Here is a 288,358-nt window from a genome sequence, read left to right on the forward strand (position 1 = left end):
GCTCCCAATAGGGTGCTAAGCACAGGTCTTGCGTGTGTGTGGTGTCTATTCTTGAGATGAAAGATCAAGATCTAGACCTTTTCCGGAAATTCAAACCTATAGGTCAAATTTAATTATTAACCTTGTCTTTCAATAACTCAAGGGTATTTACTGTGCCCACTGCACCGTACTAAGAGCTTGGGAATGTACAATATGATTGAAGTGTGGACACAATCCCTGCCTACCAGTAGTTTATATTCAATCCTCCTCGGGCTTCCCATGTACGGTGATTTAAGCTTTAAAGACATTTTTCTATTCCGTTCAGCAGTGTCACGGTTCATTGCTCAGTTTCACTAGAGGTATACAGCATTAGGCCCAGGAAATTCTAAATCCATCCATAGTAACAAAGAAGAGAAAAGAAAATATTAAATTTGTTAAGCACTTACCATGTGCCAGGCACTAAAACACTGGAGCAGCTAAAAGAGCTAATCAGTTTGGACACAGTTCCTGTTCCACATGGGGATCATAGTTTTAATCTCCATTTTACAGATGAGGTAACTGAGGCACACAGCAGTTAAGCAACTTATCCAAGGTCACACAGCAGACAAGTGGCAGAGGCAGGATTAGAACCCAGCTCCTTCTTACTCCCAGGCCCATGCTCTATCCACTAGGCAATGCTGCTTCCTGACTAGCCACTCCAACGTTATCATCAAAGGTATTTATGAGTGCTTATTGTGTGCAGGGCATTGTACTAAGCACTTGGGAGAGTACAGTGCAGCAGAGTTTGTGGACACATTCCCTGCTCACAATAAGTTTACGGTCTGGAGAATTTCCTTTTCTAAATCTCAGTTCTAAATGCTCATGAAACATAATCATAAGTCTCCAGGAAAAGGTGGTTTTTTAGGAGGTGCTAAAAAGATGGTACAGGGAAGTTGAAGGAAAAGGGTCTTCCAGACTGGGGAGGAAGGCATGAGCAGTGGAACAAAGGTAGAAAATTCCAGAGACTGGGAAGGTAGGAGATTTGTTTGGGAGAAGAGAAGAGAACAGTCTGGGATATAAGAAGAAAAGAGAATTAACAGATGGAAAGTCTTCAAACCAATGGTCAGGAGATCTCTCTCTCTCTCCCTCTCTCTCTGTCCCCCCCAACTCCTGACCCCCAATCTCTTTTCCAATGTTCCCTTCATATTTTCACATCTGGGTTTCTCTTCTTCTCCTCTGTAACCCCAATCCAGGTATACATCACTGGGTGATGCTAAAACCATTAATACTATTTATGATATGAAGCATTAATACCATTAATAATACCATTTATGGTATTAAGTACAGTACTTTGCACACAGTAAGTGCTCAATAAATATGACTGAATGAATACTCCCCCACCTAAATGCTGTACTCTTTGGAAGGCATGGATCTTTCTTCTCTTTGAATTCACAAGAATAGAGTCAATTTAATTATTTTTACATTGGTACAGAGATTTTTTTTACAATTTACTTACACTGTGAGCTCCATGTGGGACATGGACTGTGTCCAACCTGATTAGCTTGTATCTACCCCAGTATTTTGAACAGTGTTTGACACATAGTAAGCACATAACAGAAATAATAATGATAGTAATAATAAGGATAATAATGATAAAGTATTATGAGAAACTTTGTATTCAGAGGTATCTTTGCTCTACAAATCAGTTATGACTAAAATGTCCAGCTTGTTTAAACTTTAGAAAGAAAACCCCAAGTAACGCTATCATGAAGGGCAGGAAGGCTGGAAGAAATGGGAGATTGACGACTGCAGAGAAATTAGTCATTGAATGCAAACCATTCTGTCATTTAAAAGAGCACGAAATCATTACTCTTCTCATGAATTTGGAATACTAGCTAGAAGCAAATTAAAAAACTAAAATTAAACTATAATATGAGAGAACATTATCAATTATACACTTTTTAAAAAAGAAATTCTCATTTATAGAAGATAATGTACAAAAAAGTGATACTTCTATTAGAAATATGCAAATAAACCTAGCAAGTGCTAACCTTTAGGTGAATAAATAATTAAATTTTCAAGCATTCAAGGAAATCAAAGCCAGAGACTTCTAGAAAACTTTAAATTAAAAAATACCTAAAAAAACGTTGTTATGGATTCATAATAGGAGTAGATAAGTGAATACTCTGTTCCAGCCCAATCTAAGTCAAACCAAGAAATTAAAATCTCACATTAGTTGCAATGAGAGAAGTAGTTCTACAATAATGACTTAAAAACAAAATTCAAAGATTAGTTAAATTAGCCCAACCCAAAACTACGTAGTTATGTAATGTAACAAAAGCTCCTTCATAGCTGGAAAATGACAATTAACCATTTTAATAAATGAAAAAGTACAACAGTGCAGATCCTTCAGGCTACTGAGCCTTAAAAATCCACTTTTAAATCACTGTTCAGATACATACGAAAATATAATCAGACTGAATTATGAATGACAAAGTAGGGTTGTATAATCTAAATCAATACTTGACCTGCGAGTAGTTTATGGTTGTCAAGACAGTCAAGTGTCAAATAAGTCTACCTCAAAAGTTATCAGCAAGGAGCCTGGAGTTAATTAACTAACAAATCTTGAAATTCCAGGTCAGGCAATTATTCCCTTGAGTTTAGGTATATCAGAAGGATAAATGGATTATGTCTCCACAGGAATGACAGACAAGACATAGTCATAAAGTTTCAGAACTAAGAATCTGTACAAAGAAGTTGATTAAAGTTTGCTTAGCCCTTGCCAATCATGTTCCACCTATCTGAAACTTATTTTAATGTCTGTCTCCCCCTTTAGATTGAAAGCTTCTTGTGGTAAGGAAACATGTCTACCAACTCTGGTATAATGTAAGCACGTTGTGGGAAGAGAATGTGTCTATTTTTGTATTGCACTATTCTAAGCATTTAGTACAGTGCTCCACAGACAGTAAGCCCTCAAATATAATTGAATCAATAATCTCCCAAGGATTTAGTACAGTGCTCTGTCCATAATAAACCCTCAACTGCGATTAATTGATTGAGAATGAGTAAGTAGGGATGCACACTTAAGCTCCTCTTTTACAGGGAGTAGGTCTACTTTACTACATTCTCCCAAGCACTTAGAGCAGTGTTCTGCACAGAGCAAGAGCTCAGTAAATATGATTTGTCATTGGACTTTTAAAAACACCAATATCTTCTTAGTCCATATTTGTCTGCGACTCAACGCAGTAATTTTTTTTAAGTATTAGCCATCTCCGAGAACTGAGATGAAGTGAAACCAACCACATACAAATGAGCACTATTTTCAAGTGCTCATGAATGGTGGCCAGAACAGCGCATCATCAGGCAACTTAATATCAAAAGGTGATGCTCCATGTTAATATGATTAAAATAAAAAGGATACAAGGGTGAAAATCATTCAGGATTACTGCTATTTAAAATCCATTGGTCCAAGGCAGGGGAGAGGGGTCTAATGAAAGGATAAACTCCCTAAATTGTAATACCCTAGTTTTAATGCCTACTCAAATCAAGACCTAAAGCTGTTAAATTTGGGGCTCATCAAGATCTCCTATATCACAATTCCCCACCAAGGAACTCTAACTGTAGTCTGAATGGGTCATGGTGGAAAAAAAGAAAATAATAAAACAACACATACTTGTGCCAGATATTCTAAAATCATTTCTATAAATATAAATATACATATAAATCTACATATATACATAAACATACATTCACATTAATGTCTATCTCCCCCTCTAGAGCACACAGTAAGCACTCAATAAATACGATTGAATGAAAGACAGGGAACATGTCTAACAACTGTGCTGTGTTCTACTCTCGTAAGTGCCTAGAGAGCTCTCTGCAAACAGTAAGCACTTAATAAATACCACTGATGGTGATAATTGACAAAGATATTGTAACTTAATAAAGAGAGGACAGGTGTCACAAAGAATCCAAATACAATTTCTTACACTGCTTGAACTTTCTTGAAGCTTTCTCTGACTTTAGTCCATGTACTTAGGCTTAGATACTTACAGGTCAGCTCACCGTCAGTGATTAAGCAGCACACCAAAAGAAACAGAGTGAAAGAGATGCCAACCATTTCCTCACGTAGATTTTAAGAACTCTCTGATTTGCTGAATTCCACCCAGACTCTTATTTGCCAGTCTCATTCCTTCCCAGCAGGTTTGAATTACCAGATCATTCTGGAAAATGTAACTTTCAGAAAAAATACTCCTTTGGCTTCCTTTGACACTTGTTCCACACTTAGAAGCCTATTCATACTTAAAACTGACCCTTCAGAGGGTAATTTGGCTAAATTTAATGAGTTCTTGTCCTCTTGCATCTCTGAAAGGCACAACAGTGATTTTTTACGACTCTTCCTTATTGCTATTCCCTCTCAGGTTCACTCGTTAAACTAGGCTTCCACCCAATCAAGCGAATAATTGTTTCTTGGCACTTACTGACTTCTGGGGCAACCCAAGTGATATCAGAAAGCCAGCCTGGTGGCATGCACCCTCAAAAGGCTAACAAATAGCCCATAAAAATATACTGTAGTTTGTTTTTAAATGTATCAAAGCTGGGCAGCTGCTGGGCATGAAACAAAGAGAGGAGACAGTCTCTCGGTTATACAACCCCATCAAAAAGCTGCATTAATCATATCTGTGACAGCTTGTTCTCTGATTTACAAATTAGAATTCTTTGGTTTTCAATTTCACTTCAATTTTTGTATGCAAGTCCATTTGTTGTATCTCACCCTAAACTGCTTTTATTACCCTTCTGTAGTCTTTAATGCCCTTCAAATGTGGAGGGACTAGCCTATCATAAATCATATGCCCTCATTGTGTATTAATCATGATTCTTGCTCCTAAACCTTAGCCAGAGCACACTCAAGTGAACTGTGTCCCTCTATATGTAGGCACACATCTATATGTGTTTAAGGAAATGGTTCCTGTCCTTTAATGCAGACGATGAAAAATATTAGCAAGGTTGTTAAAAACCAAACTAAAAATGGCCATAGCATACAATAATAACCTTTATATGAAAAGGTATCGATATTTCTTTTCAGATTCTCATAGTGTTTTTAAATAGTGGAATGTATTATGAAGCTTAATTATTCTCATTACGAATTCATCATTAGGGGAATACTAATTTGCTTTTAACTTCTATTGCTTTCTGATTATGACTCTAAAGTTAAAAATTATTTCATTTACTCTCTTGATTTCAGTTCATCACTCAGGAGGAATTTTTTGCATTTGTATTTTTTTTTTATACTTGACAAAGAAGAATCCAGCTAACTATCTTCAGGCTGACATAGACTTTGCTCATGAAATGCAAAATCTCATTAATTTAAAAATCTGATAGGAAAAACCCAGGTGAAACTCCTAAACGGTAAATGCCAAATCAATGTGAATTTCATATTCTTCGAAGCGTGTCTGGCTCGTTATACACAGGTGTAAAGATAAATGAATAAACCTACTAAGGATTGTATAAGGCAAGCTGTGTTTCTTGGGGCCAGAAAATTGTGTCATTTTGTAAGCTATTTCCATTTAATTTTAAGTGATGGACTTTCTTGATGTCAAGATTAAAGGTTTTATTGAAGAAAAGAGGACTTAAACTATGATGAGATGAAGAACAATAGATAAATGTGCCCAATCTAAATACCTGTGAAGAGAAAGAAAGGATTCAGTTCATTGTCATACTAAATGGTCAGGGCTACAGTGGAATCAAGCAATCATATTTATTGAGTGCTTACTGTGTGCAAGAGCTCCTTACTAAGCACTTGGAAGAAAGCATATAACAGATTTAGTAGATGATCCAATCAATCCATTGATAGTATTTATTGAGCACTTACTGTGAGAGCATTATACTAAATGCTTGGAGGACTGTATTAAGCAAGTCAAGGTGACTCAGAAGGGAGAAGGAAAAGAGGAAATTAGGCTTAGGGAAGGATTTTTTGGAGGTGATGTGCCTTCAATAAGACTGTGAAGGTGGAGATAGTAATTGTATGTCAGATACTTAAAGTGAGGGTGTTCCAGTTCAGAGGCAGGATGTGGGCAAGAGGTTGGTGGTGGGATAGATGAGATTGAGGTACTATGAGCTACAGTGACTTGCAGGCTGGATTGTAGTAGGAGAGTAGCAAGCTGAGGTAAGAGGGAAAAGTGATTGAATGCTTTAAAGCCTATGGTGAGGACTTTCTGTTTGATGCAGAGGTGTATCATCATCATCATCATCATCAATCGTATTTATTGAGCGCTTACTGTATGCAGAGCACTGTACTAAGCCCTTGGGAAGTACAATTTGGCAACATACAGAGACAGTCCCTACCCAACAGTGGGCTCACAGTCTAAAAGGGAGACAGATAACAAAACCAAACATACTAACAAAATAAAATAAATAGGATAGATATGTACAAGTAAAATAAATAAATAAATAAATAGAGTAATAAATATGTACAAACATATATACATATATACAGGTGCTGTGGAGAAGGGAAGGAGGTAAGATGGGGAGGATGGAGAGGGGGACGAGGGGGAGAGGAAGGAAGGGGCTCAGTCTGGAAAGGCCTCCTGGAGGAGGTGAGCTCTCAGCTACTGACAGCTATCTCAGGTATCGACAACCACTGGGCATTCTTGAAGAGTGGAGAAACATGGACTAAATGTTTTTTGTAGAAAAATGATCTTTGGTCAGAGACAGAAGGCAGGGAGGTCAGCAAAGAGGCTGATTACAGTAATCAAGGTGGGAAATGATAAGTGCTTGGATTAAGGTGATAGCAGTTTGGAGGGAAAGGACAGATTTTTGCCATTATGTCCTTTAAAGTTATATTCATTTTATGTCTCATGGATATTTCCTGATTTAAAACAATTATTTCAAACAGAATTAGTATGCCTAACCTAGAGTTCTGTCGTTTTACTTGAATCTATTTTATCTTCTCACAATTTGACTACTAATAAGAATAATTGTGACGTATGTTAAACACTTAGTATGTACCAGGCACTGTACTAAACGTGGGTCAATTAAAGAATGATTCCATAGTGAGAAATTCAACATGAAAGACAGCCCACTACCTCAATTTATATAATTCTGAGAACAAAATTTCCCCTTGATCTGGCTTTAAAAAAAAGATTTTGTTTTATTAAATCTAAAAGTGGAAGTGAAAATGCTGTGTGGAATATTAAAAAAAATCTTATTCTTGACTTTTTTTTTCATCAGTGTCTCTTGGAGGGAAGTCCTCACCAATAGCTCCTGCTGAAAGATGTAATGGCACTTGTTTATGCAGGTTTTACTGGAGAGATAATTTAATATTAATATCTATCCGGTTGTCAATAGATCACCAATAGCATTTCATGTAAGGTTGCAGATTTTTAAAATTATTGCTAGTCATTTGCTGGTGGCATAAAGGTAGCAATTCCTTCTGAAAACTAATGAATTTGCAACAATTACTAGATTTTAAGGACTGTAGAAGGAAAGGATGCCTTAGTCCTAATTTGTAAAGATAAAAAGATGTGGAGGCTATAGCACAGGTAAACTGTTTGTATAAATCAAATTCAGGCTTTGGAATAAGTGTCAGGAGAAGGAATGCCTGACCGATATCAACATAAATGAAACAAAATTTATTTTATATTCTACACAATCACATGCATGTCCTGTGGGTTTATTTCATTGCTTTCTTTGGAAGCTGCCATAATTGACATATTTTGTTGAAAATACATACAAGCAATAAAGAAAAATAAAACCGCTAATTGCTACCATAATTCTATTTTATATTGTCTTTGGGCACAGATAAAGCTAATGCCTAAAATGTGATATTTTGATCTTCTAATTCCAAAATATTTTATAATAAATTTTCTATGCTCTATCTGTCTCCTAATTTATTACTGGTGCCAGAAAGAAAAAAAAAGGAAAAAAAAATAGCCCATACCAGGTAGTCCAGTGACCTTAGGTTAGACCTTCTCTCTCTCTTCCCTCCTTCCTCTTCCTCTCCCTCCACATTCTCTGCCTATACCCTTTCCTTTTCTCTCTCATTCTACTCTTCATTCTTCTCCCTCTCCTTAGCTTTCCCCTTCTCTCTCTGTCTCTGTCTCTCTCTCTTTTCTTCTTTCTTCCTCTTCTTCCATCCTTCTGTTTTATGGTACTTGTTAAGTACTCATGTGCCATCCACTATTCTAACCACTGGGGTAGAAAAAAGATAATCAGGTTGGACATAGTCCCTGAGCCACATGGTGCTTACAGTCTAAGTAGAAGGGAGCAAGACATAATCCCTATTTTACAGATGAGGAAACTGAGGCTCAGAGACGCTGAGTGATTTGCCCAAAATCACACAGCTGACAGGTGGCAGAGTCCGGATCGGAACCTATGCCTTCCGACTTCAAGGTTCGTGTTCTTTCCAGTAAGCCACACTGCTACCCTCTCCCTTCATTGGAAAGCCATCACAAAGAGTTACATTCCTGATCTTGTGGATTAAGCAAAACCAATCAGCTCAGGCATTTATATGGAAAAAACCACTTCAGTTTTACTGTGTTACCCTCAAATCTAAGTGTCTACCCAGTAGGTCTGTGGCTTCCTAACCTATGATTCTTGTGACAAACAAAAGCCTTCTGGCAAACTTTGTTGTTCAAATTCTTCCAATTAAAACGTTGGTTTACAATCTGAACCTTCCACCTCCTCCTCAGATTGGTGGATCTGATTGGTGGACAAATCCACCTTTGGAATGTTTGCCACAATCTGAACAGTGGGTAAATCATTTGGTTTTGTCAATCAATCCTCAAGTGATATTTGTTACTGTGTGCAGAGCAGTATACAATGTATTTGTGAATGTACAGTACAGTAGAGTTAATAGACATGAACCTAGTTCAGAGTCGTTTACATTCTTTTGGGGGAGCTTACATGGACACAATCCCCAGTGGTTTCGAACAACATCACGATGGGTATTCAGCACTCACTTCATCTTGCTTCTCATCAATCAGTTGTATTTATTGAGCATATTTATTGAGCAGTTACTCACAGCAGCAGACAACTTGTTTCCCAGGTCCCCTGATTCTGTGCTCTTTCTGTAGTAAAAGTAAAAGGAGAGTGCAAGAGGCACAGGGGGTTTGGTGTGGAGCTCGGGAGTGGATGCAACAGCGAGGGGGTCTGAGCTGATTCCCACTCATGCCCACGTGCACTCCCTGATCCGGACTGGAGTCCTGGCTCTGTCCCCAGCCCCGTGGGGATGGGATAAGGGAAAGGAACAGGTCTGGAACACGAAGGGCCCCTGAGGAGGCTCCTTCTTCAGTCAATCATTCATTCAATCATATTTATTCTCCCCCTTTTAGACTGTGAGCCCACTGTTGGGTAGGGACTGTCTCTATATGTTGCCAATTTGTACTTCCCAAGCGCTTAGTACATGCTCTGCACATAGTAAGCGCTCAATAAATACGATTGATGATGATGATGATGATTTATTGAGTGATTACTGTGTGTAGAGCACTGTACTAAGCAATTGGGAGAGTAAAGTATAACAATAAACAGACACATTCCCTACCCACAATGAGCGTACAATCTAGAGGGGGAGACATTAATATAAATAAATAAATTAGATATGTACATAAGTGCTATGGAGCTGAGAAGGGGGATAAATAAATGGAACAAGTCAGGGCGATGCTGAAGGGAGTGGGAGAAGGGAATGAGCTCCTGTAGAAACGTGGGGCAATCAGCTATGAACTCCCAACTGCCTGCCTCTTCCCCCGCCGACACTTCTTTGTGAGCAATGCAGAAACTAAACTTTTAGTACACTTGAGAAGGGAATAGTCAAGTGGGCAAGCCAGTTCAAAAAGTGGTTAGTCCTGGGGGAATTCACCAAAGTGGAAGCTCCCTGGCAATAAAGCAGGATTGACTCTCTAAGGTGGTACTAAGTCTCACAGTCATTCAAAATCCCAGCTCTGTCACTTATCATCTCTGTGGCTCTGGGCAAGTCCTTTAACATCTCTGTGCCTCAGTTACCTCATTCGTAAAATGGGGATTAAAATTTGAGCTCTACGTGGGACAGGGACTGTGTCCAACCTGATTATCTTGAATCTCTATCCCTGTGCTTTGAACAAAGCCTGGCACATAGTAAGCCCTCAACATTTGTTAAAAAAAGAGGCTGCAAATGCTGAATGTCTCATTCCATTTCAGAGGTGAAGAGGAGTTGAAAAGGCAATGGCTGTTGCATTGGGCTCAGGATGCACACAGCATGATGTGTTTAGGCAGAGTTCCTTAGCCACATTGACAGGGAACTGAAAGCATGCAGGGGAATGGGACATGAACTGTACCCAACCTGATTAGCTCATAGCTACCCCAACACTTAGGACAGTGCCTGGTACTTAGTAAATGCTTAATGAATGAAAACCATAGCATAGAGAAGCAGCACGGCCTAGTGCATAGAGCACGAGCATGGAAGTCTACACTGTGAGCCCACTGTTGGGTAGGGACTGTCTCTATATGTTGCCAACTTGTACTTCCCAAGCGCTTAGTACAGTGCTCTGCACACAGTAAGCGCTCAATAAATACGATTGATTGATTGATTGATTGACCTGAGTTCTCATCCAGGCTCTGTCACTTGTCTGCTGGGTGACCTTGAGCAAGTCACTTAACTTCTCTGTGCCTCAGTTACCTCATCCATAAAATGGGGATTAAGACTGTGAGCCCTTTGTTGGGTAGGGATTTTCTTTATCTGTTGCCAGCCTGTACTTTCCAAGTGCTTAATACAGTGCCGTGCACACAGTAAGCGCTCAATAAATACGATTGAATGAATGAATGTGGGACAAGGATTGTGTCTATCCTAATTAATTTGTATCTACCCCATTGCCCTTAGTACAGTGCCTGGCACATAGTAAACACTTACAAATGGCATTTAAAAAAGCAAGGATTGTTGCATATGACCAACATCAACTATCTATTTGCACATCTCTTTATGCTTTTGGAGTGCTTTAAGTCAGGGTTTGGGTGTATTATCAAGTGAGAAAATGCACTACTGTTTCTCAAATTAGATTGGGAAATGTATGATTCCCAAGATGACATAAACTCCCTCGTCCATTAAAAAAATAGAGGGACATTGGTATGCCACTTATATTAACCTCAAATTGTTAAGAGAAGAGTGTTATTTGCTCTTTCAAAAAATAGACTGAAAATAAAACTAAATCTTCTTTAATGAGATCAATCAATCAATCATATTTATTGAGCGCTTACTGTGTGCAGAGCACTGTACTAAGCGCTTGGGAAGTACAAGTTGGCGACATATAGAGACAGTCCCTACCCAACAGTGGGCTCACAGTCTAAAAGAAAATTTTATCTCAGCACTCTTAGGTGATCTATTCTAGACCCTCCTGGGTATTTACAATCTTTTTTTAACTCTCATATCAGAGAGGGGATTAGAACCTAGGCCTCCAGCCTTTCAAGGCTGTTACTTTCCCTCTGAGCCACCACAGGCCTCAAGTTTATAAGCACATTAAATAAGTGAACACTATGCGTCTAGTCTGATATTGGTTTCCAATAAAGAAATACAGAATAATGGAAAAAACAATATGACTTCAACTGTTCAGCAATGCCTTCTTTATTCGATTTCAAATAATTGAGATGAGTAAGATAATTGGCACGCAACACCATCGAGTAAATACACACTATCAATTAACTATTAATCAATATTTTGCAGCAAAAGTTCATAATACTCTGTTTTCATTTATTTCAATTTCATTAATTTTATAATAACGACAGTTCTGTCAGGGCTGAAGCAATTTTGAGTTTTCCATTATCATTACTTCAGTACTAATGGAGAAAATTCAGCAGTATTAAGCAGTATTAGGTCATTGAAATAAGAAGTACTCCATCAAGTGGTTCTGTCTCTATACAGTGAGACACGATTTCAGAAGTATTAGTTATGTGTACTTGATTGATAACAAACACGATGACTACCACAAACAAGTTTTTCTTAATGATGGGTTTTCTCCAAGAACACAACCCCCGTATTAGACAGACTATGTATACTTGTTTCCCATTCTGGAGACAACTGAAGATCAAAGACAGAAAACGAATTCAAATTTTTTCATTCATTTTTTTTTTCTGAATGGGCTGGGTTGAAATTTAAATCGGCTTGTAGTTGTCAGAATATTTCTTTCAGTTCAACTACATATTCAACTTCAAAATATATTATTATTCAAGCTGGTGTACATATTGGCTGATGGATTTTCAGAAATGTTGGAGTGAAGTATAAAATGTATCAGTGCTTTCCAGGCTCTAGAAGGCAAATATGCTCACATCTTATAATAGGGGTTAATGTATTTCAATGCTGAATGGTTGTGAACACTTTAAAGGTAAAACTATATCGTTTAGATGAATGCCTACCACTTTATTATATTGTACTCTCCCAAGTGCATACAGTAAGCACTCAATAAATACTAATGAGGACAATGTAGATAATAATAATAATAATGTTGGTATTTGTTAAGCACTTACTATGTGCCAAACACCGTTGTAAGTGCTGGGGAAGATACAAGGTAATCAGGTTGTCCCAAATGGGGCTCACAGTCTTCATCCCCATTTTACATATGAGGGAACTGAGTCACAGAGAAATTAAGTGACTTGCCCAAGGTCACACAGCTGACAAGTGGAAGAGCTGGGATTAGAACCCATGACCTCTGACTTCCAAGCCCGGGGTTTTTCCACTAAGCCACGCTGCTTCTCATAATGATGGTATTTGTTAAAGCGCTTACTATGTGCCAAGCACTGTCTAAGCGCTGGGTTAGACACAGGGTAATCAGGCTGTCCCACATGGGGCTCGCAGTTTTAATCCCCATTTTACAGATGAGGTAACTGAGGCACAGAGAAGTTAAGTGACTTGCCCAAAATCACACAGCCAATAAGTGGCGGAGCCGGAATTAGAACTCACGACCTCCGACTCCCAAGCCCGTGCTCTTTCCACTGAGACACACTGCTTCTCCAAGTGATAATGGGTGTCATATATCTGCCTTGGTTTTTGAAGATGAGATTTTATCCATGTGTACAAATGTCCACGGAAAAGTCTAATGCATAATCAAAACTCTCTTTATCATTATATGCATGTAAAGATAGTTTCTTACTGTGCTGATGCATTTGTTGCCTCTTGGTATCCCATTTTTGTAATGCTGCCACTAAAGGAGAGTAACCCCTTTCCAATTTCTTTTTCTGGACTCTTCTGCCACTGGTGACGGGTCTCCCAACCACAGAGAAGCAGCGTTGCCTAGTAAATACAGCACAGGCTTGGGGGTCAGAAGGACCTGGGTTTTAATCCCAGCTCTACTATGTATCTGCTGTGTGACCTTGGAAATGTCATTTCACATCTCTGTGCCTCAGTTACCCCATCTATAAAATTGGCATTAAGACTGTGAACCCGATGTGGGACAGGGACTGGGTCCAACCTTATTAAACTGTATTTACCCCAGTGCTTAGTACACTGCACTGGCACATAGTAAGCACTTTAACAAATACCATTAAAAAAAAGTACCTAGTTAGATTACATTGTGGGAAATTGTGCTCCACCACCTTTAAAATGTTTCCCTTTGGGCAAGTCACTTAACTTCTTTGTGCCTCAGTTAACATAACTTCTCTGCGCCTCAGTTATCACTTAACTTCTCTGTGACTCAATTACCGCATCTGTAAAATGTGGATTAAGACCCTAGTGCTTAGAAGAGTATTTGGCACATAGTAAGTGCTTCTGTAAAATGTGGATTAAGACCCTAGTGCTTAGAACAGTACTTGGCACATAGTAAGCACTTGACAAATACCATCATCACCATCCTTCCTTGCCTGAGCTAGCAAAGATGAGATAATAATAATAATAATAATAGCATTTATTAAGCGCTTACTATGTGCAAAGCACTGTTCTAAGCGCTGGGGAGGCTACAAGGTGATGAGGTTGTCCCACGGGGGGCTCACAGTCTTAATCCCCATTTTACAGATGAGGTAACTGAGGCCCAGAGAAGTTAAGTGACTTGCCCAAAGTCACACAGCTGACAGGTGGTGGACCCAGGATTTGAACCCATGACCTCTGACTCCAAAGCCTGTGCTCTTTCCACTGAGCCACACTGCTTCCCCCATAATTTTAATAATTTTGGTATTTTTTTAAGCACTTACAATGTGCCAAGCACTGTTCTAAGCACTGGGGGATATACAAGGTAATCAGGTTGTCCCACACAGGGCTCACAGTCTTAATCCCCATTTTCCAGATGAGGTAGCTGAGGCACAGAAAAGTTAAGTGACTTGCCCAAAGTCACACAGCTGATAGGTGGCAGAGCGGATTAGAACCCATGACCTCTGGCTCCCAAGCCCATGTTCTTTCCACTGAGCCACGCTTCAGTATATTGGCTTCGTTTGAGAAATCAGTGACGGCTTTAAGTACTTTCCATATTGTTGATGTAATCCTTTGGTTTGGTATAGGGGTATCATTTTCTTCAAGCTTACTGTCAGACCAAAAGGCTAAATCTGCAAATCAATTCATAACCATTTACCTTTACTTTCGTGTACTTCCCTTCAGAGCGGAGCTTTCTGAAATATAGTTCCTGACCCAAAGTCACAATGATTGCTTATCATATGCACAGGCTGTTGAGCTGAACAATTTCCAAATGGATCAAAACACTGTTTTGACTCCAGCCTGCATCTCAATCAATAGTCTTCATTGAGTTTTTACTCCATGCAGAGCACTTTAATAAATGCTTAGGAGTGCAAAATAAAGTCTTTTTATTAAAGTGCAAAATAAAGTCTTTAATAAATGCTTACGAGTGCAAAATAAAGTCACATCAGTAGCCTCAATTCCTGTCCTCAAGATGCTCACAATCTACATCTCTCATCAAAAATATGGCAACGGGAGAGGGCTTACCACTTAGCCCTATTTTTCTTCATCGGTGATGGGGAACGGGTTAGACAGGGCACTTTCAGCTCTGATTCACTTACCCAAGAAACTTGATTAATTTTGTAGGACAACTAAATTTAATTTAGCAAGGCCCAAGAACCTGGTCTGTTGATGGTATCCGATTATTTTTTTAGGCCACAAAACGTGGTAGAGTCTTAGTGTTGTTATCTGATCCTTTCCTGAATCTTTCTGGCTGAAAAGATCATAACATTTGCACCATGATGTGGTTTGTAGTCACACTGTGATTCGGGCAGCTTGATCTGACTATGGTCTTCAGTAGCCTGTCAGAAAGCCAGAGTTTTCAGAAGCTTCAGAAGAAGGCAAGGTGATCCCCCTGTAGTTTTCAAAGTCAGATTTCTCCCATTGTTCTTGAAAGAGGAGCTCAAGGTAGCATCCTGAAAGCCATGTGGCAACTCCCTAATGATTCGCAGGCTGAGGAAAAAAGTTTCTGTGGATATCTGAGTTAAAAATTCTCCTCCATGCCTATACATTTTTGCAGGAATGTGTTAGTTTTGTAACTGTTGGTTAAAAGGAGATGCAACTAGCTCCAAAACATCATTAGCATAACAATTAATGCATTCTTCTACCTATTGGACTCATTTTCTACAAAGATAAAATTGATGCATTAAGTATACTTGGTGCCATGTATAACTCAACACTCTCTGCCAAGGAGTAATAAACTTATTCAGAGATAAGTGGTGTTTTCTTAACTCTGAATAGTACTGTTCTGAAAGACATGAAATGTGAGCCAGCCTTTTGTTTATGCCAAAAGCTAATCACTCTGACTGAAAAGAAAGATGATCTGAAGTGGTAATTAGGTCTGTTTAAGGGATTCATGAAGGCTAGTCTTAGACCACACATTATTCATACCTGATCATCTTTTATAAAGAACATTTAACTATTTTTTAAAAATCAGGCTTAAAATATTACTTCCAAGGAACGTGATGTTTGGTAGTGGAAGGAAAATTAAAACTAAGAACAAAAGCAATGTGACAGTGGGTCAGATAATAGTCTATCTAGCCCAGTATTCAGTACCTGAGAGTGGAATCTAGAAGTGCTTTTCTCACGAAGATGTGTACTAACACCTTTACCGTTTCTCACTAATAGCATATTTGGGACATGAGGTTCACAAATTTATCCTAATATTTCATTACCCTCTTCCATCCTTAACATACCTAAGTTTTCCACTTGTCCATGAATTTATATTCATATCTATTCTATTTATTTTATTTTGTTAGTATGTTTGGTTTTGTTCTCTGTCTCCCCCTTTTAGACTGTGAGCCCACTGTTGGGTAGGGACTGTCTCTATATGTTGCCAATTTGTACTTCCCAAGCACTTAGTACAGTGCACTGCACATAGTAAGCACTCAATAAATACGATTGATGATGATGATGATATACATCTCTATCAAACTGGTTGGTGCTTTCTGCCCACGGAGCTTCCTTCGGCAAGGAATTTCAATTGTTTACCATGTACTAGGTGAAGAAGGGTTCTTGAAGAAAATAGATTTATTACAGATTGCAAACAGTAAGAACATGAAAAGATGTCACTTTTGAAAAGGATATTTCAGAACATAGGTTCTCTCTATAAATATGGATGTATGAAGGACTTTTTGATGGATTATCTCTGACATTTAATCAGGTAAAATACCCTACACGCATTTCTGAGGACTTTCCTGATGGAGAGAATCAGAACATTTCCTGGTTATTCCATCATGTTAGCTATCTATTAAGTGCAAACCCTTGCAGTGGAGAATTAGTATATCATTTAATCTGAAAAATGCTTCCAATTTCCAACAAAACACAAGTTCTAGAAAAAAATCAATACTATATTAACTCTGAGGTTAGCAGAAATCTATGAAGAACAGCAGCCAAACATATTAAGAATAACCAGAAAGAACACGAAAGAAAGACAATCATGTAAGGTCAGATTTTCTTACTGAAAGTGGAAATCCTAACCTGGAACAATTAATCTTTTCATTAAAGGTTAATATACCTGCATTTTGGAAAATGGGTTTTCAAAATCTTGTTCAGAAATGTATAAACACATTTAATATACTACACTGTCAAACCAAAATATGAAAAAGTCAGTATGCAAAGTTCTTTAACTTTGGAGTTGTGTGGAAAAGTCTTTGTGGCCTAGTGCAAAAAGCAAAAACTTATGTTGCCAACTTGTACTTCCCAAGCGTTTAGTACAGTGCTCTGCACACAGTAAGTGCTCAATAAATACGATTGATTGATTGATTGATTGACTGTAAATCAAAGGACCTGGGTTCTAATCTAGTTCTGCCACTTCTCTGCTGTGTCACCTTGGCCAAGTCACTTAACTTCTCTATGACTGAATTTCCTCATCTGCAAAATGAGGATTAAATCCTTACCTGCCTAACTTAGAATCTGAGCCCTGTGTGGGAGAAAAACTGTGTCCAATCTGATTATCTTCTATCTGCCCCAGCAATTAGTATAGTCCATGGCACATAGTAAGTGCTTAACAAGTACCACTATCAGTGAATTATTTCTAATCATTTTAATGACTTTTCTATTAAAATATTTTATTTTCTGAGTTTGAAATGGGGCAGCAGGTTATACTTTCCTCAAAAGCATTCTCAGTCTTTCAAAAATGTTAAATTAGGAAGCTTAGATTTAATCCATTTCATATTTGAAGTTTCTCCCCCAGCTATTTTTTTATGTAGTTTAATTTCTTTATCACTGTTCCCAGTTCCTGACTTTCCCACTGTTCCCACCTCACCCTTCCCAGTCCTCATGAAGGAATCCAGTCTAACTGTGTTGTCACATTCTCCACTGCTCCGTCTCCTCCATCTCTTCCTTCTCTGGTTACGCTGTTGTCACAGCTTCCAATTATTTATTATTTTGTTTTCTCCTCAGACATTGGAATGGGACAATTAGGTGGTGGAGATGATAAGGTGAATAAATAGGGTCTACACAGTTCAACCAGAATATGTGTTTTCATTAGACATTTTGGCTAGAATGGTGTTAGGGCATTAGGGTAACCTAGGCTAATGGAACAAATCTACTTGGATCACAATGCTGTGAGAAATGGCATGTATATGCATGTTGAGTTTTCCTCAATGTGGTGCTTTGTGGAAATACTAATCCTGGAGTTTAGGAGACTTTGTAAATAGTAAAGGAGTCAGATAGGCTTCAATCAAAAGTTTAAAAAACAACAATCTATATCATGCCAGGCCAAGGCACATTTGCCAAACTTCTTCCCAAGCCTCCTTCTGGATCAGACCAGTAGACAATAACTCCGTTGTAATGTACTTTCCCAAGTGATTAGTACAGTAATCTACACATAATGAGCATTCAATAAATATTGTTGATGATGATGACAAATAATATACAAAGGAAATGGCTCATTCTGTTTGCTACCCTTCTTTTACGTGAACCTGAATCTGGTTGATATACTACTGTTGAGTCAGATTATCACTTTCAATGTACAAAGTTTTAGAAATTGGAAAGGACTTAATAGTGGAAAAGGAAAAAGAAGGAATCCTCTTTTCATGGCCAATTCCCAGAAAGGGAAGTCTCTGATTGCTTAGAGGGCATTTGGGCTTTCCAGGATGTATTTGTCTTTATTGCCAGGAGTATAAACTGTGTCCACCTTGGGTCAGAGCTAAGCCTTCATAAAAAAATATTCAAACTCCTGCCTGCCATACACCCTTGCAGTCTGCTAGGAGAAGATCAACTTTGGTTCTGATTCCAGATGAACCCAAGGGCATGTGGGGAGGTTGCCTATCTGTACTTCACCAGTATTGGTGATCAAATAGGCCAAACAAGAAGTTTTCACAAGCAAAGGTCTTGGGGTAGAAACGTCAGTGCACTCTGGAGGACTGTCTTCAAGGATATTGTAAGGAGCCTCTTTTTTCTCCTTTAATTAACCTCAGTAAGTACAATTTTAAATCTCCTTCCTTTGTGAAATTTCCATTTGAATTGTAATTTTGACAAAACATAATCAATGGCCATCATTCTGTCTGAGAAGTTATTTCAGCCTTCTGCTCTAGGGTGTTTTTGAGCTTCCAGCTGGGCCAAACCCCTCCCTTATTCATTTTGAATGCACAGGATTTAAGAGGGCTGGTCTGTCTGTTTCAGACAGTGCAGTTCAGCAAAAAAACAATGAAGGATTTACAGATCACCTTAGCCTTGCCAGGTGACCATCAGTTCAGATGTTTGAAACCCATCCGAAGCAACAGAAAGTCGCATCCAAACCTTCAAGAATGCTGAATATCATGCTCCCAGGAAATTCAGCAACCTGAAAAGCACCTTGTTCAACATTTCAGCAGTTCTCTTAGAATAAAGGAACCCAGTATGAAAAGCAAGTGGGTACCTCTTGGAGACACTACCTATCAGGCAGCTATCAACACTGTGGCTTTGGAAGGGAGTAGTGAGGCCTAGGGGAGAAGCAGCATGGTTTAGTGGGTAAAGGGTTCTAATCCTGACTCTTGTCACTTCCCTGTTGCGTGGCCTTGGGCAAGTTGCTTAATTTCTCTGTGCCTTGGTTTCTTCAACTACAAAAATGGCAATTCCATACATGTTCTCCCTCCTACTTAGACTATGAGCCCCATGTGGGACAGGGACTGCATCCAGACTGATGAACGTGGTAAATGCTTAATAAATACCATCAAAAGACACATCATCAGGTCCAGTTTGATGAAAGTAATTCAGATGTCAAAACTGTTTGCAGCAAAACAAGAATAGGATCTATCATATCTGATAGGTCCCAGAGAGGATTTTCCTGAGTAATCCATCATTTCCCCACCCTACTTGCCATCCCTTCTACATCACTTATAAATTTGGATCTGTACCCCTTAAGCACTTTGATAATCACCCCACACCCAGACCCACAGCATTTTGTACAGTCTTATAATCTGTTGCTTGCCTACCTGTAAATTATTTCAATGTCCACCTCCTCCTCTAGACTGTATGCTCCTTATGGGCAGGGATTGTGTCTACCAAATCTATTGCATTATTTACCAACACTCCCATGTGCTTAATACACTGCATACTGTAAGTGCTCAATAAATGTCTTTCATTGATTGATTGATAATTATAATAGAGTGTCAGTCTTATGGGCAGGGATTGTGTCTACCAAATCTATTGCATTATTTACCAACACTCCCAAGTGCTTAATACACTGCATACTGTAAGTGCTCAATAAATGTCTTTCATTGATTGATTGATAATTATAATACAGTGTCAGTCTTCAAAAATCTGGGTAGAGACATACATACCAAAGTAAGAAACCTACTTGACCAGCAATGGCATCCCAAAGCTAAGAAATCCAAGGAGATACTGACCAACTCCCCCAAAAAGACATTTAATTATTATTAAGGAAGATATAAAGCCCCACCCAGACAACAGAAGCATTGTTGAGGAATGCATGTGGAACCTCCCTTTTCACTGAAAAAGAGGAATATGCAGATGGAAAAAACTTGACCATGACATCATGGTCTGGAATTGCCCTTTCCACCACTGAGGAGGAAAAGGAGGTCCTTAGTAATACAGAAAATCAAGACAAATGATAAAAGATGTAGCCTTATCTCTTATCTTACTATAAAAGCCCTGATTAATGGCAAAGTAAGTGGATGTGATAGCATTTCCTGAAGAAATTTACAAGCCAGGGGGATTTAGAGTTTGACATCTGCATTAGCTGTTCATCAGCATTTGGGACAATGAAGAAATAAGAAACCTTGCTTTTAGAGGTGTAATGGATTTTTTTTTCCCAGTGAACTAATGATATGTTTGAGATGGTAATTAAATGAACAGTACAATCAAACTATAAATATTTTCTTCCTTTTTCATTTTTCCTTGCTGAGGAACACAATTACTTAGCATCTTCTTTGTGGGACTATTGAAACTAAGACTTTGGAAAAAAATGATTAACCTTGTCACTCCTTGCTTAGAAAAAGCCATAGCTGTGAAAAACAAGGTTCCCACTTTGATCAACAGCTGATACGGCAGGTTGTTTATATTGTACTCTCCCAAGTGCTTAATAGAGTGCTCTGCACATAGTAAGCACTCAATACATACAATTGATTCTTGGAGACCAAGAAAAACCCTCTTGGAGAGTTTTTGCTCAGTTTTGATTGCCAATTTTGCAGAACCTGTCTCTGGGTGAAGAATACATTTGCCACTTCAGTCAAAGTGAGACACCCCAGTTTTAATTGCTTCAGGCTAGGTGGATCTGCCTTCTCAGGGAAGGGAAAGGGAAAGAGAAGGAAATTAAACTGCCCTTGTATGACATATGCATATGTATTACATATGTCGTATATATGACATATGTATGATATAAGAGAAGCAGCGCGGCTCAGTGGAAAGAACACGGGCTTTGTAGTCAGAGGTCATGTGTTCAAATCCCAGTTCCACCAATTGTCAGCTGTGTGACTTTGGGCAAGTCACTTAGCTTCTCTGTGCCTCATTTTCCTCATCTGCAAAATGAGGATGAAATGCCCATTTTCCCTCCTCATTAGACTGTGAGCCCCATGGGGAACAGATACCATGTTTGAAGTGATTGTTTTGTATCTGCCACAGTGTTTGGCTTGGCAACTATCTCTATTATCATTGCATTCCTAAGAATTAGGTGGAGATCAAGGTGGGTAATAATAATAATAATGGTGGCATTTATTAAGCACTTACTATGTGCAAAGCACTTTTCTAAGCACTGGGGAGGTTACAAGGTGATCAGGTTGTCCCACGGGGCGCTCACAGTCTTAGTCCCCATTTTACAGATGAGGTAACTGAGGCCCAGAGAAGTTAAGTGACTTGCCCAAAGTCCCACAGCTGACAATTGGCAGAGCGGGGATTTGAACCCATGACTTCTGACTCCCAAGCCCGTGCTCTTTTCCACTGAGCCACGCTGCTTCTCTGAGCTTTGAATGTCCTCTTATCCCTAAAGGAGATAGAATATTGATTGATTGAGGCATTCATCACACCCGCTAATGCCATTACTCACGTTCTTATATTAATGTACGACTAGGGTTAATAAGTATATGAGATTAGCACAAAGAGGACAGGCACAATTCAACCAAACGAAGTATGTATGGATTTGTGAAATTAGAGTTAGAAAAGAAAATCGTAAAAATTTCTTGAAGAAACAATTCTGCCGAGTTGTATGTACTCCTGGATATGCTCAATATGAATAAAGAAGTGAAAATAGAACATTATATTTCAAGGATTTTACTGTCTGGCAGAAGGAGACCTAAATTTATCCAATTGATACTAATTCAATAGTCAGGCCTCTGCAAAACTGTCTGAGGCTTTATTTGCATCAGAGTTGTGAACAGAGCCTGGAGAACATTCAAAGTAACATAAGTTGCAGTAATTTACAGCAAACAACCTGGTCAGAAGAATTTTTCCCCTAAATTTGTGAATCAATTTGCATCCAAAACAAACAGAAACTAGAAGTTGTGAAGCTGCTTCTAAAACCTGGATTTTCTTATGGAACAATTAAGCATTTCTAAAAAGGAAATGTTAACATTTGAAAAAAACAGAGACAATTTAGTGTTCTGTAAGATGATAACAGGGGACCAGATCACACGTTACTGCAAAGCTGTTTTTAAATCTTCATAAAATATAAAAATTGCAAACAGTTTGGACTATTGGACTATTCCAAAAGATGATCTCTATCTCTCTTGCTTTCCCTCTCTCTTCTGCTCTCTCTATTTATCTCTTTCTTCTATGTGACTCTGTCCCTATCTCTCTGTTTCTCTCTCTGTGTCTGTCTCTGACTCTGTTTCTACGTATCCCAACCTTTGCCTCATCACCAATATACAGGAACAACTTAATGATATATATGATTATATTGTTATTATATCCCTTCATACGCTGTTATGAGGCCAATAGAAAGAGCACTGCTCTGAAATCAGTAGACTTGGTTTTGGGGTCTAGTCCCCGTTCTACCTGCTGGGACAACGCCATCACGGGCAAGGTTTTCTCACTTGAGAAGCATCTAAGGAATATTTTTGCAAGGTGAACAGGCCTAGAAGAAATCTTGAAACAGCTGGCTAACCTAGGGAGCAAAGTTGGCAATGCTTACCTTTACCAAGTGCTTAGCACAGTCCTTGGCACAATATACATGCTCAATAAATAGTATTGATTGATTGATTAAAAACCTGTAATGCTGTATGATGCTATCTGTACCCAACACCAGCATTCTGCTGCTATTACTCTGACTGTATATGGTAAAGAACAGTTAAAGAACATTTTCATATGTTTTGCAGTTCTCAACACCCCTGCCTCGCTATCATTCATTCTATCATATTTATTGAGAGCTTACTGAGTGCAGAGCACTGTACCAAGTGCGTGGGAAGTAAAATTCAGCAAAAGAGACAATCCCTGTCCCGTGCCCCAGAACGACTGAGAGGAAAGAAAGAGTGTACTTGGCCCTGAACAAACCACTACCACCATAGTCAAATTCTATATGCAGATTATTAAATCCTGAAGTCTCAGGACCAAGGTTTATCTGTGACTCCTGACAAGAGACTTCATCACTTACTTTTCCTTTAAAGGAACATTTACAATTGATGAGTCAATGGCATTTATTCAATCAATCAAAGGGATGTAATACGGGCATACGAAGTGCTTGGAAGAGGACAATACAATGAGTAGGTAGATATAATTCCTTCCCTTCATGAGAGAGGTTGAAGCTGGAGAGATAAATTTGGCAGACGTCAGAGAAGATATGGTAGTTAAAGCCAGGGTAGCAGATGGGCTTCCCAAGAGAATAGGTGCAGATGGATAATGGAAGGGGACCCTGAACTGAGCCTTGAGAGACCCCCAACGTTAGGAGGTCAGAAGCAGAGGAGAAGCCCACAAAAAAGACTAAAAAGGTGCAGCCAGAGAAGTAGGTGGAGAATGAGGAGTGGACAGTGTCAGTGAAGCCAAGATTTGATACTGTTTCTAGGAGAAATGGGTGGTCCACAGTGCCAAAGGTGGCTGAGAGGCTGAGGAGAATTAGGATGGAGTAGAGCCCACTGGAGTTATAAGGAGAACGTCCTGGAGACTTTGGAGAGTTTGAGTTCTGGGGGAGAAATAATAATAATAATTTAAAATTATGGTAATAATAATCATGGTACTTGTTAAGTTCATATTATGTGCCAAACACTTTTCTAAGCACCGCAATAGATGCAAGTTAATCAGGTAGGACATAGTCTCTAACCCACATGGGGCTAACCGTCTAAGAGGGAGTAGTATTTAAACCCCATTTTACAGCTTGCACAGATTGCAGCAAATGAGATTTATAGAGTAATACTTTGACATTCTATAAGAATCTTCATTTTTCCCTGTATACTTTATTTACACTGACCTCATTTTTCCCCTCACGAGATCTTCACAATGTTTCACTCACACTGTATCTTCAGGCCCAGTCAAAAGTCCAACATGAATTTCTAGGTTCATTGTTGAGAACATATGAAACGAAAGAAATGTGGCCATTCGGCCAAAAGCTTCAAAAAGGGGAGCAATTGCTGAAGCCAAGGAGTGGGTGGTGGAAATTAAGAAGAAAAAAACAGAGCGATATTAGGGAAATAAACAAAAGAGACTATAACAGAGTTGGTAGACACCTTCCCTGCCCACAATGAAAAAGTTGGGGGAAAAAAAATTAGGGGCTATAAACAGAGACATATGTCAATAAGCAGAGATGAAAAGATTGTAGGTATCACTGCAAGACTTTGCAGATTTAAGCTGATTTTTTCATACTTCGCAACATGCTTAATTTTCCACCAGCCATCTCTCACCCACCTCCATGAATTTCCATTTCAAGTATTAATACTTTTGATCTGCAATTAGCCAACTGTACTCAGAGCAAAGACTGATGTCCGTTGAAGGACTTCCTTCCATTTCAGATTGTCTATCTGTGGAAGGACTTCCTTCCATTTGAGATTATCTATCCTACTAACCAGCAAAAGAACAAGGAGATGAAGCAGAAGGGAAAAAGGAAAAGTTCCTAGAAAAGTAGGGCAACCCTAATTGCTTAACAATGTGAGAAAACTGTTTGAATAAGACTCCCGGGAAGGAAAGGAATAATGAGAATTTTGTTCAAGCTTTTTGACTCCGGAAATAAGAAATCTGAATGGTTAACCACAACAGGATTCCATTTTTTCTGATTCCTTCTTCCCAGGAAATCAGATTTACTTTAAGAGGGAACTGTGCAAATCAACAGTCGAGGGATATTTAGAATTCACAAAGGTGTTTTAGGAGGATTTGCGGAATTGGCTCTTAACTTCACTCAATGATCTGAAAAGCATTAGAGGAACGGAAATGATAAATAGCACTGAAATGTATTCTATTCATCTATTTCTTGGTGCTCACTGTATTTAGCATAGCCCCAATATTGATTCACCCTCCAAAATCCAGTTATAATATGCAACTAGAGGGTTTACCTTTGTTAAAATAAGGTGCATTGAATAAATAGTATCAAAACATTTTCTATTAACATTTTATTGTCTTAAAGTGTAACATCAGGTACATGACTTACCAGGAGGAAATGACTGTTATCCAAATATAACAGCTACAGGATGGAGTCTAATTCTCATTTGCCACTCATTTCATGGCAAACAAGATTAACTTATTTTCCCTGTTGCTGATTTTGTTAATAAAGATAAAAAATGCTAGCTTGTGATGTGTTCTGAGAGCCTTAGGTGCAATATCAGAAAAATGAAACGTATTATAATGTTCACAGTTCACAACTACACAGGAGACTCTTTAATCTTAAACACATCATATTAAATGCTCCATTTTTAGAATTTTTTAGCAGTATGTTTACTCTGCGCTTAATATTAAATGTTGGCAGCCAAACTATGGTACATCTTCTTGTTTATGGGTAAAGGGAAGAAGCAAAACTCATTAATAACCTACCCTGAGAGAAGACCATTTCTCTCATCATGCTACAACCTGTGACTGAAAACTTAGCCAAACAGCTGAAAAGGAACAATCTCTTCCAGCTATATACGATTTGCAATTATATCCTTAATCTGGTTCAAAAAAAAAAGTTCCCTGCCTCAATTTCTTAAGGTTAGAAAAAGAAATTGGGATTTGAAAAAATAATTTTGTTAACATGTTTGTAACAAATAAAGTGGTTAGTGAAAGTATATAGAGAGAAGTAGCATGCCTAATGGAAAGAGCACAAGGCTGGGAGTCAGACAACCTTTAGTTCTAATTAACTGAAAATTTTTCATTACAGCTCTAGGAGGGTGATATTGCATTAAAATTTACCAGCATCTCTAGAAAAAAAAAGATTACCAGTGCAGGAAGAAACAGGATAGCATGTATTCACAGAGTTGGAAAATGTCTCTTTAATCAATAAAACAGTATGAATTTTTCATAATATTTCATCTGAATGCCAAATTCTTTCTTGTCTAGTAGTAGACCAATATTTTTCTTACTTTCTTCTGCTTTCTCTTTAAAACTCACTGCTGGTAGAATGATACAAGTCCTATTCTGTTACCAATTTCCATAATTAACTACTTGAAAATGTAATTGAATCACATTTTATTAGTTTTAAAGGATTTTAATGGTTCATTAATGGTTTAATGGTTTAATGGTATCATTATATTAGGAAGGAATGTTTGTGGTAGAAAGATCACTGCTCTCTGTGAACTTCAGCAAATCATTTAACCTCTGCCAGCCTCAATTTCCTCATCTATAAAATGGGGATAATAATATTTCCCGGTCAATTATTATTCAATCACTCAATGGTATTTCATGAGAGCATATTAAGTGCTATCACTACAAAAAACCTTGGGAAAGTACAACAATAGCAAGAGCCATGTCTACTGCCCTCAGGAAGTTTAAAAATGAATGAGGAAAACAAATAAAATGTAGTTATAGATAAGAAAACCTGGAGGATGAAAAAGTATGAAGCAGGAAGCAGAAAGAATACATCAGGATGAAATAGCTGAATAATCAATTGAATGTGCAGATAAATGTACACATGATATGTGAATAGATAAATAAACATACTTCTGTATACATGTACTGATACTAGGACCAAATTGCATAAGAACCCGTGTGAATGTTGATCCAAAGGAACTTGCTGTTACCTTGTAAAACAAAGGGTCTGGGAGTGAGAGGACCTGGGTTCTAATTTCAGCTCTGCCACTTCTCTGCTGTGTGACATCTGGCAAGCCACTGAACTTCTCTGTGCCTCGGTTTCTTTATCTGTAATGTAGGGATTCAATGCCTGTTCTTCCTCCCATTTAAATTTAGGCTGTGATCCTCATAAAGGACAGGGAGTGTGGCTGATCTAGTTTTTCTCATATCTACCCCAGCAGGTAGTCGATTGCTTAGCAAATAGAGAGTGCTTAACAAATGATAACGAGCGAAGTGCACAAGTGTGGAAGAGATTCTTTTTCAGATACAAGAACAAGCAGGAATGCAGACCCTGTCTGAACTGTTGTCTTTGTACAGAGGGACAACTCAATTGACTGCTAAACTTTTTTGTAACACGTATTACTTTTTTTTTAAAGTAGTATAAGTGCTTATTACATACTAAGAACTGTACTAAGCACTGGGATAGTTACAAGTTAATCAGGTCAGACACAGTTCCTGTTCCACCCAAGACTCACATTCTAAAAGGAAGGAAAACAGGAACTGAATTCCTATTTTATAGATGAGAAAACTGAGGAAATGAAAAGTTAAGTGACTTGCCCAAGGTCATATAGCAGGCAAATGACTGACCTGGATATAGAGCTCAAGTCCACTGCCGGGCCTGTGCTCTTTTCCACTAGGCCATGTCTTGGAGGGTACAAATGACCTGTACAGAGCCAATGGGTACAGAAGAGTTAGAAAAAGGTTTGCCTGGGGACTTGCTATTCTTGAAAATTAAAATGTAGAAATCTTTTTTCCATCCCTTGTTTCATTTTGGCTATAACTCCCCTTAGACCTAACTTGATATTGAGAAGTCTTGATCGATATCAGCAAGTAAATCATTGCTGTCACTCTTGGGCAAAGAAGAAACTAAAGTCATTATAGTCCAATATAATACTGCTTCTCAGAAAATCTGTTTATAACTTGCATTTGGCATCTCTTATATTGTTCCCCACTTCCTTTGTAAATTGGGCCCTTGAGATGAAATATTTTATTATTCCAGTAACTATTTATGCGGGATTCTTTGCCTTAGCATCTATGGATTTCACAGAATGAATCAAACTGCATTTTCTGAGGGTGAAAGTATACATATCTCATATCTTTGGGAGGTAATAATAAATAGGATTGAATGAATGAATGAATTCACAGTACAATACATAGTAAGGCATAACAAATAGCGCAGTTATGGATAAAAGAGCATCCAGAACCATGTCAGGACTGGACAGGAGACAGGTCAGTTTAAACTGGTAAATCCAGTAGAAAACCAGATGACCGGTTTCACTAATTGCCCAATGGAAAATTGAAGAACTCCTAAATAGTCATTCATTCATTCAATCGCATTTACTAATAAGAATAATAATAATTATAATGGTATTTGTTAAGCGCTTACTACGTGCAAAGCACTGTTTGAAGTGCTGGGGGAGATACAAGGTGATCAGGTTGTCCCACATGGGGCGCACAGTCTTAATCCCATTTTACAGATGAACTGAGGCTCAGAGAAGTTAATGACTTGCCCAAGGTCACACAGCAGACATGTGGCAGAGTCGGGATTAGAATCCATGACCTCTGACTCCCAAGCTCATGTTCTTTCCACTGAGTCACGCTGCTTCACTGTTGAGCACTTACTGTGTGCAGAGCACTGTATTAAGTGCTTGGAAAGTACAATTCACAGTCCTTTTATAGTATATTTGAGATGTTTGTAAGATCAGTTAGTGACCACTAAATATATTGGAAAAATTCAGTAGCAATATTATTAGGGTACCGAGAGCTCGCGATAACCATCAGCTTGGCCAAGAGCTCAACATTTAAAACAACCCACACAATGAAAATGAAAATGAAATGCAATGAAAATGATACTAATAATAGAGCTTCTGGGCTATTTTCTCAAAAATAAAGCATATCTTTTAGGCACACAGATTATGTAAGTGAATTCACTTGGAAGCCCATTTAAATTAGCCAGGCTAATCCTCATGATTAGGTTTCAGTGCACTTACTGTGCAGAGAGACTTACGGTGGATTATTGAAGTTAATATTTGAAATAGAAACTCATTCAGCCTGTACAGGGAAAGTGCTGCCTCCCTTTGAAAACCTCCATGGTTTTCAAGGCCTGGGGACATCTGTGTTTCTGATCATTTGCCTGACGAACTCAAAACCTGTGACTGCCAGCTCTAATTATGTCATTTTGGAAAATGCTTGCCAGAAAACTGCCTGGACCGCTATAACTGAGACCCTTGGGCTTCAATCTCTTACAACTTCCAAATTTTCAGATCATTCCTCTCTCACAGACTAAAGAAATCAAGCTTGTGCAGAATCCATCAGACCACAGACCCTCAGACCGCCCAAAAGATTCCTACATAAAAAAGCACACCTGAATAGCAAAGGAACCCTCACTGTGGTCAGAGAGGAAATTTTTAAGAGAAACTCATAACTTTCTAGTAATCTCCATAATTACACATTTGACCAACACTGATGGTGAAGAGTCTCCCAAGGACTCTCAACCTGGATGATGCTTCACTGGTTAAACGGCTCCTGAAGTGGATGTTTCCACTTGAATTACCCTGATTGGCTGTCAGCCTTGATCAAAATAACCAGATTAATCGTATACTTCATTTTATGCAAAATAGACATAATCCATACCAGCTTTCTCACTTTTCCTCTCGAAGGTGGGCATGATGATAGCTTCCTTGAATTCTTAGGGCATTTCTCAGTGTTCCATAAACAAAGAGAGGACCTGAGTAACCATGTGAGCAATGTCTATTGCATTTGCTTGAAATTCTCTCAAGCTCCACTTGAATTTCTTTAAATCCACCGTCTGTGATTTAGTGGAAAGATAATGGGTCTGGGTGTCAGGACACCTGACTTCAATATTGGTTCTGTCTCTCGCCTGCTGTGGGACCTTGCTCACATCACTTATCTGTGCCTCAGTTTCATCATCAGTAAAATGGGAATTTGATTCTCATTCTTCTCTCCATTAGACTGTGAGGAACATTTTTTTATGGTATTTGTTAAGCTCTGACTATGTGCCAGGCACTGTACTATGTACTTGGGTAGATACAAGATATTCAGGTTGGACACAGTCCTTGTCTCATGTAGGGCTCAAAGTCTTAATCCCCATTTTATAGGTAAAATAGAGATGTGGTGGATAGGGATTATGCCTGATCTTATTTTTCTGTAATGACTTCAGTGCTTAGCCCATAGTAAGTGATAACAAATACCATGATCATTATATAAATACTGTGCCAGTAGCCTAATAATTTACTTAGTTTAATGTCCCCCTGAGTATATATTACAACTGGCCAAATGGATGTGAAGCTAAATTGGCCAGTTTGGCTGCCAACATTGATCTGATTTACTGAACAGTTAACACTTATCCCCTGTGTGTGATGTAGACACAGTCAGAAGCAACTATTATGACATTATGTTATTCTTATCCATGCGCAGTTGGAGAGAGAGGTCTTAGTTTGCCCTAGGCTGAGCATAGATCAAACTCACTGTGTCAAATAGAACCAAACTATTCACTCTGCTATTTTATCCCATTTACTAACGTCCAAATAAAATACAGCCTACTCTCTGCTTGAAATTTGTCAGTATCTAGTAGGTAGGCAATATTACTGGGCTTAAAAACAAAATAACAGCTCAGTTCCGCCAGATACTTAGAAGCTCAATGTAGGCAGGGAATGCGTCTTTTTATTGTTGTATTGTACTCTCCCAAATGCTTAGTACAGTGCTCTGCACATATAAAGAGCTCAATAAATACAAATGAACGAATGAAAGAAAGTCTTCATCATCATCATCATCAATCGGATTTATTGAGTGCTTACTGTGTGCAGAACACTGTACTAAGCGCTTGGGAAGTACAAATTGGCAACATATAGAGACAGTCCCTACCCAGCAGTGGGCTCACAGTCTAAAAGGGGGAGACAAAACCAAACATACTAACAAAATAAAATAAATAGAATAGATATTTCAGCAGCTCGATATTTCACCCTAGTTTGTTAAAAATGACCCCAGCCTAAACTTCCCCAAACTGAACCTTCTCCTAAGGTATGCTTTCCGGGGGAAAATTGCAGGGGGTTGGGGGAGACATGAGGATGAGTTTGTGCTGGGGGAGAGAGGAGAAAGAAGTCAAAATCCATGTGAATGCTGAGGAGGGGCTGGAGCTGGATTTACAAGATTCAGGGGCTAACGTGGGATATGAGAGATGGAGAGGGGAGTTACATTGGTGAGAAGATTGTATGTTCTTGGATGCTGTAAATTAAAGGACAGACATTAAAGATGGGAATCTGTGTACAATATGGTTGCAGTACTTTCACTTTAAGTATCACCTGCTGGGTATTGATCAGAGCACATCTGTCTGGATTAAGTGAATTTATTCTGGGCTGGCAGGGGCCTGCCAGACTTTGGAGGGGTTAGGTTATCTTGCCTACTATTTCCATGCTTCTGTCTGATTTTCCATCTTGCAATTTTTAAAACTGAAATATATATTTGAACGGAAAGCCCTTTTTGTTTGGTCACAGTATTGCCTTCTAAAACGTAAGTGACAATCAATCCAATTTGTGTCATTGTATGTCAGGTTCCCTTATCATTTAATAATCTAGCAGTGACATTTACTGCAGCTCGAAAGCAGGTTATTAAACTATCCTTTTCAATTGATATCTTTAATTAGACACAGGTTCTGGAAAACCTTTAAACGGACCACTAATCTAGGAACAAAATCATCAAATTTATTTGGACTTGCCATTGTAAATCTAGGTTATCCTTTTTGCTACCATCTGACTGTATTTCAATTATCGATTTGCCCATTTTTAAGCCTACATGGTTAGCAGGGAAATAGTCAATGCAAAATGAAATCTCGATGTTTCAACTACTATTTCTGAAAGATCATTAAGATCCATTCATTCCAAACTAAAGTACTGTCAAGTGCTACAAATAATCTGCCCATCCTCCCCCATTCACTCACTAGATTCAAATGGTGTTGATGGCAATGATCAACCCGAGAAAGCAGCTGCAAAACTGATGATTATCACCTCTAAAAGACATTATTTGTTACAGAAAAATGGCATCAAATGGCCCCAGGATATACTTAATCCAGTACATGTCATAAAGGAACACTTCCCAGTTGTAGACTACTGTTCTAAGTGTTCTTCTCAATCAATCAATCAGTCATTTATTGAGCACTTACTGTATGCTGTGTACTAAGCACTTTGGAGAATACAATATAACAGAGTCTGCAGACAGGTTCCCTGCCCATATGAGCTTAAAGTCTATACAAAGTTTCATCAAAGGAATGTATATTTTCCCTTTATCTAAGGAGTCTTGTATTAGAGCTAGAAAAAAGCCAGCTGTGCCTTTTGTATTGACTTCTCACAGACAATGGGGGTGAGAACAAAAAGGCACTGCTACTCCCAGCCTGGCACTGAGAAGCACCAGAGTGAGAAGCACATGATGTAGTTTTGTTGGTCTGCTTCAAGAAGACTGGGTAAAAACAACAAAAGCTGAAATGCCTGGGAGAGTACAATACAACAGAATTAGCAGAAACGTTCTCTGCCCATAATGAATTTATAGTCCAGCAGGGGAGGCCTACATTAACATACAAGATGGCTTTGATTAGAAGAAAGTGCTGCTAAGGGAAGCAGACCAGTTGAGTGTCTACCTGAGTTGTGGGGAAAAAATGCGTGGCATAAAACTGAGAGCATCCGACCTTTAGGCACCATACCAAAATGTGTGGAGGACTTACACAGTGTTTGACATATGATGAATGGACAGATTAATCTAGAAGAATGCTGAAGTGTGGCACGGTGGAAGAGCCATGGGCCAGAAAGCCGGAGATCCTGGGTTCGAGTTCTGGCTCTGAGACCCGTTCCCTGTGTGGCCTTGGACAAGTCACTTAGCCACCCCATAACTCAGTTTCCCTAGCTGTAAATTGGGGCTTCTAATACCTAAACCCTACCTCGCAGGGATGCTGTGAAGAGTAATAACTAAATAAAAGCACCGCCTAGAAACACAGTTGAAGAGAAGCAGCGTGGCTTAGTGGAAAGAGCCTGAGCTTGGGAGTCAGAGGCTGCGGGTTCCAATCCCGACTCCGCCACTTATCAGCTGTGTGACTTTGGGCAAATTACTTCAATTCTCTGTGTCTCAGTTCCCTCATCTGTAAAATGGGGATTAAGTCTGCCAGCCCCTCGTGGGACAGACTGATTACCTTTTTTCTACCCCAGGACTTAGAACAGTGCTTGGCACATAGTAAGCACTTAACAAATGACATAATTATAATTATTAAAATAATGGCCAATGAAAAGGTTATTCCAAATTTCTGGATTGTTCATCTATGCACCATTCATGCTGGAGCAGGAATAAAAGTTGCTGCCACACACTCTCAGTGCTGCCAAGATAGGCATGGTGGTAAACACCACCTTCCCTGCCAACGAAAGTCCCAGCTTCCAGTTTGCTCCCACAGGCTTTCAGATTCCTCCAATTCCTCTGGGGTTTTGAGCGTATTTTGCCTCTTTGCTTCTGTTGTGTTCTGATGTTTCATTTCTTCTGATGTGTCTGTCGCCAATCCCTTCTCCCCACTTAAACTCTTAGATTGTGAGCTCCTTGAGAGATGGTGACTACGTCTAATTTCCAACTGTGTATTCTCTTCATCATCATCATCATCAATCGTATTTATTGAGCGCTTACTGTGTGCAGAGCACTGTACTAAGCGCTTGGGACGTACAAATTGGCAACATACAGAGACAGTCCCTACCCAACAGTGGGCTCACAGTCTAAAAGGGGGAGACAGAGAACAAAACCAAACATACTAACTCTTCCAGTGCTTAGTATTGTGCTTTACATGGAGAAGGGGCTTAATATCTGCTACCTCTAGAACTACAACTACTAGAGAAAAGTAGTTCCTTTTCTGATAACATCTTTTTTTTAGGACAAAGTTAAAATAAATTCAAATGACATATTATAATCCAAAGCAAAATAATGATTGCGGTATGTGTTAAGCACTTACTGTGTGCCAAGTGCTGGGGTAGATGATGATGATGATGGCATTTATTAAGCGCTTACTATGTGCAAAGCACTGTTCTAAGCGCTGGGGAGGTTACAAGGTGATCAGGTTGTCCCACGGAGGGCTCACAGTCTTAATCCCCATTTTACAGATGAGGTAACTGAGGCCCAGAGAAGTTAAGTGACTTGCCCAAAGTCCCACAGCTGACAATTAGCAGAGCTGGGATTTGAACCCATGACCTCTGACTCCAAAGCCCGTGCTCTTTTCCACTGGGCCACGCTGCGTCTACCGCATGGGCCTCACATTCTAAGTAGAAGGGAACACAGGAATTGAATCTCATTTTGTAGATGAGGGAACTGAGGCACAGAAAAGTTAAATAACTTGCTCAAGGTCACACAGCAGGTAAGTAGCAAAATTTGATGTCAGCCTGGTGTAGAGCAAAGACTGTGTAGATCAAGGAGTCAGTACTTTAGGGTTCTAGTCTTACTTCTGTTATTGGCCTGCTGTGTGACCTCAGTAAGATACTTGACCTTTCTGGGCCCCCACTTTCCTCTTCTGCAGAATGGAGATAATAATACTCATCTCTTTCTACTTGAGGTAAATGTTAAGAGATCGAAATTAAATAAGCAATGTAAAAATGAGCTAAAAAAATGCATATTCAGGATATTAATATTATTACTGCCCCCCAAAGCACAGAGCTTTGTAAATAGTTATTTAGAATGTAAAAGGTAATGATATAAATCCATGCAAAGGTACGTACCAGTTGCCTTGGTGACTGGTGCAAAACAGATAACCTGTTCAGAAAAATAATGTCACTAATGAGACAACATGGGCATTTGGATCATTTGCAATTAAGACACAATCATTAAAGACTTGTTCTCGTAGCTTAAAATTATCCATTGCCAAATCCAGGCACATTTTTGGAAATCCGGTGTTTTCCTGGAATGTTTTGAAGCTGCTATTTTTTATGCATCCTTTCTCATCCGTTGCATTTTCTAAAAAAAATCAAGTCCTAGGAGTCAGGGGACCTGGTTGTCAATAGGAGCATTTTTCTTTTATAACGTGCCTCTAATCTTTGACCTACTCAGTTGGGGATATTGCAATCAAGCTTTTGTGATACTGAAAATGTAAAAAGCAGATGATACCAAAATAATACCCCATACTGGGGTCATTGTTTGAATCAGGAGAACTGATTCAATATGCACATGCCTAGATGAAATTGTGCAGTCGGTATATTTTCAGAATTGTAACGTTCTTAATCACCCTCGAGACAGCATATTGAAAGCTATCTTGGTGCCTGTTTCTCAACCTAGGTACTGAATAAATTCAATGCTTCAAAGCTCTCCATCTCCTTGCCCCTTCCTACCTCACCTCCCTTCTCTCCTTCTCCAGCCCAGCCTGCACACTCCGCTCCTCTGCCGCTAACCTCCTCACTGTGCCTCGTTCTCACCTGTCCCGCCGTCGACCCTTGCCCACATCCTACCTCTGGCCTGGAATGTCCTCCCTCCTCACAGCCACCAAACTACCTCACTTTCCCCTTTAATGCCCTACTGAAAGATTACCTCCTCCATGAGGCCTTCCCAGACTGAGCTCCCCTTTTCCTCTCCTCCTCCTCCCCTCCCCATCACCCCTACTCCCTCTGCTCAACCCCCCTCCCCGCCCCACAGCACTTGTGTATATATGTAGTTATATATTATTCTATTTATTTTATTAATGATGTGTATATATCTATAATTCTATTTATTTATTTTGATGATATCGATGCCTTTCTACTTGTTTCGTTTTGTTGTCTGTCTCACCCCTTCTAGACTGTGAGCCCGTTGTTGGGTAGGGATTGTCTCTATCTGTTGCCGAATTGTACTTTCCAAGCGCTTAGTACAGTGCTCTGCATACAGTAAGTACTCAATCAATCAATCAATCAATCATATTTATTGAGCACTTACTGGGTGCAGAGCACTATACTAAGCGCCTAGGGAAGTACAAATTGGCAACATATAGAGACAGTCCCTACCCAACAGTGGGCTCACAGTCTAGAAGGGGGGAGACAGACAACAAAACAAAACAAGTAGAAAGGCATCAATATCATCAATATCTAGAAGACTCAATAAATAAATAAATAAATACTCAATAAATACGATTGCATGAATGAATGAATGAATGAAAATGATGAGAATTTGGGTACTTCAACCTCCCTAGACAACTGTGAAAACAATTTTTATCGCGTTACTAATAGGAAGTATTTTCAAATGATAAACATCCGCATTTATTTCCCTGAGCTCCAGAGTGTCACATATTTCCCCTGCTTGAAGTTAGGAAAAGAATGCCTAAAACCTGTACTAAAGATGGATGTAGAGATAATATTAAAGGCATAAAGAAATCAAAGACATGTCCAGAAATGTAAAGTATAGAAAAGGTCAGGGTACCTCATCAGCAAAAGCCATATCATCAATCGTATTTATTGACTGCTTACTATGTGCTTACTATGTGCAGAACACTGTACTAAGCGCTTAATATATATAATATAATATAATATAATATAATATAATATAATATAATATAATATAATATATAATACCATATAATAATGATGGTATTTGTTAAGCACTTACTATGTTCCAAGCACTGTTCTAAGAGCTAATGTTGATATTTTTTAAGCACTTACAATATGCCAAGCACTATTGTAAGTGCTGGGATATACCACATACTCTAGAAAGTGCCATTGCAGCCTGTCAAACTATAGTAATATAACTGAGAGAGAGTAAGGAAGAGAATCTTAGTTGCCATGGTAAGCCATTATTATTTATTCATATGGTTGCAATGTCAGCAGATGCTTCAGAAGAGGCATTACTTCTTCAATCAATCCATCAATCGTATTTATTGAGCGCTTACTGTGTGCAGAGCACTGTACTAAGCGCTTGGGAAGTACAAGTTGGAATGTATCCTTATAGAAAAAGCATGGGTCTAGGAGTGAGAGGATGTGGGTTCTTAATCTCAGTTCTGCCCCTTCCCCGCTCTGTAGCCTTGGGCAAGTCACTTAACTTCTCTATGCCTCCATTTCCTCATGGGAAAAATGAGAGTTCAATACCTCTTCCCCTCCCCTTAGACTGCCCTTCTACCTCAATGTAAGCAGGAAATGCACCTACCAACTCTATACTGTACTCTCCCAAGTGTTTAGTTCAGTGCTTTGCACACCATAAGCACTCAATAAATATGACTGAGAGATTTTGTCCAATCTGCTAACCTAGTACCCAAGCTCTTAGTACAGTGCCTGCCGTAAATGTTTGATGATAATAATAATTATAATATAAGAATCTCAGGTACCCTAATAAGCCAATTTTTACGCCTGTGGACCCAATTTCAACAGATGTTTCAGAAAAGGGGGGGCACCTCTTCATTCCTGATCACGCTGAGATGACTCAAGGTTTCACATTTAAAGAAGTGGCATTCTGAGAAAGGAAACCTTTCCCTCTAATTTTCTTTTTAACGTACATAAATATAATAGTGTGATATGGTCACTGTAGCTATGCACAGGGCAAGAGTGCTTTTTGAAGATCATATTTGTGTAGAAGAATCAAAACTGCTAAGAAAAAGCATTATGTAAAGAGTACTCCTGTTTTCCACAGCTATAGCATTGCTCTTAAAAATTATTCTCTTTATTACTCTCTTTATTTATTTTACTTGTACGTATTTATTCTACTTATTTTATTTTGTTAAAATGTTTTGTTTTGTTCTCTGTCTCCCCATTCTAGACTGTGAGCCCGCTGTTGGGTAGAGACTGCCTCTATATGTTGCCAACTTGTACTTCCCAAGCGCTTAGCACAGTGCTCTGCACACAGTGAGCGCTCAATAAATACGATTGAATGAATGAATGAATGAATGACTCCATTTATTTTACTTGTACATATTTAATCTATTTTATTTTGTTAATATGTTTTGTTTTGTTGTCTGTCTCCCCCTTCTAGACTGTGAGCCCGCTGTTGGGTAGGGACCGTCTCTAGATGTTGCCAACTTGTACTTCCCAAGCGCTTAGTACAGTGCTGTGCACACAGTAAGCGCTCAATAAATAAGATTGAATGAATGCGTTAAAAATGCTCCCACTACTTATAAGTAATTTGCATCTTTCTGTCTTCAACATGAAAATGTAAGCTCCTTCAGGGCAAGCACCATATGTCTATTCTTATATTATCCTTCCAATATAAGAAGAATCAGCATGGCTCAGTGGAAAGAGCATGGGCTTTGGAGTCAGAGGTTGCGGGTTCAAATCCCTGTTCGGCCAATTGCTAGCTGTGTGACTTTGGGCAAGTCACTTCACTTCTCTGTGCCTCAGTTACCTCATCTGTAAAATGGGGATTAAGACTGTGAACCCCACATGGGACAACCTGATCACCTTGTAACCTCCCCAGCGCTTAGAACAGTGCTTTGCACCGAGTAAGCACTTAATAAATGCTATCATTATTATTATTATTCTAATGTCAGTTCCCTGCACAGAGGTGCTCAATAAATGCTTCTGATTGAATAACTGGTTGTAAGAATGTGATATGCAGTTGAAGCCATTCACCATTAGTCCTGTCTCTAGGCCTTCCCCAGGACCCTGATATGAGCTAGGTGTCTTGACTGATTGACAGCATTTTCATTTATTCAATCGTATTTACTGAGTGCTTACTGTGTGTGGAGCACTGTACTAAACGCTTAAAGAGCACAATGTTTTAAGCGCCTCCATTCCCAAGTCTGTTCCTGCAGCTCCCTCCACTCTGGAAATCCTAAGAGGAGCAAGCTGATAATGAAGTGGTAGTGAACCATAGGCCTTTCAAGAGCTTTGGGTCAGATTGCCAAAATACTTGGGAGTCCTAAGTAAGATTGCAATATCACTGGGACATGGAGAAGAGCTAGGAGGGGAGAATGATGAAGATGACCAACCACTGAGGGGGAAAGGGCAAAGGACTAAAGGACTGGGAGAAAATATAGTACTTATTTGTCACCCACAGGCTGAATCACTGATTCATTAATAAACGCTTTCACATTTCCTTTCCTCCCCTGCTTCTTCACTTAAAACCTTGCACATCTCCTCCCACTTTCCTATCTTATCCATTCTAGTTTTCCGTGAAGCAGCATGCCTGGTAGCAAGACCACAGTCCTGGGAGGCAGGAGACCTGGAATTTTATCCCGGCTCTGTTACCTTGAAGCAAGTCACTTAACTTCTTGGGTGTTTCAGTTTCTTCATCTGTATAACGGGAATAAGATGCCTGTTCTTCCTGCCTCTTAAAATGTGAGTCCCATGAGGGACAGGGTTTTTGTCACATCCACTTATATCGTATCTACCCCAGGGCTTAGTACAGTGCTTGGCACATGGTAAGTGCTTATAAAATAACATTCATTATAACATTACCCATCGCATGGGGGACTGGGGAAAATCCACTTTATCCCCACAACCATAGTGGGGTTAGCGATTTCTGTTGTAAATTTGAAAGTCGTGTGTGTTTTAAGGCCAAAACCGAGTTAAAATTCAGGAGCAACTTGTCCTCAGTAACTCAAAATGTCTTTAGACTATGCACATATCTTTAAGCTACATATTATAAATTGTTTATATTGATGACTGTTTCCCTCTATAGACTGTATGCTGACTATGGGCAGGGACATGTTCTGCACATAGTAAGCACTCAGTAAATACCACTGATTGATTGGTATTAAGTCAAAAAGTAAGATGGAAAAGCTTCCATCACTTCTCTTCTTCCCCCTCATTCATTCATTCATTCAATCGTATTTATTGAGCGCTTACTGTGTGCAGAGCATGGACTAAGCGCTTGGAAAGTACAATTCGGCAACAGAGACAATCCCTATGCAACAACAGGCTCACAGGCTAGAAGGGGGAGACAGACAACAGAGCAAAACAATAACATCAATACCATCAAAACAGATAAATAGAATTATAGATATATACACATCACTAATAACATAAGTAGAATAATAAATTCATTCATTCAATCGTATTTATTGAGCACTTACTTTGTGCAGAGCACTGTACTAAGCGCTTGGGAAGTACAAATCGGCAACATATAGAGACGGTCCCTACCCAACAACGGCCTCACAGTCTAGAAGGGGGAGACAGACAACAAAACAAAACAAGTAGACAGGTGTCAATACCGTCAGAATAAATACGATTATAGCTACATACACATCATTAATAAAATAGAGTAATAAATATGTATAAATGAAATAGAGTAGTAATAAATATGTACAAGTGCTGTGGGGCAGAGAAGGGGGTAATAACGGCATTTATTAAGCCCTTACTATGTGCAAAGCACTGTACTAGGTGCTGGGGAGGTTACAAGGTGATCAGGTTGTCCCATGGGGGGGCTCACAGTCTTAATCCCCATTTTACAGATGCGGTAACTGAGGCCCAGAGAAGTGAAGTGACTTGCTCAAAGTCACACAGCTGACAATTGGTGGAGCCGGAATTTGAACCCATGACCTCTGACTCCAAAGCCCGAGCTCTTTCCACCGCACCACGCTGGGTAGAGCAGAGGGAAGGAATAGGGGTGATGGGGAGGGGAGGATGGCCATGTCTGCGGCAGAAACATCAAAAGTGCCCTGGAGCCAGTCAAAACTGGGATGTTGCAAATAGTAGCCTAGCCCTGAGTGAAACTTCCTCTGATGCCTTCTGATCTGCATGGCGTCTTCTAAGTGACACCTCCTGAAGGTGGCATTTCCATTGAGATGTATAAGCAAGAAGCCTGTGTTGGCACTTTTGATGCCTAGGACCAGTGGCAATGTTGTCTGCATTCCTGCTAGCCATCAGCCCGAGGCTGCCCTGGTGGTAGAATAGCATGGAATACTAAAAGAAATACCAAATGAAATACTAGGTCACTGACACCTCTGTGTTAGTGCCAGCTCTGTGACAAGTAGCGAAGGGAGTTAGGCAGCCCCAGGGCAAATTTGAGGTCGAGCTTTATGACTCCCTTTATCTTGGGCAGCTGGTGGTGATTAATAAATGCTAAGTGAAGAGGAAAGGGGGACGAATTCAGCCGGAAACAGAGCGAAGGACTTATGCCTCAGTCAGAAAATACTGCTGACTTTCTAGGTTGTCTGCTGAAATAGGAGGCTCCTGGATGTGCCCCTGAAAAACGTTTATCACAGCAGAAAGATCTAAATCAATACCTAAGTCTGTATCACATATGAAATTGTCTGCAAAGACAAAATAGGTTTGGCATCATTCAGTAGAGGCTCTATCCAGTTCGTTTTTGATCCTTTACTCTTTTGAACTCAAGAAACCTCCAGTAAACAGTTCTGAGACTGAATTGCTACCCTGCTTCTTCAAGAATAATGTCAGTGAAAGGCTACAGAATTTCCAAGTGACTGGGAAAAGTCTGTGTTACAAAGTTAGTCACGCTATAGAAATGTATTCAATTTCAATATTCACTCATTCATTCAATCGTATTTATTGAGTGGTTACTGTATGCAGAGCCCTGTACTAAGCACTTGTGAAAGTACAATACAACAATAAACAGACACATTCCCTGCCCACAACAAGCTATTTTACAGTAGTATATTTACAAAAATGCAACTAGTATTTACATATTCAGTGGTATTATTTAGTCCTCTAGACTGCAAAGTCGTTGGGGGAAGGAATCACGTGTATACGTTATATTCAGTCCCTCAAGTGCTTAGTCCAATGCTCTGCACACTGTAAGTACTCAAATGTGAGCTCACTGTGGGCAGGGAATGCATCTACCAGCTCTGTTAAATTGACTCTCCCCAATGCTTAATACAGTGCTCTGTACACAATAAGCACTCAATAAATGTGACTGATTGATGGAGCACAAGATAGGAAACCAGATATAAAGGTGCAAAAGCGCTTCCGCTCATTGGACTCAAATACAACTCATCCTGGTCATGGGTTGCATATTCAGACTTGAGACAATATAATTCGTTGAAAATGCCTGATATATTTTTATACTTTGTTGACTACAAATGTCAAAAAGTGAGTTAATTTTCCTTCATTTACTGAATTAGCCTCAAAGAGAAACTGCTGAAGTTATGTACTGAGAATGAAGTGAGAAGATATTGATATGCCCAAAGGCTTCATGCCACTTGCTCCTGCCAACAATTAAGGGGCCAGAAGTTCAGACAAATGCATCACAGTTGGTCACAGCAGCAGGAGAAAAAGCAAAATCTCTGGGTGGCTGCCACGGCATGAAGCTGAGCATCAGCACCAAGAAGAAGTAAGCGGCAGCAGAGGGTGATGGCCAATGCTGTACTAAGTCCTGGGAAAGAATACACTGGTGGGAATTCATCACGATCCCTGGCACTCAAGGGGCTGACAATCTAAGAATAAAGGGGGAAAGGGCTGGCAATGGACATATACCAAAAGAATAAAAATACTAAAACAGTGTAAGATAAAGGATAAATGCTGGAAGTCGGAAGGGTCTGAAATGAGGGCTCCCGAGATGGGTTTTATAGGCAATTATAGGACTCAAAGCAAGTTAACTTAATTAGCTGTAACTCTGAATCAGTGTCCTGTACCTTTTGGCTGTTGGAAAAAAAAAACATGTGAACTGTAGGATTTCCAAAGTACTAAAATCGGGAATTTTTTAAAAAAGAACGTAAGTAAATTTGGGTTCATATAGGTAATCTTTGAAGTAGAGAATAAAATGTTGGCATCCTCCAGTGCCCTACTGTGCCATCATTTAAGTATCTCTGCAGGTTACATCCTTACGCATCTCCCCCTCCCCACAGCACCTGTATATATGTATATACGTTTGTATGTATTTATTACTCTATTTTATTTGTACATATTTATTCTACTTATTTTATTTTGTTAATATATTTTGTTTTGTTGTCTGTCTCCCCCTTCTAGACTGTGAGCCCGCTGTTGGGTAGGGACCGTCTCTAGATGTTGCCGACTTGTACTTCCCAAGCCCTTAGTACAGTGCTCTGCACACAGTAAGCGCTCAATAAATACGATTGAATGAATGAATGAAAGTCAAAACAAAAAGGGAAATAAACTATAGTGGCTCGAAAAGACGTCTTGGCCTCTTTGTGGTGCAATTACAACCACGGCCATAGTGACCCTGCCACCTTTTAATGGTCTGCATTTTGAGGAGACTTACTGCCAGCTACTACTTCTGTCCTAACCACTGGAGAGTTGCAGGAGACAGACGTGAAGCCTCATGATGATGATAACAACTATGTTCATGACGACGGTTGCGGGAATAGGGTCCCATCTGGGAATTCACCCCTTCCCTCCGCCTGAGCAACTCACAGCAAGGATGCGGAACTGCTACGCTACAAGGTGGTGGAATGGGAACTGTCCCAATCAGATAGACGTCCTGGGACATGGGGAGGGCTAACTGGTACGAGGGGGCTTCATATATAAGAGGAATTGCTGCTATTTTTAATTGCAGGCATTTAGATCGAGTCCTGAAGAGCCTGCCCTGCTGATCCCCCTCCTTGGCTTGCTTGCTGCGCTACAGCTGTGTGAATACACCCAAAAAAGAGGCAGAACTGATCACTCTGGCTCGGTGTCTGGTCTTTGGATCGTCATTGCCCAATCTAAAGAACCCGGAGCCGCCCTCTTGTCAGCAACCCCAGCTGGCTTGGGGAGCATCTCCCCACAAAGGTATTTCTTAAGGACTTCCTATTTGCTAAGAGCTAGAGTAGATATAGGACAACCGTAGCCCCTGTCCCACATAGGACTCGCAATTTAGGAGGAAGGATGAGTATTGTATCACCATTTTACAAAAAAGGAAACTGAGGTTCAGAGCAGTTGAGACTTACCCAAGGTTGCCCAGCAGGCAAGTGGCAGAGCCAGGACTAAAATCTCGAGGTCCCTTAACTGCCAGTAAGCTTAAACTGTAAATATGTTTTAGTGTAATTAAGAGTTAGAAGTTGCAATAGTATGTTTAGATGAGGCATGTGAGCCCTTGTTTCTGTAAATGACATACAACCCATTTAGTGTTTCTTCAGCACCGTCAACTGCATTTGTTCAAACAGAAAAGCCCCTTCTCCAGCTAGATTTTAATAAAATTCATTTTAGCACTGTTGTTGGTGATAATATTGATGGACAAGTGACACGGAACAGCGGTGTGCGCTGAAGGCCAGCAAATCACCCTTGCCTTGATAAACAAGGATCTAAAAATGTCAGTAATGCCGCACAGTTTCCAGGTTACGCTATGTGCGCTCATCATGCCTTTCCAATACTTCCACCACTCTCTTTCCTTGCATGATGTGAATGCCATACGTGAGGAATTCAGCTCAACTCGGGCTGTGTTAAGATAGTTTAGGGCTTGTGCAGAACAGCGAAGGGGATGGCTGTTACTGGCATTTATCGTTTTCCCTGCTCATGGTTCCTACAGAAAATCCGGGAAAACTCCCGGTGTACGTTACATGAGGTTTCCATTGATTTTCAATTACGATTTTTAATTGCGCTGAAGATTCCCACTTGAATATACATTTGGCCAGGATTTCTTTCCTGCTCTGCCAGCCTAAATTGGTGAGGGACATTTGAGAGAAGAGTCAGTTGGATCAGAACTTGGGAGATGCTATGATTGCATAAATTGATGGCCCAGTCAGGATTCAGTCTCCAATAGTAGCACCAAGATGCTTGGGCATCCCACCTAATGATTAGAAATACCAGATATAACTCTTAATTATTTCCTCTGCATCTAATGTTTTCCTGTAAGACATTATGGAACATCTTGGTCATGATTTTATCTAAATGTTTGGACAATGTTTGGCTCACAGCAAGTCTTCTTCCTCCTCCTTCTCATCATCATTATCACCGATAACATTTGTTGAGTGCCTACTGCCATTGTCAGATACCTCAGAACATAAAATAAAAGTAATAGAAGTTAGCCCTCCCCTCACAATAGGTAAAAAAAATATGAGAATATATACGGATGAAAAAAAACAGAAGTAGGCAATTAATTAAATATAGGCAGATATACAGGTGAAGGCTAAAGTAGCTGATGGGGTATCTTTTCCTGGGAGATAAGATTTAATTAAGGAATGTCTCCTGGAAGAGGTAGTGTTTTAGCAGTCTTTAGAACACGGGGAAGAATATGGTTGGATGGATTTGAGGGAAAATGAACTCTTCTGATTTGGTCCAAAATCTCTTGTGATACACTGTTGTCTCAAGCTGGTCCATGAGAATCTGAGTTTCAGGGAGACTTGAGTGTATAAGAAAATTTCTTGGATGAACAAAAGCATGTAACTTCTGTTGCGTCAGGGTCCCTAGTATTCTTTTATTATCAGTAATATATAAGAGCTTACTCTGTGCAGGGCACTGTGCTACGTGCTGGGGTAAATATAAGAAAATGGAATTAAGACACGGCCCCCAAGGGGTTCACAATATTGGTGAATATATTATTCAGCAGACACATATCATTAAAATACAATGAAAGCAAGTTAAAATTGAAGAATGACAATGCTGAAGGGATAAGCTGATCCATGATCCTATCTCCTGAATACTGGCACCCTGCAGCAGCCCACTCAGCAACTTATTTCCCTAAATCTGGAAAACCACATTTTTCTTTTCCCAAGTCCTAGTGTCCAAAACAAAGTCCGCTGAATTTTGTATCTATGCCTGTGTGTGAATAATAATCACTACTCAACACTGAATATATTTTTACCCAAGCTGATTCTGTCCTGAATTTTTCCTCAGCACAGTAAACTTAAAAGAGTGACATTTAAAACTAAAAAAGGTGGTCTTTTCTTTTAAGTCTCTTCTCACCTATTCTTGCATAAAGAGAGTTCTCAGATTTTAAACAAATGGGGGTAAGTTTCACTTTCCCCGTGTTTAGAACTGGTATACCAGTCACTAGAACTAATGTTTCCACATTAGCCTGGTTGTGAAAACTAAATATTATTATTATTATTATTCTTAATAATAATAACAACAATAATAATAATGATAATAATAATAAATGGTAAAATAGAATTATACTTGTGTACTTTTAAAGTTAAAAATTTCTGAGTATCTAGTGCCACCTCATGGTCAAAGTGGTGTATATTAACCAACTCAGATTATATTTGTTTTTAGGTGGGGAAAACGTGGATTTGAATGATTTTCACCGAAAAACCTGAGAAATGGCACCACCTGCAGGAATATCTTTCAAGTAGCTGTACATTGGTTCATCCCGGAATTGAGAATTTCAAAGAATCATATAATAATGACAATAATAATAATGGCATTTGTTAAGCGCTTACTATGTGAAAAGCACTGTTCTGAGTGCTGGGGGAATACAAGGTGATCAGGTTGTCCCACAGTCTTAATCCCCATTTTACAGATGAGGTAACTGAGGCTCAGAGAAGTTAAGTGACTTGCCCGAGGTCACACAGCAGACATGTGGCTGACCCAGGATTAGAACCCATGACCTCTGACTCCCAAGTCCGGGCTCTTTCCACTGAGCCACGCTGCTTTTAAGCATCTGTAAGATGCATTATAATCGGTCATCTAAGTAAGGGATGAAGATTTCTTCTAAGATTTTTGACAAGAATCAGCATGGCAATCATAATGTTGATATTTCCACCTCCGGTTACAACAGATGTTCAAAACTCATTTAATGCTAATGCTAACTGCACCATTTGATGCATTTTTCCTTCAGTATGTGAACTTAATAGTTTCCTTATGTTGAGCTTCATGGATGAAAATGGCATAAGGTTCTGCTCAACTAGTTATCCAGAAATATATCTTCCTAGTCTTCCAATGATAACCAAGAACTCTGGGAAAATAACTATTTATTCATTTCTTTTAATGATATTTGTTATGCATTTACTATGTTCCAGGCACTTTAATAAGCTCTGGGGTAGATGCATGACAATATGGTTGGACACAGTCCCGTTCCTACATAGGGCTCACAATGTTAATTCCCATTTTACAGATGAGGTCACTGAGGCCCAGAGAAATGAAGTGACTTGCTCAAGGCCACACATAGCAGACATGTGGCAGAGCCGGGATTAGAACACGGTTCTTTCTACTTCCAGGTCCATGCTCTATCCATTAGGGTACACTGCTTTTCCATTCCTATATGCCTAAATTTTCCCTTTGTGAAACACTATTTGTTAAGTGCTTATTATGTGTCAGGCAATGTGTCTAAGCACTGGGGTAGACACAAGCTAATCATGTTGGGCACAGTCCACATTCCACGAGGCCTTAACTCCCATTCTATACTTGAGCTAACCGAGGCACAGAGAGGTTAAGTGACTTGCCCAAGGTCACACAGCAGAGAAGTGGTGGAGCCTGGATTAGAACCCAGGTCCTGTGACGCCCAGGCCAGGGCACTTTCCACTAGCCCTGACAAATACCCATTGCAATTCTTATAGCATGGTGTTCTATCAACATTTTAGGTTACTTGAGCCTGTCTGGAAAAATGACAATCATTGACAATTTTGTTGTATGATTCTAGAATGTATTAATAAGGCACATCAATGATAGATTGTAAATAAAACAATGTAGTTAGGGGTTTTGTGGAGAGCAATATGACGTAGTTTTGAGACTGTGCTTCACTATGTCTTCATATAATTTGATTAATAAATCCACTGTGAGCCCACTGTTGGGTAGGGACCGTCTCTCTATGTTGCCAACTTGTACTTCCCAAGCGCTTAGACAGTGCTCTGCACATAGTAAGCGCTCAATAAATACGATTGATGATGATGATGATGCTCTGCACACAGTAAGCGCTCAATAAATATGATTGAATGAATCAATAGTATTCACGAAATGTATGCTATGTGTTTTGTAGTGTCCTAAGTCCTTAGGTGCTTACAATAGACTTTAATAGAGAAGCAGAGTAGCCTATTGGAAAAAACACAGGGCTGGGGGTCAGTAGACCCAGGTTCTGATTCCAAATCATCATCATCAATCGTATTTATTGAGCGCTTACTGTGTGCAGAGCACTGTACTAAGCGCTTATCCGCCACTTGCCTGTTGTATGACTTGGGCCACTCACTTAACTTCTCTCTGCCCAAGTTTCCTCATTTGTAAAGGGCTGTTAAATACCTGTCTCCTTTCCCCTAAGACCTTGAGCCATGTGTGAGACAGAAATTGTGTCTGATCTCCCCCTTTTAGACTGTGAGCCCACTGTTGGGTAGGGACTGTCTCTATATGTTGCCAATTTGTACTTCCCAAGCGCTTAGTACAGTGCTCTGCACATAGTAAGCGCTCAATAAATACGATTGATGATGATGATGATGATCTGACTGCTTCTAGAGACCAGGGATTGTGTCAACTTTATTGTTCTTTCCCTTGGACTTAGTACAATGCTCTGCACAGAGTAAGTGCTCAATAAATACCATTGGTTGATTGTGCTGTATCTTGCCCAGTGCTTAGTTCAGTGGATGACAATATTAAGCACTTAACAAACACCATTATTGTTATTGTTGTTATTATTACATATTGCAAGTGTCGCATCAATGTTGACAAGCAGATCCCATTCTAGAACCTTGTTGCTGATTGTCTTGTCCGGTCATCTGATGCTGAGTTTGACTCATATATGGAACCAGAAAACTAGATGTGTTTTCTATAGTAGATTCAGGTCTCACAGTCATTTAGGAAGCTGAATTCCACAACAGCCTGAAAGTATGGAATTTCAGGTCCTTTTAACACAGTGCACCGACGTGGCGGCCGACAGTGCGCCCGAGTCCGAGGTGTTTGAGATCACGGACTTCACCACCGCCTCCGAGTGGGAACGGTTTATTTCAAAAGTTGAAGAAGTTTTGAATGACTGGAAACTAACTGGAAACTCATTGGGCACACCACTTGAGAAGGCCGTCACGGAAAGGAGCTGAAGTTGGTGTTTGCACTGGTCCTTTGTTTCAAGAATCCAAAGTAGAGGCTGAACTTCCCATCTCTGACTGACCATTTTGATGCTAGTGATGCCTGTCTACTTGTTTTGTTCCCTGTCTCCCCCTTCTAGACTGTGAGCCTTTTGTTGGGTAGGGATCGTCTCTATCTGTTGCCGAATTGTACTTTCCAAGCGCTTAGTACAGTGCTCTGCACACAGTAAGTGCTCAATAAATGCGATTAAATGAATGCTGAAAGCCACTGACATCTATAAAGCATCTCCATCTAACATCCCATGAGCTCAAAATGAAAAATTGGTATACACACGTACACACACACACACAAATACACACAGGCCCCTTCACACACGTGTGTGTGCCCTATACCACATTAAACATTCTGTTGTAAAAGGGATTGATGCTTCATAGGTTACATCTGCTGAAGCTTTATTAAAATCCACATAAAGATGAAAGAAAATATCCTTCCAGGATTCATTTTGCTGGAAAATAACACCCTCAATCTGAGAACAGAAAGGAGTGCTGGAGAAGGGGAGCATGGGGAGGGGTGCGACAGAAGACCATTGCTCTCCCAACTGCTAAAAGACTTGTTTCTGTGTAAGAAAGATTTCTAATTCTGAGCTGATTGAATTTCGGGATCAATATGGATTAAGTTGAAATAACCCCAAATAACAATTGCAAAATTTCTAAAGAGTATGGACGGCTGACACAGTGCTGGAATGTTACATAAAATTCGAGATTGTTATCCCCTAGACAACTGTCAGCCCTGGATGTTTTTTAGAAAATGAAACATCCTCTGTCCCTTTGGTTAATTTTCTTTGCAGACTCCTAGAGTAATAATTATGGTATTTGTTAAGCACTTACTAAGTGCTGGGGTATATATCTCAACCTCAGTTTCCTCATCTGTAAAATGAGGATTCAGTACTTGTTCTATCTCCCCCTTAGGCTGTGAGTGTCAGGTGGAGAAGAAACAGTACTATCATTGACTCCACCTTCTCTCTCAGTTCCCTTCATGACCCATTATAGTCCAGTTTCTACTTGGTTCACTCCACTGGAACCTCCCTTAATTTCCTCCCTGTGACATCTAATGAGCTCTATTTTCATCTAAATCCTATTTGACCTCACAGCCACCTTGGACACTTGGAACCAATCTCTTTCCTGGAAACACTATGCAACCTTGGTTTTACTGATACCGTTTTTTCCTGGTTTTCTAACGTGCTCTCTTAGCTGCTTTCACTGGATTCTCTTCCACCTCTCAGCTCCTATCTGATTGTGACTCTTAGGCTCTGTTTTGGGTCTCCTACTTTATTCATCCTACAATCACTCCCTCAAGGAGAGCATCCACTGCTATGGTTTCCATTACTACCTCTATGCAATCAATCAAACATCTGTATTTACTGAAAGCTTACTGTATGCAGCGCACTGTGCTAAGGGCTTGGGACAGTACCATATAAAAGAGTTGATATAACATTCCCGGCTCACAACGAGCTTACAGTCTAGAGGGGGAAGAGACATTAATACAAATAAATTAATTACGGATATGTTCATAAGTGCCATGGGGCTGAGAGAGGGGTGTTAAAGTGAGCAAATCAGGGCAACGCAGAAGAGAATGGGAAAGAGTAAATGAGGGCTTAGTCAGGGAAGGCCCCTGGGGGGGAGATGTGCCGACATATGGCTTTGAAGGTGGGGAGAGCAATTGTCTGTCACATATGAAGAGGGAGGACATTCCAGTCTAGAGGTGGGACATGAGTGAGAGGTCGGCAGTAAGATGAACGAGATCGAAGTTCGTTGAGTAGGTTGGTATTACAGGAGCAAAGTGTAAGGGCTGGGTTGTAGTAGGAGAGCAGTGAGGTGAAGTAGGAGGAGGAAAGGTCATTGAATGCTATGCAGATGGCTAACAAATCGAACAAATTCTATTTAATAACGCTAAAACTCTATAAATCTATTTGAAAACCTCCCCCTACGCCCATGTTGGCTTCCCTAGGTCCCCAGGCCACTCTTCCAGCCCAGTAGGGGTCACGGATAGAGCACATTCCTGGGAGTCAGAAGGCCCTGGATTCTAAGTCCGGCTCTACTACTTGTCCACTGTGTGACGTTGGGAAAATCACTTAACTCCTCTGTGCTTCAGAACCTCATCTGTAAAATGGGGATTAATACTGTGAGCTCCATGTGGGACCCAGACCGTGTCCAACCTGATTAGCTTGTATCTATCTAAGTGCTTAGTACGGTGCCTGGCACATAGTAAGCATATAAAAAATACCATAAAAAAAGTGGGGACTCATCGCTAGTGTGTTTGAATATTGCTTCCACTGAGAGTTGCTAATACAGTTGCTAATAATTGCTAATATTTCTAATAGTTGCTAATAATTGAATGAATAATACAGCTATTAGCATGTTTGATCTACCCTGGAGCTTGTGATTTCTTGGGGCTGAGGTTGGTGCAGTTGAGCTTGGTGAGATACTTCCCAGCCAAGAACGTTTGGGGTAGCAAAAGAGGATGAAAGGACAGGCAAGGGATGATCGTCTGCCCCGTCTCTCTTCCTGCAGTTCGGGTAGCTCTCCTCTTCTGATTTCTGAAAGCCAAACCAAGGTCTTTGGGGTTGGGTTGGCTGGTGTTGGGGCTTGTGGCCACAGCTCCTGCTCGCTGACCCTGGGAAAAGGTCAGAGCTGCAGGAAGGAAGGGGAGAGAGTTACACCATTGGAGATGGGGAGGGAGTTACACCACTGGATTGGGCGGGGAAGGATTGGGGGGAAAGCATGGGCCGTTCAGGGGTGCTTCAGGATCATCATCATCATCAATCGTATTTATTGAGCGCTTACTGTGTGCAGAGCACTGTACTAAGTGCTTGGAAAGTACAAGTTGGTAACATATAGAGACAGTCCCTACCCAGCAGTGGGCTCACAGTCTAAAAGATAATGATTGTGGTATGTGTTAAGCACTTACTATGTGCCAAGTGCTGGGGTAGATGATGATGGCATTTATTAAGCGCTTACTATGTGCAACTATGTGCAGAGCACTGTTCTAAGCGCTGGGGAGGTTACAAGGTGAGCAGGTTGTCCCACGGGGGGCTCACAGTCTTAATCCCCATTTTACAGATGAGGGAACTGAGGCCCAGAGAAGTTAAGTGACTTGCCCAAAGTCCCACAGCTGACAATTGGCAGAGCTGGGATCTGAACCCGTGACCTCTGACTCCAAAGCCTGTGCTCTTTTCCACTGAGCCATGCGGATGATGCAGCGGGGGCTGGAGAATCGGCGGCAGCTTGCACAGCTAGGAGTCCCACTGTGAGGTGTTCGAGGGACAACCTAAGATGATTGACTCCAGACCCGACTCTGCTCCTCAGCATCACGAAAGGACAGAGATGGAAAAAAAGGGTCTCTACTTTTTGCCCACTGCCAGCAGAAGGAGGAAGATGATGAGGATGTAATAGGTGTGTTTCTGGTCCTCATAGAGCAAGAGGGTCTGAAGACATGGGGAAGAAGGGGGACACTGGAGCCAGAAAACGCGGGTTCTAATCCTGGCTCCGCCACTTGTCTCCTGTGTGACCTTGGGTAAACCAATTGATTTCTCTGTGTCTCAGTAACCTCATCTGTAAAATGGGGATTAAGACCGTGTGGGACAACCTGATTACCTTGTAGCTACCCCAGTGCCTAGAACAGTGCTTGGCACATAGTAAACGTTTAACAAATACCATAATTACTAATTACTATTATTATTCCTCTAGGCCTCACCCTCTACCCATCTCTGGCCAGAAACAATTCTATCCGGTAGTCTGTGAGAACCTCTTCACACCCTGTGGCCTGGGAGATGGAGTAAAGTGGTTTCTGATGGTGTATATAACCCTTTTAATGATTATGAGACTGTGAGTCCCACGTGGGACAACCTGATTACCTTGTATCTACCCCAGCACTTAGAACAGTGCTTGGAACATAGTAAGCACTTAACAAATACCAAGTGCTTGGAACATAGTAAGCGCTTAACAAATACCATTATTATTATTATTATTATTATTATTATTATTATTATTGTTGTTGTTGTTATTATTGTGGATAGGAATGGAAGCAGGGAGATGGGGCAATACACCTGGAGAACCCAGGGATCCTGACATGATTTTTTTTTTAGTATGAAGAAGACTTGAGTGCAGTTGAAAACATTAGAGAGTGGGCTGATGAAGGTTGTAATTAGGAGCTTGGAATGGTGGGCGCAAGTGTTTTTAAATGAGAGGTGGTGGGTCAGCGGCAGAAATGGAGAGTGTAGATTTTGCAAACAAGCAAGAAATCTTCCGAGAGATGGTTAGGAGTTGGAGTGATGGGAAGAGGGGACTTTGAAATCATCAAAAACAATCTCTTTCTGTTCAAAAAGTAGTTTGTGAGGTCATCGCGAGCAAGAGATGAGGAAGCAAGAGTTCTGAGGGCTTCAGGTGGGAGTCAAAAGTCTGGAATAATTGGTAGAGTCACTAGACTGGGAGTTGATTCAGGAGAACTAACGTTGCTAATTGGAAGAGAGGGAAGAGTAGTAGCAAGTGAGGACAAATTTGAAGTGGCAGAAAGCAGACTGGAGTCTGCATATTTGCTAACAGCACTCTACAGCAGGAGAAAGCTACAAGATGGTAGGTGTTATAATATCAACAACTCTGGCTTATTCAATACTGCTTTAGTTAGAAAGAAAGTCATTTGACTTGGCTGCCTGTAATCCCCAAGTAAATTGACCAAATATCCTGCCCTCAGTGAGACTGACAGGCATTGGGTCATTACACCTTGCAAAAGGGCCACTGACTAGGCAAATTTTCCTAGAAAATTTTGAAATCCACTGGCAGTATAGTTAATGAATCATATTGATTGCATGCTCACTTGTGCTGAGAACTGTACTTGGTACTCGGTAGAGCACAAAATAACTGAGTTGGTATAAGTGCAAGGGCCAGAAGACCTAAATCATGTTAGGAGAGGAAAGCAACTGCTGCAGCCAACCGCTCCTCAAAATTCATGCTGTGGGGTTCTGCTTTTACCAACCTCACACTGAGCAACAGACAGTCGGTCAGTCATATTTATTGAGTGTTTACTGTATGCACAGCACTGTACTAAGCGCTTTGGACAGTACAATACAACAATAAACGAATTCCCTGCTTACAGCCTAGAGGGGGGGACAGACATTATTATAAATTTGTAAATTATGGATATGTACATAAGTGCTGTGGGGCTGGGAGGGGAATGAATAAAGGGAGCAAGTCAGGGAGAAGCAGAAAGGAGTGGGAGAAGAGGAAATGAGGGATTAATCAGGGAAGGCCTCTTGGAGGAGATGTGCCTTCAATAAGGTTTTGTAAGTGGGGGAGAGTAACTGTTTGTCGGATATGAGGAAGAGGGTGTTCTAGGCCCGAAGCAGGATATGGAAGAGAGGTCGGTGACGAGACAAACGAGACTGAGGTATGGTGAGGTTAGCATTAGAGGAGCAAAGAGTGTGAACTGTCTTGTAATAGGAGAGTAGCAAGGTGAGGTTGGAAGGGGCAAGGTGATTGAGTGTTTTACAGGCCATTGTGAGGAGTTTCCGTTTGATGCAGAGATGGATGGACAACCACTGGAGTTTCTTGATGAATGGGGAAACGTGGCCTGAATCCTTCTGTAGAAAAATGATCTGGGCTTTCTGGGACTGGAGAGGGGAGGGACAGGAGGCAGGGAGGTCAGTAAGGAGGCTGATGCGGTAACCAAGGTGGGATAGGATAAATTAATTCCAGCAATTCCTGCTGTTGTTTTCCTGTTGTTTTCTACCCACTCATCACTCTGCTTCCATGGCATTAAGCTTGCCTGTCTGTGACAGCGGTGGGCAGTCAGCGTGCCGGTGACTACTTCTCACTGTTCCTATCATCATCCCTGTCTTTCTTTCCTGACTCAAATCATTTAACCTTTAGTCCAATGACTGAAAGTGAAACCTCAGAAGTCCATCCCATTGTTCCACTTTGAACCCAGAAAACAGTCACTTGATACCTGGGCGAAACAGCGTGGTCTGGTGGAAATCAATCAGTGATATTTAATGAGTGCTGACTATGCAGGGCACTGTAATAAGCTCTTGAGAGAGCACAACTCAACGGGGCTGGCAGACGCAGTCCCTGCCCACAGTAAGCTTACGGTCCAGTGGAAAGAGCACAAACTGGGGAGTCAGAGGGCCCGTGTTCTAATCCCGGCTTTGCCACTAGCCTGCTGTTTAACTGTGGACAAGGCACTTGACTTCTCTGTGCCTCAGTTACCTCATTTCTAAAACAGGGATTAAATAGGCATTCTCACTCCTCTTAGATTGTGAGTCCCAAGGGGGTCAGCGATGGTGTCAAATCTGATCATTATATATCTGCACCGGCGGTTAGTACAGATTAGTACATAGTGAGTGTTTAACAACTACTTTGGGAAGAAGGTTCTATATTGAGAAGTGTAAAATAATAATAATAATGGCATTTGTTACGCGCTTACTATGTGTCAGGCACTGTATTAAGCGCTGGGGTAGATGAAAGCAAATTGGGTTGGACACCGTCTCTTTCCCACGTGGGGTTCACGGCCTCAATTCCCATTTTACAGATGAGGGAACTGAGGCCCAGAGAAGTGAAGTGACTTGCAGACAAGCAGACAAGTGGCAGAGCCAGGATTATATCTCAAGACCTTCTGACTTCCAGCGACATTCTCTATCCACTGTATCATGAGATGCCAGTCCCATATGGTATTTTAGCATGGTGACTAGAAAGAATAAATTCCTTAGTGGAGATGCCTCAGTGAAAAAGTAGGTTACTAAAGGAGGTGAGGAAGATGTGTATTTTCCTGGAAATAGCTACTTTTCTAGCTGGGATGATTTCGGGAAAATCTGTTTGAATTCCACTAGGTGATCCAGACTACTTGTCAGGCATAGGACTTTGTAATATCTTTTAGATAACTGATAACTCAATCCCCATTTTACAGATGAGATTACTAAGCACTTGGTACAGTGCTCTGCATACAGTAAGCGCTCAATAAATATGATTGAATGAATGAATAAGGCACAGAGAAGTAAAATGACTTACCCAAGGTCACACACAGCAGACAAGCAGCAGAGTCAGGATTAGAACTACAGAGTCATGAGAAGCAGTGTAGTTCAGCGGAAAGAGCACGGGCTTTGGAGTCGGGCGTCATGGGTTTGAATCCCGGCTCTGCCAATTGTCAGCTGTGTGACTTTGGGCAAGTCACTTGACTTCTCTGTGCCTCAGTTACCTCATCTGTAAAATGGGGATTAAGACTGTCAGCCCCCTTGTCGGACAACCTGATCACCTTGTAACTTCCCCAGCGCTTAGAGCAGTGCTTTGCACATAGTAAGTGCTTAATAAATGCCATTATAACAAAAAAAAAAAACAAAACCCATGATGTTCAGGCCTGTGCTCTAGCCACCACGCCATGCCTCCCGGACATAAGTAATAAATAAATGAATAAATAAATATTTATGGTATTTGTTAAGCACTTTCATTCAGTCAGTCATATTTACTGAGTGCTTACAGTGTGCAGAGCACTGTACTAAGCGCTTGGAAAGTACAATTTGGCAACACAGTCCCTACCCAACAACGTGCTCTACTATGTGCCAGGCACTGTAGTAAGCCCGGGGTAGATACAAGGAAATCAGGTTGGACACAGTCCCTGCCCCACGGGTGGCTCAGCGTCTCAGGCCCCATTTTACAGATGCGGTAACTGAGGTGCAGAAAAGTGAAGTGACTTGTCCAAGGTCACACAGTGTACAAGCGGCGGAGCCGGGACTAGAACCCATGACCTTCTGACTCCATGCCACTTATCAGCTGTGTGGCTTTGGGTGAGTCACTTCACGTCTCTGGGCCTCAGTTCCCTCATCTGTAAAATGGGGATGAAGACTGGGAGCCCCACGTGGGACAACCTGATCACCTTGTAACCTCCCCAGTGCTTAGAACAGTGCTCGGCACATAGTAAGCGCTTAACAAATACCATCGTTATTATTATTATTATCACAAATCTGTGACTGTGGGCAAATCACTTCACTTCTCTGGGCCTCAGTTCCCTCATCTGTAAAATGGGGATGAAGACTGGGAGCCCCACGTGGGACAACCTGATCACCTTGTAATCTCCCCAGCGCTTAGAACAGTGCTCAGCACATAGTAAGCGCTTAACAAATACCATCGTTATTATTATTATTATCACAAATCTGTGACTGTGGGCAAATCACTTCACTTCTCTGGGCCTCAGTTCCCTCATCTGTAAAATGGGGATGAAGACTGGGAGCCCCATGTGGGACAACCTGATCACCTTGTATCTCCCCCACTGCTTAGAACAGTGCTTGGCACATTCATTCATTCACGCAATCGTATTTATTGAGCGCTTACTGTGTGCAGAGCACTGCACTAAGCGCTTGGGAAGTACAAGTTGGCAACATATAGAGACGGTCCCTACCCCACAACGGGCTCACCGTCTAGAAGGGGGAGACAGAGAACATAACAAAACAAGTAGACGGGTGTCGAAACCGTTAGAATAAATAGAATTATAGCTAAATGCACATAATTAATAAAATAGAGTAGTAAAGACGTACAAGTAAAATGAATAGAGTAATAAGTCTGTACAGATATATACAAGTGCTGTGGGGAGGGGAAGGAGGTAGGGCGGGGGAGATGGGGAGGAGGAGAGGGAAAAGGGGGCTCACTGTGGGAAGGCCTCCTGGAGGAGGTGAGCTCTCAGTAGGGCTTTGAAGGGAGGAAGAGAGCTAGCTTGGCGGATGTGTGAAGGGAGGGCAGTACAGTGCTCTGCCCACAGTAAGCGCTCAATAAATATGATTGATTGATTGATTCCAGGCCCGGGGGAGGACGTGGGCCGGGGGTCGACGGCGGGACAGGCGAGAACGAGGTACGGTGAGGAGGTGAGCGGCGGCAGAGGGGCGGAGGGTGCGGGCTGGGCTGGAGAAGGAGAGAAGGGGGCCAGGGGAAGGATGGATGGATGGATGGATGGACAGCCTGGAAGCCTGGAGTGAAGAGTTTTTGCCTGATGCGGAGGTTGACAGGCAACCACTGGAGATTTCTGAGGAGGGGAGTGACATGTCCAGGGCGTTTCTGTACAGTATAGTAAGCGCTTAACAAATGCTATTATTATTATTATTATTGTAATTATATATAATAATATATTATATTATTTTATTATTATTAATATATTATTATTATTAATATATTATTATTATTATTATTATTATTATTATTACCCACTAGGCAGGGCTGTTTCTCCATGTCCAGCGGCCCTCCGGCCTCTCGGCCTCTTCCCCCCCTTCCCGGCCTCGTGGGGGCGGCCGCGGGCGTCCTCCTCTCCGCCAACGGCAGGGGGCGCTGCGGGGCGGCGCCGGGGGCGCTTAGAACAGTCCTTGGCACCATAGTAAGCGCTTACAAATATTATTATTATTCTTATTATTATTATTATTATTATTATTATCATCCACTAGGCTGGGCTGTTTCTCCATGTCGAGCGGCCCTCCGGCCTCCGTCCTGCGGCCTCTTCCCCCCCTTCCCGGCATCGTGTAGGGCGGCCGCGGGCGTCCTCCTCTCCGCCAACGGCAGGGGGCGCTGCGGGGCGGCGCCGGGGGCGCTTAGAACAGTCCTTGGCACCATAGTAAGCGCTTACAAATATTATTATTATTATTATTATTATTATTATTATTATTATTATTATTATCATCCACTAGGCTGGGCTGTTTCTCCATGTCGAGCGGCCCTCCGGCCTCCGTCCTGCGGCCTCTTCCCCCCCTTCCCGGCATCGTGTAGGGCGGCCGCGGGCGTCCTCCTCTCCGCCAACGGCAGGGGGCGCTGCGGGGCGGCGCCGGGGGGCGCTCACAACAGTCCTTGGCACCATAGTAAGCGCTTACAAATATCACTATTTATTATTATTATTATTATTATTATTATTATTATTATTATTATTATTATTATCATCATCCCCTAGGCTGGGCTGTTCCTCCGTGCCGAGCGGCCCCCTGGCCTCCATCCTGCAGCCTCTCCCCCGCACCTCGGCCTCGTGTGGGCGGCCGCGGGCGTCCTCCTCTCCGCCAACGGCAGGGGGCGCTGCGGGGCGGCGCCGGGGGCGCTTACAACAGTCCTTGGCACCATAGTAAGCGCTTACAAATATTATTATTATTATTATTATTATTATTATCATCATCCCCTAGGCTGGGCTGTTCCTCCGTGCCGAGCGGCCCCCTGGCCTCCATCCTGCAGCCTCTCCCCCGCACCTCGGCCTCGTGTGGGCGGCCGCGGGCGTCCTCCTCTCCGCCAACGGCAGGGGGCGCTGCGGGGCGGCGCCGGGGGCGCTTAGAACAGTCCTTGGCACCATAGTAAGCGCTTACAAATACTATTATTATTATTATTATTATCCACTAGGGTGGGCTGTTCCTCCGTGTCGAGCGGCCCCCTGGCCTCCATCCTGCAGCCTCTCCCCCCCAACCTGTGGCCGGCTGCGGACGTCCTCCACTCCGTCAACGGCAGGGGGCGCTGTGGGGCGGCGCCGGGGGCGCTTACAACAGTCCTTGGCACCACAGTAAGCGCTTACAAATATTATTATTATTATTATTATTATTATTATCATCATCATCATCATCCCCTAGGCTGGGCCGTTCCTCCGTGTCGAGCCCCCCTGGCCTCCATCCTGCAGCCTCTGCCCCGCAACCTGTGGCTGGGTGTGGACGTCCTCCACTCCGCCAACGGCAGGGGGCGCTGTGGGGCGGTGCCGGGGGGCGCTTAGAACAGTCCTTGGCACCATAGTAAGCGCTTACAAATACTATTATTATTATTATTAATTATTATTAATTATTATTATTATTATTATTATCATCCCCTAGGCTGGGCCGTTCCTCCGTGTCGAGCGGCCCCCTGGCCTCCGTCCTGCAGCCTCTCCCCCCCAACCTGTGGCCGGCTGCGGACGTCCTCCACTCCGCCAACGGCAGGGGGCGCTGTGGGGCGGCGCCGGGGGCGCTTGCAACAGTCCTTGGCACCACAGTAAGCGCTTACAAATATTACTATTATTATTATTATTATTATTATTATTATTATTATTATTATTATTATTATCATCATCATCATCCCCTAGGCTGGGCTGTTCCTCCGTGTCGAGCGGCCCCCTGCCCTCCATCCTGCAGCCTCTCCCCCGCAACCTGTGGCTGGGTGTGGACGTCCTCCACTCCGCCAACGGCAGGGGGCGCTGTGGGGCGGTGCCGGGGGGCGCTTAGAACAGTCCTTGGCACCATAGTAAGCGCTTACAAATACTATTATTATTATTATTATTAATTATTAATTATTATTATTATTATTATTATCATCCCCTAGGCTGGGCCGTTCCTCCGTGTGGAGCGGCCCCCTGGCCTCCGTCCTGCAGCCTCTCCCCCCCAACCTGTGGCCGGCTGCGGACGTCCTCCACTCCGCCAACGGCAGGGGGCGCTGTGGGGCGGCGCCGGGGGCGCTTGCAACAGTCCTTGGCACCACAGTAAGCGCTTACAAATATTACTATTATTATTATTATTATTATTATTATTATTATTATCATCATCCCCTAGGCTGGGCTGTTCCTCCGTGTCGAGCGGCCCCCTGGCCTCCATCCTGCAGCCTCTCACCCGCAACCTGTGGCTGGGTGTGGACGTCCTCCACTCCGCCAACGGCAGGGGGCGCTGTGGGGCGGTGCCGGGGGGCGCTTAGAACAGTCCTTGGCACCATAGTAAGCGCTTACAAATACTATTATTATTATTATTAATTATTATTAATTATTATTATTATTATTATTATTATCATCCCCTAGGCTGGGCCGTTCCTCCGTGTCGAGCGGCCCCCTGGCCTCCGTCCTGCAGCCTCTCCCCCCCAACCTGTGGCCGGGTGCGGACGTCCTCCACTCCGTCAACGGCAGGGGGCGCTGTGGGGCGGCGCCGGGGGCGCTTACAACAGTCCTTGGCACCACAGTAAGCGCTTACAAATACTATTATTATTATTATTATTATTATTATCATTATTATCCACTAGGCTGGGCTGTGCCTCTGTATCAAGCGGCCCCCTGGCCTCCATCCTGCAGCCTCTCCCCCCCAACCTGTGGCCGGCTGCGGACGTCCTCCACTCCGCCAACGGCGGGGGGCGCTTAGAACAGTCCTTGGCACCATAGTAAGCGCTTACAAACACCATTATTATCCCCTAGGCTGGGCTGCGCCTCCGTCCTGCGGCCTCTCCCCCACCCCACCCCCCCCGCGTCGGCCTCGTGTGGGCGGCCGCGGGCGTCCTCCACTCCGCCAACGGCGGGGGGCGCTGTGGGGCGGCGCCGGGGGCGGGAGTGCGCGTGCGCGGCCGCGCGCGCGCCGTTATTCCGTCCGTCCGTCGGAGGGAGGGCGGCGCGCAGGGGCGCGCGCCCGTCGTCCGTTAGCATGGGGCTGTGCCTGCCCTGCCTGGGGGGCCCGGATGTGGTGGAGACCCCGGACCCCGTGAGTCCCCCCGCGCGCGCGCCCGCCGCCCCCCCCAGCGCGCGCCCCCGCCTCCCCCGCGCGCGCCCCCGCCGCCTCCCCTCTGCGCGCGCCCCTCGCCCGCGGTGTTGGGCTCCCCCAAGCGGTCCTCCCGCGCCTGCGCCCCCCGTAGGCGTCCAGTACGTAGTCCCGGCTGACGGAGCGCGCCCCGCAGGGGCTGAGGCGGCTCCCCTCAGTCACTCATTCAGTTCATTCGATTCATCAATCGTATTTATTGAGCGCTTACTACGTGCAGAGCACTGTACTAAGCGCTTGGGAAGGACAAGTTGGCAGCATACAGAGACGGTCCCTACCCAACAGTGGGCTCCCAGTCTAAAAGGGGGAGACAGAGAATAAAACCAAACATACTAACAAAATAAAATAAATAGGATAGATAGGTACAAATAAAATAAATAAATAGAGTAATAAATATGTACAAACATATATACATATATACAGGTGCTGTGGGGAAGGGAAGGAGGTAAGATGGTGGGGATGGAGAGGAAGGAAGGGGCTCAGTCTGGGAAGGCCTCCTGGAGGAGGTGAGCTCTCAGCAGGGCCTTGAAGGGAGGAAGAGAGCTAGCTTGGCGGAGGGGCAGAGGGAGGGCTTTCCAGGCCAGGGGGAGGACGTGGGCCAGGGGTCGACGGTTTTGGTGACGGCTTGGATGTGAGGGGTGAATGAGAGAGCGGAGTCGAGGATGACACCAAGGTTGCGGGCCTGTGAGACGGGAAGGACGGTAGTGCCGTCAACAGAGATGGGAAAGTCAGGGAGAGGACAAGGTTTGGGAGGGAAGACAAGGAGTTCAGTCTTGGACATGTTGAGTCTTAGGTGGCGGGCGGACATCCAGATGGAGATGTCCCGAGGGCAGGAGGAGATGCGAGCCTGGAGAGAGGGGGAGAGAGCAGGGGCAGAGATGGAGATCTGGGTGTCATCAGCGTAGAGATGATAGTTGAAGCCGTGGGAGTGAATGAGGTCACCAAGGGAGTGAGTGTAGATTGAGAACAGAAGGGGACCAAGCACTGAACCTTGGGGAACCCCCACAGTAAGAGGATGGGAGGGGGAGGAGGAGCCTGCAAAAGAGACTGAGAAAGAACGACCGGAGAGATAAGAGGAGAACCAGTAGAGGACGGAGTCTGTGAAGCCAAGGTCAGATAGCGTGTTGAGGAGAAGGGGGTGGTCCACAGTGTCAAAGGCAGCTGAGAGGTCGAGGAGGATTAGGACAGAATATGAGCCGTTGGATTTGGCAAGCAGGAGGTCATCGGTGACCTTTGAGAGGGCAGTTTCCGTGGAATGTAGGGGACGGAAGCCAGACTGGAGGGGGTCGAGGAGAGAGTTGTTGTCGAGGAATTCGAGGCAGCGAGTGTAGACGACTCGTTCGAGGAGTTTGGAAAGGAATGGTAGGAGGGATATGGGGCGATAACTAGAAGGTGAGGTGGGGTCAAGAGAGGGTTTTTTTAGGATGGGAGAGACGTGGGCATGTTTGAAGGCAGAGGGGAAGGAACCGGTGGAGAGTGAGCGGTTGAAGATGGTAGTTAAGGAGGGGAGAAGGGTTGGAGCGAGAGATTTCATGAGATGAGAGGGAACGGGGTCAGAAGCACGGGTGGCCGGAGTAGCACTTGAGAGGAGGGAGGAGAGCTCCTCTGAGGATACCGCTGGGAAGGATGGGAGAGTAGCAGAGAGTGTTGAGAGCCGGGGGGATGGAGAAAGGGGGGAAGAGGCTTTGGGGAGGTCGGACCTCATGGATTTAATTTTGTTAATGAAGTAGGAGGCCGGATCGTTGGGGGTGAGGGAAGGAGGAGGGGGAGGAACCGGGGCCTGAGAAGGGAGTTGAGTGTACGGAAGAGCTGGCGGGGGAGATGGGCATGGGTGTCAATAAGGGAGGAGAAATAGTTTTGTCTGGCAGAGGAGAGGGCTGAGTTAAGGCAGGAAAGGATAAACTTGAAGTGAACGAGGTTGGTACGGTGTTTAGACTTTCGCCAGCAGCGTTCGGCAGCTCGAGCGTAAGAGCGAAGGAGGCGGACAGTGGCAGTGATCCAGGGCTGTGGGTTAGCGGTGCGAGAGCGGCGAAGGGAAAGGGGAGCGAGTGAGTCTAGCTGAGTAGAAAGGGTAGAGTTGAGAGCAGTAATCTGATCATCAAGACCGGGTAGAGAGGAGAGGGCGGCGAGGTGGGGTGTGAGGCGCTCCGAAAGATGGCTGGGGTCCAGAGAGCGGAGATCTCGGTGAGGGAGTAATACGGATTTACAGGGGAAAGGAGTGTGAGTGAGGAGGCGGGTGAGAAGATTATGATCAGAGAGAGGGATTTCAGAGTTGGTGAGGGTGGACACAGTGCAGCGGTAGGAGATGATGAGGTCGAGGGTATAACCAAGTTGGGGAGTGGGTGAGGTGGGGTGGAGGAAGAGGTTGGCGGCGTCAAGGAGAGATGGAAGGCGGGCGGCAGAGGAGTCGTTAGGGATGTCCATGTGGATATTGAAGTCTCCGAGGATCAGAGTGGGCATGGAGAAGGAGAGAAGGAAGGTGAGGAAGGGGTCAAAGTCGTTAAAGAAGTTGGAAGTGGGGCCGGGAGGGCGGTAGATGACGGCTACAAGAATCTGGAGGGGGTGGTAGAGGCGAATAATGTGGGCTTCGAAGGAAGGGAAGGAAAGGGAAGGGGGAGGAGGGATAGTGCGAAAGCGACATTGGGGGGCGAGAAGGAAACCGACACCTCCTCCTTTTCCGGTGAGTCTGGGGGAGTGGGAGAAGAAGAGGCCTGCACTGCAGAGAGCGGCAGAAGAGACCGTGTTGTTCGGAGACAGCCAAGTTTCAGTTAGGTCGAGGAGGAGTAGAGAGCTGGAAAGGAAGAGGTCCGGGATGAAAGGGAGCTTACTTAAAACGGAGCGGGGGCTCCAGAGGCCACACTTGGCAGGGAGGGGAGGGAGGGGGAAGGGTGCGAGGGGTGGGGAGGGTTTGGATTGGGATGAGTTGGCGGAGGCCTGGGCCGGGAGACTGGGAAGGGGGGTGGCGATGGGAAAGGAGCACATAGTAAGCGCTCAATAAATACGAGCGGATGAATGAATGAATTTGTGGTTCTGGCCGGCTCCCGCCCGGCCCGTGAACCATTCGTTCATTCAGTCGTATTTATTGAGCTCTCACTGTGCGCAAAACACTGTACTGAACACTTGGGAGAGGACGATATAGGAAGCCACATTCCTGCCCACAACAAGCTCCCTCTCTGTCCCTCTCTCTCCCACCTTCTCTCCCCATCCCACTGGGGAATTGTCCGGGTCCGGGTGGCCGCTGATCCCTGCCCGGATCTGTTGAGTTTGTTTTTTGTCTTAGGTTCATTCATTCAGTCGTATTTATTGAGCGCTTACTGCTCCCCTCCAGCCCATGAACCACTCATTCATTCAATTGCATTTATTGAGCGCTTACAGTATGCAGAGCACTGTACTAAGCGCTTGGGAGAGTACACTATAACAACAAACACTTTCCCCGTCCATGACAAACTCACTCTCTAGAGGGTCTTGTATTCAGATCTAGAGCTTCAAACGTTTCCAACCGTCGCTTTGCAAAAATTAGACCCAAACCTGGTTAATAGCAAAGTAACTGACATTGGCAAAGTGCTATCTAGCGCTTAAAGGCCCGCAAGTGCGTGGAGACTGATAAAGACAGTTTTCATTATGTGTGCCAGGGAATTTAATTTCTGTTTCGTTATAGCCGTCACTTTTTAATCTTCGGCAGCCGTGTGTTCATTGCAACCTGAATAAGATTGTTAAAAAACGGTGTTTTACTTGATTTTGTGGAACTGCATCTAAGGAAATACCATTTTAAATGAAAAAAAAATCATATTACTGCCTCCTTCCTTCAAACACGCCACTGTTTTGAGTGAGACTTCTTGAAACGGCCCAGAAAAAAAAAAACAAAAAACAATGTGCTGTAGCTACAATGTTGTTCTTTTATTCGGGAGTGAGAATTGGAAATTGTGTACGAGAGTAGGATGTAGAGCTCCCTCCCACTCACTTTATATTCATCAGATACTGGTCTCTCCACCTTCAAGGCTGTATTAAAATTACATTTTCTCCAAGAGCCTCCCCTGACTCAGCCTTCATTCCCCTGTCCCTTCTGCATCACCCTTGCACCCTTCATTCACCCCTTCCTCAGCCCCCCCCCCCAGCAATTGTAATAATTAGTAATAATGATCAAATTTGTTAAGCCCTTAATATGTGCCAAGCACCGTCCTAAGCACTGGGATAGAGACAAGTTAATCAGGTTGGACCCAGTCCCTGTCCCATATGAGGTTCACAGCTTAAGTAGGAGGGAGTAGGATTTAATTTTACAGATTGGGTAACTGAGGCACAGAGAAGTTAAGCGATTTGCCCAAGGTCACACAGCGGACATGTGGCAGAGCCTGGACTCGAACCCAGGTCTTCAGACCCAGACCCGTGCTCTTTCCACTAGGCCGTGTTGCTTGTACATATCCGTAAATGTATTTTAATGTCCAGCTCCCTCCCACTACTAGGGTGAGTTTTTTGTTTTGTTTTTAATGGTATTTGTTAGGTGCTTCCTATGTGCCAGGCATTGTACTAAACACTGGAATAAATAGAAGCTAATCAGTTTGGACACAGTGCATGACAGATGGGGCTCACAGTATTAATCCCCATTTTACAGGTGAAGCAACTGAGGCACAAAGAAGTGAAGTGACTTGCCCAAGGTCACAGAGCAGGCATGTGGGCGAGCCGGGATTTGAACCCTGATCCTTCCGACTCCCAAGCCCATGCTCTATCCATTAGGACACGCTGCTACTTCCTGGGGGCAAGGAATATAATAATAATAATAATAATAATAATAATACTGGCATTTATTAAGCGCTTACTATGTGCAAAGCACTGTTCTAAGCACTGGGGAGGTTACAAGGTGATCAGGTTGTCCCGCGAGGGGGCTCACAGTCTTAATCCCCATTTTACAGATGAGGGAACTGAGGCCCAGGGAAGTTAAGTGACTTGCCCAAAGTCACACAGCTGACAGTTGGCGGAGCCGGGATTTGAACTCGTGACCTCTGACCCCTTGCTCTTTCCACTGAGCCTCACTGCTTCTCTGTGTCTGTCAACTCTTATATTTTAGTGTCCCAATTATTTAGTACAATTTTGCAGACGGTAAGTGTTCAATAAATGAGATTGAGGTAGAGAACAGAATGATTTTTGTCTAGCTACATGCCGAAATCAAGAGCCAAACTAGATCATCATCATCATCATCATCATCAATCGTATTTATTGAGCGCTTGCTATGTGCAGAGCACTGTACTAAGCGCTTGGGAAGTACAAATTGGCAACACATAGAGACAGTAGATCATCCATTCATTCAGTCGTATTTATTGAGCACTTACTAATAATGATGGTATTTGTTAAGCGCTTACTATGTGTGAAGCACTGTTTGTGCACTGTAAGCGCTTGGAAAGTAGAGAAGCAGTGCGGCTCAGTAGAAAGAGCCCGGGCTTGGGAGTCACAGGTCGTGGGTTCTAATCCCGGCTCCCACACTTGTCAGCTGTGTGACTTCGGGCAAGTCATTTCACTCCTCTGTGCCTCAGTTACCTCATCTGTAAAATGAGGATTAAGACTATGAGCCCTGCGTGGAACAACCTGATCACCTTGTATTCCCCCAGCGCTTAGAACAGTGCTTTGCACATAGTAAGCGCTTAACGAATACCATCATCCCCATATCCCCCGCCTTACCTCCTTCCCCTCCCCACAGCACCTGTATATATGTTTGTACATATTTATTACCCTGTTTTACCTGTACATATTTACTATTCTATTTATTTTATTTTGTTAATATGTTTTGTTTTGTTGTCTGTCTCCCCCTTCTAGACTGTGAGCCCGCTGTTGGGTAGGGACCGTCCCTATACGTTGCCGACTTGTGCTTCCCAAGCGCTTAGTACAGTGCTCTGCACACAGTAAGCACTCAATAAATTCGATTGAATGAATGAATGAGTGAATCATTATTATTATTATTATTATTATTATTATTATTATTATTACAACTCAGCAAGAGAGAGAGACAATCCCTGCTCATACCGGGGTGAAGAGTGACCAGTACTCTATGGGAAAAGCCAGAATTAATATAATAAATTTCCTGACTGGGGCAGGCTGGGGCAATTGTTATTCATTCATTCAATCGAATTTATGGAGCACTTAGTATGTGCAGAGCACTGTACTAAGCGCTTGGGAGAGTACAGTTTAACAATAGACACATTCCCTGCCCGCTATCAAAATTCCTCCTGCTGCAGTCTTTCAAGCAATCATATTTATTAAGTGCTTACCGTGCACAGAGCACTGTACTAAGCACTTGGGGGAGTACACTTTAACAGAAGAAATAAATGTGATCTCTGCCCACCAGGTGTTTATAATCTTCAGGGGGGAAACAAACAGGCCCGGAGTCGAGAGGATCTGGGTTTTAATCCCGGAACCGCTGGGGTATTTTTGTGGGTTGTTTTTTTTTTCTTTTTTATGGTATTTAAATGCTTACTCTTTGCCAAGCACTGCTGGTTATGCAAATAGACCTCTAATAAGATCTTTGATGTGAGTCCTAATAAAATTGCGCAGTGAATTAAGAAAAGGAAAGAAAAATGAGGAGATCTGGACCAAAAGTTAACAAATTAACAAATAACAATATTTGTTATGCCCCCACAGGCAGAAGGTCTGCATTTTGGTCGGGCCCAGACCAAACTCGGCAGATGTCGACTATCAAGTAGCTCTGTGATACATTGTGTTCTGGTCAAGGCAATTGCTAAATGGCAACTTTGCGATCCAAAAGCATTACCAGACTTCTCCCTTCAGCTTATTCAAGTGCAGGAATCGACTTTGACCTTGGGGTGTGTGCGCTAATAAGCAATATAACATGTTGCTAGTAAAGAGGGTTTCAGTTTATTTCTAAACCATTTTTACCACTCCTTGAGGTAGAGAACAGAATGATTTTCGTCCAGCTACGTGCCGAAATCAAGAGGCAGACTAGACCACCCATTCATTCAGTCGCATTTATTGAGCACTTACTAATAATGATGGTATTTGTTAAGCGCTTACTATGTGTGAAGCACTGTTTGTAAGCGCTTGGAAAGTAGAGAAGCAGCGTGGCTCAGTAGAAAGAGCCCGGGTTAAAACCCGTTCGCATACTTAAGCACTGTGAGATTGTGTATTTATTTGAGCCAAGGTTTATTATTTGGGCGAGCCAGGATCCAGAGCAGTTCCAGCCTGGGGTCTACTTTCACTGCGGTTAGATGCAATTTCGCTCCGACTTCACCTTGCTTGCCTTCCAGAGTCGTCATCATCATCATCAATTGTATTTATTGAGCGCTTACTATGTGCAGAGCACTGTACTAAGCGCTTGGGAAGCACAGATTGGCAACATATAGAGTCAGTCCCTGCCCAACAGTGGGCTCACAGTCCTGCACCCAAACTATTGTGGGGAGGCAGGCAGTCCGTCTTTCACTCCTCATCGCCCTTCCTCTACAAGCATGAAGCTGAATGGAAATGGAAATGGAATGGAAATGGAATGGAAATGGAATGGCTCCCTTTTAGCTCCGCCGATCGAAGACTCTGGCCGAGGGCCCGTGTAGAGACGGAGAAAGGAAAAGGGAGGTACGAGAAAGAGAGCCCACTGTGAGCCCACTGTTGGGTAGGGACTGTCTCTAGATGTTGCCTATTTGTACTTCCCAAGCGCTTAGTACAGTGCTCTGCACACAGTAAGCGCTCAGTAAATACGATTGATGATGATGAGAAAGAGAGGAAAGGAACCAGCCTGGGACCACTGAGCCCGGGGCTTTTCCTTTCTTAAATTTCTTCTCTCGTCCCGCTTGGATATCAGGGTGGGACACCACCCTAGGAAATGATTTGAAAACTGAAAGTGCTTGGAGGGCAGGACCGAACCTGTCTCTATGTCCTTTAGCCTAATGAGAAGGAGATTTCCTAAACGTCTTCAGAGAAGAAGAACTAGAAGTCCCTAAAGTCCCTAAAGCCCCTTCCCTCCTCTCCCCCTCGTCCCCCTCTCCATCCCCCCATCTTACCTCCTTCCCTTCCCCACAGCACCTGTATATATGTATATATGGTTGTACATATTTATTACTCTATTTATTTATTTATTTATTTATTTATTTTACTTGTACATTTCTATCCTATTTATTTTATTTTGTTGGTATGTTTGGTTCTGTTCTCTGTCTCCCCCTTTTAGACTGTGAGCCCACTGTTGGGTAGGGACTGTCTCTATGTGTTGCCAATTTGTACTTCCCAAGCGGTTAGTACAGTGCTCTGCACATAGTAAGCGCTCAATAAATACGATTGATTGATTGATTGATTGATTAAAGGTTCCCATGTTGCCTTTTGAATATGTGTTTCCTTCCTTCCTTCCTCTCCCCCTCGTCCCCCTCTCCATCCCCCCCATCTTACCTCCTTCCCTTCCCCACTGCACCTGTGTATATGTTTGTACATATTTATTACTCTATTTATTTTACTTGTACGTATCTATTCTATTTATTTTATTTTGTTAGTATGTTTGGTTTTGTTCTCTGTCTCCCCCTATTAGACTGTGAGCCCACTGTTGGGTCGGGACTGTCTCTCTATGTTGCCAACTTGTACTTCCCAAGCGCTTAGTACAGTGCTCTGCACACAGTAAGCGCTCAATAAATACGATTGATGATGATGATGATGGTGTTTCTCTCTGAAAATCATATTTCTGTTGTTCTTATGCTTTTCTCTATTTGTCCTTCAGGTTAGACTGTTCAGTGTAATGTGCATACTGTTGCAGTGATTAAGGTTCTTGAGGGCAAGGACCATATCTGTACCTTTTTTTGTGTGCTTCCCAAGTAGGTGATTAATACTGATGATAATAAGCATGAAATGTCAGCCTGTATCTCCATGTTAGACATGTGTGAAACTGTGTTTATTAAAGCATCGTGAAAATATCAATTTTCATTACTGGGTTGGTAGCTCATATTGGCCTTTCACACAATTCTATCTCTAGTAATAATAATGATGATGGCATTTGTTAAGCACTTACTATGTGCAAAGCACTGTTCTAAGCGCTGGGGGGAAACAGGTGATCAGGTTGTCCCACGTGGGGCTCACAATCTTAATCCCCATTTTACAGATGAGATAACTGAGGCTCAGAGAAGTTAAGTGACTTGCCCAAGGTCACACAGCAGACATGTGGTGTGGCAGAGCTGGGATTCGAACCCATGACCTCTGACTCCCAAGCCCGGGCTCTTTCCACTGAGCCACGCTGCTTCTCTAATAAGATCTTTGATGTGATTCCTAATAAAATTGCACAATGAAATACGAAAAGGAAAGAAAAATGAGGAAATCTGGACCAAAAGTTAAGCTTTTGATAGACATTAGATCGGTTTTGCAAGTGATAGAGAAGACCATCAGATTTTGAGTTTATATTCATAAAGCCTTGACGCACTTAAAACATGGATATATACATTTATGTTTTCCATATTATTTTTCAAACGTTCTGTAGGAAATGAAAAGAAGACAACTTGCAGAAGCTGCGGAAAAGAGACAAATGGAGGTAATGCTTCAAAATAAAATTCCACTTCTTTGGGGAATGTTTCCAAACTTTGTCTCAAGCTGTATACTCATTCTGTTGTACTTTCCCAAGTGCTTAGTACAGTGCTGTGCACACAGTAAGCGCTCAATAAATACGATTGATTGATTGTTATAAAACCTCTGGCATCCAAGTCTGGCATCTAGACTGTTAACCCGTTGTTGGGTAGGGACCATCTCTGTATGTTGCCCATTTGTACTTCCCAAGCGCTTAGTACAGTGCCCTGCACTCAGTAAACGCTCAATAAATACGATTGAATGAGTGAATGAATCGAAGTATGTCCAGTCATTCCTATTGGAAACAATCTAGCCCCTTCTAGTGTGTAGTTACTTGTGGGTTTTTTTTTACTGTTGCAGCATAGCAGTTTTCACCAGAAGCCACTATTCATTTCTGCTTTCCCAAAGACATACTAATTTCAATTTTGTTGCTACCCTCCACACTCAGTGCTCATTAAAACTATTCAGCACAGCAGCACAGTGTCTTTACATGGGTATCCTAGAAACAGTCACGTAGTACCAATTAGAGGCATGGCTGGATGCTCGGCAATTGTAGAAACTCACAATCAGGAATTCTGGCATCACTGTGGCCACTGCTCCTCTGCTTTTTCTTCCACAGCTCTGCTCTTCCCCCTGACAGATGCACATTGAAGCAGCGTGGCTCAGTGGAAAGAGCCCGGGCTTGGGAGTCTGAGGTCGTGGGTTCTCATCCCGGTCAGCTGTGTGACCTTGGGCAAGCCACTTAACTTCTCTGTGCCAGTTACCTCGTCTGTAAAATGGGCATTAAGACTATGAGCCCTACGTGGGACAACCTAATTACCCTGTATCTTCCCCAACGCTTAGAACAGTGCTTGACACATAGTAAGCGCTTAACAAATACCATTATTATTATATTAGGATTATTATCATCATCATCAGCTTGGGGTATTTTTGTGGGTTGTTTTTTTTTTACTATTTGCCAAGCACTGCTGGTTATGCAAATAGACCTCTAATAAGATCTTTGATGTGATTCCTAGTAAAATTGCCCAATGAAATAAGAAAAGGAAAGAAAAATGAGGAGATCTGGAATATCTTCAGCTTGGGAAGATATTCTCTGTGGGGAACAGTTACAAGGTGGCACCCCGTGGAGAATATGGGCTCCCTCCACGGCATCTAAATAAAGCTGTATTGTAACACTCTTGGAAACACTGGGAGACAAGAACTCCACGTTCATCATTTCTTAGATTTCACTCTTCAAAAAGTCACAACTTTCAAAACAAAGTTGCAAAACGTCAAATAATTTTGTTGGCGGTGGTAGTAATTGTGCACCGATGAATCAGTCACATTTATAGAGTGCTTACTGTGTGCAGTGTACTTGTACTAAGCACATGGGAGAGTATAACACAACAATGTAACAGACACATTGCCTGTCTACAGTAAGCTTACAGTCTAGAGCAGGGGCAGACATTAATATACATAAATTACAGGTACTTACAGATAAGTACCGTCGGTCTTGGTGTGGTGAATAAAGGGAGAAAAGCAGAGCAGTGCAGAAGGGAGTGAGAAAAGAGGAAATGAGGTCTTAGTCAGGGAAAGCTTCTTAGAGGAGATAAGTATAAAGTAAATAAATAAAGTAGCAAATTATGGAATCACTTACAAAAGGTAATTGATGTGGTCCTGAACTTTGTGCATCTATGCTCACATTGGGCTTTTTTACTTATGGAGGACACTTGGAGAAGAGCAATAAGAAAAATTGTAAATGAAATTGTCCCATAAAAAATAATAGTTCAATGTGATCTCCTGACTGTCTCTATATGTTGCCAACTTGTACTTCCCAAGCGCTTAGTACAGTGCTCTGCACACAGTAAGCGCTCAATAAATACGATTGATTGATTGATTGAGCAGAACAAGACTCACCCTTGGCCACACTTAATCATTTCTAAAGCATAAACACCTTTTTATTTCAAAAAATACGTCCTAGGTTTTATGCAGTTGCAAAGAGAAGCTCCCAATTCATTCATTTCATTTTTTTTTTCCCTAAAGGCCTCATCTCGGGGCATTAAGAATCCATATTCTGTGGAGCAAAAAAAGAAGAAACAGGAAGAGATGGAAAAAAGGATGGCAATCTCTGGTTCTGCAGGGGAAGGAGGAGGACTCAGAGTAAGTTTAAAGATTTTATTATTTGAAAAGTGTTAACGGTCTTCATTTTTCACCTAAACCCATGCAGCGTGGCTCAGTGGAAAGAGCATGGGCTTTGGAGTCAGAGGTCATGGGTTCAAATCCCGACTCCGCCAATTGTCAGCTGTGTGACTTTGGGCAAGTCATTTCACTTCTCTGGGCCTCAGTTACCTCATCTGTAAAATGGGGATTAAGACTGTGAGCCCCCTGTGGGACAACCTGATCACCTTGTAACCTCCTCATCGCTTAGAACAGTGCTTGGCACAGAGTAATCGCTTAATAAATGCCATCGTTATTATATTGCACAGGGATTAGGGAATCAAGACCACTGGTGGATTTTTAAATACAATTAATGATTTATCTGAATTTGCATCGTAACTTGATAGTTTCTTGCATTAAAAAAAAACTTGTTTTTTTCAGTGGCAGGTTGGATAAAATTTGACTCCAGAATGGAAGAGGACTGAAAAAGACTACTGCCAATAACTTGCCAACTGCAGTCCAGTGACCCTTCATCGTATGGCTTTTGCTGTTGTTTGCCTATGAAGATTCAGCCCTTTGCCATTTTTGTCAGCCAGATTTAAAAATGTACACTGGAAACATTTCATTGGTTTTCAAGCATTTAACATGCAAACCTCAGAATGTAAAATAAGGATGGCCGACACTTTTCACTATAACTCCAAACCCCCTTATTTATTTTTGCGTAAATAACTACTCTTCAATCTACGCAGTGGATGATCTGTAATTTTTTAGTATAATAAGCACTACCAAATAGAATCGGTGAATTTCCGCTCCTAGAAATGGCCTGCTGCATTTTTCAGGGTGTATTTAATTTTGCATTTATACTCTCCTGCATTTTTAAAAATAATATAGCTATTTACATTTAAGCTACTACGTTCTGTTTTATACCTCTGATGATTTGTGTTTAAACGTGGGGATTTAGTGCCTTGAAAGAGTCCAAGGAGATGCTTGAAGATTCACTTATAGCTTAAGCAATTTTCCCGATACTGTGGTATGTTCATGTATTGCTTATTTGTAGGCAAATGTTAGGGTCCTCTCGTAATTTATTCTCCAACTGTGGTGGATTATTTTATAAAATGTAACACAGAAGTCACTAATATTGCTGAATAACTTAAATCCATGGTTTGCAGAATTAGAACGCTAATTCCTTTTTCGTTGGTTTATTTTTGGTACCATGTGAGGGCAGTGCTGGGCTTCCGTACGTGATGCAGTTATCAAACTGTAGTAACTGGATTAATTATAAGAGTACTAATATTTTTCCAAGGGCCAGAAGCATTGTTATCATTTTTTTTTGTATTAAAGAATGATCATAACCCTTTTATTAAAATTCGAACTGATCATGACTTTTTACGAGTACGGTTATCTGTATGCTGTTAAGCGCTTAGTACAGTGCTCTGCACACAGTAAGCGCTCAATAAATACGATTGATGATGGTTAAGGGTTGTTTCTACGAAGAACGATCGAGGCTCTTTTGAACATGAAAATTTAGTGTGATAAAAGCACAGGTATTACTTTTCTCCTTCAGGGCATTTGCTAGATTATTTTGTTGGGAACATGTATGCTCCCTCCAAATTTGAAATATAAAGGGCTTTAATGAAATAAGTAGCTGCTTCATTTAACCAACATGGGTTGTACAAAGGTAATATGCTAAGTAGAGCACGCAGTGGGGAATCAATAAATTTAGGATACGATTCCCTGCTTTTTCTTTAAGGGATCTGTAGAGAGGAACTATGTAGCAGTTTGGAGAAAAAAAATGAATAGATTCTACCTATTTCTACAGCAAAGCATGTACTGATGTTCGCGCAGAGGTTATGGCAGGCTTGGGAGCATGGATTGTGTCTGCCAACCCTACTGTATTTTATTCCTACCTCCTTTAGTGCCAACTTGCTCACATTGTCCCTGTCTCATATATCTCGCGACAAACCCTTTTTCCATGACCTCCTTCTGCCCTGGAATCCCTTCCCTTCCCTATATTCTGGACCACCACTGTCCCCACCTTCAAAGCTTTATTAAGGTCACATCTCCAAGAGGACTTCCACAATTAAGCCCGCTTTTCCTTGACTCCGTCTCCCTTCTCTGTCATATCATCATCATCACCATCAATCGCATTTATTGAGCGCTTACTATGTGCAGAGCACTGTACTAAGCGCTTGGGAAGTACAAATTGGCAACATCTAGAGACGGTCCCTACCCAACAGTGGGCTCACAGTCTAAAAGGGGGAGAAAGAGAACAAAACCAAACGTACTAAGCAAATAAAATAAATAGAATAGATATGTACGAGTAAAATAAATAAATAAATAGAGTAATAAATACGTATGTGCACTTGGATCTGTGCCCTTTGGGTGTTTGGTATTCACCACTCTCAGCCCCAAAGCACTTAACGTACACAGATGTAAATTATTTATTACAGTGTCTCCCCGTTAGTACGTTCCTTGTAGGTAGGGAATGTGTCTACAACTCTGCTGAATTATACTGTCCCAAGTGCTTTGAACAGTGCTCAGCTCTCAGTGAATATCATTGATTGATCACTCTCTCAATCATGTAGTAGAATGCTCTGCACATGCCAAGTGGTCAAAAAATACAATTGATTGAGCATAATAAGATGGCCCAAAGGGGCCTCTGAGCTGAATATAATAATAATAATAATAATAGTGGCATTTATTAAGTGCTTACTATGTGCAGAGCACTGTTCTAAGCGCTGGGGAGGTTACAAGGTGATCGGGTTGTCCCACGGTGGGCTCACAGTCTTACTCCCCGTTTTACAGGTGAGGTAACAGACACAGAGAAGTGAAGTGACTTGCCCAAAGTCACACAGCTGACAATCGGCGGAGCCGAGATTCGAACCCATGACCTCTGACTCCAAAGCCTATGCTCTTTCCACCGAGCCGCGCTAGTCAGAACAGTGACTTTTAGGCCTTTACAGCAATAGAATAATCAGTAGTGGAATTATTAGTGGTATGAGACGCACCACGGCAAGTGGTCGGTATATAGTAAGCTCTTAACAGAAACACAATTATTATAACTACTGTGTTTACAGCACAGTACAGTATTCCCTTAGCAAAAGATGTCAGAACAGTGACTTTTAGGCCTTTACAGCAATAGAATAATCAGTAGTGGAATTATTAGTGGTATGAGACGCACCACGGCAAGTGGTCGGTATATAGTAAGCTCTTAACAGAAACACAATTATTATAACTACTGTGTTTACAGCACAGTACAGTATTCCCTTAGCAAAAGATGTCAGAACAGTGACTTTTAGGCCTTTACAGCAATAGAATAATCAGTAGTGGAATTATTAGTGGTATGAGAAGCACCGTGGCAAGTGGTCAGTATATGGTAAGCTCTTTAACAGAAACACAATTATTATAACTACTGTGTTTACAGCACAGTACAGTATTCCCTTAGCAAAAGATGTCAGAACAGTGACTTTTAGGCCTTTACAGCAAAAGAATAATCAGTAGTGGAATTATTAGTGGTATGAGACGCACCACGGCAAGTGGTCGGTATATAGTAAGCTCTTAACAGAAACACAATTATTATAACTACTGTGTTTACAGCACAGTACAGTATTCCCTTAGCAAAAGATGTCAGAACAGTGACTTTTAGGCCTTTACAGCAATAGAATAATCAGTAGTGGAATTATTAGTGGTATGAGAAGCACCGTGGCAAGTGGTCAGTATATGGTAAGCTCTTTAACAGAAACACAATTATTATAACTACTGTGTTTACAGCACAGTACAGTATTCCCTTAGCAAAAGATGTCAGAACAGTGACTTTTAGGCCTTTACAGCAAAAGAATAATCAGTAGTGGAATTATTAGTGGTATGAGACGCACCACGGCAAGTGGTCGGTATATAGTAAGCTCTTAACAGAAACACAATTATTATAACTACTGTGTTTACAGCACAGTACAGTATTCCCTTAGCAAAAGATGTCAGAACAGTGACTTTTAGGCCTTTACAGCAATAGAATAATCAGTAGTGGAATTATTAGTGGTATGAGACGCACCACGGCAAGTGGTCGGTATATAGTAAGCTCTTAACAGAAACACAATTATTATAACTACTGTGTTTACAGCACAGTACAGTATTCCCTTAGCAAAAGACGCACTTTCTTTCCCTTGGGATAACAATCAGAGAGCTGTGTACCTTCTTGGAATCAAACGTACTGTTCCATTTATTTTGTGAATGATGTGCATTTAGCTTTAATCCTATTTGTTCTGACGACTTGACACCTGTTTGCACGTTTTCCATGTTTTGTTGTCTGTCTCCCCCTTCTAGACTGCGAGCCCATTGTTGGGTAGGGACCATCTCTGTATGTCGCCAGCTTGTACTTCCCAAGCGCTTAGTCCAGTGCTCTGCACACAGAAAGCAATCAATAAATACGATTGAATGAATGAATGAAATGTAGCTCTGGAAAATAGGTGCCCACTTGTGGATTAAGCGCCAGGAATGCAATACCACTAGCTTGGCGGTCAAAGCTAATAACTATGCAGAAAGGTGGACATGAAGTAGCATTGTAGTTGTGTTCATTAAGTGCCTACTGTGTGCAAAGCACTGCACTAAGCCCTGGGAAAGAAACTCTTAAATGACTTATAGACATGACTCATGGACCCCAAGTAGCACACAATCATAAGAATAAGAGAGGAAGCGTGCTGGCGACGGGACTGAGGAAAGATGACATGAGGCGGCGTGGAAATTCCTCCCGTGTCTGGACGGATTGGGGTAAGTATTCTCCAAAAAGATGTCAGTCAGGGCAGCAGGATCCCCTGGGACAGGGGGCCGGATCCTCAGCCTTCAAGGGGTCGGCACTCACCCTTCCAGGGGCCTTCCAGGGGAGGTTTTCGGTCGGCTTGTCTGTTTCCCACGAGGTTTCTTGGGTTTTGCTATGAAGCCGCTCTGTGCAATGTGATGTAATGACGCGTAACTCATAAATTGTATAGCTCTGCGCACCAACTGCTCAAACGTTTCATTCTGTCTGGCTCGTCTGCAAAAAAAAATAAGTTGAAGCACTTGATAGTCACCCCACCCTCAGTGGCCCAGAATTTATGTACCGATCCACAATTTATTTTAATGTCTTTCTTCCCCTCTAGACTAAGCTCGTTGTGGGCAGGGAACGTATCTACCGTATCCTTTGTGTTGCACTCTTCCCAGGTACTTAGTACGGAGCTCTGCACTCAGTAAGCACTCAATAAATAACATTAATTCATGGATTCATTCAAGTGGCCCAGGATTTATGTGCCGATCCACAATTTATTTTAATGTCTTTCTTCCCCTCTAGACTAAGCTCGTTGTGGGCAGGGAACGTATCTACCATATCCTTTGTGTTGCACTCTTCCCAGGTACTTAGTACAGAGCTTTGCACTCAGTAAGCACTCAATAAATAACATTAATTCATGGATTCATTGAAGTGGCCCAGGATTTATGTACCGATCCACAATTTATTTTAATGTCTTTCTTCCCCTCTAGACTAAGCTCGTTGTGGGCAGGGAACGTATCTACCGTATCCTTTGTGTTGCACTCTTCCCAGGTACTTAGTACGGAGCTCTGCACTCAGTAAGCACTCAATAAATAACATTAATTCATGGATTCATTCAAGTGGCCCAGGATTTATGTGCCGATCCACAATTTATTTTAATGTCTTTCTTCCCCTCTAGACTAAGCTCGTTGTGGGCAGGGAACGTATCTACCATATCCTTTGTGTTGCACTCTTCCCAGGTACTTAGTACAGAGCTTTGCACTCAGTAAGCACTCAATAAATAACATTAATTCATGGATTCATTGAAGTGGCCCAGGATTTATGTACCGATCCACAATTTATTTTAATGTCTTTCTTCCCCTTTAGACTAAGCTCGCTGTGGGCAGGGAACATATCTACCATATCATTTGTGTTGTACTCTTCCCAAGTACTTAGTACAGAGCTCTGCACTCAGTAAGCGCTCAATAAATAACATTAATTCATGGATTCGTTGAAGTGGCCCAGGATTTATGTACCGATCCACAATTTATTTTAATGTCTTTCTTCCCCTTTAGACTAAGCTCGCTGTGGGCAGGGAACATATCTACCATATCTTTTATTGTCTTTTAGACTGTGAGCCCACTGTTGGGTAGGGACTGTCTCTATATGTTGCCAATTTGTACTTCCCAAGCGCTTAGTACAGTGCTCTGCACATAGTAAGCGCTCAATAAATACGATTGATGATGACGATATCATTTGTGTTGTACTCTTCCCAAGTACTTAGTACAGAGCTCGGCACTCAGTAAGCGCTCAATAAATAACATTAATTCATGGATTCATTGTCATCTTTATTGAGCACTTACTATGTTCAAGGCGCTGTACTAAGCACTTGGAGAACACAATGCAACAATAAACACAACAAGCTCACAGTCTGGAGGCATGGAAACTCCTTCCCCTGCTTGATTGATTGAGCGACCCCAGCTCTGGGGACTTTCAAAGTAGCGGGAGAGATGAACTACTAAATTATAGACAGCAAAACTGTTAGACTATAAGCTGAGACGGTTGAATATTCATATTTATGCTGAAGTTTGTAGGTTGACGTAACCTGAGATGTTGGTAATTGAACAGTGAAGGTTTCTTGGATGAGATGGGATTTTTAGGAGGGCTTTGAAGATGGGAAAAACTGTGGCTGGGGCTATTTCAAGTGGGAGGGAGCTCCAAGGATGGAGAGTGGCATGATGAGGTGGGATAGTCAAGAACGAGGTACAGTTAGCGAACTAGGGAGAATTAGAAAGTGTAAGTGAGTAACAAGTGAAACACACCAATACATGAGACTGAGAGTTGGCAGAGGGTCTTGAAGCTAATGGTAAGGCATTTGTACTTGTTTTGGGAGGGAAATCGATCGAGAATGGCAGCTTTTGAAAAGTGGAGAGATGTATGTTGAGTGACCAAGTTAATAGTAATAATTATTATGGTATTTGTTAAGCGCTTACTTTATGCCAAGCACTGTTCCCCTTCACTGGGGTGGATACCAGGTAATCGGGTTGTCCCACATGGGGCTCACAGTCTTCATCCCCGTTTTACAGATGAGGTCATTGAGGCCCAGAGAAGTTAAGTGATTTGCCTAAAGTAACACAGCTGATAAGTGGTGAAGCCAGGATTAGAACCCAGGTCCTCTGACTCCCAAGCCTGGGCTCTTTCCATTAAGCCACACTGCAAGTTTATCTGGGCAGTACTGTGAAATGAGCCTGGAACCTAGGAGTCCAGTGAAAAGGTTATAGTTTGACGTAACGAAAGCTTAAACCAGGGTGGGGCCATGTATAATAACTATAGCATTTATGATGTGCTACTAAGTTCTGTGGTAGATCTGAGGTTATCGGATCAGATACAGTCCTTGTCCTACACCAGGCTCGTTATTTACTTTATCCCCATTTTACTACTACTACTACTACTAATAATAATAATTTTGGTATTTGTTAAGTGCTTACTATGTGCCAAGCACTGTTCTAAGCGCTGGGGGAGATACAAGGTAATCAGGTTGTCCCACATGGGGCTCACAGTCTTAATCCTCATTTTCCAGATGAGGTAACTGAGGCACAGAGAAGTTAAGTGACTTGTCCAAAGTCACACAGCTGACAAGTGGCAGAGCCGGGATTAGAACCCACGACCTCTGACTCCCAAGATCGCGTTCTTTCCACTGAAGGCCAGAAAGGCAAAGTGACTTGTCCAAGGTCACACTGCAGGCCAGTAGTAGAAGCGGGCCTAGGACCCAGGGGTCCTTATTCCCAGTTTTGTGCTCTTTTCACTAGAATGCATAAGAAATGTTGAGAAAGAAGCATCAGGATTTGACGGTTGATTGAATGTGACGGCTGAACGGCGATGAGGAATTGAGGCTAACACGGAGAATAACGCTCTCATCAATAAAGTGGTAAAGTTAAGAAAGGAAGATGAAAAATGCAATTTTGCACCTGAATTGGTGTTGGTGGGACATCCAAATAGAAGTGTCTTGGGTATCAGGGTGTGTGAACCGCAACAGTAAACTCCCTAAATTCAGCCACGGTGAAATCATCATCATCATCATCAATCGTATTGATTGAGCGCTTACTATGTGCAGAGCACTGTACTAAGCGCTTGGGAAGTACAAATTGGCAACATATAGAGACAGTCCCTACCCAACAGTGGGCTCACAGTCTAAAAGGGGGAAATCCTTAGTAGAGCTCCTTGGCCAAGTCTGCATTCACAACTTAAATAGGATAGAATAGAGTTCAGAGGATTAGCAGTGAAGAGAAAGAAAAGGAGTAGGATATGTTGGAAACCATCAAGTGAAATCAAAAGAAATGGAGCAGTAGAGGAGAAAGGTCTTAGCAACCTAAAAATCCCCAAATAGGAATATTTGAAGGAAAGGGTTAGCAGTATATTCTCCATCTTTGAGAGCAGAACAAGGTTGTTACCCTTCTGGAGATTTAGGGTACACCGGAATAGGGTCACTCTGATGATTTTGTGTGTCGTCCTTGTGAGCGGGGGGTGAGAAGCAGATCACTTTTGCATTATTCCCGTGGAAATGTGGTAGGACAACTTTAACTTGCTTCTTGTTCTATACAGTGAGCACTGCATGCCCAGTGTGGCTCAGTGGAAAGAGCCCGGGCTTTGGAGTCAGAGGTCAGGGGTTCAAATCCAGGCTCTGCCAATTGTCAGCTGTGTGACTTTGGGCAAGTCACTTAGCTTCTCTGGGCCTCAGTTGCCTCATCTAGAAAATGGGGATTAAGACTGTGAGCCCCCCTGTGGGACAACCTGATCACCTTGTAATGTACCCAGCGTTTAGAAAAGTGCTTTGCACATAGTAAGCGCTTAATACATGCCATGATCATCATCAAGTAGAGTTGCTTGGGTACCGAGGATCTGCTCAAATGGCACGGCTGTCTTTCCCTCAGCAGGAGGCCAAAATTATAGCCCTATGGTACACAGGGCTATAATTTGGAATTGGGATTCCAAAAGGAGAAAGACAGATGCCATACCTTCTTTGCCTTGTAAAATATGGGCTTGAGCATTTGCAGTAGTGGTGATGGGTTACTTTAACGCATCTCTTTTCAGCATCCACCCACCCTTTGGCTCATCGTGGGCAGGAACATATCCATTATATTGTTATACTTTACTCTCCCAAGTGCTTAGTGCGGTGTTCTGCACTCAGGAAGAACTCAATAAATACAACTGGGTGATTGCTGACTTGTAGTTTCTTAATCGAATTGCTTTGAATTCTCATCAGCTTAGTACAGCGCTCTGCACACAGTAAGCGCTCAATAAATATGATTGAATGAATGGATCAGCTGCGGACACTCTTCTGTCCCCGGCTATTTAATCACTCACATTGCAGGTAGCCCTCAAACTGGCTTGAGTGAGGACTAGGAGTCTTTGCTGCTTTTTAGTTGGAGGTGGTGGTGGTGGTGTTTTCCTGAAGCACTTGGCCTGGCTTGAGTTAAGATTCGGAGTCTTTTTCACTTTTTAGAAACGGTTGCAAAGTCAAAATATAAACAAGAAAAACAAATATATAAATGTCTTTGTAGTCAAAGATGACTTCATTAATGACACAGTTTATCCACTGATGTGTGGCAGGAAAAAAAAAAACAGTTTTACCCCACCATTAAAGGGGAATTAGGAGTCATTCATTCAATCGTATTTACTGTGTGCAGAGCACTGTACTAAGCACCTGGGTGGTACAAGTCAGCAACATATAGAGACGGTCCCTATCCAACAACGGGCTCACAGTCTAGAAGGGGGAGACAGACAACAAAACAAAATCCCGGTTACGATTTAAGGAGATTAAGAAGAAATTGCTAAACAGTAAACACCTCTATTGTACTCTCCCAAGCATTTAGCGCTCAAAAAGTACCATTTATTGATTGATTGTGGGGGTGGGGGTAGGTGCCGGAATAGATACATGATGGCTGGCAAAATGGTCATTTCCAATCCTTGGATTCCATGGTTATAATCTTCGCTTGGTCCCTGGAGGTCTTACGGGGCTTATCACAGTGCTCCAATTGGTATTTAACAATTCTGATGTGGAAAATGAGAGATTATTTTGCTGGCAAATGGAACTGTGGCCCCAACATCTATTTTCCCCATAGATTTGGATCCCTCTGCAGTGGCGTTCCACTGCATCCTTCAGTGAACAACTGCAAGGAGGAGAAGCTGACCAATGTTTTCTGAGCATTGAACTGAATTGTTATGTAAGAATTCTTGACTTCCCTATAGTTCTGAACTCCAAAAGGGAGGCAGATAAAAATAGAGCAAATCTAGGGCTGCAAAAAGTCTGGCTCTCTTTAAAGACTACTAGCTCCCACCTCGGTTCCAGCCTTGGGATTGAATCTTGCAGCCATAGCAAACTGACCCACTTTGAAAAGTGGTTATACACGTTTATATACATGCATATCAAGGCCAACAGCCTTTAATGCTTGTATACTATTTTTAGTTAGGCCATATGTTATTATGCCCAGAACCATTTAATACTGTGGAGTTGTGCTGCTGTTCATTCCTTACATAACTCATTTGCATTAAGGTTGAAATCCTTTTCCTTTACCAGTTACAAACACTCTATAAGTTGCTTGTTTATCATTTTTCTCTAGTCACCATCTGTTTTTCTAAGCCCTACTTTTAAACTAAAACAAGAAATTGTGAGAGCGTCACAAGATGGCAGTGGCGGAACTAAATCAAAATCAGACTAAAGTATTTAAAATAATTAAAAGAATTCTCAGGTCCAATGTCTATTTCAAATTTTGATTGAAATGCATTTTTTCTCCTATTAGCCATATTGACAAACTCTTCCTCAGCACTCCTTCCATAAATCTGTGAAATGTTAGATTATCTTGAAATCATTAAAGCAGAATCTTCTAGGTAGAAGCTACCCTAGTGAACAGAATTTATAAATGATAACACAATATTGTATAGAATTAGGAACTGTAACATCTAACCCAACCACTATTGCGTCCCCCACATCGTAATAATAATGATAGTAATTGTGGCATTTGTTAAGCACTTACTATGTGTGAGCATTGTGCAAAGACTTGGGGTAGAGTTAGATACTCAGGGCAGATACAGTCCCTGTCCCACAGTGGGCCCAGTGGTATTTATTGAGCGCTTACTATGTGCAAAACACTGTATTAACCACTTGGGAGGGTATGATATAACAAAATTAGCAGGCACATTCCCTGCTCACAATGATCTTACAGTCTAAGGAGATGAGGGAGCGGGAATTTAATCCCCATTTTGCAGATAAAGGAACTGAAGCACAGAGAAACTAGGTAACTTCTCCCAAGTTGCATGGCAGGCAAGAGACAGAGTCAGGATTAGAACCCAAATCCTGGTTTAAAACCCTAATCCTCTTGATTTTCAGACCTATGCTTTTTTCACTAGGCCACACTGCCTCACAAGTGCTTCCCTCCCCTATGCTAACATCTTGAGATGCTGACTGGAGTCCGGCCTTTCCCTCGCACAGGCAGAGAATAAAGTCAGTGTGCTATTATTTCAAATGAACCACAACCCAAACGCATGCCTCGGTTTGGAAAGCTTTTAATTCTTGAATAGTTATGACATATAATTTGCTATTTTTATTAGCAAAAAGCCACGTCCCAGTATACAAGGGTATACAGAAATCCAGAACATCGTTAACACGGTGAACGTACTTCACTACACAGCATAGCAAAGTAGGATTAACTCTAAAAACAAACTCCAAAAAGAAAATGTTTCAATATTACATGAAGTCAAATGAAAGCTGGACTGTACAATTTATCGTTAAAATATAAACAAATGCATAAGATATTAAACTTGTGCATCGAACCAAACTAGGTGATACATGGCTGAGCTTTTAGGAATGCGTGAAACAGTTCACAAGCAAATCCTTTGAGGCTATATATGATTGCTTCCATAAGTACCCCGATTGAGAAATTATCTTTAAGGCATTCTTCTAAATGAAAGTACACTTCTGTGGAATTTCAATTGTTGCAAATACTATCTGTACTATCTGTACAGGTTTGTTTCTGTGGTTTTAGTAAAATATGATTATCATACTCATTTTTTATTTTTCAAACTTAAATTTCTACCATGAAAAAAAATCTAGAATTCTGTAGGAAATGAAGCAGATATTTTCCATTGATTGGTCTACAAAATCTACATGCATGCTTTCCCCTGTCTAACAAAGTTGAGTACTCAAAACAGTGGGTTTTTCGACTAAACTGGCAGCCTGGGATATATTTATCTTTAAATGGAACAGAGCCTTTAAACTAAAAAGAATGTCCAAATTTTAAAAAATAATGATTTGGATAAAAATGTTTGCACCGTAATTTCGATTTCATTTAGTAAGTCAGCTAATTGGCCGTTTTCTACAAGAGCATTAGAAATAAATAGTGCTATGATCTCAAGATCCTTCGCAGATATTGCCATTTTCTGGAGGTGTTAAATGTTCAAGTGTCCTGTCAAAACACATGAACTGAACTGACTACGTTGGTGAAGGGAATTAAGACCTCTATGCAGGACCACTCAAAATAACAGAGTCTCACTTTATCTCCTTCTTAGTTTTGTAGTGAGCAGAGACCACCAGGTAATTATCTGGGCTCATGTCCTTGAGTGTTGGTGATTTATTCTGGATGGGAGAGGTTTTGCCATCCACGCGGGAGATCTGCAGCATTCGACAAGGGTCGTGTTTCAGCAAATACCCTGCAAAAGTCTCCCAGCCTCCTCCCACACGGACCATGACGTGTTTGTTGTGCAGCATCTGAAATGGCAAAACGATAAGCATGTAAAACCTGGATTTCCAGCCGCTTCCATCTCAAGTGGGACAATGAAGAGCTGTTCTAAGGAGGGCACTGTCTTCCAAGAACAGAAAGAAAGGAAATTGACTTAAATAAACTCATCAATCAATCAATCAATCAATCAATCGTATTTATTGAGCGCTTACTGTGTGCAGAGCACTGTACTAAGCGCTTGGGAAGTACAAGTTGAAAATTTTATCTCCGCACTCTTAGGTGATCTAAACGCTCCTGGGTATTTACAATCTTTTTTTTTTAACTCTCATACCAAAGAGGGGATGAAAGGCCTCCAGCCTTTCAAGGCTGTTACTTTTCCTCTGAGCCACCACAGGCCTTCACTTATGAAGAAGTGTTTATTCAAGTGTACGTCCAATTTTTTTTATTTTTATCAATCTGTTGGTACTTTTATGTCTGTCTCCCCCATTAGAGTGTGAACTCCTGTAGACTCCCATATCACTTGCATGTTGTATATTTCCCAATCATTTAGTACGATGCATTATTCTTAGTAGGTGCTACATATTGGCTATTTCTCCTACTGCTGCTGCTAATCAATAATAATAATGATGGTATTTGTTAAGTGCTTACTATGTGCCAAACACTAAGCACTAGGGTAGATACAAGGTAATCAGGTTGTCCCACGTGGGGCTCACAGTCTTCATCCCCATTTTACAGATGAGGTAACCGAGGCACAGAGAAGTCAAGTGACTTGCCCAAGGTCACAGAGCAGACAAGTGGTGGAGCCGGGATTAGAACCCACGACCTCTGACTCCCAAGCCTGGGCTCTTTCCATTGAGCCACACTGCTGCTACTTCTACAACTACTACTGCTGCTGCTGATACTACTACTACTACTACTACTACTTGAATTGTAGTAGAGAATGGGGGAATTGAGTTACATGTAAGGAAATTCCTTCTGAATGAGAAGATTTGGGATAGTGGAATGGATCAGTAGGAGTCCAGAAGAAAGTGTATTTTTATTATAAATTTTGGACAGAATCTGGTGGTCAAATTAGGGAATGTTGTCCTGACAGTATTCTGTGTCCAAATCTATCCGTGCACTATCGGAGGGAATGGCGATGTACATGAACAAAGCAGCATATATGGAATAAATATAACTCGAGTTTTCCGTATTGAAGGGTTTGTCAAGAATATAACCCTACATTCTAGGAGACCTGACTGTCCAATGATCTGGAATGGCCGACTTGCAGGTTATTCTATGAGCTCTCCAAACTTAGGTAATTCTAGATAATGAGCATGAATGAGTTCAAACCTGGAAGAACAACAATTATTAGTTACTTGGGCTTACTGGAAAACACAGAACTGAAAGAGGAATAAAAAATCTGGAAGGCTAATTTTCTAAATTCAGTGTTTCCATAGATCTGTGATTTAGAATATGCTTACTGTAGACTGTAAGGTTTTTGTGGGCAGGGATCATCCCCATCAACACTGTTGAAATATACTTTCGTAATCGTTTAGGACAGAGTTTTGCACGTAGTAAATGCTCAACAAATGCCATTGATTAATTGATTATAAAAATTTGATCTCTCTTCTAGATAAGCACCCGGGAGGACCTTATTCCAATCAGAAGAATCTCTGGAACTCTGGTAATTATGAAATGACTTTAAATAAATGCTAAGGGCCTTGTAAAAGTGACAGGTTATGGTTGGCTTAACCCAATTAATACACGGATAGGAAAAAAATATCAGAGTTCACTTTTTCTTAAGGAAAACTCCCTTAAAAACTAAGGTCCTTTGTATTTCCCTAGAGTCCCAATGTGGAATTAGATATGAATAGAGGGAAATAAGTATTCCCTGATTCTGAAGCTAAAGGGTCTTCACAAAACCAGAGATGGCCAGAGGCTAAGCAACCTTTAATCCCTGAGGAGAGTTAGAGCTGCTTCTAAGCATATCTCCTCTCCATAAACTGCCAGAGGAGCCTGTTGGACGGAAGGTTCAACAAAGCCAGTTCCAAAAGTTGACAACAGCTGTCAGGCCATGAGTGAAATCCCAGGGGGACACCAAGACATGGTTGACCTTTTGGAGAACACCCAATCCATACGTAACTCTGATGCTTGGGTCATTTTTCTAAAACATTTCTCAGACATTTTCCCACTCTTATACATAGAGATGAAAGCTGAAGCCATAGGAGTAATGAGTGAGTATAAATTGAGAGGAATATGGGATCCGGAGCAGAGCATGGAGGGACACTCACAGAGATGAGAAGAGGAAAAGGAGCCAGAAAAGGAGACTGAGAAAATAAGAGACAGAAATCCAGGAGAGAGTAGAGTCAGTGAACGTAGATTAGACAGCATTACCAGGAGTGAGAATTGATCCAGAGGGTCAAAGGCACTTGAGAGTTCAACAAAGATCAGGATGGACTAGAGACCATTGGATTCGGAGAGGAGGTGGGGGCAGCAGGTGTTTATAACTCATTCTAGGAGTTTGGGTGGGAATGGGAGGAGGAAAATGGAGCCAAAACTAAAGGGAGGCTTTAAAACATTCGATCAGCTTGTCTACTCCTACCTTACCTCTCTGATTTCTTACTAGAACCCAACCTGCACACTTTGCTCCTCTAATGCCAACCTATTCACTGTACCACAATCCCATCTATCTCACTGCCAACCCTTCACCCTCATCTGGCCGCTGGCCTGAAACACCCTCCCCCTTCATATCTGACAGACATTCACTCTCCCCACCTTCCAAACCTTATTAAAAGCATATCTTCACCAAGTGGCCTTACCTGACTCAGCCTCATTTCCTCTTCTCCAATCCCTTGTGCATTGCCCTTACACTTCCAGCGCTTAGTGCAATGCTTTGCACATAGTAAGCGCTTAATAAATGCCATTATTATTATTATTATTGAGTTTGTACCCTTTATTCACTCCTTCAGGCTCACAGCACTCATGTACATAGCCAGAATTTATTTATGCATTTATTTATTTATATTAATGTCTGTTTCCTCCTCTAGACTTAATCTTGTTGTGAGCAGGGAACATATCTACCAACTTTGTTATAGTGTGCTCTCTCAGTGATCTGCAAACAGTAAGCCCTTGATAAATATGATTGATTGATTGATTTATTGAACAAAGGCATTTTAGTGTGGGAGATGTGAGCATGTTTGAAAAACGTGGCTAAGGAGCCATTAGATAGTGAAAGGTAGGAGACGGAGGCTAGGGAAGTAATGCTTTGAAAAGGTGGGATGGGGGTCAGAGGGAGGGAGAGGGTGATAAAATGTAGTAAAGGTATCAAGATAGGAGTTGGCCACCACAAAGCAAAAAAGTATAGCTTCCCTAGCTCTATCCCTATCAAGAATCTACGAAGTTCCAAGGCTCACAACTAATTTTTACTTTAGTGCCTTTTTTTTTTTTAAGTCAGTCCTCCATGGAGAGCTTGTCTACGAATGAGTCAAAATCCATGACTTTTGGCATCATTCAAGGGGTTGCAATAATAATAATAATGATGGCATTTATTAAACGCTTACTATGTGCCAGCACTTTGGTGGATACAAGGTAATCAGGTTGTCCCACGCGGGGCTCACAGCCTTAATCCCCATTTTACAGATGAGATAACTGAGGCCCAGAGGTGTTAAGTGACTTGCCCAAAGTCATAGAGCTGACAAGTGGTGGAGCCGGGATTAGAACTCATGACCTCTGATTCCCAGGCCTGTGTTCTTTTCAGTGAGCCATGCTGCTTCTCTATATAGAGGTATATATAGTTGCATCTAGTATCTATACAACTCTATATTGTTGTATAGCTCCATTCCTCTCAGCTGAGGTGGCCATGGGTCCGATTTTTATAGTGGCTAGTCTGCTTTTCAACTGCCTTTCCCCTGTCCAGTACTGTGTGAGGAGAGATTAGGGGTTGACAAAGGGGTGCCTGACGTTCTTGAGTGCCAACAGGGGCCACTCCAGATTGTTTAAGATTCAAGCCCGCCTCCCAAATATTCTTTTTTAACTTTAAATCCACAGGAATTATTTTTTTACTCCATTTTGAATTTTTGTGCCTCCTACTGCAAAGACCCTAGAGGCTGCCGCAGTCTGTGGTACAATAAGCAAATACTTTCCGTGAAGGTGTTTACAGCGAAATCCAAATATTGCCAAGAGGAGAGTGAGTGTTGCCCAGGTAGTAGTGTCTCGGAAACCCAAATTACAATTGCAGAAAAAAGGACTTTTTCTTTCATCATGTAAGAGACATTCTGTAGCCATATGTCTAGCATAGTATATTATTCTTCTGAGAATATTTCTCTTTCAGCTTTAAGAGGTTTGCAGCCTGAACCTCCAGGTTCCCATAGCAACAGCTCCATGGCTGGAGAAAACCAAGCAGTTTGACAGCTCCCCTCAGCCTGAGATTGCACAGATTCATCAGTGCTTTGACACTTCTGGGTTGGACCGGCTAAATAAATCACGTATTTGGATGTCACTAGGAAAACCCTTGGTAAAACCAGGAGGTTTGCCGTCTTGAGTAGGAGACAGACGTGAAATTCAGCAAAGGTAAACTGATTTGACTGCCATTAAGATATTAATCAATTATTGTGTGCTTACTGCTTTCAGAATACTGAACTGAGCATGTAAATCTTCAGGAATGCACAGCTTTAATTGCAAAACATTTGAAATTCTCCTGCATTCCTCGGTGTTTACCCATTCTGGGACAAAGCAGCCGGGGAATCCTGGGCAACAGGAGTGGAAAGAGCCACCTAGCCTCAGGGTTGGAGTGGTTTTTTGAGCAAGAGAAGTGAAGAGGCAGAGTTGGCAACAGAAACCAACTCTACAGGCAACACCTAAAGCAGCAAAGTAAGGTCAGTTTCCACACAAGCACAGCATGAAAAGTACTACTAGTCACAAATCTCTTCTTTTATCCTTATGCGGAACAGTTTGGAGGCAACAACGTCGGTGGAATCTTCAAATATGAAGTACAGTTCATATAGAAAATGATACTAGTTCTCGTCCTATGTTTCAGCCTGCCCTCAGCTTTTTTTGCTGTTGTTTTTGTTTTGTTTTCTGATGTTTGGTTCTCTCCTGACTCTTTAACTGATGATGCCCACAAGCTTTAGTTTTGGGTATCTACTTCATACCAGTTCTCTCTTGGAGTTCATCTGCTCGTATCGTTTCATATACCATCACTTTAATTATAATTCCCAACTCTACATCTCCACCTTCTTTACAATCATCATCATCATCAATCGTATTTATTGAGCACTTACTGTGTGCAGAGCACTGTACTAAGCGCTTGGGAAGTACAAGTTGGTAACATATAGAGACAGTCCCTACCCAACAGTGGGCTCACAGTCTAAAAGACATCTCCACCTGGATGATGTTCAGGAACCTTTGCTCAATATGTCAAAAGCTGAGCTTACCTTCTTCCCTATTAACCCTTCCTACGTTGCCCATCACTGTCAACACCAGCACCACCCTCCCCTTCCCAGAAGCTCATAGATTTGGTGTCATCTTTGGTCGTGGGTTCGAATCCAGGCTCCGTCACTTGTCAACTGTGTGACTTTGGGCAAGTCACTTCACTGTTCCTCAGTTCCCTCATCTGGAAAATGGGGATTGAGACTGTGAGCCCCACGTGGGACAACCTGATAACCTTTTATCTACCCCAGCGCTTAGAACAGGGCTTGGCACATAGTAAGTGCTTAACAAATACCATCATTAATTAATTAATCTTGGACTCCTTTCAGTCATTTAACTTCCATGTACAATCTGACTCCAAATTGTGCCAATTCATCTCTATAATATTTCACAGATTTGCCATTTCCTCTTCATCTCTGTTATTACACATGGTACAAATCCTTATGACTTCATAGTTAATGTATCAATCAATCAGTGGTATGTAGTGAGGGTTTACTCAATATTGAGAGAAGCAGCGTGGCTCAGTGGAAAGAGCCCGGGCTTGGGAGTCACAGGTCATGGGTTCTAATCCCAACTCTGCCACAAGTCTGCTGTGTGACCTTGGGCAAGTCACTTAACTTCTCTGAGCCTCAGTTGCCTCATCAGTAAAATGGGGATTAAGACTGTGAGCCCCACGTGGGACAACCTGATCACCTTGTATTCCCTCCAGTGCTTAGAACAGTGCTTTGCACATAGTAAGCGCTTAACAAATGCCATCATTATTGTTATTTTTACTGTTGGCAGAGCACTGTACATTTGGGAAAATTTGGGAAAATACAAAGCAGTGGAGTTGGTAGCTTCAATCACTGCCCACAAGGAGCTTACAATCTACAGGGGAAGACAGACATTAAAAGAAATTGCAGATGGGGGAATCATAGCTTATTAAGGATATGTACATTAGTGCTTTGGGGATAGGGTATCAAAGTTCTTACAAGGTATAGATTGGGGTGCAGAGGCTTTAGTCTGGGAAGGCCTCTTGGAGGAGATGTGATTTTAGGAGGGTTTTGAACGTGAGGTTAGTGATGGACTGTTGGATTCATTCACTCATTCATTCAATCGTATTTATTGAGCGCTTACTGTGTGCAGAGCACTGTACTAAGCGCTTGGGAAGTACAAGTCGGCAACATATAGAGATGGTCCCTACCCAACAATGGGCTCCACAGTCTAGAAGGGGAGACAGACAACAAACCATGTAGACAGGTGTCAAAATCATCAGAACAAATAGAATTAAATGATCTGTGTCCAACCTGATGAGCTCGTATCTACCCCAGTACTTAGTACAGTACCCAGCACATAGTAAGTGCTTAACAAAACCATTAAAAAAAAAAAAAGAAGGGTGGGGGTGGATGGGATCCAGAAAGGATACCCTAAGTGAAAGTAAATTTCCTCATGATCTAAATGCTTAGCAGTTTGACCTGAAAACCAAAGGGGCAAGGACTGCCCCTGGGCACTTCCTTGAAGCAATCCTGGAGAAGTGCCAAAAATAGTGCCCTGCCCTCCCTCGCCTTCTCAGCTGAGCCTCTTCGGTCCCCAGCCCGGCCGGGCACAGTGTACCACCCCCCAGACTCCCACGGACCCAGCAGAATATGGATATGTATGTGGATATGAAGTTGGGGGGCGGGGGGTAAGGTTAGCTCCATGCCAGAAGGAGAATATGATTAGGGATTGATGGTAAGATAGATGAGATTGAGATTCAGAGAGGAAGTTGGTGTTAGAGGAGTGGAGTGTGCATTTTGGGTTGCAGTAGATCAGACAGGTAAGTTAAGACAGAGTACTTGAGTGCCTTAAAGCCGATGGCAAAGAGTTTCCATTTGATGTGGAAGTGAATGGGCAATCAGATCAGGTTTTTGAGAAGTGGGAAGATACAGACTGAGCAGTTTCTCAGAAAATGATCTGGGCAGAAGAGTGAAATGTGGACTGTAGAGAGAAAATACATGGTACAGGGAGATTAGCAAGGAGGCTGATGCAGTAGTCTCCATGAATCAGGCCTCTTTCCCCTCAGCCTATGGTACCAACCGTTACACACAATACATTATTAAGATATCAGTTGGATAACATCTCTCCCTTGTTCAAAAATTCCCGATGGCTCCCCATTTCTTCTTGTATAACAAAAAAGTTCTAATCATTGACTCTAAAACTCTCTAACATCTGCTTTCCCCTTCTCTCCATGACATCTTCTTCCATAATAGTCATTCATTGTCAGTCATATTTATTGAGCACTAACTGTGTGCAGAGCACTGTACACAGTACGGTGTACTGTACTCTTGGGAGAGTACAATACAACAATAAACAGACACAGTCCCTGACCACAATAAGTTTACAGTTTAAAGGGGTGGGGGAGAGAGACATCAATACAAATAAACAACTTACATTCTTTGCTCCTTTCAACGTAGTGTTCTAACAATAAATAATTTGTAATCCCCTGCTGCTTACCCATTACTCATGCCTTTCCTACTTCTCTCCCTTATCCAGTATGCCAAGCCATGCCCGTAGAAGCAGCATGGCCTAATGGAAAGAGCATGAGCTTGGGAGTCAGAGTACCTGAGTTTAATCCCAGCTCTGCCACTTGTCTGCTATGTAATGATGGCCAAGTCACTTAATTTCTGTGTGCCTCAGTTCCTTCATCTGCAAAATGGGGATTCAATACCTGTTCTTTCTCCTTCTTAGACTGTGAGCCCCATGTGGGACCTGCTTATATTCTGTCTATCCCAGTGCTTAGTACAGCTCCATGCACAGTAAACACTCAATAAATACCATTGACTGATTAACAAATACCACAATTCTTTTCATTATTATCATTATTGTCTCCACCTTCAAAATCCTCCTTAAAAAATCCCCTCTTCCAAGAAGTCTAACCCAATACAAATATACAAACTTAGCATCTACCTTAATTTTAATAGATACGTTTCTTTATTTAATAATTTTTTCCCCATATTTACCTGATTCACTTACAGATTGCATATTTGGACTGTTAGCTCATTATGGGCAGGAAGCCTGTCTCTTAATTATGTTGTATCGTGCTCTCCCAGCTGCGCTTCGCACTTAGTAAAGGCAATGATTGATATTTGACAATTTGTTTGCATCTGTCTTCTCTGTATGCTCTTGAAGATCAGAGACACAGTAGGTCCTCAATAAATATGGCTGCTAATGATTCAGGAATGAGATTGTTGACTGTTTCTTATCATTAGCCCAATGTCTGATAGTAGTTAAAAGGGCCAATCAAATGCTAGGCTTCTTATGAATAGGGGTTAAAAAGAAAGCAAAAGACACTACCTAGAATCATATCATGTCTGCAACTGGAAAAATACCTACCATTATAGTTACCATGATTTAAGAAGCACAAAATGAAGCTGGAGATGTTACAGAGAAGGGCAACCGAAGAGATGAAAAGGAAAGTGAAAATTTCTCATAAACTAGAGCTAATATGGTAAAACTCTTCCATTTAAAAGGATTGAGGCAGTTCCCCCACTAGACTGTAACCCCCTTGAGGATAGGGCTCTATATAGTTATTTTATTGTACTCTCCTAAGTGATCAGCAAGGGCTCCTCACAGAGTAAACTCTCAATAAATACTGTTGATGGAGAGAGTCTCCCATTGAAAATACTGAATGACTAATAATGGTACTAGTACTAGAAGTAGTAGTAATGGCATTTATTAAGCATTTACTTTGTGCAGAGCATTCTTGTAAACACTGGGAAAAATATGCAGATGTTTGGCTCTTCAGATTTTATTTCGACTAGACATAGATATCTGAAATTAACGCATCAGGCAAAAACTCCTCACTCTCGGCTTCAAGGCTGTCCATCCCCTCGCCCCCTCCTACCTCACCTCCCTTCTCTCCTTCTCCAGCCCAGCCCACACCCTCCGCTCCTCTGCTGCTAACCTCCTCACTGTGCCTCATTCTCGCCTGTCCTGCCGTCGACCCCCGGCCCATGTCCTCCCCCTGGCCTGGAATGCCCTCCCTCCGCCCATCCGCCAAGCTAGCTCTCTTCCTCCCTTCAAGGCCCTACTGAGAGCTCACCTCCTCCAGGAGGCCTTCCCAGACTGAGCCCCCTCCTTTCTCTCCCCCTCCTCTTCCCCCTCACCTTACCTCCTTCCCCTCCCCACAGCACCTGTATATATGTATATATGTTTGTACACATTTATTACACTATTTATTTATTTTACTTGTACATATTTATTCTATTTATTTTATTTTGTTAATATGTTTTGTTTTGTTGTCTGTCTCCCCCTTCTAGACTGTGAGCCCGCTGTTGAGTAGGGACCGTCTCTATATGTTGCCAACTTGGACTTCCCAATTGCTTCGTACAGTGCTCTGCACACAGTAAGCGCTCAATAAATACGAATGAATGAATGAATGAAATTAAAGGTAAGTAATTCAGGTAAGCAGATAAATGGCACAACTGTCACAGAGAAAATTCTGAATTTAGAGTCTATAATTGTCCTCTAAAAGCCATTTCCCCAATCATTTCATCCTTCAGAAAATATATTTTTAATCCAGAAAAGTTTTCAGGAGAAACTTTCTGCAATTTAACAATCAGCTTTTTGTTAAATTGACTAGCACAGAAAGTTATAGTGCCAACTTCGATGGAATCTTTGGCTATGTTAGTTACATAAGGCTTTTACAGATCATTTAGTTCTCTCCCTGGATTCTATGTTTTATGTGCTCCTTTTTCCTTCAGCTCAACATTTCTTTCTGTATCCTCAACATACCTATCAGTCTGCCCAAGTAGTCTCTTGATAATAAACATCACGAAATGCTTGTACATTACAGATCTCTCTCAGAGAAGACAAAACTAGCACACAGCCATTACATTTGTAACTGATGTGATCAACACATTTTGAAACAACCATTCTCTTTAGATTATTCATCTCTCCTATTCTGAACTTATCGCATTTTCAATTAGAAATATACAAAAAAAGAAACGAGTTAACCGTGAATTTCCCTCTTCCAGCACAGCATTTATCATGTAGAAATAACATTCATTTTCACCTCTGTTGCTTGCAAAGGAAATGATAGCATGCAGACATGGATGGGTTTTTTATGTTGAAAGGTGAAAGACTAAATAGTCTAAAAACTTTCCCAAAAGATCTTAAGCAGATCCTATGCCAAGCAGATCTGGATTATTTCAGACATTCCCTTTCCCTAGTGCAGAAATTCTTAGATTTTCTCTTGTCATGTGCCAAATGTCATCCATTTTCTCTGTCATACATGAGTACCTCTCCATTCCATTTTTTTAAAAGGCACTTTGATTGGAGAGGGAGATGTCCGAGTGAATTCCTTTGGCAAGCTTTCCCACTTGTTACTGTACTTTAGGCCTCTCGATTAGAGATCCCTGCTTCCAAGAAAATCAGATATACAGTACTCAGAGCTAACTGGAGATATGGTCTGCCTCCACCATTTTAACATCGTGAGCTTATGTCCCTTGGATTCAAAGAGAGATGGGAATGATAAAGCCACGATATAATGATGCAAAGTGATCTAAGGCTCTGGGCTAGTAAGGCCTGGCAGGGCTCGAGGATACTGGACACCCAGAAGCGCAGGTTGTTCTGTGCATTTTCTGGCTACCCAGTTTCACTGACTGGATATGGATGTTCCAAATGACGTAAGTGTCACCATCATCTGCAGCATGCTGTAGTTTGAGCCCCTGATCCCCTCAACCTCCTTGCTCCGAAGCCATTGTGTTCCCTTCCCAGGCCCCTGTCCCAGCAGACCACTTCCAAGAAGCAGCATTCAACGGCAGGAGTCAAAGATGACAGAAGCTGGGTGCTCAAAATAGAAACACCAGAATTAAAGGCATAGTACTGCCATGGCCTTACCAAACAGGGGACAGACCAACCAAAAACCAAACTATAAATTCAGGTGAATGGCCACTCTAGAGCACAGTGAAACCATAGTCTGGTTTTTATATCCAGGTGGTAGACTGGGAAGGGCAAGGGGCAGAGTTGGGAATTTCCCCCTGCAGGGTTGCCAGCTGTTAATAAGTTGGGTGAGGACGGTCTGTAAAGATGAAATAAAGTTGGTCATGTCCGTAAAAGCCCATAAAAGTACTTTGATGTCCACAAATACCTGTGGGAATGGCAGCAGGGTCATGGCAAGAGAAATCCTGAGGCATTATCGCCACTGCCACTACCTCATTTCAGCAGCGGGAATATGGATGTGGAGTTGGTCCGTAAGGCAGGCCAGGTGCTCCTGTGTGAACAGCCACCCTTGCTCCCTACCAGAAATACCGGGCCTCTACCACGTTTGATCTTTTAGACTGTGAGCCCACTGTTGGGTAGGGACTGTCTCTATATGTTGCCAACTTGTACTTCCCAAGCGCTTAGTACAGTGCTCTACACACAGTAAGCACTCAATAAATACAATTGATTGATTGATTGATTGATTTGATCAGCCAGCAAGTCAGTTCGATAGTCACCCGTTGTTATTTGCACTGCTTGTAAAAATCATCCCTGCAGTTGGCAACTCTGCTCCCCTGTGGAAACCAACGCCTCCTGTCCGCTCTGTGGAGTTCGAAATTCAGCCTTTGTCTGATTCAAGCACTTAGTACAGTGCTCTGCACATAGTAAGCACTCAAGAAATATAATTGAATGAATTTCTGCTCTGTACCTTAGTACCGTGAGGTTTCTGAAATCACAGCACCACTGATATAACAAGTTTCCTACAGGCCTAAACCGGTAAGCTTCAGTGAGCAAGAACCAGACCTGCGTATTGTCAAAATAGCTCCTCGCGTATGCGAGCATTTAGTTGTCATTAAACAACCTTCAGGGCTTTTCTTCTACCTGAATAGGCCTCTGACTGTCCACTTCTGGATCCAACTCTGCTTTTGAAATACGGAGTGAATGAAGGAAGAGGCAAGGGTCTGGAAACTGGAACTGCAGAATTCAATATAGCTGTTTGGTCTTGGCTAGAAATCAGCGACTCGAATGCCACTAGCTTTTCCCATGCAGGATGTGTGCACTTACTGAGCATTTATTAGTGGGCAATTATCAGGGTGTCCCTTGAATTGAAGGGAACTTGACCACATGTGTTCTTCCAAGCAAAAACGACCCAGTGCAAATGCGGAACTGAATTAGAAATTTAAATCCAACATGTATTTTTTGGCTATATTCATGGGAAGCAGCATGGCGTAGTGGATAGAGCCTGGGCCTGGGACACAGAAGATAATGTTTTCTAACCTTGGCTCTGCCACTTGTCTTCTGTGTGAGCTTGGGCAAGTCATTTCACTTCTCTGTGCCTCAGTTACCTCATCTGTAAAATGGGGATTGAGACTGTGAGCCCCACTTGGGACAGGGACTGTGTTCAACCTGATTGGCTTGTATCCACCGCAGCGCTTAGAACTGGCACATACTAATAGTACTAATGATGGTATTTGTTAAGCACTTACTATGTGCCAGTAACTGTTCCAAGTGCTGGGGTAGATGGAAGGTAATCAGGTTGGACAAAGTCCCTGTCCCACATGGGGCTCACAGTCTTAATCCCCAGTTTATAGTTGAGGTAACTGAGGCCCAGAGAAGTGAAGTGCTTTACCCAAGGTATTAATCACTTAATACCATAAATATTATTATTATCATTATTCATATATGTCTCTGACCCCAGGTTAACAATGATGAAGTAGGATAAACGAGTTGAACGAGTTGTCTACACACGCTGCCTAGAATTCCTCAACAACAACTCTCTCCTCGACCCCCTCCAATCTGGCTTCCGTCCCCTTCATTCCATGGAAACTGCCCTCTCAAAGGTCACCGATGACCTCCTGCTTGCCAAATCCAACGGCTCATATTCTGTCCTAATCCTCCTCGACCTCTCAGCTGCCTTTGACACTGTGGACCACCCCCTTCTCCTCAACACGCTATCTGACCTTGGCTTCACAGACTCCGTCCTCTCCTGGTTCTCTTCTTATCTCTCCGGTCGTTCTTTCTCAGTCTCTTTTGCAGGCTCCTCCTCCCCCTCCCATCCTCTTACTGTGGGGGTTCCTCAAGGTTCAGTGCTTGGTCCCCTTCTGTTCTCAATCTACACTCACTCCCTTGGTGACCTCATTCACTCCCACGGCTTCAACTATCATCTCTACGCTGATGACACCCAGATCTACATCTCTGCCCCTGCTCTCTCCCCCTCCTCCAGGCTCGCATCTCCTCCTGCCTTCAGGACATCTCCATCTGGATGTCCGCCCGCCACCTAAAGCTCAACATGTCGAAGACTGAGCTCCTTGTCTTCCCTCCCAAACCTTGTCCTCTTCCTGACTTTCCCATCTCTGTTGACGGCACTACCATCCTTCCTGTCTCACAAGCCCGCAACCTTGGTGTCATCCTCGACTCCGCTCTCTCATTCACCCCTCACATCCAAGCCGTCACCAAAACCTGCCGGCCTCAGCTCCGCAACATTGCCAAGATCCGCCCTTTCCTCTCCATCCAAACTGCTACCCTGCTCATTCAAGCTCTCATCCTATCCCGTCTGGACTACTGCATCAGCCTTCTCTCTGATCTCCCATCCTCGTGTCTCTCCCCACTTCAATCCATACTTCATGCTGCTGCCCGGATTGTCTTTGTCCAGAAATGCTCTGGGCATATTACTCCCCTCCTCAAAATTCTCCAGTGGCTACCAATCAATCTGTACATCAGGCAGAAACTCCTCACCCTGGGCTTCAAGGCTGTCCATCACCTCGCCCCCTCCTACCTCACCTCCCTTCTCTCCTTCTACAGCCCGGTCCGCACCCTCCGCTCCTCCACCGCTGATCTCCTCACCGTACCTCGCTCTCGCCTGTCCCGCCATCGACCCCCGGCCCCCGTCCTCCCCCGGGCCTGGAATGCCCTACTCCCTCTGCCCCTCCGCCAAGCTAGCTCTCTTCCTCCCTTCAAGGCCCTGCTGAGAGCTCACCTCCTCCAGGAGGCCTTCCCAGACTGATCCCCTTCCTTCCTCTCCCCCTCGTCCCCCTCTCCATCCCCACATCTTACCTCCTTCCCTTACCCACAGCACCTGGATATATGTATACATGTTTGTACATATTTATTACTCTATTTATTTTACTTGTACATATCTATTCTATTTATTTTACTTTGTTAATATGTTTGGTTTTGTTCTGTGTCTCCCCCTTTTAGACTGTGAGCCCACTATTGGGTAGGGACTGTCTCTATATGTTGCCAACTTGTACTTCCCAAGCGCTTAGTACAGTGCTCTGCACACAGTAAGCGCTCAATAAATATGATTGATGATGATGATGATGAACAGGAGATCAGGGAGGTAAAGTAGGAGGGAGAGTTGATAGAATACTTTAAAAACAATGGTCAGGTGCCTCTGTTTGATGCATAGGTGGATGGGCAACAATCGGAGGGTTTTTTTGTGAGGAGTGGGGAGACTCAACTGAATGTTATTTAAGAAAAAATGTTCCAGGGAGCAGAGTGAAGTAAGGACAGAAGAGGGGAGATCGAGGAGGAAGGAATTCATTCCATTCCTCCGTGAATCTAAAAATGGAAGAATATTTGATGCATCTATGTTCTGGGAAAACAATGGAAAATTCTGGAATTGTCCAAATAATTTTAGTAGGTCCTACTACCCCGTCTATATTCCTTTATAGTCTTTCCCCTTGGGGTCAAAATACTCAAACTTCAGTTATTTCCTAAAAGTTCTTGTGTTTTTCTTGGGGCGAGAACAGTCGCATCCATAGTGGTTTTTAAAATATTATAAATGCAAAGTATTAGGTAATCTACAAATTTACTCTCAACTTTTGTTACAATAGTAAAAAGAAATGTGCAAGTGCTATATTTAAAGTCCCACTGCACTCATGTGCTTTTGTACAGGTGATTCTTTCCCATTAAATACATTCATAGGGCAAAAGAGGTTTTTCTCTCCTTACTTTGAAATTCTCAATGTCATGGCCCAGAAGCTTTTTTTAAATGGTATTTGTTAAGCAGCGTGGCTCCATGGAAAAAGCCTAAGCTTGGGAGTCAGAGGTCATGGGCTCTGATCCCGGCTCCGCCACTTGTCAGCTGTGTGACTTTGGGCAAGTCACTTAATTTCTCTTTGCCTCAGTTGACTCATTTGTAAAATGGGGATTAAGACTATGAGCCTCATGTGGGACAACCTGATCACCTTGTATCCCCCCAGTGCATAGAACAGTGCTTTGCACATAGTAAGCGCTTAACAAATGCCATCATTATCATTAGTATTATTATTATGCTCCAGGCTCTATAGTAAGCACTGGATAGGCACAAGGTTGGACACAGTCCTTATCCTACATGGGGTGTACAATCTTAATCCGCATTTTACAGATGAGGTAACTGAGGCACAGAGAAGTTAAGTTACTTGCCCAAGATCACACAGCAGACAAGTGGCGGGGCGGCATTAGAACCAAGATCCTCTTACTCCCAAGCCCATGCTCTTTCCACTAACTATCCATATTTGTGCACTCAGGTAACTCCTATGGCATTTCTGTACATTTTTTACACACTCTATTACTGAAGCTTTAGCCCATACTTATATTTACTTTCCACTCTTTCTCCTCTCTGTAAAATGTTTCCCTCCCCCACTACATTGTAGACCCCTGGAAGGCAGGGATTGTATCTATTAACTCTGTTGTTGTTACAGTGCTCTATGTGAGCTCCATGAGGGACAGGGTCTATGCCTGATCTAATTACCTTGTATCTACCCCTCTGCCTAGTGCAGTGCTTGGCACATAATAAGTGCCTAACAAATCAATCATATTGAGTGATTACTATGTGCAGAGCTCCATACTTAGGACTTACACAATATAAGAGAGTCAGTACACATCATTCCCTGCCCACAGGAAGAAGTAGCATGACCTAGTGGATAAAGTACAGCCAGAAGACTTGGGTTCTAATCACAGGTCCACTGTGACCTTAATTTCTCTGTGCCTCAGTTTCCTCAACTGCAAAATGGGGATGCAATACCTGTTCTCCCTTCTATTTAGACCATAAGCCCCATATGGGATAGGGACTGTATTCAATCTAATTGACTAGCACCTACTCTGGCACTTAGAACAGTACTTGACAAATTCATTCAATCGTATTTATTGAGTGCTTACTGTGTGCAGAGCACTGTACTTAACAAATATCATAGAACAGTTCTTGGCACATAGTAAGTGCTAAACAAATATCATCATCATCATCATCATAAAAAGGATCTCACAGTCTAGAGGGGGAGACAGACATTAAAATGAATTATGGATACGTACCTAAGTGCTGTGGGGCTAAGGGTGGGGTGAATAAAGGGTACAAATCCAACTTCGGGGGCAGCGCAGAAGGGAGAGGGAGTTAGGGAAATGCATTTAGGCTTAGTTAGGCTTAGTCGGGGATGACCCCTTGGAGAAAATGTGATTTTAAGAAGGCTTTGAAGGTGGGGAGAGTGACCATGTGTCGGATATTAAGAGGGAGTGCGTTCCGGGCCAGAGGCAGGACATGAATGAGAGGCAGGCGGTGAGATAGAAGAGATAGAGGTACAATGAGTAAGTTGGTGTTAGAGGTGCAAAGGGACCATTCTGGGTTGTATTAGAAAATCAGTGAGATAAGATAGGCTTGGGCACATTTTTGAGCGCTTTAAAGCCAATGGTAAGGAATTTCTACTTGGTGCAATGGTGGATGGGCAACCATTGGAGCTTCTTGACGAGAGGGGACTGAATACTTTTTTTCAGAAAAATGATGCAGATATCAGAGTGAAGAATGGACTGGAAAGGGGAGAGACAGGAGGCAGGGAGGTCAGCAAGGAGTCTGATGCAGAAGTCAAGGCGAGGCAGCATAAGTGCTTGGATCAATGTGGCAGAATCTTGGATAGAGAAAGATGGATGGATTTTAGCAGTGTTTAAATAAATACTAGTATTAATCGACTATCTACATGCCTCAAAAGCACTTTATACACGGACAGTATCATTTTACAGATAGACAAAGTCCAGTTAAGCAATTTACAGTGGCTCCAGAAATCCCAATACCTATTCAGTGTACGAATTCAGGAGTCCTGATTCCCAGGCTTTATCGCTACCTACAATATTTTTGGAGCACATAGAGAACTAGGCAATCCCACCAAGCAGGCACTGAATTCCCCTTCACTAATCTCAGCTATTTTAAGAGCCCAGGGAAGATTTCTTTCTGGCCTATATTAGCAGGGTTGCCTTTTAATCTGATTTTCCTGAGATGAAAAGGTAACCAAAATATCTTACATCATAGCGAAGTATACTCACTTCAAGGGAAGAGGTAAAGATCGAAAGAAAAGTCATTTCTCTCCTGCCAATCTGGGGCACAATGAAAAATTCATAAGCTCTGGAAAGGATCAATCAATAAAAAAACCTAAAGGAAGAGGTCATGGACCCTCTAGAGGCTTGGTGAACTGGTTTTTGAATTATGGGATAACTACATTTGAGGGGGAGATGTTTTTTCCTCCCAATTATGTAGCTCAAAGAGCTGCCGAGGTGGGTCTGAGTCACATTAAGTGTTTGACAATATTTGTAAACGTCAGCAGCTTAAAATAAGGTAAAGAAAACATTCCTTTCTCCCCTTTCCCTGGGGCCAATAACTACTAATCCCAAAATGAAAGCCTGTTAACCCATTTTTTGTTGACAAGAAAAAAAGGCAATATTCATGTTGATTGTAGGGAGGTAGATAGTTTTGTTAAAAGGAGAAATATAATCATCCAATATCCTCAAAATAGAAAAGTATAGTGTAGGTTTGCCATTTACTCCCACATATCTCCTCACTCAAGGTTACCAAGCCTTCTGCAGCTGAGCTCTAAAACAACAGAGAAAATGGATTTCAGGCAACTACGTTTCATTACCATAAGCCACCCAGAGGAAAAGCAAATGCTTATTATCCCCTTATAATAGCAAAATGGCATTTTCTTCATCTCTAATGGTCTGAATTGGAATACTATGACTTTGTACTTCTGTACCCAAGATCATATCACCATGAAATTTCATCAAAACCTAACAAGATAGATGTCTAGTGGTGCTATGATCCTTAAATCTATGACTCTAATAAAAATTTGAGAAGCAGCATGGTCTCATGGAAAGAGCATGAGCCTGGGAATTAGAGGACCTGGGTTCTAATGCCACACTCCCACTTCAAATCAATTCAATTCAATCGTATTTATTGAGCGCTTACTGTGTGCAGAGCACTGTACTAAGCGCTCGGGAAGTACAAGTTGGCAACATATAGAGACGGTCCGTACCCAACAGCGGGCTTCACAGTCTAGAAGGTTGATTAATTTTTGGCAAGTTATTTAACTTCTCTGTGCATCAGTTTCCTCATCCGTAAAATGGGGACTCAATATCTGTTCTGCCATCCCTCTTAGACTGTGTGCCCCGTGAGGGACAGGGACTGTGCCTGACTTGATGGTCGTATATTCACCCTAGTGCTTAGCACAGTGTTTGGCACATAGTAAGTGCTCACAAAATACTACAGTTATTTTCACTGGATAATACTTATCTCAAAACGAGTTGGAGAAGCAACGATGAAAACGCAAAGGACACAGACAGGAGCTATAGGAAGAAGATGGGAGAGAAAAGAAAGGTAAAGTGAGAAAAAGAATGAAATGGACAGAAGGGGCATGTGAGAGCAAGAGAGATAATAATAATAATTACGGTGTTTGTTAAGCACTTACTGTGTGCCAAGTACTGTTCTAAGCGCTGAGATGTCCACAAGGTTATCAGTTTGGACACAGTCCCTGTCCCACATTCATTCGTTCATTCATTCAGTCATATTTATTGAGCACTTACTATGTGCAGAGCACTGTACTATGCGCTTGGGAAGTACAAGTAGGCACATAGGACTCACCGTTTAGGTAGAAAGAAGTAGAATTTAATCCCCATTTGTACAGATGAGGGAACAGAAGCACAGAGAAGTTAAGTGACTTTCCCAAGGTCACATTTCAGGCAAGTGGAAGAGCAGGGATTATAACTCAGGACCTCTGACTCCCAGTTCTATGCCATTTCCACATTTCTTCTCTGGATGGAAGTTAAAACTGTACTCGACAGAATTTTTAGAAAAATGCCCTGCTTATGCGTAGGTGCTCAGTGAATGCTATTGATCAATGGAGGAAGTAGAGGGACAAGAACAAGTGTCCTGCCTTATTGAAGGCATCCTGTATTTCAATGGCTCTTATGGTTCCATATTACTCCACTATTTCATGTTTAAAACTAACCTGCCAAGCATTAACTGGTAACTTCAAATGATATTCCATACCATTTTATAATCCCAGTTTATTATGCTGGACTGTAAATTTGTGCTGCAGACAATAAATGACTTTCATGCTACATTCCTTTCTGTCTGTCCTAATCCTCCTCGACCTCTCAGCTGCCTCTGACACTGTGGACCAGCCCCTTCTCCTCCACACGTTATCTGACCTTGGCTTCACAGACTCCGTCCTCTCCTGGTTCTCCTCTTATCTCTCCGGTCGTTCTTTCTCAGTCTCTTTTGCAGGCTCCTCCTCCCCCTCCCATCCCCTAACTGTGGGGGTTCCCCAAGGTTCAGTGCTTGGTCCCCTTCTGTTCTCAATCTACACTCACTCCCTTGGTGACCTCATTCGCTCCCACGGCTTCAACTATCATCTCTACGCTGATGACACCCAGATCTACATCTCTGCCCCTGCTCTCTCCCCCTCCCTCCAGGCTCGCATCTCCTCCTGCCTTCAGGACATCTCCATCTGGATGTCTGCCAGCCACCTAAAGCTCAACATGTCGAAGACTGAGCTCCTTGTCTTCCCTCCCAAACCTTGTCCTCTCCCTGACTTTCCCATCTCTGTTGACGGCACTACCATCCTTCCCGTCTCACAAGCCCGCAACCTTGGTGTCATCCTCGACTCTGCTCTCTCATTCACCCCTCACATCCAAGCCGTCACCAAAACCTGCCGGTCTCAGCTCCGCAACATTGCCAAGATCCGCCCTTTCCTCTCCATCCAAACCGCTACCCTGCTAATTCAAGCTCTCATCCTATCCCCTCTGGACTACTGCACTAGCCTTCTCTCTGATCTCCCATCCTCGTGTCTCTCTCCACTTCAATCCATACTTCATGCTGCTGCCCAGATTATCTTTGTCCAGAAATGCTCTGGACATATTACTCCCCTCCTCAAAAACCTCCAATGGCTACCGATCAATCTGCGCATCAGGCAGAAACTCCTCACCCTGGGCTTCAAGGCTGTCCATCACCTCGCCCCCTCCTACCTCACCTCCCTTCTCTCCTTCTCCTGCCCAGCCCGCACCCTCCGCTCCTCCACCACTAATCTCCTCACTGTACCTCGCTCTCGCCTGTCCCGCCATCGACCCCCGGCCCACGTCATCCCCCGGGCCTGGAATGCCCTCCCTCTGCCCATCCGCCAAGCTAGCTCTCTTCCTCCCTTCAAGGCCCTGCTGAGAGCTCACCTCCTCCAGGAGGCCTTCCCAGACTGAGCCCCTTCTTTCCTCTCCCCCTCGTCCCCCTCTCCATCCCCCCGTCTTACCTCCTTCCCTTCCCCACAGCACCTGTATATATGTATATATGGTTGTACATATTTATTACTCTATTTATTTATTTATTTATTTATTTTACTTGTACATTTCTATCCTACTTATTTTATTTTGTTGGTATGTTTGGTTCTGTTCTCTGTCTCCCCCTTTTAGACTGTGAGCCCACTGTTGGGTAGGGACTGTCTCTATGTGATGCCAATTTGTACTTCCCAAGCGCTTAGTACAGTGCTCTGCACATAGTAAGCGCTCAATAAATACGATTGATTGATTGATTGATGCCTTTCCATACTTAAGTGACCGTACTGTCCTTTTGATTGTTTTTATTATTTTCTTTTCCTTCCTGACCCAGATTGCTTTCTATTACTAGTCTTATTCTAAGTGAACCTGTCCATCTCCAACCCTAAGAGTTCGAGAAAACCCTACTAAATTTTGATCATCTCGACCTCCTGGGACAGACAGTTTCCAACACTTGCCTTTCTGACATTTTCAATTTCTTCTAATTTAGTCATTTATTCTATTTGAGAAGAGTGTTAATTAATTCACAGGCCAACATTGCCCCTTCATCTAGTTAAAATACGTTCTAAAATTGCATATAATTAATATCGGGGCAGATGAGAATTTAGTTAATTGGCATACAAAATTGATACACAGTAAGGACACCTGAAACTAGGTGTCTAACAACTTTTGGAAAGCAGACAATTTTAACCTAGTATCAGTAACTATATAATAATGGAAAGAGGCATAAAATAAGATTGGCTCATCTGTCACTTGTTATAATGCAAAACTGGTAACCACTGAATTGTTCTGAAAAGTCAATGGATAAATATTGGGGATGCAGCTACAGAACAGTATGTTTGAAACCTCCTTTTCAAAATCCAATTCCATACATCAATTTTCTTCAAATTCTGCAATCATTGTTCTATGCTCTAATTGACAAAAATCACAAATGCCTTTTTGTTTGGAAAATGCAATGGAAATAATTTCATTTTCTAACACCAAACATTGTAGATTTTGGATTCACCTGGCATATAGTCTTGCAAGCCCAGAGAACTTTTTATTAACTGAAAGTGACTCCCCTTTCCCCCTCCTGCTCCTAGGGAGAGAGTGACAATGGCAGTGGGGAAGCATGCGTCGGAGTCAGAGGTCATGGGTTCTAATCTCCGCTCTGCCACTTGTCAGCTGTGTGACTTTGGGCAAGTCACTTAACTTCTCTATGCCTCAGTTTCCTCATCTGTAAAATGGGGATTGAGACTGTGAGCCCCACGTGGGACAACCTTGATTACCTTGTATCCTCCCCAGCACTTAGAACAGTGCTTGGCACATAGTAAGCACTTAACAAATACCAATATTATTATTATTATTTTTATCAGACCAAAATATGAGATTATCATATGAGATTAATAGGCACTCAATAAATACTAGTAATTAAATGACTGTGTGCAAGCATAAAAAAATACTTTACCCACTGGACAGTGTCATTTTACAGATGGACAAGAACAGTAGACAGTAATCCTCCTCTTTTCCTACCCTGAGGCCATTTTAATTTTTCTCACAAGTCTTAAGAGCAAAGGACTCTCAACCATTTTCTTCATCAGAAATCCAAGAAAAACAATTACTGGTCACGTTACAAAAACTTGGGTGCATAACTATCCACTTGAATTTTTGGTGGATGAATTTTAGGAATTTTTACTACCCAGGTTTCAATCGTTTAAATCCCCATCTCATAGAATATTTGCATTTTCCCAGCCAAGTGCCAATGAAATCTCAAAAGCCTAGCAGAAATCCAATTACCAGACTGCAGCATAGTTTCAGATGGATAGAGCAGTTTGTGATAATAAATATTTCATAGCAGACTCAGCATGTTGAATACATTAAGCCAGGAAAAGCCAGTGTGAAGAGGGATGAGCTTAAATAACAGGAGAACTGGAAACTACCAGGGAAAGAGCCAGCAGAAACAGAAAAGGATGCAGATAGAGACAGGCAGGGAGGGCTGTTCCCTAAATATCTTCTGGGGAAAAAAAACCTAACCAAACAAACAACCAAACTAAAAAAACAGGAGAACATTTTCTTCCATCCTTATCCTCCTCCTTTCCTCTCTCATTGACTTTTACTCTTCTTCTTTCCCTCAGACAGAAATCAACCCCCACATATTTAGTCAGAATTGTGTTTACCAACTGTTTAATCCTTCCCAGCTAGAGATGCATATTTCTCAAAGAGGGGCATTTTCTGTGTTAGCAATGGACACTGTTTTACACCTTCTCCAAACCCCAAACCTCAACCTTTTTGGCAACCCAATCGATACCTTGGAAATTCATAGAGATTCCCGAGGAACAAAATGACCTAAATGTAATTCTTCTTTCCTTAAAAACGATATGATTTCATTTTATAAAGGCACCTCGACGTCATTCTTAGGTGAAAGATTCATGTTACCCTAATGAAACACATTATTTGCCAGTTCATTAGCGAGCCACGCTGGGCAAGAGTTTCGACTTTTCATGCCTCCACACTCCAGAACGGAAGTTAAAAAACTTTCCCCACGTACTTCACTGAATTATTTAACATCTGTTTCCAAACGACTTGCAAGGGACTAGGCAAAACTCCAACATGTAATATCTGCTAATGAAAGAAAAACAGCGACAAATTGCACTCATTTAACAGAATACTAGGTGGCGGCTTCATATGAATTCTAAATCTTTTTGCCTTGAAGGATCAGAGTTTCAGTGGACCATGGTGTTTCCCTTGACCTCACTCCTAGCAAGTATCTTCTGGGAATCTAAATGGCCAGTTTCAGATCACCACCGAGCTGTTGTTTTGCTGAGTAAAATGAGGAAGTTTTTGGAAGGTATATTCTGAAGGTGGTCTGAAAAGAACATTTAGATGCATGTTCTTCTCAACCCATCGCTCAACTTTACATTTCTTATTTGGGGCAGTCGAAAGTGTTGCTGCTGTCTCCTTCAAGTAATAGGCACATTAATGGAGCTTGGGGATCTGGAGTTCTACTTGCTTTCAGAGCCTTTTCTTATAGAGTCAGGATTTGGTTAGGCATTTAAGCCTCCTTTACGACCTAATCCTATCCAAGACTCTGAGAACCATGCAGGTTTTGTAAATTCAAGTTTTAGATACCTGGCACTGAGCTGAATCAAGACCTGAATCACAAGACTAGCCCTGTTGTGTTCAAGTACGGAAGCACTATGGCCTACTGGATGGAGCATGGGCCTAGGAATCAGAAGGACTCGGCTTCTAATCCTGGCTCTGCCACTTGTCTGCTTTGTGACCCTGGGCAAGTCACTTCACCTCTCCATGCCTCAGTTACCTCAATAAGAAATAGTATGAGATTGAATCTCCCTTTAGTTCTCTGCTCTAGCAACCCAATTCATTGAGATTCCTTTGGTCAGGGTTCTTCCAAGCAAGGAGGTCATGCGGGTCAGGCTTAAGTTCAGATCATACCACAGACTTGGTACACAGAAAACCCACAAACAAACCGTGATAAAGGTTTGCTGGAAATCAAAAGCTATGCTTTGAAATCAATCTCCCATTTTCTTTTTGGGACGGCTGTGTGGTAATCAGAGAATGAAGAGGTGGAAATACAGTGAAAAACATGCAGAAATAGAATGGTTTTTGGTACGCTCTGGTAGGTCCTGCATAAGTAGAATTCTTCTTTCATGAAAGTTCATCCTCTCTTTTTTTCCACACCCTGATATTTTTTTCTTTTTTCCTTTTTTTCTTTCTCTCTCACTCTTCATGGTTTTTTTTTTTTTTGTTAAGCACTTACTATGTACCAGGCACCATACTAAATGCTGGGGTAGATGAAAGGTAATCGGGTTGGACTGGACACAGTCCCTGTCCCATGTGAAACTCAGTCTTAATCAATCCATCAATCAATTGTATTTATTGAGCGCTTACTGTGTGCAGAGCACTGTACTAAGTGCTTGGGAAGTACAAGTTGGTAACATATAGAGACGGTCCCTACCCAACAGTGGGCTCACAGTCTAGAAATCCCCATTTTACAGATGAGGTAACTGAGGCATGGAGAAGTAGTGACTTGCCTAAACTAACATAGCAGACAAGTGGCAGAGCTGGGATTAAACCCAGATCCTCTATCTCCCAGGCCTGTGCTTTTTCGCTCTAGGCCACACTGCTTTCTCAGCCCTAGAACATTTACCTCTTTATTTCAGCTACCTGAAAATAATCTCTACCTTATTAAATTTTAGGACTTTGAAATTTTAAAAAATTCACATTGAAGGTGATTTAATGAGAACCCTTTAAAGAGCAAACAGAAATACACAATATCTCCTAGCTAAAAAGCCTCTCACATCAATTAATCAATGGTATTTATTCAGCACTTACTGTGTGCAGAGCACTGTACTAAATGCTTGGGAGAGAACAATACAATAGATTTGGTATACACAATCCCTGCCCACAAGGAATTTACAGTCTAGAGACTTTGTTCAATACCACAATCTCTCTTGAAGACAGGAAAGGTTCATTATCCCCAAATACAGATATTAAAATGAAAGAAGAGTGCTACTATAAACACCCAAGATCATAGAATGAGTCAGGTGAGAAGAGTCAAGAGGCAGAGGGGTCTTGTGGAAAGAGCAAGACTCTGGGTGCCAGAGGACCTGAGTTCTAATCTTGACTCTATGACATCTGCTGTGTGACCTTGAGCAACTCATTTGACTTCTCCGTGCTTCAGTTACCACATCTGTAAAATGGGGATTAATACTGTGATAAATGCCATTCGAAAAAAAGAAAAAGAAACCCATGCCCATTTCTCCTGATATCTAGTCCAGAGCTCCTACCACTACTTGTTCAGATTTGCCAGACAGAACATGAATAAAAAGTCATCATTTAAGTGAGTTTTTCAACTTTCATTTCTATGAAGATATCAAACGTAAGCAATTTTTTTCAAAGCCTCTTAACAAAGGGAGAGGAAACCAGCATACAGGTCTCTTTTCAATTAATGCTTTCAATTATAATCCAGCAAACCATAGCACGGAGGGACACAGCTAGAGGGGTCAGCATGCTCTTCAAATACATCCAGAGACACAATAGCCCCACAGAAGGTAATGGCTCCAAACCTTCTTCTCTAAGGGAGAAAAATTATTAAAAGAGAAATGATAGATTGTGCTTGCTGGAAATTTTAATTAAGCCTGTAAGTGAGAAGCTTCAGCCCAGCAGAGTCCCAGCTGCTGTATTACTCTGACCTGCTGAAATACCCATAGCTACACTATATCAGGAAATAGAAATCTTTTGAAACCAGTCACACAACACTTGAATTCGATTTAATCTAGTTTCCTATAATGGCTACTTTGTACCCCTCTAAAGATCACCCCAAAATTGTATTGAGTTCCAAAAACAAAGGAATTCATCTCTGGTTGCTTGGTGACACTAGAATCTAGACAATAAAATGTCTTTAGGGTCTTTGTGCTGCTCTAGTTTTCAAAGGACTACACACTGTGATTCCTCCATTGCATTTACAGCAATAATTAAAGACCATGACTGATGGAACCATTCCTGCCAAACGTTTTCTAGCAAATATTTTTGATAATACATTATGTTCATTCAGCTAGTGCAAAGATTTGCCTTCTGAGATGCAGGTTGGTCTTCGTGGTATTTATTATTATTATAATTGGGGTGTTTGTTAAGCACTGTATTAACCACTGGGATAGATACAAGATAATCAGGTTGGTCACAGTCCCTGTCCCATATTAGGCTCCCAGTCTCAATCCCCATTTTACAGATGTAACTTGCCCAAGGTCAGACAGCAGGCAAGAGCTGGAGTCAGGATTAGAACCCAGGTCCTTCTGATTTCCTGGACTGTACTCTATCCACTAGGCCGGAAATTTTTATCAACCCTTTCCCAATTAGACACTGAGTTTGTATAGGGCAAATCCAAAGCTGTTTTTCCCAAATCCTCCCCGTGTATGTTTCTTAGTGGCCTCAAGATGTCCAATCTCACAATCAATTGTATTTACTGAGCAGTTACTGTGTGCAGTTTACCGTACAAATCACTTGGGAGAGTACGATGTAACAGAGCAGGATACGTGTCTACCAATTCTGTTACACCCAAGCACTTAGTATAGTGCTTTGTACACAATAAGTGGTCAATACGATTGATTGATTGATTGATTGATTGATTGAGTTGGAAGTCACGTTCCCTGCCCAAAAGCAACTTATACCTCATTTTCAATCAAATGGAAGAGAAATCATCTTTTGCCTTCAATTTGAAGTGAGAGTCTAACTGAAATCCATTTGATTCAGTCTATGCAGACCTGGTTTCCTGGCCATGAAACCATATTCGTCCAATGAATAGCTTGGAAACACCTGAACCCTTTTGGATTCTGGGTGCTGCCTGAGCTCCCGAGAGTGTCAATGGACTGGAAAAACTGTGAATCGGCACATTCATTTGGATTCCTGGAGTAGGTTACTGGCATTGGTGATTCTCTCTGTAAATATTGGATGCCAAGGGGAATATGTGTCCCATGCAAAGATGAAATAAGATACTGCAAGTAAAAAATACACTTACCCAAGTCATCTCAACTTAGTCCTTCAGGGGTTGTTACTAGCCTTTTACTCACCCCACCTTCCCCTTAGAGATTACAATAGTCTTTAATTCACATATTACTACTGCTTTCCTTCTACAGCACTTGATCAGCTCAATTTAGCTTCATATCAAATATCTTCAACTTTTAATTCTTCACTGTAGTAAATGATTTGCCTCTTTTGTTCTCACAGTTTGACATTTTTCTGGCAACCTAAAAAGAATTTGTCTTTTTCATGGCCTCATTTTCAGTGTTTCTATAAACATACAAGTTTTAGGCTAGTGTTTAGTGAAATCCTTGTCAAATTTCTTTTGTTTTTTAAATGCCTTTTATAAATTATTTTAAAATCAGTCAAAGTTATCCCCAAACTCTGGTCTGGCTTCCCCATACTGTACACAGAAACTCAAAGGCAAAAACAGTAAATGGTTTACTGGTCTGTCACGCCAATCACTGTTCTCTGTCTCCCCCTTTTAGACTGTGAGCCCACTGTTGGGTAGGGACTGTCTCTATATGTTGCCAATTTGTACTTCCCAAGCGCTTAGTACAGTGCTCTGCACACAGTAAGCGCTCAATAAATACGATTGATGATGATGATGATGGGAGAAGCAGCAAAACGAGACCAACAGCGTATCTTTGCTGCCTTGCTGTCCTTGACTTTCACATCATCCATTTCAGGTCTAGTTCTTTTCCACCGCTCAAGGTTTCCTGGTTTCAGAGAAATGAAGCAGCATGTCCTCATGGAAAGATCAAATGGCTTGGGATTCTGAGGGAGTTCCAACATGCTCGCTGTGTGACCTTCGGCAAGTCTCACAATTTCTCTGTGCATTACCACAACTGTAATATATCCTCATTTTCTCCATTACGATTGTTAATGGATTTAACTGTGTCCAATCTGATTAGCATGTATCTACCTCAGCACTTGGTACAGTACCTGGAACACAGTAATGGCTTAACAAATACTGGGTTGGTTTTTTTTTAATGAAGCAACAGTGCATGAATAAATGTCAGAGTGAAAACTATGTTAGCTTGCTGCCTGGGTCTCCAGGCCCCGTGTGGGCTTTGGGAGTGTTTTGATTGTTCACTGAATCTGAGTCTGGAAGGCTAAGGTAAGGGCAGATTTGGAATGAAAAGGCCAGAAAAGGCATATGACAGTTGATGTCAATCACTCCCTTCGACTGTCTTCCCCAAGAAACCAAGAAGCCTGCATTGTGGTCTACAGCGAAGTTGTGCTATTGTGCAGAAGGCAGATTTTCCACTAATTCAATTCCCCCAACAGGCCCGTTACAGAGGTGTGGGCTGGTAATTGACTTAGTTCATTTTCCTTTAAGACAGTAGAGGGCACAGGCTCCTTTTAGATTTTTCCCTTCCCATTAACAAAAAAAAAAAAAGAAAGAAAAAGAACTGGAGATGAGAATTACTAAATAGGGTACACTTCCTACGCTTATTAAAATCTACCATTGCCAGTCTAGGAATTCAGTTTCAAATTCTGTGTACATGGTCGTTTTGACCAGTATTTGTGGTGAAAATAGAAAGCTTTCAAGTGGTTTATAGATTATCAATCAATCAATCGTATTTATTGAGCGCTTACTATGTGCAGAGCACTGTACTAAGCGCTTACCTCAATCCTCCATCACCACAGAGGGGCTATAAACTTTCTGACCAGCAGCACCAGTTACATAGATTTAGAAAATAAGGAAAGAGACTTACTAGATAGACCAAAAAAATGGCCTCTAAGAGAAATGTTTTAAACATTCCCTTCCATATGAAGACTTATGTGATGTATAAGGCATATGGGTGTAAGGAATGGGGTTAATCTAATTTTTATTATTATTATGGCATTTGTTAAGCGCTTATTATGTGCCAGGCACTGTACGAAGCACTGGGGTGGATACAAGCAAATCGGGTTGGACACAGTCCCTGTCCCACATGGGGCTCGTAGTCTCAATCCACATTTTACAGATGAGGGAACTGAGGCACAGAGAAGTGAAGTGACTAGCTCTCTTCCTCCCTTCAAAGCCCTACTGAGAGCTCACCTCCTCCAGGAGGCCTTCCCAGACTGAGCCCCCTCCTTCGTCTGCCCCTCCTCCCCCTCACCATCCCCCCGCCTTACCTCCTTCCCCTCCCCACAGCACCTGTATATATGTTTGTACATATTTATTACTCTATTTATTTTACTTGTACATATTTACTATTCTATTTATTTTATTTTGTTAATATGTTTTGTTTTGTTTTCTGTCTCCCCCTTCTAGAACGTGAGCCCACTGTTGGGTAGGGACCGTTTCTATATGTTTCCATCTTGTACTTCCCAGGCGCTTAGTACAGTGCTCTGCACACAGTAAGTGCTCAATAAATACGATTGAATGAATGAATGAATGAATTTCCAGGCCCATGCTGTCTCCACTATGCCATACTGCTTCTCTAATCAGCCCAAATATCCAACACAGAAACACACACACACACACACACACACACACACACACACACACACACACACACACACACACACACTTTTTCTCTCTCTTTCTCTCTCTCTCTCTCTCGGGCTGATATGGGCAAGGGTAGAACAAACTGGGTCATATTCCCCTAGCTGGTGATAAGGAGCTCATAATGCAGAGTGGGGTCAATCAATCAGTCAATCAGTGAAATTTATTGAGGGATTTTGTGTGCAGAGCACCATACTAAGATTTCGGGGAATATAATACAGCAGAATTGGTAGACATGATACCTGCCTTCAAGTTTACAGTCTAGTGGATAAAGACCAATTGGGTGACTCATGTTTTTCCACTTTCTGGTCCAAATCCATACCTCTGCTTAGAGCTCAGCTCAGGCTGACTAGTGGTAAAAATCAGTGATCCATAATAAGAAACCTCTTGCATAGCCACAAATCTACCATTACAGAATATGACCTTCAAGCATATCTACAGAAAAGAACAGTGACTTTCTCCTGAGATAGTCTACACTTGAGGCCATGAAAGTATTTATACTTTACTGACAATGCTAGCATAACATTACCTAGGAGTGGCATTTTCTAATGCCATCTGAACTTGAACTCAACCACAATTACCTAATTTTGTTTTGGTTTGGAGCTAATACTGTTCAGATCATCATCCTTATTATTATTATTATTATGGTACTTTGTTAAGTGCTTACTATGTCCCAAGCACTGTTCTAAGCACTGGGGTAGATACTACGTAATCAGGTTGTCTGACTTGGGGTTCACAGCCTTAGTCCCCACTTTACAGATGAGGGAACTGAGGCATAGAGAAGTTAAGTGGCTTTCCCAAGGTCACATAGCAGACAAGTGGCAGATCTTTTCATGTGCTTTTCCTCTGGAATCTGATGTCCCTTGGTACTGCCTGGCCCTTGGGTGTGCTAAATTCAGCAATAGATGCAGGGAAAAATCCCCCGGACCTGACTGGTCCCCCATGGAAGTGTGTGGGAGGTGGGGGGGACAAGGGGAAAGGGGAGCATACTGGATAAAACCACAGCTGGTTTGGAACTAGTTAGATGCCACTGAAAGTAGAAGAGGGACACAGCAAGGCCTAGTGGAAACAGCATGAGATGATAAATCAGGAGATCTGGATTCAAGTCCCAGATCCACCAATGAATCAATTAATCAATCAATGGTATCACTGGTATTGATTGATCACTTACTGTGTGTAGAACACTACACACTGAACACTTAGGAGAGTATAATACAGCGGAGTTGGTAGGCACCCAAAAGGAGTTTACAATTTAGAGGGAGAGACAGACATCAAAATAAATTGTGGATACGTACACAAGTGCTGTGGGGTAGAGGACGGGATGAATATCAACTGCTTAAAGGGTACCTACTGTGGGACCTTGGGCATGTCAATTAACCTCCTTGGGCTTCATCTATAAAATGATAGGTTATTAATACCATAATCTCATAATCTTGAATCTAACCCAGAGTTTAGCATATAGCAGCACTTAATATATTACATTATTATTATTGTTGTTGTTGTTGTTGTTACTAATAATAAGAAACTGAACTTTCACACTTAAATCCCTCTCTTCCTCTGGTAAAAATAATTTTACCCTACCTTAACCGAGTTTAAGATATAGGAATGAGAGGTTTAGTATAAGAGGCCATAAAAATCCTTGAGGGTTATGAATGACAGAAGATTGTGGCAAAATTATGTAATTGATAACAGGTTTTTTGATGCTGCTTATTTTATCACAGCGTTTTAATATGTTCTTCATTGGGGGATCGAAACAAGTGTGGATAGAGGTAGGTTATAAGCAGAAACCTGAACCATATCAGTTGCTATAGCAACTGACAACTAAGCAAGGGTACATCCATAGAAGATGCTTGACCCCTTGGGAGGAACTGGAAGTTTACATGAGGGGCAGAATGTTGATCACTTAAGACAAGAGGCCCCCCATCAAGGGCATTGCGGGATTAGGATCAAATACCAATAAGTCTCCTTGACAAAAAGAGGGATATTGAAATCAAATGGCCAAACTCAAAGTATTCTGAAGCCTACATAAGAACTGGCTGGGGAAGTAAATTTTTATAGAATTTGCTAATGCACTAATTCAAAGTAGAATTAAAGCTTTAAACGAGGTGGATTTTGTTATTCTTAAATTTTTTATACTTTTTTTTTGCTTTTGTGCTAATTTGTGCTAATAATGAAACTCTTCATACCGCATCTGTTCGTTCATTCATTCAGTCATTCAATCGTATTTATTGATCGCTTACTGTGTGCAGAGCACTGTCCTAAGTGCTTGGGAAGTACAAGTCAGCAACATATAGAGATAGTCCCTACCCAACAACGGGCTCACAGTCTAGAAGGGGGAGACAGACAACAAAACAAAACATGTAGATAGGTGTCAAAATTGTCAGAGCAAATAGAATTATCCACCCTGACTGGCCCCTAATTCACCTTAATTTTCATAAATTTACCATAATTAAATGAAATGAATACTTTACAGTTTAAAAAAGAAATTCCAGATTGTTTGAATTTAGGCATTCACACTCCATTATCTCCACGTTTTAGCCAGAGGCACTCAGAAATAGCTCCAGGGACTGAATTAGATATCCCTATTTTGGGGGGTCATTTTTCAAGTTTTTGGATCATGGCAGGAATGTACAGTGGACAATACCCGAGTACATAGTGGGCAAATACTCTAATCCCAAGATGTAAATGAGGTCCAGGGAAGCCCTGAACGGTCCAGGCCAAAATACTTTGAACACAGACTTTAGTGAACCCTAAGAGAGATTTCCATTAAAAAAAGTTTAGGAACAACTTGAAAGATCACATAGATCCAGACAACCCTGCTCTCAGCTCTCTCTTAAGTTCTCGAGACCTAAGAAATAAAAAGTAACCTCTACCAGTGAACTATCTTAGAGTTCAGATAAAGCAGCCTCCTGGAAGTCACTCTCAGAACTCAGTGGATGGATTTGATACAATAACTTGGGTAGTTGCATGGCACAGTTGTCAGCTTTTTCAGAGTAATATGGAACACGTTGAATAGCTAAAGAGCCCATATGTTTGTGTAATTTACCTTTAAAATTGCAATCATTATATGTTCAGATATTGGGATTGCTATTATTTGGATTTTAACTTTCTTTTGTTTTTCCTTGCATTGCCCCCCCTCAACCAATGTTGCCGTCATTATCATCATCATCAATCGTATTTATTGAGTGCTTACTATATGCAGGGCACTGTACTAAGGGCTTGGGAAGTACAAATTGGCAACATATAGAGACAGTCCCTACCCAACAGTGGGCTTGTCATTATGAACTAGAACCCTCTTATTTGGCAAAGTCCTTCATAATCAGAGGCTGCCGCAGCAGACTACTATCTCATCCACCATCTAAGTAGTGAAAACTATGTTAGTTAATTGTCTAGGGGCAAGGTGACAAAGCCTTAGAAAAGGAAGGTGGCACAATCCATAAGCCCAGCTCCTACCCCTCCTGCAGCAACTTTGTGTTCCCCCTTCTGCAGCCACTCTGTCCCCTGGGGGGGTGCAGCCAAGGGGGCTGAGGATTATGAAGGGGGATGCTCTGGGCCAGCAAAACCCTTCCTCAGGAGCCAGAACAGAGCTGCTTCATTTTTTCCTCCACAAGGAACCAGAAACTCCTTGTTTTCCCTCCACCTCCTCTCTGTCCATAGCTCAAACAGGGGGACTGTGATGCTCTCACAAGTGTGGTAGTGATGCCAGCAGCATTGGCTCTCTGTTTCTGGCCGGGAGGAGACGGGTGTGGTGGAACGGCTGGTAAGGGAAAGGATACCAATTTTGATTTTTCAGAAACTTTCTGCCTCTGTCTCTGTGTCCCACTACAATTTCACTACATCAGAAGATTGGTAGATCTACCAATCAGTCAGATTCTGTCTGCGGGAATCAATCAGAGTTTGGGCCCAGTGGCGTGTGCTTAATCTATTGCTTCATCAATTGGGTGGAGGACAATCCGATCCAGGCATCCAAGATCAGCCATAATACAATACCTTGGGCAATGTACACTGAGATAGCCTAAGTGACTATTGCAAAATCCAACTCCATACTTTAATCAGGAATTTAGAATCTCATTTCATAAATAGCAAATTCCCTCAAAAGTGTTTTTAAAGGTGATGGAGAGTGCTCTAGATAGAGACCTGGCACTTCCAACATAAAAGTGTTATAGCGTCATCCCCTGAGCTTACTCACTGAAACACTCTGATATAATAATAATAATAATAATTTTGGTATTTGTTAAGCCCTTACTATGTGCCAAGTTCTAAGCACTGGGGGAAATACAACGTAATCAGGTTGTCCCACATGGGGCTCCCAGTCTTAATCCCCATTTTCAGATAAGGTAACTGAGGCACAGAGAAGTTAAGTGACTTGCCCAAAGTCACCCAGCTGATGTGACAGAGCAGGGATTAGAACCCATGACCTCTGACTTGCAAGCCCATGCTCTTTCCACTGAGCCGTATATATGCATATAGGGTAGGGAGCAGACTGAGGCATGGGAGAGGACGAGGTTCAATTCCTTTGGAATACCTAATGCTATACTTATTAAATCTCTGGGAACCAATTTGGGGGAGATTAGTGGAAGAAATACCATGTGGACAGGAACACCAGACTGACCACTATGGTCTATTTATTTGACTCATGTAGACTGATATTACCCAGAGGTTTTAAAGCAACTTATAGTAAATAATTTAAACAGAAACACATCAATGGTTGGTTTTTTTTTGTTTCCAAAAGGTTGGAGGGGCTGACCTCTTTATCCTGTGAACATTCACACCAATGAAACCCCTTTATTTACAAGTGGAAACTCTGACCTGTTGGCACTCAGTAGACTGCTCTATCCCAGCCAGATGTTCTATAACCACTCCAAAATCAACATGCTGCTTTTGAGTTATTCTACCCAGAGGTAGGGTAGCTAGAGTAGCAATTGGAGATGTTCAGTTTAACAGTTGATATGCTGAGTTTTGCAACAAAATTAGCAAGAAATGACAGACATGTTTAGGTGGGAAATGGTGGGGAAACACCCAAGCAAAAGCATTTCCTAGAAAAAGAAGACAAGATCAATCTCGGGACTAAAACCTGATTTGGGTCATGAAAGCCAAGGAGAAGGTTAAACCCTTCTTTAGAGGTTTAAACTACACAAATACTTGACGAAGAAGTCTTTCAACACCTTACTAACTCATAAACCCAGTTTTACAGGTTCGTTTAAATATTGTGCTTAACATACTGGATTGCATAGATGCTACAGTCCTTAGAAGGAGAATTGAAGAGAATATACTAGGAAGAAGTAAAGAAAGCTCTGTTGATGGTAAAAGTATCTAATTCTAACATGAATTATGAAGCCAAGTTGTTAATAAACAAGACCTGAGGGATTATCCTTTGGAAAGACATGCCTACAAAAGCAATTTTTTGGAGACTGTACCGTGTTTGAGCCTTCCTATAAATTGAAAGTGGAGTTTTGATTGATTTCATTAGATGCCACTTAGCCAACAAAGAGAGAGAAAAGGGAATTGGGAATAGGAAAGTGGACTAAGCATACCAAGCCAGTTTCCACTGCCTGCATCAGGTTGTGCTAAAATCTGCTGTAACTATGAGGGCCCAAGACTGATTTTTGCCATCTCTTAAGCAAACACTTCAGCCCCATTTCTTATGATCTGAGAAACTTTCTGAATATTTTTTTTGCCAGAAATGTTAGTTTTCAGCAAAAGATTAAATTTAGATTAGGAGAAGGATAATACTGCACTCTTATCAATGTGTCAAAATTTCAGACTAACATTTTGGGAGATTCTCTTCAAAAGCTTCAGAGTCTTGATTGTGTTTACCTCACATCTCTAAATAACAACCAGATCCGAGAAGTGAATATCCCTTCCCATTTCAATAAAAGAATATGTGGGGTGGGATAGGTGGGCAGGAATCTTCATCTTCAGGAAGATCCTATTAAAATCATAACAGTAGATATCAACTGAAAATTTACAGATTGATTTTATTGTCCATTTGATCAGTTGGGCAAATATTTATGAAAATTATTAAATGGTGCTTTACAGAGTCATTTCATATTAAAATACACCACCACATATTGTTTTGAATTCACAGATACATATTACACTTAAATTACTGTAATTTACTAATCTTGTGACTAGAGGAGCATCTTGATTCTAATTAAAAGGAATGATACTGCCATACTATAGAATTATGGCACAACACAAATCAACTAGTTACATTGTACTTCTTGGCCTATTCCTCTAACTGGCTAGTTCTCATTAGTTGAGTTTTCCAAATGAATTCTATTTTTCTCTTGAAATGCCCAGAAATGATCAACAGTGTTTTTTATCAGGGATGGCTTTCATCATTTTGTTCTATTTCCACAAATAAGCAGATACTTCAAAACAGAGAGTTCATATTTCTTAGACTTTGTCATGAGATAGCTTTTAAATGACGTTGAAGATCTCTAACAATTTAGAGATATTTATACTTGAATGAAAGACTTAATGAATGTTGGGTGATTTGTTAGTCAATTCAGATTTACATTTCCGGGTAATCATTTGAAAGTAGCAAAATCACAGTTCAACCAACAAGTTTCAACTTTTGGGTAACAGCGCAGGAAATGGGAATACTGAATTCTGTCCTGAAAGGTGGGGTTATCTTTTAAGTCCTGCTAGTTTAGACAGAGGTATCTTTCTTCAGTAAACTTTCTCTGACTAATTAATTCCACCCATTCCACAACTCAACAGCCTGACCTGTATTTTACAGCTCATGCTTGAGGTACTCATGGAATTAAGATATTTATTTCTACATATTTGGATGATTGTTTATCTGTCATTTCTCCCCTATAAATTGTAATTTTTTTGAGGGCAGGGACTGAACACTCAATAAGGTGTGTATTGGTAGACTGACTTGAATCTTAGCCCCCCCAAAATAGAGGGGGGCAAAATAGAAATGAAGAGATTAAAGTGGTGTTACACTGCCTCTCCCCACTCCAGGCAAATAAATCCAGGAGTGAACTTTACAGTTGAGAAGAGTGCAGTCATCATCATCTGCCATTACAAGTTTTAACTAAGTTATTGAAGGTGAAGGAAAGGCTTTCTGGGATGGAGATGTTTTGGGTAGATTTGCTAGAAAATCTGTTAATTCACATTAGGTAATTGAAATGACTTTTCCATGTTGTGTGAACACCTTAAAATAGTACTGAGGTTTTATTCCATGAATGCTGTATTTCAATAAAATTTTAATCGGGGCTAAATGGTGTCATATAGAAATTTGATTAGATCTGCTATACATTTGAAGGTACCTTCCAAGAGGCAAACCCAAGAAATTCATTAAAGGATGCAGATCTGAATATATCATGAGGATAAAATATTCAGAGAAATAGCCCACCCATAGAAATATATGTCACTATTTAAAAAAGAAAGATTGAGCTAGCATGGTCCAGAAGGGCCATATGGATTAAGCTCTCTTTTCTCCTACTACTTCTCCCTTCTGTGTTACCTGTGCACTGGAATCTGAATCATTTAAGCGCTTTATATTCACTCCTCAGGCTCACAAAATTTATGAACATAGTCATAATTTAATATCTATCTTCCCTTCCAGACTGCAAGTTTGTTGTGGTCAGGGAATGTATCCATCCACCACTCTGGTGTAGTGTACTCCCCCAAGCACTTAGTACAGTGCTCTACACACAGTAAGCACTCAGTAAATATCACTGAATCATCATCATCATCATCAATCGTATTTATTGAGCACTTACTGTGTGCAGAGCACTGTACTAAGCGCTTGGGAAGTACAAATTGGCAACATATAGAGACAGTCCCTACCCAACAGTGGGCTCACAGTCTAAAAGGGGGAGACAGAGAACAAAACTGGACCCTGTTCTTGACTACCATGCCTGACTTAGTGAAAGTAGGTAAAGATCAATGTTTTTTTACCCGACTTTCATTATCTGCAGAGTAAGGCAGTGTTCTAATAGTGAAAAAATGTGGGCTTAGATCAAAGAGCAGTCCTGGGTGTCTGGGGACCTGGGTTCTAATTCATGCTCTGACAGTTTCTTGCTGCGTGACCTTGGAGAAGTAATTTGACTTCTCTATCTCAGTTTCCTCACCTTTAAAATGGGATTCAATACTGGTTCCCCCACCTACTACTTAGACTAATGGGCCCACGTGGGACGGGGACCGTGAGTGACATTTATTTTGTATATACCCCATTGCTTAGTACATTGCTGAGCACACAGTACAAGCTTAACAAATATGAAAATTATTATTATTCATTCATTCAATCATATTTATTGAGCACTTACTGTATGCAGAGCACTGTACTAAGCGCTTGGGAAGTACAAATCAGCAACATATAGAGACGGTCCATACCTGACAACGGGCTTATTATTTTAAGGGGGCTTCTCCCAGCAATTATTCAAATAATTACATTAACTCTCTGCTTCCCCCTGGACAGAGTTATCTGGACCCAGCTATGAAATATTGCTGAAACATGAGGACAGTGATTTGGGGAACACCAGTAAGGAAGATACTTATGAAGACTGATCTTCTTTCAGTTACGTGACAAAAATATTGCCTTGAGAGAATTATTGTATTCTTTCATGCACAGTTGTGGAGGTATATCGCAAACTATCATATACCACAGACAAAAGCAATTTTAAAATTTAAGTCTAAAATAACTAGAATAAAGTGGAAAAAATAAGGAAAATTATCCAGTGAGTTAATCAAAGCTCTTGGAGCAATCAAAGAGAATAAAATGCAGGGAAGAAATAAGCAGAAGACAATGGAACACCAGCTGAACCTGAGAGTCAATTGTGGAAACGGAGATTCAATCCATACATTATCTATCTAAGGAATCTGACAGAAAACTGTTAGAATAAAGGGCTTCAACCTGAAATGTCAGATTTGGGGGCAAAAATAGGGGGGTTGGGGATAGGAAGGTGGAGGGACAGAATACTCAGAACCCTTAGGAACTATCATTAAGGGTCTTTATAGTTTGAAGCTATGTACATTTCAAACACAGCAAAACATACTGCAGTAATATCCCAGTTAAGAGGACGCAAGCATGGCAGGTGAGAAAAGTGTTTCAGAAGAAGGCTTCTTTCCTTCAGTGGCAGAATAGTAGAATGAATATCAGGATGCTAGATATCTGGAAGGGGCCACCCTGAAATCTCTAAGACTCCCTGACAATTAACTCTGGATAGTGGAATCCTGCAGCGAGCCTAGTTTATATTAGTTTTCATCCACACAGAAACGTTCCACCCTAAATGCAGATATAGATAATCAGGAATGGGCAGTGTTGTGGCAAATGGATGTGAAAGGGTGCTCAGAGGAGGTCATTGAAGACAAATGAGCTGAAAAGTCCGTCCATTTTTTGATTTAAACTTTGACACTCCAGCCAAAAGCCCCCATACAAATATGGTTGCTTTGTGTATTTAAGCAACTCCTTACAGTGCTGGCTGTCTGTTCAATGAGCATGAGTTGGATCTTTATCTGTCAATTTTTGTGAGCTACTGCTGAATGACTGCTAGTTTCAGGCTGTAAATTTAAGCAACCTATTTTACAGCTATTATTTCATTTCTTGAAATAGTATGTAGGTAAACATTAGCTAACATAGCAAAAACAAATTTCTAAGAAACAAAAGTGTTTCGGTCCATGTAGTTCCGTTTCTACACATTGCCTATACATAGGCAATCCAGCTGTTTATTTACGTATTAAAAATATTACTTATTGGCTGCACTTTCAGCTCATAGTTGTCAATGATAGAGGCTCATTATTGGAGACAAATGGATCTCCTTTCAAAGCCTTTCTAATCACTGTTCTAGGCTAGTTGGCAATTCTCACCATTTGTGAGTCGCTCCTTGCTAATCTTGGCTGCCTGCAATCAGTTGGCTGGGCCGCGTCCACTCCTAAATGGGAAAAAGAACACTGCAAAACAATGTTTTATGATGCAGTTATGTAACGCTTCAATACAACTCACTCATTTTTAGCCATGAAAACTTTAACACAAATTAAATGAGTTTTCTATCAGTCTGATAATTGGGCTACCAGTACTATTTTCAAGATGGGTTAACCTACCAAAGCATTTTTCAGCGTCACCTAATTATGCTCGGTTCATGCTCCTTGACCCCATGGGAAATGTGTATAAAATTCATGACAATGATGTTCCGCAGGTTATATGCTTTTGGCTTACTAGATGGTTTTATCAATAATTAAGCGACATGATAAATATTGCATAAATTGACTCATTTTTTAATTATTCTATGAAGAATACTTTGTCATTTCACAGAGCTGCATGAGGCAATGGAATCATTAACATTCTTTGCAATTATTTTGCAAGTTCTGCTGTGGAATTTTGAAAACCAAACCAGATACGTTTTAGTTGGAAGGGCTAAAATTTGAAGATGTGAAATCTCAAGATTTTAATAGACTGTAAATCACTGTTTAATCAATACTCTGTGTTATTAGAAATTCATTTTTAAGTCAATACAAAGTAGCAACTGGGTTTACGTTCTCAACACTTCAATTGCTCTATTATTCAAATGCACCCCTGAGAAATGCAGCCGTGAAAAGGGGGTTTTGAACACAAAAATTCAGAATCTAATCAATGAGCATCAGCTTTGGTGCTCGATATGCCTGAGCAGCTGTCTAAGATTTTGTCCTTATTTTTTAAAAAATGTGACATGAAAAAAGAGCCAGCCCTAGGTCCTTATAGACAGGAAGTGTATTGTGTGGTTCTTTTGTACTTCCCAAGTGCTTCCTGCTATGTACTGTATACAGTTGGCACTCAGTAAATGCTATTATCATTCTTCATGGTGTCTCCTCCATTAGAAACATTGGTTGTGCCACCCTCAGGACTGAGAATCTGCACAGAGGAATTTGTAGTGCTGGTGCTTCAGTCAATCAATCAATCAAGCATATTGATTGAAAATTTCCTGCATACACAGCTTGCTGTGTACTAAGCACTTTGTGTGTACTAAGCACAAATAACAGATTTGGTAGAAGAAGATTGTCTACATTAACAATATGGGAAAAGGACACCACTATGAGAAATGACAATTTCTTTCCAAATGTAAAATGGTGAATTACCAAAAATTGCTTTTTAAAAGCATTATTACAAAAGCTCTTGGCTTCACTATTTAAATTTCAGCTACAGAAGGAGTATACTACAGGCCTACATCTCATGTTGTGAAACAGCCAAACCACTGGCCAATTTATTCTGTTCTCTAATTCACAGTAAAACCGCTCCAAATGAAGTTGCACTATGTTTGAGTGCAGCTGGAGAGTTTAATAATAACTATTGATTTCTTTAAGAATGTTCAAAACTAGAACATAATCACTGTGACAGAATAATTCAACACAGTGCAATTAAATAATACATTGACCAGAATTGTGTGAGGGAGAAGACTACCCAGGAGTTTGGAATGTAAAATGGAACCTACTCTTTTTCTCAATTTAGGCTTTGGTTTCAATGCAAATAGATCCCTTTTAAATGTTTCCATAATTGTTTTATTGTTTTCAGCGATCGAAATGGTGCCTACTTACTGAAAATCTGAAAAGTTGTACTGCATTAAGGCAAAAATGATGATTCAGAAGGAAGGCTGTTATTAACCATGATATGCCTCACAGTGCTGCCAAATTTCAAGGAAAAGGAGATTTATGAATCACATTAGGTTGTTGCTGAGCTTTTTATATAGCATCCACACAATTTCAAATGCAACCATGAAAAATATTTCATTAAGGATCCTGCTTTTTTTAATTATGACTCAGTTATCAGTCTTTTATCTGTCTAATGTTGACCTCTTCAAATTGTCAAAGAAAAAGTCTTTTGTTTACAACAAGAATATGAAATGGAAAGTGAAGACTTGTCTACGAATCTCTAGTAAAGTTATAGACTCCAATTGCCAACTCAATTGAATCACCAGCCCTTTATGGATAAGAATGCATATACGTGGCTAGGCCCAGTAAAGATTGGATGCTTATGTAACTTTGCAGGTGGTTCTTCATATGTTTGTTTCAGTATTCTTGAAAGCTTCTATGATTAGTGTAGTGCAAGTATTTGAATTTGTTTTAGCTTTAACCTTTTTCTCTCCCTTCATACTAGATCAAACTTGTGTGTCTGAGCTCTGGATGATTTTTTAAGGATGTCTGTGGGTGCCATGAAATTTCTTCTGTTTCTCCACAAACAACCCCGATAGGCTTGTGTTCACTGAATTCTGGACTAGTGACAATTACCACCTTATAGTTTAGAACTTGGATCCAAGACATTTTTTTAAAAGTTCAGTGTAGACTGTGAGCACGTTGTTGGGTAGGGAGCGTCTCTATATGTTGCTGATGTGTACTCCCCAAGCGCTTAGTACAGTGCTCTGCACACAGTAAGTGCTCAATAAATATGATTAAATAAATGAATGAATGAATGAATGTCCTACAGAGAGATAACATTTCCCAAGTATAGTCATTTCTGCTAAAAATACTATACAGGAATTTACCCAGTTCCTAAAGACCACAAAAGGTATAATCAGGATAAAGATCCACACTAAGAGCCCACGTGATATTATATTCAACTGCTACAGGGAAGACAATTCCCTCTCCTCACCCTGCCTCTCCTTTCAAATTACTGATTCAAAGGCTGGGTTCTGCACTTTGGCAGGAGCTAGGGAAAGGTAGCAAAGTTGGGGCAGGAATGGAAGTGACGGTGATCTCTTTTTTGAACCCTAATTCAGTGCTGCCTATGGTCTAATGAGAGAAACCCATCCAGCCCCTTGATTCCCTGTCTCCCATGCCCTAACTGCATATACTGGTAGTTTGGTGGGGAATGGCATTATCTTATCCCAGCCGAGAATTTCACCTGAGATAGAATTATGTGAAGAACCCTAACAGAGGTAGAGGTAGAGTGGTTGTTTGCTTTCAGAGAAGAACAAATTTGGTTGGGTCAAACCAAACCACATCATTTCTCCTTGGAGCAAGAAGGTAGTGTTAGGACTCAGCTCTCTGGCCATCAGGTCCTACTAACCTGCTAATCCCTCCCTGGACCCTCCTTCTGTCTATAGCATGAGCTCTCCCCACCTACCACTCTCCCAATCCCACAACTCGTGATGGCTATGAGACTCTTTCTTTCCCCAAACCTGGCCCCTTCTCTTCCTCTCCAAATCTCTGTAATTGGTTGTTCTTATACTTCAGGGAGGGGCACTCCCTTCTTCCTCCTCCTTTTCCTAAGTGTGGGGACCAGTGAAACATCATCACCCCCCCCACATCCTCCCTCTGCCCTAGAACTCCCTTCCATTTAATAACAATAATAATAATAATGGCATTTGTTAAGTGCTTACTATGTGCCAGGCACTATACTAAGCACTGGGATGAATATAAGCATATCATGGGACACCGCCCTTGTCCCACGTGGCGCTCACCGTCTCATATCTCCATTTGTAGATGAGGTAACTGAGGCCCAGAGAAGTGAAGTGACTTTCATTCAATCATATTTATTGAGCATTTACTGTGTGCAGAGCACTGTACTAAGCACTTAAACCCAAGGTCACACAGCAGACAAGTGTCGTAGCCGGGATTAGAACCCATGCGTGACCTTCTGACTCCCAATTCTGTGCTCTATCCACTATGCAATGCTGCTTCTGCCCCTTCATACTCCACAGACCACCACTTTCCCTGGTTTATCTTTTAATGGTATTTGTTAAGCACTTACTATGTACCAACACTGTACTAAACGCTGAAGTAGAAAAAAGCTAATCAGGTTGGATACACCCGTCTCCCATGAAGCTCACATTCTTAATCCTCATTTTATTGATGAAGTAACCGAGGCCCAGAGAATAATAATAATAATGATGATGGTATTTGTGAAGCGCTTACTATGTGCAAAGCACTGCTCTAAGCGCTGGGGGGCTACAAGGTGATCAGGTTGTCCCACGTGGGGCTCACAGCCTTAAGCCCCATTTTCCAGATGAAGGGACTGAGGCACAGAGAAGTTAAGCGACCTGAACAAAGTCACACAGCTGACAGTTGGCGGAGCCGGGATTTGAACCCATGACCTCTGACTCCAACGCCCGGGCTCGTTCCATTGAGTGAAGTGACTTGCCCAAGCTTACATAGCAGAGAAGTGGTGGAGCCGGCATCAGAACCCAGGTTTTTCTGACTCTCAGGCTTGTGCTCTAGCCACTAGACCACACTGCTTCTCAGCTTCAGAGCCTCAGTAAGATCATATCTCATCCAAGAAGCTTTCCCTGATTAAGTCCTTCATTTCCTAACCCTATTTGCCTTCCCCTCTGTGCCACCTTTGCTCTTGGGTGTATACCCCTTAAAACACTCAGACTCACCCCACCCTCAGCGCATATTCTTATACTCTGCTGTTTCTGCTACCTGTAATTTATTTTAACGTCCGTCTCCCCTGTAGACTGTAAACTCCTTGTGGGCAAGGGAAGTGTCTACCAATTCTATTGTATTGTACTCTAAAGTGCTCAGTACATTGCTCGACACATTAGTGCTCAATAGATACCATTTGTTGAGTGACTGATTTTATGTTGCCAACTTGTACTTCCCAAGCACTTAGTACAGTGCTCTGCCCACAGTATGCACTCCATAAATACAATGGAATGAATAAATGTTTTTTGTACTTTTCCAAGCCCCTGGTTGATGCCCTGCATATAGTGCCCAATGAATGCTACTGAATTAAAGTGAGAAGGGGAAAGGTTTGTTAATTAACAATTTTAAGCACTCTGAGAGTTCCAAATGAACAGTACTGAATGAAAATGACCTTCCCTGTTAATTATCACTGACTTCAGTGAACTGAAAGAAATTTTATAATAAATCATTCTTCCTATTAAGTGTGAAAATTCAGAGCATAAGTATATGACATGATGATTTATTTTAAGCTCTGAAATAAAAGGAAGTAGTTCATTGGACTTTAAAATATCTACTTCTCAATGAAGAATATAGGGAAAACAGGACCTAAAGACTTCCGCTGTGATGAACAATTCGATGAGTGAGTATACATAGACGAGGGTAACATTTCCACAAGTGGTCTACTGGGTAGGGCACAGGCCTAGGTATCAGAGGACACAGGTTCTAATCACAACTCCCCTGCTATGTGACCTTGGGCAAGCCATTTATCTTCTCTATAACTCCAGTGAAATGGGGATTAAATACTTGCTCTGCCCACCTCCCAGACTGTAAGCCCCATGTGGGACAGGGACTGTGTCCAACCTGATGAACTTGTATCTGCTTCAGCACTTGGTACAGTGCTTGGCATATAAAATACCAAAGATATTATTACTATTGTTACTATTAAAACCCTTCTCAAATTACCAAGATCAAAGAAAAAAGCTTTAGAACCCCAAAGTAGACCACCCTTTAATTGTAAACTTCTTTAAGGCCGGAATAGAGTCTTTGATCATCAATCATCATCATCAGTGGTATTTACTGAATGCTTATTATGTCACAGCACTATACTAAGCTCTTGGGAGAGTACAATACAGTAGAGTTAACAACTGTATTATCTAGAGTGGGAAAGAGACATAAATATAAGTAAATAATATATAATATATAATTACAGCATGTCTTAGTGGAAAGAGACCGGGCTTGGGAGTCAGAGGTCGTGGACTCTAATCCCAGCTCTGCCACTTGTCAGCTGTGTGACTTTGGACAAGTCACTTAACTTGTCTATGCTTCAGTTCCCTCATCTCTAAAATGGGGATTAAGACCATGAGCCCCACATGGGACAACTTGATAACCTTGTATCTACTCCAGCACTTAGAACAGTGCTTGGCACAGAATAAGCACTTAAAAAATACCATCATCATCATTATTATTATTATTATATGTACATATGGGCTGTGGGGTTGAGCGTGGGGCAAATATCAAATGCCCAAAAAAATCACCTATCCAAGCGGACTTTACTGTATTCTCCCAAGAGGTTAGTACAGTGCTCTGCACTCAGTAAAAAACACTGTTGATTGATAATGGTTTTAAATTAAGGAAATGAAAAGGTGATGCTAGGAATCCTATAAATTCTAGTAAGCATTTGTTGACTGGTTGAATAACTATGTCACCCTATTCTCTCTAGCTGTATACAAGGCATATGTCACAGACCTGAAGCATATACCATCTGAATATACTACTTTACCTTACATTGCAGTTAAGAAACACATCTTCTGAAAAATCCACTACCCTAAAGTGCACTTTGGCATTACATTTTTATATGGATTTTTTAAGTATGTCTGTTTAGATACAGGAAGAATGGGCAATGGATATATTATGAGGACCTCAGAACTAGAAGGACCTTAGAGCAGAAAATAATTTATGAAAAAGAAAGAAAAAAAAATGAGTTAAAATGCCTCTTGCATACTCTTGACATAAATAAACATAATGTTATCTAGATCCACTATACTAGAAGAGGAGATTGGCATCAAAATTTAAAATTGTTTCAGAAGCTACTGGAACAATGTTGATTACTGAAAACAGAAACAATTCACCCTATAACTATTCCCCAGGTCCCTGAGGTAGTGAGGATCTTCTAAAGGAAGCTGTGTTTGCAGGGGGAGGTAGGAATAGTGGGCAGGGATCAGGAAAAATGGATTTCCCTCATCAGCGGTTAGGAAGTTTCTGTTACTTTCTGGACAGGGACAGGGTTTCCATTAAGGTACAGAGAGGTGTGAATCACCCTTTACCAGTTTGAAAGGTCTTCGCATTTTTATATTAAAGTACATTTTTCATCAGTAGGAAGTGAATGTAACTTGAGCCATCATACTTTTTACTATCTGTAAATCAATGTGTGCCATAGAAGTAGCCCAGAAAGTAATATGTCATACTGAGATTGGCCCTTTCTATAGCAAATCCCCAAAGAAAATTCCTGGCAGGGTTACCATAGCAACAGAATTATAGTGCATTCTCTTGCTTGGCTTTCTACAGTGAGTTCATTTTCTCACAACAGTGGAATCCTGAATATTTTTTAAGGTTAAAATAAATGAACCCAGAATCGATAACTGTACATGTGACCCCGTCAGTTGGACTGTGATGTTTTAATTCAAAAGCAGACCAAAGAAAGTGACTCTACAGTACTCAATCATCCCTTCTGAGTAGCTTCAAACTAAATTATTCAGTGTTTACATTTTCCAGTTGCTGGTACTATTGCATTTCTTAACCATTCAAACCTTTTCATTTGAGCTTTCAGATCAGTATGAAATCTAGGTGCTTGCTGTCCAGGAATATACATTGTTATGATTACTACATAATTTGTCACAAACCCACTTTTTTTTACAATACTCTAGAATTTAGTAATAAAGGAATTTAGAAGATGAGAGATTTACTGACCACAATTAGAATATTTGTATATAACCTCTTTCAATTAAAGGATATTGTTCAACAACAATGCTTTAAACTTAATTTTAAACCTTCAATTTTTGTTCCTCTCATTTTGTACTACTCCTTCATAACATTAACATGCACTAGTTAATTACTTCTCTAAATAGTGGCTGTGGAATTAATAGTTACCCTGACCACATCTTCATGTTTAAATGGATCATAGACCCTGATTTACTGTCAGAATACAAAAGTGCAGGTATCTATTCCATTCAGTAAGGTCATGCACCTTCATGTGAACATTTTCAGCATTGAAACCCATCTCAGCTCATCTTTTTTTCTTAACAATAAAGTCACACAAGCCATTTAGCTGAGCTTATTAAGGTAAAACCAGTATGTTCCAGAATTATTAAAAAAAAATCTGAAGAGTACTTAGGACAAAAGTAAGGCAAGGACTGCTCCTGGTATACGAGAAGTAAAAATAACTACAGAGTCACATTTAGTTTCTGAAGCTTCTAAAGAAGATGAGAAACTTCCCTACTGAAAAGAGCCTGACTTTAATCCTTTCTAGTTCTTCCCAGCAGACATGAAGACTTTTAGATAGACTAGCCAAAAGTAAATACAGGAGGAACCAGCAGTAAAATTTAGCAGTTATTGCTCCTGGAAGATCATATTTTTCAAATTTATATCTATGTCCAGAACAGCTAATTTCTCCAGGCAAATAGTCACAGTTAGAGGTCAAATACAAGGAAACAACTCAGGGTGTTAGACACAAGACAGAACAGTCCCACTGAATGAAAAAAGTGTAGTGATTTGTGAATAGTACATAGAGTGCTATTAGTACTAATAGCACTAATAGTACTATTAATAGTACTATTAATAAATACTAATAGTACTGCCTCTCCAGTTGCAGTATTAAAACATATCTAGTCAAGTCTGGGAGTGATTTTTAAAATCCAAATCTTAGTGTTTTGTAAAAATATAACTGTATGCATGCCTACACATAAGTGAATGTAATAATAATAATTATGGTTCTTGTTAAGCACTTACTATGTGCCAAGCACTGTTCTGAGCACTAGGATTAAATACAAGTTAATCAGGTTGGATACAGTCCCTGAACCACACTGAGCTCACACTGTTAATCCCAATTTTCTACAGATTAGGTAACTGAGGCACAAAAAGGTTAAGTGACTTGCCCAAGGTCACAAAGCAGACAAGTGGTGGAGGCAGGATTAGAACCCATGATCTTCCAGTTCCCAGGCCCATGCTTTATCCATTACACCTTGCTGCTTCTCAAATTCCAAATTGGTTTGAAGGGACGAGGGATAAGGAGGGTATTTCTCTAGTGAGACCTTTGCATAGAAATTCTATGCACTCAGTAAATTAGTTGATTAACTGACTTCCTTCCTGGGCCTAGTTCTACATCGGTTTTAGCATTTTTTTTTGTTCCCCATAGACTATGGTATATACCAAGATTTGGCACAGTCACAATTGCGTACAAACACTCACACTTATGCATGTTTATTTGCTTGGAAATATGCATTTTTTCCGAAGATATTTGGTCAGTGAAATACCTCCTCTCTTGGGTCTGCCAGATCTATTACCTCTGGATTTTCATGAGCTAAATCTGAGGGTTACCTGCCACTTGACTGTGTCTACTTTCACTTGATAAAATGCAGAGACTGATGGTAGTCAAAAAAGCACCACTTCTAATATTTAACGGTGGTTTGGGTCCCCAATTTATTTTGTAGCTTAACAACTGACCTACATCGCAGTTAAACTTCTGGAACAATTTTACCTGGAATGTAGAAACTCGATTGCTATGAAAGGGGTATTTGTACGCACAGTTGGAAAAGAAACCTGGCTTGGAATAAATGTCAGAAGCTAGAAGCCATTGGAAAGGAATTTCTCAAACACCGAACTTTGAAAAGAACCTAAATTCCACCAAACGTAGCAGGATAAAGATGGTTGATTCCTCTTTGAAACTTTAATTAAAAGTCACTGATTATGAATTTTCTTTGAAAAGAAAAAATTGAAAGCCTAATCAACTATTGCTTAAATATTAGCTTTAAAGGGATAGTGACATAAATCCAACATTAAATAACTCTCTCTTGAAAATTCTTACTTAAAACGGAGCCATTCTACAAGTTTTAAAAATTATTCAGTTAAAAAAGACTTAAAAATTAAGTTGAAAAATAAAAGGTAAAATCATTGGCTGTTATTGTTTCATATATTCGATTATTTATGATGTAGTTTAAAGAATCATTTTGAATAGAACATTGTTAAACAATTAGTGTTCTTGCAGTGGAGAAACTCAAGGTCACAATGGATATTTGGAAATATTCCCATACGGCATATAACACTATACGAAAAAGTAAAACTCTTTACCCTTATGAAAAGGATCTTTTCTCCAACTCTGTATCGTCCTTGGGAGAGACGTTCCACACAGAACTTATTTGGGCATTTGCAGGGAGGATCTTCAGAAATATGCTTCACCTAAAATATGAGAGCAGCATTAGTGTTGTTTCTCTTTAATAAGATGCAGGGTAGGAGAATTTGTTCAGAAGATTCAGACACACTATTCAAATCCTGTTTATTTGCATAATCTCCTTAAAGCACAACTGAGAGGCAGCATGGCCTAGTGGAAAGAACACAAGCCTGGAAGCAGGAGGACAGAAGGTCCTGGATTCTAATCCCAGCTCTGCCATTTGTCTGTTGTGTGGCCTTGGGAAAGTCACTTAACTTCTCTGTGCCTCAGTTACCTCATCTGAAAAATGGGGATTAAGACTGTGAGCCCTAAGTGGGACAGGGACTGTAAATCCATTCCAATATGCTCGTATCCTCCCCAGCGCTTAGTAAAGTGGGTGACCCATAGTAAGCATTTAAAAATACCATAATAATAATTATTATTATTATTCTAAATCAACTCCTCCACTTGTTTGTTGGGTAACACTGGGCAAGTCACTTCATACTTAGAGAAGCAGCATGGCTCAATGGAAAGAGCATGGGCTTGAGAGTCAGAGGTCATGGGTTCAAATCCCGGCTCCGCCAATTATCAGCTGTGTGACTTTGGGCAAGTCACTTAACTTCTCTGTGCCTCAGTTACCTCATCTGTAAAATGGGGGTGAAGACTGTGAGCTCCACATGGGACAATCTGATCACCTTGTATCCTCCCCAGTGCTTAGAACAGTGTTTTGCACATAGTAAGTGCTTAAAAATGCCATCATCATCATCATCACTTCACTTCTATGTCCTTCATGTCCCTCATCTTTAAAATGCTTTGAGTGCCATTTGTAGCTTGTATCTACCCCAGAGGTTAGTACAGTGCAGTACAGTACATAGTAAACACTTAACAAATACTATGAAAAAATCTGTGAGGAAATTTGAACCAGAGACTGGTCAAAGTTGGTCTAGAATTGCATCATTTCTGTGTCCAGTTTGGAGTTCCTCCCATCCTTCCATACCAGTTTTAAATGAAGACATGAAGTGCTTTAACAGCAGTTGCATTTGAAACGTTTTCATTCTGGTCAATATTGGGCATATTCCACTTTTCATTTTTCCCTTGAGAAACAGGTATTTCATGGTTTCTCGAGATTCTGTAATTTGCAACACCCACTATACCAGTTTCACCATACGCACCACAAAATAATCCTCACCGGGAAGTCTTGTCTCATTCAAACTAGTGTTAGTTATTTTTTAAATGCTCAATAAGTGTGTGAATTAATGTTCATTATTGATGATGAAGAGGAGAAGGAGGAGGAAGAAGAAATAGAGGTTAAGAGGAAATAATTTGGGTGATTTGATACTGTAGCTTTCTGCTGCATGCTCTTTTTTTCTCTAGAAGCAGAAGGAAAGTGGTGCATTGCTGTTTATTGCTATAGTAAGGGCTTTCTGCTTTAAAAACAAAGATGCCAGAGATGACCTTGTATGCCAGTCAGATGAAAGTCAGGCAAGTTTAGGAAAGGTACATCAGGAACTTTAGGTGTTCATGCTCCCACTGCCAAGCAGGGAATTTAATTGTACAAATTGGACGTTCAAATGGTACTTCGGCTGTTTCTGGGAAGTGTATGTATCCATTGATTTCCCCCACGGTAGGTTTCTTAGGCGAAAGATGGCCTAATGGCTTGATGTCAGATGAAACAAAGTACAGGAAGCACTATCCTGAGTGCTTTGTCCACATCAAAAAATATGCCAGAGTCCTTATCAACTCTACTTAGAAAAATTAACCTGGGTACTGAGATACTTCTAAGTACAGGAAATACGTTGTTAAGAGATAAGTGACTGATGAAAGTTGTACCTCTTGCATTACCTTCCAAAGAGAAAGAGCTAGGGCTAAATGGCAGTTCTGTCAGGGATTTTGGCCATCAGTCAATATCCACAACCGTTTTCTGATGGACAGAATTAGGGCCTTCTGCCCTCATGCAGTTACTCTGAATGGCACTACCTATCATTGGACTGTGGAAGTTGGTGGTGCCAAGTGGAGGAAGTAAGGGATCTTTATTGGAACTTTTTTTTTCAAATGTGTGGTCTTAAAGAAGAAAACAGAGGGTAGTAGAAAACCTTACCTCTTAATCAAGATTAAATCAAGATTTCAAGAAAGGTGAATGGATCCCTTTGATATCCAGAATGAAGAATTGGCTTGGCACTCATTTTTTTTTCATGCCTGAAGAATTATCTTGTTATTCTCACAATTCTACTAAAGAAAGATGAGCACACTTTGGCTGGTATGGTCTTAGTACTGGCAAAGTTAAACCTACTATTGCTAAAGCCTTGGAGAATATGATGCTCTCTGCACAGTCCAAATGTGTTACTGGCCAAAGCTCATCCATTTACTGAGGGGTTTTGATGCAAATAACTCTTCTGGCCTGGTTAGGAAACATCTTACTTTCTGGATTTTTTTTGCAAAAAAAATGCTTCATTTGGTCAATTGATACATTTCCATTTCTATTTATGAAAATATACTTTCAACATCCTATGACAAGTTTGCTTTTTATTTCACTGTTAGAATGGCACATGGATTTTTAACTCCGAAGTGGTGCCATGCAGGGGAGCAGTTGCCATAGTAACTGCTTTCCTTTTCTAAAACACATCTGTAACTCTGATTTAAACTGCTAGCTCAGAATCACTTTTTTCACCTGCTCTATTCCCACTGAAATGAAACACTTCAGTGAAAACCTATCACTTTAGCAGATGCAAAGAGTTTAGCAAACTGAAGAACATTGTATTCTCCCTGTTAACGGTGCCAAAAGGTCTTTTTGCCCATCTGCTTCATTTGATTAGACCAACTAAACCACAGAGATCTTCGGTGCCAGAATGGAATCCTGAAAGCTCTTTCTGAGACGCTCTTGCAGTTGTTTTTTGTTCCCCATACACCATCCCAAAGATTCCTTCTCTCTATATAGCCAAAGCCAAGGAAAAAGTTACAGAATTAACTGGTGAGTCGGGGTCTATAGCCCAGAGCTCAACCATATTGTTGAGACTTCTGCTGATTTGGGAGTAGAATAATTCAGATTGACCTGATTAATAATGACCCTGCACTTACCCTTAGGTAGCCACAACCTTTATAATTTTACCTAATTGTTATTCATTTTTAAATGTCTTTGTTGTTTTTTTAAAAAAAAGTTTAAGTACAGTACTTAACCATCATAAAATCCTTTCTCTTTTCCTTGTGGAATAGAAGAAGACTGGCCGGTTCTGAGGATGGCAGAAGGGACTGCTAAAATTGGGGATAGAATATGCTCTCCTTGAACTACCATAATTTAGTTATCTGGCAGTGCAATAACATCTGGGTGGAGGGAGATAAATTGGTGGGGCACTGTGCGGTGAGACAATGTCGCATGTACTGAGCATTTCCTATGTGCAGAGCACCGAACTAGGCACTTGGAAGAATAATGCTGGTCTGGTGCCTGGCACATAATAAGCACTTAACAAATACAAAAAATAAAATAAGTAACTTTGGATAGACATTTAGAAAATAAGCAGAAAGCAAAAGACCCTATGAATTGCTCCATCTGATTTATATGGTTATTATGCTACTTACTGGATTTATAAAGGAACTGATGTAAATGTGGCCCACTAAGCCAAGAAATTCATGGAAATGACCATCCACACTTGTAAAAGTAAAAGAACGAATCAATGTTGAGGTCAATGTTCTGGGAGATGTGAAGTTGGGAACAACTTCAAGAGTGGAGGAAACTCAAGCTGGGAAGTCAGTGAGTTAGTCAATCATACTTATGGAGTGTTTTTCATTCATTCATTCATTCAATCGTATTTATTGAGTGCTAATTGTGTGCAAAGCACTGTACTAAGAACTTGGGAGAGTACAATACAACAACAAACAGACATTCCTGCCCACAATGAGCTCACCAAATTATTCAGAGACTAATAACTTACTAATAAATATGAAAATAGCTTCTTCTTCCCTCAAATCACAAAAAAGTATAAGAATGCTTTATGGTTAACTTAATAATTATGATATCTGCTAAGCACTCATTTTGTACCAAGCACTGTATTAAGTACTGGATATGATAAAGGCTCTGGTAAGAAAGCCAGAAATCTGAAAAATTCTGCATATTTTCATACTCTCAGCAAAAAACTTACGGCATCATCCAACAATTTTCCTGTACTCTTTTTTCCAGGAGACTTCATTGTGGAAGGAGAGGGAGATGGAGGAGGAGCTAAAAGCGTTTCTTCTTGTTCAATCTCTTTTTCCAACTTTATTAAACCTGGTGGTTCTACGCCAAACCTTATAGAAAGGAGAAATGAAATATCCATCATCCTTAGAAAACAAATAATTTCTTGACTTTCTCTAGGCAAGATATAGACACTTACTGAAAGTGTTTAAAAATTTACCCTCCCTAGAGAGCAAGCATCTGAAGCACCAAGGTACGTATGCTAAAGTCATGTATGAAAACAGAGAACAAAGTTACACACGGAAAGCGAGATTTTTCAGTTCCAAACGCTATCTGTATAAGCTGCATATTGGGTGAGCTATTGCATACTAAATGAACATCCAGAAAACCAAGAGCTAAACCTCTGCTTGTATTGGCTGGTAATCGGTGCAGCCTGTCTAATGAAAAGTCAGCCAACGCTGAAGCGCACAATTATATACAATCCATTTACATCCTGTCTGTCTGGAGATGCTGACAGGCTGTAAATCATCAATTCCCCCTGGGCTCAGGACCTACACCTGCAGCAGCCTTAGTCATCAAATAAACCTTTTCCACCAATCTTTTCAAATTGCTGCTTCTTTACTTCTACCGCTTTCCAGATTGCCCCCAATTCCGATGCCTTTCTATGCCAGAGAATTTTCATCTGACTACACTGTGTTTTAATTCCTTTCCAGCTCTGAGCTATTATGGCATTATTAGGGCTAAGCTGTCACTCTCTGATTGATTCAAAGTCAAAGAGAAAATGGCCAGAAGTATGAATCCACTGCCCAAGTCATTGCTCCCCGGGGTTCTGGAATGTGACAGTGGGGTGAGCCCCACCCTGACACCCCAGAGGAAAATTTCTTCTAAAACTCTTGTTTTATAAGAGCAGATTAAACAGCAGGGGGAAGCGCCAACCTGTAAACCCTCCAGCCCGTAAACTAACCTTCTGATAAATTTCGAAGAGCAAGGCTTCCCATTTTTCTCAGGCAAAATTAATCACAAAAGCAGAAATTTACTGAAACTATTCAGCAGACTATAATTTTTAAACAAAAGACATCTGGGGCCTGGTTTATGGAGCAAAATGTTTTATAGCTACGTAAGAGAAATTCCTTTTTTCAGTATGTGCCGCAGGCTGATTGCAGATTGTCTGTCATTCTCTCTCAAAATCAGAGCAAGATTTTAAAAGTAATGTTTTTTCTTTCTCCCTCTGGCTTGAGCTAAAGTAAGAGTTTCCTTTGGGATGATGAGAGCAGAAAGGGCAAATTCTTTCTCCAGATAATTGTGTGACATTCTTAAAAATAATGGTCCTCAAGGAATTAAACAGGTTGTCCTGGTTAAAGTAGATGCTATTCAATGTTTCATTGCTTTAGAGTCCCCTTAATTAAGCCACAATATATAATGGGAAGATTGTAAATGAAACATCACTAGTCTTCCATTGGTGTTTTGTCTAAATTCTGCATCTGTTATGATGCTCTACAGTATTGGGAGACCAAGAGCTTAGAGCTCTTTACCCTATAGGCATTCAGTAAATCTCTTGGATTGACTAAAAAGCATAATATTCTTTACTAAAAAATGGACAGTAAGACACTGTCAGAAGAATCTTTTGGGTGACCATTAACTTAATTTCATTGTTTTATATTTTGAAATTAGCAGGCATTCATATTACAGCGAGAAACCAGCCCATTTACTGAAATCCTAATATTAGTGTTTGCCTCTGGGATGATAGCTCTACATAGTATAAAGTGGAGGGAGCACTTTATTCCTTTAAGTGACTTAGTTTTTGTCCCAGACCTCCCAAGTCGCCCATCGATTCCAATCGGAGGCCTCATGCAGGATTCTATACTTAGAGGTTTGTTCCTGGGGAACTGGACCTATGTGCTGAGAAAAACATTTTGGCTAATGCTATATTTTTCCCAAATTGCTGAAAATATATTCTTATGTAACTTCTGGGAGCAAATATCTGGCCTCTGATGACTAGAGCTTCATTTATCAGTGATGGAAAACCCACAGTATTTTGGTTTGGTTTAGACCAGCACCCAGACTTCAGATGAAGTGTTTGCCAAATCAATGTGGAAATCTCATCAGAACTGGATTTCTTATGGGATCACCAGTACTGCTTCCGGTCATGACTAAAAATACGATGAAATGAGACATTTTTGAAAAGCGGCCCTGGAAAGAAATGTTCAGATTTCTAAACACATGGAAAGGTTCAACTTACCTAAATTGAATTCTGGAACAGAGATTAGATAATTAAATTTTTCTTTTACTACTAACTCCTTTTGAGAGGAAAGGTAGGATAATGAACATTGAATTTAATGGTACAACATGTAATTAACTTTTCTGAAAATTCAAAGTATATTGGAAGAGAAAAAGGTGTAAACGAAATCCATTCAGAATTGGTCAAATTCCACTACTGTTGAACTAATAGTTCATTCAGTGATATTTATTGAGCACTTACTGTGCGCAGAGCACTGTACTAATCAATCAATCAATGGCATTTATTGAATACTTACTCTACACAGAGCACTTTACTAAATGCTTGGGAGAGTACAAAATAACAGAGTTGGTATACATGTTCCCTGGCCACCCAGAGCTTATATTCTAGAGAGGCAGAGAGACATTTCATATAAATGAATAAATGAAAGATATGTATGCAAATGCTGGGGTGCTGAGGGTGGAGTGAATATTAAGTGCTCAGAAGGTATGGATCCAAGTGCTTAGATGATGCAGAAGTGAGAAGGAGTTGGGAAAAGAGGACTTAATCAGGAAAGGCCTTTTGGAGGAAATGAGACCTTAATTAGGTTATGAAGGTGAGGAGAGTGGTAGTCTGGTGTACATACAGGGGAAAGAGTTCCAGGTCTGAGGAAGGAAGCGAGAAAGGGGTCTAACTCCCAGGCTCGTGCTCTTTCCCCTAGGCTACACTGCTCCTCATGACTAATGGTCTTGAAACAATGTGGAAGATATGTAAACTTTTATTAGCAAACACCTGGAGAATTAACTTTCCAACCTTCTCGATTTGGACTTAATGCTGAGCAGAATGTTCGGCATACGATATGTGATCACTAACTAGCCTTGATTGATTGGTTTCCTTAAGGATTTTGGGTACCTCTAATCTAACCATAATGAAGTTTTTGGCAATTGAGGTTGAGGATGGCTTGCTTTCCATGTAGCACAAATTAACAGCTGCAACAAGTACCATATTTGGTTGACAACTAAACATTAAGCAATTAGATCTGGACAGACTAAGCAGGGAATCGGCTTATATGTGCATCATTTTGTTAGTGGAAGGCTCGTTTCTACCAAAGTGACTTCTCTACATGAGCCTGTATTGATTTCTAATTCTTTTCTACTTAAATTTTCTCTTCTCCTTAACTGGATCAAAACCATCCTCTAGGAGAGGGGGTTGAATTACTTTGTTTGCACAACTGTCCTCAAGATGTTCTGAAGGTATCCATATTTCAGTGTGTAATTCTCTCAGAGACAGAATAAACATTAGCACCATAAGGTGCTGAGCCAGCAAATCTGTCTATTGACACGAATGCTGCAAAAATAAACACTTCTTCATTCTCGGATAGTTTAGCCTACCTGGCTGCAATGCGGCCAAGCTCCAGCAAACAAAGACACACTTCTCTGGGTTGCTTGTGGAGAACTGAAAAGGCAAACAAAGTGGAAAAACAAGCTGACGGATTAACAGACATGCCTACTACCTGCTTTCACTGAATCGCCAGATTTATCAATAATCTTCCATTCAGATCCATTATCAAATAATGATTCTGTATCCACAGTTCATTTAGCACAATGAAAGTCTACGAGTATGTAAAATCTTTTTGCATTGAAACCTTTTGGCACTTTCAGGAAATCACCCGCCTTCTCCATTTTCCATCAGCCAGTACTAATACTATAGCGGATTAAAATTTAAATCAACATAATTCATGACAATAGTGGCATCTGAAAACTGAGTAGACTAGATAGCAAAGTTTAACCTGAAGCAGTTTATCTTCAGCCAAATAATAGATAATACAAGAAGGCTTAGATATTATTTGTATTTGCTTCTAAACAACCCAGGATTAAATATTCCATCTTTATGTCAATAAATGACCAATGTGCTACTTCAAAAGGTCCAGAGACCAATCATTGCCTGGAACCAACAAGCCATGGAAAATCTGTTCTGGGCACTGGGGAAAATCCAGAAGTAATAAAAGGGAGAGAGATGTGGTTCCTTAAGGTTTATATATGTCAGTTTGCAAAGTCTGCATTCTTTCCTCTCTTTTTCCCAGCCACATCCAGCTCCGCCAATTGTCAGCTGTGTGACTTTGGGCAAGCCACTTAACTTCTCTGGGCCTCAGTTACCTCATCTGTAAAATGGGGATGAAGACTGTGAGCCCCCCGTGGGACAACCTGATTACCTTGTTACCTCCCCAGAGTTTAAAACAGTGCTTTGCACATAGTAAGCGCTTAATAAATGCCATTATTATTATTATTATAATGAGTCCACGCCTTCACTTCCCCCATTTCCAAGAGCTAGAGTTCTGCAAATCCCTGATACCCAAGTAATGAATGGAAACCAGACCTTTAAAGCAAGCATCCATCCCCAATTCAGAAGCCCTGCCTGCTGTATACTACTAGAAATTCCACAGATTTTGAAATGTACAGTATGTCAAAAGAACTAGAATATGATGCAAAGGAAAAGTAGCAACACTAAAATGGAATGGAGGTCATTATGTGCAGCTTTCCCTTACCAATCTCTGCAGTTGGGTTCTGAAAGTCCCCACCATGGGCAAAACTGTGGTTGAAAAGATCAAAAGATCATGGGACTAAAGTAATAGGGAGTCCATAGCAATGCCCACTGAAGAGCTTTATAAAGATTCATATAATTGACTCCACACTAAAATTCTCCTCATGGATGCCACATCTCTTCAAGCGCTATGTGATCCAACACTTCCACCATATCTTCTGAGGAAATCTTCTTCTTTGCCTTTTTCACAAATCACTCCCTCACTTTTCACTTAAAGGCTATGATTAAGGGCAATGAAATTAGGAGGAAAATATGAAGTACCTCAAGTGGATTTTAGCAGCAGTAAGCCCCCTCAGTGTTGTGTTGGCATGGCACGTGAAAGCATGGATGACTAGAAATTGAAGATGTTGATCTGATGAGCAGACATTAATAACAATGGCTGCTTAAAACCATATATTGTGGAAGCCAAACAGTAGGGAAAACACTGTGTCATTCAAAACTGTGGTTGGAAAAACCATGGTTTGTGAGGGAACATGTGAACATTAAAAAAACACATACATAAGTCAAACACATAAAGTTAGTGGTAAAAAAAAAATCTATCATAGTTTTTTTGACCTGAAGATTTCCTCCTTACCAATTTTAAGAGCAAAATTATACTGTTAAGTTCAGTGGGAGTGAAGTGACTAATAAAGCAGATGAAAAACTAACCAATTACATTAAAAGTCTCTATGATTCCATCTAAGTGAAAACATTGGCCATTAAAGTAAACCATGGTGAGCCTAGGCTACAATTTCATGGACACATTTGTATGCAGTTTATGATGAAAGATATGAATTAGTAAAATCACTGGGGGAGCAGGAGAGAGTGCTTAGAAAACAACCAGTTCCATAAATTAAACATCTGCTGAATGGCAAATGTCTGATGAACTATGATATATCTACCATGCTAATTGTTGGCATTCCTGAGGACTATACCAGCATTCAAATTAAAACAATTCATAAAAAATAAAAGCCATTCTAAAAAAAGGAAGTGGTATTCAATAGGATTAGGCTATTTGCTCCTAATTACAGTATGTATCAGGTCCATCTCTTTCTATATTTAAACTTTGCTAGTTATAAATGGGGATGAATATGTCTAATGCTTGTGGAATAGTTGTGGAATTTGTTGAGTGCTTACTCTGTGCCAAGTGATGCAGCTTGGTGGAAAGAGCATATGTCTATGAGTCAGGGTACCTGGATTCTAATCCAGGCTCTGCCAAATACTTGCTATGTGACCTTGGGCAAGTCACAGCTTCTCTATGCCTCAGTTCTCCTATTCTCCTTCCTACTAGACAGTGAGCATCATGAGGTACAGAAACTGTCTCCAAACTAGTTCACTTGTATCTACCCCAGAACTTAAAACAGTGTTAGATGCATAATAAAATTGCTTTAAAAATACCATAATAAGTACTACACTAAATGCTGGGGTAGATACAATTTAATCAGGCATAGTCTGTGTCTCACATATGGCTCACAGTATAAGTGGAGGGAGAACTGGTATTGAATCTGGTACTGAAACTGGTATTGAACTGGTATATGTTGCCAACTTGTACTTCCCAAGCGCTTAGTACAGTGCTCTGCACACAGTAAGCGCTCAATAAATACGATTGATTGATTGATTGAATCGTTATATAGCAGATGAAGAAACTAAGGCCCAGAGAAGTTAAGGTGACTTGCCAAAGGTAACATTGTAGGCAAGTGATGGAGCAGGATTAGAACGCAGGACTTCTGACTCCCAAGCCCGTGTTCTTTCCACTAGGCCACTATAACTCTGTTGTTTTTAATCATGGCTCTATAAATATTATAATCATAAAGTATTGATCAATTTCTAGTTCAGGGTTCAATAATACCTCCCCTTCTAGACTGTGAGCCCACTGTTGGGTAGGGACTGTCTCTATATGTTGCCAACTTGTACTTCCCAAGCGCTTAGTACAGTGCTCTGCACACAGTAAGTGCTCAGTAAATACGATTGATTGATTGATTGATTGATAACACATACTTTTTTCCTCTTACAAACTATTTACCTTCTAAAGGCCCATTGTAATATTCAAGTATTAGGTCCACTTCAACTGTTTTCCTTTTCTCAGTGAGTTTTTACTATTTTGAGTTTCACTTTAAATAGCGAGCTAATAAAATAATTATTGCACTTTTAATTATAAAACTATTGCACTTTTTACCCTTTTCATTTATTCTTCTCATTTCTGATAGTAACTTAAATATAGATACAAGGGGTAGAAAGTAATTCTTTCATGACTCTTCATATAAAGCAATTTAGTGACGAGAAGAAAACTGTTTTGGAAAAAAGAAATGAACATATTAGGGAATACATAAATTTTTGAGCTGTTGCTGCTTTGGGAATTCTATCTCTGTGCATTTACATTATTTACAGTCATCATACATAATTGCTTCCAAATTCTATTAGTTTCAGATAGAACAGGTCAGCTGGGGAAGCATATACAAATCATAGATGTAGGTAGGTTGAACATCAAATATAGTTCTGTTAACAATTTATATTGAGTAGACAGCCTCCATTGAAATGGAAAATATGTCATGCTTTCAAATCCCCAAATTTCTGCCACTAATTTCATTCTGTCCTTGAAAGTAATGTACTTTATCTGATAGAGTTTCCAAAATATTTTCCAAGTAAATTGTTTATTTTCAGGTATTATAGTTACAGACCAATATGTTAATGCTATTTCAGAAAGGCTGTGTTCAGGGGGTTGTAATTAAAATCTTTGGGGACTTTCTTTAAAAATTACAATATATTGTTACATTTACCGCTCATTATAAATACATTAAAGACAAATGTTTTCTTCAAAATACGAAACCTAATGTTTACAAAAAGTGCTATGAGAATGGGTAAAAGAAAATATCAAGTTACCTCATTATTAGGATTTTTTTCTTTAATGATTTTATTATTACTATTTTCTTCTTGAGTAAAACAATGTCTTTCTGAAATCACTAGAGAGATTCATGATCTTAACCAATCTTAACCAATTATCAATTAAGAGAAGCAGCATGGCTCAGTGGAAAGAGCCCCGGCTTTGGAGTCAGAGGTCATGGGTTTGAATCCCGGCTTCACCACATGTCTGCTGTGTGACCTTGGGTAAGTCACTTAACTTCTCAGAGCCTCAGTTACCTCATCTGTAAAATGGGGATTAAGACTTTGAGACCCATGTGGGAAAACCTGATCACCTTTTATCCCCCCAGCACTTAGAACTATGCTTTGCACATAATAAGCACTAAACAAATGCCATCATCCTTATTATTATTAAGAACTTTTCCAAAAGTCAAAATTGTTTAGAAAAAGCCATCATGCAGAATGCCTGAGGAACAAACCTTATTGGATTTATGTGGCCTAAAGCCCGGAATATAGTTTCCAGGGAAGGGAATACAATTTAGCCTACAAATGGAATCTACGTTGATAGATAATGTCCAGTAAAAGGATGGGCTTTCTATCCACTACAGTGTAAGATCCTTGAGGGCAAGGAGTGTGTCCACCAACTTTATTGTATTGTACTCTTCCAAGAACTTAGTACAGTGTTTTCTGTACTAATAAATTCCACTGACTAATTAAATGATTAAAGGGTGCATATGCCAATGATGGCTCAGGATTTAATTGCATTAAGTATTATTAGAGTTGAACAAATGTAATCAATACTACTGAGTCATCCCCATGTAAATAACTATCGTCCCTTTAGCTTACACTCAGAGAAACTACCTTAGTACTGGTATCCTTGAAAAAGAAAAACTTTGAAATTTTTCTGTAAGGAGAAATAATGGAAAATACAATATAATTAGCTTCATTTCTGCTAGTATAGGGGATCAGTTTTTAATGAATATTAATCTTTTCGTAAGAGTTATTTAAAATGCAAAATAAGCAAGGAATATCAATTCAACTTTTAACTCAAGCATAATGGAGCAAAAAATAATAAATAATGGAGAATAAATTGCAGGCTACCTAATATTCATGCTTTTTGCAACAATTGTTTTTCATGAGAGTAGTTAAATTTTAAGTGAATATTTTTGGAAATGCTTCTATAATCCTCAAAATGATAAACTACATTGAAAATAACGTGGCGAGTTCTAAAAAAACACTAGAAAACTAGCCCAATTTCTCATTCTGATGCAACCAGTGAGCCAGAAGACAATATGAAAAAACCAACATTGGAATGGAGGAGTTGGGTCATTTTTAGTTCCTGTTTGTGGAAAATAGGCTCAGAAAAGAATGTAGCTATTAATCTGTTGCATCAAAATAAGACTGGGTGAAAATGGCAAGCACAGGAAATAAAAATATACAATAAAATTATACACTTCAAACAAATCACACACATTGGCATGCTGGCACATAGAAGAGCAAACCCTTTTCCTGCTGAGTAGATTCTCTTTCGGAGTAATAGATGAAGAATATCCACTGGTTCCAGATCCTATAACCATCCAATAATATTGTAATTTTGACACAGTTATTGCAAGCCAAGATTCTATACCCAAGAAGCATGTGTTTATGAAGTATCACTTTCGTCTCTTACTCTCTCATAGCTCCTAATTGTGGAATACAATAACAACAACGGCAAAGTGGAACTACTGGAGAAAACATTGAAATGACTGTGATGATAATTCAAAGTCATGTTCATAGAATAACTGCCTACAGTGAATATTTGCTCATCCAATTACCTACATTAAAAATAATTATAGACAGTGTTATCCAAGGCTTATTTTAAAATAACTAATTCAAACATTCAAAATAAATTATTCAATCTATGTTTTTTATATATATATAAATCATTTTATGCTCCCTACATCAATTTTTACCCTGTAGGTGATGATTCTAATTTTTTATAAAATGAGATTTTTCTTTTGCTCAAAAAAGGGATACTAAGATTAGTGAAATGTTTACCACTCACCCACAAACCTTCTCAGCTCATTATTAGAGGAAGGACCCCAAGTATTGATGAAGACTAGCAGTTGGGAGGGGAGACAGGGAAGGATGGAACATTAATTAAGGCAATAGGATTAGTGGGGGAGGAGACAGACTGCTCCAGCCTCCGACAGAATAAAGGATGGTAGTGAGTTTGAACTATGGGAGATTTGGCTATTTCTCTCCACTTTGCCTTTTTCGAGGTACATGGATAGAAACAAGAAGGATATTAATGGGTCATAAAGTATTGTCCCATACATAGACATTTTGATCTCTGACCAATTTCCTTGCTGCAGTAACATACATTGTGTGAGAAAAATGGCTTCTACCCTTTTTCATGGAAGCGAAAAACTACAGAAAGAAACCCACAGCCTCTCCAACTGGCTTCTTCCTTTACCTCAGAATTATTTCCTGGAGAAAAAAAAAGCTAGTTGTGTCCCACTGCCCATTGTTGTCCCTCCTGAGTGGATGTCAAGTAATTATAACCCTTTGTTGCAGATATGCCTGGCACAGAGGCACAGGTATACAGGAAGGCAAAATGATCTCTCATCCTTTGGAAAATGCATCCAGGCTAGGCCTCTAATTATTTACATCAGACTCACCCCTCTGCTTCCCTGCTCAAGCAGGGCAATGCCCTAACCACAATACTAATAGGAGATGGCCTTGAAAAGAGAAATTTCATTTTAAAAACCAATGCAAATACATGTTTAACTGGAGATACATCCTCATTGTAATGTGCTTGTGTACATTATTTTTCCCACTGCTTATTTTTCATTTGAGAAACTCTCGTTTCTATAAATAACATAACAACTGGTGAAATTTGTTTCCAGGAGTAGAATGTTAAGTCTTAGTTTTAATAAGAAGAAGAACTCAAGCACAAAAAAAGATTTAAAAAAAAAAAGCCAAGGTGTTCTGATTTCAAGATCAGTGATCATGGGAGCAAGTTGAAAGCATTTGGGTAATGCTGATTATTACCAAGAAAAAATAGATCAGATATTGTTACAGCCTTTCCCAAACCCCAACACACCCACCCCTTCCAAGGCTTGAGAGTCAGAAGGACCTGTGTTCTAATGCCAGCTTCACCACTTAGCTGTGTGACTTTGGGCAAATCGCTTCACTTCTCTGTGCCTTAGTTACTTCATCTGTAAAATGGGTATTAAGGCTGTGAACCCCACGTGGGACAGGGGCTGTGTCCAACCTGATGATCTTCTATCTATCCCACCACTTCAAGGCCTGGCACATAAGCGCTTAGCAAATACCTTAGATAAAATAAACATTTACTCATCAAAATTTTCACCATCATGGAAGATTGATGGGATAAGCTTAGAGGTGTCCAGACCATTAAAATTTGAAGTAAGTTCTGCCCATATACTTAACACTTCAAAATATGTCTTAACTATCCCTGTAGCTGTATATAAGTGACAATAACTATCAATTGACAGGAGCAGTATAGAAATTTTTAAATTCACAACTTGGACTCTTGAAAATTCCTTATTGATAATTATTTAGTCAAACTGGTTCAGCCTTCTTTGAAAAGGAGAGCTAAAAATAAATGACTAAAAACCAAATTGTTGACCCTTCAACACTCATATGAAAAACACAAGAAGAAAATTCTCTCAAAAAACTGCTGTGAAAAGATAACTTGCAATCCTGTTTTTTTCTGAGTGTGATAATGTCCAGTGGTATGAGAAGAATTTTATCTGTCAATAATCAACGGCAGGCAGCATAAGCAAAGCATAAGAGTATGTGCTGTGGCCTTGATATGAATAGCAAAGGAGAAAAATGGCAAAATTTTTCCCTGTCACATGGTCTCTCAAGAGATTGCAGTTATTAGCAAGCGTAGACAAGGATTAGATTGAGTGATTTGGGAAGCAAGACTCTTTCTCAGACAATAGCGCAAAGGGAGAAGTGGAGGAACCAAAGGATGATATATCAGTGGCCACAAAGATAATGACTTTTTATGCAGTCAAAGACCTTTTGAGCTACAAAAACAGAAGCTTCTTGATGCATACGCGGTACAGTCTAATTTATCCTCCATTCAAACAGATCTTTTTTTTCCTTCATCAGGAAATCTTTTCACTTTGTTTGCTGTTCCAATCCTCATGAAACAAAGCATGCTCTTTCATCTTGAGTTTTCCACTGAAACATAATCTTTAATCCAAATACTGCCCTAAATTCTCTTTCATGAAGTGTGAAAGGACATGAACTAGAGAGCACGGTATTATTGCTGTGAAAAAGTTAGTTCTTGAAGTGATGTTGCCAAGGCCAACAGCAATGACCCAATCTCTTCCTTGTCCATAGAGAAAAGTAATTAGCATCAAATAAGAAAGATTTCCGGGGGTTGGAGGGCAGGGAAGAATTTCAGATCTATATACAATATAAACACACAACTGTTTTCTTTCTCTAGCTAATTATGAAGTCAAAATTTTAAAGTGGTCAGGATCTTCTTTTACCCTAGAGACTACTATCCTGCATTCTATTTGCTACTCTAAGGAGCAAAATTCTCCAACTGGTCATTTAATCCAATGTCACTGCACTCAATAGTAATGGAGAATGAAGCAAGATGAAATCACAGCTATAGCTATTCTTCTCAATTCTTTTTTTTTATCGCAAAAATGGAAAATGTAATTTCAGGTTGACTTAAAAGGAATGTTGCTACAATGCTTTTACAAGGAGAGGCAGCGTTTCCTCGTGGAAGGAGCACAGACCTGGGAGTTGGAGGATTTAAGTTCCAATCCTGGCTCTGCCACTCATCTGCTATGTGACTCTGGACAAGAAATCTCTGGGCCTCAGTTTCCTCAGACATAAAATGGGGATTTAGTGTCTGTCCACCCTCCTACTTAGACTGTGAGCCCCTTGTGGGACAGGGGCTGTGTCCCACCTGATTATTTCATATATACCACACATAGTAAGTGCTTAATAAATATAACAATAAAAATAACAATACTAAATGGTATTAGAAACTTGTTGCAATATGGCTACCTTATCAAAAATAGTTCATTTGTGTTTCATGGTGTTTGTTTTCTTCCAGAGAATAACTGAGGTACTAAGAGAACCTGATATTGGATAGGTTAAATCAAGGGTGTAATTGCACAAATATTTCAGCATGATCCCAACTGTAGAGCCACCTGTGATTTTAAAATTAGATAAAAATATTCTGCATGCAGATAAAGCAGAAATGGTTCATTCGCTAATTTCAGACTGCCCAGTTCTCTGGAAACTAGAGAATTTTTTGGTCGGTGGAGCTAATGGGGAAGGACTTGTTCCTTGCAATGGCTCTGGAAAGTGGTTGTAGTCAGTGAAGGAAGGGGCTGACCATTTATCAAGGTATCAACATCCACACTATTAAAATCTGGAACAGCCTCTTCTGCCAAATGAGTATATCAGACCAGATTGAAAAACAATGTTAATCATCTCTTCTTTCCTATTTTTTAATGGCATTTGTTAAGTGCCTTCTATGTACCACTGTACAAAGTATTACAGTAGAAACAAGATGATCAGGTTGGACACAGTCCATGTCCCACAGGGGGGATCACAGTCTTAATCCCCATTTTACAGGCTGAGGCACAGAGAAGTTAAGTGACTTGTCCAAAATCACACAGAAGGCACGTAACAGAGTCAGAATTAGAACTCAGTTCCTCTAACTCCCAGGCCCGTGCCCATTCCACTGGGTCATTCTGCTTCTCATTTCATTTCCTCACTACTTGCAATAAACCAGATTTCACTTAAAATAATTCCACATCCTGGTGAGAAGCTGATTATGTAAAGATTGGAATCAAAGTTTTGGCAGAAGGAAGTTTGGTAGCAGTCAAACGAAAGCCTTTCACTAAAGCACATGTCTTTCCATGCTGAATAATTAGGGTCCAAGTCAATATGTACCTACAACACAGCTTAATTAATGAAATGCTTCTCTGCCTGGTTATTCCTCATTTCTAGGTGAAAAGTAATTAGGTACTCTAATATTTAGCCAACTTAAAGTGATAGAAAGACTAATAATTTCTCCTACAATCAGGCAACTGGATATTAACACTAAAAAAGGTCACTGTGAGAACAAGATGGTTTATAGTAGCCAATGACTTTAGAAAGCTTTGCTTATTCTGCATACCTTTCATAGGCTGACCAGGACGTTTTAAAAGAACATTATTATAGCCACAATTCGAAATGATATACATACCCAAACCTTCTGATTCAAATAGGCATGTCTCATCCACCCCAACATCTCTGCACCAGGAGAGGAAATTAGCTGTGTTGTCCCGTGCAAAAAATGAACCTGATGGTGCATTGGCTCTGCAGGGAATCTTTCTCACGGGCAGGCGCTGAAAGACCAAAAAAAAAAAAAAATTCAGTGTCCTTTAATTCCAGATTTATGAAGTCCCTCTACTGGGGAGTATTAAATATACATTTAAGTAATCTGAAAATGTGTTCAAAAGAAGTGAATGGTTTTCCAAAACCTGAAGAAAATAAAAGCAAAGCAAATAAAAGGTACTGCCAGAAGAAATCCCATACTGGGAATTTTTGTTGTTGTTGTTGACAGTTAAGCTTTAATTGCTATGACTGATAATATGAAATTTGGGTTCCTATATTGGTTATTTAAATAAACAGTGCTTGAAATTATCAAATAAGTGGGAATGACATCAGCAGCTCAGCCCTTAGAAGACTGAGTCCTTTGAAAGTCAGGGACTATAGCTAATATTCGCCTGTGCATTTTCCCCCAGAGCTTAATACAGTTTTTTGCATAAAGTAAGCACTTAATAAAAACCATCACTATTATCATGCAGCTATGCCTCTCTTGCTCTTTTCTTTCTCCTGTTGCCCATGGGTTGCCTGAATACCTAGTCTTAAACTTGAATATTCATGTCCTAGGATTTAAAGGAATAGAAGTTGTGAAGATGCAGGAAGTCAGTTTATTAGCATATTAGGATATCCCTCATTTTTTTGACTCATTCTTTTATTTTCCTACTGCAAGAGGATTTCACTAAATGTGGCTTCACTATTTTGAAACCAAATTTAAATGGTAGAAAGTTACTTAACAAGATACTGATATTTAGGTGTCTTTGCTTCTTTCTTCATCCACACTGCCCTTAAACCAAAGAAGTTGAGGGTCTATCCTGTTATTAAAAGATGAGTCCTTCCTAATATCTCACCTAATTGCTTCCTACTGTGAGGCAAGTCTCCTTCCTCATATGAAATCTAAAAATAGAAAACAATGACCACCTTTATTGTGTATGTAAAAAGTGTTCATATGCATGTTGGGGTGGGCTGGGCCCTGGACTCATCACACAGAGTAGCAGCTTCACACTTCTGCAAGGGGACTACTAGACTACGAGCCCCCAAAGTGACAGGGACTATAACCAGCCTGATTAACTTGTTTCCATCCCAATGTTCGGAACAGTGCTCAGTGGATAGAGTACAGGCCTAGGACTCAGAAAGTCATGGGTTCTAATCCTGCTCCACCACTTGTCTGCTGTGTGACCTCAGACAAGTCACTTCACTTTTCTGTGCCTCAGTTCCCTCATCTGTAAAATGGGGATTGAGACTGTGAACCGCATGCAGGACAGAGCCTGTGCCCAAATCCATTTGCTTGTATCCACTCCAGTGCTTTGGCCAGTGCCTGACACACAGTAAAGTGTTTAACAAATATCAAAATTATCATTCAGAGAAGCAGGATGGTGTAGTGGATAGAGCATGGGCCTGAGAGTCTGAATGTCATGGGTTCTAATTCCGCCTCCAACACTTGTCTGCTGTGTGACCTTGGGCAAGTCATTTCACTTCTCTGGGCCTCAGTTATCTCATCTGTAAAATGGGGATTGAGACTGTGAGCCCCACATGGGACAGGGACTGTGTCCAACCCGATTTGTTTGTATCCACCCCAGCGCTTAGTATGGTGCTTGGCACATGGTGCTTAACAAATATAATAATAATAATTATATAAATGTCAGTCCTTCAAACCGAAAGATTATGCCATATTGATGAAGTCCAATTATGACCATGTGGGACTTTAAGACCAATACAGGAGCTACAGTCCTGGTTGCATTACGTACACCATACCAAGGCTGTCCTTTGTTGTGCTATCATGTTTGATGTTTACAGCACTTTTTTATGATATTTCTTAAGCATTTACTATATGCCAGCCACTGTAATAAGCACTGGGCAAGATAAACGTTAATTAGGTTGTACACAGTCCATGTTCATTCATTCATTCAATCATATTTATTGAGCACTTACTGTGTGCAGAGCACTGTACTAAGTACTTGGGAAGTACAAGTCGAGAGCTTGGGAAGTACATGTTCCACATGGGGTTCACAGTTTTCATATACATTTTACAGATGAGGTAACTGAGGCACAGAGAAGTTAAGTGACTTGCCTAAGGTCATTCAGCAGGTAAATCCCTGTGATGGGATTAGAATCCAGGTCATTCTGACTCCTAGACCCAAGTTTATCCACTAGGTCATGATGCTTCTCAGCACTTGGAACTATTTTCACTTCTTCCTCTCAACCCTTCCAAACGTTCGTTCAAAAAAAGCTGCTTCTTTCTTGATGGCTGTTCTATCCGATATAAATGACCTCTAGTTTCCACTGGGATGTAACACAGTCTGACTCTTTGTCTGCGTCCTGAAAATGTTTCCTCTCTCCTCTGCTGTTTTCTGAGAGTAAGACGGTTCTTCCACAAAGTTCAATGGAGATGGGATTGGGAGTGGCAGTGGCTGTGGCAATTTCCTCCTGCAATCTGGGAGCTATAGGTGAAGGCAATATCTCAAAATCTGCCTTCAATCCCTTCCCATATCCAAGGAGCAGGGCCAGTTAGCTATGGTTGACCTATAGCTTAAAAAGTTGTGGGGATGAAGTCATTTTGCTTAGTGCCAATCCAAACGAGGAAGGCCATCAACCCCATGGGATTGGCTCCACAATAAAGCTATAGCTACACTACACTTAAACACTTTGATACTCACCCCAGCCCCACAGCACTTATGTAAGTATATCAATAGTCCTATAGTCTACTATTTCTTCTATTCGTAATTCATTTTAATGTCTGTTTCCCCCTATAGTCTGTAAACTCCTTATATGCAGGGATCATAATAACAGTAATAATAAGATGGTATTTGTTGAGTGCTTACTATGTGCCAAGCACTGTTCTAATCACTGGGGTATATCAGGTTGTCCCATGTGGGGCTTACAGTCTTAGTCCCTACTTTACAGATGAGAGAAGAGAGGCACAGAGAAGTGAAGTGACCTGCCTAAAGTCATCCAGCTGACAAGTGGCGGAGTCGGGATTTGAACTCATGACCTCTGACTCCAAAGCCCGTGCTCTTTCCACTAAGCCACGCTGACTCTGTCTCATTGTACTTTTCTAAGTGCTTAGTACAATGCTCTGCACACAGTAAGTAATCAATATAACCATTAATTAATTGATAACTAGTATGTGTATGTGTCATGCTGTAGTATGACTTAACAGCATGCAACTGTAAGTCTAATATCTGATCATAGATATTTTCTGGAACAAAGTATATCCCTGATCTTGTTAATACCCTAAGTCACTTTGGTCCATTTCTTTTGTGACTCATAAAATGGCCTCCCATTTAACTTCATCCTGCCTCAACCCAAAAAATCCCAAGTGACTCATATAATTACCCCCATTTGAAATTGACAGAAGGTACTTAGCAATGCCTCTATGTCTGCCAACAAAGCCAAGCATTCCTAAGAAAACAAGGAGGGTAGGTTGAAACATTAAGCATATGCCTACACAACAGCAAACACATTTTAGCAGGGAATAAAATGGTGCATACACCCAATGAATTCGAATGATTCCAGAAACTATAAAACATCAGATATTTCCAAAGGCATATTAAAAGACACACTGCATGGCCCATGAGGCAGAAAGGTGTTAGTCTATCGAGAGCTTTAAAACTAACAAATGCTATTGTGAATGCAGTTCTGTATTTCACTGGTGAGCAGAGGCCATTTTAGGGACAGATTTAGTAAAGTATGTTCCCAGAAACCCACAATGAGAGAATACTGAGAGTGATATTTTTTAATGCAGGCAGGCTTTAAGAAACTACATTATTCTGCTTAGAAAATTGTATTTTTTTAGAAATTACACTGAGCCCATAAACACCCCTGTTTTGAACTATGATTTCTTTTCCTAGATTGAGGTCCAGCCAAACACTGGTCATTTCCCAGTCAACCAGTAAAACTTAGACTTGGTTTGCTATCATTTTTATGTGGGTCAGAAGAGGTTAATGAACAGACACGCTAACTTTTCTTTCTATGCCCCTAACTTTTCCTTCCAGTAACCCATTACAATTTCTCATTCATGAACATATCCGAACCCCTCTTGAACCCACTGACATTTCTGGTCTGTACAACTTCTCTTGGTAACGAATCCCATATGCTTACCTCCCACCTTGTGAAGTGTTTCCTTTTGTTGGCTTTGAATCCACTACCTTCAAGCCTCAATGGGTGCCCCCTTGTTCTGCTGTTTGGGGATTTCTGGAACAACAATCCTAGGTTTACCTTGTCTGCACCATTTATGATTTTTTAAATTTCAATCACGTCCCAGGTCAGCCTTCTCCTACCCAGAATGGCTCTGCTTCTGCAAACTTTCCTGTAGATTCAAATGTCTCACAGTGCCTGATTATCTTGTAACTACCCCACAGCTTAACACAGCATTTTGCACATAAGTGCTTTATAAAAACTTCCATTATCATTATTATTATTAGTAGTAGTAGTAGTAGTAATAATAGTATTCCAAAACTTTGGAAAATCTTCCCAAATTCAAAAAATTAAGAATGAATGTGGCTTGATCGCATATCTGGACTAGAAACATAGTTTATGAAGTATCTACTACTCTTCAGAGATGGTAGATTAAAAAACATAATGTTAGCCGATTTTGGAAAGTTGCAAAAAGCACCAAAGCTGTTTCTGGTTTTTATCCAGATGATGTAGACTACTAGCTGGAAGAAAAAAAAAAAGGCTTCCCAGAGGAGCCTCGGGAACATCAAATTTTCATTGACCATATCCCACAGCTTGAGAGAGGATTGAATTGAGCTGGTGAGCACCTACGTAGGATTTAGCAATGGAAATCATATTTACAACAAGAAAATGTTAAGCAGAAGGAAACATAAAGGAGTAAAGGGATGGATTCAGGCCGGCTGCTCAAGTGCCAAAGGGACTCCCAACTTTCAGAGATTTGAAAATATCATTTTGGAGCAATTGAGGTTGATCATTTAGAAGAGGGGTTGGCAACTTTTTTACGCGAAAGAACCAAACATAATGAAATCATGCGACACGGGGCCACAATCATGGCTCCTCTTCAGCTCTTTCCATCTCAAAGTGGGCCAGCCACTTTATGCCCATTTTCCTCTATAATTTTTGGCTTTGGAAGCTTAGTTAATGGCATTGCCTTCTTGGGACTGAGTACACAGGTGGTGCCTTTACTCAAGGGCCACATTTGATTCCAAGAAGAGCCTGCTGCAGATTCGTGGCTCTAATCTGGAGACTGGTAGAGGACCAGAAAAAGAGAGATCATTCTAGAGCTTCCTTGAGCTTGCTTCCTGATTTCTTCAGGCATATGCAGGATTAAGCCATGATGCCCAGATGCTGGTATTGCCCCTTCCTGCTACCAGATCTCTGGGAACTACCCTAAACTTAATTCAATCGTATTAATTGAGTGCTTACTGATGATGATGACGAGATGGTATTCAGGCTCTGTACAAAGCTCTGGGGTGAATACAAGAAAATTGGGTTGAATACAGTCCCTGTCCCACGTGGGACTCACAGTCTCAATCCCCATTTTACAGATGAGGGAATTGAGGCCCAGAGAAGTGAAGTGACTTGCCCAAGTTCACACAGCAGACGTGTCAGAGTCAGGATTAGAACCCATAACCTTCGGACTCCCAGGCCAGTTCTATCCACTAAGCCATTACTGTGTTCAAAGCACTGTACTTAGTCATTGGGAGAGCACAATATAACAACAGTATTGGGAAACAGATGGACCTCCTGGTACCTGATTCTGTTATTATCAATCAATCAATTAATTGTATTTGTTGATGGCTTACTGTGTGCAGAGCACTGTACTAAACACTTGCAAGAGTACAATATAACAGAGTTGGTAGATATGTTCCCTGCCCACAACAAGCTTGTCCACACTTTCTTCTTCCTGAAACGAATTCCTTCCATACTCAAATCTACCAAGTCATATCCATCCACAATTTCAAAACTCTTTGTAAAAAGTTATCTCCTTCAAGAGACACAATTTGATTAATCCCCAAGTTCCAATTTATGCCATCCTGCATCTTTGCTCTTTCTCTTTTATTGACTGTATGCTTGTGATCTGTGTCTGCTTGTCTCCCCCATATGATTGTAAGCTTTTTAAGAGCTTTACGTTGTCTGAATACTTTCAAGCACCAAGAACAGCACTCTGTATGTTCTAGTTGCTCAGTGAAAGCTGCCCCTGATGACAACAAAACCTCTAATGGTTCAGCTTAATGGACCAGTATGGTTGTAGTAGTTGTAATTGTAGTAGTAGTAGTAGTAGTAGTAGTAGTAGTAGTAGTAGTGGTAGTAGTAGTAGTAGTAGTAATAACAGGATTCATTAAGTGCTTACTGTTATGATGTCAGAGCTGTTGGAACAGAATCAGAATTATGAGAGTGTCTCTCTTCTGCAGTTGGCTCATTTACCTCATTCAATCAATTGATGCTATTTATTGAGCACCTACTCTGTCTAGATCACTGTACTAAGTGCTTGGGAGAGTTCAGTTCAGCAGGGTTGGGAGACACATTCCCTGAATTAGCCAAACATCAGTTCTGAAGTAAATGGTGACTTGAGTCCTACCCAGGGGTGATGCTTAACTGGTTTAAATGTAAAAAGTTTTAGTTTTTATGGAATTGATGGCCTTATGTTATTTTAAGGTTAAAAAACATCACAATCTTCTAAAAATGTCATCTACCAATTCATACAGTGATTGGGGAAGACTATTTAGCTGTATTGATCTTGATTTTCCTAAAAAAAGTATGTTTTCAACAAGTAAAAATCATGTAACTCCTGAGTCCAGAATGCTAATTTTGACTTCCCACTATTTCCTACTCCGCTCTACATTTCGGCAAGCCAGACCTGAATGAGGTAATGTTACATTTTTCATGACCTCAAATGTTAATCCATCAATGAAAATTAATAGTTTTAATAAATAGTTCACTTCTATAGAGTATATGATAGAATTAAATACTGTTCTTGATTGCCTCAATAGTGGAAGTTAGAACAGTCCCCAGAAAGGTATATAAAATAAGTCATAGGAGTGCCAAGAAGTAATTAATGTCTTTTCCACTTCCAGTGGGAATGTAGAAAGCATTGTTCAAAATTGCAGTCAATAAAGTTACTTCTTCCATGAATAGAATTAATATTTCCACTTGTATGCCACTTCTTATTTCAGTACATATTTCAGTAAAACAAATTGCTCTCTTGATAAAATGAAAGGACTGAACACTATAAACTTCAAGATATCAAAGCATAACTTAAGAACTCCCTACCAAAGAAATTTTATAATAACCGATAAATGATCCAACATCAAAAATGTGAAATCAATATGTTATTCTGATGGTTAAATGGAAATCTCCGTAAGCTTCCCTTTATCCCCACTGAAAAATTATAAGCCAGCATGTAAGCATCCTGTTGGAACAGACTATTGGTTTAGGCTATGTCTTTCATCAGTGGTTAAAATATGATACTCATAAATGTTATGCTAGAAACATTACATTCTCTAGGTAATAATAGTAGTTATTATCATAATAGCACTTGATAAGTCCTTACTATGTGCCAAACACTGTACTAAGCACTTGGGTGGATGCAAGATAATCAGGGCAGACACAGACCTTGTCCAATGTAGGGCTCATAGTCTAAGTAGGAGGGAGAACAGGTATTTAATCTCCACTTTACAGTGAAATAACTGGGGTACAAAGAAGTAAAGTGATTTGTTCAAGGAGAGAAGAATTAGAACACAAGTCCTAAGACTTAGCCAAACTACTTCTATATAATTTAGCAGACTGTATGTCAACTTAAAAAAAATCCAACTCCATAGGTAAATATCAAATTCTTCAACTTCAGAAATGCATTCTCTAATTTACATAGATTTTGGCTGCATTAACTAATTTTTATGGTAATTGTTAAGTGCTTACTGTGTTCCAGGCACTGTACTAAGTGCTGGGGGTAGAAACAAGGTAATCAGGTTGGACACAGTCCCTGTCCCACCTGGGGCTCACAGTCAATCTCCATTTTACAGATGAGGTAGCTGGGGAACAGAGAAGCTAAGTGACTTGCTCAAGGTCACACAGCAGACAAATTCATTCAATTATATTTATTGAGTGCTTACTGTGTGCAGAGCAGCATTCTAAGCACTTAAAACTGTACTAATACAAATTTCTGTACAAACTGCAGAGTTGGGTTTAAAACCCAGGTTCTCTGATTGCCAAGCCTGTGCTCTTGCCACCAGGCCATGCTGCTTCTCTATCTCAACTGAGGACAGTACAAGGACTTCTTGCTCACTCCACATTTCCCTGGGAACAATAAGGTGGAGGAAATTTTCCCCTGCTGCCTCTCGGGAGGGTATGTGGGACAGCAGAGAGGGGAGGCTGGCTCTAGGGTGGGAAGAGAATGTAAGATCAGGGCAACATGTGAGGAGAAGAGAGAAACAGGGCAGAAGCAACAATCTAGATTACGGTTGTAATCACTCTGTGGGTTTTGAATAGTCATAATGAAATGTGTTTTGGTCATTTGGGCTCAGTTCTTCATGAACATTTATCCAGGTTGTTTCCATCCCAAGTCCCAAGAAGCCAAGACCAGTTCTTGGAAAAACTTCTATAGTTTTCTAGATAAGTTTGTTCCACTGGATGATTCCCAGAAGCCAGAGACCTCTCCTTCAAGGATTTTCTGGCAGAAATGTGTTTTTTTTTTCATTTGAATCTGTACAATCCTTGACTCATCTCTCATTCAACCCTCATCACTCTATCATGAAATCCTGTCAGTTCTACCTTGACAAAATCTCTAGAATCATCCCTTCTCTCTCCATCCAAACTATTACTATGCTGACCCAAGTATGCATCATTTCCCATCTTGACTACTGCATCAATCTCCTCACTTACCTCCGTGCCTCCGGTTTCTTCCCTCTCCAGTCTATACTTTACTCTGCTGCCTAGATCATTTTTCTGAAAAACTGTTCAGCCTATATCTCCCCTCTCCTAGAAAATCTCTGATGGTTGCCCATTCATCTCCTCATCAAACAGAAACCCCTTACCATCAGTTTAAAGACACTCAATTAGCTCTCTCCCTCCTATTTTGCTGATCTCCTAATACCACCCAATCCGCACTCCGCTCCTACATCGACCTACTTCACTGTATTCAATCATCACCTATTCCACAGCTGACCCTTTGGCCACATCCTCCCTCTAGCCTGGAACTCTCTCCTCCTACATAGCTGACAGACAACCATTTTCCACACCTTCAAAACCCTCCTAAAATTACATCACCTCTAAGAAGCCTTCCCTGACCAGGCCTTCATTTCTCTTAATGCCCTCCCCTCTGCAATCCCTATGTATTCCTTAAGTTCTTTGATACTCACCCCATTTACAGCACTTATGTACATATCTTCATACTCCATTTCCCTTCTCTGTTATTTATTATAATGTCTGTCTCCCCTCTCTCCCCTTAGACTGTAAGCTCCTCATGGGCAGGGAACATATCTATCAACTCTGTTAAACTGTAGTCATCCAAGCTCTTAATACAGTACTCTGCCCACAGTAAGCATTGTGGGCAAGGAATGTTTCTGTTATATTGTACTCTCTCAAGCGCTTAGTAAAGTGCTCAATAACTATGATAGACTGATAATAAATGCCATTTATGGATTGTTAAGCAAATGCTTGTGGAGGTAGCATCGGGCTGACAAGGGTTGCGGAGGCCCATTTCAATGATTCATTCTTTCATTCAATCACTTCTAGACTGTAAGCTTGTTGTGGGCAGGGATTGTCCCTGTTGCTGAATTGTACTTCCCAAGCACTTAGTACAGTGCTCTGCACACAGTAAGCGCTCAATAAATATGACTGACTGAATGAATATTTATTGAGCACATACTGTGCTCAACACTGTACTAAACACTGGGAGAGTATAATATAACAATCAAAGGACACATTCCCTGCTGATAACAAGCTGCCCAAGAGCCTGCCCTGGGAAACCTAGCACAATCGTCTGACAGACTTCCTCTCCTCCTGTCAGTTTCCTGGCCGGGAAACAGAATCTCATATCTGTGTCCTCCCTTGAATTTGCTGGGTAGCTTGGAGCAATTTCATCCACGAAGCTTTTCCTTCCTTCACCTTTTTCAACTTTCCTGCTGCAAGGAGCAGGGAGGGAGAGGGAGGTGGAGAAAAAAAGGATGATGATAAAACCAGAGGGCAAGGGAAGTGTAAAAAAGGTCTCCTTAGGATAGGGAAAATGTTAAAACATTCTGGAAGGAAGTTATTAAAATTGAAAATTAAGCAATTAGCTTTTCATTCAAACAAACTTCGTTACCACTGGCCATGGTTACTTTGAAACTTACTCTCTGCCATGAATTTGCCATCTTGGATAGGGACACTCAATATAGTTCCACTTAGAATGGAGAATATTAGTGGGTTTACAATATTTCCATTTCTAAGGGAAGAAGATAGCATCTGTGAACAGTAGCTGTCAATCAGGAAGACTCCTGGTCCTACCAGGAACATTGCATGGAGACAAGTAATCTTAACTGTAATGCCAATACACAGTAGTCTGCTAAACTGGCACCAAACTGCTGCTGCAGATTTGGAATCCTATTTTCAAATAGACTTTTTTTTTACCCTATGCAGCTTTTGTCACCATGTAATGCTGAGATACTTAATGGAAGACAGCTCCTTCCTTCATCCAAGGCTCATAGAAGTAGAAAAGGCTGAAATACATCCAACAGTATTCCCTCAGGGCTCTATTCCCACTACTGGCCAATGATTGTCTCCACCAATCCATATCCTTTCTTCCTTTTCTTCTCTTGGATGGGTCGCAGTACTAAAATTCAACCAGAGATTGGCTTGCACACATCTATAGAAGACATTTGCTGAGAACTTACTGAGGAAAAAGAGGGTGAAAGCTACCATTCACATTAGCAAACTTCCACAGTGCCGAGTATGACTAGCAACAATCTTTCCACCTAGCCAAAGATAGTTCCAAAGGGACTCCTAATCAGGAACAGGACTAAGGTATAAAATGCTCAGGATGGAGAAGCTGGAGGAAAGGCAGACATCTAGTTACTGAGTCTCACAGCTCACAAAAACAGGGCGCTATATGACAACTTACTGGTGGTTTTATTTAATTTTAAAAGCGACTTAAACACAAAGTACCAATACAGATTAAAGAGTGAATAAAGTATGTAGAGCCCATTAAACATTTACAACAAGATTTGTTGGTTCACCATTTTAAAATTACCTCCCTCATTCTTTTCCTAAAACAATGACTTGCGTTTCTTACTCTATAGAGTGAGAAATTGTAGGGAAGAAGACCTGCTTTCTGCTCTTCAAGGTGTTACATTATAGAAATGAATCAGAGCTATAAAAAAGTAGCTACTAGACTATGAGCTACGTTAGTGTGAAATCAGACGTCTTGAAATGATATTTTAACCCCCTAAGTTGGTGCTGTTTTCCTCATAAATAATTTGTAGGGTTTCTAACTACTTATAGGTGACAAAGAGGTGGTATTCACACATTCAGCTACTAAAAATTGAAAAATATAGTCTGGGAGTACCATATATTGTAAGTTCAATGACCTCATTTAGCAAAACATTATTCCATTACACTGCAATGTACCCTTGCTACATTTCTCCATCATCCTCCCCCCAGCCACACACACAGAACACACACAGAAATAGTATAAGTGACTCTCCACATTTTCTAAGGACTCATGGGCTTCTTAGTCTCTTTCGTTTAAAGAAATCAAAGTAAATCATTTTTCTCAGTTTCCAAAAATTATCAAAGGTCTTACTCTAAAATTCCCGAAAGCCCCATTAAAGGAAGATTTTATAAACAAATATGCATTCTATATTTGTTTGAATGACTGGAATTTCTACAAAGTGATTTGTAACTGATCATTCAGAGATAATTGGGTTTCCATATGGCAAGACCGACTTTTGTTGACATAGTATAGCATATCCGCAGTTGCTTTGAAACAGCAGTGCCCACATTTACTGCTATCAAATATCATGAAAACACTTCCCCAGTTAGACTTCTCTTACAATCGTGTCTTGCTGATGTGCCTGCATGTGGTTTAACGCAGGATGTGGAAGTGTGAGTGAGGCAGATGAGGTAATCTTGGAAAAATTCTGTCAGGTTCACTTCTACCTCCCCCATCCCTCGCAAGGAGCAATTTTGGTTCAGTGATGATGTGAAATCATATACAAAAGAGATGTGTTTTTCACTTTATTCCAAGAATCCAGAAATACTTTTAGATTTTTTTTTTTTGCTTTGGGATGTCTCAGTGCTATTTTTAAGGGTCTTGATAATGTGAATGATCATAAAGTTTGATACAGTTAGCTTACTCTTAAAAGAGAAAATGCATCTGTCTTTCACCTCACCAATGAGGGGGATTTTACATACAAAGAGGTAGAAAGAAAAAATCTTCCATATAAACCGTAATAACAAAACAAAGGAATAAATTATTGAGCTCTCTGGCTCAGTTCCAAAAGCACGCTATTTCACTGTTTTTACCAATCCACAGCTGTATGAACAAAAACAGGTTTAAATGAAAATGTAAAGAACTGACCCTAAGGTAGACAAAAGACTAAGCAGCCTAAATATGAACAGTCCTAAATCCCATGGATTTTAAAGAGCTGTATATTTCGGAGAAGCAGGCTCAGAAATCTGTGAGGTCACAACTACATACGCCAACTAAACAAAGTCTGTTTAGACTCTAACCGGTCTTCCAAAGTCTCTAATTTCATCTCCTGGGATCTCAACAGTTTAAACAGCCAATTGTCATGGTTTTAGTAGGAGTTTTCTTCAGAATTATCCAGAACATTTGCCTTCATAGCCATCTATTCTCCAGATAATTTCCAGTCCTGGGACAAACTGCTGGCATAAAATGGAGTCTGGAACCAACAAAATTGTGCTATGCAGATACAGCTAAAGGACACCTGATAGAACTGGTGGTTGGTTGCTGACTAACTTCAGTACTAAGTCATCATACAGTTAGTTTCTTTGAAATTTGTGGGGCTCCTTTTCTTTCCTTCCCCCTCTTTAAAGCATAGTTGTTTTGATACTGAATAATAAATGCTATATTCCAGTACACACTACATGAAAATAATTATTTCTGTAGTGATTAAGGCTAGCCCAAGGAACTTGGTATATTTTTTAGTCATTCTTATTTAGCTTTCAATAGGAGGCATCACATCACCTTTTAGTGGTTGTGTATTCTTTGGGTCAAAACTTGATTAAATCTACATTTCCCATATTTAAATAAATTACATTAATCTTGTTCTCCTCCCTGCTCCTCTCCCCAGCCCTGTGTTATTTGAAGCAAAAATATACGTCAAAGCATTTTAGGAGTTCCATCTCAAATAATGAAGGGGTCAGGTGACATGAATTTAAACTACTGAATTGTCACTAAAGGAAAAGAAATCACCTTTCCAGTAATTACTAGAAATGTGGGTATACAAACAAATAAATGTATAAACATATATATGTATGTATATATATGTATATATACATATAAAGAAGAAAATCATAAAGAATATATATATATAAATATATAAAAGGTTCTGGGCAGTTATCACCTTCTGATTAATGATGCTGGTTCCTTTTTAGTTTGACCAACTGAACATGGGTATCCAATATTTCCCTTACTGATCAAACTGATCAAGTGATCTTCTCTCTGAGTCAGCAAGGTTTGGGAGTTCCGGCATGCTTCCAATTGGCTGGGATCATGAATGAATGACAGTTGATGGTTTCTCTAACTTCATTCTTGTTGTGGACCCACTTCGCTTCTGGATCCTAAATATATCCAGGCCAGCAGTGGACTTGCTAGCAAGATCGTCATCAAGTCAATGTGATATCAGAACTCCAGGGTAGACATCGAAGCATGTCTTGCTGCATCTCATGGCACTCATGACCACTGAGGGCATTTTAAAATATTAAATGAGTATCTTGGCCAAAGAAAAATCATACCAAAAATGGGGAAGTTATATTAATTAAATGAATTAAAATACTCACCTGGATAATTGTGACTACAATGACTGGGAGCCTGGACTGTGAACTCCAGTGGGGCAGAGTCCCAATCTTTGTTGGTTGTCTTGTATGCATCTAGGAAGTGCTTAATAATTCTTCTGTACCACCTGAACAACTGGGTAGAAGTTATATCTTTAACATATCTAGACTGTGAGCCCGTTGTTGGGTAGGGACCGTCTCTATATGTTGCCGATTTGTACTTCCCAAGCGCTTAATACAGTGCTCTGCACACAGTAAGCGCTCAATCAAAACGATTGAATGAATGAATAGCTACGGATTTGTTCTCTATTACCTCCTTCTAGTTGTAGATTTTAAATTCTGGAGGACAAAGCTCCTGTATATTAGCTCTATTATACATTTTCAAGTGCTTAATACTGTGTTCTGCACAGGAGGTGCTCAATAACTATTACTCATTCAATCAATTCAAGGGTATTTACTGAGCCCTGACTGTGTGCAGAGCACGCTGTGTGACTTTGGGCAAGTCACTTCACTTCTCTGTGGCTTAGTTACCTCATCTGTAAAATGGGATGAAGACTGTGAGCCCCACGTGGGACAACCTGATCACCTTGTATCCCCCCAGTGTTTAGAACAGTGCTTTGCACATAGTAAGTGCTTAACAAATACCATCATCATCATCATCATCACTGTACTAAGTGCTTGGGAAAGCACAAAACAAAAGAATTAGCAATCATGCTCCCTGCCCATAATGAGCTTATCGTCTAGAGGGCAAACTCAATATTAAATTATTGACTGACTGACAGTGCTGAAGTTCAACTTCGTCTCTACCAGGACATTATCATAGTGGGAACTAGGGAGGAAAGGGAGAAACTTTTAAGGGAGGAGAGGCAGGAGAAGAAGAGATTGAGGGACACAGAAAGGAGAGGGTTACCTGATTGCCACTATTGGTTTTAAACTCCTCACTATTGGCTTTAAAGCTCTCCATCACCTTGCCCCTTCCTACCTCACCTCACTTCTCTCCTTCTACATCTTAGACCACACACTCCACTCCTCTGGTGTTAACCTTCTCACTCTGCCTCAATCTCACCTGTCTCGCCGCCAACCCCTGGCCCATATCTCTACCTCCTCAAATCTGCCAATCACTCTTCAAAGCCCTACTGAAGGTGCACCTCCTCCAAGAGGCCTTCCCAGACTAAGCCATCTTTTCCTCCGCTCCCTCTCCCTTCCACGTCACCTTGACTCACTCTCTTTGCTTTTCCCCCATCTCCCCACCCCATAGCACTTATGTATATATGTATGTATCTATAATTCTATTTTTTATATTGATGCCTATTTATTTGATGTCTGCCTTCGCTGCCCTAAACTGTGAGCCTGTGGTGGGCAGGAATTGTCTCTCTTTATTGCTGTATTGTACTTTCCAAGTGCTTAGTACAGTGCTCTGCAAACAATTATCACTCAATACATATGATTGAATGAATGAACTAATCACCAGGCTGTCAGAGGGAGGGTCAACAAATCATCTAACTTCTGATTAAGAATTTCTTCTTCTCTGTAGGCTCTCTCTGACTCAGTAAAGATATCAATATAGTACTCATCTATAATGGACTACATACACAATTCAGGGTAAATGGACAAAAATAGGGGGCCTGGTCTTAACTCAAGAACCAATACCCTTCATAATATTTACCCTATGAGAAAACTCATTCCAAGTAATGTTTTGACTTGATGAGTTTGCAGGAATCAATTGTGGGCTAGTTTACAAGCTGACTCTAGACTTCACTCTACACTGTAATCTCAGTGTGGGCCGGGAATGTGTCTGTTATATTGTTGTGCTGTACTCTCCCAAGCAGTTAGTACAGTGTTCTGCACACAATAAGCACTCAAATATGATTGATTGATTGCTTGTAGTGAGAAGAGTAGGGGACCTAAAACAGAATTTTGTGGGCTAGCTTCAGTTAGGGAACGAAAAAGGCAAGAACCACCAGAAAATGAGTAATCAAAGAGGTAAGGGACTCAGCTGAATATTATAGAGCATTTCCAAGAGAAGGTATATATTATATGGCCACCTTTGCTTTTAAACAAGAATTTAACAGTAATAGTAATTAGTGGTAATGTGTTTATGTTGTGCAGGTCATTTCAATTAACATTCATGGGACTACAGGATCTGAACAGATTGAGCATATGGAAAATCATCAGAACAGAAGAATCTTCCACATTCTAAGGTTGGATTAACATTGGAATTCCAGCAGAAAAGATAACTATCTGCAATGAGAGTGTGGTGATTGATAAGCAGAGCTGAAAAAAGGCTGATATTTATGACCCTTCAAGCCTTACATTTTCCACAGAGAAGATCCTGATCTCATGCTTTCCAGGCAAGGATACCAGAGTCAAGATTGTTGGTGATGGAAAGATACTTTAGAAGAATGACAAATTAGCTTAGGAGGCAATCAGTCAATTCACCAAAGGCACTTGTTGAACACTTAGTACATGCAGACTGCATACTGAGAGCTTGGAAGAGTGCAACACAATGAAGTTGTTACAGCCCTTATGGAGCTTGCAATCTAGTGGAAGAGAGATAGATGTTGAAATAAATTACAGGCCAAGGAAGAAGCAGAGTGTATAACTATAAACATAAATGCTGTGGGGGTGAGGTTGAGTTGAGTACCAAAGTGTGTAGGCAGTGCAGAAGGGAGGGAGAATAGGATTGGGTGGGGAGATGAGAGTTTAGTCGGGAGAGTTTCTGGAAAGATGGGGAGTAGTGACTATTGGATAAGGAAGGGGTGAATGTTCTAGGCAGGAAGAGAAAACGAGCAAAGAATTTAGGGAAATAAAATCAAGGCAAGATGAGTAGGTGGCAGGATGGATCGAGGCTTGGCAACCTATGGCTCATCAGCTTTAAATGGTTTTTCTTGGATCCCAGTGTGGCTCTAAAGCATAGGTGATGGCCTCCATGGATAAATCACCATGATACCTTTAGCTTCAACCCCAGAACTTTTTGGGCAATAAGTAGCTGGTTTTCCCCTCCCTTCTGAGCAGGATATATGAGGGGGCTATAGCAGAAGCAGCGTGGCTCAGTGGAAAGAGCACGGGCTTGGGAGCCAGAGGTCATGGGTTCTAATCCCACTCCACCACTTGTCAGCTGTGTGACTTTGGGTAAGTCACTTAACTTCTCTGGGCCTCAGTTCCCTCATCTGTAAAATGGGGATTAAGACTGTGAGTCCCATGTGGGACAACCTGATCACCTTGTATCCCCCGCAGTGCTTAGAACAGTGCTTCATACATAGTAAGCGCTTAACAAATGCCATCATCATCATCATCTATACAGGAGTATTAGCTATCCTTTATGCATTCTCCAGGTTAATCTAGTACACAAAAGAATAATAACTGTGGTGTTTGTTAGGCACTTACTATGTGCCAGGCACTGTCCTAAGCACTGGAGTGGATAAAACAAATCGGGTTGGACACAGTGTCCCATGTGGGGCTCACAGTCTCAATCCCCATTTTACATATAAGGTAACAGGCCCAAAGAAGTGAAGAGACTTGCTAAAGGCCACGCAGCAGACAAGTGATGGACCCGGAATTAGAACCCATTACCTTCTCAATCCCAGACCTGTGCTCTGTCCACTACACCATGCTGCTTCTCAACATCAAGGAATTACCACTACAGACTGGCCTCCTGACTCAATAAATGTAAATGTGCAATCTAATTGCAAGTATTAATTATCAAGCAATAATCAGAAGTGCACATTTATTACATCATTGACAATACCCACAGCACTTCCAAAAGGTTACTGGGTTTCTTAGATGTTTTTCTAACCAAGAGCATATTTCTCAGTTTTCTATTATCATGGATGATGTTTATTGAGCATTTACTGTGTGCAGCACTGTACTAAGCACTTGCTATACACTTGAACAAATGAGGAATTGCAGTAAAAAAAAAAAATTAATTGCTGTGAGATTCCATCCTGAATACAACAGCATGGACAAAATTAAGAGTTTCATACAATTTAGTCTACTGCATCTATTTATGTGTTTATAAATAGACTCAAGAGCTCATGAATAAATATGCTTGCATCCTTAAAAGCAAATCTACAAAAACGTCTTACCAGGATTCAACTTTAGCACCAACTTTCTCTCACTTTTTTTCTCTCCAAATCATCCAGTCCATTCCAATCATGTCCATGCACAATCCACCCTGTGGCTAAAACTGCTCCATTTTCCGTAATCCTTTCCCCTTTAGATGGGATTAGATAAATGAATAAGCATTTTCAAAAGGACCACACTATTTGGTGCATGATGTTTTTGATGTTTTTGAACTCCTATATCTTAATTATCTTATCTATAGTAACAATGGACAATAAAATAATTTTAAGAGTGAAAAGGAGATTACAGATTTGACTGAGGATTAAACCTGACTGATGCAGAAGGCTGGTCAATCAATCAATCAGTCATATTTATTGAGCACTTATTGTGTGCAGAGCGCAGTACTAAGCACTTGCGATAATACAATATAACAGAGTTGGTAAACACGTTCCTCAATTAATCATTTATTCTTCATTTCCACTTGCCCAATTTAACTACCAACCTTCACTCAGCAAGACACCTTGTTTTGATTGCACATTTAGATGAAATTCTAGTATAGGTAAGTTCTAGTTTCAGAAATAAGAAATTAGGATCTTTGCTCAAATGTCTAGTATATTCATTCCTACAACATATTTTTGATATTACTAGATCAAAGATTGGTGTTTGTTCTAGTTTTTCAGTACTAGGTTTTTCCATTTACATTTCTGGCCCCTGAGCTGGTTGAGGTTAAAATCTCCATCCTTTAATTGGTCCTTTAATTGGTCAAAACTCTTTAAGAGCAACAGACTTCACAGCTGTTAAATTGACCAAGTCTGAATTTTGTTTAATTTTCATGAAATTTCTCCAATTTTGATCTTTGATTTTTAACTGTCTTAAAGATCGGGCCTGAGCATGTTTTAAAGGAAAATAATAAGTCCTCAATCCTTAACTCCAGGATTCTCTAAAATCATTAGCCACTGTGTCCTGAGGAGCTATGAGGATGCCTGTTCTTGATGGGCAAACACCCCGTAGGTGAAGTATCTGCCTTGGATGTTCTTTCTATTGTCTTCCAGAACAAGGCCTGAATTCTATCTTCAGAAGCTGTGGGTGTTGTTTTCCCATTGGAGTATAATGTAGCATTCTGTCAGGTAACAGTAGATTATATCCCATTTTGTCAATAGCCTGCAGAGGTGATCCAAACATTCTGGACCTTTTGAAGTCATTCAGAGACCTTTGCAATAGCTGAGAATGAGGAGGGGAATAAAATGAAACAAAAGGACATAAAATGAAATAAAATGAACCCAAAGAAACAAAAGGACAAAACAGCTTGGAGGAACCCGAAGAGCAACATGAAGCTGATCCAACTTTATGGGCAGACATTCTCCCTTGGTAAATTCCACAAGATTGATCACTTCTAGGCAGTCTTACGAAGTGAATACCCCCTTTCTCAAGGCTACTAAGGCTCAATTTTTGCATTGCTAGTGAAGAGGAGGCAGGGTGGAAGAGGATCCTGTTCTCTCAGCCACAAAGCTCTCTCCCTGGACACCACATCATTTATCCCCCAATTTTCATGAAATTGGAAGCCTTGACTCCAGCAGCCTCCTCCTACATTGCTCCCAGCAAGAAAAAAAAAAAAAGCATGGGTTTTTTTGCAGGGTTTCACGAGGATTTGTGAGAAAGCAAAGGTAAATGGCCAGCTCTTATCACTGGGCAGCGGCTGAAAATAATTTTCTGCTTTTCCTCCCTCTTGTTTGCATCTTATTCTCAGACTTAAAAAAGCTATTGAAACTCTTCCAGGCTCTCTTCTTCCCACACCAAATTCCAACAATTGTGCACTGTGAAAGTGGTGTTGCCTAGTGGAAAGAACACAAGTCTGGGAGACGGAGAACCTGGGGCTTAATCCCGGATCCACCATTTGTCAACTGCATCATCTTGGGCAAGTCACTGAACTTCTCTGTGCCGCGGTTACCTCATCTGCAAAATGGAGATTAAGAATTTGAGCACTGTCAGACAAGGACTGTGTCAAATCTATCTATATCTACCCTGGAGCTTAATACAATGTGCTAGGACACATAGGAAGCACTTCACAATACCATAAAAACAAAAAACAAAAAAAATCCAAACCCAACCGACATTTAGCAAGGCTAGCGGGAAGCACAAGTCAGGAAATCAGTACACCTGCCACCTGCCTGCTGTGCAAACTTGAGGAAATAACCGAACTTTTCTTTGCCTCAGATTCGTCATCTGTAAAATGTGGATTACACATCCATAATTCCTCCTCCTTAGACTGTCAGGGCTATGTAAAATAGGGACTTATCTGATTGTAGATTATCTACCTCAGCACTTAGAACAGTTCTTAGTACAAAGTGTTCAACCAATATCACAATTATTATTATCATGAGAAGACAATAGAAAAACTTCATGTTTTCAACACCACTACTCACTTTACCGTTTTTTGTTATGGGTTTTCTCATGTGAGAATCTTCTATTTGTGAATTAGGGCTATTTATCACCCAGACGTGTTTGAGTATTCATTTATTTTGAATCTGTAAAGTGTTCTGAGATCCCAGGAAATATTTTATAAATTGGATAATTTATAGATGAGCACAATTCACCCTGAGTCCCATTCTTCCCACTGGGGAACAATCATCTTCTGGAACAATCAATCTGTCAATCGGTAGTATTTATTGAGCACTCACTATGTGCAGAGAGTATTGTACTAAGCATTTGGGAGACTACAATACAACTGGTTTGGCAGACACATTCCCTGCCCGCATTGAGCTTGCAGTCTAGGGGGGAATAAAAGGAAAAGTAATCTCCCTCTAATCTTTTTGTTCTCCCTTCCAGAAAGAACTAGACTGAAAGCTTCTCCTTGAAGCTTGTGGTCAGGGAATGTGTCTACCAACTCTTTTCTATCAGGAAGCAGCATTGCATAATGGATAGAGCCTGCGAGTCAGAATGACATGGGTTCTTATCCTATCTCTTCCACTTGCCTGCTGTGACTTTGGCCAAATCACTTCACTTTTCTGTGCCTCAGTTACCTCATCTGTAAAATGAGGATTAAGACTCTGAGCCCGATGTAGGACACAGATTGTGTCCAAACTGATTTACCTGTACCCCACAAGTGCTTATAACAGTGCTTGGCAAACAGTAAGGGCTTAACAGGTACCAGAATTATTATTATTATTATAATTACTATTATTATTCATTCATTCATTCATTCAATCGTATTTATTGAGCGCTTACTGTGTGCAGAGCACTGTACTAAGCACTTGGGAAGTACAAGTTCGCAACATGGAGAGACAATCCCTACCCAACAGCGGGCTCGCAGTCTAGAAGGGGGAGACAGACAACAAAACAAAACATATTAACAAAATAAAATAAATAGAATAGTAAATATGTACTAGTAAAATAGAGTAATAAATCTGTACAAACAAATATACAGGTGCTGTGGGGAGGGGAAGGAGGTAAGGCGGGGGGGATGGGGAGGGGAGGAGGGGGAGAGGAAGGAGGGGGCTCAGTCTGGGAAGGCCTCCTGGAGGAGGTGAGCGCTCAGTAGGGCTTTGGAGATTATTAATAATAATAAATGTAATTGATTGAGCATGGCCTAGTGGACAGAGCACAGGCCTGGGAGTCAAAGGAACTGGGTTCTAATCCTGGTTCCTCCACTTGTCTGCTGTGTGACCTTGGACAAGTCACTTCACTTCTCTGTGCCTCAGTTACTTCATCTGTAAAATGGAGATTAGGGACTGTGAGGCTCATGTGGGATAGAGACTGTGTCCAACCCAATTACTTGCATCTAACCCAGCACTTAGAACAGTGCCTGGCACATAATAAGCACTTAACAAGTACCACTGTTGTTATTATTATTATTAACTTCCCTAGATCACAGCTATTTGTTCTATAACTGATTCTGGTTTCCAATGTGCTTCTGATAGATGCATTCAGATGCCCAAGGTGGGGTGGGGCAGTGGGAAATGGACTAACTGGTAGCACTGGTCCTCAACTAACTCCTGAACAGGCGTCCTAAAAGGTGTTCTGCCTCTGCCTAATTACCTCCTGTGAAATGACACCTAACATCCTTTGCCGAGCACAGACCGAAGGAACTAGTTTTCCCCCCCTCATCCAATACTCACACAGTCTGATCTCTCCCTGTGCAGGGACTCAGTTGTACTCATTCTGCTTAACACTAAACTTAGGTGTCTGTCTGTTAGTTAGTGGAAGCCCAGGATTTAACTGCATGGCCAGAATATGACTCACTGAGTGATTACTCAAGTCTGCATTCTCTCAAAAATAAAAAGGAAAAATTAGCTTTATCTTATGAAATCTACTGAATAGCAGGATAAAACAACAAACTGAAAGTCAGTAATCACAGCTTTGTCCCCAGGTGTATGCTAAAGAACACTGAACCCCAATAGTTGTACTTTCCAAACACTTAGTACAGTGCCCTGCACATAGTAAGTGCACAATAAATACAATTGAATGAACGAATCAATCAATTGTATTTGAGTGTTTACTGTGTACAGAGCACTGTACTAAGTGCTTGGAAGACTACAATAATAGAGTTGTTGGACAAGTTCCCTGTCCACAATAAGCTTACAATCTAGAGAAGGAAACTGTACAAAAAGATTTATGCTGTAAAAAAAGAATATTAAATACATTACACATGTCTATTAACACGTTTCATTTGTGTACACTTTTTAATACTAAAAGTTCCCTGAATCATTCTTAGCACACACACACGTCTTACACATACCAGGCATGCCTTGTGCTTGCAAATGTGTTTGCACAGCTGTGAAATTCTTAAATTAACTACATGTCAGGAAAAGTAAAATATTGCTGGGAGAGTAAGGAGATGAAACTTAAGCCTCTGGAAGACAATCACAATAGGCATCTTGTGATATGAATCATTCCTCTACTTACTGTAAAAAAAATGTGGGTTCTGGGTAGCATTTTATGCTGCAACACAGGGAGTTTTAGCCACACATAGCAATACAAGCTTGCCATTATGGATGTACAGAAAACCATAACACTCAAAATATCTTCCAGAATTAGCAGAGTCATCAGGTGACAATCTGATGCCAGATATTTGGAGGCATTGTAAAAAGGTTGGTGAGGTTAGCAAAGAAAAGTCGATGGGACTTTGAAAATGCTGCTACCTCACTGGTTCCCCATCCTTCACTGCTCCTCTCTATGAGCCCAGATATCATCAGAATATTCCAGAACAAAAGAAGTGACCTATGGGGCTAATTCAATGGTTCGTCCACCCCAGTATTCACTCTCTAATGTCATTATGCTTGAAGGAATTGTGTGACAGATGTCCTCCTTGGTTTTACAAGGCTGTCGAGTTTTCCCTCATCTTCCCTCATGGCCTACAAATGACATTTGAATGGCTGCAGTCTGGTGGAAGACATTAACCATAAAACTGCCAAACTCTACGATGAACTATTCAACTCACATTCATTCAATCGTATTTATTGAGCGCCTACTGTGTACAGAGCACTGTACTAAGTGCTTGGGAAGTACAAGTCGGCAACATATAGAGACGGTCCTTACCCAACAACGGGCTCACATGTCAATTCATGCTCCGTGTTTGACCATCACATTTTTTAATGGTATTTGTTAAGCTACTGTGTTCCAGGCACTACACTAAGCACTGCGGTAGATAAAAGCTAATCAAGTTGGACACAGTTCATATCCGACATGGATCTCACAGTCTTAATCTGCATTTTACTGATGAAACAACTGTCACAGGGGAGTTAAGTAACTTGCTTAAGGTCACAAAACAGACATGTGGCAGAGCTGGGATTAGAACCCAGATCCTTCTGATTCCCAGGCCCAAACTCTTTCCACTAGGTCACGCTGCTTCTTCCTCATTTGAAAGATGTGAAAGATACAAGAAAAATAATGTAATCAACATATCTATATCCAATAATCACTCAAGCCTATTAGGGTTCTAGTTATAAATTGAAGAATTTTGATAATAGAAATGCGTTTTAAAACACTGCTTGATTTAACCCACATTTTAAGGATGGTGTTGTTCAAGTATGTAGGACTGTTTGAGATAACAGACTGTTTCCAACTTGTACTTCCCAAGCGCTTAGTACAGTGCTCTGCACACAGTAAACGCTCAATAAATACGATTGAATGAATGAATGAATGAATGAATAAAGATGTCATCAAGATTAGTAGAGTACTCATGGACATTGACAACACTTTTACTTTCAAATAAGTGTGCAGCAAACTTAATTGTAGCAATTACTATTCATTACCAGACAACATTTCTTCCAGGAAAATTCTTCTCTTTAGAAATGTAGGATGAAAAACTGATCCAATTTGCATGCTGTAGTGTCCATGTAATTTTTCACTGGGTTGAACACTTCATTGAACTTGCCCAAAAACTGAAGAAAAGTTCAGGGACATATATAAGATGTAAGGAGATGCAGGATGGTCTAGTGGAAAATGGCATGTCCTGGGGGTCAGAAGACTTGTTTCTAATTTCAGCTCTCCTGATATGTGACCTTGGGCAATTGACTTAATATCTCTGTTTCTCAATTTCCTCATCTGTAAAACAGGGATTAAATACCCACTTCCCTCCTACTTAGATTATGAGCTTCATGTGGGACAGGGACTGTGTCCAATATGCGTATACTACCCATACCCCAGAAATTAGTACATTATTATATATGGGGGACACAAATACTGGTAAATATACACTCTTACATAGAATGTCTTAAGCCGTTTTAATAAAGGTTATAAAATTTGTTTTCAAATTAACATTAGTTATCATAATGAATACAAGTGTGTTCATGCCAGAAACATAATTAGTAGCTACATAATTATAGGTCTGCATTAATAATGATAGGAGAAAAATACTTAACGGAAAACTAAAGGCGGGGACAAGAGAAAGACAAATAAGTAGGATTTCTGAAGCTGACTGTAGGCGAGGGGGTGAATGGATAGTTAAATATGGAAGGTAGAAGAGAATTTAAGGGTACCTTAAATGTCAGTTGGACATCTTTTCCAATTGTCACTGGCCAAAATAATGGAAATCTCCCAGCCACAGTTAGCTACTGCTCAGGAAAACCAGATTTTCTATTTTTAAAAATTACTCTCCTTCAACCAGCATATTCAGTCTGCCACCAAATCCTTTCGGTTCTACCTTCGGAGTACCTCTATCTTGTGCCCCTTCCTCTCCATCCGAACTACTACCATGTTAATCCAAGTACTTACCTTATACCCAGCTTGACTACTCAATCAGCTTCCTCCCTGATTACCCTGCCTCCTGCCTCTCCCCATTCCAATACATACTTCCCTATGCTTCCTGGATTCTTTTTATAAAAGGGAATGTCTCCCTACTCCTCAAAAACCTCCAATGGTTGCCCAACCATCTCCACATGAGACAAAACTCCTTACCATTGGCTCTGAGGCACTCAATCAACTCTCCCCCTCCTATCTCTCTGACTTCCTACTACAACTCAGCCCACACTGTTCGCTTCTCTAAGGCTAACCTATAACTGCTCCCCATGACTGTTCCTCTATCTTGACTGTCTCACCACTGTTCCTTATCCAGATCCTCCCTCTGACCTGACCCTCCTACTTCTTATCTGACAGACACCACTCTCCCTACTTTCAAAGCTCGTTTAAAATCATATCTCCTTCAAGAGGCCTTCCCTAACTAACCCCTGATTTCTCCACCCTCTTCACACCCGTGTCTGTATTGTCTAGGCTCTTGGGTCTGTACTCCTTAAGTACTTTGATACCCACTCCATCCTCAGCCCCACAGAACTATGCATGCATGTATTCTGCCATTTCCCCTATCCGTAATTTCTGTTCACATTCCCCCTCAGTCTCTAAGGTATTTGTGACTAGTCATCATGTATACCAACTCTATTGTAGTTTACTCTCCCAAATGCTTAGTATAGTGCACTGCACACAGTAACCACTCCATAAATACCACTGATTGATTGATTGCTCCCACTTTCTCCTTTCCCCAACTCAGTAGTTATGTACTTAGGAGAACAGTAGAGTTAGTAGTCAGTAGGTCCTATCTGGGGCAACCAATCAGAAAAGCGGTATCTCAATATGCATGTTGGCATATATGTCCATCAATCAGATTTTGTCTGGGGTAACCAAAAGAAGTGACCCATATACTTATACAAATATATATACATATACTTTTAACTGTGGAATGTGATCAAAGAAATTAGTCCAGAGGCTATCAATTCTTGTACAAGGCTGTACTTCAGGAAGGCACACACTTCTCATACACCCACAGGGAGATTTCATTGTGTTAACCATTGGCACCACCAGTGCTTGCCTCTGTTGCTTAAACCATTTAAGTAGATCACTGAACAACAGAAAAAAAATGGATGGAGAAAGTGTTCCCATTTTAAAAAGTGCATATGTTGCAAACTTTTCTGCTAATTTATTTCACCAAAAAAGCACAACATTAGTTATTGCTGATCCTACACAGAGAAGTCTTATACAATAGGGACATGAAAAGATAGTCACAGGCATCACAGCTCATAGCTACATCAACCCCATCTCCAAATCACACACCAGTGGTACTAAGGGTGGGCCTGGGAAATATATACGTCAGACCGAAAGAATTGGAAACTGAACCACGAGTACTGATGACTAGGTGGAAGAAAAATAATCTGATTATCAACTAGTGGAGTATTTCTTAGAGATCTTACCCTCTTCTTTCAGATAGTAGAGCTTCGACAGAAAGAGGAACTACTATTCTGAATTCATTTAAATGGTGCTGTATTTAACTGTTTAGTGGCCAAAATGCCAGGCAAACCAATTCTCCAAGGACTGGGAGGAATGTGTGGATGGGGGTGAGGGAGAGGACAGATGGTCAGGAAAACACAGGGAAGAAAAAATATAATGGAAATCATTTTTGCCTGGCTCCACCTATGCAGCCTATCTTTACCCTGCTCTCTCATCCTCATACAGTACATTTCTGAGGAAGTATGTACTCTAATCACCAGATTGTTTTGATGTCACTAATTAATTTTGAAGGAAAAAAAAATGAGACTGGGAGGGTGGATAGACCATTCATGACTGAAGAGCTCAGCAAGGGCTAATGTGGCTAGCAGATAGCTAATAGCATTTACTAAGCACTTACTATATGCAGAAGCACTGTACTTAGAAGTTTGGAGAGTATGGTAAAATCATGGTCCCTGCCTTTGAGTTTGCTATTGGGCCCACTGAACAACCTCTGAATCTATACATGTGGTCTTTTATGATTTCTATACAATAGTAACCCCAAAACCTAACCAAAGAGAGTCTGAAACCAACCTAAAGTCATGTACCAAAGTTTCTTACATACATTTCCTTGTTATTATGCTCTCCCATTGTGAAGTGCAAAGTTGGGATCAGTTACAGAGCATAGGAAGCATATCGGACTAGGTCATAAAGCATTTTTAAGGTAATATGTCCCCATTTACCTCTCCTACAGATACAAAAACTGAATATTGTGCATGTGCAGTTTTGAGAATTTTGGGACAGGTTTGGTGAGGCAAGAATGAGTTTTTGCCAAATCACTATCACCTCCAATCCCTTATTCTTCACTCTCCTCATTAATACTGAATACTGACACCAGGTTGTGTCTCTAAGCAACTAGAGAACAGCCTGCTTCTAGCAATTAACAATAAAAACAACACTGGAATGTTTTACCTTAATCAGCTTGTTTGCATCAATACTGTCTTTGAATTTTTCTTGTAAATTTTCTGCAAGCCTACAGAGCAAAGCACCATTATCCAGCTTCTCCATAAACGTTTCTGCTGTTATTTCCCTCCCTGAAAGACAAAATGAAAATTACCTGAATAAAGGACATACACCATATTTTAGATTCACGCTGAATAACTTGTGTCATAATGAATAGATTAAGGAATCAAATTATGCTATTTCCTTTCTGAGCCTCCCAAAGCAGATTACTAAAAAAAAAAAATAGTAGCAGTAGCATTAAACACTTTCTGTGTGCAGAGCACTGTATTACTGGGAAAGAAAACTCAGGTGGTAATTAGATAGGTTTCCTGTCTCTCAGAGGGTCACACAATCTAAAAGGATCTTTTCCACGTAATTTTATATTCTTGATTTACAGAATGAATCTCACAGGGTTGACACTAGACCAATAATTCAGTTAATAATGATAACAATAATTGTGGTAGTTAAACTCTTATTATATGGCAAACACTGTAGTAACAATAATAATAATAGTAATAGTACTTGTTAAACACTTACTGTGCACTAAGAATTGTTCTAAGCACTAGAGTATTACAAGAGATACAAGGCAATCAGGTTGGACACAGTCCCGGTCCCACACTGTTGTTCATAGTCTTAATCCCGACTTTGCACATGAGGTAACTGAGGCACAGAAAAGTGAAATGACTTGCCCAAGGTCACACAGCAGACAAGTGGCAGAGCCAGGATTAGAACCCACGTCCTTTGACTCCAAAGTCTGTCCTCTAGCTACTACGCCATGCGCTGCACCAAACAATGGGGTAGATATCAGATAACCAGGTCAGACCCAGTTTGATTTTCAGATAATCATCTCACTTTTAATTTGCCTTAACGAGAGTGTTAAAATGACATCCCTAAATAAAATCCTTCACTTAGAGGTAATAAAATTTCCTTCCAAAAATCCACCTAAGGTGCCTGATTTACACCTACTTTGCTATTCACCCAGCTGTTGTTCCTCTTGGAAATAATCACTCTTCTGACAATTAGGAACCTCGGTTCTGATCTTAGTTCTACCTGCTAGGGGCTATCAATCAATCAATCTAAAGTAGTTATTGAGTCCCACTGCTTGAGACGGTACAGTGTCATGAGTGGTGACGTTTTCTAGCCAAATAACCAACTAAGGTGTCCTGCGACATCAGCAGGCCCCAGCGGGAATCGTGGAAAACAGGTGGCTAACAAGAGTCGTAAAGGTGATGGCGGTTACCAAGACAACCGTCTTCCTGGTTATGGTGTGTTGGCACAGCATCAGCACTTTATTGTGGTCATGTTGGCTTTACGTGGGTCCTGCATGTAAACAGCCTTCAAAATAGTCTTCATGACCGCGCACCTATTTCCTCTCTGCACCCTGTGCCCTTATAAAAACAACTGCAGTGAAAGAGAAAGTACAAGCGGCCCCGTATAAACCGCTATTATTATAGGCAATTCCTCTCCACAAAATCTCAGTCCGAAGCCTTGATCCTGAAGCTTATCCCTCATTCTTGACAGGAGACTCCATTACTTCACTATTGAAAGATAATTTGATCTCCATAATTCATTCCATTCTTCTATATTGTGACCCAATCAGTACTGAGATTACGAAGATAAAATATAGATGTCTCTGAGATTTGGGGGATTAGGCATACAACCTTAGAATTCAGCAGGACTAAGGGTTTAATTTCACTTTTATCTCAAGATGCCATTAGTTGTTACCAATCATTCATCCTTACCAACGAAAACGGAATCTGAACAAGAGCCTTGGAGGAGAAAGGCTCTATAATGGGCCTTTTATATAGTGATATTTGTTAAGCACTTACTATGTGCAAGGCACTGGGCTATCTACAAGCTAATCAGGTTGGACAGTCCCTGTTCCACATGGGGATCACAGTCTTAATCCCTATTTTATAGATGAGGAAACTGAGGCACAGAGAAATTAAGTGACTTGCCCAACGTCACACAACAGTCAAGTGGCAGAGCTGGGATTTGAACACAAGTCCTTCTGAGTCACTGGCTCATGTGCTATCCACTAGACCACGCTGTTTTATGATACTCTTACTCCAGCACTATAAAGAAATAAATATTAATCCGCACTTGAGTTTTGTTGAAGAGAAATAGTTAGTACTAATAGTAATGGTGTTGAATAAACACCCACTAGGTGCACTGCATTGTAATAAATGCCTGGGAAAGTACAACAGAAATAAAGAGTTGGGTTCCCTGCCAACAAGGACTTTACACAAACAGGTGATCAATATAAACAACGGAATACACAATTGAATAAGCATGTGTAAACAAATCCTTAGGGTGGTTATGAATAAATACATAATGGTTAGAGGTGATTGGGGGGTTAGTATATATTAGGAACTCATTGAGGAAGGTGCACTGAAGGAAGTGGGATTTTAAGAGGGTTTAGAATATTAGGGAGAGCTGCGGTCTGTCAGATTTGGGGATGCAGTTTCAGGCTACTGGAACAGTATGAGGAAAGGAAGAGAAATGGGAAAGTCAAGGGCAAGGTATAATAAGAAGGTTAGTTTGGGAGATACAGAGAGTGAGTTGGGTAGCAACAAGTAAAGAGAGCTAACTGGGAATGTGGGCCGGGAATGTGTTTTTCCAACTTCCTTGTATTCTCCCAAACACTTAGTTCAGAGCTCTGAACATGATAATCGCTCAATAAATGCCATTAATTTATTGCAGAGACTTGAAGTCAATTATGAGGATATTTTGTTCGATGCAGAGGGAAATGGGAAGTAATTGGTGTTTTTTGAGAAGTATAGAGATGTGTGAGGAGCAGTATTCCAAGAAGAATATGGATGAAACAGCAAGTAGTATAGAAAGAAGGGGGGAAATAGGCTGGAGGAAGAAAGAACATTGGGATCAGAAGTTTATAAAGTTAGTCAAAGAGCCAAAGTATTTTAAGTTCAGGAACACAGTACAAACCAATATTCAAAATACTACTGTAAAATCGGTTAAAAGCAATACTGTTTTGATACTTGCTTTAAAGCAACCGCTTCTGAAACAGAACAATGGACTTTGTTCTATAGCTAAGCTGAGGTTATATTGGATGCATTTGGGCCTCCAGGAAAATCTGTTTAATGTGAAACTCTTTCGGAGAGATGGGAAGAGGAGGAGACACTTCTTTTCTGCTTCATTTTCTCTGCTGTATGTTTCACATTTTCACCCCTAGCAGCCTAATGACTTCTGCAGGTGGCAGAAGAGAAGTAGCTGCAAAGTATTCACCACAGAGGTTGACCATGCGTAACTGCCCTTATTTCAGAAGTGTATGCAGTTCGGCTGTAGCCAAGAATGAAATTTAATAGCCTCAAGATAGAAAAGTCAGCATAACAGAATGTTTAGGCCTTATCCACTACATAGGCCTACACGTTCAATTGTTAATAAGGAAAATATTTTCCATTTTGTGTCTGATTCTTAACAACAGACACAAAGCCGGTCTATTTTCATAATAAGCATTTTTGAGCGAATCTGATCATTTCTAAAGCAGTGGTGTATTGTAAGAGAGTCTATTTACTTAGAAAAATATGTTTTAGAAGGACTGTGTAAGGCACCCTAAAAACTCCTTGAGCAAGATTTCCATATCACCAACTGTCAGAAGGTACTGGAATTTATCTTTTTACGTCCTTTTTGCTGAGTTGGAAGGCTATATGTCCACAGGGATTAGATATCTGATCTCCCTCCCCTTAAGCTGTGAACCTCATGTGGGACAGGCACTGCGTCTGACTTGATTATATTTTATCTACTCCAGTGTTTAGCTCAATGTAGTAACAAATACTATACTTTCTTATTCCGATTAAGTGTTTCCCAAGCTACCCCTTTCAGATTAAGGAAAAGGAAACCCAGAAAAGCAAAATTACAGTATTTCTGCTTTGAGGATTTTGCTCTTAAAACCATATTTCTAAACACTTATTGTGAGGATCTAAAAGGGGTTTTGTTGGCCCCCCCGGAGCTTGGCCACAGGTAAGGCTAAACATTTCTGTCTGGGCAGCTGATTTGCCCTTCTGTGCCCAAGGCCAAAATCATACTCTTGACATCAGAATGAGTGGATCCTGACTCAGTGGCAGCTGAATGTGGTAAGTTTTAAGCAAATTCTAAAACATATTCATAAAGATATAATACATTTAACAAATAATATAAATATTAATCTAATAGTACCAATTTTACCAAGAAGCATGATCATTTCTTCGTGAACATTACACTATATCAATTTTAGCCATGAAGCTTTTTTATGAATGCTTGAAGAATGAGTTTTACATTGAACATCTGTATCTAATGAAAAATATATTAGGTGTCAGCTTTCAATTCCATATATTTTATAGCTCCAAAAGGTGGGATTTCTTTGCTAAAACAGACACCCTGACATACTTTACTGAAATGCACTGACTCAAAAGAAGGAAATTTGCTAGAACTGGGAAAAAATGCTTAATATATTGTATTTGGATGGAAAATGCATTAAGTTCCTAAAGTATATTTTTAAAGACTAAAATTTCCAGAAATCAGTTATAATGTTTACATGGTGTGATGCAAAACTCATATTAATGAAGGGAGTGGAGAAATGCATGTTCTAAATGAAGGAGAAAGCAAAGAAAATATAACCTGGCTGATTATCCCAAAAACACGTCCATAAAAGCAGAGTGCCTTTAAAGCTGTAGTGGCATAGTCTGAGGAATAGTTCAGGCAGGACCTCTGAATCTGATACTTTACTACCCTAATTTGACCGCTTATTAAAAAGGATTGCATTAATTAAAGATTTATGAGAATTAGATTTATAAAGATTTTTATCAGAGCTTCACCAGGAAATAATTGGCAACTGCATTTATAAACTGGTTTAAAATATTTTCCTTCCCAATTTTACTGGTCTCCATGAAAAGAGAGGGAGCGTTAATATAAGAAGAGGGTTTAATCTAACTGGTGGTGGGAATAATCATAATGCCTATGCTGCCTCTGTCCCAAACACAGGTAGGTTGGGAGTACCACCTTCTCATAGCTTCATATTCTAATATATCTTTACACCTACCTTTATACCCTAGTGTAATAGTAAACAACTATAGTCAGTCTTTTGCTTTACCTTCATATATGCATCAACCACATGCTACAATCATAAGGCAGGTATGTGCCTAAACTATACTCATCATAAAATGAAATCTCCATATACCATCCCAAGAAACAGATCTAGGGGGAAATTGACATTGCTTTTAGAAATATTACTTGATGATATATTTTTAAAAATATTTTCCAATATACCAAGAGAGAACACTAGATGGAAAGAGGCTATTAATGATTTGAATTGTCTGCAAAGAACAAGAGACTTTCCAAAATGTATTCGACTCTCAGTTCTAGTTGGCCATATCAAAGCCAGTGGATTATGGGACACTGGGGGCATTTTTTAAAACGTGAAATATTTTATAAAAATTGAATTCCCCTGCTCTGCAGATTGCTATCTAAATTAGTAAAACCTGGGAAAAGATTTTATGGGGAGAGTACTAAGGGAAATGGCTTATTACATTGACTGTCACATGTTGTTCATTTTCTTCACTTTGGGAAGTATCCCACTGGTTTACCCACATCTTATAAAATAATTTCTTGTTCCTTTATTCTGTGGGTCAATCTGCAGAATATTGAACAACTTAGAACAGAAGTTTCTTGTGAACAGCATCCATGTCTTTTTGTTAACTTCTATAGAGTTTTCTTAATTAAATAGCAGGTGTAAGGTAGGTAGGATATTCCATAACTAGTTATTGATATTGAGCTTCCATTTTAAATGAATTGCTCTTCACTGAAAAGACTAGTGTGGCACAATGTGACATGAGATTTCAATATGCAAACACTATTAAGTTTGAATATTCAACCTTATAGGTATATAGTATATGCTTCTGAAAGTGTTTATGTAGTTATTTCAGTAGTGGCTGCATTTGTCTCCTTGGTTTGGTCTATGTTTCATCCAGCTTTCACTGGACGTCTTTGGGATGACTTAATAATTATGGCGTTTAAGTGCTTATGGTGTTCCAAGCACTGTAAAAAGTGCAGGGGTAGGGGCAAAACAATGAGAAAGGACATCTATATAATTCTGTTGTGTGCATGACTCTACTTTTGATTAAATAACACATTGGTGCAGTTTTCTGGCTGGTGTTGACTGAAGTGAACTTCATGGGGCTACAGAATTCTCAATCAATCAATAGTACTTACTAAGCAATTACTCTGAGCACAGCACTGTAATAAATGAATGAGGGAATACACAAGAGCTTTCAGACATAATCCCTGCTCTCTAGTTGTTTACAATCTAGTGGTGGAGGCAGACTCTAAAATGAATTGCAGGTGGAGGAAGCAATTGATTTCAAGATAACCACCATAACCTGCAATAGCTCTGTGTGAGTGAAAGTAAAAATATGTACAGTGTGGAAAAGGCAGGTTTTTGGCTAATACAAACAAGAAGTAAATCTCACTTTCTACAGTCACAGAAAGAGTGGGAGTGGAATACACACATTACCTTTGACAGAAATGACAAATCCTTATTTTGTATACCAAAAAACTACACCAACCACTATGAAAAAATCACTTACACTTATCGAAAAAAATCATTGCTAGTGGTACCATGAAACATAGAGCAGTTGAATATTGAACTAAATATTCCCCGCTGTTTACCAACTTAGAGTCGTGGTATTACCTTTCCACAAGTTAATCTTCTCCCATCGGCTGCCCCGATCATATTTTCCCAGCTTGAAAATACCCACCTCCACTTCAGAAATTTAAATTAATCTCTTTTCTATCCCTTAAAGTCCTCTTTAAATCCTTCCTGCTCCATAGAGCTGGCCTAATTAAATTGGCATCCCTGAAAACACTGCCTGCAAACTAAAGCCCTGCACCTTCCCTCAAAAGACATAAGAACCAACTAGCCAGTCAGTTTTGATCTATCAATCAATTAATTAATCAATCGTATTTATTGAGCGCTTACTGTGTGCAGAGCACTGTACTAAGCGCTTGGGAAGTACAAGTTGGCAACATATTGAGACAGTCCCTGCAGGAAGCAAGCTTCCTGCAGCATGGACCGTCAAATCTCTGTAAATGCATAGTTCGGTACCACAGATGTGTTAGAGGAAATTAATGCATATGAATTAATTTAGGATGATGATCAACTAGGACAATCAGAGGCTTACTAGAAAAAACTTTAAGGAAGTTGCTAACTCAGAACACCTGTTGTCCTCCAACTGCTAACTTCCCAAAAAAGCCACCAATTTTATTGTTCAAAAGTACAGGGTAGAATTGTTTTAAGATAGGGGGAACAAGGGAGATGAGGGGGTACAGATAAGGGAAGGGAAATGTAGAGAAGAGTTGTGTAAAAGAGAAAGGAAACCTGGAAGGAAGTAGGGAAAGAATTAAGCTTAAGCTGGGAATGTGCCTTTTAATTCTGTTGTACTCTCTCAAGCACTTAGTACAATACTCTGCACATAGTAAACACTCAATAAATGCTATTGTTTGATTCAGTATGCCTGTACTTACGTTGTATTATATATAGATAGCTATAGGTATACTTACTGTATTCTCTAATAGTCAATAACTACCTAGTATTTTCTCTCTCAAAACTGTTTCAATCAAAATTACCCAAATTTAAAATTCATAGAACCTAAATATTCCAAGAGCTGGTCTAAATAAGATTATTTGCAATTGCATTACATGTATGCGTCTGTTTATGTGTTTCTGTGTTGGATATTTGGGCTGATTATAGAAGCAGCATAGTAGAGAGAGCATGGGCCTGGGACTCAGGGAGTCACTGGTTCTAATCCCAGCTCCACCACTTGTCTGCTGTGTGACCGTGGCCAAATCACTTCACTACTCTAGACCTCAGTTACCTCATCTGTAAAATGGGGTTTGAGACTGTGAGCCCCATGTGGTACAGGGACTATGTCCAACCCGATTTACGAGTGACCTTCCCAGCGCTTAGTACAGTGCCTGACACATAGTAAGCGCAAATACCATAATAATAATAATAATTTTCCATATATGCAATGCAAGTGTTAACTCACATTCTATAGCAATGACAAAGCCTTATATAGCCCAGTTTCACCATGTCTTCTACAGCAAATTCCTACAAGTTAGTTTAACTTCTTTATCTTCCAAGAAACATTCAGAGTTTTTTTCTACAGGGAAAGTATTTACTCCAAGGTATACAACAAATCTGTTATTTTATCATGACAAGAATGTTTGTTGGTTATTCGAGTACCTGCACATATACCTAGAATGGAGGAAGGCATCTGCCTGCCCTTCCTATTAAGGTAAGTTGATCTGATCTTAGGTAAACTGTATAAAAGGTAAGACTGTGGCAAAGTCACTTCAGCAGGAAGTGAAATCAACCAAGTATCTAGTGCACCATGAGAAGCAATCATTGTCTGGCCTGCTCCTCCAATAATATTAAATAGAATGAAACTACAGATTAGCTATAGGAAAGAATCACATAATGAAATCATAGACCTCTTAAATATGAAATAAAAGCCACTAAAGATTTCAAAGGGCATAAAGTTATAATTCATAAAGTTCAGTTATAATGGATACAATTCTATGAACAATATTTGTGTCATGTGACAATTCTTTTTTAGTGCACCAATGAAACAACTTTAGTTATGTCCAACTATGCCTATGATCACAAACAGTGAAACTCTGTGTACTGAGAAATCTAGCTTCGAGTTATGTTTTACAAATTAACCTGAAAAAAAACTTTCTACTATGTTTTACACCTCTACCCTAGATAATAGTAATTATAGTATTTGTTAAGCGCTTACTATGTGCCAAGCACTGTTCTAAGCACTGGATGAAATCAGTCCCTCATTAGAATGCAGATTTCCCTGCTTTCAAGATTCTTTAGGAATCACATTGTTGCTACCCTAGATAATAGTAATTATAGTATTTGTTAAGCGCTTACTATATGCCAAGCACTGTTCTAAGCACTAGATGAAATCAGTCCCTCATTAGAATGCAGATTTCCCTGCTTTCAAGATTCTTTAGGAATCACATTGTTGTGAATTTCACAGCTGCATTTATTTCAAGGTACTCAGCATACACTAGCTGGAGGGCATATCTCTTGTGGAAATCATGTGTTAAGATCTGTCCTTAGCACTGTTCTAAAGAACAAATGTACTTATACAAATCCTCCTCTTTGTTAAGGTCTTTATTTGCTCTGATGAGCTCATCTATTTGAAAATCAGTTTTCAGAGCAGTCATGGATTCCTCAAAGTTCTGAACCTGGTATATGATTTTGATGCTTATGACTATCAGATTACTTATAAAATGACCTCATTTCATCAATTAAAGAAGGCAAATAACCCAGATTCTAGCCCCTGGTACCATTTATATCCTGTGTGGCTGGAGTTTCCTCATCTATAAATTGGGACGAGCGTCCTGCTCTCTCCCTCACTCAAGACTGTGAACTCACGTGAGATGGGGGCTGTGTCCAACCTGATCACCTGTATCTCCCCCAGTGCTTAGCACAGTGCTTGGCATTATTGTTATATTATTATAATTACTATCATTCTTCCTTCTGAAGATGACTTCTAGCACTTCAGATGGGGTGGAAAACAGGACAGCCTACACAAACTCCAGTAGCAGCAACAGCCTAAGCAAGTGGAAGGAAGCAGTATGCTTACGGGAAGAATTTATTATGGAAGAGTTGACTAAAACCAGTTCTGCAGGAAAAAAGTCCTGGAGATTCAGCCAATTCCAAATGAACCCGACTTACTTGGCTTACAAAAATAGAAATAGTTTACTGTTTGGAAAAGTATACAGTATAATCTTACCTAATAAATGCGTTAACCACAAGGCTAGATCTTCCTTCATGGGTAACAGATTAGCTTCATGTCTGCTGGCTAGCCACTGGCTATACTGATGCATATCAGAAAGGCCAGGACCACCGCGCACCTTCGGACTCAGAGCAGTGCACATTATTTATGCACTTGTAATACCTGTTTTAGAAAAAATAAAAAAAGTTAGTGTCGTACTAACATTTTTCAATTTGATTTTTAAATGAAATGTACATTATCATCCCGAGAGTTCAGATACGATAATGAACCTTCTACAAAGAAAAATTAATAAATTGAACATTTGTTTTGATGATTGAGAATTTTAAGCGTAGAATAACCCACATAATATGTTTTCCTTTTATCTGTGTTTGCTCTCTCATACACCCATGCTGCCAACCAATCATTTTATGGGAAACTGAAATCAAAGGTCAAAGAGGAGTTGAACAGCAGGCTCTGAGTACATATCCAGCTGCACATTTGTTATAAGTTAACTGATGAGGCAAGAATTCATTCTAAATGAAAACAATAAAATTGGATTGGGTACATTTTTACAGCCCTCCATTTAAAATCCCTCCTGTTTTGTACATTTTGGAAATATTCAGACACTTCAGCAGAAATCCGTGAATTGCCAATACTCTTTTCTGTGAAAGTCACCAAATTCATTGTAGAATGTGCTTATTCAAGTTTCTCAAAGCTATGTAATCCTTTAGAATGAAGACTTTTAAAACACAATTTACCTTAGTGCATAGTAAATGCTTAGTAAATATTTACTAGTGAAAATGTATGGTCCATCCTCATTCTTTGTTTAACACTGTGTCTTTCCCTTCTTTCACCCTCCTCACACTTAGCTCCACTGGAGTTCTAAGAATACTGGAAAGAAGAGGCACTGAAAGGTATGAAGAAGAAAAAGCGAGAAGTCATAATTTAAGGAACTATGATAAAACTATGATAAAACTAACTTGTAAAATGCCTGAGAATAAAATGAATAATCTATACAATTGTGACCTTCTGGATTATTCGTTCGTTCATATTTATTGAGCACTTATTGTGTGCAGAGCCCTGAATTTAGCGCTTGGAAGAGTACAATACAGCAGTAAGCAGACACATACCCTGCTCACAACATGCTCAGAGTCTGGGTGGCAGAGACAGACATCAATATAAATAAATTATAGATGTGTGCATATGTGCTGTGGGGTCGGGAGGAACAAGGGGACCAAGTCAGGGTGGCGCACAAGGAAGTGGGAGAAGATGAAAGAGGGTGATTAGAGGAGGTCTCTCGGAGGAGATGTGCCTTCAATAAGGTTTTGAAAGGGGGGGAAGAATAATTGTTGGATTTGAGGAGGGAGGCCATTCCAGGCCAGAGGCAGGATGTGGGCGAGGGGTCCGTGGCAAGATAGGCAAGAACGAGCCACTGTGAGAAGGGTAGCATTAGCGGAGTGAAGTGTTTGAGCTGGATTGTAGTACTAGAGTAGCAAGGGGAGGTAGGAGGGGTCAAGGTGTTAGAATGCTTTAAAGCCAATGGTGAGGAGTTTTTGTTCGATGGAAGGGTATCCACTGGAGTTTTTTGAGGAGTGGGGTGTCATGTCTTGAATGCTTTTGTAGAAAAATGCACTGGAATGGAGATTGATATGGCACAGTCATTATAAACACCCACCAGCCACCATCTATTTTTGAGCCACTAGTGTGGCTCAGTGGAAAGAGCACAGGCTTTGGAATCAGAGGTCATGGGTTCAAATCCTGGCTCTACCAACTGTCAGCAGTGTGACTTCGGACAAGTCACTTAACTTCTCTGGACCTCAGTTCCCTCATCTGTAAAATGGAGATTAATGTGAGCCCCCATGGGACAACCTGAGCACCTTGTAACCTCCCCAGCACTTAGAACAGTGCTTGGCACATAGTAAGCACTTAATACATGTTATTATTATTATTATTATTATTATTATTATTATCATCTACAGACAGAGAAGAGCTTTCTTTCCCTTCCCAGTGGGTGCATCCAACTCTTAGAATTAGCTTAGTGTATAGATTACAGGGGATTTCTCCTCAACTTTACCTCCATTTTACCCCTGAAATAATTTTCTTACAATTAATACTGGACCAAAGAAACTCTCAAGATAGTCAATTTTTAAAAGTTCAAGTTCATTTTGACATTAAGAAAAAATTAAGCCAATGAATATGTCCTTTCTATTTTTTCCATAGTAGATTGATACTGTCCTCACTGTAGTAATAATAATAATAATGGCATTTATTAAACATTTACTATATGCAAGCACTGTTCTAAGTGCTGGGGAGGTTACAAGGTGATCAGGTTGTCCCACGGGGGGCTCGTAGTCTTAATCCCCATTTTACAGATGAGGGAACTGAGGCACAGAGAAGGTTAAGTGAGTTGCCCAAAGTCACACAGCTAAGTGGTGGAGCCGGGATTTGAACCCCTGACCTCTGACGCCAAAGCCTGGGCTCTTTCCACTGAGCCACACTAGAGTTGGTACGTATTTTAGAATGTAATTTTTGAAAAGTGTGGTCATACCCACCCCACTCCCCCATCACGCTGAGAAGCAGCATGGCTCAGTGGAAAGAGCATGGGCTTTGGAGTCAGAGGTCGTGGGTTCAAATCCCAGCACTGCCAATTGTCAACTGTGTGACTTTAGGCAAGTCACTTAACTTCTCTGTGCCTCAGTTCCCTCAACTGTAAATTGGGGATTAACACTGTGAGCCCCCCGTGGGGCAACCTGATCACCTTGTAACCTCCCCAGCACTTAGAACAGTGTTTTGCACATAATAAACACTTAATAAATGCCATTATTATCATTTATCATTATTATCACCACTAGGGAATTATCCTATCACACAACCTTTTCTGGATTTTCTTGATGGCTGGCATCAGTAGTCAACCTTTGCTTTTACCTTATGTGAGTGTCATTATTCTTGTCTCTCCAATTGAAAATTTGTACCCGAAAACCAATATGGAAAGTATTAAACTTTTGATTGACACTGCAGTTCAATACCCTAAATTAAGAAGGTGTGTTAGCAGGTAGCTTTGATGTCAAATATTCTTTTAGCTAGCTGCATCACTTATAAACTCTGGGAAGGAGTTACGTTGCTATTAAATGACTTGTCATGCAACTGTTATATGTGAATTGTAAAAGTTCAAAATAAAATAAAAATAAAATTTATTTTTTGGAAATTTTTGAAACTTTAAACCTTTGAAGTAGCCCACTACCTGATTTTACCTCAAATTATTACTTTTTTAAACTAAAAATATTCATTCCTTAGTTAAGTTCTTTGAACAGCCATCATTTGCTACAGATCATAGGTCATGGGCACCAGGTTAAAAGCTATAATGGTAGCAACTCAGACAACGGTAAAGTGCCAAAGTAAACAAAATCACTAACTGCTTAACCCAGAAGTCTACACTTGTTTAGCCTAAAGAAGTTATAGTTCAAGAAAGGAACCATTCCTCAGGAAAAGCGTATGAAAGAATGATACCTATAGAACAGAGAATACTAAAAAAGAAATAAAAGTAAGTCAAAATGTGAAAAAAAAAATGGAAAAACTTAAGGAAAGAAGTTCCAAAAACCTATGAAGTTTTTGGAATGTTTTCAGACATAGTTCAATTTTGGAATTATTACACTGTTTGGAATTCAGAGCTAAAGAAGCTTTTTAAAGACTACCTTCATAAACCAAGTCACAAATTATGGGCTATATCCTTCAGTGCCAGACACTGAATTACTTACCAGTTCATTTACAATCTCATTTATCAATATTCCCCAAGTCACTTGGCACTCATGAGTTTTACGTCTCTAGACAGTTACTTAAGAAGGAGAGGATTCAAATACATTTAGAAAGATATTTTAACACCCAATTGAGACTAGTAAGCAAATATTTGATATTGTACATAAAATAATATCATAAACGTAGAAGGTGTAACCAGATTGCTTGATTTGCCTTCATTTATTCTTTAGACATATCCTTTGTAAAAATAATCCTGCAGAAACCTGTATCACTTTACCAGGAAAAATAATAAATTGACTCTATGCTAAAGTTTCGAATTTTACTTAAGGGTGACAAATTCCCATTAAGTTTTCATGCCTTTCTGTTGCCAAGGCTATATAGTTGGTGAAATGTTTAGTAATATGTCTGACCATATGTTACTAAGTTGTCAGTATATGGAGTAGAACGTCACCATTGTTTATAGCTTCTGCAGCTTACAATGACATATTCATATAAAGTGCTAAATGGTCTTCCCATACTCTATGATTAAATACCAGAAACCTAAAACATTTGCCCCACTGCTTGTCATAAAATATAACCAATCTAAAGGTGCTCCAGCCTAGCAAAATAAAAATGCTTTTGCTGTGATTCTTTGGCAGTCCTATGGATCTCTCAGTAGCAAACATTTAAGTAATATTACATTTAGCGCATGGCTTACGCATTGAAATAATTGAAAGCTTAAAATGGTTACCTCTAAAATGTCTTTCTCTTCAAGAAACAATCTCTCCCAATACTCTCCTGAAAGTGAGATAGAGTAGTACAGTAACTTTACCTACATCCTATTATGCTGAAACTCACATTTATGCAGGCATTTCTATTTTCCTCCCTAGAAAAGCAAGGAAACAGCTCAGATTCTTAGGCTCATTGTCTAAAAGAGAATTCAGACCAGGATAGTTTACAAGACACCTAAAGGGATGAAACAGTCTCAACTAGTCACAGGGATACATTTCTCTGCCTTCAATACTACTAAACAGTGAAGTTTTTATTTGCCCTTACAGTGGCACCTTTACTTCTCATTAAGTGCAGCACTGGATTTTGCCAGTAATGTAATCCAAACTATCTTCAAATGCTTGTAAATGATCACTAAGGAGAATCAACGTGAATAATTTGGCAATTTTCTATCATTCCAGTGTCCTTTTTGTTGGATTTCATAAATATTTGGGGCAAAAGTATATGAATGAAATTTTGTGTCTTTATTGAAGAGGCAAGGTAGAATGATGAAAGGCTTAGCGATGGTAAGGGAAAGATATCGAATTCAAATCTGTTTCTAGGTATGAAGTCATCGAAAAACACTGCCCTACAAGGTGTGTCTGCTTCTCAGAGTCCCTTGAGGAGTGAACTGAGGAAGTCGACCCAATTTCTCCTGACTAGACACCCACTCTCAGAGAAAACCATTGCCATAATCAGGCTGAGCACGTCATCATTTGGAAGCCACAGCAAAGAGGCCAACACCTATTTTTTATAGTATTTGCTAAGCACTTACTATGTACCAGGCACTATACTGAGTGCTGGGGTAGATAATCAGGTTGAACACAATCCCTCTCCCCCATTTTACAGACAAGGTAACTAAGGCATAGAGAAGTGAAATGACTTGACCAAGATCACACAGCAGATACGTGGCAGAGTCAGAATTAGAATCCAGGTCCTTACAACTCCCAAGCCTGTACTCTATCCACTAGGCATTGCTGCTTCTAATGACCTAGTGGCCTCTGCTACTAACTTTGGGTTGAGCTTGTAAAACGTGGGGAATTTAAAATGGATTCAACCACAAAATTCAAATCAGAGTTTAACGGGTGGTGAGCAGAGAAGCTTGCAACCAATAGATTGCTGCTGGATTATGAAGTGAAGCCTGGAGGAAAATATACAAGAAATTTAAGTGTTCAAACTAGATGAGAAAAGACTAATAATAATTTCCAAATATTTCCAAATAAAGTACTCGAACTAGATAAGAAAAGACTAATAATAATTTCCAATTTCAAAAAGGACAATAAAAGAGTCATTAACTAGGTTATCCTAATCCACTGACTATTCTAATAATAATGGCACTTATTAAGTACTTATTATGTGGTAAGCTACAAGATAACTAGTTTCTGCCCCATATGACACTCATGGTCTTTGGAGAAGAGCAAATAACTTCTTCCCATTTTACAGATGAGGGAACTCAGGAAAAGGGAGGCTAACTCATTTGCCCCAGGTCACAAAGCAAATCAGTAACAGATCTGGAATTTAAACCCAAATCTCCTAACTCCCTGACTCATGCTTTTTCAAAACTATGCGGAGCAAGACGAAATGGATTTAGGTCAGAAAAAGTTGGAAACACCTATCATAATGGCAGATAGGAAATACAGGCAGTTAGCAAGAGTGGTTATAGATATTTTTCCTGAGGTCTTTAAAAGTTAATTTAATCAATCAATAAATCAATTGTATTTATTGAGTGCTTACTGTGTGCGGCTGGGAGAGTACAATATAATAGAGTTGGTTGATATGTTTCCTTCCCATAATAGCTTACTCTAGAAGGATTTAGATTTCAGTTCTGTCCAGACACCAAAGCTCTGTCAGACATGACTGCAAAAAGCATCCACAGAGACTTGAGGTTCATGAGGGAAGATCATGGTGTGAAAAGAAGACTTACACAAGGCAGAATGGATCTCCATCAGGTGACAGAGCACATTATCCTACCAATGTCCATAACATCAGTGAGTGGCAGTAGCAAAAGATATCTAGGATTAGGGGAGGGTGAGTTGGGGGGAAAGAGATGGGGAAGGAAGGTGAGAGGCCTCAATATTCAAGGCTCCTCCACTGTCTTTGTTGGGAGCTGAGATGACTCATCCTTTAAGATGTTTGTTGGCTGGGAATGTGTTATTATTATATTGTATTCTCCCAAGTGCTTAGTACTTCTGAACACATTAAGTACTCAGTAAATATGATTGAAATGCAGTGTGAAAAAAGACCACAGGAATATAAGCAACATTTTTCTTGAATCCAACAAATGGCCTGTCCAGCCTTATTTCAGACTCTCAACAACGGCAACATGCTTGGACTTTGCCCTTTGGTGGTTGCCCTTTTCGATTTCTCCTAGTGATTAGTGATGGGCCAACTGGCATTCTTAACTTTCCATCTTGATTCATAGTTTTCCCTCTAGTAACCCAATTTAGACTCCACCTGATGGAAGAGGGGTCTGAGATATCACTCCTATTACTAATCACACCCTCCACTGTCCCCATTCTGTTGATTAGCAAGAGCAAGAAAAGGTTCCAGGGTGATGCTGGAGTGAGCCTTTGTCTAGGGCAGCTAGGCAGAGGGAAGGGTTATTAACTTGGAAATCCATTCCAGTTGTTTGATTCTTTAATTCAACAGATGAACTTGATTCTTCCCTAGTAAGAAGAATGAACAAAGTACAAAAAAATGGGATTGCTTTAGAAGAGGTGTTGTAAGTAGCCACAATTACTTCCACTTTTTAGTTTACAAAACCTTCACCCATCACAATCTCCTAAACACTGCAGAATCATGTTTTCTGTCAGTGGAAAAAGCAGTTGTATCTCTTCCCTTGACAAACAGAAGACTTGAATCTTCCAGGCTTTTCAGAGGGGAAAGAGGATGTAAATCAAATAAAGAATTACTCTGGAAGCAATTCTTCTTCCCACAGTAAATGAGGTCTGGAGTCACAATTAGGGTCTGATGAAAGTTGGTTCAACCTGGTTGTAGATGAAGAAACTAATGATGCGATAAAGTTAAAAGATTGTACCATCATCAATCGTATTTATTGAGCACTTACTACGTGCAGAGCACTGTACTAAGCGCTTGGGAAGTACAAATTGGCAACATATAGAGACAGTCCCTACCCAACAGTGGGCTCACAGTCTAAAAGTTGTATGCTATTGTATTGTAAATCTATTGTATGCTAAAAATGTCTGTATAGTTTACTCCTGCTTCATGGCCATTGTTTAGGACCTCTGAAGTGAGTAGTGAGATCTGAGACTCCAAAGGAAATAGATCTGTAGCACTGCTTTGATTTTGATCAAGTTGGCATTCCTGCAAGCCCCATACATCCTCCTGATTGGCTTAAGGTAAACAATGCTGCTGGAGAGAAACCACTGGAAAAAAAAGATAAGATGAAGTGCGAATTTTGATTCTGCAAACAGAAGGATGGAGGCCCTATCCTGAAGGTTTAAATACTGCATTTGGGGTCACTGTTCATTGCATTTTAAACAAACTTCATCAGTTTTCAAAAGCATTAGTCTCTGGGGTAAAAACCCATGGTTTATAAGGGAAAATCATGCATATATCCGAACTGTAGTAGCATTATGGTGATGATACTTTAACAGTATTACTGTTGGTCCAGTGGAAAGAGCACCATTCTGGGAATCAGGAGACCCCAGTTCTGCTTTCAGTTCTGCCTGCGGTTGGTGAAGGTTTCTTACAGAAGGACCAACTATGGCACTTTGTAAGGTGGATAAACAAACCCAGCAGGAATGCTGTCAAACAGCTGGCCACAACAAATGGCAAAGACTGCAGTGGCTCCCAAGGCACCTGCTTTCCAGGTTTTGCCACTCTGACCCAGCATCTGCACCATGCTGCAATCATTCCCACTTCCAACCATTTACAGTCATTACAGGGGTCCTATAGGTAATGGAAACTTTTTTGTGCACTTCACAATGTGCTGCACCTCTGTCCACATACTGCCTTGCTTCACCCTGGTGTCCTGCTGGGATGGGGACTGGCAGGGAAGAGAGAATGTCAATGGCTTTGTACAAAGCACTATCACTACAATCAATTCCTTTCCCTGAAGTTTCAGGCCCGGGGCTCATTTGGTGTTCCCAGTGAGAGATCCCAACCCTTCCAAGTAGTAGAACATGATAAACTGTTAGCTACACTTGCAAGGTGAAGGACAGAAAGAAGAAAGTTCAATCTCTTCTGCTACATTTTTACCATTAGGACAACTGGGTCTAAAAGCCAAATCAAAGTCAGATTCACACTAAAGTGTAACAATTAAGAACACAACACTACCTTGAACTTGCTCCCTACATTCACCCCTCCCTCGGCCCCACAACACTTATGCACATGTCCCTAATTTACCTGTCCTGGCCCCAGCCAGCAACTCAGAGCCCTATGTACCTGTCTTGTAACTTCCTTCACCTTGCTGGTCTCTTTCATTCATTCATTCATTCAATCGTATTTATTGAGCACCTACTGTGTGCAGAGCACTGTACTAAGCGCCTGGGAAGTACAAGTTGGCAAATATAGAGAGGGTCCCTACCCAACAACGGGCTCACAGTCTAGAAGGGGGAGACAGACAACAAAACAAAACATGTGGTCAGGTGTCAAGTCATCAGAATAAATAGAAGTAAAGCTAGATGAACATCACTGACAAAATAGAATAGTAAATATGTACAAGTAAAATAGAGTAATAAATCTGTACAAACATATAAACAGGTGCTGTCATTCATTCATTCATTCGTATTTATTGAGCGCTTACTGTGTGCAAAGCACTGTACTAAGCACTTGGGAAGTACAAGTTGGCAACATATAGAGACAGTCCCTACCCAACAGCGGGCTCACAGTCTAGAAGGGGGAGACAGACAACAAAACAAAACATGTGGTCAGGTGTCAAGTCATCAGAACAAATAGAATTAAAGCTAAATGCACATCATTAAAAAAATAAATAGAACGGTAAATATGTACAAGTAAAATAGAGTGATAAATCTGTAGAAACATATATACAGGTGCTGTGCGGAGGGGAAGGAGGTAGGGCAGGGGGATGGGGAGGAGGAGAGCTGATGAAGCAAAAGCAGAGAGCACAGCTGAGGGGCCTAAGCGCTCTCTGGGAAACAGGGCTCCTGGGTTCTTGTCCTTCACTGGGCCTCTATTCTCCCTTTTCCACATTTGACAAGCACCTTCTAGATGTGGCAAGGAGGGTGACCCTTCTTTTGGGCCTGGGCAATGCGAAAGAAGATCTTGCTGGCACCCCTCTAGACTGTTAGCTCATTATGGCCAAGGAACCTATCTGTTGTATTGTACTCTCCCAAGCACTCAATGCAGTGCTTTGCACAAAGTAAGAGCTCAATAAATACCAATGATTGAATGCTGAAAATTTCTGGAACAATGTCAGAAATCACCAATCTCATTCACTTCTAAAAGAACATCCATCAGCTAAGTGACTTGCTTAATGAATCAATCTAATTTTGCAAGTCTATTTTCTGACCTATGGCTACTCTATTTTGCCACATCCTCAACAAAAAATGTATTTGACTCTATTCAAAATGAGGTACAGTACCTATCATGATCAAGGTTTCTCCAAATGACAATTAATGGCAAAAACAAGGTTGGAATGATTTTTTATTGTATTTTTAATTTCATCATGTTTTTTCTAGGTATTTTATTAGTCACATAAATCATGGCACAACCTAGTTAACATGGGGTTGCTGGAGTTCTACCAGATTAATTTGGAACATATAGAGTTGGAGGATGGAGCTGGGGAGCTAGGGTGGTGGTGGAGGAGTGGGGGGTGCTCTGTGTGTGTGTGTGTGTGTGTGTGTGTGTGTGTGTGTCTTGGGGGGGTGGGATGCCACCTGAAAGTCATTAATCAATTAGAATTTGTTAAAGTCTTACATCAAAATGTGATCTAGACTGATAAAGCCTAATTCACAAGAAGTCTTTGTCTTCTGTATTGTGAATAATATATTTCAAACAAAATATGTGCTGGACTTCAGACATATAGCAGTTGAGACCTGGCATGGTACCACTGTACAGTGATATAGAATACTTTTCGGATCTTGGTTAGAAGCCAGTGAAAAATGAAATTAGCACAAATTTAACAAAGCTGACACGGAAAAGGTTTAGAATAGGAAAAGAGTCCAGATGGGTTTTTTTGGACTGGTTTGTACAAGTGATTTTTTTTTTTTTTGCCATCTTAGACATCTCTCACCAAATTTGTCTCTTTCTCTCACAGTTACAAAATTTCAGAAAACAATGTACATAATCCCTTGGGAACAATGAAAAGAGGTCCAGGATATTATGCTTGCTTGAGGGCTGGGAGCTATATCCAAAATTCTTATTTGGAAAAGACCTAAGAGAAGAAAGCAAAACACAATTGCCACACTAACTTCTGTCTATTTGTACAGCCAAAGATCAACAAGTATCCTGCATAAAGACTGAAGGGCAATTAACCCCTTTAATGCCATCCACTGAGCAGTCATTACTGAGTTAATGGAAGTAATTTATATCATCAATCATATTTATTGAGCGCTCACTGTGTGCAGAGCACTGTACTAAGCGCTTATTTATATGCCCACAGTGTCTTTTTTGAGTTATCAAATCAATCAATCGTATTTATTGAGTGCTTACTGTGTGCAGAGCACTGTACTAAGCGCTTGGGAAGTACAAGTTGGCAAAGTATATTGACAGTCCCTACCCAACAGTGGGCTCACAGTCTAGAAGGGGGAGACAGAGAACAAAACCAAACATGTTAACAAAGTAAAATAAATAGAATAGACATGTACAAGTAAAATAAATAAATAAATAAATAGAGTAATAAATATGTACAAACATATATACATATATACAGGTGCTGTGGGGAAGGGAGGGAGGTAAGATGGTTATCAAAGACAGGTTGCCACTTCTGGTGTAACTGTAACTTTGACATAAACTCACCCTTTCCTTAAGATAATAGTTTCTGAACTTGATCCACCCCTCAGATCAAGCCTCGGGCTGAAAGTCCAGCCCAGGTACCAGAGACTAACGTTGAGCAGTTGGCCGTCTGAACCATGGGAAACTAATTTGGAAATGTCAATTGATTTCCTACTAAGACCCGGTCCGCATCTCAACACCACTCCACCTGGCAGCAGGCGGGGGATCCAAGGTAAAGAAAAGACTTTCGGAACTTAAAGTGAGTGGAGGCTGAATTTAAAAACACGACTTGCTTTTTCTCTTTGAGAAGTGGTGGGGTGTGCCATTAAGCCAGCTTTGGCCATTCTCCTCTTAGGCAGCCGGAATGGAGTGGCCCATGGTGGCAGGAACCTGCCAGCTGGCTGCAATCGGGGGAGGGCATACTGCAGGAGGGAGGGAGGGAATTCACTGGCGGATGGCAAATCTCTGACCTGGCAGAGTGATTCTGTCTGCAGGCCTTGGCACTCTCTTGCCCTACTCGAGAAAGGAAAATCATTCCTGAGCTGCTCTCAGGAGAAGGGGGTGGGATGGGAGGAAGAGAAGGAGATGCCCTCCATCCCCCCCATGCTTGACCCACCTGAATCTCAGCTCTGTCCACTGCCTACCACCCCCCTTCAGCCTGCCCGGGCCCCCACTCCCTCGATAACTAAGTTAAAGGCGGAGGGGTCCAAAGGGGTCCACAGGGCTGTTGGTGGTGAGAAATAATAAGGAGGATTGTAAAGCTAGAAAGAGAACTCCAGGACTCCAAGAAGCCGAGGGGAAAGGGTGACTCAATTCCGAGGCCTCCCCAGCTCTTGGTTTTGCTCCGGTGGCGTCACACCCCTGTTACCCTTCTAGTCTTCTAGACTGTGAGCCCACTTCTAGACTGGGAGCCCACTGTCGGGTAGGGACTGTCTCTATATGTTGCCAACTTGTACTTCCCAAGCGCTTAGTACAGTGCTCTGCACACAGTAAGCACTCAATAAATATGATTGATTGATTACGCGCAAGGGGCTGGGGCATTTGGGTGGCCATGGCCCATGCCAGCCTAGGCTGTGCTGCCAGTCCTGCTCGTTAGGCTGCGAAGGCGGGCGAGACAGTGCAAGCATTCAGCCATCTGAAGCAGTGTGGCTCAGTGGAAAGAGCCTGGGCTTGGGACTCAGAGGTCGTGGGTTCTCATCGTGGCTCTGCCACTTATCAGCTGGGTGACTTTGGGCAAGTCACTTAACTTCTCTGTGCTTCAGTTCCCTCATCTGTCCAATGGGGATGAAGACTGTGAGCCCCACTTGGGACAACCTGATCCCCTTGTATCCCCCCAGCGCTTAGAACAGTGCTTGGCGCATAGTAAGCGCTTTACAAATACCATCATTATCAGCGCTTAGAGCAGTGCTTGGCACATAGTAAGCACTTAACAAATACCATCATTATCAGCGCTTAGAACAGTGCTTGGCACATAGTAAGCACTTAACAAATACCATCATTATTGTTATTATTATTATTGTCAGGGGAGGCCCTCCTGCCCTCGCTGGAATTGGGCATTCATGAGCCAAGCCCAATCTCCAACCATCATCAATCGTATTTATTGAGCGCTTACTATGTGCAGAGCACTGTACTAAGCGACCAGCTCAAATCCTGGAAATAATGACCCCCACCCCCAAGTCCCCATCGTGCTGTCCTGAGCCCTCCCCGGGCCCAACCCCCGACCCTGAGGCCCGCTGGGTCCCTCCCCCGGGTGAGGGATAATAATAATGTTGGTATTTGTTAAGCGCTTACTAGGTGCCAAGCACTGTTCTAAGCGCTGGGATAGATACACGGTGATCAGGTTGTCCCATGTGGGGCTCACAGGCTTCGTCCCCATTTGACAGACGAGGGAACCGAGGCCCAGAGAAGTGAAACGACTTGCCCAAAGTCACCCAGCTTGACAAGCGGTGGAGGAGGGATTAGAACCCACGACCTCGGACTCCCAAGACCGGAATCTGGCCACTGAGTCACGCTGCTTGGGAGAAAGGCACCTGCGTGCCCGGGTGGCAGGTTTTTGTGCCCCCAAAAGAAAGCCAGCCTCTCCCTGCTGGCAAACCTGCAGCCGGAGCTCTGTTTCATCCATCCATCGGCTCCCTGCCAGCCTGTTGTTGGGTAGGGACCGTTTCTATCTGGTGCCGATTTGGATTTTCCAAGCGCTTAGTCCAGTGCTCTGCACATAGAGCTCAATCAATGCGAATGAATGAATGAGTGCTCTGCACATAGTAAGCGCTCAATCAATACGATTGAATGACTGAATGAGTGCTCTGCACATATCTCCCCCTTCTAGACTGAGCCCGTTGTTGGGTAGGGACTGTCTCTATATGTTGCCGACTTGTACTTCTTCCCAAGCGCTTAGTACAGTGCTCTGCACACAGTAAACGCTCAATCAATACGATTGAATGGCTGAATGAATGCTCTGCACATAAGTACTCAGTCAATACGACTGAATGAATGAATGAGTGCTCTGCACACAGTAAGGGCGCAAACAATACAATTGAATGAATGCTCTGTACCTAATAAGCGCTCAAACAATACGACTGAATGAATGCTGTGCACCTAGTAAGCGCTCAATCAATACGACTGAATGAATGCATGAGTGCTCTGTACATAGTAAGCGCTCAATCAATACGATTGAATGAGTGAATAAATACTGGCTCAGTTGAAAGAGCCCCGGCTTAGGAGTCAGAGGTCGTGGGTTCTAATCCCTCCTCGGTCACTTGTCAACTGGGTGACTTGGGCAAGTCACTTCACATCTCTGTGCCTCAGTTCCCTCATCTGGAAAAAGGGGATCAAGACTGTGAGCCCCAGGTGGGACAACCTCGTATCTATCCCAGCGCTTAGAACAGTGCTTGGCACATAGTTAAGCGCTTAACAAATACCAACATTATTATTATTCATTCGGTCATTCATTCGATTGTATTGTTTGAGCGCTTACTGTGTGCAGAGCACTGGACTAAGCGCTTGGGTCATTCATTCAATCGTATTGATTGTGAGTGCTTACTGAGTGCAGAGCACTCGACTAAGCGCTTGGGAAATATTATTATTACTGGACTGGGCTAGGACAGCCCGCTTTGGGGTAGGGACCGTCTCTGTTGCCGACTTGTACTTCCCAAGCGCTTAGTCCAGCGCTCTGCACACAGTAAGCGCTCACAATCAGTACGATTAAATGAATGACCCAAGCGCTTAGTCCAGTGCTTCTGCACACAGTAAGCGCTCACAATCAGTACGATTAAATGAATGACCCAAGCGCTTAGTCCAGTGCTCTGCACACAGTAAACGCTCACAATCAATACGATTGAATGAATGACTCAAGCGCTTAGTCCAGTCCCTGCACATAGTAAGCGCTCACAATCAATACGATTGAATGAATGACCCAAGCGCTTAGTCCAGTGCTCTGCACACAGTAAGCGCTCACAATCAGTACGATTAAATGAATGACCCAAGCGCTTAGTCCAGTGCTTCTGCACACAGTAAGCGCTCACAATCAGTACGATTAAATGAATGACCCAAGCGCTTAGTCCAGTGCTTCTGCACACAGTAAGCGCTCACAATCAGTACGATTAAATGAATGACCCAAGCGCTTAGTCCAGTGCTCTGCACACAGTGAGCGCTCACAATCAGTACGATTAAATGAATGCCTCAAGCGCTTAGTCCAGTGCTCTGCACACAGTAAACGCTCACAATCAATACGATTGAATGAATGACTCAAGCGCTTAGTCCAGTCCCTGCACATAGTAAGCGCTCACAATCAATACGATTGAATGAATGACCCAAGCGCTTAGTCCAGTCCCTGCACACAGTAAGCTCTCAATCAATACGATTGAATGAATCACCCAAGCGCTTAGTCCAGTGCTCTGCACACAGTAAGCGCTCACAATCAGTACGATTAAATGAATGACCCAAGCGCTTAGTCCAGTGCTTCTGCACACAGTAAGCGCTCACAATCAGTACGATTAAATGAATGACCCAAGCGCTTAGTCCAGTGCTTCTGCACACAGTAAGCGCTCACAATCAGTACGATTAAATGAATGACCCAAGCGCTTAGTCCAGTGCTCTGCACACAGTGAGCGCTCACAATCAGTACGATTAAATGAATGCCTCAAGCGCTTAGTCCAGTGCTCTGCACACAGTAAACGCTCACAATCAATACGATTGAATGAATGACTCAAGCGCTTAGTCCAGTCCCTGCACATAGTAAGCGCTCACAATCAGTACGTTTAAATGAATGACCCAAGCGCTTAGTTCAGTGCTCTGCACCCAGTAAGCGCTCACAATCAGTACGATTAAATGAATGACCCAAGCGCTTAGTCCAGTCCCTGCACACAGTAAGCTCTCAATCACTACGATTGAATGAGTGACCCAAGCGCTTAGTCCAGTCCCTACACACAGAAAGCGCTCACAATCACTACGTTTAAATGAATGACCCAAGCGCTTAGTCCAGTGCTGTGCACACAGTAAGCGCTCACAATCAATACGATTGAATGAAGGAAGGCAGGAATGACAGGCGAAGGAGCAGCGCCGGATGGCAGCCCAGCCCCGCAGTGCCACCCCTTCTTCAGGCTGGGACCTCCCCTCAATCAATCAATCAATCAATCGTATTTAGTGAGCGCTTACTGTGTGCAGAGCACTGGACTAAGCGCTTGGGAAGTCCAAGTTGGCAACATATAGAGACAGTCCCTACCCAGCAGTGGGCTCACAGTCCACCAGGGCGAGGCAGGGGGAGGGCCTGGTGCCCCCCTGGCAAACGGAGCTGCCCTCCTTCCTCACCCTGCGTCCTTGAATGCTTGATGCTGCTCCCTCTTGGACCAAATCCGACTCCTTTCTTCAGCCCCGCAGGCCTGGAAATCTGCCCTCCTCTTCCTCCTCCTCCTCCTCCTCCTCCTCTCCGCAGCTCTGCTCGCCCTACCGAACCACCAGCAGCACCACTGCCGCTCTTCATACTGCTCTGATCATTCCACTTTGTTTGGAGAGGAAAAAAAAAAAAACGAAATTTTTTTTTTTTTTTTTTTTGCCGGGAACAGATTTCCTACATTTCATCAGTCCACATAGACCGAACGGAAGTAAAAAGCTTACTTTTTCTGCTGGACAGCAAACGCAATTGACGCTGATTTACCCTTGAAACGCTGAGGTATTATGTTACAGGCCCTTGGCAGCGGCTCCGAAGTGGGGTCCAAACTACCCCGCCCCCTAAACACCGACCTAAAGGAGTATAAAAAATAAAAGAAAAGAAAAGAATCCTTTTTAACATCCAACACGGCCAGACCAAACGGCTTTAGCGAATATTAGAACGGAATGTTGCTTTTTCTCCTATGCTCACCGGTGATTTTTAAAAGTCCTCTGGGCTCCAAACTGAAAACCTCGTTTCCCTAAAAGGTGATTCTTTTCATTTAAAATATCAGATTTTAGAGGAGGCTGCACTCACTGCTGGTTTTAGCTTTGAAAAGGAAACTCCAGTCCCCCACTCCTTCATTCAACAAACTCTAGCATTATGTTGAATGTCACAGGCAATTTTCCCCAACTGTTGTTTATTAGTGCATTTATTCTGTGAGCACTGGAGCGCTGTCATGAATTGAATGGAGGGAAACAGATGTTCAAACTTCTGCTTCATCTCACAGATCTACACGGACCCTTGTCTTGTTGCGTTTCCTAATAGAAACACTTCTAGCCTGTGAGACCATTGTTGGGTAGGGGCCGTCTGTATATGTTGCCAACTTGTACAGTGCTCTGCACATAGTAAGTGCTCAATAAATACGATTGAATGAATGAATAATAGTATCTTGTTATCACTTTTGTTCCCAAAAGTCTTAGATGGACACAAGCATTTATTCTGTTTCTCTGTCTTTTACTATTAATTACTATATATATCCGTGGTGTATAATATGGCAAATCATTTTTGCTACATGGTACTGTAAGGCTGTGATGTCTGATTTCCCCATAGGATACAAAAATATACTTTCCATTTTGGGGTGCTTGTGAAAATCACTCTTAAAAAGTAGAGGGCTGTGGGTGACCAGCAAAGCAGAGGTGATCATAGCAATTCTCACATAATTCATCTTGACAGTTGCCTCAATTTTACTTCATGTAAACTTGTTAAATTTGATTGCTATCTACCCAGATGCAATCCGTGAAGCATGGTGGGTAGGTGATGATGATGATGGTATTAAGTGCTCACTATGTGTCAAGCTCTGTTCTAAGCGCTGGGCTAGATAAGAGCTAATTGGATTGGATACAGTCCATGTCCCACATGGAGCTCCCAATCTGAATCCCCATTTTACAGATGAGGTAATTGAGGTGCAGAGAAATTAGGTGACTTGCCCAAGGTCACACAGCAGACAAGTGGTGGAGCCAGGATTACAGCCCTGGTACTTCTGACCCCCAGGAGCATGAATGACCACTGGCAAAGTTGTATACTCAGCCTACACCTAATTGCAAAAGCCTTTTGCACACCACTTTTCACCTAATAACAATGTTGGTGAAGACCCTAGACTCAGTTGAAGCTGGCCAAATATTTTGATCCCCAGGGAGTCACCCCAAGGACTTCTGTTCATCTTTCTGTTTCATAAAGAAGCAGCGTAGCGATAGTGGAAAGAGCCAGGGCTTGGGAGTTAGAGGTCATGGGTTCTAATCCCTGCTCTGCCACTGACCAGCTGTGTGACTTTGGGCAAGTGACTTGACTTCTCTGCGCCTCGGTTACCTCCTCTGTAAAATGGGGATTAAGACTGTGAGCCCCACTTGGGGCAACCTGATTACCTTGTACCTACCCTAGTGCTTAGAATAGTGCTCAGTACATAGCAAGCGCTTAACAAATGCCATCATTATTATCATTATTATTATCTCTCAGAAATCTCCATTGGTTGTGATTAACCAGTACCTACCAGCTAGTCCAGGGATACCCCTGTCTCTAATTAGAGCCACTGTGAATGAATATTGAACCCCTTAAAAGCATATTCAGAGTTAGTACAAAGTCAGAATTAGTATCAAGTTGGTCCATTGGTGATCCTTGGACTCTTCATAAAACAAACTAAGAAACATAACTCCCAAGATTTTCATCCTCCGCAACCCCCACAGAAGCCTAATTCAGTTGCCTGTGTTGCCTCTTCACCTCTATTCATCCACTCCTTCCTAAAGTGATATAATGAATAGAATAATTTCTATCCCAAGAAAATGTACAAACTGATCTGATGCATTTACAGTGGCCCTGGAAGGGAATGTGCCAAGAAGTATTTTGAAAATGAAAACATAGATGGTTTTAAATTATTTTATTAATCAATCAATCAATCAATCATATTTATTGAGTGCTTACTGTGTGCAGAGCACTGTACTAAGCGCTTGGGTATTACAAGTTGGCAACATATAGAGACGGTCCCTACCCAACAGTGGGCTCACAGTCTAGAAGGGGGAGACAGAACAAAACCAAACATATTAACAAAATAAAATAAATAGAATAGATATGTACAAGCAAAATAGAGTAATAAATATGTACAAACATATATACATATATACTAATATTACTATTAGTCATTAGTTTATTAATAATGCCATTTATTAAACATTTGCTATGTGCTAAGTGCTAGGATAGCTACACAGGTCCACACAGGCTTTACAACCTAACTCATCTCCATTTTAGAGAAGAGGAAACCGAGGCCTAGAGAGCTTAAGTGACTTGCCCAAGGTTACAAGGTAAGCCAGTGATGGATCTGGGACTCAAAACCAGATATCCTAACTCCCAGTCATGTGATCTACCCTCAAGGATTAATTACTTGTTCCCCTCCAACTTAGACCATGTGCTCCCCTAAGATAGGGGCTATGTCCCATCTATGTGAACTATATCTACCCCATCGCTTAGTTCAGTGCTTGGCATACGTTAAGTGCTTTCTTTACATATTTCTCAGTTATTACAATACCATGGTCTCTCCCCTCTTTTCTAGAGTACACAACTTGAGGACACAGACTGTGTCTCATTTATTGTACCTTCCCAAGCACTGAACACATTGCGTTGCACTCAGTGGACACTCAATAAATGCCATGATTATTACCACTACTAGGAAATTCCATAAGCTCCCGCTAAATTAGCTTGTCTGGGAAAAATGGAAACTGCTGTTAAAAGAACAACCCACCCAGGAATCAAGTGAAAGATTTTACTAGGATGAGACATTCTCCATTTTTTAACTTTCCCAGTTCCTGGAGGTTACCACCTTCCCTGCCTTCTCCTCACCTACCAAATCTCATTTTCCCCTCGAAAAAAGTAAACTTCCACTTTTAAGAAAAAAGACACAAGCAGTTCTCAACGCATCTAATATGCCAAGTAGTTCCTAAAACATTTTTATGAGTTTGTGCAAATTTATTTTAAAACATACTTAAATTACCCTCAGAAGTGATGTGAATGTAATAATGATAATTGCCACTTTTATCCAGTGCTTGCTACCCATCAATCAATTAATCATTAGTATTTATTGAGCGGTAACTGTAGGCAGGGCATTACACTAAGCACTTGAGAGAGTACAACGCACCAATATAACAGACATGCACATAAGTTCTGTGGGCCTTGAGGAGGGGGCATTGGTGAATAAAGGGAGCAAGTCGGGGCGACACAGAAGGGAGTGGGAAAAGAGGAAATGAGGACTTAATCAGGGAAGGCCTCATGGAGGAGATGTACCATCATAAAGACTTTGAAGGTGGGAAGAGTAATTGTCTGTTGGATATGAAAAGGGAGAGCTTTCCAGGCCAGAGGCAGGATTTAGGAGGGAGGTGGGCCATGAGACGGGCCAGATCAAGGAACCGTGAGTAGGTTGGTGTTAGAGGAGCTAAGTATGTGAGCTGGGTTATAGTAGGAAGCAGTGAGATGAGATAGGAGGGGGCAAGGTGATTGAGTGCTTTCAAGCCAATGATAAGGAGTTTCTCTTTGATGCAGAGGTGTATGGGCAACCACTGGAGGTGCTTGAGAAGTGGAGAAACATGGACTGAATGTTTTTGTAGAAAAATTATCTGGGCAGCAGAATGAAGTGTGGATTGGAGAGGGGAGAGACAGGAGGCCAGGAGGTCAGCAAAGCGGCTGATGCAGCAATCAAGGAAGGATAGGACAAGCACTTGGATTAGTGCAGTAGCAGTTTCGATGGAAAGGATGAATTTTAGTGGTGTTGTAAAGGTTGAACTGACAGGATTTAGTGATAGATTGAATATGTGGGTTGAATGAAAGACAGGAGTCGAGGATAATACCAAGATTACGGGCCTGTGAGACAGGAAGGATGGTGGTGCTATCCAGAGTGATGGGGAAGTCCCGGGAGAATAGGGTTTGAGAGGGACTATAAGGACTAACAGTTTTGGATATGTTAAGTTTGAAATAATGGCAGGACATCTAAGTAGCAATGTCTTGAAGGCAGGAGGAAATGTGAGACTATAGTATGTTTGGTTTTGTTCTCCGTCTCCCCCTTCTAGACTGTGAGCCCACTGTTGGGTAGGGACTGTCTCTATATGTTGCCAATTTGTACTTCCCAAGCGCTTAGTACAGTGCTCTGCACACAGTAAGCGCTCAATAAATACAATTGATGATGATGATGATGATGAGAGAGATCAGTGCCAGAGATGTAGATTTGGGAATCATCAGTGTAGAGGTGATAGTTAAAGCCACAGGAGTGATGGAGTTATCCAAGGGAATAGATGTAGATGGAGAAAAGAAGGGGACTGGGAACTGAACCTTGAGGGACACTCACAGTTAGGGGGTGGGAGGCCGAGGAGGAGCCCATGAAAGAGATTGAGAATGAACGGCCAGAGAGAGAGGAGGAGAACCAGGAGAGAACATTGTCAGTGAAGCCATGATTGGATAATGTTTTCAGGAGAAGTGGGTGGGCGACAGTGTCGATGGCAGCTGAGAAGTCTAGGAGGATTAAGATGGAGTAGAAGCTGTTGGATTTAGCAAGAATGAGATCATTTGTGACCTTTGAGAGTGCTTGTTACCTGCCAAGCATTGGACTAAGTATTGGGAAGAATATGAGAAATGAGATCAGATGCAGTCCCTGTCCCATATGGGGCTCAAAATCAAAGTGGAAGAATTTGCATTTAATCACCATTTTACAGATGAGGAAACTGAGGCACAGAAAAGTTAAATGACACCCAAGATCGCACAGCAGGAAAGTGGCAGAATTGGGATTAGAACACAGGTCCTCTGACTCCTAGGCCCATTAGAGAGCTGACTGCAAGAACCACCACGGGCTCCCCTTTTCCACTGATTCTCCGTGACAAGCTATTGAAGAGTGCCATCCACCCACTCTGAAAATTATAATGACACTTCAGGCCCCATCAGGTTACGGAGACATGATCTTTATTGTTCATCCAATGCAGAAGACAGGCGTAGATCATCATCAAGAATGCCACATGATATTCAAACCACTTTCAAACACTTTAAAGTGGTTGTGAGTAGTTTTCATTTCAGTATTGATGCTAGCAACGGTAGATTTAAGTTCTCAAAACTACTGAAAAATTTAAGATTTTTCCATAGAAATAGTAATTATGATTTGTATCAAACTCTGGAGTCCTGTCAGACATAGTCTGTGCTCCACATAGGGTCTTCAGTAGAACGTGGAGGGAGAACAGAAATTTAATGCCCATTTTATAGAATTGCAAACGGAGGCACAAAGAAGTGACTTACCCAATGGCACACAGCAGGCAAGTGGCAGAGCTGGGATTAGCTCTGGTTCCTACATCTCCTGATTCTTAGGCCCATTTTCTTCCCACTAGGTCATGCCACTTTCCAATGATATGGCTGATTACACCAGAATTAGAAGGGTCTAGTCAGGTAGTTTCATATTTTGGAGTTAGATTGGGCTGGTCCAGAATGCAGAAAGGGAAGGCAAGAGAAAAGGAGAAGGGAGGGTGATAGAGAAGGTCCAAAGTTCTCTCGCCTCCTTCTCCCCGCCACCTCCTCAGACTTTACAACCACTGTCATGCCCGATCTGGCCCCTCTCACCTCAGCCCAGCCTTCGCCAAACTTTGCAGCCCCAGAAGGAAGGGACCATCAGCCACGGAAACTGTTGGGGAAATGGCAAAAGCAGTGAGAATTGAGACCCAACAGTTTGGGGGCTGAAGATTTAATAGAGAGGGATTGGGAGGACTGGGATGGTAGACTTTGAGGGGTGAGGAGTTGAGCTAGAAAAGTGGAGGGGGAGGAAATGGGTTTATGTATGGATTTGCTTTGGAGGGGGTGGGGCAAACTTGATGAGAAACAAGTTGTGAGATTCATTTCTGAGCAGAGTTGAAAGTAAAACTCATCTCTGACCGGAAGCTGGGCCGAGGCACTTTCAAAGACCTATGCCTTTTGATAAGACTGTTCGTGACGTGAGGGGGCGGGGATGACTAGGTATTTAAAACCACAGTGATTGTGAGAGAGCTGTTTCAGCTCACCCAGCAGTGCCAGGTGATGACAAGGAAACCCATAAGGGCCTTGGAGCAAGCTAGAGGTTGATCCCATAAACTGGAAGATTGGAGTAACTAGGCCGACTTTGCCCATAGCAGCCCTGCTCCATGCAGAAGATAATGCTGCTGGTGGCCAACTGGCTGCCTGGTGCATTTTGGCCAGAGCTCTGCCCCTTGGCCTTGAGCAGACACTGGAACTGTGGCATGGATGGCCAAGTTTGCTCCTTGACCACACGAAACTGTGCCAGTGAGAAGCAACCCAGTCTATTCACTGCTGGAAAGTCCCAGTCCAGGTGACAGGGCTTGGCCTCCCCACCGCAGCCACCCCCCGCCCCCTGCCAAAAAAGAAAAAAATATCTGCTTTGATAACAGCACACCAGTCCCCACTGTTTTATTGGTGACTTATCAGGACCATTCCTTCCTGGCTTCTGAGAGTCCTAGAACAGTAAAATTCCCTGCTGTCCAAAGTCTGATGTTTGTGCCCTAAAGAACTCCACAAGAAATCAGGCAATTGATTATGCCAAATCAGCAAAGCATTGCGAGTTGATGATTAGCCCGAGGAAGACTAAAATGATGTGCCACCCTACATCTGGCATATTTTTTTTTTTGCACAGTGAATTCTGCTACAGGTAGCTCATTAGCCAATGATATAAGGTTAAGTAAGTTCTTTGGAGACTGACAATGTGGTATTAATGTGGCATTGCAATTCCTACCAATTGAGCAATTGCCATTTTCCAACCTTTTTTATGGCTTGGAAAACCTACCTCAGATTCCACTTCTGACTTGTAGGTTAGTTCCACTAAGGTCACCCATCAGTGTTACATGACACCAATTTCTAGAACTAGCCATTCACAGCACTGAGTGGGACATGGGAAAAGAATGGGCAACAACAGTACACACCAATAGCTGCTGAGCTAAAATTGTTTGTAATGGAATTTAAGTGCTTACTATATGCCAGGCACTGTATTAAGTGCTGGGGTAGATACAAGATAATCAGACTGTACCCAATCCCTGTCCCACATGGGGATCACAGTCTTACTCCTCATTTTACAGATGAGGTAACTGAGGCCCAGAGAAGTTAAGTGACTTACCCAAGGTCGCACAGCAGACAAGTGGTGGAGCCGGGACCAGAACCCAGGTCTTCTGACTCTCAGACCTGCGGTCTTTGCATTAGACCATGATGCTTCTCTAATGTCCAAAAGGTCCATAAACAGAACGGGCGGAAGAAAGACTTCAAATCTCCAGTGAAGTGGAACCTCAAACAGTTTGTCTTAACCCCTGAAGTTAAAGGACTGCAGCAGAAGACAGATAGTTTGGCATTCAGAGTGAGAAATTAGATAATTGCATTTAACTGTAGACTTTGTGTAGTCTATGACCACAATTTGCGAAAAAGAAAATGATTCCAGTTGGTGGGAATCAGATGTGATGGTGCAGTCAGGGGAAATTTTGCATGCACTCAGTGAGGAAAGGGACTGTCTGTCGCATATTAGTCTTGTAGACAAACAAGGCCGTCTTCCTCCTTTGAATCTGAAGAATAATTATGCATGTGTATGTGTACTCACTTGAAGATTCCTAATTTCCGTAAGTGAATTAAAAATCGGAATACCTGAGAATTTTCAATTCTTTAGAAATATGGATACTCTATGAGAGGAAGAGAGGGAGTAGATTGATAAATTGTGTTCATGCAAGCCATGTAGGAAGTTTGTGCAAATGACTTCTAGGGTGTCTCATGTGCTAGGTAGGCTCAGTAGAAATACTGAAAATCATATCAGACAGATAATTGTTCTTCCCCACTTTGAAGTCTTCCTGAAGGCACTTCTCCTTCAAGAAGCCTTCCCTTCCTAAACCTTCCTCTCCTCTTCTCCCATTCCCTTCTGCTCCACTCTTACTTGCTCCTTCATTCATCCTTCCTCCCATCCCCACAACACATATGTATCTATAGCCGTATATATCTGTAATTTATTTATTTACCTGTTTATATAAATGTCTGTCTTCCCTTCTAGACTGTGAGCTCGCTGTGGTGAGGAATGTATCTGTTGTTATATTGTGCTTTCCCAAGTGCTTAGTACAGTGCTTTCCACACAGTAAGTGCTCAGTAAATATGATAGAATGAAGGAACTTCTTTTGTGTATGAGTGATGCAGATCTGCAGGAAAGCTATTCAGGATGTAGCCACCATTAGTAAGGGAGGTGAATTGAAACAATTATCCCTCACCATAGGTCTTGGGGAAACCTGAGCTTCGGGTGAATTGCTACTTGGTATTGGGACCAAACTGGACCTAAAAGCCATGATTTCATGGTCTTGGTTCTAGAAGAGAGTGGTTTAGGGGTAGAATTGCTGGCAGAAAGTTCTATTCCTTAAAATGTTATTTCCCTCCCCCTCTCCCAAAAGTTCAGAAATGATAGCTCTGCTGGGGGAAGCTTATACTGAGTCCCCTTCCACCTCCAGAAATGGTTCTGGGTCTGGTTCTCAAACTGGGGCAGGCCCCTTGGCTACTTTAGAAGTTGGACCAGTGATTATGTATGTTCTCCCTCTCAGTCATTTTCTAAGTGACTTGAAGAATCTGTATTGTTGGAGCTTCAGCAGAGAATCTAGAAGAGAGAAGGAAAGATCTCAGTTGGACAGGTGCCTTGCTTAAACAGCCCCTATATATGAAAAGGAAAGTTGGACTGACAAAGTATCCATATCCAGTTTGGGGGGAAACCCTCAAATTTCTTCTTTCCCAGGAATAGAATGCATTTTGAGCACCTTATTATCAACAGTACTGATGAAACAAAGAAGTAATATCCCAGCACTCTCTCCTGTAAATCGGCCTTAGTTTTTGGTATCTTTTAGAGTCTGAAAATAGTTGTCTTTTGGTTTCTTTGGTTTTTGTTTCAAATCTCAACTGACTGCTGTTTTACATACTTCAATAAAAAAAACTACTTCCATTAGAGCATTCCAATGCAACTATTAATAAATATGTCAAAAACACACCCTTTTAAGTTAGAAAATGTCTAGTGATGACTTTCTCTGGACCGCTATGCCAAAATATTTCATTTTGTTTGACGGGAAAGGTAATGAAATAAACTTCTTCTAAAATACCATGTAACTATGAAATGAGGTCAATTTTAGATTTCTGATTCCCTCAAAATTTGATGATGTAGAATAAAAAAGGAAGTTTACAAAGCAACTCAGACCTGCACTCACTCACTCTAAATACCTTCCTTTTACACACCCACTCATAGTTGCATAATAACTCACATATCAATCAATCTATCAGTCGTTTTTATTGAGCACTTACTCTGTGCAGAGCACTGTGCTAAGCACTCGGGAAAGTACAATGTAAGAGTTGTTAGAAACGTTCCTGCCCACAAGAGCTTACAGTCTAGTTAAACATACAGACAAATCTGCATTACATACTATATGTATATTTGTTTTTCATTTCTAAACTTGACATTGCTAACAACAAGTTCCTATTCACATGTGTAAATGTGGCTGAAAAGCCCAATGCAAAATCAGCACAGCCTCCCCCACTGTTTATAAGACTAGGGTTCCATGATGGTTTGGCACACTTTGCTCTATGAAGGCAAAATCCTTCAGGATAATATGACAATCCCATGTTTTTTAATGGATAACATTTGATTTTCTTGGAGTTTAAATTACTAGATCACCCTGTCTCTCGCCTCTTGAAGTTAACAGCAGCTAGTAACTAGCAGAAACAAGGGGTGGGCTTGGAACTCCATAGGAGTAGGGAACCACATGACAAAAAAAAGTCTCAGAGGAGGCTTTGAGCCCCACAGTGGCACGGAGCCTTTTGGACAGAAATAGCCAACTGATGGCTTGAACTGCACAGAGAAAGGAAACCAGGCAGTAAAATAAATAATTTTTTTAAAAAGCCCCGGAACAAGTTTTGAACTTCAGAGCAACATGGAAATGTAGTGACCAAAAAATAATAATAAGTAGAAAATCCCAGTGAAGCTTTGAATGTCCATAGCAAGAAGTCAATAGAAGGTCTAGGGGAAGAGGCCTTGAAAGAGGATTGCTGGGGAATCATTCATTCATTCAATCATATTTATTGTACTTAGCACTTGGAAAGTACAATTAAGTAACAAATAGAGACCATCCCTACCCAACAACAGGCTCACAGTCTAGAAGGGGGGAGACAGACATCACAACAAGTAAACAGGCATCAATAGCATCAATATAAATAAATAGAATTATAGATGTATACATATCATTAATAAAATAAATAGAATTATAAATATGTACATATATACACAAGTGCTGTGGGATGGGGAGGGAGTAGAGCAGAGGGAGGGAGTCAGGGTGATGGGGATAGGAGGAGGAGCAGAGGAAAAGGAGGGATTAGAGTGGGAAGGCCTGGAGGGGATGAGCTTTCAGGAGGGCTTTGAAGAGGGAAAGTGTGCTAGTTTGGCAGAAGTGAGAAGGGAGGGCATTCCAGGCCAGAGTTAGGATGTCTGGGCTGGGGTCGATGGTGGGACAGGTGAGAATGAGGCAGACAGGTGAGAATGAGGCACAGTGAGAAGTTTAGCACCAGAGGTGCAGAGTGCACAGGCTGGGCCGTAGAAGGAGAGAAGGGAAGTGAGGTAGGAGGGGGAGAGGTGATGGAGAGCTTTGAAGCCAATAGTAAGGCATTTTTGCTTGATACAGAGGTTGGTAGGCAACCACTGGAGATTTTTGAGCAGTAGGGTGACCTGCCCAGAGCATTTCTGTAGACCAAATGCATTGTTTATGGCAGTGGTGTTCAGGTATTGGGTGGGGTTGTTTCTTACATAAATGGTAATCCATTGTTTTGGGAGATAAAACTAATACCAAATGTCTTGGTTTCAGATCCAGCAGAAAAATGAAAAGGAGATGCAAACACATCCTTAAGATTTGACAGGATAATAGTCTTCTGGGGAAAAGAAAAATCAAGTCAGATTTCAGGAATTCCATTAAGTGCTGTCAACATTGTGATGGTTAAAACATCTTGGAATTTCTTTTGCCATGAATATTTATTGACAATTCAAACTGAACAGGCACCAGCCAGAATATACAAAAGACAGACCCTTCTTTTTGGAAACATACATTCAGTGTACAGCACTGAGGTAAGCCTATTTTAACCAGCAAGCCCTAAAACTGCAAGCCCTTTTAGACTGTAAGTTCCCTTCAAGACTGTAAACTCCCTGTAAGTAGGGAATGTGTCTACTAACTCTGTAAAACTGTGCTCTCCCAAGCACTTAGTAGGGTGCTCTGCACACAGTAAAGGCTCAATAAATATGACTGATTTGACATTTCCGAGCAAACTAAGAATTTGCGGTTCTGCGGTATGTAGTCTAAATTTAACTGAAAGGAGGGTTATGGATCTGAAAACAACAATCCCCCCGCCCCTTTCAAATTGATGGCACCAGATGTCCCTCCACTTTCTTCATCCCTAAAACCAAGTCTGTACTTGTATATGTGCGGTATTTGATAAGTACGTACTATGTGCCAAGCGCTGTACTAAGCAGTGGGGTAGATACAAGATAATCAGATCAGACCATCCCTGTCCCACAAGGAGGGCGAAGAGGTATTTAATCCCCATTTTAAAAAAGAGGAAACTGAGGCAAAACGATGTTATGGGACTTGCCCAAGGTTCCATGCAGAGTTTAGATTAAAGCACCTGACTTCCTAGCCGGTTCTCTTTTCTCCAGGCCATGACATATGCCAGTCTTTGTATTTACATTTTTTACGAGCTGACTACCAAGTTGCAGCCATACTCCACTCTTTCCACAGAAAAGGCCAGAAAACAGGGTCACAGGGGAATTTTTCAAGAAGAAACTAATTTAAAATGGGAACATGTTTCAAAGCTACGAGAATCCTTGAGAGAATGGGTGAAAGAGAAAGGGAAGGTTAGCAAGTAGTTTGCAGCTAAACTGGACTGATGACAGCTTGAAAAAGTGTGAATAATTAGATTATGAATCAGAGGGCAATGGAGAAGCAGGATAAGTACTGAGGAAAGAAGCGACATGAATAAACCATCAAGAAAACGAAGAATAGTTTTCCCCTTGAAAATAATTTTGGATTTTTAAATGTAATCAAAATAACGCCAAGGTCAGAAATAAGAAATCATGAAATGAATGAAAAATATAACTATGACAGTTTCAAATTCTTTCACTCTTTTTATAAATACGTATGTCAATTCAAAAATTATATTTAGAAATTCCACATGGTAAGATGTGGTGAATGTTTACACTGTCGTTTTTACCATGAAAACTACTTTGATCTTGGACATTGAAACAATAAATGAATTTCGCACAAGATTACAGATACTTTACAACAGTGGCATCAATGCTTTTGCTCTACTGTTCAAAATTCCAGATTCTTATGCAGAATTCCCTGGCGTACATGTGTCCTCCATCTGTTTCAAAGAGGCTGGATTAAAATTACCCCATGCAACATGCCATTTGGTCTGGTTTCATTTTAAAGGTCCCATGTGATATTTACAGCTATCATGAGCTCCCTTATCCAAGCTGACTTCATTCTTTTAGTCTCCTCCCATTAATCATTTTTGTTACTTTATTTCTAAATTCTTTTCAGGATACCTAAGTCTTCCTGATACTAAAATTCCTAAACTGCATGCATGGTCTCACAGGTATCTCATAAGTCACCTCTGTATGCTTCATCTTATGCCTTCTTTATTTGTCGTCTAAATTTAAGCTGAAAATTCTTCTGTGTTGCTGCAAATCACTTTCAAATATTTTTCCACTTCCATATTTGGGTTTTAGGTGTTTACATTTACATTGTCTAAGATAAATTAGTTTACTTTTCTCCAACTTGAATAATATTTTTACTGGTAAATGTAAATCTGGACAGTTTTCTTGTAATGCTTTACTTATGTTCTCCTAGTAACACCTTCTGAATATGCTGTTAAGGTGGACTATACAGCCAGATATACATTCAATAGATTTTAAATACTTCCTATGTGTGTAGCAACATGTTAAACTCTAGTTCCAGTCCTGCAACATGCAGTGTGAACTTGGGCATGTCGCTTTACTTCTCAGTTTCCTCATTTGTAAAATAAGGATAAAATACCCGTTCTCCTTTCTACTTAACACTATGAACCCCGTGTGGGACAGGAACTGTGTCTGATCTGATTATCTTGTCTCAACCACGGTATTTATTAAGTGCTCTCTTGTATGCCAAATACTGAGCTAATGCTGTGGTAGATATGACTTGTCTTTTATTTCTTATGATGATTACTAATAATGATAATCACCATCATAAGTAAAAGACCAGGCTCTGCCTTTGAGGAGTTGATGAGGGGAGACAGTGGGCATTAAATGCAAACCATAAAATACATTAAAGAGTAAGAACATAGATACAAATGCTACAAATAAATTGGGCATTTTAAATAAAGAAGCATTTATACGCCTAAATGATAAGGTGGTTTATGGGATTGTATGACTAGTACAACTAGGATTAATCAGGGCAAACCTCTTCGAGGTGATTTTTTTTACGAGGACTTTGAATGTGGGAACTTGATAATAATAATAATGGCATTCGTTAAGCACTTACTATGTGCAGAGCACTGTTCTAAGCGCTTACTACGTGCAAAGCACTGTTCTGAGCACTGGGGAGTATACAAGGTGATCAGGTTGTCCCACTTGGGGCTCACAGCCTTAATCCCCATTTTGCAGATGAGGTAACCGAGGCACAGAGAAGTTAAGTGACTTGCTCAAAGTCACACAGCTGACAAGCGGCAGAGCCTGGATTAGAACCCATGACCTCTGACTCCCAAGCCCGGGCTCTTTCCACTGAGCCACGCTGCTTTTCAGGGTGCTTGATGAGGGTGAGGCCTGGTCATTCTAGTATTCAGGTTTCCATTGGGAGTCATAGCAGAGGACTGTGGGTAAGTAGAAAAAACATTCCTAAAGACTACGTTTCTTAGAATCATCTGAAAATGAAAGCCAATCAAGCTGGATTTAGTACTTGAACTGTCTTTCACTTTAAGCAAATACCTTTAATTTAATTTTCTTCAATAACGGGAGAAAGTTTGGTGCTTTGTGGAGTCGCACATCCATATTGGGACCACACTAATGCCTCTCTAAGGACAGTTATCCACCTCAGGCTAGAGATAGGTCAGGTGGCGAAATCCTGAATGATCTCTATGCCTTTGAAAAGTTCTAAATTTAAATCACAGGTCTGGTGGTAGCATGAAGTCATCTTAAGGTGCTCAGCCTTCAGCTGCCAACGTCAAAAAGAGGCAGGGGCTCCGGGACCAGCTTAGGATGGACGCAGCGTGGCACAGTTGAAAGAGCATGGGCTTTGGAGTCAGAGGTCATGGGTTCAAATCCTGGCTCCTCCAGTTGTCAGCTGTGCGACTTTGGGCAAGTCACTTCCCTTCTCTGTGCCTCAGTTACCTCATCTGCAAAATGGGGATAAAGACTGTGAGCCTCCCGTGGGACAACCTGATCACCTTGTAACCTCCCCAGTGCTTAGAACAGTGCTTTGCACATAGTAAGTGCTTAATAAATGCCATCATTATTATTATTATTATGGACCCTCCCTCAATCACTTTTCAAATTTGCTCATGCAGAGTAGCAGTGGTGGTGATGGTGCTGATCCAGGAAGGGAGGCAGAGACGTTTTAGCCCTGTGGGGTTTAAGCAGCTTCTACAGTGACTCTAAGCAGCCTGCTCTCGTGAAATCTGGGGACAAGCAAGAAGAGCCTGTATTTCCTCTCAGCTCCCTAGTACCGGGGTAGGTGTAAGAAAATGAGGTCTACCTCCACTCCTTCCTGGCTCTAGAGGAAGGGGAAGGATGGGCTACTGTGAGTACAAAGGCCCCGGGGCCAATGGCCCCTCTTGTCCCCATGGAGCTGACAATTTTGCCCTGAATATGGAATTCCGGTGCACTACTACAGCATCTATTCAATTACAAAACTAGTTCACTATCTATTATAGTTTTAAAACGTAGTCTCCCTAACAGTACAGTGTTCTGCACACAGTAAGCACTCAATAAATATGATCGACTGATCTCTGTTCCCAGAAGCCTTCTTGAAATGCTTTTACTACATTCACTTAACCATAAACCATAAACTTGTATATATGTATATATGTTTGTACATATTTATTACTCTATTTATTTATTTATTTTATTTGTACATATCTATTCTATTTATTTTATTTTGTTAGTATGTTTGGTTTTGTTCTCTGTCTCCCCCTTTTAGACTGTGAGCCCACTGTTGGGTAGGGACTGTCTCTATATGCTGCCAATTTGTACTTCCCAAGCGCTTAGTACAGTGCTCTGCACATAGTAAGCGCTCAATAAATATGATTGATGATGATGATGATGATAAACTTGTGGGCTAAATGCAGACTTTTGAGTGTTCCCCATATAAGCATCACTGATGCCCACTAACCTTTAACACTGCCACTGATAACACCATTATTCTCCATAACCTTGACATTATCCTTGTCTTAGCTCTCGCATTCAACCCACATATTCATTTTGTCACTAAATCCTGTCGGTTCTTGCTTCATTATAGTGCTAAAATCTGACCTTTCCTCTCCGAATTGTTACTATGTAGATCCAAGCACTGGTCTTGGACCACCTTGTCTACTGCACCGGACCTTCTCACTGACCTCCCTGCCACATGTATCTCCCACTCTAGTCCTTACTTCACTCTCCTGCCTGAATCATTTTTCTACAAAAATGTTCAGTCAACCTCTCCCTGGTCCTCAAAGATCTTCAATGGTTGCCCAGCCACCTTTAAACAGAAAGTCCTTACCGCTGGCTTTAAAGCACTCAATCAGCCTGCCCCCTCCTACCTTAGTTTGCTGATTTCTTACTGCAATCCAGCCCATAGACTTTGCTCCTCTAACACCAACCTGCTCACTGAACCTCACTCTCACCTGTCTTGTCACCGACACCTGGTTGGTGTCCTTCCTTTGGCCGGAACTTCGTCCCCCTTCGTGGATGACAGGCTACACTGTTCCCACCTTCAAAGCCTTATTAAAATCACAAATCCTCCAAGTGGCCTTCATTAATTAAGGCCTCATCTCCCCTAGACCATCTCCCTCCCTATGCCCTTAGATCTGTAGTCTTTAAGCACTTGACATTCACCCCACCCTCTTCCCAGATAACTTATGTTCATATCCATAATTTATTTTTTTATTTTAATGTTTATCTCCCCCTCTAGACTGTAAACTCCTGATGGGCAAGGAATGTGCCTGCCAACTCCATATTATATTGGACTCTCCCAAGTGCTAAGCACAGTGCTCTGCACACAATAAGTGCTCAAAAATATCACTGACTGATTGTTTGCCAAGTGTCCAGATGACAGTCTGAGGACATGGTTCAAGAACCCTAAGTCCTAGAAACGTTTAGCATATGTAAGCTTTCCTCCCAATCTATTCTAATGCATACTTTGTGGGTAATTTGGCTAGGAGGTGCAAAAACTTCTTGTAATCTAGATGGCTGATTTAGCTAAGGTCAACTAGACCAAAATAAGTGATAATAACAAATCTGGATGGTCTTCAGTACTAGAAGTGAAGGTGTAAAGAGCTGCTGAAACTGTAAACACAGATTCCATTAGCACATTTCATAAAAATATAAAGTATTCATTCATTCATTCAATCGTATTTCATTCATTCATTCATTCAGTCGTATTTATTGAGCGCTTACTGTGTGTAGAGCACTGTATTAAGCGCTTGGGAAGTACAAGTTGGCAACATATAGGGATGGTCCCTATCCAGCAATGGGCTCACAGTCTAGAAGGTTGTTCATCCTGAAAAGTACAGGGAACGGCACACTTATAGAAGGGAATTTAATAAAGGAGAAACCTCAATACAACAAAGTTTGTAAAACTTTATTTAAAGATTGATATAAATAAATCTTGTTCATTTCAGAAATAACTCTTTGGGCAAGTATTCCAGTTCTTATTGTTTCACTTTTCACTATAGGCCAAGTTGGCTATTTTGAAGCTGTAAGGTAACTTTGCAGGTCAAATATATCTGTGTATTTATATGTGTATTATGTGCATACATACATACACATGTACACATACACATACATGTATACTATATATACATGCATACACATGTAAACATACATTTGAACAAGTTTGCTAATCATCAATATTGGCCTCAACCTCACCTTCACCTCTTGGTGCTGCAGAAGTAAATAAACTAGAAAAGTTTTTCAAAGGGGGAATATTTCCTAGTATTTTTTTTCCTCTTCCTGCCACTTTCTCATTCCTTTGTATGGGGGTTTGTTTGATTTTCTTTTTTTGGTTCTTTTGTTCTGACCATTTTTCTTCACTCAAACCTCCTGGATTTCATTCTTCTATGCTTTACCCAGCAGCTTCCTGAATGTTTTCTCTTCAATGGGGCCCTGTAGCCATCCCTGAACTTTCTTCATTTTTCTTTTTCACTTCCTAACTTTTTATTCTGTAGGCTTAGATATTTCCTATTTTGTGTCACATCACTTCTGCGGTGACTTGTTTTCATATGTTGAATTTCTTGTGACTATCTCCAAGGATTTTTCAAACAATAACTAAATCTCAGAATACTCCTATGAAATAAAGAAGGCATTTTAAAAATGGGAAGAGTAAGATGAACAAGATAAAATATTTAACTTTGAATGTCTATAAGGTGTGTGTGTGTGTATTTGTGTGTGTGTGTGTGTGTGTGTGTGTAGAGTCTGAAAATTTAGACCATCACCTTCCAGTAGGATCTAATTTTGATTTACATTTAATCTACTTACATGTCCAGATATTTCATTTAGGCAAATCTTCTGGTCCAGACTTTAGAAAATCATTAACATGATTTTGGTTTGTTTACACTACTTTAAAATTTAGACGCCAGAGTGATTGGCGAAGAATCGTGCTCATTAAAAAGTGTTTTTAATTTCAGATTTCCTTAACTCAGGTGATCGGGGTCTCCATTTCTGTGAATTAGGAATTGTTCCCTATTCTTGCAGTGACTCACTGTGAAATTGCTGCCTGATCCTTTTGCAGTCCATTAGATTTCCTTTTCACACAAATGCAAAACATCTTGGCCACTTGCTCACTTTTGGTTTTCTTTCTCCAAGTGGTTTGTCAGATCTCTGTTTATTCAATGGTCTGTGCCTTAGGCATGTTCTCCTAATTGGTTCTGGCTCAGTCTTTGCTCCTTTGCTGGTGCCTGTCACGGGCTGAGTTATGAACAATAGTTCATATTGGTTACCCAACTCTCTTCATTAATGACACATGTTGCTGAAGCATGTAGAAGATCACCAATGACCAAATGTAAGACCAGAAACCCAAAGCTAAAAATGAGATGAGATTTCTGCAATTGGTAAATCTTGGTGTAATCCTTTGTGAAAATTGTGTGTGTGTGTGCACGTGCATGTGTGTACTTATAAGTTGGAGAAATTTCTAATTTTCCTGGAGACATTCTCCAGGACATAGGGCAACAATTCAGTAAGGGATTTTATTTAGACAGTTTGAGACCACCCATAATGAAGATGCAAGAGCTACACATGGCTACTTGGTTCAAGAGACGATAAAACAGGTTTGAATGTTTCAGATGCAATGCTGCAGTATGCTGAAAGAAAAACACAACACGTTTGAAAATGTTCCTTTAACAAAAAAGGCTGTTCTATTTGCGCTAAAGGATGAAGGGAAGGTCTTACTGTAGAATTAAAAGGAATTCAGGGTAAAAATTGCAAGTGGTCTTGATTCTCACTTCTCTTTTCTTATTCCAAGAGAATGGAGACCAGCAACTCTCCGCAAAATGATGGAAGCAATCTTGCTTTTGTCTTTTAAGCCACTGATACATTTCAGGGGCTCTTGAAACGGGGGAGAATCCAAGAAGTAGAAGAATGTGATTCCCATCTGGATGATTTTGGTTAATTTCTTTCTCTGGGCCAGCAGCCTGAGGTATTTACAAGGTCTGCCAGACCTTCCATCATTTTTCATTCAGACAGAGACCAAAACCGGAACCTAAATTTTGTAGGGCAATTCTACAGCTTTCCTCATGAATATGGTCAGTAGTGTTGCCAAAATAGCATCATTTTTTTTTTGTAACTTGCAAAATTCCAGTGAAAAAGTTACAGCTTCTGGTTTGGCCAGAATCTATTATTTTATCCTTTTTTTAAAAAAAAAGATTGCCTACCTATTTGCATTTAGCTGCTAAGATTAATTGTAGAGTCTCTGAAAAGGACTGGGATTTTAAGGGATGGTGTTGGAATATGTCCCAGGCTCCATTTTCATGGTCTGATGTCATATACTTCTCTTTCTGGTTGATATTATTGACCTACAGAACTTCAATATGCTATTGATTGCAAGACCTACCTTGGAAATCAAATTCATGCTTAATGTGTTACTACTAAAAGGTGTTTTTCTTTTTTAATTTACCTTTTTTTAATGTAAGTAAACTCTTAGCACTCACTTTATATTTTGTTATTTTCTATCTTGCTGACAGATGGATGGAAGAACCGGAGCCAAAGTCCCAGGTCTTTCAAATCCCATTCCTTCCATCATGAGACCTCAGCTCTGCCTCTACCCCCAAACTTGGCATTAAGTTTAAGAGTTGTAAGAGTTTCCACATAGTTTTGCCCACTCCGATGTTCAAAATCTTCAATCCAACTCAGTCTCCATCTTCAGCACTGTGGCCAAAATCCCCTCTGGGAGCAGGCAGTTCTTTTTTCCTTCCCACTTGATTACAAAACTTATTTGAGGACAGCCTGGATTCTGTGGTACTTTTCCAAGGACAATGCTCTACATGTAGCAGGGACCCAATAAATGATCTTGGGGTGGTAAAGCTAATTGACTTCTTCTCTTGCAGCTGAAGCATTGAGTCCTGTAGCCTACTCTGAAGCCACAGATACAGGTCATGAGCTAGAGGTCAAATGCTGCCATTCCTCATGATTGCGGCAGAGATGGTCTTTTGTTCATTTGTGAAATAGAAAACAGATTTCAAACGTGGGAAGTGGAATGGGGTGGAGGGCTAAATGTTTCATAAGATTACTTGAGTTTAGAAGATAGAAACTGAATCGGTGCATAATGGATTCAGGGGAAGATGATAAAAAAGGAACACGATAGAGTTGATCGTTCCATGTGTACTTCAGTTTCCGAGTATTCACTCATACATTCACTAGTATTTATTGAGCGCTTACTGGTTGCAGAGCACTGTATTAAGCACTTGGAAGAGTACCATACAAGAATAAACGGGCACACTCCCTGCCCATAACAAGCTTACAGTTTAGAGCACCACACAGTATGAGCAGCTCTAGGATATACATACCCCTTTTGATGGTGTACCCCAGAATAACTAGCTCTGCTCCCAGCGTTATATCCAATTGCTGCAGGTAAGTCAATTCCCTCTCCAACCTCTTTTCCCCTCATCTCACTCCATTATTACTCTTCCTTGTTCCCTGTCCCTTCCCATACTCCAAATTCATCCTCCCTGCACCCTCCTTCACCCCAGAGAAGTAGCGATGCACATGCTGCAACATGCCATACGTGTGATTCCATCCCATTTCCCATTTGTAGTCCCACCCATCCCACTTTTCACTTGCAGAGCTGTTTTCCCCCTTACCTCCACTGTGCATCCCATCCTCCACTATTCAGGAGTTCTGCCCTGCTGTCTCCCACAGCGGCTCCCAAGCATTCCTCTGGGCACTCTGGAGACCGGGGTCAGGGATTTGGAAGGAAAGGACGGTCTTGTGTGGCAGAAAAAGAACAATATTTCCAAAAGGATTACTGACTCTGCTTATCTCCTATTTTAGCTTGGGGTTCACACAGCTCTGTGGTTGGGACACTTATGTAACCCCTCTCGGGCTCACTCTCTTGCCTAGGAAAAGCAGCATGGTTTAGGGGATAGAGCACGGGCTTGGGAGTCAGAAGGACCTGGGTTCCAATCCTGGGTCCGCCACAGATCTGCTGTGTGACTTTGGGGAAGTCACTTCACTTTTATGTGCTTCAGTTACCTTATCTGTAAAATGGGGATTTAGATTATGAGCCCAATGTGGGACAAGGACTGCATCCAACCTGATTAACTTGTATATGCCTCAGTGCTTCAAACGGTGCTTGGCACATAGTAAGTGCTTAACAAGTACCACAATTACTATTATTCTTATTACTTGAGACCAAGTTTCTTACCCTTGTCACAAATACAAAGGTTTAGGAATCTGAGCTACTTTCTAAATGCAGATAGCCAATAGTAAATAAATTTTCAAACATTCCAATTCAACTTACTTTAACAGATATTTCCTTAGGCCATAGTCTACGTAATGGTCACATCATCTTGTTTAAAGCAGTCAGTCCTGGCCTCTAGTTTACCTTCCTAAAGAGACACCTTAGATACCCACATAAAATAAATGTCTAACTAAACATTCTTTGTCTCTCCATCCACCAGGCTCTAGTTTTCCCAAAGGTGGTTTCCTTTTTTTGCAATTTTAGGTAGCTTTACCAATGCCTGTCTCCCTGGCAGATAACTCTGTATCATTGTTTACACTTTATTTGATGAGTGAAGTTACTTAATAGTTGAATAACTAGAGATGAGAATGTACAAATATCTCAAGAGCTTAAACTGCTAAACCTTTGTGCTGGATTTAGGGGACTATAGTCTTTATGGTTTAGAGCAATATAAAGGGGAAATTTTTGGCAGTGATCGTAGGCAATAAAAAGTAAATTGAGCCTAGACCATGCTGTAGAGACATGCAGTCATCCCGTTAAGTTAAATTGAGGTTCCCGATTACTAGAAAATATAAAAGCACAGATTAATCCTTTGTTAATCATTTCATAGATTGAAAACATACCCAGCCAAAAATTTGCTGGGATGAGAACCTGCTTTCCCTCATTTGGATGAATAAAAACAAGAGACATTAACTTCCCAAAGCACGTTTTCCCAAACTCTTAAAAATCAGGCTTAAAAAAAATCCCATTAAAAAAATGTAATACAAAAAAAAAAAAAAAGAATTCATACTGGTTTGGTTATTGGCTGCTACAGCTTCAATAACATGTATTCTATAAAATTTTTCTGCCTCCCTTCTCCCCTTTCCCACAGGCTCTATTCCACTAATTATACCTCTGACTTCAAAAGAGAAAAACGTACCTACCATCATCATTTAGCCAACCAACAAAATCATTATTTGATAGAACTTCAATGAGTTCACATAAGTTTTTCATATCACAGGTTAGTATTTATTTCAACAACTTTTTAGACTTTTCACAACCTGTTCACTTTGGCAACGATGGGAAAAACACTCTGCAACATTACAGCTGCCAACATCCAAATCCCATCTATTGAAGTTAGATGCACTTTCCAGTATTTGCTGCTCCTTAAGAGGATAGTAATGTGGAAAATGAAATTCCATTGTAAATAGGAAACAATAAGCTTTTGGGAAGCTGAAAAATGTATGTATATATTCTGAGGTTTCCATTTCCTTGGCTTTTTTTTTTTCCTGCAAATTCTCCAAGGACATTTCAGGTTATATAGCTGGAAATCCCAGTCATCCAGCAAAGGAAAGCTTGGAAGAATTCACATAAAAGTTTTGAGACATGAAAATGGGAACAACAGACATTGAGAAAATTATTGCACAAAACCTTTCTCTAGGCACATTTGTGTGTACTTATGCAGAAACGCACTGATAGCATCAAGATAAAAAGCAATAAAGACATCAGTAGGGGTTCATAATGTGTTTTAAATGAAATCTGAGTGGCTTTAGTTCAAAGAGGAGAGTAAATTTTGTCTCCTATAGTCTGGTCTTGTATGATTTAAGAATATTGGATATCCTGAAGGGAAAAAGATATCCTTTTAAATTCATGGAAGTATAATTACGCTTAAATAATTTTTATTTTAATTTTCCCACTACACATGCCCTCTCGGTGTGATTTTCTCATTTACTGCTCTGAATACAGAGATGTGTGTGTGTGTGTGTGTGTGTGTGTGTGTGTACGTAAACACACATGCCCAACGCAATGTATATGGCATGAAAATAAATTAGGCCAAGGTCAATATAGTGACATTCAGGACTATTTTGAGTGAGAAAGGTTGCCAAATATCAGATGAATCATTTGGAGGATGCTTTTCAATTAATCGATAGTATTTATTTAGCATTAACTGTGGGCAGAACACTGTTCTAAGCACTTAGGGGACCACAATATAACAGAGTTGGTAAACATATTACCTGCCCACAACCTACTTACAGTCCAGAGGGGGAGATAGATATTAAAATAAATTATGGATATGTATATGAGTGCTGTGGGTCTGACAGTGGGGTGAACATAAGTGCTTGAAGGGTAAAGATCCAAAATGCTTGGGTGACACAAAATGAAGAGGGAATAGGGGAATAATAACAATAATGGTGATATTTGTTCACTGCTTACTATGTGCCAGGCACTGCACTAAGTGTGGGGGTGGATACGGGCAAATTGGGTTGCTACCAGTACTTGTCCCAAATGGGGCTCATGGTCTTAATCCCCATTTGACAGATGAGGGAATTGAGGTACGGAAAAGTGAAGTGACTTAACCAAAATCACACCACAGACAAGTGGCCAAGTCGGAATTAGAACCCTGATCCTTCTGACACCCAGACCTGTGTTCTTTCCACTGGGACATACTGTTCTTCTCGGAACAGATGTGATTTTAATAAGGGTTTGAAGGTGGGGGGAGTGGTGGTCCGTCATGTGTGAAGTGGTTGGGAGTTCTAGGCCAGGGGGAGGACACGGGCAAGGGTCAGCGGTAAGACAGACAAGATCGAGGAAGAGTGACAAGCTTGAGAGGAGCGAAGTGTGCAGGCTGGGCTGTAGTAGGAAATCGGTGAGGTTATGGAGGTTGGTGTGAGGTGATTGAGTGCTTTGAAGCTAATGGTATCTAACCTTATCTAATACACCAGGAGAAGTCCGAAATTGGAAATAATAGATGGACTTTCCACGGGATTCAGGATAGGAGAAACTGGAGGTTTCGTTCAAAGACAGAAACAGTTAAAATACAATCTGCAGAAAGGAGATGTGACCATCTGAGGGAAAGTGCTTGTGAGAGGGGGCTTACTCTTCACCATTTGGTTTCCTCAGTCTCAAACTTAATTCAATCGATGGAGAAGCAATTAATTAGTTGTATAATAATAATAATAATAATAATGATGGTATTTATTAAGCCCTTACTATGTGCAAAGCACTGTTCTAAGCGCTGGGGAGGTTACAAAGTGATCAGGTTGTCCCACGGGGGCTCGCGGTTTTAATCCCCATTTTACAGATGAGGTAACTGAGGCCCAGGGAAGTGAAGTGACTTGCCCAAAGTCACACAGCTGACAGCGGAGCCGGGATTTGAACCCATGACCTCTGACTCCAAAGCCCATGCTCATTCCACTGAGCCACACTGCTTCTCGTACGTATTGAGCACTTCTAGACTGTGAGCCCCCTGTTTGGTAGGGACCGTCTCTATATGTTGCCAACTTGTACTTCCCAAGCGCTTAGTACAGTGCTCTGCACACAGTAAGCATTCAATAAATACGATTGATTGACTGATTGATTAATACGTGTAGGGGACCGAACTAGGTGCTTGGGAGAACATAGAACTGGTAGTGACATCCCGGCCCTCTAGGAAATTACAGTACAGTGGGCAGGGTGGCCTAGTGGATAAAGCATAGGGCTGGAAGTCAGGAGCCCTGAGTTTTAATTCCGGCTCTGCCACTTGCCTACCTTTCTACCTTGGACAAGTCATTTAACTTTCTGGTGCCTTAGTTTCCTTAGCCGTTAAATGGGAATAAAATACCTGTTCTCTCTCTCTCCCTTAGACTGTAAGTCCCAGGGGGGACAGGGACTGTGTCTCATCTGATTGTATTATTTCTACCCCAGGATTTAGTACAGTGTCTGGCACATAGCAAGCCCATAACCCATATCACAATCATTTCTAAAAGTCCATCTCTCTTTTTGTGAACGTTACAAGTCCTTCCAAGATACTGCCCTCATTCAAGATCAGTGAATACAGCATGAGTTCCTTGAAAGTCGAGAGTTTAGCATGCCCTCCCTCACCTCTTCTTCTGCTCACTAAATCCCTCTTCATGTCTCTCACAGCCAACCTAAACAACCCAGTCCCGGCAACGAACCCTGTCAGCTCACTCCCATCCAACCCATCCCTCCCTCTCTCGTGCCATCATTAGAGAAGCAGCGTGGCTCAGTGGAAAGACCGTGGGCTTTGGACTAGGGGTCATGGGTTCACACTTGTCTGCTGTGTGACCTTGGGCAAGTCACGTAACTTCTCTGGGCCTCAGTTACCTCGTCTGTAAAATGGGGATTAAGACTGTGAGCCCCATTTGGGACAACCTGATCACCCGGTATCCTCCCCAGCACTTAGAACAGTGCTTTGCACACAGTAAGCGCTTAATAAACGCCATCATCATCATTATTATTATTATCCCATCCCCAGTCCCCAGTAGCATTTCTCCAACAGGAAGCGGCTTGCGGAACTCCTTCTCATCCTTGACCTCTTTTTCACCCGATTACTGCTTCTCTTTGCCTGGATCTCACCTGATGAGCCCACTGTTGGGTAGGGACTGTCTCTATATGTTGCCAACTTGTACTTCCCAAGCGCTTAGTACAGTGCTCTGCACACAGTAAGCGCTCAATAAATGCGATTGATGATGATGATGACACTAGTTCTCAACTCACGGGGAAAGCAGGGAGGAGCAAGGAGATAGTTGATTCCTCGCTTCCCAATGATATATTCACAACACTCATCCCATACTTTCCCGACCTTCTCTTCTTCTGAATCGACGTCATCCGCTTTGACCACCCACCACAATTTCTAGTTTCAGTCACCTTCTGCACTGTCCTATGGTCCTATCTCCATATTTCTGAGTGATTTGATGTCTCACTTGCCTTCTTTTTGTCCTTCTCCTGATAAGGGACTTCAGCATCCACTTATGGATGATCCTGATGACCCCTCAGCCACTCATTTCCTCTTACTCCTCCTCTCTACAGACCCCCCGGCTCCCCTCTACTTCACCCGTACACCCACTTGGACATATTCTGGATATCATCATCCCTAGTCACTGCAGCATTTCTAAGCTCACCTACTCTGAAATTCCACTCCCTGGTGATAATTCATTCATTCATTCAATCGTATTTATTGAGCGCTAACTGTGTGCAGAGCACTTGGAAAGTACACTATTGAACCCACCTCCTCTCCCAAACCCACCCTTCCTGCAAAACGGTCCCCTCTGACAGTAAAGGGCTTCGGTGTCCAGACCCTCCTCCATCGATCCCAACCCAGCGTGGCCCAGTGGAAAGAGCACGGGCCTGGGCCTCGGAAGGCTCTAATCCCTGCTCTGCCACTTGTCTGCTGTGTGACCTTGGGAAAGGCACGTCACTTCTCTGTGCCTCAGTTACCTCATCTGTAAAATGGGGATTAAGACTGTGAGTCCCATGTGGGACAGGGACTACGTCCAACCTGGTCAGCTTGTGTCTACTCCAGCACTTAGTATGATGCCTGGCACATAATAAGCGCTTAACCAAAACCATTAAATCAGAAAAAAAAATCATTCCCCACAGCTCCTGTATATATGTATATATGTTTGTACATATTTTTTTTACTCTGTTTATTTATTTATTTATTTTATTTGTACATATCTATTCTATTTATTTTATTTTGTTGGTATGTTTGGTTTTGTTCTCTGTCTCCCCCTTTTAGACTGTGAGCCCACTGTTGGGTAGGGACTGTCTCTATATGTTGCCAATTTGTACTTCCCAAGCGCTTAGTACAGTGCTCTGCACATAGTAAGCGCTCAATAAATACGATTGATGATGATGATGATGATGGATTCACACCCTCAACATCCTCTCTGCCAAACTCACCTTCCTCAGCCCTGACTCCTCTCTGACCTACCACCACCAAATAATAATAATAATAATGATAATGGCATTTATTAAGCAAGCGCTTACTATGTGCAAAGCACTGTTCTAAGCACTGAGGTGGTTACAATCAATCAATCGTATTTATTGAGTGCTTACTGTGTGCAGAGCACTGTACTAAGCGCTTGGGAATTACAAGTTGGCAACATATAGAGACAGTCCCTACCCAACAGTGGACTTGATCAGGTTGTCCCACGTGGGGCTCTCAGTCTTAAACCCCATCTTACAGATGTGGGAACTGAGGCCCAGAGAAGTGAAGTGACTTGCCCAAAGTCACAAAGCTGACAAGTTGCAGAGCCGGGATTTGAACCCACGACCTCTGACTCCAAAGCCGGTGCTTTTTCCAATGAGCCACGCTGCTTCTCTGTTCAAATGTTCAACCCCGGGCCACAGCCACAGCCAGCTTCTCCTGCTCCCGTGCTCAAGCTGGTTTTGTGGAAAGTCAGGCACCAAACTGTCTTTGGCCACTTCAAATTCATTCTTGCTTGCCGCATCTGTAAAATGGGGATTAAGACGGTGAGCCCCACGTTGGACAACCTGATAACTCTGTATCTACCTCAGCGCTCAGAACAGTGCTTGGCACATAGTAAGCACTGAACAAGAACCATTATTATTGTTGTTATTATTATTATTATTATTATGGGGATTAAGACCGTGAGCCCCACGTGGGACAACCTGATGACCCTGTATCTACCCCAGAGATTAGAACATCTATTCATTCATTCATTCATTCATTCATTCATTCATTCAATCGTATTTATTGAGAGGCAGTGTGGCTCAGTAGGAAAGAGCCTGGACTTTGGAGTCAGAGGTCGTGGGTTCAAATCCCAGCTCTGCCACTTGTCAGATGTGTGACTTTGGGCAAGTCACTTAACTTCTCTGGGCCTCAGTTACCTCATCTGGAAAATGGGGCTGAAGACTGTGAGAGCCCCACGTGGGACAACCCGATGATCTTGTATTTACCGTGGCGCTGAGACCAGTGCTTGAAACGTAGTAAGTGCTTAACAAATACCAGTATCATTATTGTTATTATTATTTATTGAGCACTTACTGTGTGCGGAACATTGGACCAAGAGCTTGCAAAGTACAATTCAGCCACAGATAGAGACAATCCCTACCCGACAACGGGCTCACAGCCTAGAAGAGGGGAGACAGACAGCAAAACAAAACAAGTAGACAGGCATCATTAAGCATCAAAACAGTGCTTGGCACATAGCGCTTAACAAGTACCATCATCATCATTATCATTATTTATTACTATTATTATTATTATTTTTATTATTGTTATTATGGAGATTAAGACCGTGAGCCCCAAATGGGACAACCTGATGACCTTATATCTATGCCAGCGCTTAGAACATTCATTCATTCATTCAATCGTATTAGAGAAGCAGCTTGGCTCAGTAGGAAAGAGCCCAGACTCTGGAGTCAGAGGTCATGGGTTCAAATCCCAGCTCCGCCAATTGCCAGCTGTGTGACTTTGGGCAAGTCACTTAACTTCTCTGGGCCTCAGTTACCTCATCTGGAAAATGGGGCTGAAGACTGTGAGAGCCCCACGTGGGACAACCCGATGATCTTGTATTTACCGCGGCGCTGAGACCAGTGCTTGAAACGTAGTAAGTGCTTAACAAATACCAGTATTATTATTGTTATCATTATTTATTGAGCACTTAGTGTGTGCGGAACATTGGACCAAGAGCTTGCAAAGTACAATTCAGCCACAGATAGAGACAATCCCTACCCGACAACGGGCTCAAAGCCTAGAAGGGGGGAGACAGACAGCAAAACAAAACAAGTAGACAGGCATCATTAGCATCAAAACAGTGCTTGGCACATAGTAAGCGCTTAACAAGTACCATCATCATCCTTATCATTATTTATTACTATTATTATTATTATTATTATTATGGAGATTAAGACTGTGAGCCCCAAATGGGACAACCTGATGACCTTATATCTACCCCAGCGCTTAGAACATTCATTCATTCAATCATATTAGAGAAGCAGCGCGGCTCAGTAGGAAAGAGCCCGGGCTTTGGAGTCAGAGGTCGTGGGTTCAAATCCCGGCTCCGCCAATTGCCAGCTGTGTGACTTTGGGCAAGTCACTTAACTTCTCTGGGCCTCAGCTACCTCATCTGTAAAATGGGGATGAAGACTGTGAGCCCCCCGTGGGACAACCTGATCACCTTGTAACCTCCCCAGCGCTTAGAACAGTGCTTTGCACATAGTAAGCGCTTAATAAATGCTATTATTATTATTATTATTATTTATTGAGCACTTACTAGGTGCAGAGCACTGTACTAAGCGTTTGGAAAGTACAATTCAGCCAGAGATGGAGACAGTCCCTACCCGATAACGGCTCACAGTCTAGAACGGTGGAGATAGACGGCAAAATGAGACAAGTACACATTATCATCATCATCAATCGTATTTATTGAGCGCTTACTATGTGCAGAGCACTGTACTAAGCGCTTGGGAAGTACAAATTGGCAACATATAGAGACAGTCCCTACCCAACAGTGGGCTCACAGGCATCATTAGCATCAAAACAGTGCTTGGCACATAGTAAGCGCTTAACAAATACCATTATTATTATTATTATTAGAGCGCTTTCTGTGTTCAGAGCACTGGACTAAGCGCTTGGAAAGCACAATCCGGCCACAGATACAGATAATCCCTGCCGGACAATGGGCTCACAGTCTAGAAGGGGGGAGACGGACAGCAAAACAAAACGAGGAGACAGGCATCATTAGCATCAAAACCGCGCTTGGCACATAGTAAGCGCTTAACACATAGTAAGCGCTTAACACATAGTAAGTCCTTAACGAAGCAGCGTGGCTCAGTGGAAAGAGCCCGGGCTTGGGAGTCAGAGGTCATGGGTTCTAATCCTGACTCCGCCACGTGTCTGCTGTGTGACGTTGGGCAAGTCACTTAGCGTCTCTGAGCCTCAATCCCCTTATCCGTAAAATGGGGATTAAGACTGTGAGCCCCGCGTGGGACAACCTGATCACCGTGTGTCCCCCCCCCCCCCAGTGCTTAGAACAGCGCTTCGCTCATAGTAAGCGCTTAGCAAATGCCATCATTATTATTAATTTTTATTATTATTACAATGCAAAGCGGTTAGTCCAGTGCTCTGCACACAATAAGCACTCAATAAATATGAATGAATGAACAAACGAATGAACGAATGAAGCACTTATTCCAGTGCTCTGCACACAGTAAGCGCTCAATAAATACGAATGAATGAATGAATGAACGAATGAACGAATGAAGCGCTTAATCCAGTGCTCTGCACACAGTAAATGCTCAATATTGAGCACCCTCCTTCTCTCCCCTTCCTCCCCATCCCCCTGCCTTACCGCCTTCCCCTCCCCACAGCACCTATATATATGCATATATGTATATGTGTATGTTTGTGCACATTTATTACTCTATTTATTTTACTTGTTACATATTTATTCTATTTATTTTATTTTGTTAATATGTTTTGTTTTGTTGTCTGTCTCCCCCTTTTAGACTGTGAGCCCACTGTTGGGTAGGGACCGTCTCTAGATGTTGCCAACTTGTACTTCCCAAGTGCTTAGTATAGCGTTCTGCACACAGTAAGCGCTCCATAAATACGATTGATTGATTGATTGATTGATATTATTCTCTGTCTCCCCCTTTTAGACTGTGAGTCCACTGTTGGGTCGGGACCGTCTCTAGATGTTGCCAACTTGGACTTCCCAAGCGCTTAGTACAGCGCTCTGCACACGGTAAGCGCTCAATAAATACGATTGATTGATTGATTTTGTTCTCTGTCTCCCCCTTTTAGACTGTGAGCCCGCTGTTGGGTAGGGGCCGTCTCTAGATGTTGCCAACTTGGACTTCCCCAGCGCTTAGTACGGTGATCTGCACACAGTAAGCGCTCAATAAATACGATTGATTGATTAATTGATTCTAGACTGTGAGCCCATTGCTGGGTAGGGACCGTCTCTATTTGTCGCCAACTTGGACTTCCCAAGCGCTCAGTACGGCGCTCTGCACACAGTAAGTGCTCCATAAATACAATTGATTGATTTTGTTCTCCGTCTCCCCCTTTTAGACTGTGGGCCCACTGTCGGGTCGGGGCCGTCTCCAAACGTTGCCAACTTGGACTTCCCAGCGCTTAGAACAGTGCCCTGCACATAGTAAGCGCTTTCCAAATGCCATTATTATTATTATTATTCCCAAGCGCTTAGTCCAGTGCTGTGCACACGGTAAGCGCTCAGTAAATACGATTTGATTGACTGATTTTGTTCTCTGTCTCCCCCCTTTTAGACTGTGGGCCCACTGTCGGGTAGGGCCCGTCTCTAAACGTTGCCAACTTGGACTTCCCAGCGCTTAGTCCAGTGCTCTGCACACAGTAAGCGTTCAATAAATATAATTGATTGATTGATTTTGTTCTCTGTCTCCCCCTCCTAGACTGTGAGCCCACTGTTGGGTCAGGACCGTCTCTAGATGTCGCCAACTTGGACTTCCCAAGCGCTTAGTCCAGTGCTCTGCACACAGTAAGCGCTCCATAAATACGATTGATTGATTGATTTTGTTCTCTGTCTCCCCCTTTTAGACTGTGAGCCCACTGTTCGGTAGGGGCCGTCTCTGAATGTTGCCAACTTGGACTTCCCAAGCGCTTAGTACGGCGCTCTGCACACAGTAAGTGCTCAATAAATATGATCGATTGATTGATTTTGTTCTCTGTCTCCCCCTTTTAGACTGTGAGCCCACTGTTTGGTAGGGTCCGACTACACATGTTGCCAACTTGTACTTCCCAAGCGCTTAGTCCAGTGCTCTGCACACGGTAAGTGCTCAATAAATATGATTGATTGATTAATTGATTCTAGACTGTGAGCCCATTGTTGGGTAGGGACTGTCTCTACATGTTGCCAACTTGGACATCCCAAGAGCTTAGTACGGCGCTCTGCACACAGTAAGTGCTCAATAAATACGATTGATTGATTTTGTTCTCTGTCTCCCCCTTTTAGTCCAGTGCTCTGCACACAGTAAGCGCTCAATAAATATGATTGATTGATTGATTGATTTTGTTCTCCGTCTCCCCCTTTTAGACTGTGAGCCCACTGTCGGGTAGGGGCCGTCTCTAGATGTTGCCAACTTGGACTTCCCAAGTGCTTAGAACAGTACTCTGCACACGGTAAGCATTCAATAAATATAATTGATTGATTGATTTTGTTCTCTGTCTCCCCCTTTTAGACTGTGAGCCCACTGTTGGGTAGGGACCGTCTCTAGATGTCGCCAATTTGGACTTCCCAAGCGCTTAGTACGGCGCTCTGCACACAGTAAGCGCTCAATAAATACAGCTGATTGATTTTGTTCTCTGTCTCCCCCTTTTAGTCCAGTGTTCTGCACACAGGAAGCGCTCAATAAATACGATTGATCGATTGATTGATTGACTGATTTTGTTCTCCATCTCCCCCTTTTAGATTGTGGGCCCACTGTTGGGTCGGGACCGTCTCTAGATGTCGCCAACTTGGACATCCCAAGCGCTTAGTACGGCGCTCTGCACACAGTAAGCGCTCAATAAATACAACTGATTGATTGATTGATTGACTGATTTTGTTCTCCGTCTCCCCCTTCTAGACTGTGGGCCCGCTGTTGGGTAGGGACCGTCTCTTTGTGTTGCCAACTTGGACTTCCCAAGCGCTTAGTCCAGCGCTCTGTACACAGTAAGCCCTCAATAAATACGATTGATTGATTGATTGATTGATTGATTTTGTTCTCCGTCTCCCCCTTTTAGACTGTGGGCCCACTGTTGTGTCGGGCCCGTCTCTGTGTGTTGCCAACTTGGACTTCCCAGCGCTCAGAACAGCGCTCTGCACACGGTAAGCGTTCAATAAATATAATTGATTGATTGATTTTGTTCTCTGTCTCCACGTTTTAGACTGTGAGCCCACTGTCGGGTAGGGGCTGTCTCTAGATGTCGCCAACTTGGACTTCCCAAGCGCTTAGTACGGCGCTCTGCACACAGTAAGCGCTCAATAAATACAGCTGATTGATTTTGTTCTCTGTCTCCCCCTTTTAGTCCAGTGTTCTGCACACAGGAAGCGCTCAATAAATACGATTGATTGATTGATTGATTTTGTTCTCCGTCTCCCCCTTTTAGACTGTGAGCCCGCTGTTGGGTCGGGGCCGTCTCTAGATGTTGCCAACTCGTACTTCCCAAGCGCTTAGTCCAGCGCTCTGTACACAGTAAGCCCTCAATAAATACGATTGATTGATTGATTGATTGATTGATTTTGTTCTCTGTCTCCCCCTTTTAGACTGTGGGCCCACTGTTGTGTCGGGCCCGTCTCTGTGTGTTGCCAACTTGGACTTCCCAGCGCTCAGAACAGCGCTCTGCACACGGTAAGCGTTCAATAAATATAATTGATTGATTGATTTTGTTCTCTGTCTCCACGTTTTAGACTGTGAGCCCACTGTCGGGTAGGGGCCGTCTCTAGATGTCGCCAACTTGGACTTCCCAAGCGCTTAGTACGGCGCTCTGCACACAGTAAGCGCTCAATAAATACAGCTGATTGATTTTGTTCTCTGTCTCCCCCTTTTAGTCCAGTGTTCTGCACACAGGAAGCGCTCAATAAATACGATTGATTGATTGATTGATTTTGTTCTCCGTCTCCCCCTTTTAGACTGTGAGCCCGCTGTTGGGTAGGGACCGTCTCTATGTGTTGCCAACTTGGACTTCCCAAGCGCTTAGTCCAGCGCTCTGTACACAGTAAGCCCTCAATAAATACGATTGATTGATTGATTGATTGATTGATTTTGTTCTCCGTCTCCCCCTTTTAGACTGTGAGCCCACTGTCGGGTCGGGGCCGTCTCTAGATGTTGCCAACTCGTACTTCCCAAGCGCTTAGTCCAGTGTTCTGCACGCAGTAAGCGCTCAGTCAATACGATTGATTGATTGATTGATTGATTGATTTTGTTCTCTGCCTCCCCCTTTTAGACTGTAGGCCCACTGTTGGGTCGGGACCGTCTCTATGTGTTGCCAACTTGGACTTCCCAGCGCTTAGAACAGCGCTCTGAACATAGTAAGCGCTTAACAAATGCTTTTATTATTATTATTATTATTTATTATTATTATTATTATTATTCCCAAGCGCTCCGCACGCAGCCGGCGCTCCATCACTACGATGGACGGACGGGCGGGACGGGCGAGGGGAGGCCGCGGTTTCCTTGGAAACGGTTGCCAGGGGGGCCGGAAGTCCCGCCGCCCTCGGCCAAGATGGCGGCGGTGGCGACGGCTTCCGCTTCCGGCGGTGATGGAGCCGTCGTCCCAACAGCTGTCGGGGTTCCGCGACGTACTGGCCGCCTCCGCGGGTCGGGAGGCCGGGGGGTGGGACGGGCGGCGGGTGCGGCGGGCGCTGCGCTGGGCGCGCTTCCTGCGCCGCCGCCGTCGCGGCGGCGGAGGCCTGCGGGCCGGCCCGGGCCTGCTGGCGCTGCGGTTGCTAAGCAACCGGGCCCTGCCTTCGGCCCCGCTGCTGCCGGCCCTGCTGCCGCCGCCGCCGGCCCGGCCGCACGACCCGGGCTTGCAGGCCGACGTGGCCCGCGGGGCCGCCGCCGCCGCATTGCTGCTGCACCTGCAGCTGCAGCCCGGCGGCGCGGAGGAAGCGATGCTGCAAGCGGAGGCGGACGTGCTGCTGCGGCAGCTGCAGCTGCAGGGGACGGGGCCCGCCCCCGTGGCGTGGCAGCGGCTGCCCCCGTCCCGCCTGTGCCGGGTGGCGGGCGCCGCCCTGCTGCGGCCCGGGCCCGGCCCCCCCGGCCCCTCCGGCCCCCCCGGCCCCTCCGGCCCCCCCGGCCCCTCCGGCCCCCCCGGCCCCCCCGGCCCCTCCGGCCCGTCGCCGCTGCTGCGGTGGCTGCTGGAGCACCCGGCCGCCCTGGCGTTGCTGTGCGGGCTGCTGGCCCCGCGGTCGCTGCGGTTGCTAGGCGACCGGTCCCCGGCCCTGGGCCGGGCGGTGTCGGCGCTGCTGGCCGGCTGGGCCTCCCGCCTGCGGTTCCAGCCTGCGGAGGGCCGCTGGGTGGGCGACGCCCCCCTGGGCTGGGCCGCCCTGCGGGACCGCCTGCGCTGCCTGGCCCGGGCCCCGGGACCCCTGGGGGGACACGTCCGGGACCTCCTCCGAACCAACAGGGCCCGGGACGGGGACTTCCAGGTCGGTCCTAAAGCCCGGCCCCTTCACGGGCCGCTTACCCAGTAGCCTCCCCAGCCCGGACCCCCCATCCCCTCCGCACGTTCGCTCATTCGATCCCACTTAGGGAGCGCTTACCCGATAGCCTCCCCCCCCCCTTACCTCCTTCCCCTCCCCACATTCATTCCTTCAATCCCATTTAGGGAGCACTTACCCAATAGCCCCCTCATCCCCCCCCCCCCCACGCCTTACCTCCTTCCCTTCCCCACATTCGCTCATTCGACCCTATTTAGGGAGCGCTTACCCAATAGCCTCCCCACCCCCCCACCCCCTCCCGCCTTACCTCCCTCCCCTCCCCACATTCATTCCTTCAATCCCGTTTAGGGAGCACTTCCCCAATAGCCCCCTCATCCCCCCCCCCGCCTTACCTCCTTCCCTTCCCCACATTCGCTCATTCGACCCTATTTAGGGAGCGCTTACCCAATAGCCTCCCTATCACCCCCACCCCTTTTTATCTCCTTCCCTTCCCCACATTCGCTCATTCGATCCCACTTAGGGAGCACTTACCCAGTAGCCTCCCCCCCCCCCACCTCCTTCCCCTCCCCACATTCATTCCTTCAATCCCATTTAGGGAGCACTTCCCCAATAGCCCCCTCATCCCCCCCCCGCCCCCCCACCTTACCTCCTTCCCTTCCCCACATTTGCTCATTCTACCCTATTTAGGGAGCGCTTACCCAGTAGCCTCCCCATCCCCCCCTCCCCTCCCCACATTCATTCCTTCAGTCCCATTTAGGGAGCACTTACCCAATAGCCTCCCCATCCCCCCCGCCTTACCTCCTTCCCCTCCCCACATTCATTCCTTCAATCCCATTTAGGGAGCACTTACCCAATAACCCACCCCCCCCCACCCCGCCTTACCTCCTACCCTTCCCCCCATTTGCTCATTCGATCCTGTTTAGGGAGCGCTTACCCAATAGCCTCCCTATCACCCCCCCCACCCCTTTACCTCCTTCCCTTCCCCACATTCGCTCATTCGATTCCATTTAGGGAGCGCTTACCCAGTAGCCTCCCCCGCCTTACCTCCTTCCCCTCCCCACATTCGCTCATTCGATCCCACTTAGGGAGCGCTTACCCAATAGCCTCCCCCGCCTTACCTCCTTCCCCTCCCCGCATTCGCTCATTCGATCCCATTTAGGGAGCACTTACCCAATAGCCTCCCCATGCCCCCCTTCCCCGCCCCACATTCATTCCTTCAATCCCAGTTAGGGAGCACTTACCCAATAGCCTCCCCATCCGCCCCACCTTACCTCCTTCCCTTCCCCACATTCGCTCATTCCATCCCAGTTAGGGAGTGCTTACCCAATAGCCTCCCCATCCCCCCCCCCCTTACCTCCTTCCCCTCCCCACATTCATTCCTTCAATCCCATTTAGGGAGCACTTACCCAATAGCCCCCTCATCCCCCCCCCCCCCCTTACCTCCTTCCCTTCCCCACATTCGCTCATTGGATCCTATTTAGGGAGCGCTTACCCAATAGCGTCCCCATCCCGCCCCTCCCACCTTACCTCCCTCCCCTCCCCACATTCATTCCTTCAGTCCCATTTAGGGAGCACTTACCCAATAGCCTCCCCATCCCCCCCCCCCCCCCCCCCCCCCGCCTTACCTCCTTCCCCTCCCCACATTCATTCCTTCAATCCCATTTAGGGAGCACTTACCCAATAACCCACCCCCCCCACCCCGCCTTACCTCCTACCCTTCCCCCCATTCACTCATTCGATCCTGTTTAGGGAGCGCTTACCCAATAGCCTCCCTATCACCCCCCCCCACCCCTTTACCTCCTTCCCTTCCCCACATTCGCTCATTCGATTCCATTTAGGGAGCGCTTACCCAGTAGCCTCCCCCGCCTTACCTCCTTCCCCTCCCCACATTCGCTCATTCGATCCCACTTAGGGAGCGCTTACCCAATAGCCTCCCCCGCCTTACCTCCTTCCCCTCCCCGCATTCGCTCATTCGATCCCATTTAGGGAGCACTTACCCAATAGCCTCCCCCGCCTTACCTCCTTCCCCTCCCCACATTCGCTCCTTCAATCCCAGTTAGGGAGCACTTACCCAATAGCCTCCCCATCCGCCCCACCTTACCTCCTTCCCTTCCCCACATTCGCTCATTCGATCCCATTTAGGGAGCACTTACCCAGTAGCCTCCCCTTCCCCCTCCCACATTCACTCATTCGATCCGATTTAGGGAGCAGCTACCCAGTAGCCTCCCCATCCCCCCCGCCTTACCTCCTTTCCCTCCCCACATTCACTCATTCAGTCCCATTTAGGGAGCGCTTACCCAATAGCCTCCCCCGCCTTACCTCCTTCCCCTCCCCGCAATCGCTCATTCGATCCCATTTAGGGAGCACTTACGTAATAGCCTCCCCAGCAGCCCCATTTTACCTCCGTCCCCCCTCCACATTCTTTCCTTCGGTCTTATTTAGGGAGCACTTACCCAATAACCTCCCCAACACCCCCACCTTACCTCCTTCCCCTCCCCACATTCTCACCTGCCTCCTCACTCACACTCCTCTCCCCTGTAAATCCATCTTACTCCCTCACAGAGATCTCCGCTCTCTTGACCCCATCCATCTTTCTGAGCGCCTCACACCCCACCTCGCCTCCCTTTCCTCTCTACCCAATCTTGATGATCAGATTATTGCTCTCAACTCAGCTAGACTTGCTCGCTGCCCTTTCCCTTCGCCACTCTTGTGCCACTAACCCCCAGCCCTGGAACACTGTCACTGTCCGCCTCCTTCGCTCTTGTGCTCGAGCTGCCGAATGCTCCTGGCAAAAGTCTAAACACCGTACCAACCTCGTTCGCTTCAAGTTTATCCTTTCCTGCCTTAACTCTGCCATGTCCTCCACCAGACAAAACTATTTCTCCTCCCTTATCAACACCCATGCCCGTCAATCCCTTCAGCTCTTCCGTAAATTCAACTCCCTTCTCAGGCCCCCGGTTCCTCCCCCTCCACCTTCCCTCACCCCCAGCGATCCAGCCTCCTACTTCATTAATAAAATTCAATCCATCAGGTCTGACCTCCCCAAAGTCACTCCCCCCCGGCTCTCAACGCTCTCCACTACTCTCCCATCCTTTCCGGCAGTGTCCTCAGAGGTGCTCTCCTCCCCCCTCAAGTACTACTCCCGCCACCCGTGCTTCCGACCCCATTCCCTCTCATCTCGTGAAGTCTCTCGCTCCATCCCTCCTCCCCTCCTTAGCTTCCATCTTCGACCGCTCACTCTCCACCGGTTCCTTCCCCTGTGCCTTCAAACATGCCCACGTCTCTCCCATCCTAAAAAAAAACCCTCTCCTGACCCCACCTCACCTTCTAGTTATCGCCCCATCTCCCTCCTACCATTCCTTTCCAAACTCCTCGAACGAGTCATCTGCATGCGCTGCCTCGAATTCCTCAACGCCAACTGTCTTCTTGACCGCCTCCAGTCTGGCTTCCATCCCCTACGTTCCACAGAAACTGCCCTCTCAAAGTTCACCGGTGACCTCCTGCCTCCTGAATCTGACGGCTCCTACTCTATCCCAATCCTCCTTGACCTCTCGGCTGCCTTGGACGCCGTGGACCACCCCCTTCTCCTCAACACGCTATCTGACCTTGGCTTCACAGACTCCTTCCTCTCCTGGTTCTCTTCTTATCTCTCCGGTCGCTCATTCTCAGTCTCTTTTGCAGGCTCCTCCTCCCCCTCCCATCCCCTTACTGTGGGGGTTCCTCAGGGTTCGGTTCTCGGTCCCCTTCTGTTCTCGATCTACACGCACTCCCTTGGTGACCTCATTCGCTCCCATGGCTTCAACTATCATCTCTACACTGATGACACCCAGATCTCCATCTCTGCCCCTGCTCTCTCCCCCTCTCTCCAGGCTCGCATCTCCTCCTGCCTTCGGGACATCTCCACCTGGATGTCTGCCCCCCACCTAAAACTCAACATGTCCAAGACTGAACTCCTTGTCTTCCCTCCCAAACCCTGCCCTCTCCCCAACTTTCCCATTGCCGTTGACGGCACTACCATCCGTCCCGTCTCACAGGCCCGCGACCTTGGTGTCATCCTCGACTCCGCTCTCTCTTTCACCCCTCACATCCGAGCCGTCACCGAAACCTGCCGGTCTCACCTCCGCAACATCGCCAAGATCCACCCTTTCTTCTCCATCCAAACCGTTACCCTGCTCGTTCGAGCTTTCATCCTATCCCGTCTGGACTACTGTATCGGCCTCCTCTCCGATCTCCCATCCTCCTGTCTCTCCGCACTTCGATCCATACTTCACGCCGCTGCCTGGATCGTCTTTGTCCAGAAACGCTCTGGGCATGTTACTCCCGTCCTCAAAAATCTCCAGTGGCTGCCATTCCACCTACGCATCAGGCAGAAACTCCTCACCCTGGGCTTCAAGGCTGTCCATCCCCTAGCCCCCTCCTACCTCACCTCCCTTCTCTCCTTCTCCAGCCCAGCCCGCACCTTCTGCTCCTCTGCCGCTAACCTCCTCACCGTGCCTCGTTCTCACCCGTCCCGCCGTCGACCCCCGGCCCACATCCTCCCCCGGGCCTGGAATGCCCTCCCTCTGCCCATCCGCCAAGCTAGCTCTCTTCCTCCCTTCAAGGCCCTACTGAGAGCTCACCTCCTCCAGGAGGCCTTCCCAGACTGAGCCCCCTCCTTCCTCTCCCCCTCCTCCCCCTCTCCATCCCCCCCGCCTTACCTCCTTCCCTTCCCCACAGCGCCTGTATATATGTATGTATGTTTGTACGGATTTATTACTCTATTTATTTATTTTACTTGTACATATCTATTCTATTTATTTTATTTTGTTAATACGTTTGGTTTTGTTGTCTGTCTCCCCCTTCTAGACTGTGAGCCCGCTGTTGGGTAGGGACCGGCTCAATATGTTGCCAACTTGGACTTCCCAAGCGCTTAGTCCAGTGCTCTGCACACAGTAAGCTCTCAATAAATACGTTTGAATGAATGAATTAAAGTATATATGTTTGTATGTACTTATTACCATATTTATTTATTTTATTTGTACATATTTATTCCATTCATTTTATTTTGTTAATACGTTTTGTTTTGTTGTCTGTCTCCCGCTTCTAGACTGTGAGCCAGCTGTTGGGTAGGGACCGTCTCTATACGTTGCCAACTTGTACTTCCCGAGCGCTTAGTCCTGGGCTCTGCACACAGTAAGCGCTCAATAAAGACGATTGAATGAATGAATGCTGTATGCAGAGCACTGGACTAAGCGCTCAGGAAGTACAAGTTGGCAACATAGAGAGACGGTCCCTACTCAACAGCGGGCTCACAGTCTAGAAGGGGGAGACAAACAACAAAACAAGACATATTAACAAAATAGAATGAATATGTACAAGTAAAATAAATAAATAGAGTAATAAATATGTACAAACATACCTCCCCCTTCTAGACTGTGAGCCCGCCGTTGGGTAGGGACTGTCTCTATACGTTGCCAACTTGTACTTCCCAAGCGCTTAGTCCAGTGCTCTGCACACAGTAAGCGCTCAATAAATACGAATGAATGAAGGAATGAATACTGCGTGCAGAGCACTGGACTAAGCCCTTGGGAAGTACAAGTTGGCAACGTAGAGAGACGGTCCCTACCCAACAGTGGGCTCACAGTCTAGAAGGGGGAGACAGGCAACTAAACAAGGCATATTAACAAAATAGAATAAATATGTGCAAGTAAAATAAATAAATAAATAAATAGAATAATAAATATGTACAAACATACCTCCCCCTTCTAGACTGTGAGCCCGCTTTTGGGTAGGGACCGTCTCTCTATGTTGCCAACTTCTACTTCCCAAGCGCTTAGCACAGTGCTCTGCACACAGTATTCATTCCTTCATTCATTCGTATTTACTGAGCTTACTGTGTGCAGAGCACTGGATTAAGTGCTTGGGAAGTACAACTACAAGCTCAGTAAATATGAATGAATGAAGGAATGAATACTGCGTGCAGAGCACTGTGCTAAGCGCATGGGAAGTACAAGTCGGCAACGTACAGAGACGGTCCCTACCCAGCGGCGGGCTCACAGTCTAGAAGGGGGAGACAGACAACAAAACAAAGCACGTAGATGGGTGTCAAAACCGTTAGAATAAATAGAATGATAACTAATCATCATCATCATCAATCATATTTATTGAGCGCTTACTATGTGCAGAGCGCTTGGGAAGTACAGATTGGCAACATATAGAGACAGTCCCTACCCAACAGTGGGCTCACAGTCTAAAAGGGGGAGACAGAGAACAAAACCAAACATACTAACAAAATAAAATAAATAGACTAATGCATCTCATTAATAAAATGAATTGAGTAGTAAATATGTACAAGTAAAATAGAGTAATAAATGCGCACAAACATACCTCCCCCTCCTAGACTGCGAGCCCGCCGTTGGGTAGGGACCGTCTCTAGATGTTGCCAGCTTGTCCTTCCCAAGCGCTTAGCACAGCGCTCCGCACCCAGGAAGCGCTCAATAAATGCGACTGAATGAGTGAATGTATACATACATACAGGTGCCCGGGATCAGCGTGTGGACCGACCTGCTGCTGGACATCACCGTCCCCGGGCACGAAGCCCAAGGAGCCGGCGCTCCCGACTCCTCGTGGACGGCACCCCCGGAGTTCCGGCCCCGGACGACGCTCCCGGCCCTCTATCCAGAGTCATAAAACCCAGCCTGCCGACACGCTTTCGGTCACCGCGTCATCTCTGGGCCACCCCGGCCCCAAGGAGCCGTCCCAAAAAGGCCCCCGACCAGCCCCCCCGTCACGCCTTGGGCGTCCCTTCACGGTCCCGTGGGGGCCGCGGCCCAAACGAGCCAAAGCAGTGCTCGTTTACCAGTTGGGTCAGTTGACACGCACTGTTTGACCAGCACTGTGACAGATACGAGCCGATCAGGAGGGACACAGTCCCTGCTCGCTGTTCGACAAGCACTGCTCTAAGCGCTGGGACAGATACGAGCCGGTCAGGGTGGACACAGTCCCTGCTCACTGTTCGGTGTCCATTTTACAAAGGAGGAAACTGAGGCCCAGAGCAGGATTTGTCCAAGGTCCCACAGCAAACAACTGGCAGAGACGAGATTAGAACTCAGGTATTCTGACTTCGAGGCCCGTACTCTTTAATTCACTCACTCATTCATTCATTCGATCGTATTTGCTGAGCGCTTACCGTGTGCAGAACTCTGTACTAAGCACTTGGAAAGTACAATTCAGAAACAGACAATTCCTACCCAACAACGGGCGCTTTTGAACTTGGGAGGGTGCTTTTCAGTCACTCAAGCGAATTTATTGAACGGTTACTGTGGGAAGAGCACTGTGCTGAGTGGTCATTCATTCATTCATTCATTCGATCGTATTTACTGAGCGCTTTCCGTGTGCGGAACTCTGTACTAAGCACTGGAAAAGTACAATTCAGAAACAAATAGACAATTCCTGCCCAACAACGGGCACTCTTGAACTTGGGAGGGTGCTATTCAGTCACTCAAGCAAATTTATTGAACGCTTACTGTGTGAAGAGCACTGTACTGAGTGCTAATTCATTCATTCACTCATTCATTCGATCGTATTTACTGAGCGCTTAACGTGTGCAGAACACTGTACTAAGCACCCGGAAAGTACAATTCAGAAACAAATAAGACAATTCCTGCCCAACAACGGGCACTCTTGAACTTAGGAGGGTGCTTTTCAATCACTCAGGTGAATTTATTGAACGCTTACTGTGTGAAGAGCACTGTACTGAGTGCTAGTTCATTCATTCAATCGTATTTACTGAGCGCTTACTGTGTGCAGAACACTGTACTAAGCACTTGGAAAGTACAATTCAGAAACAAACAGACAATTCCTGCCCAACAACGGGCACTCTTGAACTTGGGAGGATGCTTTTCGGTCACTCAAGCGAATTTATTGAACGCTTACTGTGTGAAGAGCACTGTACTGAGTGCTAATTCATTCATTCATTCATTCATTCGTATTTACTGAGCGTTTACCGTGTGCAGAACACTGTACCAAGCACTTGGAAAGTACAATTCAGGAACAGACAATTCCTGCCCAACAACGGGCACTCTTGAACTTGGGAGGGTGCTATTCAGTCACTCAAGCGAATTTATTGAACGCTTACTGTGTGAAGAGCACTGTGCTGAGTGCTGATTCATTCATTCATTCACTCGATCGTATTGACTGAGCGCTTACTGTGTGCAGAACACTGTACTAAGCACTTGGAAAGTACAATTCAGAAACAAACAGACAATTCCTGCCCAACAACGGGCACTCTTGAACTTGGGAGGGTGCTTTTCAGTCACTCAGGTGAATTTATTGAACGCTTACTGTGTGAAGAGCACTGTGCTGAGTGCTTCGAAAGTACAATTCAGCAACACGTAGACGATCCCTACCCAACAACGGGCCCACAGTCTAGAGTGGGGGAGAGCAGTCTCCAGAGCGGTACCTCCGGACGCGTTAGACGTCCGATCACAATCACATAGTGTTTGCGGCCTGCGGCCCCACAAGCGAAAGAAATCCTCAGATACTAGTTGGGTTACGTGCTCGAGGGCACTCTTGCAATTGGGAGGGTGCTTTTCAGTCATTCGATGGAATTTATTGAGCGCTTACTGTGTGCAGAGCACTGGACTGAGTGCTTGGGAAGTACAATTCGGCAACAGATACGATCCCTACCCAACAGTGGACTCACAGACAAGAAGCAGGGAAAGTAGTACCGCCTAATGCCTTCGGTGTCCGTTCACAAGCGCATAGCGTTTGCGGCCTGCCACCCTACAAGCGAAAGGAATACCCATGTACTAGTTGGGTTACGTGCTCGAGGTCACTCTTGAACGTGGGAGGGTGCTTTTCAGTCAAGCAAATTTATTGAGCACTTACTGTGTGCACAACAGTGCTGAATGCTTGGAAAGTACAATTCGGCAAGACATAGAGACGATCCCTACCCAACAGTGGGCTCACAGACTAGAACCGGGGAGAGCGGTCTCCCAAGCAGTACCTCGAGATGCTTGCGGCGTCCGTTCACAATCACGTAGTTGGGTTACGTGCTCGAGGGCACTCTTGAAATCGGTAGGGTGCTTTTCGGTCATTCGGTCGCGTTTATTGAGTGCCTACTGTGTGACTGGGTTGCAGTGAGCCAACAGTGGGCTCACAGACTAGAAGCAGGGAGACCAGTACCACCTAATGCCTTTGGCATCCATTCACAAGCACATTGTGTTTGCGGCCTGCGGCCCTACAAGCGAAAGGATATGCTAGTTTGGGTACAGGCCCGAAGACACTCTTGGACTTGGGAACATGCTTTTCAGTCATTACCGTGCGTAGATTTCTGTACTGCACGCTTTGAAAGTACAATTCAGCAACACACAGGTGATCCCTACCCAACAACAGGCCCACAGCCTAGACTGGGGGACAGCAGTCTCCCGAGCAGCACCTCCAGAAGTGTTCGGCGTCGGTTCACAATCGCATGGTGTTGGCGGCTGCGGCCCAACCAGCGAAAGGAATCCTCATATACTAGTTGGGTTACGTGCTCGAGGGCACTCTTGGACTTGGGAGCGTGCTTTTCAGTCATTCAATCGAATTTATCGAACACTTACGTGCAGAGCACTGTACTAAATGCTTGGCAAGTACATTTCGATAACACATAGAGACGGTCCCTACTCGACAACAAGCTCACAGACTAGAAGAGGGGGAGAGCAACACCTCCAAACGCGTCCGGTGTCCGGTCACAATCACACAGTGTTTGCCGCCGTTTGCGGCCCCACAAGCAAAAGGAATACTCATATACTATTTGGGTTACGTACTCAAGGGCACTCTTGAACTTGGGAGTGTGCTTTTCATTCATTCAGTCATATTGAGCGCTTACTGTGTGCAGAGCACTGTACTAAGCGCTTGAAAAGTACAATTCGGCAACACATAGAGACAATCCCTACCCAACAACGGGCTCACAGTCTAGAAGAGGGGAAGGCGGTCTCCCGAGCAGTACCTCCTAACAAGTTTGGCGTCCGGCCACAATCTCATAGTGTTTGTGGCCTGCAGCCCTATAAGCGAAAGGAATAGTCTTGTACTAGTTGGGTTTACGTGTCAAAGACACTCTTGAACTTGGGAGTGTGCTTTTCAGTCATTCAGTCAAATTCATTGAGCGCTTAGTCTGTGCTCAGCACTGTATGAAGCGCTTGGAAAGTACAATTTGGCAGCTGATAGAGACAATCCCTACCCAACAACGGGGTAGCCTGCTCTGCTTTTAACAGAGTGAACATAAAAGCAGTCTTCCCACATTCCGAAGGCACGTAAGCTGGCCGTGAGCCAGGAATATGTCGCGGTGTACCCAAGTGCTTCATGCAGTGTTGTGCACACAGTAAGCGCTCCATAAATCATACAACCGGTTGATTGGGGAAGTTACTCTGTCCCATTCATGGGTCACTGCACACTTTGGCTAACTGCTTTATGAAAGCATTCCTTTTCACTCGTACAGTCATATTTATTGAGTGTTTATGCAGAACACTGTACTAAGTGCCTGGAAGAGTTCAGTACAGCAATAAACACATTTCCTGCCCACAACGAGCTTACTGTGAATGTGTAGTGAACTGTTCTGTTATTCTGTACATGGTGGAGGGTGGCCTGTCTTAAAGCCATGCTTCAATAGATGTCCTGCATAAATTCATTCATCATTTGCATTTGTTGAGCGCTTTCTGTGTGCAGAACACTCTACTAAGCGCTTGGGAGAGGACAGTACATCATCATCATCATCATCAATCATATTTATTGAGCGCTTACTATGTGCAGAGCACTGTACTAAGTGCTTGGGAAGTACAAATTGGCAACATATAACAGTACAGCAATAAGAAGATACATTCACATTTCCTGTCCATAATGAGCTTACAGTTGAGAGTAGGGCCTCACTGGTCTTTAAATGCATAATTGCTTCCATTTGACCACCAGTGTTGATGATGATTCATTCATTCATTCAAATGTATTTATTGAGCGCTTACTGTGTGCAGAGCAATGTACTGAGTGCTAGGGAAGTACAGGTCGCCAACATATAGAGACAGTCCCTACCCCAACCACGGGCTCACAGTCTAGAAGGGGGAGACAGACAACAAAACAAAACATGTAGATGGGTGTCAAAACCGTTAGAATAAATAGAATTATAGCTAATGATATCATTAATAAAATCAATTGAGGAGTAGTAAATATGTACAAGTAAGAAAACAGAGTAATAAATATGTACAGATATATACAAGTGTTGTGGGGAGGGGAAGGAGGAAGGGCTGGGGGGGATGGGGATGAGGAGAGGAAAAAGGGGGCTCAGTCTAGGAAGGCCTCCTGGAGGAGGTGAGCTCTCAGTAGGGCTTTGAAGGGAGGAAGAGAGATAGTTTGGCCGATGTGTGGAGGGAGGGCATTCCAGGCCGGGGGAAGGAGGTGGGCCGGAGTTCAATGGTGGAACAGGGGAGAACGAGGCACGGTGAGGAGGTTAGCGGCAGAGGTGCAGAGGGTGGAGGCTGGGCTGGAGAAGGACAGAAGGGAGGTGAGGTAGGAGGGGGCGAGGTGTTGGAGAGCCTTGAAGTCGAGAGTGAAGAGTTTTTGCTTGATTTGTAGGTTGAGGGGCAACCACAGGAGATTTTTGAGGAGGGGAATGACATGCCCAGAGCGTTTCTGAACAGAGATAATCCGGGCAGCAGAGTAAAGTATAGGCTGAAGTGGGGAGAGACAGGAGGATGGGAGATCAGAGAGGAGGCTGATGTAGTAATCCAGTCGGGATAGGATGAGAGATTGAACCAGCAGGGTAGCGGTTTGGATGGGGAGGAAAGGGCGGATCTTGGCGATGGTGTGGAGGTGAGACCGGCAGGTTTTGGTGATGGATTGGATGTGTGGGGTGAATGAGAGACCGGAGTCAAGGATGACACCAAGGTGGTGGGCTTGTGAGATGGGAAAGAGGGTAGTTCCGTCTACAGTGATGGGAAAGTCGGGGAGAGGACAGGGTTTGGCAGGGAAGATAAGGAGCTCAGTCTTGGACATGTTGCGTTTTAGGTGGCGGGCAGATATCCAGATGGAGATGTCCTGAAGGCAGGAGGAGATACGAGCCTGGAGGGAGGGAGAGAGAACAGGGGTGGAGATGTACTTCCCAAGCACTTAGTACAGTGCTCAGCACACAGTAGGTGCTCGATAAATACGATTGATGAGTGAATGTAGATTTGGGTGACATCAGCATAGAGATGGTAGTTGAAGCCGTGGGAGCGAATGAGTTCACCAAGGGAGTGAGTATAGATAGAGAACAGAAGGGGACCAAGAATTGACCCCTGAGGAACTCCTACAGTAAGGGGATGGGAGGAGGAGGGGGAGCCTGTGAAGGAGACTGAGAATAAACGGCTGGAGATATGAGAACCAGGAGAGGACGGAGTCTGTGAAGCCAAGGTTGGATAGCGTGTGGGGAGAAGGGGGTGATCCACAGTGTTGAAGGCAGCTGAGAGGTCGAGGTGCATTAGGATAGAGTAGGAGCCATTGGATTTGGTAAGAAGGAGGTCATTGGTGACCTTCGAGAGGTCAGTTTCTGTGCAGTGTAGGGGACGGAAGCCAGATTGGAGGGAGTCTAGGAGAGATTTGGCGTTGAGGAGTTTGAGGCAGGCAGGGTAGACGTGTCTACCCTAGAAAGGAAGGGTAGGAGAGAGATAGGGTGATAACTGGAAGGGGCAGCAGGGTCAAGAGAAGGTTTATTTAGGATGGGGGAGACATGGGCATGTTTGAAGGCAGAGGGGAAGAAACCAGTGGAGAGTAAGCGGTTGATGATAGAAGTTAAGGAGGGGAAGTGTGAAGGGGCGGGAGTTTTCATAAGATGAGAGGGAATGGGGTCCGAAGCACAGGTGGAAGAAGTGGCCCTTGAGAGGAGGGAGGAGATCTCATCTGAAGATACTGCTGGGAAGGACGGGAGGGTAGCGGAGAGGATTGAGAGTGAGGGAGATGGAGACGGGGGAGGAGTGACTTTGGGGAGCTCAGACCTGACGGCGTTAATTTTACTAATGAAGTAGAAGGCCAGATTGTTGGGTATGAGGGATGGAGGTGCCGGGGGGAGCAGGGGGCCTGAGGAGGGAGTTAAATGTATGGAACAGCTGATGGGGATGATGGGCATGGGTGTCAATAAAGGAGGAAAAATAGTTTTAACTAGCAGAGGAAAGGTCAGAGTGAAGGCAGGAAAGGATAAATTCAAAGTGAACAAGGTTGGCTTGGTGTTCAGACCTTTGTCAGCAGCTCGAGCATAGGAGCGAAGGAGGCACGCAGCGGCAGTGAACCAAGGCTGTGGGTTAGTAATACTAATGGTAAGTGCTAACTCCTATCCCTTTCAGTTAATCAATCAGTGGTATTTATTGAGCACCAAACTGCGTGGCAGAGTACTAAGCACTTGGGAGAGGGACAGTACAACAGTTGGTAGATGTGTTCCCTGCCATATTGTGCTAAGGGATGCAGTTAAATCTGATCATAGTCCTTCTACTAGAGATTTTAATCTGACAAGGGAGAGCAGAAATTTAGTCCCCATTTTGCAGAAGAGGAAACTGAGGCAGAGATATCAAGGGCCTTTCCCCAGGTCACAGAACAGACAGGTGGAAGAGTTGGGATTAGAACCCAAGTTTCTCATTTGCAGGCCAGTGCTCTGGCTATAATGTAAAAAAAAGCGAGTCGTTTTAGAAATAAACTTACTCAGATTTATGAATTGATTCAGGGTACAATAACGTTGGGCAGGGACTGTGTCTGGCCTGATTAACTTAGCTCTGTCCCAGTTTTTAGAACCATGTTTGACACGCAGTAAGCACTTAACAAGTGCCGTGAAACGGTTAGATCGTTCCAAAGCCACTGTTTGTAACTTTCGAACCTGACAGCCTCAAACATTAATTTCCCACATTTTGAAAGACAATCCTGGGTTTGTAACCACTTTAGGGCAGAGATGTAGAACTAGGGCATTGCATTAAAAAAGTCATCTGGGCAACAGAGTGAAGTATGGACTGGAGCCAGGAGAGAGGAGGCAGGGAGGTCAGCGAGGAATTTTGCGGGGGTTAAAATTGCCATGAACAGGGATTCATGAAGTTCTCTTTTTTAGTTCTCTTTTACTCTCATATATAAATTCAGGCAAGTTCTGTAACCTTTTGGCTTGCCATATTTGTAACGATATCTCTTACCACTCACCTGTCTCATTGAGATGTTGCAGGTAACGTTTGTAGTATGAGGGACTTTGATATAAATATTATTTTAATGCCCCATCATAAAAGCCATATGTTTAAAAGAGTTAGCTTAAAAATAGTACACATAGGCTAGAGATTGTGAACGCATGCCCTATATGCAGCACTCTCACATGAATGATTTAACACGATTTAAAGGAGTTAGAGGGGAAAAAAAAACCATTTAAATTTGTATATTAGTGTTCCTCTGGGAGAAGATCCCAACTTACCTCTCTCCCAGAGAATGTCTTTTGTGACATGAAAACACTAATCTGGTTCTTTAACTTCTTCTAGGTGTGTGTTATCACTGTACATTTTCCATAGAACCCTACTGTGAAATTAGAAAGATTCTTCCTACAGATGCATCTGTCTGGATAGAATATTATGTGGTGTTGGAAGAAACGCTTGTGTTCGTGTGTCTGGCAGTATGAAGAAGTGAGTTCAATCACATGACTTTACATAACTCAGTGTTTTATGACCGACAACACAAATCTCTTACCCAGCAATTAGAAAATTTTCAGATGTTAAATCATTCATGGGAGGGTGCTGCCTATAGGGCATAGGTTCACGATCTCTAGCCTATAGGTACTATTTTTAAGCTTGTAGTAGGGGATGTGTCTGCTAATTTTTCCGTATTGTAATCATACAGTGCTCTGCACATAGCAAGCGCTCAATAAGTACGATTGACTTTTGTTCAGCACAAGTATTCGAGAAAATAAAAATCCTGGAAACATCCCTCCTTTAAGCTCTCGGGAAATTGTCAGTAGGGCTTTGAGGGCTTGCTGAAAAGAGCATGTATTTCTAAAACTGCTAAACAGCCATTCCCGCAAATTCCACTTTGGATGCTGAGGAAATTCATTTCTGGTATCTAAACATCACTGATAGTTTAAGAGCTGAAGAAGTGCCGTGGGTTTTCCTGCACCAGATTCCTCCAGCAATGACATTGTAGCAATCAATCAGTGGCATTTATTGATGGTTTACTGTGTTCTCTTCTTGACCTCCTATAATCTAGCTTCCACTCCTTCCACTCCATGGGAACTAAGGGCACCATATCCAATAATTTCTACTCAATCCTAATCCTCCTCGACCTCTCAGTTGCCTTTAACACTGTGGCTTACCCTTTTCTCCTGGAAACACTATCTGACCTTGTCTTCACTGGTACTGTCCTTTCTCAGTTCTCTTCTGATCTCTCGGGCTCTTCAGTCTCTTTCATTGGCTCCTTAAATTTAGCAGGTTGAAAACAGAACTCTTCATCTTCCCACCCACACCCTCTCATCCTCAAGACCTTCCCACCACTGTAGACACCACCCTGACTCCCCCTGCTTCAAAAGCCTACAACCTTGGCATTATCCTCAACTCATCTCTTTCATTCAATCCACAAACTCAAGTCTGTTACCAAATCCTGTTGGTTCTACCTTCACAACATTCTAGCATCCTCCCCTGCCTCTCAATCCAAATCCCTACCATGCGGATCCAAGCATTTACATCCCGCCTTGACTACTGCATCAGCCTCCTCACTGACCTCAATACTCCATCTCTCGCTTCACTCGGCTTTCCAGATCATTTGTCTAAAAATGCAATCGGTCCATATACCAGAAATCTCCAGTGGTGGCCCAGACATTGTTTCATGAAATAGAAATCCTTACCATCAGCTTTAAGGCACTTAATCAGCTCTCCTCATCCTACCTTGCCTCGCTGACCTCCTGCTACAACCCAACCTGCACACTTCACTTGGCTAACACCAGTTTAGTGTACCTCAATCTCATCTCTCTTAACCGTTGATCCCTTGCCCACATCCTTCCTCCGGCTCAGGACTCCCTCCGCCTTCATACACAACAGACCGTTTACCACCTCTTACCCCATTTTCAAACCCCTCCTAAAATCACGTCTCCAAGAGGGCTTCCCTGACAAACCCTTTACTTCTCCTATTTACCCTCCCTTCTGCTTTGCCTATGCCTTTGGGTCTGTACCACCTAAGCAGTTTGATAGTCACCCTACCCCAGACTTATGTAGATATCCTTGTGCTCTGCCCTTTCACCTATGTGTACTTAATTTTAATGTTGGTATCCCCTCTAGAGTGTACATTCCTCATGGACAGGGATCATGTGTACCGACTCGAATGTACTGAACCTCCAAATGCATAGTACAGAGCCCACTGTTGGGTAGGGACTGTCTCTATATGTTGCCAATTTGTACTTCCCAAGCGCTTAGTACAGTGCTCTGCACATAGTAAGCGCTCAATAAATACGATTGATGATGATGATGATGCTCAGTACACAGTAAATGATTGATAAATGGCATTGATTGATCGCAGAATACTGCATTAAGCGCTTGGGAGAGCACAGTGCAGTAGAGCTTATAGACTCGACCGCAGCCTCAAGGAACATACGATCAATTCCAAAGGCAGATTGCAAATATCCTTTCTTCTGGTGAGTCATCACAAGATGAAATCCCCACTTGGAATCCTGCTGTCACCAGCATCTTCATCATTATCATTGTCATCAACCCGCTTGTAGTTGCAATTCAGGGTTTTGTAGTGATCCCACCTGCTGTAGAAACTGAAAGTCCACGCTCAAAAGGGCCAAGGATGGGTATAAAATGACTATGTAATTATTAGAGGTGGCTAGAGCCCAAATGCCGGCCATGTGCCCTTTGTTAAGTGACTGGTGTTCTTTCTGTCAAAAAGCAATGTCACTGGAACGTGATATTTGGTAGATTTCAATTTGGTTTGTTTTGTAAAGTGATCCAGGAAGAGGCATGGAGTAGAGACAGAAGTGGTGAGGGGCTAGAGGTCAGAACAAACGGAGAAGGCTTTAGTTTAATGAAGGCAAGACTGTGCCTTTACATGCTCACATGGGAGTGGGAGCAAATGGTTTTAAGAGCTGCGGAGAGATAAATCAGAGGCACAGGTAGGTTCGTTGAAAGACAGTCAAAAACTTACACGTCACCCAGCTCCAGGGCAGTAGGTAGCTTAATCTGCTCCGATACCAAGAGGCTCCTTTGAACCTGGGAAAATATGGGGTCAGAACATCCTCAAACCCAAGCACCCAGGGTAGCCGAACATCTCCAGACTGCAAGCTTGTCGTGGGCAGGGAATGGGTCTACCAACTCTGTAGCGTGGCTCAGTGGAAAGAGCACGGGCTTGGGAGTCAGATATCGTGGGTTCTAGTCCTGACTCCGCCACTTGTCAGTTGTGTGACTTTGGGCAAGTCACTGAACTTCTCTGTGCCTCAGTTATCTCATCTGTAAAATGGGGATGAAGACTGTGAGCCCCATGTGGGACAATATGATTCCCTTGTATTTCCCCCCGACCCCAGTGCTTGGAACAGTGCATGGCACATAGTAAGTGCTTAACAAATGCCATAATTATTATTATTATTATACTGTCCTCTCCCAAGCACTTATTACAGTTCTCTGCTACCTAGTAAGCATTCAATCATCATCATCATCATCAATCGTATTTATTGAGCGCTTACTATGTGCAGAGCACTGTACTAAGCGCTTGGGAAGTACAAATTGGCAACATATAGAGACAGTCCCTACCCAACAGTGGGCTCACAGTCTAGAAGGGGGAAACAGAAAAAACCAAACATATTGACAAAATAAAATCATTGATGATGATCTCCCTTTTACCACTTCCACTCAACCTTAGCCCCCTTTTCTTGTAACTAGTTCACACTAGATTTAAAAGAAAGTCCAACCTCTTTGCCAATCACAGCTCAGTTTGTTCAAGGCACATTCACCTCAATATGAGTTGGTGTATCAGAGGAGCACAGTGATGCCATTACGAAGTACGTACCATATTAAGATGTACATATATGGATCACCTTGCTCTCCTGCTATCCTTGAACTCCCTTCTCAAACTCCCCTCCCGCTACCTCTTGCCCCTAATGACTTGGCCAGCTAGTTCTTTTAGACTGTGAGCCCACTGTTGGGTAGGGACTGTCTCTATATGTTGCCAACTTGTACTTCCCAAGCGCTTAGTACAGTGCTCTGCACACAGTAAGCTCTCAATAAATACGATTGATGATGATGATGATTGAGAAAATTGAAACTATCAGTTGTGATCTCCTTAAAATCTCCCCTTGTTCCACTCAAGTCCCTCCTGCTTGCCCCTTCTTCAACTCTTCCATTTTTCCCAGCAGTAGCTCAGTAGGAGATCTCCTGACGTCTCTCAAAATCTACCCGCACCACCTGCACTTCTAACCCTATCCCTTTGTACCTTATCAAAGCCCTTCCCCTGCCCTTCTTCCCTCCCTGACTGCCATCTTCAACTCTTCACTCTCCACTGGCTTCTTCCCCACTGTTTTCAAATATGCTTATGTCTTCTCCATGCTGAAAAAACCCACCTTTGGCCCCACGACTCCCTCCAGTTATCGCTCCAACTCCCTCCTACCATTCTTCTCCAAACTCCTTGAGTGAGTTTACACCTGCTCCTCCACTCCTCCAGTTCTCTCCTCGGCGCTCTTCCATCTGGCTTCCCTCCCCTTCACTTCACAGAAACCGCCCTCTCAGATGTCCCAAATTATCTCCTTCTTGCCAAATCCAACGCCCTCTATTCCATCCTAATCCTACTCTACCTCTCAGGCTGCCTTCAAAACTGTCAACCACCCTGATCTGGAAACACTATCCAACCTCCGCTTCATTGCCACTGCCCTCTCCTGGTTCTCGTCCTATTTCTCTGGCCGCTCATTCTCAGTCTCTTTTGTGAGCTCCTCCTCTGGCTTCTGCTCCCTAAAAGTGGGAGTCCCTTAGAGTTCAGTTCTGGGTCCCCTTCTATTCTCCATCTACACTTACTTCTTTGAAGAACTCGTTCACTCCTACCACCTTTATGTGGATGATTCCCAAATCTACATCTCCAGCCCTCATCTCTCTCTCTGTCTCTGTCTCTCTCTCTCTCTCTCTCTCTCTCTCTCTCTCTCTCTGCCTTCAAGACATCCCTACTTGGATATTCTGTACATATTTATTCTACTCATTTCATTTTGTTAACATGTTTTGTTTTGTTGTCTGTCTCCCCCTTCTAGACTGTGAGCCCACTGTTGGGTAGGGACCGTCTCTAGATGTTGCCAATTTGTACTTCCCAAGCGCTTAGTACAGTGCTCTGCACACAGTAAGCACTCAATAAATGCGATTGAATGAATGAATGAATGAATATTCTGCTGACACCTCAAACATGACATGTCCAAAACAGAACTTACCTTTCCACCCAAAACCTTTCCCCACCCTGATTTTACTAGTGGACAGAGCACAAGCCTGGAAGTCAAAAGGTCACGAGTTCTAATTCCAGCTCTGCCACTTGTCTGCTGTGTGACCTTGGATAAGTCACTTCACTTCTCTGGGCCTCAGTTCTCTCATCTATAAAATCATGATTAAGACCGTGAGCCCTATCTGGAACAGGGACAGGGTCCAAGGTGACTATCTCGTATCTACATATTAACATATTAACAAAATAAAATAAATAGAATAAATATGTACAAATAAAATAGAGTAATAAATACATGCAAACATATATATATATACACATATATATATATATACACAGGTATATACATATATACAGGTATATATCAATTGATATTGATTGGGAGAATACATAATAATAATGATATTTTGTAAAGTACTTATTAAATGTCCAGCACTGTACTAAGCGCTAAGAACAGTGCCTGGCACATCATAAGCGCTTAAACAAATACCATAATTATCATTATTATTATTGTTACCACTATAGATGCCATTCTTCCTGTCTCACAAGCTCATAACCTTGGCTTTATCCTCGCTTGACTCATCTCTATCATTCAACCCACATCTTCCATATGTCACTAAATCCTGTGTGTTCAACCCTTACAGCATTGTCAAAATCTGACCCTTCCTCTCCATCCAAACTGTCATGTTAATCCAAGCAATTATCCTACCTCACTGTAATTACTGTGCTGTACTCTCCTTGCTGCCCTCCCTGCCTCCTTTCTCTCCCTACTCCAGTCCACACTTCTTACTGCTGCCTGAATCGTTTTTCTACAAAAACATTCAGTCCATGTTTCCCCACTCCTCAAGAGCCTCCCGTGGTTGCCCATCCACGTCTGCATCAAACAGAAACTCTTTACCATAAGCTTTAAAACACTCAATCACCTTGCCCTTTCCTACCTCACCTTGCTGCTCTCATATACAACCCGGCCCGCACACTTTATTGCTCTGGTACCAACATACTCTACCTCGATCTTGTCTATTTGGTAGCCAACCTCTTGTCCATGCCCTGCCTCTGGCTTGGAGTGCCCTCCCTCTTCATATCTGACAATTATTCTCCCCGCTTTCAAAGCCTTATCGAATGCACATCTCCTCCAAGAAGCCTTCCCTGACTGAGCCCTCTTTACCTCTTCTCCCACTGCCTTCTGTGTCACCCTGATTTGCTGCCTTCATTAACTAGCCCCTCAGCCCCAAAGCACTAATGTATATGTCCTTAATTTATGCATATTAATGTCTGTTTCCCCTCTAGACTGTAAACTCGTTGTGGGGAGAGAACATGTCCACCAACTCTTTTATATTGTACTCTCCCAAGTGCTTAGTAAAGGCCTCTGCACACAAGTGCTCAATTAATACAAATGATTGATTGGTTAATCCCATATAAATAATGCTGGGTGCATGTAAATTGATTTTTTAATATTTTATCCAGAACTTAATTCAACCACAACCCCTCTGAAAAACCATGAATTCTAATTTCAGTAGCCACCACAGTTATGCATATTTATGTAAAAAAATGGAAATAAGAAATGGTTCCTATGAGTGAATAATTTTTTAACTAAAGCAAAACGAGGTGAGCACTGCAACTGAAAGGTAGTTCATCCAGCTGACAGTCATATATTTATATGAAACCATGGGCCATGGTACTAGGAAATGGTCTTATTTGCAACATATGGCAACGAAATGAAATGGCAGTCCTCTTCACCCATAGGTAATTGGTAGGTTGGGATCAAGAATCATTAGACAGTTGGTTGTCATTCATCAACTGATTAGGAAACAATCGTTGACAATGGAAGCTAGATTTTAAAAATTCTTGTGCTAAGTTCATAAATGAAAATGTGGCAATGATGCTTGCCTAAGTAATGTGCAAAATAAGAAAAATATTTTTGAAAATGTTTGTGTAAAAGCAGCCAGCATATTTTATTAGCTTCTTCAACTTAGAAATATGAGCATGATTTAGCTCATTTTGGAAGGAAATTAAAATTAGAAGCTATTACACTACAGAGTTTAGTAACATGTGATCAATTACTTAAACTCTTCGTTGTCCTGAATTGTAAGAAGAGGATTTTGCATGTTGCCTTTCAGATCAATTTTTCATACCGAAGGACTTAAAAATGACTATTTACAACATGGATAATATTTGTACTATCATAAATGGCTAGCACATTCTTAGGTTTATGGTAGCACATTTGACTAGAATATCCAACTCCGTTTTTTTTTATTCATTCACAAAAATAGATTATGTTGTAACCCTTAATGTGCAACTTGCCTATAACTATTCTTCTCCACTATTCTTACACTCAATTTTACTTTGTTAATCTAAAGGGAACGAAACATAATTTAAAAGCGTGATCCTGGGAGATACAGATATAGTTATCGCTCTCTCTCTCTCTCTCTCTCTCTCTCTCTCTCTTTATATATATTTATATACATCTTAATATAAATATATCAATATCTACATAGGTAGATATATATCTATAATTATTTCTATATATAAAATATATACATATATATAGAAGCATAACACCTTCACCATATTTGAAAATACAAATAGCAATGTCATTTGAATTTAATCAAACTACCTAGGATTAGAGTCCAGCTTCCATAGCAAAGATGCTCCCTTACACTTCTTCTATATGTCATAATGAATGACACTGTAGCTCCTCCATGTACCCTTGGTGTTCAAAGCCTGAAATCCAGGGCAAAATTCTACCAATTTGATTAAGAGCTATCCCCACCCCAACAATATGTGCATGCGCCAGGAAGAATTCTGTGTTTTTTTAATTAATTAATGCAAATGGGATAGGAAGAAGTGATTGATTTCTCCTAGGAATTAATTGGACGTGATCAATCACTAAATCAGAAACGTGACAGCGGGGTCATTCATCAGTTGCTTATTGTCACAGTGCGCTGAGTGCCCTTTCAGCTCAGAAAAGATGGAGTGCCCCAAGGGAAAGTGGTTTAAATCATTACACTGCTGACAATTAATGTGGGTACTACTGTCTCTCAGAGCCTCATTACTCTTAATATCAAGGTAAAGATTGTTGAGTTCCAAAGATCGCATGGTGTTTTACATTTATATTGTAATTTTGTGGTATCCCTCTTACCTACAGTCCAGAAAGGTTACTTGGGAAGTTCAATAGACAGTTGTGACCTCAAGAATATAAAGATAAAGGGCAAAATATATCTAAATATAACCAATCCTTAGAGGCCTTTCATTTGAACATCATTCGCAAATATGAGAGAGTGGGCAGGAAACGTATCTAACAACTCTCTTGTACTCTCCCAAGCCCTTAGTACAGTGGCCTACATATAGTAAGGGCTAAGTAAATCCTAAAGATTGATTAAACTACATCTTATGAAATTTGGGTTCAGTTTTTTGACATTTGAAACACATTTTTAATGAATAATTTTTCAATTCCCATTCCCTCATCTTCCCTGCAACCCTAGCCTTTCCACTTTTCTTTCCCTTCATCCTTTGCCCTCCCTCATCCCTTCTTCTCATGAAGTCCTGTCAACATTACATTACTGACCCATAGGAACATATGTTTATTTCAATAAAGTTGAATATAATTCATTGTATTTCTACTGATAAAAATGCCAGGTCAATATCCATAATGGATGAGGAATAAATGAATTCCATAAGATATGTGGTTCTGGACCCTAATGCTTCTTTGATTATTTGAAAAATATACCAAACATAGAAAATGAATAAATAATTTCAGGAAAACAGGTACAACATTGATAGTTCTTTACCATGACTCTTTTCTTTAGTTCAAACTTCCACCACAAAATACATGCTATGGGATTTCTATCCTAAACATGTCAATCTCTCACCAAGTTCTCAATAAATATTTTCGTAGAATTCCTTGTCTAATACTATGCTTTTATTAATGACTATTGCATTCACAATATGCCACGGTCTAAATCGGTGAATAAAGAACTGAGTCAAATTGTTTTTGGCTCTAGATAAATTTTTCTGTCATTTTTAGAGAAAATGGCTCTAAAATTCCAAAACAAATTTTGAGGATAATTTTAAAAAATGGAGGTAAAAGCCAATCCATTGTTAACGTTCAACTTAAGCCACAATAAAAGGAATAATAATGCGTGAAATTCATTTCATTAAATTTTAGTTTTGAAAGTTTAGTTTATGAAATGTAATATAATTTTAGGTGTACCAAGCTATAGTATTTAAAGGCATCCGAGCAAATTGAATAGTTTTTCTAACTTTCCTTTGACAAAGTGCTAGAAAAAAGTCATCATATTACATAGTACATCCATGCACTTCCCCTAATCTTCAGAAGCATTCTTTGAATTATATGAAGCTTCAGATTGCAAGGGAAAATAGCACATAATTTTCCCTATCGGCATTCATAATAATCACAAAAGAATATGTCAGTGACATTGCCGGTTTGAAATCGTTGTTGGAAACATGAAATGAATTGCAAGCGACTAACGAGAGTAATTTACAGAAGGTACATGATATACTTCACTAGTCAGCAGACTTATGGTAGCATCTGGAATTACTATAGTAACTGAAACCAATAAGAGAGCATGCGCCATTTCCTAATTACAACAGAGAACCCTGGACTCTACACTGCCCGGCAAATTGGTCCCAGTTGTACATAAGTTATTTCTGTGTTGTCATTAGAGTCTCTGGCTAAGTCAGAACATTTGGACAGAGTATGAGCTCTGCAATATATTAAAGACATGGAACGCTTATTTGTAGTGTGCTTCAGTGATTAGAATATTCCAATATTCCAATGCATGTGGTCAAATTTTCAAAATAAAGAATTTGGAAAATAATGATTGGGAGTAGGGAGAGGAGAGATTAATCAATCTGTCAGTGGTATTTATTGAATGCTTACTGTGTGCAGAGCGCTGTACTGACCTCTGTGAAGCATTAGCAGAAGTGATTAAAGAAGTTTTCTTGCTTTGTGTGTCCTTTTTTTAATGGTTAAAAAAATACCCCCAAATTCAGGAGAATTCCAAAAGAGACAAAGAGCACCCTTTTAGATGAGGCTGTTTGTGGAGTGTCTGGAAAGAGTCCTTCTGCCATGGAAATCTCCCTTAGGATGCATGCCTCCATTTTGATGCAATAGCATGCCATTTCAAAAAACGGTGTATCATAATCAGTTCAAATTGTTAGGTTCTTCATTCCTGGATAAATTTCCCGAGGGAGGCAGTTGAAACATGGGCTATTGTATTCCCTTGAACTTCATTTTATTTCTTCTAGGGCCTCTGGATCAGTCATCTCATTTTCTTCTCAAATTTTCCCTCTGAAGTGGGGAAAGACCCAAGTATTACAACTAGTGCCGACTTGGGACTTGAACCCAAGTTCTTTCCACGAGATCATGGCAACAATTGGCCCAGACCTCTTCAAAGGGTTATTTATGTGAAGTGAGCTTTTTTCTAATTTAGTAACATGTATTACATATATCTTGGTAGCTACAATCATCTGTCCAGTGCAACTGAATAAATGAATTTGGTTTCCTGATCTTTTTCCTCCTAAAAGAACCTGGGGCATTCCCAACTGGACGATCTGCGAAGCAAAGATATTTGATAGTGTTTTGCGTGTAATCTTTGAATCGTAAGTCATTTTGGTCATGCAGCTACTTAAATTCTCAAATGAACGTATGGTCTAAACAAATCTAAAAAAACATTTGTGGTGAAAAAAGTCTTGATCCTTAGAACTAGCGATACAACCGCTGGGAGGAACACACTTATAGCCATTCAAAAGCAATTTTTTGGTAAAGATTTAGGCATTAAGTCCTTAAATCTTGTTTATTGGTCCACATAATCTATGCAACGAGAGGTGAACTGATGTGTTATTCTGATCTAGCTTCTGTTGTTCTCTTCCAAGTGCTTTGTGCAGCGATTTATCTTCAGCAGGTACTCAATGGATTTTGATGCTTTATGTGTAATTTATTGTACTCTCCCAAACACTCAGTACTTGCTCTGAACCTAGTAAGGGTTCAATAAATGCCATTAAGTGATTGATGAAGTTAACTCTAAAATAGCCAGGGGTACTTCCTATCCAGAGCGACCTTTATGTAGAGTGACAGTAAAGAGGAGTTAGGTTACACCTGATTGAAGAGAAGACAAGAAGACTCAGCTCATCTACTTACACAGGAGTGAGGCAGCAGAAAGCAAAGAAAGGTTTTCTGATTGTAGCTGAGCTGGGCTTGTCATGTTCAAATAGTAACAGATCCCCTCAAACCACAAAGTTTGCTTTCAGTCAGGTTGCTCCCTCAGGGAGAACTGATTTTCCTCACTAAGTGCAGCCCTGAGAAACTGCTTTGCAAACTAGATCCGTCTGTGAGTTAGAAAGCTAGATACGGCAGGGAGCACAGACGTTTTGCTTCTATTTCATGGATTCATCCTATGCTCTGCACTGTGCTGAGCTCCCAAGCAATTGGGAGTAATTATGAAGTTGCTGAGCTGGGTAGAGGACATGGATAACCTATTTGAAGCATTTTTAGCACCGTCTGCCATGTCAAGGTGTGCCACTTGTGATGTCAACATGTGAAAGAAATTGTTTTGGTTCCTCTAGAGTGTAAGCTTGTTGTGGACAGGGAACATGTCTACCACTTCTGTTATATTGTACTTTCCCTAGCGTTCTGCCCTGTACAGTGCTCTGCACAGAGTAGGCACTCAATAAATGCAATTGATTGATTTTAATTTTGTGATTAGAGAGAAGGGATGAGAAGCTGGGATTGCAGTTCCTTTTTTGATGCTATAGCTGACTTCCCTCTTGAATTGGGTTTATTGAATGGAAGATGTGCTCATGCATTTAAAATATTCTACACAGGTAGCCCAAAGTGAGTGAAAATATCTGTTTTCCAAGGGTTCCTGAGAAAGAGAAAAAGAGAGGCTGGTGTAAATTAAAACCTTATCTTCTCACCAAACCACTGTCCTCCTCTTGGCTTTTCCATCACTGTAGAAAGGAACACCATTCTTTCTGTCTCACAAGCCCCTAATCTTGGCATTCACCTTAACTCATCTCTCTCATTCAACCTACATATTCAGTCTGTCACCAGATCTTGTCAGTGCTACCTTTACAACATCGCTAATCCTCTCAATCCCAACTTCTACTATGGTGAACCAAGCAGTTCTCCTACCTTGCCTTAACTACTGCACCAACCTCCTTGCTGACCTCCCTGCCACCTGTGTCTCTCCACTCCAGTCCATACTTCACTCTGCTACCTGCATCATTTCTCCGCTCCTCAAGAACCTTCGGGAATTGCCTGTCCACCTCTGCATCACAGAAATCCCTTATCATAGGCTTTAAAGCACTCAATCACCTTCACCCCTCCTATCTCATCTCACTAATTTCTTACCCAGCACTTAGAACAGTGCTCTGCACATAGTAAGCGCTTAACAAATGCCATTATTATTATTATTATTATTATTATTATTATTACTGTAACGCAGCACTCTCACTTGAAACACTCTCATGTGACTCCTTTAATGCTAGCCTACTCACTGTACCTTGATCTCGTCTATCTCACTGCTGAGCCCCTCCCCACATCCTTCCTCTGGCTGAAACTTCTTCCCCCTTGATAGCCAACACATATCATTCTCCCCACCTTCAAAGCCTTATCCTCTGAGAGGCCTACCCCAATTAATCCCACAACCGTCATCCCCACTACTCCCTCTTCCCCATTACTCCCTCTTCATCGCACTTGGATTTGTACACTTTATTCACACTATCCTCAGCCCCACTTCTAGATTGTGAGCCCGTTGTTGGGTAGGGACCGTCTCTATATATTGCTGACTTGTACTTCCTAAGCGCTTAGTACAGTGCTCTGCACACAGTAAGAGCTCAATAAATAAGATTGAATGAATGAATGCATGTACAGATCTGTAATTTATTCATTTAAACATCATCTCCCCCTCTAGACTATGAGGTCCGTTTGGGCAGCGAACATGTCTAACATCTCCATTGTATTATACTCTCCCAAGTAGTCAGTACAGTGCTCTGCACACAGTAGGTAAATCAATTTGATTGATTGACTAATTTATTAATTGTTAACCCAGCTACACAGTAGTATTTACATGATTGGGGTGGAGTTAAGAAAATTTTGAGAGCAAGGAATTGAATTCTCCTCATAGCAACAGATCCTCCAAGATATTCTTAGGGAAGGTAAGAATTCACTGTGCTGGCTAAGGAGAAAACCATTACTAGTCAAAATATTCTTAGACTTTGTCTCCACAGAGCAGAAATACCCAACAGTCACTGGTTTCTTAATAGTCCAACCATTTTCAGCTGTTCTGAGATTGGTATGACCACCTCTCCCCCCGATGTGGGAAAGGAACTATGTCCAACTTTTTGATTTCTAAGACTATGAGCTCATTGTGGGCAGGGAATGTTTATTGTTATATTGTACTCTCCCCAGTGCTTAGTGCAGTATTTTGCACACAGTAAATGCCAAATAAAAAAGGTTAAATGAATGAACGAGTCCATCCTCGTACATACAATGCTTGGCGTATAGTAAATGCTTGCCAAATGCTGTAATAATTATTACCATTTCAACCCAATCCCAAGGTGATTGGCAGACAGTTAATCTTGAAAATTTTGTTTTGAGCTGATAATTGTTCCACTGTGGGCATATGGGGGGATGACGACATGATATTGCAGATTTATGCATCCCCTTTGGATTGGCCTAGAGGTCTGCCCAAATGATAACTGATACTGTGAGCCCATTGTTGGGTAGGGACCATCTCTATATGTTGCCAACTTGTAATTCCCAAGCACTTAGTACAGTGTTCTGCACACAGTAAGCACTCAATAAATACGATTGAATGAATGAATTGATACCTTCAAGTCCTGTAAACCTTGCTGCCATTTTACCCAGAATCTGGAGACTATGATGAGAGTTTTTTCAGCAGTGGGAAAGACAGCAAGCTGTAGGCTAGGGAATGGGGCTAGAAAAGCAGCCTGAAGAATCCAAAATTTTATTTGATAATTAGGCAGATTTGCTGACATCAAGGCATCTACATCTATGACAGACTTTCCCTGACTAAGGATTATAGAGGTATTTGGCTACAGAATTAGTCCTCATCTACACAGAGCAAACCCTATTCCTGCTAGTTTGGAGCTTAAAGTTAGATATATCCTATACAGATACTGGTCAGAACCCTTCAGCTTCTGTTTTGACTTCTTTTCCCATTTTTCTCTCTGTCCTATTCTTTCTCGGCAGATATCATGGCAATTCGGAAAGAAATTGACAACAGTAGATTTCTAAAATGCTCTGAGAGTTACAAAATGAAATTTCAACAGAGAAATAACTTTCAAACTTGAAGTTTTTATTAATTTTCCTGTCAGCGACATCAGCGAAATTGTCGTAAGGAAAAGATTATACATCCAGTACTGGTAATTCTCCTGTAAACACTGTATAGGAAGAGTAGGTACCTTCTCACCTGGATTTCCCCAGCTTTGGTGGTAACTATGGGATTGGGGTGATGGAGAAGAGAGAGCTGTGGTCTGGACCTGCATTGATATGCATTTCGTACAGGATTTGCAACTGATATGGTAGTCATGCTATATTTTTATTTATTTTTATTTTATGCTATTTGTTAAACACTTACTATATGCCAGGCACCTGTACTAAGCGCTGGGGGTAGATACAAACTAATCAGATTTGACACAATCTCTGTCCCATATAGGGCTCACAGTCCTGATCCTTTTACAGATGAGGTAACTGAGGCACAGAGAAGTGACGTGACTTTCCCAAGGTCACACAGCAGATAAGGGGCAAACTGGGATTGGTACACAGGTGTTTTTGACTTTCAGATCCATGCTTATCCACTAGGCCATGCTGCTTATCTTGAGCAAACGTTTTCTCCTCATAGCCTCAGTTTCCCTGCTTTTAATATTGAATAAGTGAAGAGTGCCTATTTCATTGGGTCAATAAAGTTAAACAATTGAACACTGAGAAATAGGTATGTAAGGGGAAAAACAGACACCTTAACAGAACGGTATTAACAGTTTATTTTCATACTGTTTTGTGTAAACTCTTAGTGGGCAGAGATCATGTCGACCCACTATATTGTATTCTACTCTCCCAGTGCTTAGCTCAAGGCTCTGCACTCAGTAAACACTCAATAAATACCAGTGATAACTTGATAATTCCTGAAATGAATTGGATTATTACTAAATTTTGGAAGAAGCACAATCTAGTAGAAAGAACACATACCTGGGAGTCGCAGGATCTGGATTCTAATACTAGCTCTGCCACTTGCCTGCTGAGTGTCTGCTGTGTGCCTTTGGGCAAGTCAATTCACTTCTCTGTTCCTCAGTTAGCTCATCTTTAAAATGGGGAGCCTGTAATATTGTGAGCCTTATGTGGGGCATGGATTGTATCCAACGTCGAATCTACTCATAATTTAGTGTAGAGCCTGGCTAAGTATGTGTATTAAAAACAAACAAACAAAAAACTAGAATTCAATTATTACAAGCATCTTCATGGCAAAGTTTTTCTCTTCTGAACTGAGAAGAGAAGGGATGTCTTTCCTTCATTAAACGGTTAACATTGTCTTCTAATACTTCTCCAGAATATGTTTGGTCTAGTGATGATGGCATCAGCTATTAATTGTTTGCCTTAGATGAACCAGATTCCTTTTCCTTTGGCAAAAACATGATGAAAAGTAATTAACTTTATTTCAAGTGAGTTGAAGACTGAGTTTTTCTGCCATAATGGAAGGATAAAATTAGAAATGCTGAGAAAATCTTGGGAATTAGTGGCACGTGATGAACTGAAAACATGACCTGCCCTAGAGAAATAAAGGAAATAATAACATTGATGTTCCACCTGTCAGAGGTTCAGAAGATACTTCTTATTACTTAATGACTTCCCTATTTTGAGATACTGAAATTATAAATTAGTTGCATTATTTGTCTTCATTATTGTATGACCAGAATATATTTTCTATCTTTCATAGACTGATTGTAGTTGATCATTCTAATCTTTGAATACATCAGCTGGCCCCAAACTCACAAATGTCTGTTAGTAAAATAAAGGGAGTAGAAAGGTAATAGTCACGATAGTTAAGCCCATTTTTCTTCAGTATCAGATTTTTCAGTTTTCACGGGGAAAGCGTTGTGTTTCTTTCTTTCTTTGCTAGCAAACACTAATGAGGTAATTTTATTAGGGAGAAATTCAATCAATGGCCATTCTGTAAGTGGCAAACCTAATGACAGCTTGTAAAAATATCACAGGTCTGCTTATGACTTCATGGTGCTAACGATATCTGATTCATTCGACCGCTAAGGATAGAGGAATTTGCTACTAATACTTTTTTGCTGCAATGCAGCATGAAAGTACCAAAAAGACATCCGTTTAAGTTCATGCAGACCAGGTGTTTTTGCTGTAAAACTGTGTTCTTGTAAAATGCTACCTGATCCGTTCAGGAATAGACCCAATCATTCTTTCAGGCTCCAGTGAATATTTATGTTTATAAGTAAAAAAAGAAAGATTGAGGAGAAAGTACCGCCGATTTCTTTAAAACTTGTACTTTGATTTATGTTTATTGATTTTGTAGGAAAATGCAATTTTCACTTTAAGTTGACCTATTAAGTTGTTCTGCCTAATTTAATTTCTAAATAGCCTTTGTGTTGTGATGAATTTTTATTCCGCTAGACACACAGGACAAGTCTCACAGGCATGAAAGCATACCAGATTTAACAGAATTATATCAGCCATTAAACAAGGCTTTGTCACCATTACCACTAATTTTAATACTGTAAACTCTAAAATCAATGTTATTACAGTTGGTATTTTTCATCCCCGAAAGCGACGGATAAAGGTAAAATGAATCGTAAGAAATATATTCAGCTAATCTTATCAAGCTATATGATACAAACTATAAATCTAACTTTTTGTATTAAGAAGGAAAAACAGATTTTCCCCTCCGACCTGCATATATTTGGGTGCCTTAAGAAATTGACTCCGGGTTATGTTAAGCCATGACTAAGGTTTGGGTTGTCAATCTTCATTTTGAATATGAAAGTAAGATTCAGCAGATAGAGTTCTTCCATTTCTATAATTAGCCATCTTACCTGTATTATTTTGAATCTTGTACATATTTACTATTCTATTTATTTTGTTAATGATGTACATCTAGCTTTATCTCTATTTATTCTGATGACTTGACACCAGTCCACATGTTTTGTTTTGTTGTCTGTCTCCCCCTTCTAGACTGTGAGCCCATTGTTGGGTAGCGACCATCTCTATATGTTGCCAACTTGTACTTCCCAAGCGCTTAGTACAGTGCTCTGCACACAGTAAGTGCTCAATAAATACAATTGAATGAATAAATGAATGAATCTTCCTTCAGAGAACTCACTTATTGAAATGATCATTGCTGGTCCTGAAAAACAAGATCTACACTTGCAAATTCCTCAAAGGATGGAACATTAGGCCTTTTCAACTCCGAGTGCACTTACCGGGTCATTGATTCAAGCAGTCATATTTATCGAGCACTTACTCCATACAGAGTGCTTGGGAGAGTTCAATATAACAGAGTTGGCAAACACATCCCCTGCTCACAAGGAACTGGCTACCAGTCAACCTACACATCAGGCAAAAACTCCTCACTCTCGGCTTCAAAGCTCTTCATCCCCTCGCCCCCTCCTACCTCACCTCCTTTCTCTCCTTCTCCAGCCCAGCCCGCACCCATCGCTCCTCTACCACTCACCTCCTCATTGTACCTCGTTCTCGCCTGTCCCGCCTTCGACCCCCGGCCCACGTCCTCCCCCTGGCCTGGAATGCCCTCCCTCCACACACCCACCAAGCTAGCTCTCTTCTTCCCTTCAAAGCCCTACTGAGAGCTCACCTACTCCAGGAGGCCTTCCCAGACTGAACCCCCTCCTTCCTCTCCCCTCCCCATCCCCTCCTCCCTACCTTCTTCCCCTCCCCACAGCACCTGTATATATGTCTGTACAGATTTATTACTCTATTTTACTTGTACAAATTTACTATTCTATTTATTTTATTTTGTTAATACGTTTTGTTTTGTTGTCTGTCTTCCCCTTCTAGACTGTGAGCCCGTTGTTGGGTAGGGACCGTCTCTATGTGTTGCCAACTTGTACTTCCCAAGCGCTTAGTACAGTGCTCTGCATACAGTAAGCGCTCAATAAATACGATTCAATGAATGAATAAACCTGGAACTCCAGCCTTCAGGTCGGATCCCGAACACTGTTGTTTTTCCTCTGTCTCTGGGGTTTTGTATGGTTGTGCTATTACGGAACCACCACTTGCTAGTCTCTGTGGCCTTCTCATATCCACTGCTACCCTCTTCCATCCAACAACTCCTTGTACTAGGAGCACCGAGTCAAGGCATGAAACCTGGAGCAGGAGTCATAAGCAGACAGAAGTGGGCCTCTGGGAGAAGTAGCATGGAACTCAGGAGCTGCTGAGAAAAATAATAATAATAATAATAATAATAATAATAATAGTATTTATTAAGCGTTTACTATGTGCAAAGCACTGTTCTAAGCGCTGAGGAGGTTACAAGTGATCAGGTTGTCTCACGGGGGGCTCACAGTTTTAATCCCCATTTTACAGATGAGGTAACTGAGGCACAGAGAAGTTAAGTGACTTGCCCAGAGTCACACAGCTGACAATTGGTGGAGCCGGGGTATGAACCCAAGACCTCTGATTCCAAAGCTCGGGCTCTTTCCACTGAGCCACGCTGCTTCTCGTGGCTATACTACTACTATAATACTACTACTACCACTAATAATCATCATAATAATAATAATGACAGATACAAGATAATCAGATATAGATCAGACACAGTCCTTGTCCCACATAGGCTCACCAACTAAAGGGAGAGGGAACAGACTGTGAGCCCACTGTTGGGTAGGGACTGTCTCTATATGTTGCCAACTTGTACTTCCCAAGCGCTTAGTACAGTGCTCTGCACAGAGTAAGCACTCAATAAATACGATTGATGATGATATTTAATACCCATTTTACAGATGAGGAAACTGAGACACAGATGACACAGTTAAATTTATTCATTCATTCATTCAATCGTATCTTTTGAGGGCTTACTGAGTGCAGAGCACGGTACTAAGTGCTTGGAAAGTACAATTTGGCAACAGATAGAGACAGTCCCTACCCAACAACAGGCTCACAGTCTAGATCATCATCATCAATCGCATTTATTGAGTGCTTACTATGTGCAGAGCACTGTACTAAGCACTTGGGAAGTACAAATTGGCAACATATAGAGACAGTCCCTACCCAACAGTCTAGATGATTTGCCCAAGACAACTGGTAGACCTGGGTTTGGTTCTCAGGTCTCCTATCACCCATCCCTGAGCTCTTTCACTAGGTTACATTGCAGGAGGTTATTTCTGAGCAGTAATTAGGGTTCTGGTTCTAGAAATGGCAATGCTGAATTTCCTTCCCAAATTCCTCCACCTTCTGATTCTTTCCTCTTCCTTCTCCTTGAAAATAGCCTAAGGGGGAAAAAATCCCGGCATTCCTGTTAAATGCCTGAAAATACATAATGCTTGGTCAGGTATACAATTTCAATTTAATATGTGCTACTTTCATAAAAAATGATAACTGAATTCTTTTATATTATATTTCCTTAGGGCCATTATCAAGACAAGTAATTTTTCATTTTTTAGTCCCTTGGTGAGTTTGAGCATTCATTAATTAAAATGGGCCTGTACTTTTCTGTTTATTTTAACATGACAAACATCCAGGATAGCCTAATACTGTAAATGTCTGAACTACATTTTAGGAGATTAATGTTTAGCTTACATTTTATCTTTTAGAAAGATATTCACCAGAATTTATGGTAGGGAATTTCCACTGCAGTAACTTAGTTTTGTTCCTAAAGGTCCTATCTGAAAAGGATTACTATATTCAGCCTGAACAAAAGTGCTTTGTATCAAAGTCTTTAAGGCATATAAAGAATAACTAATGGATTAAATGGGAAAGAACCAAAATTCTTAAAAAAGTGTTTCAAAGCCTGTTTGGCTTAATTTGCACATTAACTTGCTTTTGTGTCACTTTATATGCAAACTGCTTTTTGTTTGAGGAAAGAAAATTGATGGAATGAAATACGACATATTTCCAGTAAATTTGAATGAGGTAACACAAATTATGAAATCTGAGAAAACTTTAAGGCTCCAAATTTTAGTTGATAAATGACATTTGCCAAAGGCTTACATTCTTCAACTGCCAAAACAGTTCTTTGTTGGAAATCGGAGAACCATTTATCATGCTGATTTGTTATTTCTTTGGAGTGTTGTTTACCTGCCTACCTTACAGAACCACCTTTTCATGACTCTAAAATGAAGTGATGGTTAGGATGAGAACTCGGCGAAAGTGGATTTGGGAAACCTAAGGAATCACTGCGCTGTTTTCATAACTACCTCGTGAAAAATTCCAGAATGATATTCGATGCACTGGCCAGATTTTCTCATGCATTTATGAACAATCAACAAATTCTTTTGAATCCTACTGCTCAAATATTTAAGAATTCACTTCTGCATGGGCTCAACTAGGCTTCAGCTAATCCAGAAATTTTACAATAAAAAGGATCGGTACTATGAAAAAAAGCCAATCATTGGTTTGTGGGTGTTGTGGCTCAGCAAGTTGTTAAACTACCATGTACCCGCTCAATTACTACTTTTGCTCTTTGTCCCAATAAGAAAGGAGTGGGATCATTATTTTCCCAGATGAATACTGGTTTTACCTGTTTGGACTCTGGCCCCCGAATATCACCACAAACTTGAAAACATCACTAGGGAAAATACCCGTGGATGTTTTACATATTTTAATTCCTCTTTCCTGTGGCATAAATGCCACTGTAAGATACTTTTAAAATTTGTATCCATTCAGCCACAGAAGTATTACTGTACAATCTCTGCCTTGTAGATAAATCCATTAAGTAAACTCATTCCCTTTCAGGAAAGATTTTCATTTTTTATCATTTTTTTTTCCATTCTAGTGGGATATGAAAAGAAAGGAGCGAAGGTAAGGTATAAATACTGTTATGCACCAGGCTCAAAATGACAAAAGCCAGAGAATGTAGATTTGAAACAGAAACTTCATACTTATCCTGTCTTTTGTACTATGGTATTGCAATTAAAATGTTTCCCTGTCATGGGCCTCAGAACCGCAGATGATCTTACATGCCACGTGGACTTTAATAATTAGGCACAACCAAGTGAGTTAAATATGATGTTTCATTCTTAAGTCTGAATTTCCTGGCTTTGAAGGTTTAAGCCAAGCTCTTTTTTTAACTTTTAACAGACTTCTAATATTGTTTTAATGCAGAAAGGACTTTTTAATGTGCAAATCATTAGTTGTTTAACATTCTGCACAGATCATGGTACAGAACTTCTAACAAAGAAAATAATGTTTCAGTACAAAGAAAATATTTTCCTCCTTAATGTGGTTCTTTTTATTGCTATCATAAAATCAACATAAACATCTCCACAAGTGAATTACAATATTGTACATCAAAAACAGAGACATGAAAGAATCCGATGTATTACAATGATCCAAATTCCAGCGGTATAATATTGGCATTAAGAAACCCTGAGAAAATTATCCAGCGTAGATGGTGATTTTCACAAATGAACATTTTTCATTTAGTGGTGGAACAGTGCTGGTTTATTTCAAATTTATTAGTATAACCATGCCCATTCATATAGGTCTACAAGAGATAGTCAATGGAAAATACTCTATGTCTATAATTCATTCAAATTGTTTCTGTTGATAAAGGTCGTGTGGTGAATATCTTAAGGAAAATTATCTGAAGAAATGTCTTTCCTTGGCTTGAATTTGCAGATGGTAAACTTAACGTTTACTAGTTATTTGAAGTTAGGAGGGCTGGCTCTGTAAAGGTAGGACCAACTTACTATGAGCAGAGCACTGTACTAAGCACTTGAGAGAATACAATGCAACAGAGTTAACGGACATGTTCCCTGCCCACAAAAAGCTTGTGGTCTAGAGGTTTTCTCCTTGGGTTCCTCATCAATGCGGGCAACTGTCTCCTAGAGGCACACAAGCAACAAGTTAAATATACAGTTGATTTGCACAGTCATCCCAGTCCTACATTCCAACAACAAGCCAAATAAAACCCATGAAGAAAATATTGCCCACAGCCAACAAAATACGAAATGCTGTTGCAGAATTCTCCTATCTAGGCAGCACACTGGAATTCTCCTCTCTCGGCAGCACACAGTCCCATATGTAGTAAGGAAGAAAAAAAATCAGAAGACAAGCATTTCTTTTAGGATACTGTGAGGCAAAGTGTGGTATCATCGTGGTTTCCATCTTCCAGGCAAACAGGGACTTTACAGAGCTATATGATTCCATATAGTTTTTTTTATGGTATTTCTTAAGCACTTATTATGTGGCCAGGGGCTGTACTAGGCGCTGGAGTAGTAAAAGCTAATCAGGTTGGACACGATCCATATCCCACATGGGGCTCCCAGTCTTAATCTTCATTTTACAGCCGAAGTAACTGAGGGACAGAGAAGTGAAATGACCTGCCCGAAGTCACATGTAAGACAAGTGGAAGAGCCGAGATTAGAACCCGGATGCTTCTGAATCCCAGGCCCGTTTTCTATCCACTAGGCCATGCTGCTTCTCTATGTAGTTGGGTAAACCGGACACACCATATACCCCCATAGCAGTTTCACCTGCTGTATATGACACCAAGAGGCAAGACAGGATCATAAACAACAAGGTTCTGAAACAGTCAGACTGTTATTTCAACATAGTTTCACTGAGGACCCCCTTTAAGGATGCAGTGAAACACTGCCTCAGACCATGCAGTCACACAGCTGAATGTTGAGAGACGTTGCCATTAAGAAAGGGCTAGGGCATTTTAAACAGAGGCAAAACTGAAAACCGGACTAGGTGTTGCAAGCAGCAAACCCTTCAGCAGAACTGGATTTAGACTGTAAGCTCCTCTGGACTGTAAGATTTTTGTGAGCAGGGAGAGTGTCTACCAACTCTGGTATATTGTACTCCCCCAAGCAGTACAGTGCTCTGTACCTAATAAGTGCTCAATAAATACCATTGATTGACTGAGTGATAAGGACACCTTGTCCTGCATCAATATTTTCAGTGGTATATGCCACCAATAGGTCAATTTCACTATCATTGACTTCATCTTTGAATACAGCCGATGATTTCATCCATGGGACCTGTTCCATCTTCAGCACAAAAGCTCCGTTCTGGACACCGAAGGATTCACGAGGTATTATTTGTGGCTACCCCTTCCTCCTATGCACAGACTAATCATGCCTCAGTCATCCAGCACTTAGAACAGTGCTTTGCACATAGTAAGCGCTTAATAAATGCCATCATTATTATTATTATCCAGGCAGATGGGAGTCTTTTATTTTTAAAATATCCCCAAGCCAACAGTCTTCAAACACTTTGTAAAAAGTTTCGGTAACTTAGTTTACATACATGAAGGAGACTATTGATAATATTGTTAATAATGATAATAGTGCATATTAATAATGTTTATTATTGCTAGTACTATAATGCTTTTTGTTAATAGAACTATAATGTTTATCACTGACAGTACTAGAACTTCGGCCACCTGCGTGGTTGGAGAACCTAGTTTCTAGTTCCACGTAGTTGGTGAAGTTGATGATGATGATGATGGTATTTGTTAAGCACTTATTATGTGCCAAGCACTGTTCTAAGTGCTGGAGTAAATACAAGCTAATTAGGTTGGACACAGCTGCTCACAGTTTTAATCCCCATTCTACAGATGGCATAGAGAAGTGAAGTGACTTGCTCAAGGTCACAGTGCAGACAAGTGGCAGAGTGGGGATTAGACCTAAGGTCCTTCTGACTTAATGTTTCTCACAGTTGACTCCTTGCCAGAATACCTCCTCACAGCTCCCACAATCTCCCCCTGGGCTAATCAATCCCAAAGCTCCTTTTGCTTACCTAAGGGAATCTCGGTCTCTTTGCCATCTCTATAAATGCACACTCATTTGGTGTGTATCGGGGTGGAGGGGTTGGGGGCAGCATGGTCTACTGGGAATAGATGGGACTGACCTGGGTTCCACTCCAAGATCTGCCACTGGCCCTGTGTATAACTTTAGGCAAGCCACTTACCCTCACTTGGTCTCAGTTTCCTCATCTGTAAAATGAGGATTAGTTTTTTTGCTTTCCCTACCTCTTAGGTTGTGAGCCCCATATGAGAGAGGGACTGTGTCTGATAAACTCACCTTGTTCCCAGGCCCTGCCAGACAATCTAGCAGCGGTGGTTAACCCCTGCGTGCTCAGAAGGAGTGGGAAAAGAAAAAAGGGAAGAGTGGGAATTCAGACTCTGCCATAGTGTATTGAAACTCTTGGGGATCCTGGAGACCAAGTGGAGACTGAACAGGGAAACCGAGAGGGAAACTAAAGGGCTCATGGAACCAGTGACCTGGGAAATAGAGGAAGGATTCAGACAGAGAGCTGTGAAGCAGCTAGGCTCAAGTCTGGGTGGGGACCATCAGGATGCAGGCCCTGATGGCAGGGATAAGAGAAGACAGGGGAGTCAGGAGCAGGGGGAATAAAATTGAGGTGGGCAGGGTCAGAAAAGTCCCAAGAAATAATGGATGAGAGACTAGGGGGAGGGAGTGGTGGGGAAGGATCTACAGAGAATTATGTAATTATACGACTCAATCATCATGACAGGAAACCCGAAATAAACTAAATTTAAATCTATGGGAAAATGTATCACATTGTAATGGTTCGCAATACATCCAAATATTTGAGGAACATATTAAACACGGATCTTGGGATGTGCCTGTTTTGCTGGTACTGATTATGATTTAAAGTGCTCCAGAGCGGGAAGCTGTGTGGCCCTGTGGAAAGAACATGGGACTGGGAGTAAGGAGATTTGATTTCTAGACCAGGCCTTGACACTTACCTGCTGGGTGACCTTGGGGAAGTGATTTAGGTTCTATGTGCTTCTGTTCCTTCATCTGCAATATAGGGGTAAAATATCTGTCCTCTCTATTAGACAGTGAGCCCTCTGTAAGGCAGGGACTGTGCCCAATTTGATTGATCTTGCTTAGCAACTTAGACTCTTAATAAATACCATCACTATATATTCTTAACAATTAACTTTAAACTTTCTTCTGTTTATTTAGAAAATCTAACTTTCACTGAGTCACACTTTGATTTAACTTGGGCATTTTTTCAAATAGATCATTCAAACTCTGAGTCCTAAACCTCCTCAGTCAGTTCCTGCTGCTGCAAATTGCACTGTGGGAGAGACAGTTCTTTTGATCACCTGATTTATGGAAAACAGAGCATCTCCTCTGATTCCTCACGATGGAAAAATAAATAAAATCAGGGATTTAGAAAGTGACCAATTAACAGTGCTAATAAAAATTCTGGATGCATTGAAGAGAAACCCTGGGGCCGGTGGGGGGGAGAAAAAAAAAGATGTCACAAGTGTGGAGCCAGTTCTTCAGCAGGAAAAATTAATACAAGGCAAAGTATTCTTTGCTTTGGCCAGCATGTGCAGGAAACATAATTACTTCAAAAAGTGAAAGAAGTATGACTTTGAGGAAGGATTTTCCAAGGGCTTATGCCAAGGCCCATAAACAGTTGGTTATTTACTGTGTAAATGCTTGTCAGGCGAAATAGACCCAAGGCTGTTTAGGTGTTCAAGAATGATTCATGACAACCATCTTCTAAATAGCAGATGACTAAACACAGGTTTCATTCTGATTGTTCATTAGCAGCTCCTTGGATTGATATAGAATTCCCAACGGTGTGCTCATACTCTGAAATAAATAAAAGAGAGCCAGTTGTTTTCTGAACATTCAAACACTTGGCACTACCCAAAAAGTTTACTGGCCTATTAAGGAGCAGAAGGAACAGATGAAGGCCATGTCAACTTCAGACATTTGGCGACCCCGAGGCAGGGAAAAATGTTCTTCCCCCTCCCTTCTCATTCCTTACAACATCATCATTTTACCCTGCATGCACACAAAGCTCAATGTAATGATATCATATGGTCTCTTCAAATCTCAGACCTAGAAGTTTCTTCAGAGGGACCCCTGGCTTTCCTCCTTTGACCCAAAGCCTTTGCATTCCCCTCTCAGATTTCCCTTCCACAGGTGTCACTCCTAAAAGAAAGGGACTTTAACACGTTTAACCATTATTGACCCCCACCATCCCCTCTCAGGGTTAAATCTGGAGAGTTTCCAGGACTCTACCAGTCTCACCTATGGGAGGGAGAATCAAGCAGAGGCATATCCCTTCCATTCCTAGCTTGGGCAGTAGCTAGTGAGTGGAAGGCAATCTGCTACAAGTCAACACTCACCTGTGCTGGGCAGCAGTGGCATGGGAGAGAGACGAGAACAGAGATTCAAGTTTACTGGGCAAAAGCAGGCAATGGTAAACCACTTCCATAAAGAAAACTCTATGGATACACTACCAGAATGATTGCAGATGGAGGTGGGGCGTTCTGGGAGAGATGTGTCTGTGGCATTGCTGTGGATCAGAGATGACTCAACATCATCAGCCAAAACAAACTCCCCCACCCCCATTCCCACCCTGACCATCTCACTCACTCACCACCTGAGCCAGCCCTGGTTGGAGGGAAAGGAGGAAGCTCTTGTCAAAGGAAATAAGCTCAAATTGTAGACAAAGGTACAGCACAAAACACAATAGCAAGATTCCAGTTTGCACAATTCACAGTCACCCTGTACTCTACCTATAATCCCAGTGTCCTCATTTTACAACTTCCATGGACTTGTTTCTGTTTTCTTTCCGTTATTCCATTCAGTTGCCAATGATCGATTGACACTTGGAGACACTAAAAGATTCCAAAGTTTCTGGAGGTCCTGGAAGGTTTTTAAATCTAGGCTCTGCAATTTCAAAAGTGTTTCTGCACGGAAATCTGCTGTGGAAAATAAGCACCTGAAGGAAGCAATTAGTAAATTCAAGCAGCATAAATAGAAATCTGGATGAAGAATTTCACCCCTTGGGATCCAGTATTGAGCCAGAATGGCTTCTGCTCCATCTGAGGGATGAGGCCACTGGCTGGGAGAGACACCACCCACCCTCCACATAGGAGACTGGAGGATCCCGTCCGTCCTGCTAGAGAAGAACAAGACTGTTGTGACAGTTGGATCCTGATGAGCCTCCCATAGTGGTGATGAGCCAGGAAAGCATACACTCATTCATTCAATTGTATTTATTGAGTGCTTGCTGTATGCAGAGTGCTGTACTAGGTGCTTGGGAGAGTACAATATAACAATCCTCTTGCCATAATTGTACTGCTACCCTTATTGCTTTTCTATTTATCTGTGCTTACTAATGTTGTGTTGCTGTTTCCTGTGTGTCCATCAGCAACCTCCCCTCCCCTATTCTTTAATTGTGATGCCCGTCCCCCCTTCCCCCCCAACTCCTAATGCAGCCTGGGACAGTGTCTAGATTATTCTCCTTGTACCTTTCCCCAGTATGTAGTACAGTGACTGAATGAAAGGTGAGCCTCAGTGTAGAAAGAAACTTGACTTGTTCCTGGTCAAATATGCATGGGGGCAATTTGAACAGCTTTTATGGGAAGATAACTATGCTTTTCAGGTGGTAAACTGTGAACAGAGCAGCAAGATTTGAGTTTTCTAATTCACAATCTGGTCCCCCTGACCACAGTGGTCCCAAGGAGCCTTCTGGTAGCTTCCATATCTAGAAAGGAATTCAACTGCAAGCTCCCAGCCCACCGGGGAAGCAGCTATCAATAAGGATAAGTCCTAGCTCTATCGAGAAATCCAAGCAAGCTTGTGATTGCAGTCAAGGATCTAGGCCTGCCCAGACGCTCTGTCAGTGTTGAAAAATGATATAGAGAAGAACTAGTTGGATACCTCTCCATTACTGAATGAAAAGTCTACTCCTAGGAGTAGCCTGCATTGTGGAACTCTCCACAATCAATCAATTAATCACATTTATTGAGCATACTCTGCACACCATACTTAGCACTTGGGAGAGTACAATAAAACACTACAATCGACCCATTCCCATCTCACAGCAAGTTTACATGTGCTGGATGTTAACGTTCTGGGGTAGCCCATCCTATTCAGGACCCAGTCAACCTCTTACAGTACAATGGTTCTGTTGGAGGTTAATATACTGGAATATACTAACGAAGGAAGTCTTAGAGTCTTAATCCCTTGCATTTTTTAAGGAGATGGTTGACCATCATTGGTCTAGGTTGTGTATCATTCACCTACCTGGAGGCAGAGGGCTGGATCAGTTGGTCTCTCAGAATCCCTTCCAACTCTATGATTCTATTTGTTAATGCTGTCACGCACAACGGTACCGATCAAATTGTGATGTGTTTCAACTATCTCGGCTAGTACCTTTCATTCCACTGCAAATGGAAAGCAGGTTTGCTCAGCCTGCTATAATTACTTCCTAATTTTAAATGTTGGATGCATTTCCTAGTGCATACCTGCCAAAACCAAAAGCAGGAAAGGGGATCTACTGCTCAAATATCTGCACTGGCTTTTCTTCAACATCTGAGGAAATGCCACAGGATTCAAAGAAATGCCACCAACATCACTGGTTTCAAAAGGGAAAGGAGCCAATTGCAAAAAAATTCAAGGCTCCACACAGATCTTCATTACTAAAGTGAACCTAATCCTTCTGGCCCAGATATAAAGTATATCTTTGACCAGGTTCTCACTGAATTGGAATGTGGTTTTTATTGTAATATATCACAAATGGAATGATCTTTGCTAACCCTCAAATATAGAAGTGTAGGAAGCAATAACAAGACCTATATATTGTATCCACAGATCAAACTTCACACCATATTGAGTCTACGAAGTAGCTATAGTGTTCACATTTTTATTCACTAAAAAGTCCCAGACCAGCTACAAATAGTAAATTAAATTTCTTGAGCAGTTCTTTAGCACCAAATGCCAAATTTATCATCAAATAGAAGAACATGGTATGAACGCTAAGTTCCTGGACTTCTCTCAGTCCACTGACTTACTATAATACAGTTTTACTGACTAGCATCTGGAGGAGAATGGATGCCATCATTCTAATCCAAGTAGCTGCTGAATGGTGAGCTGAAGCTGGATAAAACATAAAGAAGAAGCATTTTTAAAAATCTGAAACAATGAGACTGTGGGATACTGCAACAGCTTACTGCTCAGCCTGGCTTGCTGCAAAAGTCAAGTGCAGATCAAACAACTGAGCAAGGTGAAGCCAAGTGAAGGTAGGCATTTTTAAAGAGGTATTCTTGCACCAAAAAAATAATTCTCAAAATTCCTAGCTCCCGTTTCTGTTTAACGGATTGAGACATTTTGCCCTTCTTCCCTTTTCAGTTAGATGTGGTCTGAAAGACCTATCAACCCAGGACATTTCTTGGAAGAAGAAAAAAGGACTGATAGTGATCATTTCTCCCATGCAGACCCCAATTTTTCTTTTTCTTGTGTTGTAAAAGGAGGAATGATTAATCCATTCCATAAAAGCCAAGATCATAATTTACTCCACAGACTCTTTGACTGTCTATGATACAGCCTTCCCTGCCTCTGCTGATTGAATTTGGCTTCTTTTGGATGATCTGATCCTTTGGATAGGGGTGCATATTCATTGATGTTTTTGAGGCAAACAACATTTTTAATTTTTTTTACCTGGTCTTATCAATCCAACTTTCAGAAAAACTGGGGCAAATTACCTCCGCAAGAACCTAAAACAGTCAAATCTGATTTAAACCATCTAATTAGATACTAACCCAGAAAAAGTGACTACAGGATGCAGAAGAAACATAAATGGTACAGAATCAACTATGATTAGTTTATCTTTCCCATTTTTATTGAGAGGAGCTGCCCAGAGAGAAAGACAGAAAGCCCATAGAGTACTGTATTCCCCAAAGCAGCTGTATTAGAACTGCCTGAAGTATACATAGGAAAGTGTAGGAAAATACAGAGTAGCCATTTTTATCTCCACCTCCTGCAAACATTTATTGAACCCCTACCAGGTACGTAAAACTCTGCTACTTGTTTGCGGGGAATATCACGGAACATCTCACATTCTAGGAACTCTATTGTCCAGTTCTTCTCTGTACTTCCAATTCTTATCACTTCAGAGTTCAGAAAGAACTATAGTAAATTATGATGACTATGATATTTATTAGTTGTGCAAAGCACTAAGGAAACATATTAACAGTTAGAACAGAGTCCTTGTCCCTCAGAGGGCTCACGGTTTAAGTGCAGAAGGAGAGGCATAGAGAACAGGGAAAGATTTAATCAACGCAAGCTCCCTATGGGTAGGGAATGTGTCTCGAACTTCTGTTATTCTGTTATTGAGCGCTTACTGTGTGCAGAGCACTGTATACTTCCTAAATGCTTAGTACAGTGCACTGCATTCCGGAGGTGCTCAAAAATGCCATTACTCTCAGTCAGTCAATCCATCAGTGGCATTTATGGAAGACTTACTATGTACAGGACACTGTACTAAGCACCTGCAAGAGCATATTACAACAACGTTAGCAGATACTTTCCCTGTCCAAAATGAGTTTAGATTCTAGAGGGGAAAACAATATTAGTATGAATAAATAACATATAATTAAAAGATATGTTCAGAAGTGCTATGCAGTTGAGGGTGGGGCAAATATCAAATGCCCATTGGTCACAGATCCTAGTGCATAAATGACACAGAAGTGTGGAGTGGGGGAGAGTGAGAGAGAGCAAGAGAGGGAAAAGAAGGCTTAATCAGGGAAGGCATGATTACCTTAGGTGTTACCTTAATAAAGTTTTGAAAGAGGGGAGAGTGGTGTATATGGAGAGGGAGGGCGGTCCAGGCTAGGGGGAGTCTGTGGGAAAGGGGTCAGCAGCAAGATAGATAAGATTGGAGCATAGTGAATAAGCTGGCACAAGAGGAGTGAAGTGTCTGGGATGGGCCATAGTAGATGTGTGAGCTGAGGTAGTCTTGGGGGAGCTGATTGAGTGCTTTAAAGCCAATGGGAAGGAGTTTCTGTTTG

General features: G+C 41.7%; 3 protein-coding genes and 1 non-coding gene across 6 annotated transcripts; 3 read left to right on the forward strand and 1 right to left on the reverse strand.

The window, feature by feature from the left end:
- Nucleotides 1–61,123: 61,123 nt before the first annotated feature.
- LOC119943450 (small VCP interacting protein) lies at nt 61,124–74,325 on the forward strand. Of its 2 annotated transcripts, none has more exons than XM_038764439.1 (4): nt 61,124–61,222; nt 70,725–70,775; nt 72,830–72,946; nt 73,385–74,325. In XM_038764439.1, exons 1-4 carry the CDS (start codon nt 61,166–61,168, stop codon nt 73,397–73,399), a joined length of 240 nt encoding a protein of 79 aa, XP_038620367.1. In that variant the 5' UTR covers nt 61,124–61,165; the 3' UTR covers nt 73,400–74,325. The 2 variants fall into 2 exon arrangements, with proteins under 2 accessions (XP_038620367.1, XP_038620366.1); XM_038764438.1 differs by lacking the exon at nt 61,124–61,222 and adding an exon at nt 67,971–68,085.
- Nucleotides 74,326–84,492: 10,167 nt separating this feature from the next.
- GAS2 (growth arrest specific 2) lies at nt 84,493–207,577 on the reverse strand. 2 transcript variants are annotated; one of them, XM_038765018.1, is made up of 11 exons: nt 207,544–207,577; nt 207,238–207,427; nt 191,806–191,920; nt 191,032–191,196; nt 181,196–181,317; nt 153,402–153,543; nt 143,122–143,185; nt 139,484–139,628; nt 135,272–135,379; nt 125,423–125,506; nt 84,493–85,704 (listed from the first exon to the last, which is right to left on the reverse strand). In XM_038765018.1, the coding sequence occupies exons 4-11, from the start codon at nt 191,174–191,176 to the stop codon at nt 85,486–85,488; spliced, it is 1,029 nt and encodes a 342-aa protein (XP_038620946.1). In that variant the 5' UTR covers nt 191,177–191,196; nt 191,806–191,920; nt 207,238–207,427; nt 207,544–207,577; the 3' UTR covers nt 84,493–85,485. The 2 variants fall into 2 exon arrangements, with proteins under 2 accessions (XP_038620946.1, XP_038620947.1); XM_038765019.1 differs by lacking the exons at nt 125,423–125,506; nt 191,806–191,920 and having other exon boundaries at nt 207,544–207,571.
- A 34,327-nt stretch (nt 207,578–241,904) lies between these two features.
- On the forward strand, nt 241,905–249,896 carry FANCF (FA complementation group F). The gene is made up of 3 exons (XM_038765212.1): nt 241,905–242,489; nt 242,637–242,921; nt 249,450–249,896. Exons 1-3 carry the CDS (start codon nt 241,905–241,907, stop codon nt 249,600–249,602), a joined length of 1,023 nt encoding a protein of 340 aa, XP_038621140.1. The 3' UTR covers nt 249,603–249,896.
- Nucleotides 249,897–283,539: 33,643 nt separating this feature from the next.
- On the forward strand, nt 283,540–283,677 carry LOC119944234. Its single transcript, XR_005455731.1, has one exon. It is a non-coding gene; the product is annotated as a small nucleolar RNA SNORA7 (small nucleolar RNA).
- The last annotated feature ends 4,681 nt before the right edge of the window (nt 283,678–288,358 follow it).

This window comes from Tachyglossus aculeatus, chromosome 22, assembly GCF_015852505.1.
Source record: "Tachyglossus aculeatus isolate mTacAcu1 chromosome 22, mTacAcu1.pri, whole genome shotgun sequence".
Lineage (NCBI taxonomy): Eukaryota > Metazoa > Chordata > Mammalia > Monotremata > Tachyglossidae > Tachyglossus > Tachyglossus aculeatus.

Coding starts and splice junctions, on each gene's coding strand:
- LOC119943450 (XM_038764438.1), top strand. CDS start 68,005: ATGGCAACTTTGCGATCCAAAAGCATTACCAGACTTCTCCCTTCAGCT. Junction 68,086..70,724: donor GAATCGACTTTGACCTTGGG/GTGTGTGCGCTA, acceptor AACGTTCTGTAG/GAAATGAAAAGAAGACAACT. Junction 70,776..72,829: donor CGGAAAAGAGACAAATGGAG/GTAATGCTTCAA, acceptor TTTTCCCTAAAG/GCCTCATCTCGGGGCATTAA.
- GAS2 (XM_038765018.1), bottom strand. CDS start 191,176: ATGTGCACTGCTCTGAGTCCGAAGGTGCGCGGTGGTCCTGGCCTTTCT. Junction 139,629..143,121: donor CTTGGCCGCATTGCAGCCAG/GTAGGCTAAACT, acceptor CCTTTCTATAAG/GTTTGGCGTAGAACCACCAG. Junction 125,507..135,271: donor AAAAGATCCTTTTCATAAGG/GTAAAGAGTTTT, acceptor ATTGTTTTGCAG/TGTTCTTTTTCCCATTTAGG.
- FANCF (XM_038765212.1), top strand. CDS start 241,905: ATGGACGGACGGGCGGGACGGGCGAGGGGAGGCCGCGGTTTCCTTGGA. Junction 242,490..242,636: donor CCCCGTCCCGCCTGTGCCGG/GTGGCGGGCGCC, acceptor TGGCTGCTGGAG/CACCCGGCCGCCCTGGCGTT. Junction 242,922..249,449: donor CCCGGGACGGGGACTTCCAG/GTCGGTCCTAAA, acceptor ACATACATACAG/GTGCCCGGGATCAGCGTGTG.